Source organism: Copadichromis virginalis, linkage group LG18 (assembly GCF_057382275.1).
Source record: "Copadichromis virginalis isolate Kocher_CV1m ecotype Utaka linkage group LG18, C_Virginalis_male_GT1.1, whole genome shotgun sequence".
NCBI lineage: Eukaryota > Metazoa > Chordata > Actinopteri > Cichliformes > Cichlidae > Copadichromis > Copadichromis virginalis.
Window position 1 is genome coordinate 9,247,612 of NC_140635.1, and position 232,273 is coordinate 9,479,884.

The window sequence follows — 232,273 nt, forward strand, 5'->3', positions numbered from 1 at the left end:
ATATTTGAGGACGCAATGCTACATACTATGTAGATTACTGGAGTTACAGACCAGAAAGTATACAGTGTTAGGTCAAAATGTGGCACTTTTTAATGTCCCAGCATTTTTTAAATCTCACAACTTTTTAACCACATGAAATTTTAAAGGCTGAAAATTACATTTCAGCTTTGTTACAAACAGCAACCTATTTAATTTTAATTCAGCTGTCTACTGGGATATATCAAAATTTTCAGTAGTAAAACTTCATAAATTTAATGCCAATGATGCAGAGAAAAAGAAACAAGCAATAATACACTGGGTATTTTTCCTGCTCTGATCAGTCACTGGAGAAAACTCTCACAGGTGCATTTTGATGACCTTTCACATAGTTACTGGATGTGAAAGGTCATTTTTTCCCTACATTCTAGTGTCCAAAGTAATTTTCTAAAGCAGGGATTCCCAAAGTGTGGGCTGGGGCCCTCTGGTGGGCTGTAAAGATACTGCAGGTGGACCACAGTATTAACAGAAATTCGGTTTGGAATTACTCGGAAGTATGTGTAGTTACATGTTCATACAAGTTAATTTACTTATATAAAAAGTGAATTCGAACTGGTAGTACGAGGTGGTTAGTTTGTGATATTATTCATTACTGTGACCTTAATTTTCTGCTCATGTATTTAAATTTGTATCCCTGTGGCAGGCGGGGTCACACACTGGCCTTAACATTATGCATATGATTGGGTAACAATAGCAAATTATAGCCTGAGTTGTTTATGTTTGTTTTGTTTTCAAGGAAACATATACATTTCTTTTGTATTTTAATTAGAGGGAGGATTTCAGATTGGGTGGGCCCCGCTAGGTTTTCTTTTTTTAAGAGAAAACGGAAGTTGTTGTTGGGGACTGAAAGTTAATGACACACTGAAATCCCTAAAGTTTATGGAATTTTGGTTAATTGTATGGATTAAACAAATGACACTAATGGCTCTTGGCTCTGGAGTAATCGCTGAAATTACTCCAGAGATCTAAAGCGTATCTTATATGAATATTTCCCATAATGCTGAAATGCCAAGTGTATCATATTTAATACATTAGTTTTTATGACTTTTTTGAGACTTCCACATTATTAGTGTGAATTTTCCCCCTGAGAAATCTGAAGAAATTGCACAATAAAATTTCAAGCAATAAATTGCACAAAAATGCCAGCTGAAGTAAAAAAAATAAAAAAATAAATTAAATTAAGACTCATACATGCACATTGATATTTAATTTTTTTTATGGGTCTAAAGTTAAAAAAATACCTGTGTCAAAAAGATGAACCATTTTGTAGTTATTTCATGGTTCAGGCTTTACAGGGTTAAAAACGAGTTCAACTGTTGTTTCATTCTTTTATTCTGAAGCACATTTGAATTCATGGGATTAATTTCTTCTTTTCTTATGTATGTGTACTTTTGATATTTGTTTTGTTTTCTGTTCATTATTAATCATACTGTCTGTGTAAAACACCAGCTTCTAATCTAGGCATGGGGATATCTTTAGAGTCCTGCATATGCAAACCATGCATATGTCACAGAGGGACAACACAACAATAAACAAGGGGAGACTGAGACAACATGAAGACAATATAGATACAGTATAATGAGACGGGGGAAGTTAGCTCAACACAAAACACATTACATATCCATTACCAAAATAAAACAGGAAATGTGACACAACATGAATCCATCCATCTTCTTCTGCTTATGTAATCCAGGGTCACAGCGAGAACATAGATCATTTGACAAAATGAGCTCTTAAGACACCGAGACCATGACAGCTGTATATAGATTCAAGGACTCAAGAGATTTTTCAAATTAGCAAAGAAAAAAAATATATCAACATTTTTCTGGAAATGTATGTTTCCATTAAAATAGTAAATGGCCTGTATTTGTATAGCGCTTTACTAGTCCCTAAGGACCCCAAAGCGCTTTACACAACCAGTCATCCACCCATTCACATTCACACACCGGTAATGGCAAACTACATCGTAGCCACAGCCACCCTGGGGCGCACTTCGTAATCCATTTAAAAATTCATCTTAAGTCACTGTCTGCTTATTCAGAAAAGTCCTGTTTAATTTTTTATAGGAGATGTACTCCAGAGAAGCTCCTCACTGTACAGGTGAGACGCTCGTGACTGACTCGCAACACAAAAGCTGCCAAAATAAGTGAAAAGCAAGGATTCTGGTATCTTACTGCCCCTGAGGATTTTTATCCCTTTCCAAATTTATTTAACAACACAAATTCAAAACAGCTGATTATTCAGCTTCATTATATGACATAAACCCTGTATTCTCTCTCCCCTTGAGCTTTTATCTCTTAACTGTCACCAGATTTTTGTTATCTTGTCCACACAAACAGTTTTATTTGAATGTAGTTTGCAATTTTTCTTGCACAGAATTTATGCAGATAAAGTTATCACATCATTCCACCAAATGTTACAGTTTATGGCAATAAGACATGGAAGAAAAGCACAAAACTGCATAAAAGGTCAACCTAAACCTCCAGACATTTGAACACTTTTACTAATTTGTAATCCATGATCATTTCTGCACTAACATCTGAATGTGAAATAAAGCTTCACTCTGCTGATCTGTTACTTACAATCATCTAAAAGCCTTTATGTCCCATTAATTTATTTTACTTGTGATGTGACAGATGGACGGTGGGAGTATGTAAATAATCATAACAACAGCAAAAATGTACTGACAAGGTGAAAGTGAGGGTCTAGAATCTAGTTATAGTTCAATCACTATATCAAGCTAAATGAAAAGGCTTTAAGCTGAATTCATACTGATGTAGATGTAAACTTTACATAAACTGATTTTTGTGCTCTGAGGCTGAAAAGTATGCCAAAAACTGCCATTCTTTTAACGGGCACCTGAGGCTATATCCAAAGAAGTGAGTAACTCTCAGCAGTAGGAATACACTTGTTTACAGCTTGGACCAAAGCCGTTTTTTGTATCTATGGCTAATTTTCTACTTGTAACAGCTTCATGCAGGGTGGAATTTTATATAACTTACCCATTTAAATTGTGTGCAAGTGGATGTAGCCACATTTAGTGACAGGTGCGTGGAAACTAGGTCAGTACTGTTTTAGTGGGCCTCACCGAAATTGACCTCTCAGCCACGTAACTGGGTAAGTTTTGTATTATTTAAAAATGCAAATCATCAGCTAGTCCAAGAACTTTGTGCTCCAATTCTAGTGTGTGATGTTCAAGTATTTAGTTTGTTACACCAATATATTGTATTGATATAGTTTGCTTACCAAGCTTGGAAGCATTGGGTGATAACTACATCCTCTTGCTAACGCACTGCTTACACCAGGCTGTTTTTCTGTTTGTTTGTTTTTCATTGTTATTTTTAAGTATGAGTGATAGAGTGAAATAACATGTTTTAATTCAAGTTTATTATTTATTACATCAACGCTAAAAAGAGTTTAGTATTGATTGCTTAACTACAAAGGATTGGAAACAAATCTTTCATCCATTCTGTTTGGGAAATCTATCCATTCATTTACTTCCACTTACCTAATTCCGGGTCACAGGGGGCGGGGGGAGCCTATGCCACCTGTCATAGGGAAAGCTGGGTTCCACCATGGACAGGTTGCCAATCTCTCACAGGGCAACACATTCATTCACACTCACATTCACACCTACAGTCAATTTAGCATGACTAATTAACCTAATTGCATGCATGTTTTTGGGCTGTCCAAAGAAGCCAGAAAGGCAAAGAACATGCACACACAAACTGGGTTGAGACTCAGAACCTTGTTGCTTTGATATTCAGTACAAATCACTGGTCCACTCTGCTTGACACTCAGGAAGCTTTAGGTTTTAAATGTGGTGCCTAAAGTTAGATATTTGGGTCACATCATGACTGATCTCTGCAATGATGATGTGCAGCACCACTGCTGCACAGTATATGCACAAGCAAATATGCAAGTCTTTAAATTCTACATGTGTACAGATGATGTTAAAAGCTCCTTTTAGATGGCTTTTTTTTATTGTACTCCATCTTAAACCACAATTATGGCACAAAAATGAAAGAAAAAAGCTTTAGGATGTTGCTCAAGCTTGTGCAAGTGCAACACTAAATGTGTATTGTTTTAAGTTTTGATTGAGTAGTGTTAGTTTGTTCTTTTCCTTTGTTTGATGACTTCATTTACTTTTGTTTGAGCAACCAAAAAAAAGTCAAGTGGATTTCATAATGGTTTTGAACACACTAACAATAAAAAGCCCATTTAAGCCTCTCAGAAAATTCCTAATAGAACATCTCAGCTTTTCATTAGTTATCTATTGTTTTACAGAGTTTTTCAAATCCTGCAGGAGGCATTACTCTCAAAACAGAAATAGTAACACCCATGATGTTAACCTATTGCTCCCTCTTGATGCAGTGTAACCACTGCACTGTTAAGCCAGGGGGCTTTTTTTTTTAAAATCTACATAAATATACACGGTACGGTATCATATACCAAACATTAAATGTATTTTTTTTTCCTAAAAACTATGAAAATACAGATTTCCATGCAGTAGTGTTGCAACACAGAATCTGACATGATGTCTATGCCTATTCAGGCCTCACTGGGAACAATGTAAAGCACAAAATGTGTGGGATAAACATGTAATTGTTATACTTTTACCAGAAACGTGGAAATCTTTGATCATCTGTTTTCAAAAGCAGGCCAACACGTTCGCTGTCTGCATGTTGGCAAGAGCCCGAGGACCACTGCCAAACACAAGGGCCGCAGAGGGATTTGAATAAATGTTTCTACAATCACTGTTTCCTCGTGTCCTTTTTAGATGAATTAAAAGGAGATGATATGGTGGCTCTGCTTGTTTTGGATGCACTGTGCAAGGAATGAGACAAAGACTAAAGAAAAGCGCTCTTGCGTAAATCAAAAGTTGTTTGACTTTGGAGACCAACTTTTTCCTTTGTGTGTTGATAAAATCAAGAACTACACAAAAAGTGTACAAGAACTAAGGAATTTTCTACACCAGTCATTGCAGTTAATCAAATCGCAATCACTATTGCTAGGATTTAGTTTCCCGTGAAAGCTCCAAGAGCAAGGCAGCTCTCAGATTGTGGTTTTTGATTGTTTTGCCAGTTTCATAAAAAAATTATAGTATGAGACATGTGCTACAGATATATATATATATAAAAATTATTTACTGACCTCTTACAGCTACAATCAATAAGATTTATTAATAACATAATGTAGGGTGCGATCGTGGCTCAAGAGTTCGTCTTGTAATCGGAAGGTTGCCGGTTTGAGCCCCGGCTCCGACAGTCTTGGTCGTTGTGTCCTTGGGAAGACACTTCACCCGTTGCCTACTGGTGGTGGTCAGAGGGCCCGGTGGCGCCTGTGTCCGGCAGCCTCGCCTCTGTCAGTGCGCCCCAGGGCAGCTGTGGCTACAATGTAGCTTGCCATCACCAGTGTGTGAATGTGTGTGTGAATGGGTGAATGACTGAATGTAGTGTAAAGTGCTTTGGGGTCCATAGGGACTAAGTAAAGCACTATACAAATACAGACCATTTACCATTATGTTTAGAAACAGAGTGGACCTTTCAAATTATTTCACACATTTCCTCTAGGTTCAAATTTGTAGCTCTTTCTCAAAAAATTTGAGTGATTTCATTATTGTAAACCCAGTAAATGTGCTTTTAAAGTGCAATCAACACTTTGAAACGGTTCAAACACTGGATAATATCTCATTATGGCTTCCAGATGGACTAAATAAATAAAAAGAAGCTTGCAGCTAGCAGCATGAAATAGTGAAGAAAGGGGAGCCGATATCATGTGATGCATTATTGAGCAAAGTGTAAGAATAGTCTAAGAAGAATTTTGGCTTTCAAGTTTTCTTCAACTGACTTTAAAACAGTCTTTGTCTCTGTCCTTTGTTACTAAAGTCCTAAAGATACAACACAGTCTTAAAAATAAATACATCTGCACCACATGGGACAGAGATCTTGGCTCCTCTTGTCAGCAGCCTGCTGAGATAATTACACGGTGCAGACTACATGAACATGGCCTAATAATACACAGTGCAGACATGGCAGGCTTGTAAGGTTCACCAGATCAGCAGCTTGGCCCAAAACCATTCTCGTTCTTACTGTTTTTTAATCAGTTGGAAGAAAAAGGTGAACACCTGAAACAGACAGTATTATTTGTAATTGTTACTGTACGGGGGACTTCTTGAAGAAAGAAATCAGCTGCTAATCTGACCGAAAGCTTGTTTGTGTCAATGAAACTTTGAACTTTATAAGCCGATCTTTTAAACTATTCACTGAATTCTCAGCGTCACAAATTACCAACATGATGTTAACAACAATCCAAGGGAGAGCAGCAGCTCCAGTCCTTCATTAAATACCACAAGCGATTAGATGATGAGAGAGAAACTACAGGAAAAGGAAACTCCATCCACAGGTGGACCCACAAGGAAGCGTCACAGAAGAATGAAAGGGACAGAAGGACTGAGAGAGAGTGAGTGAGAGGGAAAAAAACAGGGAAAATCCCAAAAAGTTATTGTTAGAGGCCAAAAACCAGGGGTATTAATATCCAGGTAAAATACCCCAGCTTGCTCCAGATCCTTTAAATCACCTTCAATTAATTCAGTGAGATTTTTTAGGTGTAACTGATTTTGCAGAAATGGAAATGTTTTCCAAATTCAATGTTTTTTAATGTGACATAAACAAAAGTACAAATGTTGGACTAGAGTAGGATTAACCTCTTCAAATCTTATGTTATTTAGTTCCATTTAGTTTGATTAAATCTTCTTTAAATAGCACCAAAACAATACAATTATTCAGCAAAGAATTCAACCCCAGCAGTTTTTATGGGTTGTTTTGAGTTAACTCTAGTATTCAGTGAGGTTTCACGGAGTCCTGAAAACTTCACCCCTGATAAAGTCTTTTGGAGCATCATGACCTGCCTCCTGTCTGTTTTGGCTCCACAATGGGCCACAACAAACAGCTCACCATTAACAACAGAAAGTTAATGTCAAGTGGACATTGGATAGTGTTCAGAACCCAGCCTTAACTTCTCTGATCACCTATTCTGCTTGTCTCTAAAGCCTGTATGTTTTATACCTTGTACTTGTGAAATACTTTTAACATCTCAGTTACAGTTCTGGTATCTGCTGGTATCTGCATGCAGTTTAAATTTGAATGGCTATACACAAATGAATTAATCATCATTTACTCATAAACACAGAAGCATAAAGTCAATCTCAAGTTCCCACAGAACATACATCCCTTAGTGCAGGTATAATGCCTTTCAAAGGCCAGAAGCTGACGTGAGCTCCACTGAGCTGAAATGACAGAAAGGGAGCAGTCAGATACAGAAACACAAAGAACAGGAGAGATAGAGAAGGAGCTTTTCAACAATGCTGCTTAATAAATCAAACAGGCAGATGAAGGTTCTGCAGTCTTCATGAACTCCCTGCACTGTAGCAAGCATGTTATCTCCCATCTCAGAGGTGAAAAATGAGGTTGAGGTAGGTACTAGTACGTCAGGTTTTGTTCCCCGCTTCCCATTTCTTGTTTAAATTCCTCTTCCGCTCTGCCAAAGTTGCTTTGAGGTGATTAGTTTGGTTGAGTTTTATGGTGAGTTATTATATTTTTTCAAGACTTTAGTGTAATGTTGCCCAAAACTCTGTTCACTTAACAGTAATCTCCAACACTCGGTCTTCCTCCCACAGTCCAGCACCATGCAGGTTGGGATAGATGATGCTCTAAATTCGTTGTAGATGTGATTCTGTTTCTTTCTGTGTGGGAGCACTAGCCAGAGCACGACTGTTTATTTAGAGGCTTATACTGCCATCTTGTGGCAGTAGTGAAGACTGACAGGCTCACTTGTTTCATTCATATAGTACCATTTCACAATAGTTCATCCCAAACTATCTTATAATGGGAGGCAAAGACTGCGTAATATTAAAGAGGAAACACCAAGTTCACAATCCCCTATTAGCAGAACTTCCTTTTCTGGAGGGTCGTCTGGTAGAACAAGGACTAAGAGAGACACAGGCGTGTTCCACTGGTTTGGGAGTTCATTGAGAAACCATGAACAACAAACACAAGACCAAATTCGTTGCCTTTGAATACACGTCTATTGTAACAGTTGCAACAACAATTTTAAGGAAAAACAAAATTCAGTTAACATTAGCTTGTAAGGTAATAGGCACCAGTCTGTCTAGTTTGCTGTGTGAAGATGGGATGTGTCAGTATGCCTCAAGGTAATTTGTGAGCCACAGATGCCAGTTTATGATAAATCACAATCTTTCATTACATTAAATAATACATCAGAAATCAACACTTAAGAACATTTATTCTAGAGTTAAACGGCAGTCAATACGTCTTGTCTTTTTGGTTTTGATGAATTAATAAGTTGACTTTAGAGTGTCCAGCAGCAAAAGTAACTTTAATTTTAATAGATATTTTAATAGACATGAGACAAAGTCTGCAGCAACATCACCCTGTGACAACTGGATCGTCTCGCAACATCAAAGTACCTCAGTGTGACAGAAGGACTGAATCTACATCGTGTCAAGAATTCAGGATACGCTTTTTAAGTTTTATACAAATAAACCTTTTTCAAATTTTACCAACTTTAATGATGAAAACAGAAAACTTACAAGCATTTACATGACACTATGGAGTATTAACACAAAATTATAGCTATACCTTGAGGGTAAGGAGGATCCCGTTCTACCTGTTGTGATAAATTACAGACTTTAAATGTTTAAAATAGTGAATCATTAATCAACACATTTAACAGGTCAGACATGATTATCACAGTTTTATGGCAGTCGTGACTTTAATTTTTGTTATTCATTGTCTAGTTTGAAACTAGAACTTGGCCCTATTCTGTGCAGCATCAGAGCTCAGATGATTTCTGAGGAAATCTTGGATCTTCTTCCACATGTGGACCTCAGCTGCTGCGTGGGACTTGGGCTCACCTCCCCACAAGGCTGGCTTGCCTAAAACCCCATGGAAGCTGGAAGGGCAGTAGGGTCCATAAGGTGGCTCTAAGTAGTGTCCAGCTCCAGGGTATGACACACTCTCAAACTTCTCCTTCCCGTGACGCTTCAGTCTCTCCACCATCTCATCCACGTAAGCCTTGCTGTCCCATTGAAGGTCATCCTCAGAGGCCACAAAGAGGAAATGTCCTTTGGCTCGTTCAATGGGAATCAGGCTGCCCTTGTTCTCCTCCGCCAGAGGATTGTTTAAAGCGTATTTGGTGTTGAAGGCCCCTGACTCAGTGGGAATCACTTTCTTTAAATCAAACATTAATGCAGAATGTATTTGTCTTTTCTTATAGTAGAGAGGGAAAACTACATTGGCAGAGCAGCCATTGATCCACACTGTGGCCTCAACATCTGGTAGGTAAGAAGCAACTGATAAGGCAAGATCTCCACTTTTGGAAAGGGATATTACACCAACTTTTTTACTGGAACCCTGTGGAAAAACATGTCAATGAACAGCCATCAAAGTTGTCTTCAACAACTATGAGTCTTCCAGAATAAATTAACTCACCTTAGTTAGTTTTTTTAGAAACTCGACAGCTTCTTCCAAATAATCCAGGTGGATCTCCTTAATGTTTTTAGGCAGGTCATCGTGGCCATACAGGGCAACAGTCAGAACCAAAAATCCTCTGCTGGCCAACAGAGAGGCTCTTTTCTCTGACAGACCTCCACCAAAAGTGTACAAATCTAACACAGCTGGGAAGGGACCCCTGCCTGGAATGAAACATACATGCAAAGCAAGCATATTTTTGTATGGAGCTAAAATTATGAGTAACTGTAACTAGGACATTTTCAAGTATGTACTTTTTTTCCTAAATGATGCTGACAAACCTGGAGGAGTAAACAGGACTCCTCGAATGTTCCCCTCTTTGATGGGGACCCGAATGACCCCATCTCCCATTAGAATCCTCTCATTAGTCGCCTCTGCCAGAATCCGGCCCTCACCTGCCTCCTCGTGCACTGAGAACTTTACCATGGATGGATTAAGGGCATTTGTCTTCTGAAGTCTTTTATGCAAAGAGTCCGGTGTCATTGACCAAAGCAGACCCATCGGTTCAACCCCAACGTAGCTCCCACTGAGTGAGGGGTCTCTCTTCAAGTCAATCTCCCCGTTGCCATTGGCTCTGTAGGTGGCCGCAGAGCTGAACACAGTTCCCTTGTCGTCGGTTGAGCTGGCTCTCAGGGAGACCACCTGCCTCGACCTCAGCCCGGCCACCTTCACCTGAATAGGCTCATCAAACAGACACCTGGCACTCGGGAGCAGCCTCAGCCTGATTTGGGAAGCCATGTCTTCAGCAACTTTCCTTTAAGTTACACGTTTAGACTTTGCCCTATAGAAAAATAAACAAAATAGTGCTACTGCACACGTTATTTTTATTACTCTAAGAGGTGCTGTGAACTTTAGCCTTTTAGAGTACACACTGGCCTTGTGGTAAAGTTAAAGAGTCCTATTGTATTTCACTCCAACTCTAGCATCCAAAGTGGATGTAAACGACGATGTGATATACGTCTTCCAGCTTTGTTTGGCTCAACAGAACTGTCAAGTTTCAAGGGTCCTGTGCGCTTTTATTTTGATGCCTTCCTTCCTACTTCCCTAACCCTCTCAGACCTGCAGTAACAGAACTACAGAAGCATTAGCGCTAGCTAAAAATCTTTTCTTCCCCCCACCAAGGGTAAAAGAGCAGGAAATATTTTTACATTTCTGTAAAAGCCTGAAGCCTCACCACCTAGACTTTTGTCGAGGATCAAGGGAAGACAGAGTACAAGAAAAGCTTCGTAGACTTTGGCTTCACTAACTAGTACATTTAAGCATTAAACATACGACTTAAGCCTGAAAACAAAAGCTTTACCTGACGCTTAACCCTCCAAATGTGGAGGCATACTGTTAGATTTGTGTTCTCATGAGTAAATATATTAATTTATTTTATGTTGTGAAAGAAGTTTTCTGATTGTCATTTTATTGTGAAAAGGATTTTATTTTGGTGATTATAGACTACTTCACTTCCTGTTCCTGTTGTTCCGAAGCGCGAACTGCTGAAGTAATGTATGGTTTTCCCCTCCTGTGTTGTTAACAATAAAAGAAACGGGAAAAGTAATCAACCACCAAGTGTGTGCATTATTAAGAGAACATGGCCGAAGAAGAAGAAAACTCTTCGAGCTCAACAGGTTATGGGCCCAGGCGTGACACAACAGGAGGAAGATGGCAGAGGTTAGTGTTCAACGGAGACGAAAACAGTTACGAACTTTGGGAGGCAAAGTTTCTCGGCCACATGCGGATCATTGGTCTAAAGGACACTATATTATCAGCCACTAACCCAGATGCAGAGAAGAACGCTGAATGCTACGCTGAACTGATACAGTTTCTTGATGATAAAAGCCTTTCACTGGTAATGAGAGATGCGACTGACGATGGAAGAAAAGCTTTAAAAATACTACGTGACCACTACGATAGTAAAGGCAAGCCCAGAATCATCGCACTGTACACAGAGCTGACGTCTTTACAGAAGAAACCAGATGAGACAGTGACAGATTATATTATCCGGGCTGAAAAAGCAGTGACCTCCCTAAGAAATGCAAAAGAAGTCATCAGTGATGGACTTATTATTGCTATGATTCTAAAGGGGCTTCCTGAAGCTTACAAGCCATTTGCTATTCACACAACTCAAAGCAGTGAAGATTTAACATTCACACAGTTCAAAAGCAACCTACGAAGTTATGAGGAAACCGAGAAATTCGACAACAAAGTAAAAGCGGATAATGTGATGAAGGTTGATTTAACATCAATCACCTGCCATGGATGTGGAAACCGAGGACATTTTGTAAAAGATTGTCGCCAAAAGGGAACACCTAAGTGGTGTAGCTACCATAGAAGCTCGACACACAGTGATGAGACATGTAGAAGAAAAACCAAATACAGAGATGATGCGAAACTAACTGTAGTAAAACAAGAGGACAAGAAAGAAGAGCAGACTTTTGTATTTAAAGTTAGTCAAAGACTTCTGCCTACTGACATAATAAGAGAAGGACTAATGGTGGACTGTGGTGCTACTTCACACATCATTACAGAGAAGAACAAGTTCATAAAGTTTGATGAGACTTTTGATCCTGAGAAACACTACATGGAGCTCGCTGATGGATCCAGGACAAACAACGTCGCACTCAAGAGGGGAGATGCCAACGTCTCTCTACGGGACATACAAGGACACTGTACCACCATCACACTGAGAGACGCCCTGTTCATCCCATCCTACCCTCAGAGCATATTTTCAGTGAAGGCAGCTACAAACTATGGAGCACAGGTGATCTTCAAGAAGGGACAGAATGAACTGGTGAACAAAGATGGGACAGTCTTCTCCATCGAAGAATACAACAGACTCTACTATTTGAAAACGGTAAACAATGAAACATCATACAATGACATGATGTCCTGTGACACTGTTAATCTGGCTTGTGATGTGAAAACATGGCACGAAATTTTAGGACATTGTAATGTTAGTGATGTGTTAAAGCTACCCGATGTTGTAGATGGCATGAAAATCACAGGCAGTGGCATGTTAGATTGTAATGTGTGTACAGAAGGGAAATTCACTAACAACAGAAACAGACAAAGCGACCCAAAAGCGAGTGACCCATTACAGTTGGTGCACACTGATCTAGCGGGCCCCATTGAACCTAGTGGCCAAAGTGGTCATAAATATGCTATATTATTTACAGATGATTTTTCAGGGGCAGTGTCAGTTTACTTTCTAAAACAGAAAAGTGACACCACAGAGGCCACAGCAAAGTTTCTAGCTGACTGTGCACCATACGGCAGTGTTAAGTGCATTAGATCGGATAATGGCACCGAGTTCACAAGCAGTTCCTTCCAGTCTCTTTTAAGGGAAAAGGGTATAAAGCATGAGACATCTGCGCCATATTCTCCCCATCAGAATGGCACAGCTGAGAGGCAATGGAGAACTCTCTTTGAAATGGGGAGGTGTCTTTTACTAGAAAAAGAGCTGCCAAAAGAATTATGGCCTTACGCCATCCAAAATGCAGCACACACCCGCAACAGATGCTACAGTAACAGGACTAAAAGTACACCGTATCAGATGTTAACAGGGAAAAGACCAGATCTCTCAAAACTGTGGATATTTGGGTCAGACTGTTATGCATACATACATGATCACAAGAAACTTGATCCCAGATGTGAAAAAGGGATATTTGTGGGTTATAGTAAAAATAGCCCAGCATACCTGGTCTATAACCCTCACACAGGAAAAGTGTCAAAACACAGACTCGTGAGATTTATCAAGAAGAACACTGTTGAACAACAAACACAGACTGATGAATATGACACAGAAATTCAGACTTATGAACATGTAGTGCCTTTAAAAGAAAGTACAGAACAACAAAATGAAAATGCAGCAGAGAACATACCTCCTAGAGAAGAGGAAACCAACACAAATGAACCAAACCCTGACATACAAAGAAATGAGGGTGATGAGCAAAACCAAACTGAGCGCTATCCTAACAGAGAAAGGAAACCTCCTAAATATTTAGAGGATTACACATCTAACTGCAAAGATTTAGCAAATGAAACCCCTGTAAGTGTTGATTATTGTTACAGAGCAACCTGTGGAATCCCCCAAACCTATAAAGAGGCGCTGATGTCACCAGAGGCACCAAGGTGGAAACAGGCAATGACAGAAGAAATCAACTCTCTGAAGGAGAATGACACATTCGAACTGACTACTTTACCTACTGGTAGAAATACCATTGGAGGAAAATGGGTCTACGCCCTCAAAGAAAATGAACAAGGACAAATATTCAAAGCCAGGTTTGTAGCAAAAGGTTACAACCAGACACAAGGAATAGATTACCAAGAGACATTTGCACCAACAGCAAACATGACATCTGTGCGAACCCTAATGCAAATAGCAGTCCAGAATGATCTTATTATCCACCAAATGGATGTTAAAACTGCATATTTGCATGCTCCCATTGAGGAAGAAATATACATGGAACAACCAGAAGGTTTTGAGCAAACAGAGTCAGGAGAAAACTTGGTGTACAAATTAAAGAAATCCCTTTACGGGTTAAAACAATCAGGTAGAAACTGGTACAAACTCTTGAATGACTACCTTGAACAAAATGACTTTGAAAGAAACCTTTCTGATCACTGTGTATACAGAAAGGACATTGGACATGAAACTCTACTCGTTATCATCTGGGTAGATGACTTGATCATTGCGGCTAGCAATACTAACTTGTTAAACACATTCAAAGAAACAATGAGGTCAAAGTTTAACATGAAAGACCTGGGGAAAATATCCAGTTTTCTTGGGATACAGTTTATACAAAAAGAGAATGAAATCAGGATGAATCAGAAGAGGTACATTCAAAGAATGTTGGAACGCTTTGGGATGTCTGAATGCAAACCCAGATCCACACCGTGTGAACTAAAAACGGACACTACTACATGTGGAGGAAGTGATGCAAATGAGACTGTTAACTCAAGAGAGTACAGAGAAATAGTGGGCAGTTTGATATATGCCATGACGTGTACGAGACCAGATATAAGCTGGGTTGTTAGCAGACTATCTCAAACACTAGCTCAACCCACGAGAGAGAACTTAGTAATGGCAAAACAAGTCCTCAGATACCTAAAAGGCACAAATGACTTTGAACTGATCTTTAAGAAAAGCAGTGAGAATCTAGATCTAATTGCTTACAGTGACTCTGACTGGGCATCCTCTGTAAAAGACAGACGCAGTACAACAGGCTACTGTTTTGCACTTACTAAAGAGGGACCAGTAATATCTTGGAAAACAAAGAAACAGCCTACAGTGGCACTCTCAACATGTGAAGCTGAATACATTGGTCTTGCAACCACTACTCAGGAAAGCATGTACTTAACCCAACTGTTAAACGGCATGGACAGAAAAAGGTACACATGTACTAAACTGTTTGGGGACAACCAAGGGGCCATTGCGTTGAGTAAAAACCCAGTGAACAGACAGAGGTCAAAGCATATTGATGTGAAATATCACTTCATTCGTGAAGCGGTAAATGAAAGGAAAATCTGCATTGAACACTGTCCATCAGAAGAAATGGCTGCAGACATACTAACAAAACCAGTTACAAGAGTGAGACTCAGAAAGTTTCAAAAATGGTTCTTTGGAAATGCATAAGATGCTATGGGCTAGCAGCATGAGAACAAGGGGGGTGTTAGATTTGTGTTCTCATGAGTAAATATATTAATTTATTTTATGTTGTGAAAGAAGTTTTCTGATTGTCATTTTATTTTGAAAAGGATTTTATTTTGGTGATTATAGACTACTTCACTTCCTGTTCCTGTTGTTCCGAAGCGCGAACTGCTGAAGTAATGTATGGTTTTCCCCTCCTGTGTTGTTAACAATAAAAGAAACGGGAAAAGTAATCAACCACCAAGTGTGTGCATTATTAAGAGAACATGGCCGAAGAAGAAGAAAACTCTTCGAGCTCAACACATACACTCACGAAATCTCCCACCACTACTGGCAAACGAGCAAAAAGTGTGCAGAGAGCCACGACAAACTCGAGCGCTTATCAAAACAGGAAGTTATCACTAATCCCTTCACAATAAGAGCCTGAACTGCAAACAAACGCAGAGCTGCTCGGTACCGATTATAGCCCCCCAACCCCCCTTCCCCTCTCTCTCTTCCTCTCTACTGCATGGCTTTGGAAAATGTGAATGCGTGCACAAAATTCAGACTTTTAATTGTATTTTCTTAAGTTTTAAAGCTTTATCTGCAATCATACTACATCAAAGTAATTAAGTAATAGAAAAACAACTAAATTAAAACTGAACAGTTAAACAAAAAATTCAATGTTTTTCATTGTCTACAGTACCTTAGAAATTTCAGTATGTGTTTTTTTATGTAGAAAAAAGGAAACTGCTTGAAGATAATAATAATAATGATGGATTGGATTTATGTAGCGCTTTTCAAGGCACCCAATGCCACTATTCATTCACTCTCGCATTCTCACTGGTGGAGGCAAGCTACGGTTGTAGCCAGCCACAGCTGCCCTGGGGCAGACTGACAGAAGCGAGGCCGCCTACTGGTGTTGGCCCCTCTGGCCAACACCACAGATACGCTTCCCAACCCCCTGAGCCACGGTCGCCGTAATAACAACCTTTTGTTTAATAAATGCTGAAAAGCCTGGGAAATCGCACATTGACTACAATGAGACTACAATATGACTACAATAAGATTATAACACAGTATCCAACATCAGGATTTAAGGGCAGAACCAGAAATAGAAGAAAATTTTAGAAGTACTTACAAGAAGCATTAACAGAAGCTTGCCGGAAAATAAACAAAAAGTTGTTGGAGAGTCCAGGGCTTTTTCCAGAAACCACGTTAAGAAAAGATGCGGAATTTGTTAATCGTGAGATGAGGGAAATTCCACGTTTTGTGTTATACATAGAGGGCTACCTAAATGGCTGGCAGGTTTTCTTCAACACACCTTAAATTTTTGTTTGACTCCTCCCCTCATGCTGCATCTGTCTGAAACTGTTCCTCATTTCCACATTTATGTAATCATCAAAGCACATAGTGATTTGAAAATTGCAGCTTTTCTGGTATTAAGAGATGACCACCTTACTACTTAGTAACATATTCAATAGAACATGTTGGATTTGTTGGAGGTAGTTACCAGTATGTCAGGTTTTGTTCCCGGCTTCCTGTTTAATTCGTCTTCTTGCCAAAGTTACTTTGAGGTGACTAGCTTTGTTGAGTTTTATGGTCAGTTATAATATTTTTATATATATATATATATTTTTTTTTTATAAAACAGGCCCTGGGACAAAGGGGGTAAGGTCAAGAACTGGTCCAGGATCACACAACAAACACTCAATAATAGATCACAGATAAAAGACCACCCCCACAGGACTACTGGTAGTGGCCATGTCCTTTCCCCAACATATATATTCATTTCACCTAGTAATAACCTCCAACAGGTGCTCTCCAGGTACTCTATCTTCCTCCCACAGCGAAGCAACATGAAGTTTGGGATAGATGGTGCTCTAAATTGGTTGTAGATGTGATTCTGTGTCTTTTTGTGCTTTAATATCAGGAATTATTTTGTCTAATTAAATATTGACTGGCAGCTTTTCTGGGGTGTACCCTGCCTCTCTCTAAATGTCGGACAGGATAGGCTCCAGCCCCCTTAATTATTGGGTAAGTGTTAAGTGAATTGGATAAGTGGTTAAGAAAAATTTAGGGATATTTTGGCTGGGGATCGTAAGCATATTTATAAACTGAAGGAGTAAGTTTAATATTAATAATATAAATGTACTACATTTGACAGATGTACAGATAAGAGCTAGAAGCTCCATTAACAGAAAAAGAATTAACCATGTAATATTTCTTATACCAAACAATATAGTGCCGGGGCTGGATGGCTTCCCGGCTGAGTTCTATAAGCTTTTCTGGGATATGCTCAGCCCAATATATTTAAAATGTATCCAAGGAATAAAACAAACTGGTATTATTCCCTGTGATTTAAACACAGCTGCTATCACAGTTCTTCTTAAACCTTGCAGGGATCCCACTGTCACATGTAGTTATTGATCACTCTCACTAATTAATACAGATATGAAAATTATAACCAAGGCAGTAACAATCAGAATTGAGAAAGTCATCTCATCCATAATTCACCTGGATCAAACTGGTTTTATCAAACACAGACACTCCCCAAACAATACACCTAGACTTTTGGATTTAACGGCTTCAACAGGAAGCCGTTAGGAAAAGCTTTGTAAAGACATTTGTGCAGAGAGCCATGACAGACTGGAGTGCTTACCAAAACAAAAAGTTACCACTGATCCCTTTGGAATAAGAACCTGAGTTGCAAACAAATGCAGAGCTGCTGGATATGTTTTTTTAATAATCTCTCTTTTGAATTTAACCTTTTGGATTTAATGTCAACTTAAATACAGTTTCAGTCAGTGGCAGACCTGTAATATTTGACCTGTACTAAATGAGTATAATAGTATTTGCCAGTGTGGCAAGCACGTCCCATTTTACTTAGAGGTTAACTCTAATGGAGCCAATGTTGCTATGTGAACTTTGCTCCAGATACCATTCCTGCTATCCAGAAAGTACATCATGAAAAGCTATTCGTGTACACGCAGAACACCCAAAACAACGCTTAACAACAGTGCAATCCTCTATGCCAGGGGTCTCAAACTCGCGGCCCGCAGGACGATAGTTTTTGGCCCCCACCTTAATATGAAAATTTAATGTTAGTGCGACCCGCGAGTTTGATAATGTATTTTAATGTATGACGTATGGAGTGTTTCTTTCTTTTCTGTACCTGGCTGGCTTCCTCCTTTGGGCAAACGCGGACATTCGCCCCAGCGCGCTGCGTTCACAACACTTCAAAAAAAGTTTTTTTTTTTAAGTTGCTGCCCAGCGGGACATTATACGTATATAGATTTATACACACGTCAGTGGGATTTTTAGTTATTTTTTCACAGTTATTTTTATTAATCCCTCGGGTGGGTTCCTCTGGGAAATTCGATTTCCAAAAAAGCACAGCACCGACAGAAGTTACAGAGTTATACACACACACATATATATAAATACAGAGACAATATAAATAAAATATACGAAGGGGATAAATAGAATAAATAGGAATAAAAATAAAAATACAAGTGAATTGCACATTTCAAGTATTGAGTCTATATCAATCTGTATTACAGATTGATTCATTTTCTTATTAATTCTTAATTTGCTTATTTATTTTTCATATTTTGTGTTAAAAAAAAAAAAAAGAGATTTGCGAAGATTGGAATTTTTTAACCATGCCTTTCTTGTGGAAAACCTAATGCGGCCCAGCCTCACCCAGACTCTGCCTCCAGCGGCCCCCAGCTAAATTGAGTTTGAGACCCCTGTTCTTATGCATTTCTGACTAGAGCTTTTTTCGTGTGTCTGACTCTCTTCTGACTACAAATATGTAGGACTGCTTTCTTTCATTTGCGCAAAATCTCTCAAATTAGAAACATCCTGTTTAAGAGTGATGTTGAAAAACTAGTTTATGCATTATTACTTCTAGGCAGAACTACTGTAATTCATTATTATCAGGCTGTCGTAAAAATTCCCTGAAACACCTTCAGGTGACCCAAAATGCTCCAGTAAGAGTACTGACAGGGAAAGAAGGACCATATTTAAGAAAAAAAAATCCAAAACAAAGAAGTGAGAGTTCAGGAGGCTAGCGGCAGAGACACAGCAGTTAAGAGGGCTGACCAGGAGGCTGGCAAAGAAAGACGGAGCAGATCTGGAGGCCGACCATGACCATAAAGATCCTCGGCTGACAAGACTAGAGACCGTTGTCAGTTTATACGTCAAGGACCTCCTCAATCACACTAACACTTCTTCTGTAGAGGAAATAGAGTCTGGGGATGAGGTATATGAGTCTGGGCACTGAGGCAGTCTTTGGTGGGAGGACCCCTAGGGAGGATTTTTATGAGAATCAGCACCCCCAAGTCTGAGGCCATGTTCCTCAGCTGGAAAAAAGTGGAGCGCCCACTCCGAGTTAGGGATGAGTTGCTGACCCAGGTGAAAGAGTTTATGTATCTCAGGGTCTTGTTCACGTATCATGAGAGAGGGGATTCCTTTTTTGATTCCTTTTGTCTGTACATTCATGTCCTTGGTTTCGGTCATCTCTCCTGATCTTGTCATTCTATAGGAATGTATTTAGGTTTAATGAGAGTAAAAGAATATTTAAGCGTTAACATGAAGTGGAAACTTGAACATTTAAGTAGTTGTTCATGCTTTGAAACAGCTAGAAAGAAGAATTAAACTGTCTAATCCAGGGAATAATTGTATTAAACATAAAAAACCTTTAATTTAAATCCATCCATCTAGAATTTACAAGTTTAAGGCTTGGTAATTTAGTAACATCACGTAAGATCATGAGATGAAATCTATTGGGCCGAGCTAACTGCGGTAACGCGTTGACGCCATGCAGCCCCATGCAGCGGGCGACCCGCATTAACTCGCTAACGGAGATTTGCCGAGTTAATGCGGTTATGGCGTTAACGTGATTTTAACGAGACTAACGCTGACAGCACTAGAAAATCTAGAATAGAAAATGAAATTATCATGGTTTTGGTAAGAGAAATTAAAATTACCAAACTGCATGAAACTGAACATTAAAACAAAACGTTAAAGGGAAATTTTCATTTGTATTTTTTTCTCCCACACAGTCTTTTTGGATAGCAAGGATTGGAGTGTGTCAAGGTTAATATATCACATTTATCTATACCAGAGTTGCAAATGTTTAACCGAAAACCAAAGGCACATCCTGTTCTTCTACAAATCCTTACCATATCCAAATTCAAACGTTTGAACTATCGAGCCAAGCGACCCGCAGAAAATAACTGCTAAAGCACTTGCAGAGAAACTGGACAGACTGCAATGTGATAAAAAAGCTAAATTAAATAAAGCTAATCATCTACAAGAGAGTATATGAAAATAATATCTATATTGTAAGTACATCACTAGATATAGATAATAGTATCTATATCTATATGGTTCAAGCCTCAACTAATGATTCTGTTGCTTTGTGTAATGAAGCAAGAACTATTCATGGTTCTTTGATCTGTGTGTTACCAGATGATGAAAATGAAAAGCATGAAACATGGTTTAAAGCAAAAACAATGTGTTATGATGAGTTTATTTATGAAGTGAGTGAATGGTTATCTGGTTGCGAACATTTGCATTTAAAATATTGGTGTTGATGATGGTGTTAATCCAGAGGACAGTGTTTCAAATGTGGCTGGTAAGCCTTCCATCATTAAAAGGTCAACTAGTGGTAAAATAAGGACGATCTGATTTCCTCGTGTCAGCATTGTTCCCACATCATCATAATTAATGTTGTTCCAGGTTCAACATTGCAAGTGACCAATCACCTTCTTGTGACGTAATTCCTTTGCGACTTCGAAATACCCGCCTTCGATTATTTCGAAATACAAGTGAAGAAGCGAAAAACCGCCGCCTGTCCGCCGAATTTGAAGTCAATTCGCCTGTCCGCCGAATTTGAAGTCAATTTAGGATACTTTCCTTTAATAAATGGTAAGCATTATACATATGTTCCTCACTTGGCTTGCTGTTTGTTTGCTAGCGATAGGCTACTTGACGACAGCATTAGCTAACCAGTGTTCTCTAGACCAGCGTTCCCCAACTTTTTGGGTGTTTCGTGGCCCGGGGGTTGGGTCAGGCAAAATTGCAGTAGCTTCCCTGATCATTTTACAAACATAAGTGAAGAGAATCTGGACTAAAAGGCCTAGACTTATGGTTGTGTGCTGAATCTATGAATCAAACTATCACCTGGAAACATAATTAACTGGTCCATAGCTGTGAAACTGGACATGAGTTCTTGATTCTATGGAGATTAACAGTAATCCAGAAATTTACAAATTTGTCCTGGTACATCGCGTAAATGTTGTCCCTGGGACATTGTGTAAATGTTGTCCCTGGGACATCATGTAGAATTTGCCCTGGGACATCGTGTAGATGTTGTCCCTGGGACATCGCGTAAATGTTGTCCCTGGGACATTGTGTAAATGTTGTCCCTGGGACATCATGTAGAATTTGCCCTGGGACATCGTGTAGATGTTGTCCCTGGGACATCGTGTAGATGTTGTCCCTGGGACATCGTGTAAATGTTGTCCCTGGGACATCGTGTAGATGTTGTCCCTGGGACATCGTTTGATAGCTTGTAAATAATGGAATGAAAATTATTGATTGTTATTAACTTGTGAAAAAGAAGTGTAACAAATCCACATGTTATGTTCTTACACCCTTACAGAAACTGTGACTCCTTCACAATGTCAGGTAAATGTCAACTCATGTTGAATAATCAACCAATCAAGCCTTTTATTATCACATGCAATGTTACACGTACAACTGCAATGAAAATTTCACCCCCTTCTGACCATACATATATTGCTTAAACATCACATTGGGAAGACAGGTCGGAAACAGTTAGGAAGGTCAGAAAACAATTTAATTAATAGATGAGGAGGAGAAAAAAGAACTACAACCAGACAAAGCTCCTAGAAGACTGAAATGGATGATGGTTGCAGCATGCAAAAAGAAAATGATATCTGTTGACTACAGCATATGCTTTCTCACAGATTACCTTGTGGGAGTAGCTGGACCAAACTCTATTGGTATTTCAAGTTTGAAATCCCTGTTTGACCAGACTAACATTTCAGATGAGGTACCTCTTGACATAAAAATCCTTTTATGTTGTCATAAAACTAATGTTAAATTCTGCTTTAAATACACTTTATTGTACAATTTACTTAATGAATCGTATTCCTTAGTTCTGTTTTTATTTATATGTATTTATTTATTTGTTTTATAAGGTAATAGATGGCCTAATCTATTTGCAGTGTGAGGTATGTTGAAAAGCTTGTTTGATCATAATAAGATAAGATAGAACTTTATTAATCCCTCGGGTGGGTTCCTCTGGGAAATTCGATTTCCAAAAAAGCACAGCACCGACAGAAGTTACAGAGTTATACACACACACATATATATATAAATACAGAGACAATATAAATAAAATATACGAAGGGGATAAATATAATAAATAGGAATAAAAATAAAAATACAAGTGAATTGCACATTTCAAGTATTGAGTCTATTGCACCGTTGACTATTTACAAAAGTATTGCACAAAAGGTATTGTACAGTGAGGTGAAGAGGCACTACAGCTTAGTTGTTCCCCCCTCCTTTGTCCTCCTGTTTCCCCTCCCTCTCCCCTCCAGAGAGGAGTTAAACAGTTTGATGGCGTGTGGGACAAAGGAGTGACATAGCATGTTTACGTTTTTTGTAATGTATTTGAAAACATAGGTGTATTTATGTTATTTTTATAGAATTTCCCTCACATTTATCCAATACCAAGCCAAATCACTGGAAAAATTTTGGATGGGTCCACAAGAGCACAAAGTGCATACTTTTTGAAGGTATGACTTGGACTGTGGTAACTATGTTCTTATCACAAAGGGTTTATAAGTTGCCACTATAAACAAACAGCATTTTCCAAAATTGAAGCCTTGTCAGAAGAACCTGAAAAATACCTTTCTGAAACCTTTTCTGTGTAAAGACTTGTTCAAAAGCAATGCACACAGATTAAAACATTTCTGTCTTGGCCAACTGATAAAGAACACCAAAAATTGAGTGGTGCGTGTTGAGTCTGTGGTCTTGATTTGTTTTGTACACACTATAGAAATTAATTAATGTAAACCAAAAATGACACTTTCTATATGTTTGTGTATCTGCAGAATTAATTACAAGTCTCACCTGACAAGCTTTTGCAGTTTTGCAGTGTCATTCTTGACAGAAAAACATACTTGTCACATTATTTTTATTTCCAGAAAAACATCTTTCAGATGTATGAGAAATTGATTGGAGCCTGTCTGGAAAACGGCAGCCACTGGACCTTGTTTGTAAGTTGCACAGATTTTGCACTCTCTCTAGTGCATGATACTTTTCAGTGTCCCTCATTAGGAAAGCTCAAGGCCCAAGCCTACCATATCCATCTTTTTACAAAACAGTTTTGTGACATACCCAAGAGGACCATAGTCTATATGAATTCATTTGGCGAGTCGGAGGTCAGAAAAAGTGCGGTGTTGAAAAACTGGAGGTAATTAATTAACATATTTAACATAACATATTTAATTTAATTGAAATCATTACCGAACGTGGTTATTGATTTCTCTATATGCTTTTTATTTGTAATAACTGCGATCTCTCAGCTCATTTGCTTCAGCAAGAGGCTGCGCTGGAGAGTGGACCTTGTCACATGTGAGCCACCCACATCAATAGGATGGGAACTCATGTGGAGTGCATGTCATAATGGTACTGAAAACTATAGCTTTAACCTATATAAGTAATGTTTACATCTTTGCCTATTCAGTTTTTAAAGCCTTAGAGGCAGGATGGTAAAATCTCAATTTTTTTTGTAGATTGAACCATTTCAGCAGTAATGCTTTGCTTTGGTTGCTCTGTTTTTTTTTTTTTTTCTCGGGGAGGGGGGGGGGGGGTTAAAAACAAACAAACATTTCTTTGTTAATCTAATTCTTTTTGTTCTTTTTTTTTTTTTTTTCTTCTTCGTCAATTATTAGTTTGCCCAATCTCTCATTGACGGTAAAACACAAGTGGAGGAGTACAACACTGAAATCACAAAGCTCAGGTCCCGACTTTGCCACTACTTATTTTCCTCAATAGGTAAAGATAAAATTAGCTGCCTTCTTTTTCTCTAACATTGGAAAATGTAACTTGTACTTAAACAAATTATATTTTGCAGATCGAACTAGGAAGTGCAGTCAGTGCTGGTGTGTGATTGCAGCCAAAGACCGGGTACACTATGACATGTCCTTAGCCATATAGATTGTTTATTTAATGGACTTTGTTCATTTGTTTTTTGTTTGTTTATTTCTTCTTCTTTTTTTTTTTTTTTTTAATTCACAGGTGCAGTGCCAGAAATGTGGTGCATACAAGCACATGCGTTGTTCAAAGTCTGTTTGTGGCATCTGTATCTTCTGTGAGAGTAAGTCACAATATAACTAAACAATGTCCAAAAATGTTTAAAGTGAAATTTTTTTTCGTAATTTTGCCTTTGCACACCAGGACTGTGTAATTAAAGTGGACGTTTCAAGATCCAGTTTTTACACAAAACTATTTTAGACATAACTGTGTCGTATTGTGGGGATTTCTCTTCACAATTAAATTGATATAGTGCTGTTTATATCATTCTTCTTTATGTAACAGCACAGTGCAGCACAGCAGAGGGAAAGGAGTTGTGCAGCATAGTGGGTGGCTATACAGGAGGAGCAATAGAAGTAGCCAGTGAAGAATGTCATCAGGGAAAGCATCAGGCAGCGAATGACAAAGGAAAAGTTCCTAAGGGAGAGAACATCTGCAGCAAATCGACAAGTAACAGTGAGATAGGAAGACTGACAGTCAGAGATGAAGGTACACAGACTGAAAGAGATGAAGGTACACAGACTGAAGACAACGAAAAAGAAGCAGAAGTATACGGCACAAGTCTGAGTACAGATAATGCTGCTGCTGATGATGTTGACAGGATCGATGCAGATACAGAATTCCAAACTGATTCAGAAGGAACTAGTACAGTTTACAGAGTGCATGGTCGCTTATCTGTACCAAGCTCAAAAAAGAAAACCTACACAATAACAGAAGACGAGATCAAGCGCAGAATCAACGCAGAGAACATGTCAGTTCATGTTTTCAGAGGTTTGATTGGGGTAGGTATACATTTCGTGATTTTGATGTCACCTGAAATAAATCCGGGTTACTCGTATCAATGAAGTGACAATGTGGCTGGAAATTGTGCATTTGCTGCAACATATACACAATTACACCATGTAAACAAAAGCATTTAACTTTGTGCGCATGTGTGTGTCTCTCTCTGCTCTTTTGGTGTTTGCACTTTTTCTTTTTTAGGGCCGTAAAGCCAAACTGCCCGCAATGATTCTTGACAGGCCTAAGAAGGCCAAAACTAAAGTAACAGTGTTTAGTGTTCTGAGTGAAGAGGAGGCTGGGGAGCTAGCCCTCAGGTTTGCCGGAAGATTGGCCTGCGATGTCACAACAGACATGGTCTGTAAAGGCATCGACCATTCAAGTGCTGATATGACAAAGTAAGTTAGTAAAACAATATGAAAGTTGTATCTTTTTTGGTATTATTTGTCATTTCCCCGTATTTGGGTTATTGGTGTAACATTGTTAATCTTACTTTCTAATAACAGACAGACTCTTCTCAAAATCCAACACAATCTTAAACATGAGCTGACTGATTCCTCAACCTTCAGTTTGCTGACACACACCTTTGGCCCCGCTGCACTGGATTCTGTCATTTCATTCCTGTGTGAAAAACTTGATCTTGTCTCTTAAATAATGAAACCTTTTGTGACTTTTGTTTGTTCTGTAAATCAGAATCTTGAAAATTGTTCATTGTTGTTCTAAGTTTGTGTTAACTATTTGGCAAAAATGATTGGTTCCTAATCCAAACAGCATAATGACTGTTCTAACACATATCTTAAAAATGCTACAAAGAAAGAAAATTATCACATATGTTTCAATATGAATGTAATTGTGTCACACTCGGTTTGTAGTAGCTTTCCTGTTTTATTTTGAGTTTTGGTATGTTTACACTGTTATTTTTATTTCCCGTGTGTTCGTCTTCCCTTATTAGTTTTACTGTATTTAATTAGTCTGATTTAATAACTTATAATTATTTACTTTCCAGTGTGTATATATGCTCCTCGTTTGGATTATTGTTTGTTTGAGTTCTGCCTGTCTTTTCTATTAAAGATTTGGACTTTTGGACTATTAGTGGACCTCGTAGGTTTTTATTCTGTTCAATTGGTAATTGACTGGGTTTAATTTAGTGGCCTGGAAAACAGGCCGGAGGGGTCTGGTCATTTTAACCCCCTAAGACCCGAAATCTTCCATGGCATGCATTTTTAATTTCTCTTTGATATTTGGGCCGATTGGAACCCGATGAATGTAAAAAGAAAGAATTACCAGGTTTTGTTTTTTTTTTACCTAATTTTTGTTTCTGAGAAAAATGAGAGCCACATATGAGGACATTAATTTGAAATTTCGATAGAACAGTTGCAGTATAATGTCCTCATAACTGTATATCAGGCACTTGTTGATCAAGATTTAGTATTTTGGTCTAAATAACCCAAAATGTGATGTCCACATGTGTGGACGCCAGGCTGGAGTAAAGTGTTAGAGCTATTTATACCTATGTAAACTTTTATACACTGGTTTTTACCTGTCTTGTTTCAGAAAGGTTTAAAAGGGTAATGTCCACAGTTTATTTGTTTATTTATTTGTTTGAATTCAACATATTTTATTAAAGTAATTGAGCTTGAACACAGAAAAAACTGAATCAAATAATCATAAAATCAAATCACTTGCACTATACTGAAGTCTAATCTACTCTGAGCTAATGCCGGTTTCCAACACTAATGATCGGGTGAAGGAGAGAGATGAGGGTGTGCACGGCCACTGGTGCTCTTATCCCTGTTCTTTGTGATACAATCCAACAGGAAAGCAGTCAAACCCTTGGACATTAGCCAAGTTAACGTTCACAAATATATACACACAGAGGAACTCTGAGCCCCAATGTCAGCATTAGCACAAACATGCCACTTCATACCAAATCTCAGTGTGAGGTCAGGTGTTAGTCTCATTCCATTATTCTGGCTATATTTTCTTACTCATTACTATTAAACTTATACTTAAGACTAACTATTAACAAAATCACACCCCAATAACTCTGTTATTACACTTTGTATTTAATCATAAAAAGGCTGGATGTTGAAACCTTTTACTTCTATTTTGTATGAGCCAGGATTCTCAACAGCTGATACTCTGTCCAAAAAGTGACAGGTATCGTTTTATGGAGCAAAAAACTTAAGAGCGCATATTTTATAAATAATACCAACAATTACAAATGCAGACCTTTAATAGTAATAAGTAATCCTTTATTTATAATGCATAGCAATATAAAAATAGTAACATATGAAAATATTACAATGGGCACAGATGAATTTGTATCAAAAACAGCAACCAAGCCAAAGTAATGAATAACACACATAAATAACAACTGCTTGAGAGACCAAACAATTTCTTTTCATCTGTTCCTTGGCAGAAAGTTAAGACAGCTATTCAGCTTTAGGTTTCAATAAACAGAAGTAATGGATGCAGTCCCTTTGAAATGTCACACAAAAGTCTACTTGTGCATATACTTAGCTTTAACTCTTCTCTTTTTTGTTTTGTATTCCAAAAGGTTTTCATTTTCTCCAGAGGATGTCTCTCTTTCAGTGGTTATCGACTGTTCACATTCATTTTCAGACTGTTGGAATGTCGATGCTGGCCGAACGTTTCTTGCTAGAATACAATGGCCTAATTTTGCGTGCATTATCTGTCATCTTTATTTCGTACTGGAATATACTTTTGCCTACTTGTTTTGTTTTTAAGACATTTGTATGCAGTTCATCTATCATTGCAGTAATACCCTCTGGAATGAATGCCCACTGTTTAACTGTGTCTAAAACAGCATTTAGTTTTCCAACTGCATCTTCTGTGCATTTTTTGTCTGTGCTTTCAACTACAGGAGTGTCATTCAAAGTTGATAGAGGACTTTTCAGAGAGTTTTTCATTTGTTTAAAATGGCTACAAGCCACCTTCAGGCAAGCACATGTGTTATAGTGAGAGAACGTACAACAAGTGCACTGAAGTGTTTCAGCCGATGCAAAAAAACACAGATTTCCAAACAAACTTGGCATTTTTATCACTTTCAAGTCCTCACAGTGTACAAAGTAATGCCTTTCTTTCACTGCAATTCTTGCCAAGGTCTGTTTCCATGTTTGGATAGATGTCATTGTCAGCCTCTGCTAATTTTGCAAGTAACACTAGATGCTTGCAAAGAAGTCCTCGTAAGCCATATGTACAGTTGCAGTAGGACTCAACAGGGCAGACATCATACACCATGTCTTCTCTTGACTCAGATGGGACTTGATATGCATTAACTCCATGGCTGTTCTTGACTGTAATTTTAACCACTTTCCATCAGTCTTGAAGCAGAGTCTGAAACTTGAGACAAGGTGTCAGCAAACCTGTTTTTCATGCGGCCCAAAAAACAAATGAACAAGGTCCATTAAATAAACAATCTATATGGCTAAGGACATGTCATAGTGTACCCGGTCTTTGGCTGCAATCACACACCAGCACTGACTGCACTTCCTAGTTCGATCTGCAAAATATAATTTGTTTAAGTACAAGTTACATTTTCCAATGTTAGAGAAAAAGAAGGCAGCTAATTTTATCTTTACCTATTGAGGAAAATAAGTAGTGGCAAAGTCGGGACCTGAGCTTTGTGATTTCAGTGTTGTACTCCTCCACTTGTGTTTTACCGTCAATGAGAGATTGGGCAAACTAATAATTGACGAAGAAGAAAAAAAAAAAAGAACAAAAAGAATTAGATTAACAAAGAAATGTTTGTTTGTTTTTAACCCCCCCCCTCCCCGAGAAAAAAAAAAAAAAACAGAGCAACCAAAGCAAAGCATTACTGCTGAAATGGTTCAATCTACAAAAAAAATTGAGATTTTACCATCCTGCCTCTAAGGCTTTAAAAACTGAATAGGCAAAAATGTAAACATTACTTATATAGGTTAAAGCTATAGTTTTCAGTACCATTATGACATGCACTCCACATGAGTTCCCATCCTGTTGATGTGGGTGGCTCACATGTGACAAGGTCCACTCTCCAGTGCAGCCTCTTGCTGAAGCAAATGAGCTGAGAGATCGCAGTTATTACAAATAAAAAGCATATAGAGAAATCAATAACCACGTTCGGTAATGATTTCAATTAAATTAAATATGTTATGTTAAATATGTTAATTAATTACCTCCAGTTTTTCAACACCGCACTTTTTCTGACCTCCGACTCGCCAAATGAATTCATATAGACTATGGTCCTCTTGGGTATGTCACAAAACTGTTTTGTAAAAAGATGGATATGGTAGGCTTGGGCCTTGAGCTTTCCTAATGAGGGACACTGAAAAGTATCATGCACTAGAGAGAGTGCAAAATCTGTGCAACTTACAAACAAGGTCCAGTGGCTGCCGTTTTCCAGACAGGCTCCAATCAATTTCTCATACATCTGAAAGATGTTTTTCTGGAAATAAAAATAATGTGACAAGTATGTTTTTCTGTCAAGAATGACACTGCAAAACTGCAAAAGCTTGTCAGGTGAGACTTGTAATTAATTCTGCAGATACACAAACATATAGAAAGTGTCATTTTTGGTTTACATTAATTAATTTCTATAGTGTGTACAAAACAAATCAAGACCACAGACTCAACACGCACCACTCAATTTTTGGTGTTCTTTATCAGTTGGCCAAGACAGAAATGTTTTAATCTGTGTGCATTGCTTTTGAACAAGTCTTTACACAGAAAAGGTTTCAGAAAGGTATTTTTCAGGTTCTTCTGACAAGGCTTCAATTTTGGAAAATGCTGTTTGTTTATAGTGGCAACTTATAAACCCTTTGTGATAAGAACATAGTTACCACAGTCCAAGTCATACCTTCAAAAAGTATGCACTTTGTGCTCTTGTGGACCCATCCAAAATTTTTCCAGTGATTTGGCTTGGTATTGGATAAATGTGAGGGAAATTCTATAAAAATAACATAAATACACCTATGTTTTCAAATACATTACAAAAAACGTAAACATGCTATGTCATTATGATCAAACAAGCTTTTCAACATACCTCACACTGCAAATAGATTAGGCCATCTATTACCTTATAAAACAAATAAATAAATACATATAAATAAAAACAGAACTAAGGAACACGATTCATTAAGTAAATTGTACAATAACATTGCATGTGATAATAAAAGGCTTGATTGGTTGATTATTCAACATGAGTTGACATTTACCTGACATTGTGAAGGAGTCACAGTTTCTGTAAGGGTGTAAGAACATAACATGTGGATTTGTTACACTTCTTTTTCACAAGTTAATAACAATCAATAATTTTCATTCCATTATTTACAAGCTATCACACGATGTCCCAGGGACAACATCTACACGATGTCCCAGGGACAACATCTACGCGATATCCCAGGGACAACATTTACGCGATATCCCAGGGACAACATTTACGCGATGTCCCAGGGACAACATTTACGCGATGTCCCAGGGACAATATTTACACGATGTCCCAGGGACAACATCTACACGATGTCCCAGGGACAACAATTACACGATGTCCCAGGGACAACAATTACACGATGTCCCAGGGACAACATTTACACGATGTCCCAGGGACAACATTTACACAATGTCCCAGGGACAACATTTACGCGATGTCCCTGGGACAACATTTACGCGATGTACCAGGACAAATTTGTAAATTTCTGGATTACTGTTAATCTCCATAGAATCAAGAACTCATGTCCAGTTTCACAGCTATGGACCAGTTAATTATGTTTCCAGGTGATAGTTTGATTCATAGATTCAGCACACAACCATAAGTCTAGGCCTTTTAGTCCAGATTCTCTTCACTTATGTTTGTAAAATGATCAGGGAAGCTACTGCAATTTTGCCTGACCCAACCCCCGGGCCACGAAACACCCAAAAAGTTGGGGAACACTGGTTAGCTAATGCTGTCGTCAAGTAGCCTATCGCTAGCAAACAAACAGCAAGCCAAGTGAGGAACATATGTATAATGCTTACCGTTTATTAAAGGAAAGTATCCTAAATTGACTTCAAATTCGGCGGACAGGCGGTGGTTTTTCGCTTCTTCACTTGTATTTCGAAATACTCGAAGGCGGGTATTTCGAAGTCGCAAAGGAATGACGTCACAAGAAGGTGATTGGTCACTTGCAATGTTGAACCTGGAACAACATTAATTATGATGATGTGGGAACAATGCTGACACGAGGAAATCAGATCGTCCAGGAAATCAGATCGTCCGTAAAATAAGCACAACATCCTCTGCAAGAATAAAAGAAAAGCCAGAAAAAGCTCTGTAACACACATACAGTTTCTAGGTCTGACCAACAATCTCCATCACCAACCAGTGTTGCCTTCTACTTTTAAATATCCTATGAACCTCAAGTAAAGCAGCAATCTGAGAGCGAAATATACCGGCTCCATTCTTTTAGTACAGGTAAGCAGTAATATTCTATAATAACTTCTCACACCTTCTATTCGAGCGCCCTCTGTCAGACATCATTTACAGTTTCAATAAAGCTGCATTCACAAACACTGCAACCCAGTTTTACTGTTAAGCGACAATTACAGTTCACCGTTTTGAGTTGTTTGTATCCACTTATCAGGAACCCGACTATAGTTTGAAAGTCCAGGGCATGCAAAGTTCATTCTTGCACAATGCTCGACTTTAAAGGGACCATCAGTGTGAAGCACTCTGGAAAGACTGGAGCAAACGGTGGACTGACTTCTTAACAAATCAGTTGTTAAGAACTTCAGTGTGGTGACTGATTAGTCAATGACTGAACAATCAACAGACTTGTAACCTTTCAGTAACATGTGTGTGCTGTATGAACTATAATATTAAAAAATATTATGTTACTCTTGTACATGTATTCAAGGATCATGCTGCTAACTCAACAAAAACAATCAGGTCAGATGTTAAAATGACCTGTTTTCTGCATTCTAAAATAATCTACAAACTTACCTACAGACCGTTTGTTTTGAAAACAGCTGAAATATAATATGATCATTTCTGGAGCTGATTTGACATCGGCTTTCAGGATATCCAGGAACAGATCGACATGTTACATACTACCCTAAAACTCAGTGTAGAAGCGCACGAACGTTTAAGCGGTTAACAAGCGGCGGCTGGCTCGACTGTGGTGGGTAAAAACACCGATGTCAACACATTAAAGTGAAATAAAATCAGACACTTTTTGCAGGCTGACTTTAAACTCTGCAAAACCGATTTTCTCAAGAATAAACCACTGCAGAAAAGCAAACGTCACCCATTATATATATATATAATATATCCTAAAAAATTATATATCTTGTGCTTAACTTTTGCAAATAGGTAATATTTTGATAATTTGGCCGGATATTTAATGTTGCTACATTCTCGCCGAAATCGTCGCACTATTTTATGCACTAGAAACAGTGCTTTTTCAGAACTTTACTTCCAGTTCTGAATTTCGTTTGAAATGCATTCTGGGATACTTGGCTAAGGCGAAGTCCAAACAAGTCGTCACCAGAAGCGTACTTTGAGCGTATTTTGAATTTAAAACATATTTGGGCTGCGACTCAAGTCTGTCTTAAGTCCGCGTGATCACGGGTACTTCGAGAAACAAAACCAACCACCAGACTCATTCGCTTCGGTGAGTTTTGGTTTTAAGAAAAAAAAAACATCCTTGTAAAACTCTCGGCTGTTGCACATATATGGAGATACATTTGTCTCGAAAGGTTGAAAATAATCTACGATATACAAATGTGCGGACTGAGTTAATTTTGAGTGCTCACAAATCCGTGCTCCAGTCCACATAGATACACAGCAATGTAAACATATGGAAAACTATTTTGCAAGTACTGTACATGTTACAGTACAGTGATAATTTACGTATTGAGGTCTATATATATATATATATATATATATATATATATATATATATATATATATTATTTTATTTTATTTTATTTATTTATTTATTTTTGCCTGTCCCGTTTGGATTTTTAGCCATCAGAATTGTTGTCTGAAGGCCAAGAAAGATGCCAAGTGGATTTACTTTACCAAGTGGATCATCGTGGCTTTGCCATATTGGTCCATTTAACTGACCTTTATTATAATTATGTATTTATTTTATTTTCATTTTTTAAAGATGGGACAGACATGACTGGGGGATAGGACAGGGTGAAAGAAAGAGAGGGTGAGAAAGAAAGAAAAATAGAGGGGAGAAGAGATGGTGAGAAAGGGGGGAAGAAAAAAAAACAAAGAGCAACATAATAAATCCAGGCTGGAGAAATCCAGGCTCATCCAGGCTGGAGAAACTGATCAGGAGGGCCCTGTTTCAGGAAGCCGGTTTAGAAAACTCAGAGTGAAAAACGACACTCACGGTTGAGTAACCCCGAACTGTCCAACTCGGAATATTCGGTTTCAGAAAGGCTGATAACAATTAGTTCAATCAACGCGGAGTTGCGTCAACCCCAAGTGAAGCGCGCGGACGAGGATACATAAAGCCCTGATAAGCGGAGCACAGATTAAGCGAGTCACCATGGAGACGGAGGGAAAGAAGGCGCGGTCAATGTATTTCACAGCGCTTGAGGCCGAAATTCTGATGGCAGCATATGCCGATAACATGCAAATTCCGCGGAAAAAAGTAACACAGCCACAGCTGCAAAAGAAAGAGAGCATGCATGGCAAAACATAGCCGACAGAGTCAATGCGTGAGTGTTAATTTAAACATTGATCTAGGGATTTCCACCCATTTAACACGTTATTTTATCATATGTTATTTTATTTGTTATTTTATACATTTTATTTTGTGATGTGATGTGAGCGCAGGTGCAACCCAACAGGCCCCAAACGTGCCTGGCAGCAAGTAAAAATGAAATATAAAAATTAGAGATGGACCGATCCGATATTACGTATCGGTATCGGTCCGATACTGACCTAAATGACTGGATCGGATATCGGAGAAAAATAAAAAATGTAATCCGATCCATTAAATATCACGAAAGCACCTCACAAAACTTGCAACACGCCATAACTCACCTCAGAACGTTAGCATGTCGGAGCAGTATGCATCACGTGATAGAGCGGCTGTGGCACGCGGGACCTGTGGTCTGGATAGCATTTGGAGCTTCGCTAGCAACCCGGCATTTCATCTCCGACAAAGTTATCCCCGAGAGAAGTAAAGCAAGTGTGTAAGTCCATCTCTGAATGTTTGTAAAGCATTCCTGCGTTAAGCTTAACGAGCGACTGCCTCTCGTTCTCGGGCTGCTACTTCAATCGTGAAACTGCTTAAATGATCAGCTGATCGGCTTTTCTGTCGCGAGTCCGTCTTTGTTTTTGGCCCACTTTGCACCAGAAAGAGGAAACCAGCGGCTGAACAACAGCAGCACGTTTAAGCTTGATAAGCTGTTGTTAGAATTTATTTAATATTACTTTCTACACCAGGATCTTTTTCTACGTAGCTGACGCTGGTAACTGTGCAGGGGCGGATCTAGCAAAGTTTATCCAGGGGGGCCGATAGGGCATTAACTGGGAAAAGGGGGCACAAAGACATACTTTTCTTTCTTATTCTCATTTAAAATGTCTAGCTTTTAATAAATAATTATCTGACACACAAAGTTTTAATTTGATGTAAAATGAATAGAAGTCAATTACTGTATATAGTGACTATTAAGTCTAATATATATACCCTAGTAAGCTATAGTACTTTTTCCTTTGGGAAGGTACCATCTGTGCAGTCTGCAATTTTGTTGAAGAAAGATGTTGAATCTATTTAATATTTCTTGAAAAATAATTGATTTCTGTGCATTTTTTTTCACACTGCATCAAATTAAGGTTGATTACGTCGATTAAGCATCATGAGGTGGCGCGTGAGGGGTGGTTCCCTATTTTTTATTTATTTATTTTTGTTGTTGCTGGGAGTTGGAACCCTATTAGTTAGGTTGCTTAATATTTACGCTAAGTACTCTTTAAAATACCAGAATAGGGAGGATGGTGTAGGTCTAAGTTTATTAGATTGATCAGTATTGCTGAACTATTAAATATTTTTTTTGTACACAGGTATAACAGAATAGCTTTAGTGTAGTTGTTGTTTTAAACTTGAGTATGAACTTGCAGACTTGCAAAATGCAGCAAGATATTTTAAAAAACAGTTTTGTTGATTAAAAAACACTATATCGGATTCATATCGGTATCGGCAGATATCCAAATTTATGATATCGGTATCGGTATCGGACATAAAAAAGTGGTATCGTGCCATCTCTAATAAAAATATAGTCCAAACAGGTAAGGTGTAATTGTATTATGAGCCATAGTGCTTGGTCTGTTTGTCCGATGTAAATCAATTGCAGTTAGAGGCTACATTAATTTTCTTTCTGTAAGCACTTATTGAAATTATCTGAGCACATTACAAGTACATATTTGCTTACTCTGTATGCTCAAATGTGACCCGTTATAGCCAACAGAAAAAAAGTGGAGGCCCGAAAAACAGGTGGGGGTCCTCCACCACCACCACTCACAGAGGCTGAGCAGTTGGCCCTCAGCCAAAACAGTGGGCGCCCTGTGGCCGAAGGCATCTCTGCGGGGACATCCTCTGAGTCAATAACCCCGCAAGACACAAGTGCCTACATAGGGGGTAAATTCAAAATAATACATGATGTGCATACATCCTTTCTTCACAGTCACCTTTGCAGTGCTGCTCATTCATTTGATAAACTCTTTACCATAATGGATTATTTTGTAGTGAAGTTATTTTCCTACTGATTTTGCCTTCCCTCAGTCTTGGTTGTCTTTGAGAGCATAATGACAATGAAGTGTAAGGTGATTGGTATGTTTGTTAATTGCCATTTGGTCCCTTGTAAGTTATAAGTGACCTGTATAAACCTCATATTCTATCAGTTGATGGTGTACTGCATCTGGTGCAGCCTCCTGTTGAGCCAGACCAACATGCAGTTGTGAGTAATACTCCACAGATTATATGAGTTTACAGTAGAACAGCAATGTTGTTTATTTCTTTACTACAGGAAAATAATGAAGAAACATTGACAGCTGTTACAGAGGAGGAAGCAACAGAGACACTTTATGAGGTTTACATCTTTTAATACTTTGTGTACAGGAAATACAGGCGACCAATAAAGCCAGTTGAACAAAAAATCTGTTTATTCTTCTTTCAACATGTTGAGGTGATGGGTCAAAAGAAATGATTGTGACATATGGTGTCTCTGACTGCGCTTCCATCTTGTATGTCCGTGGGAGGGTCAGGATGTTCATGGTTTGGATCACTGCTGATGTTTGGTTCAGAAGGACAGTGTTCTCCTCTAATTGTGGCAATGTTGTGAAGAATCACACATGCCACAATAATGTCACATGCCCTTTCTGGGGTGACCCTGAGTCTTTGCAGGCACTGGAACCGGGCCTTAAGCATTCCGATAGTCATTTCAACTCTGGCTCTTGTCCTGCAATTAGCCAGATTATATCGCTGCTGTGGGCCCGGTTCAGGGTCAGAGTAAGGGGTAAGCAAATAGGGTAAACATGGATACCCCCTATCACCAAGCAAGTAGCCAGTGAACTCTCCTAAGACAGAAGGATACACTTCAGTTCAAATGTCCCTGAAGCAATTGGTCTTTATATATTTTAAAGTATTTTCAACTCACCATGTCCAAATTTTGTGCTCAGTGTACATTCACGGAATATTTGTGAGTCATGGACAGAGCCTGGCCACTTGGCTTCCACATTTGTGATAATGTTGGCAGCATCATATATGATCTTCACAGTGCAGAGAACACAAATTAGCATCCATTACTATAATGAAATAATTTGTTAGTTTGACATGCTACAGGGAACTATGTACCTGTACATTAATGCTGTGGAAAGACTTCCTGTTCACATAGTCTCCTTCATTTACTGAAGGAGCAATGATTGGAATGTGAGTGCCATCTGTACAGCCAATCACGCCTGGGAACCCTGAAAATAAATGTAAAATTTAAGTAGTAGTTCAAGTATCACCACATCATAAATTAAGTTTTGGTCATCCTGATACCTGCAATTTTGTGGCATCCCTCTTTGATGAATCTTGTGGGTCTATGACCGGGGAACACCACAAACGAGTACAGGAGACGTTTCAGTGCAACTGTAACATTCCTGACTGCCCGACAGACGGTAGCCTTGGAAACGTGCTCAGCGTCACCAATATTATACAGAAAGCTCCCGTTTGCAAAAAACCGAAGTGCAATACAAATAATATGTACAGAACTGAGAGCATGTCCGCGATGTGTCACATGCGTAATATATGGCCTGAGGATGTTATCCAAATAAATTATAGATTGTGCTGAAAAACGGTAACGTTCACACAGAAAATCATCAGGAAATGATAAAATGTCCAAACGCGCTCTGATCACTCTCTCCCGGCGGAGAGCTCTGCGGAGAATTTGGGCTTCACGATCTACTGGCTCTTCAAGGAAGGGACACGCCATGTCTGACACTTCCTACTGTCAGGTTTCCGACAAAGGGGCGGAGACAGTCAGGGTTAGTTGTAGTAAACCTGCTAGGGGGCAGGTTAGCTTCACGGCGTGTGTCGTCATAGTGACTCACTCAGGCTGCAGCTGAACTCGCTTTGTGAAACCGAAAACCCAGAGTTTTCGTTAACTCAGGGTATACTTACTCAGTTTTTCCACTAAACCGGCTTCCTGAAACAGGGCCGAGGGCTAGCTCTGTGGTCGGCATGAAGCTGGACACTCTGGTGACAGTGGCAGAGAAAAGGACATTAAAGAAACTGATGGACATTATGGACAATGCCAGGCATCCTCTGCACACGGCCATTAACAACCAGAAGAGTCTGTTCAGTGACAGGTTGCTTCTCCCCAAGACAAGAACTAACAGACTTAAAAACTCCTTTGTCCCACACGCCATCAAACTGTTTAACTCCTCTCTGGAGGGGAGAGGGAGGGGAAACAGGAGGACAAAGGAGGGGGGAACAACTAAGCTGTAGTGCCTCTTCACCTCACTGTACAATACCTTTTGTGCAATACTTTTGTAAATAGTCAACAGTGCAATAGACTCAATACTTGAAATGTGCAATTCACTTGTATTTTTATTTTTTATTCCTATTTATTCTATTTATCCCCTTCGTATATTTTATTTATATTGTCTCTGTATTTATATATGTGTGTGTGTGTGTGTGTGTGTGTGTGTGTGTGTGTATGTGTATATATATATAATATTCTGTAACTCTGTAACTTCTGTCGGTGCTGTGCTTTTTTGGAAATCGAATTTCCCAGAGGAACCCACCCGAGGGATTAATAAAGTTCTATCTAATCTAATCCAATCTAATCTAAAAACAACACCCTCACAATAAACTAGCTAACAATAGATAACAGTAGATACTTTTTTTTAATTTCACCTGTTGGGAATGAAAAAAGAAAACAAGCAGAAGAAAACGAGAGCAATAGAATAAACAACATCACGATGATCTATGGGAATATAACGGTAAATACTAAATATTAAACATTATTGTGCAGCACGTAAGATCAACAGCGCACAGTGTGCTTTGAGGTAGGAGCCAAAAAGGGTGTAGTTTGTGTGTGTGAGCACCCGTGTGTACACCTGTAAGCATGAACGCACTTGTTTTTAAAAGGTTCCTTCATGTAATGATCTGCTAGAGCAGCGGTCCCCAACCTTTTTTGCCCCACGAACCGGTTTATGCCCAAAAACATTTTCACGGACCTTTAAGGTGTTGCGGATAAATACAACATAATAAAACTAGTACCGGTACCGAAAAAAAGAAGATTTATTCATAACACACGTGAAAAGACCCAGGAAAACCGAGTTAACGATAAAAACGATAACAAAATAACGCTGAAAAACGATAAAAACCCTGAAAACCATACATTTCACACCTGAGCCTCAACTCTCGCGGCCCGGTACCAAACGACTCACGGACCGGTACCGGTCCGGGGATTGGGGACCGCTGTGCTAGAGGGTGTGGGGAGCCACAGCCCCATCCACCAGGGCATGAAGCAGGTATGGAGGAGATCAAAACTCCAAACATCCAGAGGCCCCCAGAACACAAGAGACCAAGGAAGACCAACAGAGGGGCAGCCGCGCCACTATCCCAGAAAGAGCTGACGAGAGTCCCAGATGAGGGGTCACTCAGCAGCCGCGGAGCAGAAGCCGGGGGGGTTGCAGTGACGTGCCCGTGAGCTCCGCTGGCAGCCAGCTGTGCCTGAGTGACCGAGCCCCAGGCCGAGAGGCTGAGGGCACCCCACCCCCGAAGTGGTCCGAGCGAGCCCCAGGCTCCAGGCCCCGACAAGCAGCCACCAAGGAGTGAGTCGGTGTGTACCTGGGCGCCCATCCCCGGACACAAAGAACCACCAACGCACCGATGTCTGAGGGCGTCTGTCACTGGCAGGGGAAGTGGTGGGGGGAGATAGGCCTCCATACCTTGGAGGGCCCGAGATGCCCCCAGAGAGGTGGCGTCTGATACCCGACCAGATACAAACATCCATTCCCACCCTCATGCTCTCATATGTAATTACTCAACACTCACCCAACGTGGAGATATATTCCTCTTGTTAAAAGACCCATATTCACAAGGCGGTCTTGTGAATACCCTCAAAGCTGCAGGACTGCTTTGAGGGTATAGAGAATGTAATTTGTGAACAACATTGAGAAATCAATAACAGTTTAACCCAGGGGTAGGCAACTCCAGGCCTCAAGTGCCGGTGTCCTGCAGGTTTTAGCTCATTCAAATTGCTAAATTATCTCCTAAACGTGTCTTGACATTCTCCAGAAGACTGGTAATGAACTAATCATTTGATTCAGGTGCGAGACCCAGGGTGAGATCTAAACCCTGCAGGACACTGGCACTCGAGGCCTGGAGTTGCCTATCCCTGGTTTAACTGATTGCATGACAGAATATATATCAAATTCTGTGAACACATCATCCTGCCAGGCAGGACTGTATCACTGGATCACTTTTTCCTGATTATCCTGGACTCTTTGTGCCTCTGTTATTTCCAGTCAGCTTGTGTTACCACCTTGCAAGTCTTATTAACTTTTAATTAATTGTGACTATGCATTGATGGCATGGATTTGGGACCTTTTGTCCTAATCAACATCTATTCAAATTTTTTGTTTTTAAAAGTTTAATTGTAAACAATGGAAGAGAAATATCACTTTGAAGTTGGTGTTTACCTTTTGAAGTGGCTGTGTGATCATGAAAACGGGAATCAAAACTGCCTGAAGTGCAACGAGTGACTGAATAATTGTACTGAACATAAAAAAAACCTTTAATGGAAATCCATGCAAACCATTTACTTAACTAGAAAGAAGTCTTTACTGATGGGTGCATGGGAGGGTATCTGGTGCAAAGGTATCACACTAACAGTGGCTGTGCAAGAGCTGTTAAATATTAACAAAAAATAGTCAGAGTTTCTGTCTCGCTCTGGAAGATCCTGCTGTGCTGATTTGCTGCCCAGTGTAAAATATTACTGCCACTGTCTGAAATGGATCTAGTATTAACATTATTGACAGAGAGTACAGTGGGCACTTGTAATGTGGTTGCTTGCTAATGATACATATTTAAACTGGCACATTTTTTGAGTGGAGTTTGGATTTGGGTTTCCTGCACTCAGAGACCAAACTGGGACAGTGGGTTGTTGGTGTAATTAATAAACATAATGTAATGTAATATGGATCGATCTGTCTCTGAAATTTCTTACAAAAAGTATTGTGTAAGGGGACTTTTTATCTTACATTCATAAAGTCCAATCTTTTTCTCTTTTTCAGAAAAGATGTCCTCTCAAGTGAGACTGAAGCTGCTGCCAAGCATCAAATGTATGTTTGATGAGCCCATTCAGGTGAAGGTGGCCGGGCTGAGGCCAAGGCAGGTTGTCAACATGAGAGCCAAATTAACTGATGACAAGGGAGTGGTGTTCAGCTCCTCGGCCACCTACAGGGCTGATGGCAGTGGGGAGGTCGACCTGAAAAGAGACCCCTCGCTAGGTGGGAGCTACGTTGGAGTAGAACCCATGGGTCTGCTGTGTTCCATGAGGCCACATACCATGCACAAAATATATCTAAAGACAAATGCCATAAACCCCCAGGTGGTGAAGTTTTCTGTGCATGAGGAGGAGGGCAGATTACTGGCAGAGATGATGAATGAGAGGCTTCTGATGAGAGATGGGGTCACCAGGGTTCCCGTCAATGAAGGGAACATCCGTGGAGTCCTTTTCACTCCTCCAGGTACTGGAGGTGGTTCCTAGGTTTCTATGTTCATTTTAGTTCATTTAACATTAACCAGCTTTTAAATCAACATTGTTGAAATTAAACTTTAACTGTCATTCAGTCATCTGAAACTTCTAGTTCAAATTTTAATTTTCTCCCACCTTGCTTACTGTAGTTCACATTTCAGGTGCGTTTCTCAGTCCTCCACAACTCATGTCCAGTTAGTACAGAATGCAGCAAGACCTTTGTTTGAAAGACTGCTAACAAAAAATAGCTGACTGTCACATATTACACCTATTCTTGCGTCCCTTCACTGGCTTCCAGAGAAATTAAGAATAAAATTTAAAATATGACTTGCTGCTGATTAGAATCTTTTTTCTTTCTTCCAGGAAAAGGTCCTTTTCCTGCTGTGTTGGATTTGCCCACCTCAGTATCTGAGGCAAGACCCAGTCTACTGGCTAACAAAGGCTTTGTGGTTCTCTCAGTGGCGGTGTACAATAAGAAGGGTGACAATATCACAGAGACACATCTGGACCACTTTGAAGAAGCAATGAATTTCTTAAAACAGCAACCAAAGGTGAGTTGCTCTAGTGCGCACAGACAGCAGAAAGATGTTTCATACTGAAGGAAAGTTTATGTTTCTATACTCTGTGCATTCTCAGAGAAGAGAGTAAATTTGTAGATCCCAGGTGGAATATCTGCTGTATTCCTGTAGCTAATGGGAATCTTAATTAGCTTAAGTGGAGTTTCAGAAATACTCTCATTTACATTCATTCAGATAATTGAATAAATTTCAGAGAGCATAAAGCCTCAGCTTTACGACATATTTTTTGTAATCGCACAAATCTTCTTGAGAAAACATGAATTGTTTCTATTATCACACAATAACATAATAATTTCTAACATATAATAATTTTCAAGATCAACATTATCAGCCCCCTGAAAAATTGACCTTTTTATTGATAGTAGAAGCCACTGCTGTGCAATGTTTGAGCTGTCACTTGAGAACGCATCACCCCAAAAACAGAAGAAATCCTTTTATAATTTTATAGAATAAGAAATGTTGAAGATCTCTAAGCAAGAAATAGATATACAAAGTTATCACAGCATTTCCAAGTTTCAATATGCAAAGTTAAGAAATTCAGCCAAGAGAGTCACACAGTACAGAACAAGCTTGGCAGGGTAGGAAGCAAAAGATTTCAAACACTCTAGAAAGAAAACTAGTGATAGATGTGTCTAAAGACCCCAGTACTACTGCCAAGACACTAGAATCTAGAATTGTAGTCTCAAAAAGGACAATCACGAGAACAAACAAAAATTTGCAGTGTGAAGTGAACCAAGGTCCATGCTAGAAGCCAATAAAATCTGGAGGAGCTTGAGAGATTTGCCAAAAGAGGAATAGACTGTAGAATGTAACAGCGGCTCTGCGTAGCGTGATAACGTGGTCATGGGGCCAAGTGGGGGAAATTGGGCTTGAAGGGGTAACTGTAGCATGGCTTGGTACATAGAGCGATCACACTGAGGAGCGTGGAGTTAGAACTGTGGTAAAAGGGGAGTACTAGAAAAGGTGAGCATGGCTATATGTCTTGCTTACTTGCAGGTGGAGTGAAAGATGCTTGGAGGGAGAGGGGGCGTGAGTTAGACGGTGTGAGATGGCTGACCTGAGTTCCGTAGGTTCCGAAGGAGTGTGATGGCAGGAGGGCAGGCAGGTGAAGCACGGAGAGATTTCCAGAGAAGAGCTGGGTTATCCGAGGTTCAAGAGATTAGCTTAATTTGGGGGTAAGGGTTTTGGAGGTTCCGGGAAAAGCTAGGGCACAAGAGAACAAGGTAAGAAAAGCACTTGGCAAATAACATGGAGCATTAGAGCCAGCTACCAACATGAAGTAGTTGACAAACTGTTGGAGAGGGAATATCAGTGTAAGGCTTAAATCTCTTTAGCCTGATTGCCTCAACTCAGCTCCAGGTGAGTGAAGCTGTTGGAGATATGACGGCCCTGCCCAGGGCCAGATACCAAGGAGACTCAAGACCCTGGTAGAAGTTTCCAGCCACTCACCCGGATCATGATAGCTTCACTGTGCATATATGAATGTGTTTATTTATTTAGTAATGGTAATATGCATATGTAGTCCACAAAAATGAAAATAATGACAGGTAGAGTCAGCCCTGCGCTCCAAATGTTTTATAGATTTGCATCGCCTTTTAATTTCTGTGTTATTTCACAGGTGGGCAGTAAAGGAGTTGGCATAATGTCAAGATGCAAGGGAGCAAATATCGGACTGGCACTCGCTGCTTTTGTGCCAGGTGTCGAGGCCATAGTGTGCATGAATGCCTGTAACGCCAATGTGGTCACGCCTCTCTACTACAAGAAACGGCAGATCCTGTCATCAATACTGTTTGACGAAAGCAAGTTTATTCCCACCGAGTCAGGTGCAATCATCATAAAGGATGCTCTTGAAGATCCCCTGGCAGAGAAGAATAAGGGCAGCTTGATCCCCATTGAACGAGCCAAGAGCCATTTTCTTTTCGCGGTTGTAGGAGACGACCTCAACTGGGACAGCGAAGCCTACATGGATGAAATGGTAGTGAGACTTAAGCATCATGGGAAGGAGAACTTTGAGACTGTTTTTTACCCTGGAGCTGGACACATGTTGGAGCCACCTTATGCACCCCACTGCCCCTCCAGCTTCAATGCAGGTGTAGGCAAACGAGTGCTGTGGGGAGGTGAGCCCAAGGCCCACATAGCAGCTGAGATCCACCTGTGGAAGAAGATCCAGGATTTCTTCAAAACTCACCTGAGTTGTGATGCAGCACAGACTAAAGCCAAGTTATAGATTCAAACAGGATGATTAGAAAGCTTGAGTTACAGAAACATAAATCATGACAGCAAATTGACTGTATGAAAATCACATTTTATAATTAATATAATAGTTGTTAATATGACAGTTTGAAATTTTAGGTGAAATTATGATTCGCACATGTCTTCCCCTCCTGTATCTCCTGAGCCCTGTACACATGTTTCTTTTTTCATTTTTCTTTATAATTTTTTGGGATTGTCACTTGATCTTCTGTCTGCTTATCCTGGACTCTACAGTCAGCTATGGTTTATTTCCAGTCGGCCTTTCTTAATGTTTCATTGAAATTACTGTTTATTTGTTTTGGCTATTTGTTCCATCATCACAGTGCCAAAAACATTATATGATGAGTGTAGATACATGTTTTTAATTTTTGCGTAACGCTGATTTTGTTATTTGATCCCACATTACTGTACTTATCTTTTGTAAATTGATCTTTATGTTGTAATTAAAAACAACAACAAAAAACAATTGTGTTAAAACTATTAAAGCCTAAAAAAAACGCAACAAAGAATAATGAGCTGACAAATAGACTTCAGTTTAAAGTTTAATTTACACAGTTTCCTTTCTGAGAGACCAGCAAATTAAAAAGATGACCCATGAAACATAACATATTAAAAATATTCAAATATATATAATGTGTAAATGGGAAACTAAAAATGGCTTTATTGATATGGTCCAACCCACAGATTAATTTCTTAACTTTAGGTGGAAGCAGTTTGTTATTATGTGAGAAGAAAAAACAAAACAAGGTGAGACAATGTAGCTACTCCTGTTTAATGGTTTACTCGTATTTTAAGGTAGTAAGTAAGGTACTAAGTCCACACAAGTCGTCACTAGAAATAAGGTATTCACTTGCTTTGAGCATATTTTGTATTGAACCATATTTGGTCTGCGACTCAAGTCCGTCATAAGTCCACAAGATCACGGGTACATCAAGAAACAGCACGGACTAGTGACTCATTTTCTTCAGTGAGTTTTGGTTTTAAGAAAAAAACATGCATGTAAAACTCTCTTTGGGCTGTTGCATATTTTATGGAAATAATACATCTCAAAATGATCTAAAAAAAAAGATTTTACAAATGTGTGCACTGTGTGAATTTTGAGTGCTCACAAATCCCTGCTCCACACAAACACACAGAAATGTAAACATACAGAAAGCTATTTACAAGTGCATATTTCAAAATCATAATGAACATATAAAAACACATTTTGAAGCTAAACTTCACAAATCTGCTCATTTGTGCAGTTAAAAGCTCCTTGAGCATAATACACTCGCACACACCAATCACAGTTGACAGTGTATAGGAATTTCTTTTACTTATGTATTAATCACATTATTTTATTGTATAATGCCTTGGTGCCACTGGATTTTAACATGTTTCACACTCATACTATAAGACAAATGGTGGGGGTGTAGTAAGGAAGTTGGGGGAAGCAGACAGCTCCACAGGAAGAAACTTTTGTCTCTTTGAGGACTCTGGTAGGTAGCAAGGGAGTGTGAACCTTAACCTCGTAAGACCCGAACTCTTCCACAGCATGTATTTTTAATTTCTCTTTGATATTTGGGCATATTGGGGCCCAATGAATGTAAAAACAAAGAATTACCAGATTTTTTTTTACCTTATTTTTGTTTTTATGAAAAATCAGAGCCACATATGAGGATATTCGTTGAAAATTTTGATAGAACAGTAGCAGTATAATGTCCTCATCAGTGGATATCAGGCCCTTGTAGAGCAAAATTGAGTATTTTAGTCTAAATAACCCAAAATGGGAAGTCCACATATGTGGACGCCAGGTCCTAGGAGGTTAAGGTGTGAAACAGCTGTGTACTGCCTTTTGTTCCTGGAGAAGGTATTTAACTGAGAGCCATGTTAGACTCAGGGGAGACTCTGCTGACCTGCCCCACGGTCATGTAGGCTCTCCACCAAGCCTGGTTGTCTGTTCTTTGTGTGTTTTGATTAAAGACTGTTAGCTACCGCTCACCGCTCGTCTGCAGGCTTTATTTAAATGGAAAACTTCCACAACAACAGTTAACCACATCACACATTGCTCAAGCCTTTAATTTAGTTGTGATTTTCTTGGTATTATAATTTAAAATAATTCAAATATCCAGCTGTAGTTCTGTTGTTTTTCTAAACTCATCAAAAGTGTTTTGGGGGTTTCTTTTTGTATTTTACTTTTAGAGATATGCAGTTCTAAGAGTATTTTAATCTAAATTTCTAAACCGAAGAGACTTCAGGAAAGTCTGGCGGCAGAAGCTTGATAAATCCATCCATCCATTCGCTTCTGCTTATCCTTTCCAGGGTCGCAGGGAGCTTAATAAATCTGCTCTATAATTTGACAAAAGCACACTTAAGTCGTACTGAAACTGTAAACTGTAGATTCCATCACATAAATCTTATTCACAATATTTTTCTACTCTGATATCCTGAGCGGCCCGGGAAAGAGCCAATACCTTGTGATTTCCTTTTTGGCTGCTACAATCAGAATTTTTAAAAGATATTAAAGAAATTATCAGAATTTTTTAAGAATATGGAAGAAATTTGTAAAGGTATTTTATTTACCTTGAGCTTTGTGGAACTCAAGCCGTAACGTTTTAATTTTCCAGCAGTCCCACCTTCCAGGCCTCACATAACCTCCAACGGTTGAGTGTTCTCATGTCAAATATCCCTTTTTAACTACAGAAATTTTTATCAGTGGTTTATTGTCCTGTAAGGAGTACAGAAAGGTGTATCTGAGTACTTCATACTTTAGAAAAGAAGTCTTTACTGATGGGTGCATGGGAGGGTATCTGGTGCAAAGGTATCACATTAACAGTGGCTGTGCAAGAGCTATTAAAAATTAACAAAAAATAGGACACAGAGTTTCTGTCTCACTCTGAAAGATCCTGCTGTGCTGATTTGCTGCCCAGTGTAAAATATTACTGCCACTGTCTGAAATGGATCTAATATTAACAGCTTGTTGAATTAACAGTGGGCACTTATAGTGTGGTTGCTTGCTTGCTAATGATACGTATTTAAATTGGCAAATTTTTTGAGTGGAGTTTGGTGTAAAGCATTTCATGCACACTGAGCACAAACTGGGACAGTGGATTATTTTAAACACTGCATGGTAGCAATGGCACCCTTCAGTGACAATTTTACATAAATAAGCAGTGTGTTATACTGTTATCAGATGTGGAGTCTCACTAACCACTTTAATAGTGACTTGTGTCCCAAATACTGTTTATTTGTCTTAGTTACAGATAGTGAAATAAAAATGGAAAATGATTGTTTCATAATTGTATACTCAGCTTGGTCAAGACAATAATTCGAGAACGAGAAGCGTAGGATTTTGAATTGATACCATTGGTGCATCTACTAAAGTTCTGGGGTCAGTTTGAATATCAGTGACCTTGACCTTGAGTTCAAGTTTTCTGAAAATCTTGTGAATGCTACAACTCTGTGACGAGAAGTAAGTCTCCTAGGTCTTTAAATTTGTATATAGGACTAGGAAGCTGAAGGGTTGCACTGCGGGCCATCTGTAGAGGTGTAGAGTCAACAACCTGTCTCTGAACGTGGACAAAACAAAAGAGATTGTTGACTTCAGGAGAGCACAGTGGGATCACTGCCCACTTAACATGAATGGATCCTCTGTGGAGGTCGTCAAGAGCACCAGATTTCTTGGTGTCCACCTGGCGGAGAACCTCTCCTGCTCCCTCAACACCAGCTCCATAACCAAGAAGGCCCAGCAGCGTCTCTACTTCAAGCAGAAGCTGAGGAAAGCCCATCTCCCACCATCCATTCTCACCACCTTTTACAGTGGGACTAACAAGAGCATCCTAAGTAGCTGCATCACTGTCTGGTATGGTAACTGCAGCGCATTAGATCGCAGTACTCTATAACGGATTGTGAGAGCAGCTGAGAAGATTATTGGAGTCCCTCTCCCCTCCTTATAACACCCGCTCGCTGGAGGACCCCACACAGCCTTCAAACACACTCTTCACCCTGCTGCCTTCTGGAAAGAGGTCCCAGAACATCCGGGCCCTCACTACCAAACTACGGAAAAGTTTCTTCCCACAAGCCGTCAGACCCCTGAACACTCAGTGACTGCACTGGCACACGCACACCTTCACACACGATAGTTACTTTTGCACAATACTCAGCATTTTGCACATTTCCATTGTCTTGTGTCTGTATCGTCCTGTTCTGTCTAGTTTTGCACTGTTTTGTCTTGTTTATTTTTGCAATTTATGCACACTGCACTTTATGTAGTCCTGGGTTTGTCCGTATATGTCATATATAGCACCAGGGTCTCGGAGGAACGCTGTCTCATTTCACTCTGTACAGTACCTCTGCACGTGGTTAAAATGACAATAAAAGCCACTTGACTTGACCTGTATTTTGTAGCAGTTGCTTGGAGACGAGTGCCATACAGTTCAAATGAGCATACATTCCAAAATATGCAAATTAGCCCCATACATCATAATGATGATGTTTGCTGTTCAGGGTATGAACATTCTATGCTGAAAGTTTATAAATATACAACCTCTGACTGCTTGTTTTCAGTTGAACTTTTGCAAAGCTGAGGAGATTTTCGCTGCGATCACATCAAGTCCAAAGATGTTTAAACTTCTTTTTCACAGAAAGGTAAGTTTGAAGAGACTCGCAGCACGTTTCTCTGAATATTTTCTTATGGTAAATAAGCATTTTTGAAACTTTTAAGGAAGCTTCTTGGATGATTTCTGTAAAAACTGAATTTTGAATCCAAATGAAGGATATTGTATTTTCTTACCATATACTTTGTTTTATGCCATTACTGATGTTGGTTTTCTTGTTTCTAAACAGAAATCACACAAACAAAACGTGGCAGAGACGGAAAGTCCTTCTACGTCTCATCAGAGGTAAAGAAATGTGTCACTCTTTAATGCTGCTGGAGATATTTATAGCAGTGGTTTAGTTGGAGCTGTTTTATTTCCCTTTTATTGGTGTTTTGTATTTACATCTTTTACTACTTCTAGTCTTGTCTATAATTTATATTGATTCAGAGATTAGCGTTTGAAAATGTAGAGTGTAAATGTACAAAATACACGATTTTGTTCCATTACAGTTATTAATTTTTATCTGCAATCTCCAGCATGTACTCCTTGTTAAAATTTTCCACTTTGAAAAATAACATTTACACTTTTGTCCTCATCAGCATCCCGGATGCTTCTGTTGCTGAAAATGGTCAAAAGAAGAAGAGAAAATGGAGACACTTCTGCTGTTCCTCGGTTTGCTTTTACTCAAAACATATGAAATGCACTTTCTCTTTAAATTGCACTTGTTAATTTAAAGTGACTTTACTTTTTTAATAAACTTATGTTTGTTCGTCCTCTGCAGCAAACTGACAGCGATGCAGAGGCAGAGAGCAGCACTGTGAAGACACAAAAGAAGTGTCGCTGGTTTCTTTTTAAATTCTGGAAGGTATGTTTTATGGAAAGAGTCCCTGTCATCAAGCATTTACTCATCACAGTTAAATGAGAAGAATTAAGAGCAATTTAGCACATCTATGTCCTCAAATTAAGTTCAAAGATGTTTAAACGGTTTTTTTTCACAGAAAGGTAAGTTTGAAGGGACTTGCAGGATGTTTCTCTAAATATTTTTTATGGTAAATAAGCATTTTTGAATCTTTTAATGAAGCTTCATGGATGATTTCTGTAAAAACTGAATTTTGATCACAACCAAATGAAGGATTTTGTATTTCATAGGACAAACTTTAAAACTCAATTTAAAGCATGAATAAATTGTTTTTATTTTATTTAAAGATATTCCTATATATCTGCTTCATGAGCTGACAGCTCACTAAAGTGATAAATAATATGAAATAATACCAAATTTTCTAACTGGACACTTTTCATGGAGAGACTCCCTTGGTATGTTTGTTTTATGCCATTACTGATGTTGGTTTTCTTGTTTCTAAACAGAAATTACACAAACAAAACGTGGCAGAGAAGGAAATTCCTTCTACGTCTCATCAGAGGTAAAGAAATGCGCCACTCTTTAATGCTGCTGGAGATATTTATAGCAGTGGTTTAGTTGGAGCTGTTTTATTTCCCTTTTATTGGCATTTGTCTTCCACCTTGTGTATTTACATCTTTTTTACTACTTTTGGACGTCCTCCAAAATGTTTCAGCGTCAAAGCTCATGCATACATGCACATACACTGCTCAGAATCTTGACATCTTTCCTAATTTTGTGTTTGTGTTTTTACCTTTTTGGAGCAGTGTAGCACGCGGTGGGAAAAAAATAAAAAGTCAAACTGGGACTATAGACCGCTTCGGGTGAGTACACGTGGTGCACAAAGATCAAAGGTCACTTTGTCAAACTGGAGAAAATGAATTATTTTACACTGATACTGTAAACGTTGCGCGTGTGTGTCAGGTTTCCAAACATCGGAAACACCTGCTACATGAACTCCTGCCTGCAGAGCCTCCTCAACATTGAGGAGTTCATAAGAGACATCAGGCGTCAGGGGGTTTTGTGGAGCACAGATCCAGAAGCTCAGCTCTTAAGGTGCGCTACGTCAACCTTCTACTTTCTTCAAACACCTGAAGAACAAAGAGATCTAACAGCAGAAATGTCTGTTTACCCTTCCTTTCTACAGAAGGCTTATTGATGTCAGGGACTGTCATGAGTCGACAGATTATGGCCTTAAAGATCACCACCTAAGAGCTTTTAAGAAGGCATTCAGCAATCAAGCTGCCGAATACACCGGCAGTGCACAGAAAGTGCGTCAGCTATTTGGACATTTCGTTTTTTGCTTTACCTTCTGATTTTGATGTACTGTTTTAAATCTCTCTGCTTTTCTTTCAGGACGCTCATGAATTCCTAACATTGTTCCTCAATGAGGTCAAAAGGCTCACACCTCGCCTGGAGAGGAACGCAGCTCTCCTGGGCCAAAGTTATACCTGCCCAGTAGAAGACCATCACATTTTTAAAATGGAGAACATGAGGACATGCAAGAGGTAAGCCTGTCTTTCAGAAACGCAGAGCTGGTTGCAATATTTTCATATACCTCTTTTCCACGTACCTGATCTTTACTTTAACTACGTTACTCCTGAAATGTGTAGCTGCGGTCACCACTCATCACAGCAAGAGGAATTCACCAGTTTGTCTCTTGACCTGGTTCCAGAGGGGTCTGTGATAAACATGTTAGAGACATACTTGAAGGTAAGATCACAAATTCCAATAGAGTTGTCGTATCAGCGATCTTAACACACCTTTTTTGTTAGTGTTTGTGTGTATGCGTGTGTGTGCATATGTTGAGATTTCTTTCTACCATAAAGCCTGTTTTCTCTGTGCTGTTGTTCAGGAAGAAGAAATAGAATATCGCTGTGATTGTGGAGGGACGGCCTCAGAACTGAAGTCGTCTTTTGATACACTGCCAAGGTGAGTAAGGTCACATCAGAATTGATCGACTGACCAGGTTTCCAAACTGTGGCGCATCAAATATCAGAGTTTTTCGAGACAATATTTGAGCAGTCGTTTTCTCCCATCTTCTGTTTGTGTTTGACACTCATTCTTCTTATTTTCTGCCTTGTTTGTGTTTTTTTTCTTTTCTGCCAGAGTTCTGATCTTGCATCTGAAGAGGTTTGGCTTTACACAAACCTACAAGATTCAGAAGGTGGATGACCCCGTCAGGCTGCAGAGGGACTTGGTGGTGCCATCCAATCAGGTAAAAACAGACTGCAGAACGTCTCAGGCTACGTCCACACTAGCCCGGATAGATTTGAAAACTCCGTGTCCACACTAGCGTTTTCAGTCATTTTCAAATAGTTGTGCGTCTGCATTGAAACGGCCGAAAACGCCTATGTTCCAGTCCTGCGCATGCGCAAAAGTGAGTGAGAATTACAGAATTTGAAGAAAAGCTATCCGGAGCATGTACAAACTGATATTAATCGTTTTTAGGGCTGTCAAAGTTGAGAGCAATCAAAACAACTGCTGTATAATGCACTCGGCTTATCTTTGTTTAATTGCTCACATGACTGCATCACATGACTAAAATGCGTCATCGTTTTAGAAAGTCTGCGTTTTCGAGTGTCCACACTGCGACGGGACAACTCCGTTTTGAAATGTATGCGTTTTCGAGAGCGTTTTCAAGATGCTGTGTTTTTCCTTGAGGAAAACGCCGTCTCAGTGTGGACGGGAGGTCAAAGCGGAGAGAAAACGATGTGTTTTCAAACGAAAACGCATTAGTGTGGACGTAGCCTCAGCAAATCAGCTTAATTGTGGCACTGATGTGAGACTTTATGAAACTAACACTCTTTGGATTTGTTCCTTCTCAGGGTGGTGGCTGTTATAGTATTGTCAGCATCATCAGTCATTATGGAGGCACAGAGTCAGGTAAAACAACAGACTTGTGACAAACAGAAAATGAAAACTTGCTACTTTTCAGTGAAGGACTCACACACAAAAGCTTTTGATGTTCTAAGAAGCACTAAGTCAAAACCACTGTTTGCTTGAATCAGTTGACTTCCAGAAGTTGGATTCATTTGTCTTAATGTGATTTCAGGACACTACATCTGTAGTTCTGTCCATCCTGAGGAGAGTCAGCACTCTACATCAGATCGCTGGCTCACCTATAATGACGCACAGGTGCTCCACACAACTGGATCTGCAATTTGTGAGGAACAGCAGCAGTCGGCCTACATCCTGTTTTACAAGAGAAACGTAAGAAGACACAGCATCTCATCCTGAAGTGAGAGAATTTTTAAATGTCCTGTTACCTTGTTAACCAGTTTTGTCTTCATTCTCAGTTCTGAAACAGGAAGTGGAAGGAAGGAAGGAAGTTAAGGTCATCGTCATGCTGAGAAGGAAAAGCAGTCGTCCCAGCCCACCATCGCACACTGGAGGACAAGTATAGGTAAGTATTGCCCTCAGGAGGGAGGGTCCTCCCAGAGAGCCTGGTCCTCCCAAGATTTCTTCCTCCAGGAGGGAGTTTTTTCTTGCCACCGTCGCCCCACATTCACTGATCTCATCAGCAGGGACATTTTTAACCTCCTAAGACCTGAACTTTCATGGCATGCATTTTTAATTTCTCTGTGCCATTTGGGTTGATTGGGACCTGATGAATGTAAAAACAAAGACATCAGATTCGGACTATCTTTTTTTTGTTTCTCAAAAGAATGAGATCCACATATGAGGACATTCATTTTAAATTTCGATTGAACAGTGGCAGTGTAATGTCCTCCCTCATAAGTGGATATCAGGTTTTTGAAGAGCAAAATTTTGTATTTTGGTCTAGACAACCCAAAATGTTATGTCTACATATGTGGACACCAGGTCCTAGGAGGTTAAAACAAAATCTACTAGAGATCGTCCTTTTCTGGACCAGTGTTTGGCTTGCTCTCTGGGAACAACAAATTAGTGCTGTCAGCGTTAACGTCATTTTACCTAATGACGTTTACGCTGACAGCACTAATTTTATTGTTGTTATTAATATTATTATTAATTTATTTGTAAAATAAATTAAATTTAAAAAAACAAAGAAATGATTTAATTCTTTATTTTATTTTGTTTTATTAAAATCAAAATAACAACAAAAACAAAAATAACTAATAAAAAAATATTAAAAGTATTCAGCAGTGTTTTGTGAAATTTGTAATGAGCCTTAGTTAAGTTGATGTCACAGAAGTTTCTGAATCATTTAGATTGTTCAACAAACTGATTCACTCAGGTAAAGATGGTAAGCTGGAGCAATGGTACCCTTGGAGTTCAGTTTAAGTTTTCAGACAAATATTCCCTCGATCAGTTGCAGCTTCTGCTTTTAAATAAATGATTTAGCTGCAAATGTTTAGCTGCAGGTAGCAAAGTCCAAAAGTGACAACATTTCCACTGCAGTCTCTCCAGAAATGGCTTATAAAATTTTTACCAAATTAGACATTTATCCTTGGATCATTGACAACCCTGTAGGGTGAAAATCTTTCATTGTACCTTTTATAACATTTTAACAAGTTGCTGTCTCCTGCTGCAAGTTTCCTGTTTTGGCTGAACTTCATCAGCTCAAAAAAACTCACCGTGCTGTGGTGTACTAAATGACCTCATGTACAGGACACACTGAAGGCAGGTTTGCAGTGTTTAATTAACAAAGTCAAGATCAGTTAACAACAGCTGAACTAAAGACTTTCTTTTTCTCATCGATAAAATGAGGTCCATGCCAATGCGCTCAAATGGGACCTCCATTAATGGTGAGGGGCATAAAGGTGCTTTTTGAATGACCAGCTGGTTCACCAGCTGACACCATTGGACGCACACCATCGGCGCATATCCAAACATGCAAGAAATGCAAGATGGTGGTGCGCACAGATACAGCGGCTCTCCACTTACCCAATTTCACTGTGCAAGAAACTGCACAATGACAATAAAAAGCTCTAAGTCTAAAACAGTTTCCTGGCCAGTAAAATCGGGCAATTATTCGCTCCAGAGTTTTATGCTATTCCAGGTGACCAGCCATCGACTTGTAATGAGCCAGCTAAAACAATAATTTCTCAGTGGCTCTTCTGGCACCAACAAGTGGGTGTGTTCTTCCATCGTGCAAGTGTCACGACACACTGAACATGGTCTGAACATGGATTTTCCCTCGATATTTCTTTTCCACCAGTACTATGGGGTATTTGTGAATATCCATGACTGACCCGGCCAGGTGGCCAGCTGGTCTTTGGACAGGGTCACGGCAGTTTCAAGGTTCAACAAAATCCCTTTCACTGACAGACTGAAGGAAAGCTCCTCAAAAATAGAGGGTCTTCAAGCTCCTCAGTGGCACGAAAAGGTTTCCCGGACTCAGTGTTGTATATTTTTTTCCCAAAAGATTGAAATAGTGGAGAGAAATCAGCTTCTGAAACCATCCAGAAGACAAAGTCTCCAACTGGTTTGTGGAAGTCCAGTTTCTCCAAATTAATCAGCGGGTGAAATGTCTCTTCATGGATGGTTTTGATTCTGTTGTTATTCACGAACAAAGCCCTCAAAGCAGCATATGAAAGAAAGTCCTCTTTCATTGTTGTCTCCAGCGTGTTAAAAGAGAGATCGAGCTCAGTGATGAGTTTTGAAGCGGCTGCAGGGACTTCTCGAAGGTTTTGGCTCGAACAGTCGAAGGATGTTGTTCACAGTGGTGACACTGTTGACTGGTGATTGACAAGCACTGAGATACTAGCATGACAAACACAAGAAACATCATGACTTATTCTCCTGAGTGCCTGCAAAACAAACACAAAATCAAACTCAAAGCTTTTCTCTCAGATGCTGGTGTGGCACAATCTAATGATAAAAAAGGTCATGCTAACAGCTTTTGGAGCACAGCTGCACAAAATAACAGCTTTTGGAGCACAAAATGCATTACAGGTAAACCCAGTACCCAAACATGTTAACAAGGATAAAGAAAAAATCTGAAACAAAAGCAGGTAGTGTGGTGATTTATGTTGTGAGGATGCTTTCACTCCCATCAAAGTCACCCAGTGTTGAGAACCCAAATGAGCCCAAAAACCTCAAGTGGCTGCAACCAACAGCGAACGTCAAGAAGTGGATACTTGCATGTTGAGCCAGAAACATGCAGAAAACCCAAAAGAGGCGAGATAGCACATCTTGGTCCCACTCAGGCAGTACGAACACCTGGAAAGAGGAGCCCACAGTTCAGACCCAAGGTCACTGGTAAGGACACCAGCCAGTTATGTCTAGTTTTAATTTTCATTTTAGTTAGTGTTATGGCCTTTCTAAGGGTGGCCAGACCATAATATAAGGGTGATCCACCCCTGTCTGACCCCAAGCAGCACATCACACAACCAGTACAATTTTGATGGTGATTTTTTTTCACAGTGATTGAATTCTAACAAAGGAAAGGAGCGAACTATAGCTTCGGGGTGGACCCCAAAACAACAAACAAAAGGGACCGTATCTAAAGGATGTACAAAACTTATTTATGAAAAGAATAAAACCAAATGACAATGTCTTATCTCCCTAACTAAGAAAAACATGAGAAAAGGGTAATCAAATAAAAAGGCAGTCCACCCCTACATGCTCCTGTATAAAGAAACAGGTAACACAAAGCCTGCCGGTTGAGGTCCATGGCGGTGTCATCTTATATGTTGTCTCCAGGTCATTAGCCAATCTGTATGGGCCGTCCCATGGATGCACCAATCACGGAAAGGCACCTGCACACTCAGATTTACATATGAGACAACATTACGACAACAGTCGTAACATTAACTAAAAATGTTTTTCACCATCTCGTTTTAACTTCTGGTTTAGCTTCAGCTAACTAAAACTAAATGGACCTTGGAAATAATCACATCTTAATAGAGTGAACCATAGACTGTATAAAAGATAGGACCATTGCAACTTTACTGCAGCACTTCACCCTTTCACATAGTCCCAGCTCTTCTCTGTCATGTTTTATGGTGCTGCAAATGTCTTCAGTTGGTGAAAGGTTGGGCTGCTGGTGTCTTGTTGTGCTTGCTATGCATCCCTGACTCCTTTCTTCTTTCTGCATCAAGTAAGGAATGTAGTGAAAGTTCCCAAGAGGTTAAAAGCACCACTGAAAAAATGCCATCAGACCTGAGTTGGGACACTTGGATTATGGAGCTTCTGGACCAAGAGAGTGGATGGGAGCATGTGTTTAACAAGTAAGAGTATAACGTCCCCCAAAATGTCCCTAACTAAGAAAAACATGAGAAAAGGGTAATCAAATAAAAAGGCAGTCCACCCCTACATGCTCCTGTATAAAGAAACAGGTAACACAAAGCCTGCAGGTTGAGGTCCATGGCGGTGTCATCTTATATGTTGTCTCCAGGTCAAGGAGACAACCTTAACCTTAACAACCTTTCGCGTGCCACAGCTGGTTGCCGACCCCTGGACTAGACTATTTAACAATATGTTACAGATTTATGTTACAAAGAAGAAACGCCACAGAGGAGGTTTGTGGATGTAGTGAAGGAGGACATGCAGAGGGTTGGTGTGACAGACGATGCAAACAATTGCCCATTCCCACAAAGCTATGGTAAAAGCTAGCGTGAGATTGGGCTGGGTTCATTGTACTGCTGTATATGACTAGGTATTTATTTGGGAAAGGAAAAAATGAACTGAAAACAGTTACTTTCTTATGAAATGAACAAAAATAAAACCCAATGTTGTAACAATTACTGCATGGTATATAAATTAAGATTTTCAAAATAAAACACCAGGCCTCCTAAGTCCTAACTCTGGTTTCACTCATAAAACCTTATACCTTTAAAGTGGAATGGCTTTCACCTTTGAAATGCCCCAGGGTACAACTAAAACAGTTATTGTCAACTTAAACCACATTTGTACTAGTGGGCCCCCACATAGACACACATTTACTTGTCCATATTAAACCTGAAGCATAGGCCCTTTCTCTTGTTTGTACTTGTGTTCTCGTGTACTCGTGATACGTCATCAGTCGGAGACCAAGTACTGTTCCAATTCAAAGTATGCATCAAGCCGAGAACGCGAAAAAGTCCCGGATGTGTTCTCGCTCCGCCTGTTTTATCGATAAATGAACGTTTTCTTTAAATTATTTGAATATATATGAGTGCCTGTGTATAAATACACAAACAATACACATATGCTTTCAATTGTGTAATTTAAGTGATCTAGGTAGCTCTGTTTTGGAAGTTCAGTTAACGCTAGAAATGTGTTTTGGAGTTTCTACGTCCTTTAGAATTTGTACGTGCTTTTTGGAGTTTGTACGGGCTTTATCTCTAGGGGCCACTGTATATATTTATATATAAACATACATAAATAAAACCACTTTTTTTTTTTTTACATTAGTAATTCTTTTTGTGCATAATTTTATATTGTTGTTAATAATAAATTAATTAAAGCAACAAAACAACCTGAAGAGCCGAAAGAGCCGTCTCTTTTTAGTGAGCCGAGCTGAAAGAGCCGGTTCTCTAAAAAGAGCCGGAATTCCCATCACTAATTCTTAGGACTTAGCTTCTGTGTCAGGTCCCACAGGTTCACCTGAACCTTTACCACTTGTCCCGCCCCAAAGCAGAAAAGAGTGTTTTGGACTGGCTTGTTAGTCTAGCAACCAAAGACAATACAGAGTTGAGATGACTGACATTAGATTGGTAAACAAATAAGGTGAACCTATAAAACAGTCATAAATTCAATTATGTTTAATTCTTGAGTTTAATAAACAGATAATGTCTGTTAGCAGTTAATCTGTCATTACAGTTAAATGCTGAAGCAGGAATACATTTGTTTAACACTCACAAATGTAGGACTTAGTCATTTCTACTTTAATTTCTCCATTTTCTACCTATTAAAGGATGACAAAATCGCATTTGGAGTCTGCTGTAGTTGATAGTGGTGCAAATACTTTCACAACCACAAGTCAAAGGTTTTTACACTTAATTTGTCTTGTTTTTCAATACATCAGTATTTTAAAATACATTGTTATTTATCATAAAAAAGAGCAGCATTGATGAGTAATGTGCTAGTTTTCTGTGGTGCCATTTTCATCCTTGTACTACTGTGGTAGTGAAATATACTTTAGAAATGTGCTATAATAATGCAGTTCTTTAACTTGGAGTTGGTCTTGTATGGTTTAACCTTTTTTTCCTGTGTGTTCGCATTTGTATTGTAACATTTATTCTGTAGCGATATCTCCCAGGTGGCGTCTTTGGTCTCCTTCCTTGCTGTTTTCTGGTAGTGACCTCACCCAGATAGCTGTAGGATGGTCACTCACAAGCTGAACACAAGTATTTCTTTTAATCTTTGCTGCCATTGTATTAAACTTGATTTATGAATTTATGTATTCAGTCAACACAAATTCCAAGCAGGTAAAAAGCTTTGGAGCTCAGCAGCAGTCAGAAGAGCTTGATGAGGTGAGGAAGAAGTTACTGCCTCTGTCAGTGCGCCCCAGGGTGGCTGTGGCTACAGTGTAGCTTGCCATCACCAGTGTGTGAATGTGTGTGTGAATGGGCGAATGACTGGATGTATAAAGCGCTTTGGGGTCCTTGGGGACTAGAAAAGCGCTATACAAATACAGGCCATTTACTGTTGTCCTGGAGTAACTGTAACCCACATAATTCCCTGAGGAATTATTAAAGTATTCTGATATTAAAATCAAACATGAAATGCATTCAAAGACAGAACAGAAAATATTCACAAGCAAATAAAATAATATATTCAATAGTTGTTTTTTGTTTTATCTTTCAAATCCTGTTTATAAATTGGCTTTAGCCTGTGCAGCATCACAACTCAGGTGAGTTCTAAAGAACTCCTCTATCTTCTTCCACAGGTGGATCTCTGCTGCTGCGTGGGCCCTGGGCTCCCCTCCCCACACCACTGAGAAGCTAAGCATCCCATGGAAAGCAGAGGAACAGAAGGGTCCATAGGGTGGCTCCAGCAAATGTCCAGCTCCAGGATAAAAAACAGTCTCAAAGTTCTCCTTCCCACGACGCTTCAGTCTCTCCACCATCTGGTCCATGTAGGCCTTGCTGTCCCAGTTGAGGTCATCCTCTGCAGCCACAAAGAGAAACTGGCTCTTGGCTCGTTCAATGGGGACGAGGCTTCCTTTGTTCTTCTCTTCCAGGGGATCTTCAGTAGCATACTTGATAAGGTTTGCTCCAGACTTGGTGGTAATCACCTTGCTGAAGTCAAACATTAAGGGTGAGAGGATCTGCTGTTTCTTGTAGTAGAGGGGAGTGCCCACACTGGCACTGGTGCCATTGATCCAAACTAAGGCCTCCACACCGGGCACGAATGCAGCAAGAGAGAGCGCGATATCTGTTCCCTTTGATCTTGATATTATGCCGACTCCTTTACTGCCCGCCTGTGAAATAACACACAGAGCTCAGAAACCGGCAATTCCAAAGTATTAAAAGTTGTGACCTGCTGGGCATTTAAACTGGAACAGTAGTACAATAAGTACTTCTACAAAGGATACAGCTGTGCAAATATGATTACAGCTAATATGACAAGCCACCCCCTCCTCTGTCCTCCAGATGCATTTTAGGAACTGAGACATCTTTTAAGACATCTGTTATTAATCTCTGTCTCTCTTCCACAGCATGTCTTCTATCCTGTCTTCCTTCTCTCACCCCAGATGGCCCCGCCCCTCCCTGAGCCTGGTTCTGCGGGAGGTTTCTTCCTGTTAAAAGGCAGTTTTTCCTTCCCACTGTCGCCAAAGTTCTTGCTCATAGGGGGTCATTTGATTGTTGGGTTATTCTCTGTATGTATTATTGTAGGGTCTGCCTTACAATATAAATACTTTGAGGCGACTGTTGTTGTGATTTGGCGCTATATAAATAAAATTGAATTGAAATTGAATCAAGAAAAGTGATGTACCCTTTGCAGAAAATATACCTTCGCCACCTGTTAAAAAAAAAAGGGGGGGCCCACTGTAATGATAGTGAATACTTCTAAGTGGAAAACCACATACAGTACCTGGGGGTGTAAACAAGACTCCTCGTATGTTCCCCTCTTTGACTGGGTCCCGACTGACCCCGTCTCCCATCAAAAACCTCTCGTTTGTCTCTTCTGCCAGTATCCTGCCATCCGCCTCCTGCTCATGCACAGAAAACTTCACCACGTGAGGGTTCAGAGCTTTGTTCTTGAAGAAGTACTTGTGCAAAGTGTCTGCCTTCAGTGACTGCAGCAGACCCATGGGCTGCACTCCAACGTAGCTCCCGTTGAGTGAGGGGTCTCGGTTCAGGTCGACCTCTCCGCCATCATCTGCCCTGTAAGTGGCTGAAGAGCCGAACACCACTTCTCTCTCGTCGGTCGATGTGGCTCTGATTGTGACTACCTGCCTTGACCGCAGCCCGGCCACTTTCAGCTGAACGGGCTCATCAAACAGACACCTGGTGCTCGGCAGCAGCCTCAGCCTGACTTGGGAGGACATCTTTTCTGAAAGATCAAAGACTGAACTCCATGAATGTTCAATATTTGGACAAATGGGTCATTGCAAGGAAAATAAAAAAGAAACATTCTTGGAATGCTTCCCACTCGACACCATCAGAATCAGATCTTTTTTTTTTTTAACTTCAATATATTTGAGGACGCAATGCTACATACTATGTAGATTACTGGAGTTACAGACCAGAAAGTATACAGTGTTAGGTCAAAATGTGGCACTTTTTAATGTCCCAGCATTTTTTAAATCTCACAACTTTTTAACCACATGAAATTTTAAAGGCTGAAAATTACATTTCAGCTTTGTTACAAACAGCAACCTATTTAATTTTAATTCAGCTGTCTACTGGGATATATCAAAATTTTCAGTAGTAAAACTTCATAAATTTAATGCCAATGATGCAGAGAAAAAGAAACAAGCAATAATACACTGGGTATTTTTCCTGCTCTGATCAGTCACTGGAGAAAACTCTCACAGGTGCATTTTGATGACCTTTCACATAGTTACTGGATGTGAAAGGTCATTTTTTCCCTACATTCTAGTGTCCAAAGTAATTTTCTAAAGCAGGGATTCCCAAAGTGTGGGCTGGGGCCCTCTGGTGGGCTGTAAAGATACTGCAGGTGGACCACAGTATTAACAGAAATTCGGTTTGGAATTACTCGGAAGTATGTGTAGTTACATGTTCATACAAGTTAATTTACTTATATAAAAAGTGAATTCGAACTGGTAGTACGAGGTGGTTAGTTTGTGATATTATTCATTACTGTGACCTTAATTTTCTGCTCATGTATTTAAATTTGTATCCCTGTGGCAGGCGGGGTCACACACTGGCCTTAACATTATGCATATGATTGGGTAACAATAGCAAATTATAGCCTGAGTTGTTTATGTTTGTTTTGTTTTCAAGGAAACATATACATTTCTTTTGTATTTTAATTAGAGGGAGGATTTCAGATTGGGTGGGCCCCGCTAGGTTTTCTTTTTTTAAGAGAAAACGGAAGTTGTTGTTGGGGACTGAAAGTTAATGACACACTGAAATCCCTAAAGTTTATGGAATTTTGGTTAATTGTATGGATTAAACAAATGACACTAATGGCTCTTGGCTCTGGAGTAATCGCTGAAATTACTCCAGAGATCTAAAGCGTATCTTATATGAATATTTCCCATAATGCTGAAATGCCAAGTGTATCATATTTAATACATTAGTTTTTATGACTTTTTTGAGACTTCCACATTATTAGTGTGAATTTTCCCCCTGAGAAATCTGAAGAAATTGCACAATAAAATTTCAAGCAATAAATTGCACAAAAATGCCAGCTGAAGTAAAAAAAATAAAAAAATAAATTAAATTAAGACTCATACATGCACATTGATATTTAATTTTTTTTATGGGTCTAAAGTTAAAAAAATACCTGTGTCAAAAAGATGAACCATTTTGTAGTTATTTCATGGTTCAGGCTTTACAGGGTTAAAAACGAGTTCAACTGTTGTTTCATTCTTTTATTCTGAAGCACATTTGAATTCATGGGATTAATTTCTTCTTTTCTTATGTATGTGTACTTTTGATATTTGTTTTGTTTTCTGTTCATTATTAATCATACTGTCTGTGTAAAACACCAGCTTCTAATCTAGGCATGGGGATATCTTTAGAGTCCTGCATATGCAAACCATGCATATGTCACAGAGGGACAACACAACAATAAACAAGGGGAGACTGAGACAACATGAAGACAATATAGATACAGTATAATGAGACGGGGGAAGTTAGCTCAACACAAAACACATTACATATCCATTACCAAAATAAAACAGGAAATGTGACACAACATGAATCCATCCATCTTCTTCTGCTTATGTAATCCAGGGTCACAGCGAGAACATAGATCATTTGACAAAATGAGCTCTTAAGACACCGAGACCATGACAGCTGTATATAGATTCAAGGACTCAAGAGATTTTTCAAATTAGCAAAGAAAAAAAATATATCAACATTTTTCTGGAAATGTATGTTTCCATTAAAATAGTAAATGGCCTGTATTTGTATAGCGCTTTACTAGTCCCTAAGGACCCCAAAGCGCTTTACACAACCAGTCATCCACCCATTCACATTCACACACCGGTAATGGCAAACTACATCGTAGCCACAGCCACCCTGGGGCGCACTTCGTAATCCATTTAAAAATTCATCTTAAGTCACTGTCTGCTTATTCAGAAAAGTCCTGTTTAATTTTTTATAGGAGATGTACTCCAGAGAAGCTCCTCACTGTACAGGTGAGACGCTCGTGACTGACTCGCAACACAAAAGCTGCCAAAATAAGTGAAAAGCAAGGATTCTGGTATCTTACTGCCCCTGAGGATTTTTATCCCTTTCCAAATTTATTTAACAACACAAATTCAAAACAGCTGATTATTCAGCTTCATTATATGACATAAACCCTGTATTCTCTCTCCCCTTGAGCTTTTCTCTCTTAACTGTCACCAGATTTTTGTTATCTTGTCCACACAAACAGTTTTATTTGAATGTAGTTTGCAATTTTTCTTGCACAGAATTTATGCAGATAAAGTTATCACATCATTCCACCAAATGTTACAGTTTATGGCAATAAGACATGGAAGAAAAGCACAAAACTGCATAAAAGGTCAACCTAAACCTCCAGACATTTGAACACTTTTACTAATTTGTAATCCATGATCATTTCTGCACTAACATCTGAATGTGAAATAAAGCTTCACTCTGCTGATCTGTTACTTACAATCATCTAAAAGCCTTTATGTCCCATTAATTTATTTTACTTGTGATGTGACAGATGGACGGTGGGAGTATGTAAATAATCATAACAACAGCAAAAATGTACTGACAAGGTGAAAGTGAGGGTCTAGAATCTAGTTATAGTTCAATCACTATATCAAGCTAAATGAAAAGGCTTTAAGCTGAATTCATACTGATGTAGATGTAAACTTTACATAAACTGATTTTTGTGCTCTGAGGCTGAAAAGTATGCCAAAAACTGCCATTCTTTTAACGGGCACCTGAGGCTATATCCAAAGAAGTGAGTAACTCTCAGCAGTAGGAATACACTTGTTTACAGCTTGGACCAAAGCCGTTTTTTGTATCTATGGCTAATTTTCTACTTGTAACAGCTTCATGCAGGGTGGAATTTTATATAACTTACCCATTTAAATTGTGTGCAAGTGGATGTAGCCACATTTAGTGACAGGTGCGTGGAAACTAGGTCAGTACTGTTTTAGTGGGCCTCACCGAAATTGACCTCTCAGCCACGTAACTGGGTAAGTTTTGTATTATTTAAAAATGCAAATCATCAGCTAGTCCAAGAACTTTGTGCTCCAATTCTAGTGTGTGATGTTCAAGTATTTAGTTTGTTACACCAATATATTGTATTGATATAGTTTGCTTACCAAGCTTGGAAGCATTGGGTGATAACTACATCCTCTTGCTAACGCACTGCTTACACCAGGCTGTTTTTCTGTTTGTTTGTTTTTCATTGTTATTTTTAAGTATGAGTGATAGAGTGAAATAACATGTTTTAATTCAAGTTTATTATTTATTACATCAACGCTAAAAAGAGTTTAGTATTGATTGCTTAACTACAAAGGATTGGAAACAAATCTTTCATCCATTCTGTTTGGGAAATCTATCCATTCATTTACTTCCACTTACCTAATTCCGGGTCACAGGGGGCGGGGGGAGCCTATGCCACCTGTCATAGGGAAAGCTGGGTTCCACCATGGACAGGTTGCCAATCTCTCACAGGGCAACACATCCATTCACACTCACATTCACACCTACAGTCAATTTAGCATGACTAATTAACCTAATTGCATGCATGTTTTTGGGCTGTCCAAAGAAGCCAGAAAGGCAAAGAACATGCACACACAAACTGGGTTGAGACTCAGAACCTTGTTGCTTTGATATTCAGTACAAATCACTGGTCCACTCTGCTTGACACTCAGGAAGCTTTAGGTTTTAAATGTGGTGCCTAAAGTTAGATATTTGGGTCACATCATGACTGATCTCTGCAATGATGATGTGCAGCACCACTGCTGCACAGTATATGCACAAGCAAATATGCAAGTCTTTAAATTCTACATGTGTACAGATGATGTTAAAAGCTCCTTTTAGATGGCTTTTTTTTATTGTACTCCATCTTAAACCACAATTATGGCACAAAAATAAAAGAAAAAAGCTTTAGGATGTTGCTCAAGCTTGTGCAAGTGCAACACTAAATGTGTATTGTTTTAAGTTTTGATTGAGTAGTGTTAGTTTGTTCTTTTCCTTTGTTTGATGACTTCATTTACTTTTGTTTGAGCAACCAAAAAAAAGTCAAGTGGATTTCATAATGGTTTTGAACACACTAACAATAAAAAGCCCATTTAAGCCTCTCAGAAAATTCCTAATAGAACATCTCAGCTTTTCATTAGTTATCTATTGTTTTACAGAGTTTTTCAAATCCTGCAGGAGGCATTACTCTCAAAACAGAAATAGTAACACCCATGATGTTAACCTATTGCTCCCTCTTGATGCAGTGTAACCACTGCACTGTTAAGCCAGGGGGCTTTTTTTTTTTAAATCTACATAAATATACACGGTACGGTATCATATACCAAAGATTAAATGTATTTTTTTTCCTAAAAACTATGAAAATACAGATTTCCATGCAGTAGTGTTGCAACACAGAATCTGACATGATGTCTATGCCTATTCAGGCCTCACTGGGAACAATGTAAAGCACAAAATGTGTGGGATAAACATGTAATTGTTATACTTTTACCAGAAACGTGGAAATCTTTGATCATCTGTTTTCAAAAGCAGGCCAACACGTTCGCTGTCTGCATGTTGGCAAGAGCCCGAGGACCACTGCCAAACACAAGGGCCGCAGAGGGATTTGAATAAATGTTTCTACAATCACTGTTTCCTCGTGTCCTTTTTAGATGAATTAAAAGGAGATAATATGGTGGCTCTGCTTGTTTTGGATGCACTGTGCAAGGAATGAGACAAAGACTAAAGAAAAGCGCTCTTGCGTAAATCAAAAGTTGTTTGACTTTGGAGACCAACTTTTTCCTTTGTGTGTTGATAAAATCAAGAACTACACAAAAAGTGTACAAGAACTAAGGAATTTTCTACACCAGTCATTGCAGTTAATCAAATCGCAATCACTATTGCTAGGATTTAGTTTCCCGTGAAAGCTCCAAGAGCAAGGCAGCTCTCAGATTGTGGTTTTTGATTGTTTTGCCAGTTTCATAAAAAAATTATAGTATGAGACATGTGCTACAGATATATATATATAAAAAAATTATTTACTGACCTCTTACAGCTACAATCAATAAGATTTATTAATAACATAATGTAGGGTGCGATCGTGGCTCAAGAGTTCGTCTTGTAATCGGAAGGTTGCCGGTTTGAGCCCCGGCTCCGACAGTCTTGGTCGTTGTGTCCTTGGGAAGACACTTCACCCGTTGCCTACTGGTGGTGGTCAGAGGGCCCGGTGGCACCTGTGTCCGGCAGCCTCGCCTCTGTCAGTGCGCCCCAGGGCAGCTGTGGCTACAATGTAGCTTGCCATCACCAGTGTGTGAATGTGTGTGTGAATGGGTGAATGACTGAATGTAGTGTAAAGTGCTTTGGGGTCCATAGGGACTAAGTAAAGCACTATACAAATACAGACCATTTACCATTATGTTTAGAAACAGAGTGGACCTTTCAAATTATTTCACACATTTCCTCTAGGTTCAAATTTGTAGCTCTTTCTCAAAAAATTTGAGTGATTTCATTATTGTAAACCCAGTAAATGTGCTTTTAAAGTGCAATCAACACTTTGAAACGGTTCAAACACTGGATAATATCTAATTATGGCTTCCAGATGGACTAAATAAATAAAAAGAAGCTTGCAGCTAGCAGCATGAAATAGTGAAGAAAGGGGAGCCGATATCATGTGATGCATTATTGAGCAAAGTGTAAGAATAGTCTAAGAAGAATTTTGGCTTTCAAGTTTTCTTCAACTGACTTTAAAACAGTCTTTGACTCTGTCCTTTGTTACTAAAGTCCTAAAGATACAACACAGTCTTAAAAATAAATACATCTGCACCACATGGGACAGAGATCTTGGCTCCTCTTGTCAGCAGCCTGCTGAGATAATTACACGGTGCAGACTACATGAACATGGCCTAATAATACACAGTGCAGACTCTAGTATTCAGTGAGGTTTCACGGAGTCCTGAAAACTTCACCCCTGATAAAGTCTTTTGGAGCATCATGACCTGCCTCCTGTCTGTTTTGGCTCCACAATGGGCCACAACAAACAGCTCACCATTAACAACAGCAAGTTAATGTCAAGTGGACATTGGATAGTGTTCAGAACCCAGCCTTAACTTCTCTGATCACCTATTCTGCTTGTCTCTAAAGCCTGTATGTTTTATACCTTGTACTTGTGAAATACTTTTAACATCTCAGTTACAGTTCTGGTATCTGCTGGTATCTGCATGCAGTTTAAATTTGAATGGCTATACACAAATGAATTAATCATCATTTACTCATAAACACAGAAGCATAAAGTCAATCTCAAGTTCCCACAGAACATACATCCCTTAGTGCAGGTATAATGCCTTTCAAAGGCCAGAAGCTGACGTGAGCTCCACTGAGCTGAAATGACAGAAAGGGAGCAGTCAGATACAGAAACACAAAGAACAGGAGAGATAGAGAAGGAGCTTTTCAACAATGCTGCTTAATAAATCAAACAGGCAGATGAAGGTTCTGCAGTCTTCATGAACTCCCTGCACTGTAGCAAGCATGTTATCTCCCATCTCAGAGGTGAAAAATGAGGTTGAGGTAGGTACTAGTACGTCAGGTTTTGTTCCCCGCTTCCCATTTCTTGTTTAAATTCCTCTTCCGCTCTGCCAAAGTTGCTTTGAGGTGATTAGTTTGGTTGAGTTTTATGGTGAGTTATTATATTTTTTCAAGACTTTAGCGTAATGTTGCCCAAAACTCTGTTCACTTAACAGTAATCTCCAACACTCGGTCTTCCTCCCACAGTCCAGCACCATGCAGGTTGGGATAGATGGTGCTCTAAATTCGTTGTAGATGTGATTCTGTTTCTTTCTGTGTGGGAGCACTAGCCAGAGCACGACTGTTTATTTAGAGGCTTATACTGCCATCTTGTGGCAGTAGTGAAGACTGACAGGCTCACTTGTTTCATTCATATAGTACCATTTCACAATAGTTCATCCCAAACTATCTTATAATGGGAGGCAAAGACTACGTAATATTAAAGAGGAAACACCAAGTTCACAATCCCCTATTAGCAGAACTTCCTTTTCTGGAGGGTCGTCTGGTAGAACAAGGACTAAGAGAGACACAGGCGTGTTCCACTGGTTTGGGAGTTCATTGAGAAACCATGAACAACAAACACAAGACCAAATTCGTTGCCTTTGAATACACGTCTATTGTAACAGTTGCAACAACAATTTTAAGGAAAAACAAAATTCAGTTAACATTAGCTTGTAAGGTAATAGGCACCAGTCTGTCTAGTTTGCTGTGTGAAGATGGGATGTGTCAGAATGCCTCAAGGTAATTTGTGAGCCACAGATGCCAGTTTATGATAAATCACAATCTTTCATTACATTAAATAATACATCAGAAATCAACACTTAAGAACATTTATTCTAGAGTTAAACGGCAGTCAATACGTCTTGTCTTTTTGGTTTTGATGAATTAATAAGTTGACTTTAGAGTGTCCAGCAGCAAAAGTAACTTTAATTTTAGTAGATATTTTAATAGACATGAGACAAAGTCTGCAGCAACATCACCCTGTGACAACTGGATCGTCTCGCAACATCAAAGTACCTCAGTGTGACAGAAGGACTGAATCTACATCGTGTCAAGAATTCAGGATACGCTTTTTAAGTTTTATACAAATAAACCTTTTTCAAATTTTACCAACTTTAATGATGAAAACAGAAAACTTACAAGCATTTACATGACACTATGGAGTATTAACACAAAATTATAGCTATACCTTGAGGGTAAGGAGGATCCCGTTCTACCTGTTGTGATAAATTACAGACTTTAAATGTTTAAAATAGTGAATCATTAATCAACACATTTAACAGGTCAGACATGATTATCACAGTTTTATGGCAGTCGTGACTTTAATTTTTGTTATTCATTGTCTAGTTTGAAACTATAACTTGGCCCTATTCTGTGCAGCATCAGAGCTCAGATGATTTCTGAGGAAATCTTGGATCTTCTTCCACATGTGGACCTCAGCTGCTGCGTGGGACTTGGGCTCACCTCCCCACAAGACTGGCTTGCCTAAAACCCCATGGAAGCTGGAAGGGCAGTAGGGTCCATAAGGTGGCTCTAAGTAGTGTCCAGCTCCAGGGTATGACACACTCTCAAACTTCTCCTTCCCGTGACGCTTCAGTCTCTCCACCATCTCATCCACGTAAGCCTTGCTGTCCCAGTTAAGGTCATCCTCAGAGGCCACAAAGAGGAAATGTCCTTTGGCTCGTTCAATGGGAATCAGGCTGCCCTTGTTCTCCTCCGCCAGAGGATTGTTTAAAACGTATTTGGTGTTGAAGGCCCCTGACTCAGTGGGAATCACTTTCTTTAAATCAAACATTAATGCAGAATGTATTTGTCTTTTCTTATAGTAGAGAGGCAAAGCTACATTGGCAGAGCAGCCATTGATCCACACTGTGGCCTCAACATCTGGTAGGTAAGAAGCAACTGATAAGGCAAGATCTCCACTTTTGGAAAGGGATATTACACCAACTTTTTTACTGGAACCCTGTGGAAAAACATGTCAATGGACAGCCATCAAAGTTGTCTTCAACAACTATGAGTCTTCCAGAATAAATTAACTCACCTTAGTTAGTTTTTTTAGAAACTCGACAGCTTCTTCCAAATAATCCAGGTGGATCTCCTTAATGTTTTTAGGCAGGTCATCGTGGCCATACAGGGCAACAGTCAGAACCAAAAATCCTCTGCTGGCCAACAGAGAGGCTCTTTTCTCTGACAGACCTCCACCAAAAGTGTACAAATCTAACACAGCTGGGAAGGGACCCCTGCCTGGAATGAAACATACATGCAAAGCAAGCATATTTTTGTATGGAGCTAAAATTATGAGTAACTGTAACTAGGACATTTTCAAGTATGTACTTTTTTTCCTAAATGATGCTGACAAACCTGGAGGAGTAAACAGGACTCCTCGAATGTTCCCCTCTTTGATGGGGACCCGAATGACCCCATCTCCCATTAGAATCCTCTCATTAGTCGCCTCTGCCAGAATCCGGCCCTCACCTGCCTCCTCGTGCACTGAGAACTTTACCATGGATGGATTAAGGGCATTTATCTTCTGAAGTCTTTTATGCAAAGAGTCCGGTGTCATTGACCAAAGCAGACCCATCGGTTCAACCCCAACGTAGCTCCCACTGAGTGAGGGGTCTCTCTTCAAGTCAATCTCCCCGTTGCCATTGGCTCTGTAGGTGGCCGCAGAGCTGAACACAGTTCCCTTGTCGTCGGTTGAGCTGGCTCTCAGGGAGACCACCTGCCTCGACCTCAGCCCGGCCACCTTCACCTGAATAGGCTCATCAAACAGACACCTGGCACTCGGGAGCAGCCTCAGCCTGACTTGGGAAGCCATGTCTTCAGCAACTTTCCTTTAAGTTACACGTTTAGACTTTGCCCTATAGAAAAATAAACAAAATAGTGCTACTGCACACGTTATTTTTATTACTCTAAGAGGTGCTGTGAACTTTAGCCTTTTAGAGTACACACTGGCCTTGTGGTAAAGTTAAAGAGTCCTATTGTATTTCACTCCAACTCTAGCATCCAAAGTGGATGTAAACGACGATGTGATATACGTCTTCCAGCTTTGTTTGGCTCAACAGAACTGTCAAGTTTCAAGGGTCCTGTGCGCTTTTATTTTGATGCCTTCCTTCCTACTTCCCTAACCCTCTCAGACCTGCAGTAACAGAACTACAGAAGCATTAGCGCTAGCTAAAAATCTTTTCTTCCCCCCACCAAGGGTAAAAGAGCAGGAAATATTTTTACATTTCTGTAAAAGCCTGAAGCCTCACCACCTAGACTTTTGTCGAGGATCAAGGGAAGACAGAGTACAAGAAAAGCTTCGTAAAGACTTTGGCTTCACTAACTAGTACATTTAAGCATTATACATACGACTTAAGCCTGAAAACAAAAGCTTTACCTGACGCTTAACCCTCCAAATGTGGAGGCATACACTCACGAAATCTCCCACCACTACTGGCAAACGAGCAAAAAGTGTGCAGAGAGCCACGACAAACTCGAGCGCTTATCAAAACAGGAAGTTATCACTAATCCCTTCACAATAAGAGCCTGAACTGCAAACAAACGCAAAGCTGCTCGGTACCGATTATAGCCCCCCAACCCCCCTTCCCCTCTCTCTCTTCCTCTCCACTGCATGGCTTTGGAAAATGTGAATGCGTGCACAAAATTCAGACTTTTAATTGTATTTTCTTAAGTTTTAAAGCTTTATCTGCAATCATACTACATCAAAGTAATTAAGTAATAGAAAAACAACTAAATTAAAACTGAACAGTTAAACAAAAAATTCAATGTTTTTCATTGTCTACAGTACCTTAGAAATTTCAGTATGTGTTTTTTTATGTAGAAAAAAGGAAACTGCTTGAAGATAATAATAATAATGATGGATTGGATTTATGTAGCGCTTTTCAAGGCACCCAATGCCACTATTCATTCACTCTCGCATTCTCACTGGTGGAGGCAAGCTACGGTTGCAGCCAGCCACAGCTGCCCTGGGGCAGACTGACAGAAGCGAGGCCGCCTACTGGTGTTGGCCCCTCTGGCCAACACCACAGATACGCTTCCCAACCCCCTGAGCCACGGTCGCCGTAATAACAACCTTTTGTTTAATAAATGCTGAAAAGCCTGGGAAATCGCACATTGACTACAATGAGACTACAATATGACTACAATAAGATTATAACACAGTATCCAACATCAGGATTTAAGGGCAGAACCAGAAATAGAAGAAAATTTTAGAAGTACTTAGAAGCATTAACAGAAGCTTGCCGGAAAATAAACAAAAAGTTGTTGGAGAGTCCAGGGCTTTTTCCAGAAACCACGTTAAGAAAAGATGCGGAATTTGTTAATCGTGAGATGAGGGAAATTCCACGTTTTGTGTTATACATAGAGGGCTAGCTTACCAAGTTACCAGGATTAAAAAAAAAAAACCTACCTAAATGGCTGGCAGGTTTTCTTCAACACACCTTAAGTTTTTGTTTGACTCCTCCCCTCATGCTGCATCTGTCTGAAACTGTTCCTCATTTCCACATTTATGTAATCATCAAAGCACATAGTGATTTGAAAATTGCAGCTTTTCTGGTATTAAGAGATGACCACCTTACTACTTAGTAACATATTCAATAGAACATGTTGGATTTGTTGGAGGTAGTTACCAGTATGTCAGGTTTTGTTCCCGGCTTCCTGTTTAATTCGTCTTCTTGCCAAAGTTACTTTGAGGTGACTAGCTTTGTTGAGTTTTATGGTCAGTTATAATATTTTTATATATATATATATTTTTTTTTTTATAAAACAGGCCCTGGGACAAAGGGGGTAAGGTCAAGAACTGGTCCAGGATCACACAACAAACACTCAATAATAGATCACAGATAAAAGACCACCCCCACAGGACTACTGGTAGTGGCCATGTCCTTTCCCCAACATATATATTCATTTCACCTAGTAATAACCTCCAACAGGTGCTCTCCAGGTACTCTATCTTCCTCCCACAGCGAAGCAACATGAAGTTTGGGATAGATGGTGCTCTAAATTGGTTGTAGATGTGATTCTGTGTCTTTTTGTGCTTTAATATCAGGAATTATTTTGTCTAATTAAATATTGACTGGCAGCTTTTCTGGGGTGTACCCTGCCTCTCTCTAAATGTCGGACAGGATAGGCTCCAGCCCCCTTAATTATTGGGTAAGTGTTAAGTGAATTGGATAAGTGGTTAAGAAAAATTTAGGGATATTTTGGCTGGGGATCGTAAGCATATTTATAAACTGAAGGAGTAAGTTTAATATTAATAATATAAATGTACTACATTTGACAGATGTACAGATAAGAGCTAGAAGCTCCATTAACAGAAAAAGAATTAACCATGTAATATTTCTTATACCAAACAATATAGTGCCAGGGCTGGATGGCTTCCCGGCTGAGTTCTATAAGCTTTTCTGGGATATGCTCAGCCCAATATATTTAAAATGTATCCAAGGAATAAAACAAACTGGTATTATTCCCTGTGATTTAAACACAGCTGCTATCACAGTTCTTCTTAAACCTTGCAGGGATCCCACTGTCACATGTAGTTATTGATCACTCTCACTAATTAATACAGATATGAAAATTATAACCAAGGCAGTAACAATCAGAATTGAGAAAGTCATCTCATCCATAATTCACCTGGATCAAACTGGTTTTATCAAACACAGACACTCCCCAAACAATACACCTAGACTTTTGGATTTAACGGCTTCAACAGGAAGCCGTTAGGAAAAGCTTTGTAAAGACATTTGTGCAGAGAGCCATGACAGACTGGAGTGCTTACCAAAACAAAAAGTTACCACTGATCCCTTTGGAATAAGAACCTGAGTTGCAAACAAATGCAGAGCTGCTGGATATGTTTTTTTAATAATCTCTCTTTTGAATTTAACCTTTTGGATTTAATGTCAACTTAAATACAGTTTCAGTCAGTGGCAGACCTGTAATATTTGACCTGTACTAAATGAGTATAATAGTATTTGCCAGTGTGGCAAGCACGTCCCATTTTACTTAGAGGTTAACTCTAATGGAGCCAATGTTGCTATGTGAACTTTGCTCCAGATACCATTCCTGCTATCCAGAAAGTACATCATGAAAAGCTATTCGTGTACACGCAGAACACCCAAAACAACGCTTAACAACAGTGCAATCCTCTATGCCAGGGGTCTCAAACTCGCGGCCCGCAGGACGATAGTTTTTGGCCCCCACCTCAATATGAAAATTTAATGTTAGTGCGACCCGCGAGTTTGATAATGTATTTTAATGTATGACGTATGGAGTGTTTCTTTCTTTTCTGTACCTGGCTGGCTTCCTCCTTTGGGCAAACGCGGACATTCGCCCCAGCGCGCTGCGTTCACAACACTTCAAAAAAAGTTGTTTTTTTTAAGTTGCTGCCCAGCGGGACATTATACGTATATAGATTTATACACACGTCAGTGGGATTTTTAGTTATTTTTTCACAGAGAGAGATCTCATATTAACTCTCAAAGTGATGCGTAGGCGGCGGGATAAAAGAAAAGTAATGAACTCAATGCAGCCCAATTTAGTCTGCAGTCACATAGCGACACCTGTTCATCGGCAATAACAGTCCCCGGTAACCCGGACTAATTATAGAGTCGCACCGTAATTTGTCGGTCGATGTTTTTTATTTGCATCACTCCGTTTGCATTGCAGCATACATGAACATTACATATATTTCAATATAATGTAAAAGCAGTCAAAACAACTAACATCAGAAACAGGTGATGTTATTTGTTATATGTCACGGTGTCATTTCCGCTTCTTTCTCCTGTAACAACAGACCGTGAGCAGTCGCCTTTTTTGCGCTCCCTGTACTTTCTACCATCTGCAAATGCCACGGTGTTCGTGTCATCGTGAAAGACATGAACATCGAGCGTAAAAACAAAGGAGACTGCTACCGGCTTTTTATCTTCCGATCGCCGTGCTACGGTTGCAAGAAGAAGAAGGGGGAAATGACGTTCTCTATGCATTGAGACGTTCTCCGTCCGTCGGCTAAATGCTTGATTGAAACTTCAATCCGACATTATTATTATTTATTAAACTTTATTAAGAAACAATATACAGAACATGTATACAACCAGAACAAAATTAACATATGCCAGGGGGTGTAATTCAAATAATTTGTAATTACTACAAATAGTAATAGTTTTCATAGCCTTTTTGTCAAGTGATCCACGAATCAATTTTATGTAACATAAAACATCATTATAGTAATGTTTAAAATTAGGCTTTTTGTTACTGTATTTGCATTTGTGAAAATAAAATTTTGCTAAGATAACTAACAAGTTTATTATAAAGTAAACATCTTCTTTTTTTTGCCTTCGAAAGAAACAAAATACAACGTTTTCCCATTTCACAGTAAAGTCTTTATAGAGATGTCCAGCAATGAATCTACTGAAGTCTTTCCAAAATGTTCTAGTGTATGAACAGATCCAGAAGAGGTGTTGCACAGTCTCAGGATGGCTTCCACAAAATCCACAGTTCACATTTATGTCCCTTTTGAACTTTGTCATATAATTAGCAGGATAAAATTTATGCAGTATTTTAAATGAGACTTCCTTCACTTTATTCGTTACCAGATACTTGTTAGGAATTGTCCATACTCTTTTCCAGTTAATGTCACTGACAAAGAAATTCCAGTAAGAGACCACACGTGGAATAGTTAGAGATTCTGTCTGGAACAAAGCACGAATATTCTTATTACTTTTACTATGGTTTGTTAGACAGATTCTTCCTATGTGTGAATCTAAAGGGTTGGGGAGAGAAACAGATGATATGCAAGGTTGAATACCTTTAAAAAGCATTATAATACCCGTAGGTATTGCATCAAATAATATGGCATATTCTTTGGGTGTGGCTGGAAATTTATAGGTGTTTAAGAATTCTGAATAGGACATAAGCTGCCCATTAGGATTAAACAGCTAATTCACTAAAACAATCCATTTCTCAACCCACCTAGAAAAAAATAATGATCTATTTTTATAGGAAATGCAATATTTCTTTGTTGAGCACAGGGGCACCCCGACGTGTCTTATTTGCACAGAGAAAGTTGCGGTGCACAAGGAATACAATTTGAAACGTCATTACACAACTAGACATGCTGAGGTGTATGCAAAATACCAGGGAGATGAGAGAGCGAACCGGGTTGCCAGTCTTAAAACAGATCTACTGAGGCAGCAAGATTTCTTCAAGAAAGCAACCAAAGAGAATAATGCAGCAGTCGAAGCTAGCTACGTGGTTAGTGAGATGATTGCTAAAGCAGGGAAGCCATTCACAGAAGGTGAATTTGTCAAAAAGTCCATATTGCAGGCTGCAAATATAGTCTGTCCGGAAAAGAAAGGTCAGTTTAGCAACATCAGCCTTTCTGCCAAAACCGTAGCAGATCGCATTTCTGACCTGTCAAGTGACATTTACGACCAACTGTGTGAGAAAGCCAAATGTTTCAGTGTATACTCAGTCGCTCTTGATGACACAACAGACATCACCGACACTGCCCAGCTCGCAATGTATGTCCGTGGTGTTGATGACAGTTTTGAAGCGATGGAGAAGCTGCTCACAGTAATTCCAATGCATGGCCAGACCACCACTCAGGAGATATTTCACAAGCTGTGTGATGCCATTGAGAATGTTGGTTTGCCATGGAAGAGGTTTGTTGGAATAACAACAGATGGAGCGCCATCAATGACAGGTAGGAAAAATGGACTGGTGGCACTTGTTCAAAAAAAACTGGAAGAGGAAGGCGTGGAGGAGGCCATTGCTCTGCACTGCATTATCCATCAGCAGGTCCTTTGCAGCAAATGCCTGAAGTTTGACAATGTGATGTCTATTGTTGTGAAATGCATCAACCAAATCAGATCCAGGGGCTTAAAGCACCGAAGGTTCTGTGCTTTTTTAGAGGAAATGGAGTCAGAATATGGGGGTGTGCTCTACTTCACTGAGGTATGTTGGCTCAGCAGGGGAAATGTATTAAAGAGATTTTTTGAGTTGAGAACAGAAGTGAAAGCCTTCATGGAGAAGGATGGAGTAAGTGTTCCTGTGCTAACTGATCCCAAATTGCTCATGGACTTAGCTTTTCTTGTTGATATAACACATGAGCTTAATGTACTGAACAAGAAGTTACAAGGCCAGGGGCAACTTGTCAGTGCTGCCTATGACAACGTGAGAGCATTCTCCACAAAACTTGCGCTCTGGAAAGCTCAGCTCTCTCAGACAAACCTTTGCCATTTCCCAGCATGCAAGGCACTCGTGGATGCAGGCACACCATTCAGTGCTGACAAGTATGTTGATGTCATTTTGAGGCTACAGGAGGAATTTGATCACAGATTTGCTGACTTCAAGACACACAGAGCCACCTTTCAAATTTTTGCGGACCTCTTCTCCTTTGATGTGCAAGATGCCCCTTCTGTGCTTCAAATGGAGCTCATTGAGCTGCAGTGCAACTCTGAACTCAAAGCGAAGTTCAGGGAGGTGAGTGGAAAAGCAGAAAAGCTTGGACAATTTTTGAGAGAATTGAGCCCTAGTTTCCCTCGGCTTTCCCGAATGTTCAAGCGGACCATGTGCCTTTTTGGTAGCACATACTTGTGCGAAAAGCTCTTCTCCACTTTGAACTTCAATAAGTCCAAGTACAGGTCCAGACTTACGGATGATCATCTTCAAGACATACTGAGGGTCGCAACTGCTTCCTCCCTCAGGCCAAATCTGGCTCGGCTATGCGAGAGGAAACCCTGCCAGGTCTCTAGCAGCAAGGAGTAGGCAAGAGAAGCCATGTTCAGAAGAACAGTTCATTTTCTACAGTGTTCCATTCATGTTCAGAAGAAGGTTATAGAACTGTTAATACAGACATTTCAATCTAAATACAGCAGATATAGAAGACTGAAAAAAACACAAGTTCACTGACTAAAAATATCTTATTATTGTTTTATTTATGTAAGATAAGAGAGATAAGATAAGATAGAACTTTATTAATCCCTCGGGTGGGTTCCTCTGGGAAATTCGATTTCCAAAAAAGCACAGCACCGACAGAAGTTACAGAGTTATACACACACACATATATATAAATACAGAGACAATATAAATAAAATATACGAAGGGGATAAATAGAATAAATAGGAATAAAAATAAAAATACAAGTGAATTGCACATTTCAAGTATTGAGTCTATATCAATCTGTATTACAGATTGATTAATTTTCTTATTAATTCTTAATTTGCTTATTTATTTTTCATATTTTGTGTTAAAAAATAAAAATAAAGAGATTTGCGAAGATTGGAATTTTTTAACCATGCCTTTCTTGTGGAAAACCTAATGCGGCCCAGCCTCACCCAGACTCTGCCTCCAGCGGCCCCCAGCTAAATTGAGTTTGAGACCCCTGTTCTTATGCATTTCTGACTAGAGCTTTTTTCGTGTGTCTGACTCTCTTCTGACTACAAATATGTAGGACTGCTTTCTTTCATTTGCGCAAAATCTCTCAAATTAGAAACATCCTGTTTAAGAGTGATGTTGAAAAACTAGTTTATGCATTATTACTTCTAGGCAGAACTACTGTAATTCATTATTATCAGGCTGTCGTAAAAATTCCCTGAAACACCTTCAGGTGACCCAAAATGCTCCAGTAAGAGTACTGACAGGGAAAGAAGGACCATATTTAAGAAAAAAAAATCCAAAACAAAGAAGTGAGAGTTCAGGAGGCTAGCGGCAGAGACACAGCAGTTAAGAGGGCTGACCAGGAGGCTGGCAAAGAAAGACGGAGCAGATCTGGAGGCCGACCATGACCATAAAGATCCTCGGCTGACAAGACTAGAGACCGTTGTCAGTTTATACGTCAAGGACCTCCTCAATCACACTAACACTTCTTCTGTAGAGGAAATAGAGTCTGGGGATGAGGTATATGAGTCTGGGCACTGAGGCAGTCTTTGGTGGGAGGACCCCTAGGGAGGATTTTTATGAGAATCAGCACCCCCAAGTCTGAGGCCATGTTCCTCAGCTGGAAAAAAGTGGAGCGCCCACTCCGAGTTAGGGATGAGTTGCTGACCCAGGTGAAAGAGTTTATGTATCTCAGGGTCTTGTTCACGTATCATGAGAGAGGGGATTCCTTTTTTGATTCCTTTTGTCTGTACATTCATGTCCTTGGTTTCGGTCATCTCTCCTGATCTTGTCATTCTATAGGAATGTATTTAGGTTTAATGAGAGTAAAAGAATATTTAAGCGTTAACATGAAGTGGAAACTTGAACATTTAAGTAGTTGTTCATGCTTTGAAACAGCTAGAAAGAAGAATTAAACTGTCTAATCCAGGGAATAATTGTATTAAACATAAAAAACCTTTAATTTAAATCCATCCATCTAGAATTTACAAGTTTAAGGCTTGGTAATTTAGTAACATCACGTAAGATCATGAGATGAAATCTATTGGGCCGAGCTAACTGCGGTAACGCGTTGACGCCATGCAGCCCCATGCAGCGGGCGACCCGCATTAACTCGCTAACGGAGATTTGCCGAGTTAATGCGGTTATGGCGTTAACGTGATTTTAACGAGACTAACGCTGACAGCACTAGAAAATCTAGAATAGAAAATGAAATTATCATGGTTTTGGTAAGAGAAATTAAAATTACCAAACTGCATGAAACTGAACATTAAAACAAAACGTTAAAGGGAAATTTTCATTTGTATTTTTTTCTCCCACACAGTCTTTTTGGATAGCAAGGATTGGAGTGTGTCAAGGTTAATATATCACATTTATCTATACCAGAGTTGCAAATGTTTAACCGAAAACCAAAGGCACATTCTGTTCTTCTACAAATCCTTACCATATCCAAATTCAAACGTTTGAACTATCGAGCCAAGCGACCCGCAGAAAATAACTGCTAAAGCACTTGCAGAGAAACTGGACAGACTGCAATGTGATAGAAAAGCTAAATTAAATAAAGCTAATCATCTACAAGAGAGTATATGAAAATAATATCTATATTGTAAGTACATCACTAGATATAGATAATAGTATCTATATCTATATGGTTCAAGCCTCAACTAATGATTCTGTTGCTTTGTGTAATGAAGCAAGAACTATTCATGGTTCTTTGATCTGTGTGTTACCAGATGATGAAAATGAAAAGCATGAAACATGGTTTAAAGCAAAAACAATGTGTTATGATGAGTTTATTTATGAAGTGAGTGAATGGTTATCTGGTTGCGAACATTTGCATTTAAAATATTGGTGTTTATGATGGTGTTAATCCAGAGGACAGTGTTTCAAATGTGGCTGGTAAGCCTTCCATCATTAAAAGGTCAACTAGTGGTAAAATAAGCACAACATCCTCTGCAAGAATAAAAGAAAAGCCAGAAAAAGCTCTGTAACACACATACAGTTTCTAGGTCTGACCAACAATCTCCATCACCAACCAGTGTTGCCTTCTACTTTTAAATATCCTATGAACCTCAAGTAAAGCAGCAATCTGAGAGCGAAATATACCGGCTCCATTCTTTTAGTACAGGTAAGCAGTAATATTCTATAATAACTTCTCACACCTTCTATTCGAGCGCCCTCTGTCAGACATCATTTACAGTTTCAATAAAGCTGCATTCACAAACACTGCAACCCAGTTTTACTGTTAAGCGACAATTACAGTTCACCGTTTTGAGTTGTTTGTATCCACTTATCAGGAACCCGACTATAGTTTGAAAGTCCAGGGCATGCAAAGTTCATTCTTGCACAATGCTCGACTTTAAAGGGACCATCAGTGTGAAGCACTCTGGAAAGACTGGAGCAAACGGTGGACTGACTTCTTAACAAATCAGTTGTTAAGAACTTCAGTGTGGTGACTGATTAGTCAATGACTGAACAATCAACAGACTTGTAACCTTTCAGTAACATGTGTGTGCTGTATGAACTATAATATTAAAAAATATTATGTTACTCTTGTACATGTATTCAAGGATCATGCTGCTAACTCAACAAAAACAATCAGGTCAGATGTTAAAATGACCTGTTTTCTGCATTCTAAAATAATCTACAAACTTACCTACAGACCGTTTGTTTTGAAAACAGCTGAAATATAATATGATCATTTCTGGAGCTGATTTGACATCGGCTTTCAGGATATCCAGGAACAGATCGACATGTTACATACTACCCTAAAACTCAGTGTAGAAGCGCACGAACGTTTAAGCGGTTAACAAGCGGCGGCTGGCTTGACTGTGGTGGGTAAAAACACCGATGTCAACACATTAAAGTGAAATAAAATCAGACACTTTTTGCAGGCTGACTTTAAACTCTGCAAAACCGATTTTCTCAAGAATAAACCACTGCAGAAAAGCAAACGTCACCCATTATATATATATATAATATATCCTAAAAAATTATATATCTTGTGCTTAACTTTTGCAAATAGGTAATATTTTGATAATTTGGCCGGATATTTAATGTTGCTACATTCTCGCCGAAATCGTCGCACTATTTTATGCACTAGAAACAGTGCTTTTTCAGAACTTTACTTCCAGTTCTGAATTTCGTTTGAAATGCATTCTGGGATACTTGGCTAAGGCGAAGTCCAAACAAGTCGTCACCAGAAGCGTACTTTGAGCGTATTTTGAATTTAAAACATATTTGGGCTGCGACTCAAGTCTGTCTTAAGTCCGTGTGATCACGGGTACTTCGAGAAACAAAACCAACCACCAGACTCATTCGCTTCGGTGAGTTTTGGTTTTAAGGAAAAAAAAAAACATCCTTGTAAAACTCTCGGCTGTTGCACATATATGGAGATACATTTGTCTCGAAAGGTTGAAAATAATCTACGATATACAAATGTGCGGACTGAGTTAATTTTGAGTGCTCACAAATCCGTGCTCCAGTGCACATAGATACACAGCAATGTAAACATATGGAAAACTATTTTGCAAGTACTGTACATGTTACAGTACAGTGATAATTTACGTAATTCAAACGTAATTAAAAATTTGAACATCACAAATCTCCCATTTCTCTTGTTAAAAATGTCACTGAGCATTGAGCGCATATTTTATTTTATTTTATGTGTGTGTGTGTGTGTGTGTGTGTGTGTAGTCTTTTTTATAAAAATATATATTTATTTACAGTCAACCATGTCACACATTGCTCAAGCCTTTAATTCAGTTGTGTTAATTAAAAATTTTTTTAGCTCTAGTCCTATTGTTTTTCTGAGCTTCTGTGTTTGTTTTTTTCGTTTGTTTCATTTTTTTTCTTTCACTTTTAAAGACATGCAGTTCTAACAGGTTAGCCACTATAAATATATGACTATATATAAATATGTGTGTGTGTGTGTGTGTGTGTGTGTGTATATATATATATATATATATATATATATATATATATATATATATATATATATATACATATATATATATAATTTTATTTTATTTATTTATTTGTTTTTGCCTGTCCCGTTTGGATTTTTAGCCATCAGAATTGTTGTCTGAAGGCCAAGAAAGATGCCAAGTGGATTTACTTTACCAAGTGGATCATCGTGGCTTTGCCATATTGGTCCATTTAACTGACCTTTATTATAATTATGTATTTATTTTATTTTCATTTTTTAAAGATGGGACAGACATGACTGGGGGATAGGACAGGGTGAAAGAAAGAGAGGGTGAGAAAGAAAGAAAAATAGAGGGGAGAAGAGATGGTGAGAAAGGGGGGAAGAAAAAAAAACAAAGAGCAACATAATAAATCCAGGCTGGAGAAATCCAGGCTCATCCAGGCTGGAGAAACTGATCAGGAGGGCTAGCTCTGTGGTCGGCATGAAGCTGGACACTCTGGTGACAGTGGCAGAGAAAAGGACATTAAAGAAACTGATGGACATTATGGACAATGCCAGGCATCCTCTGCACACGGCCATTAACAACCAGAAGAGTCTGTTCAGTGACAGGTTGCTTCTCCCCAAGACAAGAACTAACAGACTTAAAAACTCCTTTGTCCCACACGCCATCAAACTGTTTAACTCCTCTCTGGAGGGGAGAGGGAGGGGAAACAGGAGGACAAAGGAGGGGGGAACAACTAAGCTGTAGTGCCTCTGCACCTCACTGTACAATACCTTGTGCAATACTTTTGTAAATAGTCAACAGTGCAATAGACCTCAATACTTGAAATGTGCAATTCACTTGTATTTTTATTTTTTATTCCTATTTATTCTATTTATCCCCTTCGTATATTTTATTTATATTGTCTCTGTATTTATATATGTGTGTGTGTGTGTGTGTGTGTGTGTGTGTGTGTGTGTGTGTATATATATATAATATTCTGTAACTCTGTAACTTCTGTCGGTGCTGTGCTTTTTTGGAAATCGAATTTCCCAGAGGAACCCACCCGAGGGATTAATAAAGTTCTATCTAATCTAATCTAATCTAAAAACAACACCCTCACAATAAACTAGCTAACAATAGATAACAGTAGATACTTTTTTTAAATTTCACCTGTTGGGAATGAAAAAAGAAAACAAGCAGAAGAAAACGAGAGCAATAGAATAAACAACATCACGATGATCTATGGGAATATAACGGTAAATACTAAATATTAAACATTATTGTGCAGCACGTAAGATCGACAGAACACAGTGTGCTTTGAGGTAGGAGCCAAAAAGGGTGTAGTTTGTGTGTGTGAGCACCCGTGTGTACACCTGTAAGCATGAACGCGCTTGTTTTTAAAAGGTTCCTTCATGTAATGATCTGCTAGAGCAGCGGTCCCCAACCTTTTTTGCCCCACGAACCGGTTTATGCCCAAAAACATTTTCACGGACCTTTAAGGTGTTGCGGATAAATACAACATAATAAAACTAGTACCGGTACCGAAAAAAAGAAGATTTATTCATAACACACGTGAAAAGACCCAGGAAAACCGAGTTAACGATAAAAACGATAAAAACGATAACAAAATAACGCTGAAAAACGATAAAAACCCTGAAAACCATACATTTCACACCTGAGCCTCAACTCTCGCGGCCCGGTACCAAACGACTCACGGACCGGTACCGGTCCGGGGATTGGGGACCGCTGTGCTAGAGGGTGTGGGGAGCCACAGCCCCATCCACCAGGGCATGAAGCAGGTATGGAGGAGATCAAAACTCCAAACATCCAGAGGCCCCCAGAACACAAGAGACCAAGGAAGACCAACAGAGGGGCAGCCGCGCCACTATCCCAGAAAGAGCTGACGAGAGTCCCAGATGAGGGGTCACTCAGCAGCCGCGGAGCAGAAGCCAGGGGGGGTTGCAGTGACGTGCCCGTGAGCTCCGCTGGCAGCCAGCTGTGCCTGAGTGACCGAGCCCCAGGCCGAGAGGCTGAGGGCACCCCACCCCCGAAGTGGTCCGAGCGAGCCCCAGGCTCCAGGCCCCGACAAGCAGCCACCAAGGAGTGAGTCGGTGTGTACCTGGGCGCCCATCCCCGGACACAAAGAACCACCAACGCACCGATGTCTGAGGGCGTCTGTCACTGGCAGGGGAAGTGGTGGGGGGAGATAGGCCTCCATACCTTGGAGGGCCCGAGATGCCCCCAGAGAGGTGGCGTCTGATACCCGACCAGATACAAACATCCATTCCCACCCTCATGCTCTCATATGTAATTACTCAACACTCACCCAACGTGGAGATATATTCCTCTTGTTAAAAGACCCATATTCACAAGGCGGTCTTGTGAATACCCTCAAAGCTGCAGGACTGCTTTGAGGGTATAGAGAATGTAATTTGTGAACAACATTGAGAAATCAATAACAGTTTAACCCAGGGGTAGGCAACTCCAGGCCTCAAGTGCCGGTGTCCTGCAGGTTTTAGCTCATTCAAATTGCTAAATTATCTCCTAAACGTGTCTTGACATTCTCCAGAAGACTGGTAATGAACTAATCATTTGATTCAGGTGCGAGACCCAGGGTGAGATCTAAACCCTGCAGGACACTGGCACTCGAGGCCTGGAGTTGCCTATCCCTGGTTTAACTGATTGCATGACAGAATATATATCAAATTCTGTGAACACATCATCCTGCCAGGCAGGACTGGATCACTGGATCACTTTTTCCTGATTATCCTGGACTCTTTGTGCCTCTGTTATTTCCAGTCAGCTTGTGTTACCACCTTGCAAGTCTTATTAACTTTTAATTAATTGTGACTATGCATTGATGGCATGGATTTGGGACCTTTTGTCCTAATCAACATCTATTCAAATTTTTTGTTTTTAAAAGTTTAATTGTAAACAATGGAAGAGAAATATCACTTTGAAGTTGGTGTTTACCTTTTGAAGTGGCTGTGTGATCATGAAAACGGGAATCAAAACTGCCTGAAGTGCAACGAGTGACTGAATAATTGTACTGAACATAAAAAAAACCTTTAATGGAAATCCATGCAAACCATTTACTTAACTAGAAAGAAGTCTTTACTGATGGGTGCATGGGAGGGTATCTGGTGCAAAGGTATCACACTAACAGTGGCTGTGCAAGAGCTGTTAAATATTAACAAAAAATAGTCAGAGTTTCTGTCTCGCTCTGGAAGATCCTGCTGTGCTGATTTGCTGCCCAGTGTAAAATATTACTGCCACTGTCTGAAATGGATCTAGTATTAACATTATTGACAGAGAGTACAGTGGGCACTTGTAATGTGGTTGCTTGCTAATGATACATATTTAAACTGGCACATTTTTTGAGTGGAGTTTGGATTTGGGTTTCCTGCACTCAGAGACCAAACTGGGACAGTGGGTTGTTGGTGTAATTAATAAACATAATGTAATGTAATATGGATCGATCTGTCTCTGAAATTTCTTACAAAAAGTATTGTGTAAGGGGACTTTTTATCTTACATTCATAAAGTCCAATCTTTTTCTCTTTTTCAGAAAAGATGTCCTCTCAAGTGAGACTGAAGCTGCTGCCAAGCATCAAATGTATGTTTGATGAGCCCATTCAGGTGAAGGTGGCCGGGCTGAGGCCAAGGCAGGTTGTCAACATGAGAGCCAAATTAACTGATGACAAGGGAGTGGTGTTCAGCTCCTCGGCCACCTACAGGGCTGATGGCAGTGGGGAGGTCGACCTGAAAAGAGACCCCTCGCTAGGTGGGAGCTACGTTGGAGTAGAACCCATGGGTCTGCTGTGTTCCATGAGGCCACATACCATGCACAAAATATATCTAAAGACAAATGCCATAAACCCCCAGGTGGTGAAGTTTTCTGTGCATGAGGAGGAGGGCAGATTACTGGCAGAGATGATGAATGAGAGGCTTCTGATGAGAGATGGGGTCACCAGGGTTCCCGTCAATGAAGGGAACATCCGTGGAGTCCTTTTCACTCCTCCAGGTACTGGAGGTGGTTCCTAGGTTTCTATGTTCATTTTAGTTCATTTAACATTAACCAGCTTTTAAATCAACATTGTTGAAATTAAACTTTAACTGTCATTCAGTCATCTGAAACTTCTAGTTCAAATTTTAATTTTCTCCCACCTTGCTTACTGTAGTTCACATTTCAGGTGCGTTTCTCAGTCCTCCACAACTCATGTCCAGTTAGTACAGAATGCAGCAAGACCTTTGTTTGAAAGACTGCTAACAAAAAATAGCTGACTGTCACATATTACACCTATTCTTGCGTCCCTTCACTGGCTTCCAGAGAAATTAAGAATAAAATTTAAAATATGACTTGCTGCTGATTAGAATCTTTTTTTCTTTCTTCCAGGAAAAGGTCCTTTTCCTGCTGTGTTGGATTTGCCCACCTCAGTATCTGAGGCAAGACCCAGTCTACTGGCTAACAAAGGCTTTGTGGTTCTCTCAGTGGCGGTGTACAATAAGAAGGGTGACAATATCACAGAGACACATCTGGACCACTTTGAAGAAGCAATGAATTTCTTAAAACAGCAACCAAAGGTGAGTTGCTCTAGTGCGCACAGACAGCAGAAAGATGTTTCATACTGAAGGAAAGTTTATGTTTCTATACTCTGTGCATTCTCAGAGAGGAGAGTAAATTTGTAGATCCCAGGTGGAATATCTGCTGTATTCCTGTAGCTAATGGGGATCTTAATTAGCTTAAGTGGAGTTTCAGAAATACTCTCATTTACATTCATTCAGATAATTGAATAAATTTCAGAGAGCATAAAGCCTCAGCTTTACGACATATTTTTTGTAATCGCACAAATCTTCTTGAGAAAACATGAATTGTTTCTATTATCACACAATAACATAATAATTTCTAACATATAATAATTTTCAAGATCAACATTATCAGCCCCCTGAAAAATTGACCTTTTTATTGATAGTAGAAGCCACTGCTGTGCAATGTTTGAGCTGTCACTTGAGAACGCATCACCCCAAAAACAGAAGAAATCCTTTTATAATTTTATAGAATAAGAAATGTTGAAGATCTCTAAGCAAGAAATAGATATACAAAGTTATCACAGCATTTCCAAGTTTCAATATGCAAAGTTAAGAAATTCAGCCAAGAGAGTCACACAGTACAGAACAAGCTTGGCAGGGTAGGAAGCAAAAGATTTCAAACACTCTAGAAAGAAAACTAGTGATAGATGTGTCTAAAGACCCCAGTACTACTGCCAAGACACTAGAATCTAGAATTGTAGTCTCAAAAAGGACAATCACGAGAACAAACAAAAATTTGCAGTGTGAAGTGAACCAAGGTCCATGCTAGAAGCCAATAAAATCTGGAGGAGCTTGAGAGATTTGCCAAAAGAGGAATAGACTGTAGAATGTAACAGCGGCTCTGCGTAGCGTGATAACGTGGTCATGGGGCCAAGTGGGGGAAATTGGGCTTGAAGGGGTAACTGTAGCATGGCTTGGTACATAGAGCGATCACACTGAGGAGCGTGGAGTTAGAACTGTGGTAAAAGGGGAGTACTAGAAAAGGTGAGCATGGCTATATGTCTTGCTTACTTGCAGGTGGAGTGAAAGATGCTTGGAGGGAGAGGGGGCGTGAGTTAGACGGTGTGAGATGGCTGACCTGAGTTCCGTAGGTTCCGAAGGAGTGTGATGGCAGGAGGGCAGGCAGGTGAAGCACGGAGAGATTTCCAGAGAAGAGCTGGGTTATCCGAGGTTCAAGAGATTAGCTTAATTTGGGGGTAAGGGTTTTGGAGGTTCCGGGAAAAGCTAGGGCACAAGAGAACAAGGTAAGAAAAGCACTTGGCAAATAACATGGAGCATTAGAGCCAGCTACCAACATGAAGTAGTTGACAAACTGTTGGAGAGGGAATATCAGTGTAAGGCTTAAATCTCTTTAGCCTGATTGCCTCAACTCAGCTCCAGGTGAGTGAAGCTGTTGGAGATATGACGGCCCTGCCCAGGGCCAGATACCAAGGAGACTCAAGACCCTGGTAGAAGTTTCCAGCCACTCACCCGGATCATGATAGCTTCACTGTGCATATATGAATGTGTTTATTTATTTAGTAATGGTAATATGCATATGTAGTCCACAAAAATGAAAATAATGACAGGTAGAGTCAGCCCTGCGCTCCAAATGTTTTATAGATTTGCATCGCCTTTTAATTTCTGTGTTATTTCACAGGTGGGCAGTAAAGGAGTTGGCATAATGTCAAGATGCAAGGGAGCAAATATCGGACTGGCACTCGCTGCTTTTGTGCCAGGTGTCGAGGCCATAGTGTGCATGAATGCCTGTAACGCCAATGTGGTCACGCCTCTCTACTACAAGAAACGGCAGATCCTGTCATCAATACTGTTTGACGAAAGCAAGTTTATTCCCACCGAGTCAGGTGCAATCATCATAAAGGATGCTCTTGAAGATCCCCTGGCAGAGAAGAATAAGGGCAGCTTGATCCCCATTGAACGAGCCAAGAGCCATTTTCTTTTTGCGGTTGTAGGAGACGACCTCAACTGGGACAGCGAAGCCTACATGGATGAAATGGTAGTGAGACTTAAGCATCATGGGAAGGAGAACTTTGAGACTGTTTTTTACCCTGGAGCTGGACACATGTTGGAGCCACCTTATGCACCCCACTGCCCCTCCAGCTTCAATGCAGGTGTAGGCAAACGAGTGCTGTGGGGAGGTGAGCCCAAGGCCCACATAGCAGCTGAGATCCACCTGTGGAAGAAGATCCAGGATTTCTTCAAAACTCACCTGAGTTGTGATGCAGCACAGACTAAAGCCAAGTTATAGATTCAAACAGGATGATTAGAAAGCTTGAGTTACAGAAACATAAATCATGACAGCAAATTGACTGTATGAAAATCACATTTTATAATTAATATAATAGTTGTTAATATGACAGTTTGAAATTTTAGGTGAAATTATGATTCGCACATGTCTTCCCCTCCTGTATCTCCTGAGCCCTGTACACATGTTTCTTTTTTCATTTTTCTTTATAATTTTTTGGGATTGTCACTTGATCTTCTGTCTGCTTATCCTGGACTCTACAGTCAGCTATGGTTTATTTCCAGTCGGCCTTTCTTAATGTTTCATTGAAATTACTTTTTATTTGTTTTGGCTATTTGTTCCATCATCACAGTGCCAAAAACATTATATGATGAGTGTAGATACATGTTTTTAATTTTTGCGTAACGCTGATTTTGTTATTTGATCCCACATTACTGTACTTATCTTTTGTAAATTGATCTTTATGTTGTAATTAAAAACAACAACAAAAAACAATTGTGTTAAAACTATTAAAGCCTAAAAAAAACGCAACAAAGAATAATGAGCTGACAAATAGACTTCAGTTTAAAGTTTAATTTACACAGTTTCCTTTCTGAGAGACCAGCAAATTAAAAAGATGACCCATGAAACATAACATATTAAAAATATTCAAATATATATAATGTGTAAATGGGAAACTAAAAATGGCTTTATTGATATGGTCCAACCCACAGATTAATTTCTTAACTTTAGGTGGAAGCAGTTTGTTATTATGTGAGAAGAAAAAACAAAACAAGGTGAGACAATGTAGCTACTCCTGTTTAATGGTTTACTCGTATTTTAAGGTAGTAAGTAAGGTACTAAGTCCACACAAGTCGTCACTAGAAATAAGGTATTCACTTGCTTTGAGCATATTTTGTATTGAACCATATTTGGTCTGCGACTCAAGTCCGTCATAAGTCCACAAGATCACGGGTACATCAAGAAACAGCACGGACTAGTGACTCATTTTCTTCAGTGAGTTTTGGTTTTAAGAAAAAAACATGCATGTAAAACTCTCTTTGGGCTGTTGCATATTTTATGGAAATAATACATCTCAAAATGATCTAAAAAAAAAGATTTTACAAATGTGTGCACTGTGTGAATTTTGAGTGCTCACAAATCCCTGCTCCACACAAACACACAGAAATGTAAACATACAGAAAGCTATTTACAAGTGCATATTTCAAAATCATAATGAACATATAAAAACACATTTTGAAGCTAAACTTCACAAATCTGCTCATTTGTGCAGTTAAAAGCTCCTTGAGCATAATACACTCGCACACACCAATCACAGTTGACAGTGTATAGGAATTTCTTTTACTTATGTATTAATCACATTATTTTATTGTATAATGCCTTGGTGCCACTGGATTTTAACATGTTTCACACTCATACTATAAGACAAATGGTGGGGGTGTAGTAAGGAAGTTGGGGGAAGCAGACAGCTCCACAGGAAGAAACTTTTGTCTCTTTGAGGACTCTGGTAGGTAGCAAGGGAGTGTGAACCTTAACCTCGTAAGACCCGAACTCTTCCACAGCATGTATTTTTAATTTCTCTTTGATATTTGGGCATATTGGGGCCCAATGAATGTAAAAACAAAGAATTACCAGATTTTTTTTTACCTTATTTTTGTTTTTATGAAAAATCAGAGCCACATATAAGGATATTTGTTTAAAATTTTGATAGAACAGTAGCAGTATAATGTCCTCATCAGTGGATATCAGGCCCTTGTAGAGCAAAATTGAGTATTTTAGTCTAAATAACCCAAAATGGGAAGTCCACATATGTGGACGCCAGGTCCTAGGAGGTTAAGGTGTGAAACAGCTGTGTACTGCCTTTTGTTCCTGGAGAAGGTATTTAACTGAGAGCCATGTTAGACTCAGGGGAGACTCTGCTGACCTGCCCCACGGTCATGTAGGCTCTCCACCAAGCCTGGTTGTCTGTTCTTTGTGTGTTTTGATTAAAGACTGTTAGCTACCGCTCACCGCTCGTCTGCAGGCTTTATTTAAATGGAAAACTTCCACAACAACAGTTAACCACATCACACATTGCTCAAGCCTTTAATTTAGTTGTGATTTTCTTGGTATTATAATTTAAAATAATTCAAATATCCAGCTGTAGTTCTGTTGTTTTTCTAAACTCATCAAAAGTGTTTTGGGGGTTTCTTTTTGTATTTTACTTTTAGAGATATGCAGTTCTAAGAGTATTTTAATCTAAATTTCTAAACCGAAGAGACTTCAGGAAAGTCTGGTGGCAGAAGCTTGATAAATCCATCCATCCATTCGCTTCTGCTTATCCTTTCCAGGGTCGCAGGGAGCTTAATAAATCTGCTCTATAATTTGACAAAAGCACACTTAAGTCGTACTGAAACTGTAAACTGTAGATTCCATCACATAAATCTTATTCACAATATTTTTCTATTCTGATATCCTGAGCGGCCCGGGAAAGAGCCAATACCTTGTGATTTCCTTTTTGGCTGCTACAATCAGAATTTTTAAAAGATATTAAAGAAATTATCAGAATTTTTTAAGAATATGGAAGAAATTTGTAAAGGTATTTTATTTACCTTGAGCTTTGTGGAACTCAAGCCGTAACGTTTTAATTTTCCAGCAGTCCCACCTTCCAGGCCTCACATAACCTCCAACGGTTGAGTGTTCTCATGTCAAATATCCCTTTTTAACTACAGAAATTTTTATCAGTGGTTTATTGTCCTGTAAGGAGTACAGAAAGGTGTATCTGAGTACTTCATACTTTAGAAAAGAAGTCTTTACTGATGGGTGCATGGGAGGGTATCTGGTGCAAAGGTATCACATTAACAGTGGCTGTGCAAGAGCTATTAAAAATTAACAAAAAATAGGACACAGAGTTTCTGTCTCACTCTGAAAGATCCTGCTGTGCTGATTTGCTGCCCAGTGTAAAATATTACTGCCACTGTCTGAAATGGATCTAATATTAACAGCTTGTTGAATTAACAGTGGGCACTTATAGTGTGGTTGCTTGCTTGCTAATGATACGTATTTAAATTGGCAAATTTTTTGAGTGGAGTTTGGTGTAAAGCATTTCATGCACACTGAGCACAAACTGGGACAGTGGATTATTTTAAACACTGCATGGTAGCAATGGCACCCTTCGGTGACAATTTTACATAAATAAGCAGTGTGTTATACTGTTATCAGATGTGGAGTCTCACTAACCACTTTAATAGTGACTTGTGTCCCAAATACTGTTTATTTGTCTTAGTTACAGATAGTGAAATAAAAATGGAAAATGATTGTTTCATAATTGTATACTCAGCTTGGTCAAGACAATAATTCGAGAACGAGAAGCGTAGGATTTTGAATTGATACCATTGGTGCATCTACTAAAGTTCTGGGGTCAGTTTGAATATCAGTGACCTTGACCTTGAGTTCAAGTTTTCTGAAAATCTTGTGAATGCTACAACTCTGTGACGAGAAGTAAGTCTCCTAGGTCTTTAAATTTGTATATAGGACTAGGAAGCTGAAGGGTTGCACTGCGGGCCATCTGTAGAGGTGTAGAGTCAACAACCTGTCTCTGAACGTGGACAAAACAAAAGAGATTGTTGACTTCAGGAGAGCACAGTGGGATCACTGCCCACTTAACATGAATGGATCCTCTGTGGAGGTCGTCAAGAGCACCAGATTTCTTGGTGTCCACCTGGCGGAGAACCTCTCCTGCTCCCTCAACACCAGCTCCATAACCAAGAAGGCCCAGCAGCGTCTCTACTTCAAGCAGAAGCTGAGGAAAGCCCATCTCCCACCATCCATTCTCACCACCTTTTACAGTGGGACTAACAAGAGCATCCTAAGTAGCTGCATCACTGTCTGGTATGGTAACTGCAGCGCATTAGATCGCAGTACTCTATAACGGATTGTGAGAGCAGCTGAGAAGATTATTGGAGTCCCTCTCCCCTCCTTATAACACCCGCTCGCTGGAGGACCCCACACAGCCTTCAAACACACTCTTCACCCTGCTGCCTTCTGGAAAGAGGTCCCAGAACATCCGGGCCCTCACTACCAAACTACGGAAAAGTTTCTTCCTATAAGCCGTCAGACCCCTGAACACTCAGTGACTGCACTGGCACACGCACACCTTCACACACGTTAGTTACTTTTGCACAATACTCAGCATTTTGCACATTTCCATTGTCTTGTGTCTGTATCGTCCTGTTCTGTCTAGTTTTGCACTGTTTTGTCTTGTTTATTTTTGCAATTTATGCACACTGCACTTTATGTAGTCCTGGGTTTGTCCGTATATGTCATATATAGCACCAGGGTCTCGGAGGAACGCTGTCTCATTTCACTCTGTACAGTACCTCTGCACGTGGTTAAAATGACAATAAAAGCCACTTGACTTGACCTGTATTTTGTAGCAGTTGCTTGGAGACGAGCACCATACAGTTCAAATGAGCATACATTCCAAAATATGCAAATTAGCCCCATACATCATAACGATGATGTTTGCTGTTCAGGGTATGAACATTCTATGCTGAAAGTTTATAAATATACAACCTCTGACTGCTTGTTTTCAGTTGAACTTTTGCAAAGCTGAGGAGATTTTCGCTGTGATCACATCAAGTCCAAAGATGTTTAAACTTCTTTTTCACAGAAAGGTAAGTTTGAAGAGACTCGCAGCACATTTCTCTGAATATTTTCTTATGGTAAATAAGCATTTTTGAAACTTTTAAGGAAGCTTCTTGGATGATTTCTGTAAAAACTGAATTTTGAATCCAAATGAAGGATATTGTATTTTCTTACCATATACTTTGTTTTATGCCATTACTGATGTTGCTTTTCTTGTTTCTAAACAGAAATCACACAAACAAAACGTGGCAGAGACGGAAAGTCCTTCTACGTCTCATCAGAGGTAAAGAAATGTGTCACTCTTTAATGCTGCTGGAGATATTTATAGCAGTGGTTTAGTTGGAGCTGTTTTATTTCCCTTTTATTGGTGTTTTGTATTTACATCTTTTACTACTTCTAGTCTTGTCTATAATTTATATTGATTCAGAGATTAGCGTTTGAAAATGTAGAGTGTAAATGTACAAAATACATGATTTTGTTCCATTACAGTTATTAATTTTTATCTGCAATCTCCAGCATGTACTCCTTGTTAAAATTTTCCACTTTGAAAAATAACATTTACACTTTTGTCCTCATCAGCATCCCGGATGCTTCTGTTGCTGAAAATGGTCAAAAGAAGAAGAGAAAATGGAGACACTTCTGCTGTTCCTCGGTTTGCTTTTACTCAAAACATATGAAATGCACTTTCTCTTTAAATTGCACTTGTTAATTTAAAGTGACTTTACTTTTTTAATAAACTTATGTTTGTTCGTCCTCTGCAGCAAACTGACAGCGATGCAGAGGCAGAGAGCAGCACTGTGAAGACACAAAAGAAGTGTCGCTGGTTTCTTTTTAAATTCTGGAAGGTATGTTTTATGGAAAGAGTCCCTGTCATCAAGCATTTACTCATCACAGTTAAATGAGAAGAATTAAGAGCAATTTAGCACATCTATGTCCTCAAATTAAGTTCAAAGATGTTTAAACGGTTTTTTTTCACAGAAAGGTAAGTTTGAAGGGACTTGCAGGATGTTTCTCTAAATATTTTTTATGGTAAATAAGCATTTTTGAATCTTTTAATGAAGCTTCATGGATGATTTCTGTAAAAACTGAATTTTGATCACAACCAAATGAAGGATTTTGTATTTCATAGGACAAACTTTAAAACTCAATTTAAAGCATGAATAAATTGTTTTTATTTTATTTAAAGATATTCCTATATATCTGCTTCATGAGCTGACAGCTCACTAAAGTGATAAATAATATGAAATAATACCAAATTTTCTAACTGGACACTTTTCATGGAGAGACTCCCTTGGTATGTTTGTTTTATGCCATTACTGATGTTGGTTTTCTTGTTTCTAAACAGAAATTACACAAACAAAACGTGGCAGAGAAGGAAATTCCTTCTACGTCTCATCAGAGGTAAAGAAATGCACCACTCTTTAATGCTGCTGGAGATATTTATAGCAGTGGTTTAGTTGGAGCTGTTTTATTTCCCTTTTATTGGCATTTGTCTTCCACCTTGTGTATTTACATCTTTTTTACTACTTTTGGACGTCCTCCAAAATGTTTCAGCGTCAAAGCTCATGCATACATGCACATACACTGCTCAGAATCTTGACATCTTTCCTAATTTTGTGTTTGTGTTTTTACCTTTTTGGAGCAGTGTAGCACGCGGTGGGAGAAAAATAAAAAGTCAAACTGGGACTATAGACCGCTTCGGGTGAGTACACGTGGTGCACAAAGATCAAAGGTCACTTTGTCAAAGTGGAGAAAATGAATTATTTTACACTGATACTGTAAACGTTGCGCGTGTGTGTCAGGTTTCCAAACATCGGAAACACCTGCTACATGAACTCCTGCCTGCAGAGCCTCCTCAACATTGAGGAGTTCATAAGAGACATCAGGCGTCAGGGGGTTTTGTGGAGCACAGATCCAGAAGCTCAGCTCTTAAGGTGCGCTACGTCAACCTTCTACTTTCTTCAAACACCTGAAGAACAAAGAGATCTAACAGCAGAAATGTCTGTTTACCCTTCCTTTCTACAGAAGGCTTATTGATGTCAGGGACTGTCATGAGTCGACAGATTATGGCCTTAAAGATCACCACCTAAGAGCTTTTAAGAAGGCATTCAGCAATCAAGCTGCCGAATACACCGGCAGTGCACAGAAAGTGCGTCAGCTATTTGGACATTTCGTTTTTTGCTTTACCTTCTGATTTTGATGTACTGTTTTAAATCTCTCTGCTTTTCTTTCAGGACGCTCATGAATTCCTAACATTGTTCCTCAATGAGGTCAAAAGGCTCACACCTCGCCTGGAGAGGAACGCAGCTCTCCTGGGCCAAAGTTATACCTGCCCAGTAGAAGACCATCACATTTTTAAAATGGAGAACATAAGGACATGCAAGAGGTAAGCCTGTCTTTCAGAAACGCAGAGCTGGTTGCAATATTTTCATATACCTCTTTTCCACGTACCTGATCTTTACTTTAACTACGTTACTCCTGAAATGTGTAGCTGCGGTCACCACTCATCACAGCAAGAGGAATTCACCAGTTTGTCTCTTGACCTGGTTCCAGAGGGGTCTGTGATAAACATGTTAGAGACATACTTGAAGGTAAGATCACAAATTCCAATAGAGTTGTCGTATCAGCGATCTTAACACACCTTTTTTGTTAGTGTTTGTGTGTATGCGTGTGTGTGCATATGTTGAGATTTCTTTCTACCATAAAGCCTGTTTTCTCTGTGCTGTTGTTCAGGAAGAAGAAATAGAATTTCGCTGTGATTGTGGAGGGACGGCCTCAGAACTGAAGTCGTCTTTTGATACACTGCCAAGGTGAGTAAGGTCACATCAGAATTGATCGACTGACCAGGTTTCCAAACTGTGGCGCATCAAATATCAGAGTTTTTCGAGACAATATTTGAGCAGTCGTTTTCTCCCAACTTCTGTTTGTGTTTGACACTCATTCTTCTTATTTTCTGCCTTGTTTGTGTTTTTTTTCTTTTCTGCCAGAGTTCTGATCTTGCATCTGAAGAGGTTTGGCTTTACACAAACCTACAAGATTCAGAAGGTGGATGACCCCGTCAGGCTGCAGAGGGACTTGGTGGTGCCATCCAATCAGGTAAAAACAGACTGCAGAACGTCTCAGGCTACGTCCACACTAGCCCGGATAGATTTGAAAACTCCGTGTCCACACTAGCGTTTTCAGTCATTTTCAAATAGTTGTGCGTCTGCATTGAAACGGCCGAAAACGCCTATGTTCCAGTCCTGCGCATGCGCAAAAGTGAGTGAGAATTACAGAATTTGAAGAAAAGCTATCCGGAGCATGTACAAACTGATATTAATCGTTTTTAGGGCTGTCAAAGTTGAGAGCAATCAAAACAACTGCTGTATAATGCACTCGGCTTATCTTTGTTTAATTGCTCACATGACTGCATCACATGACTAAAATGCGTCATCGTTTTAGAAAGTCTGCGTTTTCGAGTGTCCACACTGTGACGGGACAACTCCGTTTTGAAATGTATGCGTTTTCGAGAGCGTTTTCAAGATGCTGTGTTTTTCCTTGAGGAAAACGCCGTCTCAGTGTGGACGGGAGGTCAAAGCGGAGAGAAAACTATGTGTTTTCAAACGAAAACGCATTAGTGTGGACGTAGCCTCAGCAAATCAGCTTAATTGTGGCACTGATGTGAGACTTTATGAAACTAACACTCTTTGGATTTGTTCCTTCTCAGGGTGGTGGCTGTTATAGTATTGTCAGCATCATCAGTCATTATGGAGGCACAGAGTCAGGTAAAACAACAGACTTGTGACAAACAGAAAATGAAAACTTGCTACTTTTCAGTGAAGGACTCACACACAAAAGCTTTTGATGTTCTAAGAAGCACTAAGTCAAAATCACTGTTTGCTTGAATCAGTTGACTTCCAGAAGTTGGATTCATTTGTCTTAATGTGATTTCAGGACACTACATCTGTAGTTCTGTCCATCCTGAGGAGAGTCAGCACTCTACATCAGATCGCTGGCTCACCTATAATGACGCACAGGTGCTCCACAGAACTGGATCTGCAGTTTGTGAGGAACAGCAGCACTCGGCCTACATCCTGTTTTACAAGAGAAACGTAAGAAGACACAGCATCTCATCCTGAAGTGAGAGAATTTTTAAATGTCCTGTTACCTTGTTAACCAGTTTTGTCTTCATTCTCAGTTCTGAAACAGGAAGTGGAAGGAAGGAAGGAAGTTAAGGTCATCGTCATGCTGAGAAGGAAAAGCAGTCGTCCCAGCCCACCATCGCACACTGGAGGACAAGTATAGGTAAGTATTGCCCTCAGGAGGGAGGGTCCTCCCAGAGAGCCTGGTCCTCCCAAGATTTCTTCCTCCAGGAGGGAGTTTTTTCTTGCCACCGTCGCCCCACATTCACTGGTCTCATCAGCAGGGACATTTTTAACCTCCTAAGACCTGAACTTTCATGGCATGCATTTTTAATTTCTCTGTGCCATTTGGGTTGATTGGGACCTGATGAATGTAAAAACAAAGACATCAGATTCGGACTATCTTTTTTTTGTTTCTCAAAAGAATGAGATCCACATATGAGGACATTCATTTTAAATTTCGATTGAACAGTGGCAGTGTAATGTCCTCCCTCATAAGTGGATATCAGGTTTTTGAAGAGCAAAATTTTGTATTTTGGTCTAGACAACCCAAAATGTTATGTCTACATATGTGGACACCAGGTCCTAGGAGGTTAAAACAAAATCTACTAGAGATCGTCCTTTTCTGGACCAGTGTTTGGCTTGCTCTCTGGAAACAACAAATTAGTGCTGTCAGCGTTAACGTCATTTTACCTAATGACGTTTACGCTGACAGCACTAATTTTATTGTTGTTATTAATATTATTATTCATTTATTTGTAAAATAAATTAAATTTAAAAAAACAAAGAAATGATTTAATTCTTTATTTTATTTTGTTTTATTAAAATCAAAATAACAACAAAAACAAAAATAACTAATAAAAAAATATTAAAAGTATTCAGCAGTGTTTTGTGAAATTTGTAATGAGCCTTAGTTAAGTTGATGTCACAGAAGTTTCTGAATCATTTAGATTGTTCAACAAACTGATTCACTCAGGTAAAGATGGTAAGCTGGAGCAATGGTACCCTTGGAGTTCAGTTTAAGTTTTCAGACAAATATTCCCTCGATCAGTTGCAGCTTCTGCTTTTAAATAAATGATTTAGCTGCAAATGTTTAGCTGCAGGTAGCAAAGTCCAAAAGTGACAACATTTCCACTGCAGTCTCTCCAGAAATGGCTTATAAAATTTTTACCAAATTAGACATTTATCCTTGGATCATTGACAACCCTGTAGGGTGAAAATCTTTCATTGTACCTTTTATAACATTTTAACGAGTTGCTGTCTCCTGCTGCAAGTTTCCTGTTTTGGCTGAACTTCATCAGCTCAAAAAAACTCACCGTGCTGTGGTGTACTAAATGACCTCATGTACAGGACACACTGAAGGCAGGTTTGCAGTGTTTAATTAACAAAGTCAAGATCAGTTAACAACAGCTGAACTAAAGACTTTCTTTTTCTCATCGATAAAATGAGGTCCATGCCAATGCGCTCAAATGGGACCTCCATTAATGGTGAGGGGCATAAAGGTGCTTTTTGAATGACCAGCTGGTTCACCAGCTGACACCATTGGACGCACACCATCGGCGCATATCCAAACATACAAGAAATGCAAGATGGTGGTGCGCACAGATACAGCGGCTCTATGCTCTCCACTTACCCAATTTCACTGTGCAAGAAACTGCACAATGACAATAAAAAGCTCTAAGTCTAAAACAGTTTCCTGGCCAGTAAAATCGGGCAATTATTCGCTCCAGAGTTTTATGCTATTCCAGGTGACCAGCCATCGACTTGTAATGAGCCAGCTAAAACAATAATTTCTCAGTGGCTCTTATGGCACCAACAAGTGGGTGTGTTCTTCCATCGTGCAAGTGTCACGACACACTGAACATGGTCTGAACATGGATTTTCCCTCGATATTTCTTTTCCACCAGTACTATGGGGTATTTGTGAATATCCATGACTGACCCGGCCAGGTGGCCAGCTGGTCTTTGGACAGGGTCACGGCAGTTTCAAGGTTCAACAAAATCCCTTTCACTGACAGACTGAAGGAAAGCTCCTCAAAAATAGAGGGTCTTCAAGCTCCTCAGTGGCACGAAAAGGTTTCCCGGACTCAGTGTTGTATATTTCTTTCCCAAAAGATTGAAATAGTGGAGAGAAATCAGCTTCTGAAACCATCCAGAAGACAAAGTCTCCAACTGGTTTGTGGAAGTCCAGTTTCTCCAAATTAATCAGCGGGTGAAATGTCTCTTCATGGATGGTTTTGATTCTGTTGTTATTCACGAACAAAGCCCTCAAAGCAGCATATGAAAGAAAGTCCTCTTTCATTGTTGTCTCCAGCGTGTTAAAAGAGAGATCGAGCTCAGTGATGAGTTTTGAAGCGGCTGCAGGGACTTCTCGAAGGTTTTGGCTCGAACAGTCGAAGGATGTTGTTCACAGTGGTGACACTGTTGACTGGTGATTGACAAGCACTGAGATACTAGCATGACAAACACAAGAAACATCATGACTTATTCTCCTGAGTGCCTGCAAAACAAACACAAAATCAAACTCAAAGCTTTTCTCTCAGATGCTGGTGTGGCACAATCTAATGATAAAAAAGGTCATGCTAACAGCTTTTGGAGCACAGCTGCACAAAATAACAGCTTTTGGAGCACAAAATGCATTACAGGTAAACCCAGTACCCAAACATGTTAACAAGGATAAAGAAAAAATCTGAAACAAAAGCAGGTAGTGTGGTGATTTATGTTGTGAGGATGCTTTCACTCCCATCAAAGTCACCCAGTGTTGAGAACCCAAATGAGCCCAAAAACCTCAAGTGGCTGCAACCAACAGCGAACGTCAAGAAGTGGATACTTGCATGTTGAGCCAGAAACATGCAGAAAACCCAAAAGAGGCGAGATAGCACATCTTGGTCCCACTCAGGCAGTACGAACACCTGGAAAGAGGAGCCCACAGTTCAGACCCAAGGTCACTGGTAAGGACACCAGCCAGTTTTAATTTTCATTTTAGTTAGTGTTATGGCCTTTCTAAGGGTGGCCAGACCATAATATAAGGGTGATCCACCCCTGTCTGACCCCAAGCAGCACATCACACAACCAGTACAATTTTGATGGTGATTTTTTTTCACAGTGATTGAATTCTAACAAAGGAAAGGAGCGAACTATAGCTTCGGGGTGGACCCCAAAACAACAAACAAAAGGGACCGTATCTAAAGGATGTACAAAACTTATTTATGAAAAGAATAAAACCAAATGACAATGTCTTATCTCCCTAACTAAGAAAAACATGAGAAAAGGGTAATCAAATAAAAAGGCAGTCCACCCCTACATGCTCCTGTATAAAGAAACAGGTAACACAAAGCCTGCCGGTTGAGGTCCATGGCGGTGTCATCTTATATGTTGTCTCCAGGTCATTAGCCAATCTGTATGGGCCGTCCCATGGATGCACCAATCACGGAAAGGCACCTGCACACTCAGATTTACATATGAGACAACATTACGACAACAGTCGTAACATTAACTAAAAATGTTTTTCACCATCTCGTTTTAACTTCTGGTTTAGCTTCAGCTAACTAAAACTAAATGGACCTTGGAAATAATCACATCTTAATAGAGTGAACCATAGACTGTATAAAAGATAGGACCATTGCAACTTTACTGCAGCACTTCACCCTTTCACATAGTCCCAGCTCTTCTCTGTCATGTTTTATGGTGCTGCAAATGTCTTCAGTTGGTGAAAGGTTGGGCTGCTGGTGTCTTGTTGTGCTTGCTATGCATCCCTGACTCGTTTCTTCTTTCTGCATCAAGTAAGGAATGTAGTGAAAGTTCCCAAGAGGTTAAAAGCACCACTGAAAAAATGCCATCAGACCTGAGTTGGGACACTTGGATTATGGAGCTTCTGGACCAAGAGAGTGGATGGGAGCATGTGTTTAACAAGTAAGAGTATAACGTCCCCCAAAATGTCCCTAACTAAGAAAAACATGAGAAAAGGGTAATCAAATAAAAAGGCAGTCCACCCCTACATGCTCCTGTATAAAGAAACAGGTAACACAAAGCCTGCCGGTTGAGGTCCATGGCGGTGTCATCTTATATGTTGTCTCCAGGTCATTAGCCAATCTGTATGGGCCGTCCCATGGATGCACCAATCACGGAAAGGCACCTGCACACTCAGATTTACATATGAGACAACATTACGACAACAGTCGTAACATTAACTAAAAATGTTTTTCACCATCTCGTTTTAACTTCTGGTTTAGCTTCAGCTAACTAAAACTAAATGGACCTTGGAAATAATCACATCTTAATAGAGTGAACCATAGACTGTATAAAAGATAGGACCATTGCAACTTTACTGCAGCACTTCACCCTTTCACATAGTCCCAGCTCTTCTCTGTCATGTTTTATGGTGCTGCAAATGTCTTCAGTTGGTGAAAGGTTGGGCTGCTGGTGTCTTGTTGTGCTTGCTATGCATCCCTGACTCGTTTCTTCTTTCTGCATCAAGTAAGGAATGTAGTGAAAGTTCCCAAGAGGTTAAAAGCACCACTGAAAAAATGCCATCAGACCTGAGTTGGGACACTTGGATTATGGAGCTTCTGGACCAAGAGAGTGGATGGGAGCATGTGTTTAACAAGTAAGAGTATAACGTCCCCCAAAATGTCTCTAACTAAGAAAAACATGAGAAAAGGGTAATCAAATAAAAAGGCAGTCCACCCCTACATGCTCCTGTATAAAGAAACAGGTAACACAAAGCCTGCAGGTTGAGGTCCATGGCGGTGTCATCTTATATGTTGTCTCCAGGTCAAGGAGACAACCTTAACCTTAACAACCTTTCGCGTGCCACAGCTGGTTGCCGACCCCTGGACTAGACTATTTAACAATATGTTACAGATTTATGTTACAAAGAAGAAACGCCACAGAGGAGGTTTGTGGATGTAGTGAAGGAGGACATGCAGAGGGTTGGTGTGACAGACGATGCAAACAATTGCCCATTCCCACAAAGCTATGGTAAAAGCTAGCGTGAGATTGGGCTGGGTTCATTGTACTGCTGTATATGACTAGGTATTTATTTGGGAAAGGAAAAAATGAACTGAAAACAGTTACTTTCTTATGAAATGAACAAAAATAAAACCCAATGTTGTAACAATTACTGCATGGTATATAAATTAAGATTTTCAAAATAAAACACCAGGCCTCCTAAGTCCTAACTCTGGTTTCACTCATAAAACCTTATACCTTTAAAGTGGAATGGCTTTCACCTTTGAAATGCCCCAGGGTACAACTAAAACAGTTATTGTCAACTTAAACCACATTTGTACTAGTGGGCCCCCACATAGACACACATTTACTTGTCCATATTAAACCTGAAGCATAGGCCCTTTCTCTTGTTTGTACTTGTGTTCTCGTGTACTCGTGATACGTCATCAGTCGGAGACCAAGTACTGTTCCAATTCAAAGTATGCATCAAGCCGAGAACGCGAAAAAGTCCCGGATGTGTTCTCGCTCCGCCTGTTTTATCGATAAATGAACGTTTTCTTTAAATTATTTGAATATATATGAGTGCCTGTGTATAAATACACAAACAATACACATATGCTTTCAATTGTGTAATTTAAGTGATCTAGGTAGCTCTGTTTTGGAAGTTCAGTTAACGCTAGAAATGTGTTTTGGAGTTTCTACGTCCTTTAGAATTTGTACGTGCTTTTTGGAGTTTGTACGGGCTTTATCTCTAGGGGCCACTGTATATATTTATATATAAACATACATAAATAAAACCACTTTTTTTTTTTTTTACATTAGTAATTCCTTTTGTGCATAATTTTATATTGTTGTTAATAATAAATTAATTAAAGCAACAAAACAACCTGAAGAGCCGAAAGAGCCGTCTCTTTTTAGTGAGCCGAGCTGAAAGAGCCGGTTCTCTAAAAAGAGCCGGAATTCCCATCACTAATTCTTAGGACTTAGCTTCTGTGTCAGGTCCCACAGGTTCACCTGAACCTTTACCACTTGTCCCGCCCCAAAGCAGAAAAGAGTGTTTTGGACTGGCTTGTTAGTCTAGCAACCAAAGACAATACAGAGTTGAGATGACTGACATTAGATTGGTAAACAAATAAGGTGAACCTATAAAACAGTCATAAATTCAATTATGTTTAATTCTTGAGTTTAATAAACAGATAATGTCTGTTAGCAGTTAATCTGTCATTACAGTTAAATGCTGAAGCAGGAATACATTTGTTTAACACTCACAAATGTAGGACTTAGTCATTTCTACTTTAATTTCTCCATTTTCTACCTATTAAAGGATGACAAAATCGCATTTGGAGTCTGCTGTAGTTGATAGTGGTGCAAATACTTTCACAACCACAAGTCAAAGGTTTTTACACTTAATTTGTCTTGTTTTTCAATACATCAGTATTTTAAAATACATTGTTATTTATCATAAAAAAGAGCAGCATTGATGAGTAATGTGCTAGTTTTCTGTGGTGCCATTTTCATCCTTGTACTACTGTGGTAGTGAAATATACTTTAGAAATGTGCTATAATAATGCAGTTCTTTAACTTGGAGTTGGTCTTGTATGGTTTAACCTTTTTTTCCTGTGTGTTCGCATTTGTATTGTAACATTTATTCTGTAGCGATATCTCCCAGGTGGCGTCTTTGGTCTCCTTCCTTGCTGTTTTCTGGTAGTGACCTCACCCAGATAGCTGTAGGATGGTCACTCACAAGCTGAACACAAATATTTCTTTTAATCTTTGCTGCCATTGTATTAAACTTGATTTATGAATTTATGTATTCAGTCAACACAAATTCCAAGCAGGTAAAAAGCTTTGGAGCTCAGCAGCAGTCAGAAGAGCTTGATGAGGTGAGGAAGAAGTTACTGCCTCTGTCAGTGCGCCCCAGGGTGGCTGTGGCTACAGTGTAGCTTGCCATCACCAGTGTGTGAATGTGTGTGTGAATGGGCGAATGACTGGATGTATAAAGCGCTTTGGGGTCCTTGGGGACTAGAAAAGCGCTATACAAATACAGGCCATTTACTGTTGTCCTGGAGTAACTGTAACCCACATAATTCCCTGAGGAATTATTAAAGTATTCTGATATTAAAATCAAACATGAAATGCATTCAAAGACAGAACAGAAAATATTCACAAGCAAATAAAATAATATATTCAATAGTTGTTTTTTGTTTTATCTTTCAAATCCTGTTTATAAATTGGCTTTAGCCTGTGCAGCATCACAACTCAGGTGAGTTCTAAAGAACTCCTCTATCTTCTTCCACAGGTGGATCTCTGCTGCTGCGTGGGCCCTGGGCTCCCCTCCCCACACCACTGAGAAGCTAAGCATCCCATGGAAAGCAGAGGAACAGAAGGGTCCATAGGGTGGCTCCAGCAAATGTCCAGCTCCAGGATAAAAAACAGTCTCAAAGTTCTCCTTCCCACGACGCTTCAGTCTCTCCACCATCTGGTCCATGTAGGCCTTGCTGTCCCAGTTGAGGTCATCCTCTGCAGCCACAAAGAGAAAATGGCTCTTGGCTCGTTCAATGGGGATCAAGCTGCCCTTATTCTTCTCTGCCAGGGGATCTTCAAGAGCATCGTTTATGATGATTGCACCTGACTCGGTGGGAATAAACTTGCTTTCGTCAAACAGTATTGATGACAGGATTTGCCGTTTCTTGTAGTAGAGAGGCGTGACCACACTGGCACTGGTGCCATTGATCCAAACTAAGGCCTCCACACCGGGCACGAATGCAGCAAGAGAGAGCGCGATATCTGTTCCCTTTGATCTTGATATTATGCCGACTCCTTTACTGCCCGCCTGTGAAATAACACACAGAGCTCAGAAACCGGCAATTCCAAAGTATTAAAAGTTGTGACCTGCTGGGCATTTAAACTGGAACAGTTTAAAGAAAAAAATGGGTGTTCTGGCACATAACTCGTAACTACACATAACTAGGACTCCCTAAAGCAGTGTCTCACTTTTTGCCAAGCAATTCTTCAAACCTGACTGATTTTTAACCAGTTCACTGCATTTCACAGACTACGCATGCAATCATTCCCCCCCCCAAAAAAAAAACAAAAACATTTGCTTCACATTCGGTCTGAACACACAGTTACATGGGTTCTTGTAAAGTTACGCTGCTAGCTTAAGTGTCACCCACTGGACCCACCTTGGGGTGGTGGCGTAAGAAATCCACGGCTTCTTTAAAGGGGTCCAGATGTATCTCTTTCATATTTTGTCTGTCACTGAACACAGCAATCGTGAGGACCAAAAACCCTTTGTTGGCCAACAAACAGGCTCTTTTCTCAGACATGAAGGTGCCCAGATCCAGCACAGCAGGGAACGGACCTTCTCCTAGAACACAGACAACAAAAGTTTCATGTAAGTAGGTTATAATCATGCATAATGTGCAACTTTAACCTAAAGCCCTACAATAAAAGATCCATATTCAACACTTCATCTATGTTTTCCAGTTTAAATATGAATTAAAATGTTTTTCACTCATGTATCGTGATTTTGGTGTAAGTTTCATCATATAGTTTCATTACAGCCCAATTAGTGCTGTATTTTATGATCTCAGAGGTGTTAAACACATTTTTTTTATATTTAAGGATACTTTTAAATAACTTCCCAAAGTAGTACAATAAGTACTTCTACAAAGGATACAGCTGTGCAAATATGATTACAGCTAATCTGACAAGCCACCCCCTCCTCTGTCCTCCAGATGCATTTTAGGAACTGAGACATCTTTTAAGACATCTGTTATTAATCTCTGTCTCTCTTCCACAACATGTCTTCTATCCTGTCTTCCTTCTCTCACCCCAGATGGCCCCGCCCCTCCCTGAGCCTGGTTCTGCGGGAGGTTTCTTCCTGTTAAAAGGCAGTTTTTCCTTCCCACTGTCGCCAAAGTTCTTGCTCATAGGGGGTCATTTGATTGTTGGGTTATTCTTTGTATGTATTATTGTAGGGTCTGCCTTACAATATAAATACTTTGAGGCGACTGTTGTTGTGATTTGGCGCTATATAAATAAAATTGAATTGAAATTGAATCAAGAAAAGTGATGTACCCTTTGCAGAAAATATACCTTCGCCACCTGTTAAAAAAAAAAAGGGGGCCCACTGTAATGATAGTGAATACTTCTAAGTGGAAAACCACATACAGTACCTGGGGGTGTAAACAAGACTCCTCGTATGTTCCCCTCTTTGACTGGGTCCCGACTGACCCCGTCTCCCATCAAAAACCTCTCGTTTGTCTCTTCTGCCAGTATCCTGCCATCCGCCTCCTGCTCATGCACAGAAAACTTCACCACGTGAGGGTTCAGAGCTTTGTTCTTGAAGAAGTACTTGTGCAAAGTGTCTGCCTTCAGTGACTGCAGCAGACCCATGGGCTGCACTCCAACGTAGCTCCCGTTGAGTGAGGGGTCTCGGTTCAGGTCGACCTCTCCGCCATCATCTGCCCTGTAAGTGGCTGAAGAGCTGAACACCACTTCTCTCTCGTCGGTCGATGTGGCTCTGATTGTGACCACCTGCCTTGACCGCAGCCCGGCCACTTTCAGCTGAACGGGCTCATCAAACAGACACCTGGTGCTCGGCAGCAGCCTCAGCCTGACTTGGGAGGACATCTTTTCTGAAAGATCAAAGACTGAACTCCATGAATGTTCAATATTTGGACAAATGGGTCATTGCAAGGAAAATAAAAAAGAAACATTCTTGGAATGCTTCCCACTCGACACCATCAGAATCAGATCTTTTTTTTTTTTAACTTCAATATATTTGAGGACGCAATGCTACATACTATGTAGATTACTGGAGTTACAGACCAGAAAGTATACAGTGTTAGGTCAAAATGTGGCACTTTTTAATGTCCCAGCATTTTTTAAATCTCACAACTTTTTAACCACATGAAATTTTAAAGGCTGAAAATTACATTTCAGCTTTGTTACAAACAGCAACCTATTTAATTTTAATTCAGCTGTCTACTGGGATATATCAAAATTTTCAGTAGTAAAACTTCATAAATTTAATGCCAATGATGCAGAGAAAAAGAAACAAGCAATAATACACTGGGTATTTTTCCTGCTCTGATCAGTCACTGGAGAAAACTCTCACAGGTGCATTTTGATGACCTTTCACATAGTTACTGGATGTGAAAGGTCATTTTTTCCCTACATTCTAGTGTCCAAAGTAATTTTCTAAAGCAGGGATTCCCAAAGTGTGGGCTGGGGCCCTCTGGTGGGCTGTAAAGATACTGCAGGTGGACCACAGTATTAACAGAAATTCGGTTTGGAATTACTCGGAAGTATGTGTAGTTACATGTTCATACAAGTTAATTTACTTATATAAAAAGTGAATTCGAACTGGTAGTACGAGGTGGTTAGTTTGTGATATTATTCATTACTGTGACCTTAATTTTCTGCTCATGTATTTAAATTTGTATCCCTGTGGCAGGCGGGGTCACACACTGGCCTTAACATTATGCATATGATTGGGTAACAATAGCAAATTATAGCCTGAGTTGTTTATGTTTGTTTTGTTTTCAAGGAAACATATACATTTCTTTTGTATTTTAATTAGAGGGAGGATTTCAGATTGGGTGGGCCCCGCTAGGTTTTCTTTTTTTAAGAGAAAACGGAAGTTGTTGTTGGGGACTGAAAGTTAATGACACACTGAAATCCCTAAAGTTTATGGAATTTTGGTTAATTGTATGGATTAAACAAATGACACTAATGGCTCTTGGCTCTGGAGTAATCGCTGAAATTACTCCAGAGATCTAAAGCGTATCTTATATGAATATTTCCCATAATGCTGAAATGCCAAGTGTATCATATTTAATACATTAGTTTTTATGACTTTTTTGAGACTTCCACATTATTAGTGTGAATTTTCCCCCTGAGAAATCTGAAGAAATTGCACAATAAAATTTCAAGCAATAAATTGCACAAAAATGCCAGCTGAAGTAAAAAAAATAAAAAAATAAATTAAATTAAGACTCATACATGCACATTGATATTTAATTTTTTTTATGGGTCTAAAGTTAAAAAAATACCTGTGTCAAAAAGATGAACCATTTTGTAGTTATTTCATGGTTCAGGCTTTACAGGGTTAAAAACGAGTTCAACTGTTGTTTCATTCTTTTATTCTGAAGCACATTTGAATTCATGGGATTAATTTCTTCTTTTCTTATGTATGTGTACTTTTGATATTTGTTTTGTTTTCTGTTCATTATTAATCATACTGTCTGTGTAAAACACCAGCTTCTAATCTAGGCATGGGGATATCTTTAGAGTCCTGCATATGCAAACCATGCATATGTCACAGAGGGACAACACAACAATAAACAAGGGGAGACTGAGACAACATGAAGACAATATAGATACAGTATAATGAGACGGGGGAAGTTAGCTCAACACAAAACACATTACATATCCATTACCAAAATAAAACAGGAAATGTGACACAACATGAATCCATCCATCTTCTTCTGCTTATGTAATCCAGGGTCACAGCGAGAACATAGATCATTTGACAAAATGAGCTCTTAAGACACCGAGACCATGACAGCTGTATATAGATTCAAGGACTCAAGAGATTTTTCAAATTAGCAAAGAAAAAAAATATATCAACATTTTTCTGGAAATGTATGTTTCCATTAAAATAGTAAATGGCCTGTATTTGTATAGCGCTTTACTAGTCCCTAAGGACCCCAAAGCGCTTTACACAACCAGTCATCCACCCATTCACATTCACACACCGGTAATGGCAAACTACATCGTAGCCACAGCCACCCTGGGGCGCACTTCGTAATCCATTTAAAAATTCATCTTAAGTCACTGTCTGCTTATTCAGAAAAGTCCTGTTTAATTTTTTATAGGAGATGTACTCCAGAGAAGCTCCTCACTGTACAGGTGAGACGCTCGTGACTGACTCGCAACACAAAAGCTGCCAAAATAAGTGAAAAGCAAGGATTCTGGTATCTTACTGCCCCTGAGGATTTTTATCCCTTTCCAAATTTATTTAACAACACAAATTCAAAACAGCTGATTATTCAGCTTCATTATATGACATAAACCCTGTATTCTCTCTCCCCTTGAGCTTTTATCTCTTAACTGTCACCAGATTTTTGTTATCTTGTCCACACAAACAGTTTTATTTGAATGTAGTTTGCAATTTTTCTTGCACAGAATTTATGCAGATAAAGTTATCACATCATTCCACCAAATGTTACAGTTTATGGCAATAAGACATGGAAGAAAAGCACAAAACTGCATAAAAGGTCAACCTAAACCTCCAGACATTTGAACACTTTTACTAATTTGTAATCCATGATCATTTCTGCACTAACATCTGAATGTGAAATAAAGCTTCACTCTGCTGATCTGTTACTTACAATCATCTAAAAGCCTTTATGTCCCATTAATTTATTTTACTTGTGATGTGACAGATGGACGGTGGGAGTATGTAAATAATCATAACAACAGCAAAAATGTACTGACAAGGTGAAAGTGAGGGTCTAGAATCTAGTTATAGTTCAATCACTATATCAAGCTAAATGAAAAGGCTTTAAGCTGAATTCATACTGATGTAGATGTAAACTTTACATAAACTGATTTTTGTGCTCTGAGGCTGAAAAGTATGCCAAAAACTGCCATTCTTTTAACGGGCACCTGAGGCTATATCCAAAGAAGTGAGTAACTCTCAGCAGTAGGAATACACTTGTTTACAGCTTGGACCAAAGCCGTTTTTTGTATCTATGGCTAATTTTCTACTTGTAACAGCTTCATGCAGGGTGGAATTTTATATAACTTACCCATTTAAATTGTGTGCAAGTGGATGTAGCCACATTTAGTGACAGGTGCGTGGAAACTAGGTCAGTACTGTTTTAGTGGGCCTCACCGAAATTGACCTCTCAGCCACGTAACTGGGTAAGTTTTGTATTATTTAAAAATGCAAATCATCAGCTAGTCCAAGAACTTTGTGCTCCAATTCTAGTGTGTGATGTTCAAGTATTTAGTTTGTTACACCAATATATTGTATTGATATAGTTTGCTTACCAAGCTTGGAAGCATTGGGTGATAACTACATCCTCTTGCTAACGCACTGCTTACACCAGGCTGTTTTTCTGTTTGTTTGTTTTTCATTGTTATTTTTAAGTATGAGTGATAGAGTGAAATAACATGTTTTAATTCAAGTTATGTTCAATATAGGTATTTGTTGTGCCTGAAAATGAATAAATAAATGAAAATGAATGAATGAAATGAAGTTTATTATTTATTACATCAACGCTAAAAAGAGTTTAGTATTGATTGCTTAACTACAAAGGATTGGAAACAAATCTTTCATCCATTCTGTTTGGGAAATCTATCCATTCATTTACTTCCACTTACCTAATTCCGGGTCACAGGGGGCGGGGGGAGCCTATGCCACCTGTCATAGGGAAAGCTGGGTTCCACCATGGACAGGTTGCCAATCTCTCACAGGGCAACACATCCATTCACACTCACATTCACACCTACAGTCAATTTAGCATGACTAATTAACCTAATTGCATGCATGTTTTTGGGCTGTCCAAAGAAGCCAGAAAGGCAAAGAACATGCACACACAAACTGGGTTGAGACTCAGAACCTTGTTGCTTTGATATTCAGTACAAATCACTGGTCCACTCTGCTTGACACTCAGGAAGCTTTAGGTTTTAAATGTGGTGCCTAAAGTTAGATATTTGGGTCACATCATGACTGATCTCTGCAATGATGATGTGCAGCACCACTGCTGCACAGTATATGCACAAGCAAATATGCAAGTCTTTAAATTCTACATGTGTACAGATGATGTTAAAAGCTCCTTTTAGATGGCTTTTTTTATTGTACTCCATCTTAAACCACAATTATGGCACAAAAATAAAAGAAAAAAGCTTTAGGATGTTGCTCAAGCTTGTGCAAGTGCAACACTAAATGTGTATTGTTTTAAGTTTTGATTGAGTAGTGTTAGTTTGTTCTTTTCCTTTGTTTGATGACTTCATTTACTTTTGTTTGAGCAACCAAAAAAAAAGTCAAGTGGATTTCATAATGGTTTTGAACACACTAACAATAAAAAGCCCATTTAAGCCTCTCAGAAAATTCCTAATAGAACATCTCAGCTTTTCATTAGTTATCTATTGTTTTACAGAGTTTTTCAAATCCTGCAGGAGGCATTACTCTCAAAACAGAAATAGTAACACCCATGATGTTAACCTATTGCTCCCTCTTGATGCAGTGTAACCACTGCACTGTTAAGCCAGGGGGCTTTTTTTTTTTTAAATCTACATAAATATACACGGTACGGTATCATATACCAAACATTAAATGTATTTTTTTTCCTAAAAACTATGAAAATACAGATTTCCATGCAGTAGTGTTGCAACACAGAATCTGACATGATGTCTATGCCTATTCAGGCCTCACTGGGAACAATGTAAAGCACAAAATGTGTGGGATAAACATGTAATTGTTATACTTTTACCAGAAACGTGGAAATCTTTGATCATCTGTTTTCAAAAGCAGGCCAACACGTTCGCTGTCTGCATGTTGGCAAGAGCCCGAGGACCACTGCCAAACACAAGGGCCGCAGAGGGATTTGAATAAATGTTTCTACAATCACTGTTTCCTCGTGTCCTTTTTAGATGAATTAAAAGGAGATGATATGGTGGCTCTGCTTGTTTTGGATGCACTGTGCAAGGAATGAGACAAAGACTAAAGAAAAGCGCTCTTGCGTAAATCAAAAGTTGTTTGACTTTGGAGACCAACTTTTTCCTTTGTGTGTTGATAAAATCAAGAACTACACAAAAAGTGTACAAGAACTAAGGAATTTTCTACACCAGTCATTGCAGTTAATCAAATCGCAATCACTATTGCTAGGATTTAGTTTCCCGTGAAAGCTCCAAGAGCAAGGCAGCTCTCAGATTGTGGTTTTTGATTGTTTTGCCAGTTTCATAAAAAAATTATAGTATGAGACATGTGCTACAGATATATATATATATAAAAATTATTTACTGACCTCTTACAGCTACAATCAATAAGATTTATTAATAACATAATGTAGGGTGCGATCGTGGCTCAAGAGTTCGTCTTGTAATCGGAAGGTTGCCGGTTTGAGCCCCGGCTCCGACAGTCTTGGTCGTTGTGTCCTTGGGAAGACACTTCACCCGTTGCCTACTGGTGGTGGTCAGAGGGCCCGGTGGCGCCTGTGTCCGGCAGCCTCGCCTCTGTCAGTGCGCCCCAGGGCAGCTGTGGCTACAATGTAGCTTGCCATCACCAGTGTGTGAATGTGTATGTGAATGGGTGGATGACTGAATGTAGTGTAAAGTGCTTTGGGGTCCATAGGGACTAAGTAAAGCACTATACAAATACAGACCATTTACCATTATGTTTAGAAACAGAGTGGACCTTTCAAATTATTTCACACATTTCCTCTAGGTTCAAATTTGTAGCTCTTTCTCAAAAAATTTGAGTGATTTCATTATTGTAAACCCAGTAAATGTGCTTTTAAAGTGCACAATAAAACACTGGATAATATCTCATTATGGCTTCCAGATGGACTAAATAAATAAAAAGAAGCTTGCAGCTAGCAGCATGAAATAGTGAAGAAAGGGGAGCCGATATCATGTGATGCATTATTGAGCAAAGTGTAAGAATAGTCTAAGAAGAATTTTGGCTTTCAAGTTTTCTTCAACTGACTTTAAAACAGTCTTTGTCTCTGTCCTTTGTTACTAAAGTCCTAAAGATACAACACAGTCTTAAAAATAAATACATCTGCACCACATGGGACAGAGATCTTGGCTCCTCTTGTCAGCAGCCTGCTAAGATAATTACACGGTGCAGACTACATGAACATGGCCTAATAATACACAGTGCAGACATGGCAGGCTTGTAATGTTCACCAGATCAGCAGCTTGGCCCAAAACCATTCTCGTTCTTACTGTTTTTTAATCAGTTGGAAGAAAAAGGTGAACACCTGAAACAGACAGTATTATTTGTAATTGTTACTGTACGGGGGACTTCTTGAAGAAAGAAATCAGCTGCTAATCTGACCGAAAGCTTGTTTGTGTCAATGAAACTTTGAACTTTATAAGCCGATCTTTTAAACTATTCACTGAATTCTCAGCGTCACAAATTACCAACATGATGTTAACAACAATCCAAGGGAGAGCAGCAGCTCCAGTCCTTCATTAAATACCACAAGCGATTAGATGATGAGAGAGAAACTACAGGATAAGGAAACTCCATCCACAGGTGGACCCACAAGGAAGCGTCACAGAAGAAAGGAAAGGGACAGAAGGACTGAGAGAGAGTGAGTGAGAGGGAAAAAAAACAGGGAAAATCCCAAAAAGTTATTGTTAGAGGCCAAAAACCAGGGGTATTAATATCCAGGTAAAATACCCCAGCTTGCTCCAGATCCTTTAAATCACCTTCAATTAATTCAGTGAGATTTTTTAGGTGTAACTGATTTTGCAGAAATGGAAATGTTTTCCAAATTCAATGTTTTTTAATGTGACATAAACAAAAGTACAAATGTTGGACTAGAGTAGGATTAACCTCTTCAAATCTTATGTTATTTAGTTCCATTTAGTTTGATTAAATCTTCTTTAAATAGCACCAAAACAATACAATTATTCAGCAAAGAATTCAACCCCAGCAGTTTTTATGGGTTGTTTTGAGTTAACTCTAGTATTCAGTGAGGTTTCACGGAGTCCTGAAAACTTCACCCCTGATAAAGTCTTTTGGAGCATCATGACCTGCCTCCTGTCTGTTTTGGCTCCACAATGGGCCACAACAAACAGCTCACCATTAACAACAGCAAGTTAATGTCAAGTGGACATTGGATAGTGTTCAGAACCCAGCCTTAACTTCTCTGATCACCTATTCTGCTTGTCTCTAAAGCCTGTATGTTTTATACCTTGTACTTGTGAAATACTTTTAACATCTCAGTTACAGTTCTGGTATCTGCTGGTATCTGCATGCAGTTTAAATTTGAATGGCTATACACAAATGAATTAATCATCATTTACTCATAAACACAGAAGCATAAAGTCAATCTCAAGTTCCCACAGAACATACATCCCTTAGTGCAGGTATAATGCCTTTCAAAGGCCAGAAGCTGACGTGAGCTCCACTGAGCTGAAATGACAGAAAGGGAGCAGTCAGATACAGAAACACAAAGAACAGGAGAGATAGAGAAGGAGCTTTTCAACAATGCTGCTTAATAAATCAAACAGGCAGATGAAGGTTCTGCAGTCTTCATGAACTCCCTGCACTGTAGCAAGCATGTTATCTCCCATCTCAGAGGTGAAAAATGAGGTTGAGGTAGTTACTAGTACGTCAGGTTTTGTTCCCCGCTTCCCATTTCTTGTTTAAATTCCTCTTCCGCTCTGCCAAAGTTGCTTTGAGGTGATTAGTTTGGTTGAGTTTTATGGTGAGTTATTATATTTTTTCAAGACTTTAGTGTAATGTTGCCCAAAACTCTGTTCACTTAACAGTAATCTCCAACACTCGGTCTTCCTCCCACAGTCCAGCACCATGCAGGTTGGGATAGATGATGCTCTAAATTCGTTGTAGATGTGATTCTGTTTCTTTCTGTGTGGGAGCACTAGCCAGAGCACGACTGTTTATTTAGAGGCTTATACTGCCATCTTGTGGCAGTAGTGAAGACTGTGTGCAGAGAAGACTGTGTGCAGAGAGCCACGACAAACTCGAGCGCTTATCAAAACAGGAAGTTATCACTAATCCCTTCACAATAAGAGCCTGAACTGCAAACAAACGCAGAGCTGCTCGGTACCGATTATAGCCCCCCAACCCCCCTTCCCCTCTCTCTCTTCCTCTCCACTGCATGGCTTTGGAAAATGTGAATGCGTGCACAAAATTCAGACTTTTAATTGTATTTTCTTAAGTTTTAAAGCTTTATCTGCAATCATACTACATCAAAGTAATTAAGTAATAGAAAAACAACTAAATTAAAACTGAACAGTTAAACAAAAAATTCAATGTTTTTCATTGTCTACAGTACCTTAGAAATTTCAGTATGTGTTTTTTTATGTAGAAAAAAGGAAACTGCTTGAAGATAATAATAATAATGATGGATTGGATTTATGTAGCGCTTTTCAAGGCACCCAATGCCACTATTCATTCACTCTCGCATTCTCACTGGTGGAGGCAAGCTACGGTTGTAGCCAGCCACAGCTGCCCTGGGGCAGACTGACAGAAGCGAGGCCGCCTACTGGTGTTGGCCCCTCTGGCCAACACCACAGATACGCTTCCCAACCCCCTGAGCCACGGTCGCCGTAATAACAACCTTTTGTTTAATAAATGCTGAAAAGCCTGGGAAATCGCACATTGACTACAATGAGACTACAATATGACTACAATAAGATTATAACACAGTATCCAACATCAGGATTTAAGGGCAGAACCAGAAATAGAAGAAAATTTTAGAAGTACTTACAAGAAGCATTAACAGAAGCTTGCCGGAAAATAAACAAAAAGTTGTTGGAGAGTCCAGGGCTTTTTCCAGAAACCACGTTAAGAAAAGATGCGGAATTTGTTAATCGTGAGATGAGGGAAATTCCACGTTTTGTGTTATACATAGAGGGCTACCTAAATGGCTGGCAGGTTTTCTTCAACACACCTTAAGTTTTTGTTTGACTCCTCCCCTCATGCTGCATCTGTCTGAAACTGTTCCTCATTTCCACATTTATGTAATCATCAAAGCACATAGTGATTTGAAAATTGCAGCTTTTCTGGTATTAAGAGATGACCACCTTACTACTTAGTAACATATTCAATAGAACATGTTGGATTTGTTGGAGGTAGTTACCAGTATGTCAGGTTTTGTTCCCGGCTTCCTGTTTAATTCGTCTTCTTGCCAAAGTTACTTTGAGGTGACTAGCTTTGTTGAGTTTTATGGTCAGTTATAATATTTTTATATATATATATATTTTTTTTTTTATAAAACAGGCCCTGGGACAAAGGGGGTAAGGTCAAGAACTGGTCCAGGATCACACAACAAACACTCAATAATAGATCACAGATAAAAGACCACCCCCACAGGACTACTGGTAGTGGCCATGTCCTTTCCCCAACATTCATTTCACCTAGTAATAACCTCCAACAGGTGCTCTCCAGGTACTCTATCTTCCTCCCACAGCGAAGCAACATGAAGTTTGGGATAGATGGTGCTCTAAATTGGTTGTAGATGTGATTCTGTGTCTTTTTGTGCTTTAATATCAGGAATTATTTTGTCTAATTAAATATTGACTGGCAGCTTTTCTGGGGTGTACCCTGCCTCTCTCTAAATGTCGGACAGGATAGGCTCCAGCCCCCTTAATTATTGGGTAAGTGTTAAGTGAATTGGATAAGTGGTTAAGAAAAATTTAGGGATATTTTGGCTGGGGATCGTAAGCATATTTATAAACTGAAGGAGTACGTTTAATATTAATAATATAAATGTACTACATTTGACAGATGTACAGATAAGAGCTAGAAGCTCCATTAACAGAAAAAGAATTAACCATGTAATATTTCTTATACCAAACAATATAGTGCCGGGGCTGGATGGCTTCCCGGCTGAGTTCTATAAGCTTTTCTGGGATATGCTCAGCCCAATATATTTAAAATGTATCCAAGGAATAAAACAAACTGGTATTATTCCCTGTGATTTAAACACAGCTGCTATCACAGTTCTTCTTAAACCTTGCAGGGATCCCACTGTCACATGTAGTTATTGATCACTCTCACTAATTAATACAGATATGAAAATTATAACCAAGGCAGTAACAATCAGAATTGAGAAAGTCATCTCATCCATAATTCACCTGGATCAAACTGGTTTTATCAAACACAGACACTCCCCAAACAATACACCTAGACTTTTGGATTTAACGGCTTCAACAGGAAGCCGTTAGGAAAAGCTTTGTAAAGACATTTGTGCAGAGAGCCATGACAGACTGGAGTGCTTACCAAAACAAAAAGTTACCACTGATCCCTTTGGAATAAGAACCTGAGTTGCAAACAAATGCAGAGCTGCTGGATATGTTTTTTTAATAATCTCTCTTTTGAATTTAACCTTTTGGATTTAATGTCAACTTAAATACAGTTTCAGTCAGTGGCAGACCTGTAATATTTGACCTGTACTAAATGAGTATAATAGTATTTGCCAGTGTGGCAAGCACGTCCCATTTTACTTAGAGGTTAACTCTAATGGAGCCAATGTTGCTATGTGAACTTTGCTCCAGATACCATTCCTGCTATCCAGAAAGTACATCATGAAAAGCTATTCGTGTACATGCAGAACACCCAAAACAACGCTTAACAACAGTGCAATCCTCTATGCCAGGGGTCTCAAACTCGCGGCCCGCAGGACGATAGTTTTTGGCCCCCACCTTAATATGAAAATTTAATGTTAGTGCGACCCGCGAGTTTGATAATGTATTTTAATGTATGACGTATGGAGTGTTTCTTTCTTTTCTGTACCTGGCTGGCTTCCTCCTTTGGGCAAACGCGGACATTCGCCCCAGCGCGCTGCGTTCACAACACTTCAAAAAAAGTTTTTTTTTTTTAAGTTGCTGCCCAGCGGGACATTATACGTATATAGATTTATACACACGTCAGTGGGATTTTTAGTTATTTTTTCACAGTTATTTTTATTAATCCCTCGGGTGGGTTCCTCTGGGAAATTCGATTTCCAAAAAAGCACAGCACCGACAGAAGTTACAGAGTTATACACACACACATATATATATAAATACAGAGACAATATAAATAAAATATACGAAGGGGATAAATAGAATAAATAGGAATAAAAATAAAAATACAAGTGAATTGCACATTTCAAGTATTGAGTCTATATCAATCTGTATTACAGATTGATTAATTTTCTTATTAATTCTTAATTTGCTTATTTATTTTTCATATTTTGTGTTAAAAAAAAAAATAAAGAGATTTGCGAAGATTGGAATTTTTTAACCATGCCTTTCTTGTGGAAAACCTAATGCGGCCCAGCCTCACCCAGACTCTGCCTCCAGCGGCCCCCAGCTAAATTGAGTTTGAGACCCCTGTTCTTATGCATTTCTGACTAGAGCTTTTTTCGTGTGTCTGACTCTCTTCTGACTACAAATATGTAGGACTGCTTTCTTTCATTTGCGCAAAATCTCTCAAATTAGAAACATCCTGTTTAAGAGTGATGTTGAAAAACTAGTTTATGCATTATTACTTCTAGGCAGAACTACTGTAATTCATTATTATCAGGCTGTCGTAAAAATTCCCTGAAACACCTTCAGGTGACCCAAAATGCTCCAGTAAGAGTACTGACAGGGAAAGAAGGACCATATTTAAGAAAAAAAAATCCAAAACAAAGAAGTGAGAGTTCAGGAGGCTAGCGGCAGAGACACAGCAGTTAAGAGGGCTGACCAGGAGGCTGGCAAAGAAAGACGGAGCAGATCTGGAGGCCGACCATGACCATAAAGATCCTCGGCTGACAAGACTAGAGACCGTTGTCAGTTTATACGTCAAGGACCTCCTCAATCACACTAACACTTCTTCTGTAGAGGAAATAGAGTCTGGGGATGAGGTATATGAGTCTGGGCACTGAGGCAGTCTTTGGTGGGAGGACCCCTAGGGAGGATTTTTATGAGAATCAGCACCCCCAAGTCTGAGGCCATGTTCCTCAGCTGGAAAAAAGTGGAGCGCCCACTCCGAGTTAGGGATGAGTTGCTGACCCAGGTGAAAGAGTTTATGTATCTCAGGGTCTTGTTCACGTATCATGAGAGAGGGGATTTCTTTTTTGATTCCTTTTGTCTGTACATTCATGTCCTTGGTTTCGGTCATCTCTCCTGATCTTATCATTCTATAGGAATGTATTTAGGTTTAATGAGAGTAAAAGAATATTTAAGCGTTAACATGAAGTGGAAACTTGAACATTTAAGTAGTTGTTCATGCTTTGAAGCAGCTAGAAAGAAGAATTAAACTGTCTAATCCAGGGAATAATTGTATTAAACATAAAAAACCTTTAATTTAAATCCATCCATCTAGAATTTACAAGTTTAAGGCTTGGTAATTTAGTAACATCACGTAAGATCATGAGATGAAATCTATTGGGCCGAGCTAACTGCGGTAACGCGTTGACGCCATGCAGCCCCATGCAGCGGGCGACCCGCATTAACTCGCTAACGGAGATTTGCCGAGTTAATGCGGTTATGGCGTTAACGTGATTTTAACGAGACTAACGCTGACAGCACTAGAAAATCTAGAATAGAAAATGAAATTATCATGGTTTTGGTAAGAGAAATTAAAATTACCAAACTGCATGAAACTGAACATTAAAACAAAACGTTAAAGGGAAATTTTCATTTGTATTTTTTTCTTCCACACAGTCTTTTTGGATAGCAAGGATTGGAGTGTGTCAAGGTTAATATATCACATTTATCTATACCAGAGTTGCAAATGTTTAACCGAAAACCAAAGGCACATTCTGTTCTTCTACAAATCCTTACCATATCCAAATTCAAACGTTTGAACTATCGAGCCAAGCGACCCGCAGAAAATAACTGCTAAAGCACTTGCAGAGAAACTGGACAGACTGCAATGTGATAGAAAAGCTAAATTAAATAAAGCTAATCATCTACAAGAGAGTATATGAAAATAATATCTATATTGTAAGTACATCACTAGATATAGATAATAGTATCTATATCTATATGGTTCAAGCCTCAACTAATGATTCTGTTGCTTTGTGTAATGAAGCAAGAACTATTCATGGTTCTTTGATCTGTGTGTTACCAGATGATGAAAATGAAAAGCATGAAACATGGTTTAAAGCAAAAACAATGTGTTATGATGAGTTTATTTATGAAGTGAGTGAATGGTTATCTGGTTGCGAACATTTGCATTTAAAATATTGGTGTTGATGATGGTGTTAATCCAGAGGACAGTGTTTCAAATGTGGCTGGTAAGCCTTCCATCATTAAAAGGTCAACTAGTGGTAAAATAAGGACGATCTGATTTCCTCGTGTCAGCATTGTTCCCACATCATCATAATTAATGTTGTTCCAGGTTCAACATTGCAAGTGACCAATCACCTTCTTGTGACGTAATTCCTTTGCGACTTCGAAATACCCGCCTTCGATTATTTCGAAATACAAGTGAAGAAGCGAAAAACCGCCGCCTGTCCGCCGAATTTGAAGTCAATTCGCCTGTCCGCCGAATTTGAAGTCAATTTAGGATACTTTCCTTTAATAAACGGTAAGCATTATACATATGTTCCTCACTTGGCTTGCTGTTTGTTTGCTAGCGATAGGCTACTTGACGACAGCATTAGCTAACCAGTGTTCTCTAGACCAGCGTTCCCCAACTTTTTGGGTGTTTCGTGGCCCGGGGGTTGGGTCAGGCAAAATTGCAGTAGCTTCCCTGATCATTTTACAAACATAAGTGAAGAGAATCTGGACTAAAAGGCCTAGACTTATGGTTGTGTGCTGAATCTATGAATCAAACTATCACCTGGAAACATAATTAACTGGTCCATAGCTGTGAAACTGGACATGAGTTCTTGATTCTATGGAGATTAACAGTAATCCAGAAATTTACAAATTTGTCCTGGTACATCGCGTAAATGTTGTCCCAGGGACATCGCGTAAATGTTGTCCCTGGGACATTGTGTAAATGTTGTCCCTGGGACATCATGTAGAATTTGCCCTGGGACATCGTGTAGATGTTGTCCCTGGGACATCGCGTAAATGTTGTCCCTGGGACATTGTGTAAATGTTGTCCCTGGGACATCATGTAGAATTTGCCCTGGGACATCGTGTAAATGTTGTCCCTGGGACATCGTGTGATAGCTTGTAAATAATGGAATGAAAATTATTGATTGTTATTAACTTGTGAAAAAGAAGTGTAACAAATCCACATGTTATGTTCTTACACCCTTACAGAAACTGTGACTCCTTCACAATGTCAGGTAAATGTCAACTCATGTTGAATAATCAACCAATCAAGCCTTTTATTATCACATGCAATGTTACACGTACAACTGCAATGAAAATTTCACCCCCTTCTGACCATACATATATTGCTTAAACATCACATTGGGAAGACAGGTCGGAAACAGTTAGGAAGGTCAGAAAACAATTTAATTAATAGATGAGGAGGAGAAAAAAGAACTACAACCAGACAAAGCTCCTAGAAGACTGAAATGGATGATGGTTGCAGCATGCAAAAAGAAAATGATATCTGTTGACTACAGCATATGCTTTCTCACAGATTACCTTGTGGGAGTAGCTGGACCAAACTCTATTGGTATTTCAAGTTTGAAATCCCTGTTTGACCAGACTAACATTTCAGATGAGGTACCTCTTGACATAAAAATCCTTTTATGTTGTCATAAAACTAATGTTAAATTCTGCTTTAAATACACTTTATTGTACAATTTACTTAATGAATCGTATTCCTTAGTTCTGTTTTTATTTATATCTATTTATTTATTTGTTTTATAAGGTAATAGATGGCCTAATCTATTTGCAGTGTGAGGTATGTTGAAAAGCTTGTTTGATCATAATGACATAGCATGTTTACGTTTTTTGTAATGTATTTGAAAACATAGGTGTATTTATGTTATTTTTATAGAATTTCCCTCACATTTATCCAATACCAAGCCAAATCACTGGAAAAATTTTGGATGGGTCCACAAGAGCACAAAGTGCATACTTTTTGAAGGTATGACTTGGACTGTGGTAACTATGTTCTTATCACAAAGGGTTTATAAGTTGCCACTATAAACAAACAGCATTTTCCAAAATTGAAGCCTTGTCAGAAGAACCTGAAAAATACCTTTCTGAAACCTTTTCTGTGTAAAGACTTGTTCAAAAGCAATGCACACAGATTAAAACATTTCTGTCTTGGCCAACTGATAAAGAACACCAAAAATTGAGTGGTGCGTGTTGAGTCTGTGGTCTTGATTTGTTTTGTACACACTATAGAAATTAATTAATGTAAACCAAAAATGACACTTTCTATATGTTTGTGTATCTGCAGAATTAATTACAAGTCTCACCTGACAAGCTTTTGCAGTTTTGCAGTGTCATTCTTGACAGAAAAACATACTTGTCACATTATTTTTATTTCCAGAAAAACATCTTTCAGATGTATGAGAAATTGATTGGAGCCTGTCTGGAAAACGGCAGCCACTGGACCTTGTTTGTAAGTTGCACAGATTTTGCACTCTCTCTAGTGCATGATACTTTTCAGTGTCCCTCATTAGGAAAGCTCAAGGCCCAAGCCTACCATATCCATCTTTTTACAAAACAGTTTTGTGACATACCCAAGAGGACCATAGTCTATATGAATTCATTTGGCGAGTCGGAGGTCAGAAAAAGTGCGGTGTTGAAAAACTGGAGGTAATTAATTAACATATTTAACATAACATATTTAATTTAATTGAAATCATTACCGAACGTGGTTATTGATTTCTCTATATGCTTTTTATTTGTAATAACTGCGATCTCTCAGCTCATTTGCTTCAGCAAGAGGCTGCGCTGGAGAGTGGACCTTGTCACATGTGAGCCACCCACATCAACAGGATGGGAACTCATGTGGAGTGCATGTCATAATGGTACTGAAAACTATAGCTTTAACCTATATAAGTAATGTTTACATCTTTGCCTATTCAGTTTTTAAAGCCTTAGAGGCAGGATGGTAAAATCTCAATTTTTTTTGTAGATTGAACCATTTCAGCAGTAATGCTTTGCTTTGGTTGCTCTGTTTTTTTTTTTTTTTTCTCGGGGGGGGTTAAAAACAAACAAACATTTCTTTGTTAATCTAATTCTTTTTGTTCTTTTTTTTTTTTTTCTTCTTCGTCAATTATTAGTTTGCCCAATCTCTCATTGACGGTAAAACACAAGTGGAGGAGTACAACACTGAAATCACAAAGCTCAGGTCCCGACTTTGCCACTACTTATTTTCCTCAATAGGTAAAGATAAAATGAGCTGCCTTCTTTTTCTCTAACATTGGAAAATGTAACTTGTACTTAAACAAATTATATTTTGCAGATCGAACTAGGAAGTGCAGTCAGTGCTGGTGTGTGATTGCAGCCAAAGACCGGGTACACTATGACATGTCCTTAGCCATATAGATTGTTTATTTAATGGACTTTGTTCATTTGTTTTTTGTTTGTTTATTTCTTCTTCTTTTTTTTTTTTTTTAAATTCACAGGTGCAGTGCCAGAAATGTGGTGCATACAAGCACATGCGTTGTTCAAAGTCTGTTTGTGGCATCTGTATCTTCTGTGAGAGTAAGTCACAATATAACTAAACAATGTCCAAAAATGTTTAAAGTGAAATTTTTTTTCGTAATTTTGCCTTTGCACACCAGGACTGTGTAATTAAAGTGGACGTTTCAAGATCCAGTTTTTACACAAAACTATTTTAGACATAACTGTGTCGTATTGTGGGGATTTCTCTTCACAATTAAATTGATATAGTGCTGTTTATATCATTCTTCTTTATGTAACAGCACAGTGCAGCACAGCAGAGGGAAAGGAGTTGTGCAGCATAGTGGGTGGCTATACAGGAGGAGCAATAGAAGTAGCCAGTGAAGAATGTCATCAGGGAAAGCATCAGGCAGCGAATGACAAAGGAAAAGTTCCTAAGGGAGAGAACATCTGCAGCAAATCGACAAGTAACAGTGAGATAGGAAGACTGACAGTCAGAGATGAAGGTACACAGACTGAAAGAGATGAAGGTACACAGACTGAAGACAACGAAAAAGAAGCAGAAGTATACGGCACAAGTCTGAGTACAGATAATGCTGCTGCTGATGATGTTGACAGGATCGATGCAGATACAGAATTCCAAACTGATTCAGAAGGAACTAGTACAGTTTACAGAGTGCATGGTCGCTTATCTGTACCAAGCTCAAAAAAGAAAACCTACACAATAACAGAAGACGAGATCAAGCGCAGAATCAACGCAGAGAACATGTCAGTTCATGTTTTCAGAGGTTTGATTGGGGTAGGTATACATTTCGTGATTTTGATGTCACCTGAAATAAATCCGGGTTACTCGTATCAATGAAGTGACAATGTGGCTGGAAATTGTGCATTTGCTGCAACATATACACAATTACACCATGTAAACAAAAGCATTTAACTTTGTGCGCGTGTGTGTCTCTCTCTGCTCTTTTGGTGTTTGCACTTTTTCTTTTTTAGGGCCGTAAAGCCAAACTGCCCGCAATGATTCTTGACAGGCCTAAGAAGGCCAAAACTAAAGTAACAGTGTTTAGTGTTCTGAGTGAAGAGGAGGCTGGGGAGCTAGCCCTCGGGTTTGCCGGAAGATTGGCCTGCGATGTCACAACAGACATGGTCTGTAAAGGCATCGACCATTCAAGTGCTGATATGACAAAGTAAGTTAGTAAAACAATATGAAAGTTGTATCTTTTTTGGTATTATTTGTCATTTCCCCGTATTTGGGTTATTGGTGTAACATTGTTAATCTTACTTTCTAATAACAGACAGACTCTTCTCAAAATCCAACACAATCTTAAACATGAGCTGACTGATTCCTCAACCTTCAGTTTGCTGACACACACCTTTGGCCCCGCTGCACTGGATTCTGTCATTTCATTCCTGTGTGAAAAACTTGATCTTGTCTCTTAAATAATGAAACCTTTTGTGACTTTTGTTTGTTCTGTAAATCAGAATCTTGAAAATTGTTCATTGTTGTTCTAAGTTTGTGTTAACTATTTGGCAAAAATGATTGGTTCCTAATCCAAACAGCATAATGACTGTTCTAACACATATCTTAAAAATGCTACAAAGAAAGAAAATTATCACATATGTTTCAATATGAATGTAATTGTGTCACACTCGGTTTGTAGTAGCTTTCCTGTTTTATTTTGAGTTTTGGTATGTTTACACTGTTATTTTTATTTCCCGTGTGTTCGTCTTCCCTTATTAGTTTTACTGTATTTAATTAGTCTGATTTAATAACTTATAATTATTTACTTTCCAGTGTGTATATATGCTCCTCGTTTGGATTATTGTTTGTTTGAGTTCTGCCTGTCTTTTCTATTAAAGATTTGGACTTTTGGACTATTAGTGGACCTCGTAGGTTTTTATTCTGTTCAATTGGTAATTGACTGGGTTTAATTTAGTGGCCTGGAAAACAGGCCGGAGGGGTCTGGTCATTTTAACCCCCTAAGACCCGAAATCTTCCATGGCATGCATTTTTAATTTCTCTTTGATATTTGGGCCGATTGGAACCCGATGAATGTAAAAAGAAAGAATTACCAGGTTTTGTTTTTCTTTACCTAATTTTTGTTTCTGAGAAAAATGAGAGCCACATATGAGGACATTAATTTGAAATTTCGATAGAACAGTTGCAGTATAATGTCCTCATAACTGTATATCAGGCACTTGTTGATCAAGATTTAGTATTTTGGTCTAAATAACCCAAAATGTGATGTCCACATGTGTGGACGCCAGGCTGGAGTAAAGTGTTAGAGCTATTTATACCTATGTAAACTTTGATCTGTGTGTTACCAGATGATGAAAATGAAAAGCATGAAACATGGTTTAAAGCAAAAACAATGTGTTATGATGAGTTTATTTATGAAGTGAGTGAATGGTTATCTGGTTGCGAACATTTGCATTTAAAATATTGGTGTTGATGATGGTGTTAATCCAGAGGACAGTGTTTCAAATGTGGCTGGTAAGCCTTCCATCATTAAAAGGTCAACTAGTGGTAAAATAAGGACGATCTGATTTCCTCGTGTCAGCATTGTTCCCACATCATCATAATTAATGTTGTTCCAGGTTCAACATTGCAAGTGACCAATCACCTTCTTGTGACGTAATTCCTTTGCGACTTCGAAATACCCGCCTTCGATTATTTCGAAATACAAGTGAAGAAGCGAAAAACCGCCGCCTGTCCGCCGAATTTGAAGTCAATTCGCCTGTCCGCCGAATTTGAAGTCAATTTAGGATACTTTCCTTTAATAAACGGTAAGCATTATACATATGTTCCTCACTTGGCTTGCTGTTTGTTTGCTAGCGATAGGCTACTTGACGACAGCATTAGCTAACCAGTGTTCTCTAGACCAGCGTTCCCCAACTTTTTGGGTGTTTCGTGGCCCGGGGGTTGGGTCAGGCAAAATTGCAGTAGCTTCCCTGATCATTTTACAAACATAAGTGAAGAGAATCTGGACTAAAAGGCCTAGACTTATGGTTGTGTGCTGAATCTATGAATCAAACTATCACCTGGAAACATAATTAACTGGTCCATAGCTGTGAAACTGGACATGAGTTCTTGATTCTATGGAGATTAACAGTAATCCAGAAATTTACAAATTTGTCCCAGGGACATCGCGTAGATGTTGTCCCTGGGACATCGCGTAAATGTTGTCCCTGGGACATCGCGTAAATGTTGTCCCTGGGACATCGCGTAAATGTTGTCCCTGGGACATCATGTAGAAGTTGCCCTGGGACATCGTGTAGATGTTGTCCCTGGGACATCATGTTAAAGTTGCCAGAGACATACCATATGAAAGTTTAGCTTCTTTTAGCCCCTGTTTGTTTTATATTATTTTATATATATATTTTTTTTAATATTATATTTAATATTTACATTGTATTGCAAAAAACCCCAAAACAAGTTAAAATGAATTAATGAATATTGACTAATTAAACCTTCGCTATTTTTCCACCAGAAATGGACGACATAATTAGAAGAAGTGTTCTGAATGACGAAAAAAAAAAGAACTGGAAAAGACACACAACTTTGTGTGCATGTGTCACAATGCCAGGAGGACCCATTCAGTGTTGTGTTAGAAAAATTGAACTCATTAACCCTTCATGGACATTATAAATGTTTAACTGTTGCCTCAGGTAAAGACAGGAAAAGAGACTATTACAAATTCAACTGCATCAGAGCTGGGGAAAAAAGTCGAAACAGCTACAGAGCAGTGGGCTGTAAGGCCTATGTTTCATTTAAAGTACTCAAATGTTGGAAAGACCACACAGTCATCGTGCAGCGTACATATGATAAGCATGATGGGCATGATCCTTCGGACCCAAAAGACGCACATTTCAACAATATTTCCAGTGATTTGAGGAGGAAGATTGAGGAACTGCTTTCCCTTGGAACTAAGCCAGCCATCATACTAACCGAATGTCATAAATGGGCCAAAGAACATGGACACAGAGATCTTCACAACAGAGAGCATTTTGTCACACCACGTGACATTGACAGTGTTAGAACCTGCATGATGAGGAAGAAGCACTTTAACTGTGGAGACAGTCAATGTGTACATACCTTACTTAATGGAAAACATCAAGAACATGTTCTCTTCTATCAACCATACACATCTGACCAAGAACTAATGATTATTTTGCAGACACCTGTAATGAAATCAAACATGGAGAACTATGCAAAACAGTTAGTATTTGTTGACACCACGCACTGCGTTAACCAGTATTCATTTCCCTTATTCACACTTGTTGTAAGAGATGATCATGGGCATGGAGTCCCTGGCCCTGTGCTTCGTACGTCGCTTACTACATCCAAGATCAAATGAAACATCCAAGACCAAATCATCGCGCTAACTCTGAGCTCGCTATTCCGGTTCCCCGAACACACCTGTTGTTGACGATTAGTATAGCTGGATGAAGTAATGTGAGATCACTGGGTGGCCCAACAGGGGCTACGCATCGATAGTAGAAACATTGATCGGCAACCCTTTGATTGGTCGGCGAAAATGTCGAAGGAGCGCGCTCGGTATTTTTCGGCAGCAGAGCAAGAACTCTTGAGTGAGGGATTTCAGGAGTTTCAGAGTTTAATTAAAACGCAAGGGAACACTGCAAAGGCTGCAAAAGCAAGGAGAGAGGGCTGGCAGAAAGTTGCTGACAAATCAAACTCGTAAGTAATTTAATAATAATAATAATAACAATAATAATGGAGTGGATTTATATAGCGCTTTTCAAGGCACCCAAAGCGCTTTACAATGCCACTATTCATTCACTCTCACATTCACACACTGGTGGAGGCAGCTACGGTTGTAGCCACAGCTGCCCTGGGGCAGACTGACAGAAGCCAGGCTGCCATATTGCGCCATCGGCCCCTCTGGCCAACACCAGTAGGCGGTAGGGTAGATTTATCATATCACACCATATTATCCAATATTATATTACATTATATTATATTATAATATGTTATATTATATCCCCTTTCACATTAGAGCCACAACAGGACCCACTAGAACATGGGAACAAGTAAAAGTGAAATATAAGAATATTCTACAGAATGGTAATATTTATCACTTATATTGCTTGTCGTCTCTTGGAAAGAGACCCTGGAATACTCTGTTTGTTTGTTCATAACAGCAACCAAGAAAAGGGCAGAGCAAAAAAAAAAAGACAGGTGGTGGTCCTGCACCCCCTCGTCAACAAGTTGGTTAAGTGAATAATACCCTCACGGGAAAATCGATATCTCTCTATGAGCACACTGTCGCGCTGAGCTAAAGGATCCTGTCTGTCCCGCAATATACGCTGAATTCTGAGGACTATCCTTATCAATCTTGCACCTTCCGCAATGGGTTGCTCGCGTAAACGGACAGGATATGACTGCGACAGACTTCCCAAATCCACCTTCGCTTTTATAGCCGTGGTCTCTCATCTTGATTACACGAAGTAATTTACAATTACTACTCTGAAATATGAATTACATCTGTAATAATCACATACATGTAATAGAATGTTAATAGTACATTTCCCTTTTTTAGGGAATGACCTGTATGTATCTGTGTGAAATCAATAAAAGGATCAAGTGCTGCATTATCTTTAGTTACATTGATGTTATTTATTTATGGTGAAACAGTGGTGGAATATCGCTGTTGCTTTCGTATGAATGACGCGGACATACCTGCGTGGCCGCGATCTAATCCTGTTTACATAAAGTAAACCTGCTCCCCAGCAGGTTTACGCTTACGGCTCTGTTGCTATGACAGCAAGTCCCGGATGGGCTTCGGGGAACCGAACGATCCAGGATCACGCGAAATCGTCAACAATCTCATCCAGCTAACTCACTTAGCGCGGTATGAAGAACAGGCCCCCTGTGGCCTATGCTATTGTCAGCAACGAAAGTCAGAAAACCCTGGAAACTGTTCTTGGAATAGTTTGTGAGCATTTCCCAACTTCCCCGAGGTAAATAATACATTGACAGCTATTAATTTTGAAATAATTCCTTTTCAAAAAAGTTATAACATGCCAGAATCTAATGCTATAGCTGCAGCATGGGCTGCAAAAAAACTTTCCTTTCCAGTTGTTAAAGTTATTCCTATAGGCTGTATGCAGTATTTTATATATCTACTTGTGAGTTGAAATGTTTAATTTGGCATTGAAGTGGTGCTTTGAGATAGCAAAAACATTTTCATACTGTTTAATCTCATTTAGTGTTTTCTTTTTTTCTGTAGAGCATTTATGGTTGACAAAGACTTTGCGGAAATAAATGCTTTGCAGAAGGTTTTTCCAGAGTCAGCTATCCTTCTATGCTGGTACCATGTCTTGCAGGTAAACCACATTGTTTTCTTTTCACGTTGTCTAAGATGCACCTGAAACACATTTTTACAACAGGGTCCTGTTGTTATGATTTGCCTCATTGTGATATTCACCTACTCAGGTTAATGAATATAAAGGGATAAAATGTTGAGTGACTATGTCCATCCATTTAAGACCACAGTGCACTCATCTTCTGGTGGCTGCTTCCCAAAGCTCTTTTTGACATTTAAAAATATGTTTGCCTGGTTGATTTCTGTAATGCACAGGTCCTCTTGTCCAGTGAGTGACAAAGTTATTTTTGGACGTCAGCTTTCTTTTATGCTTTTTGTACAGCTGCTCCTCTGTCTCTCTCTCCAGATTAACTTTTTTTCTCTTACATTCACAGGCTGTTAATCGATGGCTTTCAAAATCAGAGTCCGGGGTCCATGGGCTTTCTAACACCCAAAAGAGAAATGAAATCATTTCTTTCTTTTGTAAGCTGAAAGCTTGCACATCTGTAAGTGTAATTTGTCTATTTCACATTTTGATTTCTTGATTACACTAAGAGCATAATAACTTTCAGTTGCTAAAAAAAGTTACAGAGAGATACAAAATAGATTTTTGAAACAATTTCTAAAACTGGCTTCTTATCTTGCTTATCAAAACAAGTACTTAAGCTGTGCAGAACATCATTGTGTCACCCACTGTGCAGTAGAACTTGTGAGTGGGATTCTTTCACAGACAGATGCTGAAACCAAATATGCTTATAGGTTTAGTGTTCCTTCTTAGCCATTGTAAGGGAAGAAATAATTGCTTCTTAATACAAAAACACGACATATTATTAATAACTTAAAATTCTTAATGTTATTCAATAAAAGGAAAAGGCCTTCAATACATAATATTAAAGATTTCAATAGGTCTGTTAAATGGATTGAAATATATTCTGTTGCATCCAATTCTCTTAGGAGGACGACTTTAAAGCCACATCAGCAGAGTTCTGCCAGACATTTAAGCAATACCCTTTGGTGTGCCAGTATTTTCAGAAGCACTGGGAAGGCATTGGCCACATGTGGTGTGACTACGGCCGTCGCTTCAGTCACGCTCGTTCTGAAACAAACAATGTGATTGAAAGGTATGATTTATTATTTTGACCTCATTCAATTGTATTGCTGAAAAAAAGATATTATGCTTTAATCCAAGAGGCTAAACTGAGTAGGTTCGTCATGTCATTGCCAGAACAGGTTTTAGGCAAATCCTTTAAATTCTAGCAGCGTTTTTTATGTTATCACAACAAAAAACAGAGTAGGTGGATTTGCCTAAATCAGCTAAACCGGCACAGAGCATTCCTTTATAAAAGACGTGTGCCCAGACATCCTCCAGCTTCTGTCTCCTGAGGGGCACCAGACAGGGATGCCCACTCTCCCCCTCACTTTTTGCAATTTTTATCGAACCTCTAGCAGCAGCATTTAGACAGGCTACAACAATTAAGGGCATAAAATGTAAGAACATAGAACATAAAATCAGTCTCTATGCGGATGATGTGTTGCTTTTTCTGCAAAACACACAAACCAACCTCTCTGAGGTAATTACTTTAATAAACTGGTTTTCAAGAGTTTCAGATTATTCAATTAACTGGCCAAAATCTACAGTTCTCCCCATTAACTGCTCCTTCCATAATTCTTCCTCTGCCCCACTGCAATCCGGAAATATTAAATATTTAGGTATTAATATCTCTCCTAAGCTTTCAGACTTAACTAAACTAAACCACATCCCACTTCTAAAGAAAGTAGAAGGCGATCTGACTAGATGGAAATCTTTACCCATATCACTCATGGGAAGGGTCGCCACTATAAAAATGATGATCTTGCCAAAAATAAATTACTTATTTTTGATGATCCCTAACAAACCATCACAAGATTGGTTCAGATCTCTGGATTCATATATTTCCAAATTCCTTTGGAAAGATAAACCCCCGCGTATTAGCTTAAAAACGCTACAAAGAACCAAGGATAGAGGAGGATTAGATCTGCCTAATTTTCACCAATACTTCTTAGCCAACAGGCTTCAGTTCATCTCAGAATGGTTAAAACATACCTTCTTAGTTGAGCCCTGGCTAGATGTTGAACAGGCACTATGCAAGGATCTAGAGATTTCAGACCTACCATTTATTAGCTCAAACATCAAAAGACATGAATGCTTTAAAAGTATCAACATCAGCTTTTCTCTAACAGCATGGTGGGAGTTTCTAAAAATAACGGAGTCTTCATTAATCCCATGCAAACGTACACCTATCTGGAATAACCCTGACATATTACAAAACAATAATATGATTAATTTCCCAGAATGGAGTTGTAAAGGAATTAAATACTTAGAACATATATTAGAGGGAACAGAATTTATTCCATTTGACAGACTAGTTGAACAATATGGGATCAACAAGACAAGGTTTTTAGAATATCAACAAATTAAATCCATAGTAAAAAAGAAATTTAACCTCAGTCAAGTTGAATTACAAACACCACTAAGTGCGGCACATTTTCTTACTCTTAAATCCCCCAAATTATTATCTAAAATATACAGAACACTTTCTAAATTAGATGAATCAATATCCCTTCCTACTGCAAAGTGGGAAGCAGATTTATCAGTCAACCTAGACCAAAACTTCTGGTCTCAGATTTGCTTAAAAACTTTTAAATTAATTAAAAATCCCAGTCTGCAATTAATACAATACAAAATACTTCATAGAGTGCACTATACAGGTCATCGGATGTTCAAGATGGGCTTTACATCTTCCAACAACTGCTCACACTGTCAAGGCAATACACCAGACAATTACATCCACGCTCTTTGGTTCTGTCCACCAGTGCAAAAGTTTTGGCGCGAGATATGTGAAGACTTATCAAAATGTCTGAAATGTAACATTCCAACCTCCCCCTTAGTGTGTTTGTTGGGCAGCTTAGATAATGTCACTTCAGAAAAGAATATAGCCCATATGATCTTCACTGCCCTATGCATAGCCAAGAAAACAGTCCTCATGAACTGGAAAAATAAAAATAATCTTAATTCTAACCAATATAGAAATTATCTATTAGATTACATTAGTCTTGACACAGCCTCTGCCACCACATTAGATCAATTGCTCTGGGCCCCTTTTATCAGCTCCATCACCTAGTGGGGGTGGGGGGTCATAGTTTGGTCCCGCCTTCACTGTTGTGATTGGTGAGGGGGTAGGGACAGGCTTAGGGCGCCGGGGGGTTCCCCGGAGGCATCTTCCTTGGGGGGCTCAACCCGGGGTAGCGGTCACGTCCGGTTGAGGGCTCTGTTGGCTCTCAGGTTACTGTTTCCTCGCGGCTGCGTGCAGCGGGGCTAGGGGAGGGTCTGTGCTGACGGACGCGGGTTACTGACCTGGCAACCTGGCTGCCCCTGGGTGGGTCCGGGATGGGCGTGAGGTTCTGGGGGCGCTCCGTCTCTGGGCTGGGGCCCGGGCCGGGCCTCGGGGGCTCGGGTCCTGGTTGGTGTGTTGCCGGGGTTGTGGGCGGGTGGGTGCATGGGGGCCCGGCCCTGGAGCAGGGTGCCGCCGGTGCATCGAGCCGCCTGGGGGGCTCTTCAACTGGTGGGGGGGATGGTCACATCTTGCAGGAGCTTTCTTCTCTCAGGAACTCTCTGCAGGAGGGGGAGATACAGGAGAGGTGGAGGAAGATCTCAGCCTGGGCGTTTACCGTCTTATGTAGTCTGGAAGATGTGTGGTTGGTGGGGTGGGTGCAGTTTTCTCTGTGGTGGGGTTGGGTGGACTGTCCAGGGCTCTGTGGAGCCGGGGGGCGCTACTGCACTGGGCCCCGGTCTGATGGGCCTGGGCCCCCCTTCCCTGGCGGGTCGCGGAGGGTGGGAGTGCCTACTGGGGTCAGCGGGGGAGCTGGCCCCAGGGAGGGGTTACCTGCCCCTCCCTTCCTTCCCTCCCCATCTCCAGCTGCCTCCCTCTTCCCGCTCCTCCACAACCACCCACACATGCAGGGCCTTGGAGTAGGGGTATGTCACCAGGGTGCAGAGGAGGCTACCCCCCCCCGTCCCCTTCTGGCTGCCTCTGCCTCAATTTTATCCCACAACTTAGACATTCACATTATTCACACTCTCATTACACATACATATAGGATCTTGGGGGTGGGCACAATCACGGAGTCCAAATCACCATCAGGGTGTACACCTCACCCCTGACGTCGTTGCCCACCTCTCAATTTTAAATACACTTAGTCATTGAGGGTTAGCAGGAGGGACTATGCGCTTACCTGCTGCTCCTTGGCAGGTAGCTCCATGCCCTCCTGGGTTTTAATTGCACCTTAGAACACATATGCATCAACACTACAATGAGCGGGTGGAGGGAGGTTTGGAGTCTTCTCCCACCCCCATTCTCTGCGGCCTGCTGGAGCGGGAGGGCTAGTAGGAGGAGTTGGCCGTCCGACTGCGGTCTGGGGTGTGGGGCCTCCCTGCTGCTGCGGAGTCGGGGTGGTCTGCCTCTCCCCACCGCAGGGAAAAGGGTAACACCACCTGGGTCTGGGTGCAATTCCCCCCTCCAGGGGCAAGGGTACCTAGACCCGGTTTGTAGAGTACGCTTGGGGAGTGTGATTGTGTGTACAGCGTCTCTTTATGTCTGTCTCCACGTTGGTTGAGTGTGGAGTGAGTACATATGAGAGCATGAGGGTGGGAATGGATGTTTGTGTCTGTGTGTGCCTGTATGTCTGTGTCTATATGTCAGGTTGGGTATCAGACGCCACCTCTCTGGGGACACCTCAGGCCCTCCAAGGTTTGGAGGCCTATCTCCACCCACCACCACTTCCCCTGCCGGTGGCGGACTCCCTCAGGTGTCGGTGTGTTGGTGGTTCTTTGTGTCTGGGGGTGGGCGTCCGGGTACACACCGGCTCACTCCTTGGCGGCCGCTTGTCGGGGCCTGGGGCTCGCTCGGGCCCCTTTGGAGGTGGGGTGCCCCCGGCCTCTCGGCCTAGGGCTCGGTCACTCAGGCGCAGCTGGGGGCCGGCGGAGCTCACGGGCGCGTCACTGCAACTCCCCCTGACTTCTGCTCCGCGGCTGCTGGGCGAGCCCTCATCTGGGACTCTCCTCAGCTCTTACTGGGACAGTGGCGCGGCTGCCCCTCTGTTGGTCTTCCATGGTCTCTTGTGTTCTGGGGGCCTCTGGATGTCTGGAGTTTTGATCTCCTCCATACCCGCTTCACACCCTGGAGGACGGGGCTGTGGCCCCCCCACACTCCCTAGCAGATCATTACATGGAGAAACCTTTGGAATGCAAGCATGCTGATCCACACAGGTATGCACACATGGGTATTCACAGACGCGGACTAAAGCTTTCTTGGCTGCTGCCTCAAAGCACACTGTGCGCTGTCTATCTTGCGTGCTGCACAATATCGTTTATTACTTAGTAAATACTGATATCTATGACTAGCTAGTTTATTGTGATGGTGCTTTGTTTTCTCTATTATTATTTTGCTCTTTGTTGTTTGCTGTCTCCTCTGTTTGTTTTTGTTTGTTTGTTTTTTTTTTTTTCTCCATACAGGTGACCCAGGAGTTTTTTTTTTTTTTTTTTTTTGTCTCTCTTCCCCCCCCCTTCTCACCGTCTCTTCTCCCCTTTGGTTTTCTTTCTTTCTCTCCCCCTCTCTCTCTCATTCATTCCCCCTGTCCTATTTATTAAAAAAAAAAAAAAAAAAAAAAAAAAAAATGACAAAGGATGAACTGAAGCTCTGCCATCACGTAATGTCGCATACTGCTGTTTCTGATGTCATTTAAAAGAAGAAAAAAAAATATATATATAAAAGACGTGTGCAATAGGTATTCCAATTTTTTTAAAAATAATACAGTCTTGATTAAAACTTTAAATTCCTTCAATTACAGTTACTAATCATTTCAAATAACTGTTTTTCAGATTTTTCCACCGCCTGAAATACCAGTTTTTATCTGGCTACAAGAATAGGCGTCTGGATGATCTGATTGAAGTGCTCCTAGGGAAGGCCGACGACTACTTCTCAGTCATAAAAACCCTGCAAGATGTGGGCCGCATGAAAAACAGGTTTGCTGACACCTTGTCTCAAGTTTCAGACTCTGCTTCAAGACTGATGGAAAGTGGTTGGGCTCTTAAAATTACAGTCAAGAACAGCCATGGAGTTAATGCATATCAAGTCCCATCTGAGTCAAGAGAAGACATGGTGTATGATGTCTGCCCTGTTGAGTCCTACTGCAACTGTACATATGGCTTACGAGGACTTCTTTGCAAGCATCTAGTGTTACTTGCAAAATTAGCAGAGGCTGACAATGACATCTATCCAAACATGGAAACAGACCTTGGCAAGAATTGCAGTGAAAGAAAGGCATTACTTTGTACACTGTGAGGACTTGAAAGTGATAAAAATGCCAAGTTTGTTTGGAAATCTGTGTTTTTTTGCATCGGCTGAAACACTTCAGTGCACTTGTTGTACGTTCTCTCACTATAACACATGTGCTTGCCTGAAGGTGGCTTGTAGCCATTTTAAACAAATGAAAAACTCTCTGAAAAGTCCTCTATCAACTTTGAATGACACTCCTGTAGTTGAAAGCACAGACAAAAAATGCACAGAAGATGCAGTTGGAAAACTAAATGCTGTTTTAGACACAGTTAAACAGTGGGCATTCATTCCAGAGGGTATTACTGCAATGATAGATGAACTGCATACAAATGTCTTAAAAACAAAACAAGTAGGCAAAAGTATATGCCAGTACGAAATAAAGATGACAGATAATGCACGCAAAATTAGGCCATTGTATTCTAGCAAGAAACGTTCGGCCAGCATCGACATTCCAACAGTCTGAAAATGAATGTGAACAGTCGATAACCACTGAAAGAGAGACATCCTCTGGAGAAAATGAAAACCTTTTGGAATACAAAACAAAAAAGAGAAGAGTTAAAGCTAAGTATATGCACAAGTAGACTTTTGTGTGACATTTCAAAGGGACTGCATCCATTACTTCTGTTTATTGAAACCTAAAGCTGAATAGCTGTCTTAACTTTCTGCCAAGGAACAGATGAAAAGAAATTGTTTGGTCTCTCAAGCAGTTGTTATTTATGTGTGTTATTCATTACTTTGGCTTGGTTGCTGTTTTTGATACAAATTCATCTGTGCCCATTGTAATATTTTCATATGTTACTATTTTTATATTGCTATGCATTATAAATAAAGGATTACTTATTACTATTAAAGGTCTGCATTTGTAATTGTTGGTATTATTTATAAAATATGCGCTCTTAAGTTTTTTGCTCCATAAAACGATACCTGTCACTTTTTGGACATAGAGTATCAGCTGTTGAGAATCCTGGCTCATACAAAATAGAAGTAAAAGGTTTCAACATCCAGCCTTTTTATGATTAAATACAAAGTGTAATAACAGAGTTATTGGGGTGTGATTTTGTTAATAGTTAGTCTTAAGTATAAGTTTAATAGTAATGAGTAAGAAAATATAGCCAGAATAATGGAATGAGACTAACACCTGACCTCACACTGAGATTTGGTATGAAGTGGCATGTTTGTGCTAATGCTGACATTGGGGCTCAGAGTTCCTCTGTGTGTATATATTTGTGAACGTTAACTTGGCTAATGTCCAAGGGTTTGACTGCTTTCCTGTTGGATTGTATCACAAAGAACAGGGATAAGAGCACCAGTGGCCGTGCACACCCTCATCTCTCTCCTTCACCCGATCATTAGTGTTGGAAACCGGCATTAGCTCAGAGTAGATTAGACTTCAGTATATGCAAGTGATTTGATTTTATGATTATTTGATTCAGTTTTTTCTGTGTTCAAGCTCAATTACTTTAATAAAATATGTTGAATTCAAACAAATAAATAAACTGTGGACATTACCCTTTTAAACCTTTCTGAAACAAGACAGGTAAAAACCAGTGTATAAAAGTTTACATAGGTATAAATAGCTCTAACACTTTACTCCAGCCTGGCGTCCACACATGTGGACATCACATTTTGGGTTATTTAGACCAAAATACTAAATCTTGATCAACAAGTGCCTGATATACAGTTACGAGGACATTATACTGCAACTGTTCTATCGAAATTTCAAATTAATGTCCTCATATGTGGCTCTCATTTTTCTTAGAAACAAAAATTAGGTAAAAAAAACAAAACCTGGTAATTCTTTCTTTTTACATTCATCGGGTTCCAATCGGCCCAAATATCAAAGAGAAATTAAAAATGCATGCCATGGAAGATTTCGGGTCTTAGGGGGTTAAAATGACCAGACCCCTCCGGCCTGTTTTCCAGGCCACTAAATTAAACCCAGTCAATTACCAATTGAACAGAATAAAAACCTACGAGGTCCACTAATAGTCCAAAAGTCCAAATCTTTAATAGAAAAGACAGGCAGAACTCAAACAAACAATAATCCAAACGAGGAGCATATATAAACACTGGAAAGTAAATAATTATAAGTTATTAAATCAGACTAATTAAATACAGTAAAACTAATAAGGGAAGACGAACACACGGGAAATAAAAATAACAGTGTAAACATACCAAAACTCAAAATAAAACAGGAAAGTTACTACAAACCGAGTGTGACACAATTACATTCATATTGAAACATATGTGATAATTTTCTTTCTTTGTAGCATTTTTAAGATATGTGTTAGAACAGTCATTATGCTGTTTGGATTAGGAACCAATCATTTTTGCCAAATAGTTAACACAAACTTAGAACAACAATGAACAATTTTCAAGATTCTGATTTACAGAACAAACAAAAGTCACAAAAGGTTTCATTATTTAAGAGACAAGATCAAGTTTTTCACACAGGAATGAAATGACAGAATCCAGTGCAGCGGGGCCAAAGGTGTGTGTCAGCAAACTGAAGGTTGAGGAATCAGTCAGCTCATGTTTAAGATTGTGTTGGATTTTGAGAAGAGTCTGTCTGTTATTAGAAAGTAAGATTAACAATGTTACACCAATAACCCAAATACGGGGAAATGACAAATAATACCAAAAAAGATACAACTTTCATATTGTTTTACTAACTTACTTTGTCATATCAGCACTTGAATGGTCGATGCCTTTACAGACCATGTCTGTTGTGACATCGCAGGCCAATCTTCCGGCAAACCCGAGGGCTAGCTCCCCAGCCTCCTCTTCACTCAGAACACTAAACACTGTTACTTTAGTTTTGGCCTTCTTAGGCCTGTCAAGAATCATTGCGGGCAGTTTGGCTTTACGGCCCTAAAAAAGAAAAAGTGCAAACACCAAAAGAGCAGAGAGAGACACACACGCGCACAAAGTTAAATGCTTTTGTTTACATGGTGTAATTGTGTATATGTTGCAGCAAATGCACAATTTCCAGCCACATTGTCACTTCATTGATACGAGTAACCCGGATTTATTTCAGGTGACATCAAAATCACGAAATGTATACCTACCCCAATCAAACCTCTGAAAACATGAACTGACATGTTCTCTGCGTTGATTCTGCGCTTGATCTCGTCTTCTGTTATTGTGTAGGTTTTCTTTTTTGAGCTTGGTACAGATAAGCGACCATGCACTCTGTAAACTGTACTAGTTCCTTCTGAATCAGTTTGGAATTCTGTATCTGCATCGATCCTGTCAACATCATCAGCAGCAGCATTATCTGTACTCAGACTTGTGCCGTATACTTCTGCTTCTTTTTCGTTGTCTTCAGTCTGTGTACCTTCATCTCTTTCAGTCTGTGTACCTTCATCTCTGACTGTCAGTCTTCCTATCTCACTGTTACTTGTCGATTTGCTGCAGATGTTCTCTCCCTTAGGAACTTTTCCTTTGTCATTCGCTGCCTGATGCTTTCCCTGATGACATTCTTCACTGGCTACTTCTATTGCTCCTCCTGTATAGCCACCCACTATGCTGCACAACTCCTTTCCCTCTGCTGTGCTGCACTGTGCTGTTACATAAAGAAGAATGATATAAACAGCACTATATCAATTTAATTGTGAAGAGAAATCCCCACAATACGACACAGTTATGTCTAAAATAGTTTTGTGTAAAAACTGGATCTTGAAACGTCCACTTTAATTACACAGTCCTGGTGTGCAAAGGCAAAATTACGAAAAAAAATTTCACTTTAAACATTTTTGGACATTGTTTAGTTATATTGTGACTTACTCTCACAGAAGATACAGATGCCACAAACAGACTTTGAACAACGCATGTGCTTGTATGCACCACATTTCTGGCACTTCACCTGTGAATTTAAAAAAAAAAAAAAAAGAAGAAGAAATAAACAAACAAAAAACAAATGAACAAAGTCCATTAAATAAACAATCTATATGGCTAAGGACATGTCATAGTGTACCCGGTCTTTGGCTGCAATCACACACCAGCACTGACTGCACTTCCTAGTTCGATCTGCAAAATATAATTTGTTTAAGTACAAGTTACATTTTCCAATGTTAGAGAAAAAGAAGGCAGCTCATTTTATCTTTACCTATTGAGGAAAATAAGTAGTGGCAAAGTCGGGACCTGAGCTTTGTGATTTCAGTGTTGTACTCCTCCACTTGTGTTTTACCGTCAATGAGAGATTGGGCAAACTAATAATTGACGAAGAAGAAAAAAAAAAAAAAGAACAAAAAGAATTAGATTAACAAAGAAATGTTTGTTTGTTTTTAACCCCCCCCCCCCCGAGAAAAAAAAAAAAAAACAGAGCAACCAAAGCAAAGCATTACTGCTGAAATGGTTCAATCTACAAAAAAAATTGAGATTTTACCATCCTGCCTCTAAGGCTTTAAAAACTGAATAGGCAAAAATGTAAACATTACTTATATAGGTTAAAGCTATAGTTTTCAGTACCATTATGACATGCACTCCACATGAGTTCCCATCCTGTTGATGTGGGTGGCTCACATGTGACAAGGTCCACTCTCCAGCGCAGCCTCTTGCTGAAGCAAATGAGCTGAGAGATCGCAGTTATTACAAATAAAAAGCATATAGAGAAATCAATAACCACGTTCGGTAATGATTTCAATTAAATTAAATATGTTATGTTAAATATGTTAATTAATTACCTCCAGTTTTTCAACACCGCACTTTTTCTGACCTCCGACTCGCCAAATGAATTCATATAGACTATGGTCCTCTTGGGTATGTCACAAAACTGTTTTGTAAAAAGATGGATATGGTAGGCTTGGGCCTTGAGCTTTCCTAATGAGGGACACTGAAAAGTATCATGCACTAGAGAGAGTGCAAAATCTGTGCAACTTACAAACAAGGTCCAGTGGCTGCCGTTTTCCAGACAGGCTCCAATCAATTTCTCATACATCTGAAAGATGTTTTTCTGGAAATAAAAATAATGTGACAAGTATGTTTTTCTGTCAAGAATGACACTGCAAAACTGCAAAAGCTTGTCAGGTGAGACTTGTAATTAATTCTGCAGATACACAAACATATAGAAAGTGTCATTTTTGGTTTACATTAATTAATTTCTATAGTGTGTACAAAACAAATCAAGACCACAGACTCAACACGCACCACTCAATTTTTGGTGTTCTTTATCAGTTGGCCAAGACAGAAATGTTTTAATCTGTGTGCATTGCTTTTGAACAAGTCTTTACACAGAAAAGGTTTCAGAAAGGTATTTTTCAGGTTCTTCTGACAAGGCTTCAATTTTGGAAAATGCTGTTTGTTTATAGTGGCAACTTATAAACCCTTTGTGATAAGAACATAGTTACCACAATCCAAGTCATACCTTCAAAAAGTATGCACTTTGTGCTCTTGTGGACCCATCCAAAATTTTTCCAGTGATTTGGCTTGGTATTGGATAAATGTGAGGGAAATTCTATAAAAATAACATAAATACACCTATGTTTTCAAATACATTACAAAAAACGTAAACATGCTATGTCATTATGATCAAACAAGCTTTTCAACATACCTCACACTGCAAATAGATTAGGCCATCTATTACCTTATAAAACAAATAAATAAATACATATAAATAAAAACAGAACTAAGGAATACGATTCATTAAGTAAATTGTACAATAAAGTGTATTTAAAGCAGAATTTAACATTAGTTTTATGACAACATAAAAGGATTTTTATGTCAAGAGGTACCTCATCTGAAATGTTAGTCTGGTCAAACAGGGATTTCAAACTTGAAATACCAATAGAGTTTGGTCCAGCTACTCCCACAAGGTAATCTGTGAGAAAGCATATGCTGTAGTCAACAGATATCATTTTCTTTTTGCATGCTGCAACCATCATCCATTTCAGTCTTCTAGGAGCTTTGTCTGGTTGTAGTTCTTTTTTCTCCTCCTCATCTATTAATTAAATTGTTTTCTGACCTTCCTAACTGTTTCCGACCTGTCTTCCCAATGTGATGTTTAAGCAATATATGTATGGTCAGAAGGGGGTGAAATTTTCATTGCAGTTGTACGTGTAACATTGCATGTGATAATAAAAGGCTTGATTGGTTGATTATTCAACATGAGTTGACATTTACCTGACATTGTGAAGGAGTCACAGTTTCTGTAAGGGTGTAAGAACATAACATGTGGATTTGTTACACTTCTTTTTCACAAGTTAATAACAATCAATAATTTTCATTCCATTATTTACAAGCTATCACACGATGTCCCAGGGACAACATCTACACGATGTCCCAGGGACAACATTTACACGATGTCCCAGGGACAACATCTACACGATGTCCCAGGGCAAATTCTACATGATGTCCCAGGGACAACATTTACACAATGTCCCAGGGACAACATTTACGCGATGTCCCAGGGACAACATCTACACGATGTCCCAGGGCAAATTCTACATGATGTCCCAGGGACAACATTTACACAATGTCCCAGGGACAACATTTACGCGATGTCCCTGGGACAACATCTACGCGATGTACCAGGACAAATTTGTAAATTTCTGGATTACTGTTAATCTCCATAGAATCAAGAACTCATGTCCAGTTTCACAGCTATGGACCAGTTAATTATGTTTCCAGGTGATAGTTTGATTCATAGATTCAGCACACAACCATAAGTCTAGGCCTTTTAGTCCAGATGCTCTTCACTTATGTTTGTAAAATGATCAGGGAAGCTACTGCAATTTTGCCTGACCCAACCCCCGGGCCACGAAACACCCAAAAAGTTGGGGAACGCTGGTCTAGAGAACACTGGTTAGCTAATGCTGTCGTCAAGTAGCCTATCGCTAGCAAACAAACAGCAAGCCAAGTGAGGAACATATGTATAATGCTTACCGTTTATTAAAGGAAGGTATCCTAAATTGACTTCAAATTCGGCGGACAGGCGAATTGACGGGTATTTCGAAGTCGCAAAGGAATTACGTCACAAGAAGGTGATTGGTCACTTGCAATGTTGAACCTGGAACAACATTAATTATGATGATGTGGGAACAATGCTGACACGAGGAAATCAGATCGTCCGTAAAATAAGCACAACATCCTCTGCAAGAATAAAAGAAAAGCCAGAAAAAGCTCTGTAACACACATACAGTTTCTAGGTCTGACCAACAATCTCCATCACCAACCAGTGTTGCCTTCTACTTTTAAATATCCTATGAACCTCAAGTAAAGCAGCAATCTGAGAGCGAAATATACCGGCTCCATTCTTTTAGTACAGGTAAGCAGTAATATTCTATAATAACTTCTCACACCTTCTATACAGTTTCAATAAAGCTGCATTCACAAACACTGCAACCCAGTTTTACTGTTAAGCGACAATTACAGTTCACCGTTTTGAGTTGTTTGTATCCACTTATCAGGAACCCGACTATAGTTTGAAAGTCCAGGGCATGCAAAGTTCATTCTTGCACAATGCTCGACTTTAAAGGGACCATCAGTGTGAAGCACTCTGGAAAGACTGGAGCAAACGGTGGACTGACTTCTTAACAAATCAGTTGTTAAGAACTTCAGTGTGGTGACTGATTAGTCAATGACTGAACAATCAACAGACTTGTAACCTTTCAGTAACATGTGTGTGCTGTATGAACTATAATATTAAAAAATATTATGTTACTCTTGTACATGTATTCAAGGATCATGCTGCTAACTCAACAAAAACAATCAGGTCAGATGTTAAAATGACCTGTTTTCTGCATTCTAAAATAATCTACAAACTTACCTACAGACCGTTTGTTTTGAAAACAGCTGAAATATAATATGATCATTTCTGGAGCTGATTTGACATCGGCTTTCAGGATATCCAGGAACAGATCGACATGTTACATACTACCCTAAAACTCAGTGTAGAAGCGCACGAACGTTTAAGTGGTTAACAAGCGGCGGCTGGCTCGACTGTGGTGGGTAAAAACACCGATGTCAACACATTAAAGTGAAATAAAATCAGACACTTTTTGCAGGCTGACTTTAAACTCTGCAAAACCGATTTTCTCAAGAATAAACCACTGCAGAAAAGCAAACGTCACCCATTATATATATATATAATATATCCTAAAAAATTATATATCTTGTGCTTAACTTTTGCAAATAGGTAATATTTTGATAATTTGGCCGGATATTTAATGTTGCTACATTCTCGCCGAAATCGTCGCACTATTTTATGCACTAGAAACAGTGCTTTTTCAGAACTTTACTTCCAGTTCTGAATTTCGTTTGAAATGCATTCTGGGATACTTGGCTAAGGCGAAGTCCAAACAAGTCGTCACCAGAAGCGTACTTTGAGCGTATTTTGAATTTAAAACATATTTGGGCTGCGACTCAAGTCTGTCTTAAGTCCGCGTGATCACGGGTACTTCGAGAAACAAAACCAACCACCAGACTCATTCGCTTCGGTGAGTTTTGGTTTTAAGAAAAAAAAAACATCCTTGTAAAACTCTCGGCTGTTGCACATATATGGAGATACATTTGTCTCGAAAGGTTGAAAATAATCTACGATATACAAATGTGCGGACTGAGTTAATTTTGAGTGCTCACAAATCCGTGCTCCAGTCCACATAGATACACAGCAATGTAAACATATGGAAAACTATTTTGCAAGTACTGTACATGTTACAGTACAGTGATAATTTACGTATTGAGGTCTATATATATATATATATATATATATATATATATATATATATATATATATATATATATATATATATAATTTTATTTTATTTTATTTATTTATTTATTTTTGCCTGTCCCGTTTGGATTTTTAGCCATCAGAATTGTTGTCTGAAGGCCAAGAAAGATGCCAAGTGGATTTACTTTACCAAGTGGATCATCGTGGCTTTGCCATATTGGTCTATTTAACTGACCTTTATTATAATTATGTATTTATTTTATTTTCATTTTTTAAAGATGGGACAGACATGACTGGGGGATAGGACAGGGTGAAAGAAAGAGAGGGTGAGAAAGAAAGAAAAATAGAGGGGAGAAGAGATGGTGAGAAAGGGGGGAAGAAAAAAAAACAAAGAGCAACATAATAAATCCAGGCTGGAGAAATCCAGGCTCATCCAGGCTGGAGAAACTGATCAGGAGGGCCCTGTTTCAGGAAGCCGGTTTAGAAAACTCAGAGTGAAAAACGACACTCACGGTTGAGTAACCCCGAACTGTCCAACTCGGAATATTCGGTTTCAGAAAGGCTGATAACAATTAGTTCAATCAACGCGGAGTTGCGTCAACCCCAAGTGAAGCGCGCGGACGAGGATACATAAAGCCCTGATAAGCGGAGCACAGATTAAGCGAGTCACCATGGAGACGGAGGGAAAAAAGGCACGGTCAATGTATTTCACAGCGCTTGAGGCCGAAATTCTGATGGCAGCATATGCCGATAACATGCAAATTCCGCGGAAAAAAGTAACACAGCCACAGCTGCAAAAGAAAGAGAGCATGCATGGCAAAACATAGCCGACAGAGTCAATGCGTGAGTGTTAATTTAAACATTGATCTAGGGATTTCCACCCATTTAACACGTTATTTTATCATATGTTATTTTATTTGTTATTTTATACATTTTATTTTGTGATGTGATGTGAGCGCAGGTGCAACCCAACAGGCCCCAAACGTGCCTGGCAGCAAGTAAAAATGAAATATAAAAATATAGTCCAAACAGGTAAGGTGTAATTGTATTATGAGCCATAGTGCTTGGTCTGTTTGTCCGATGTAAATCAATTGCAGTTAGAGGCTACATTAATTTTCTTTCTGTAAGCACTTATTGAAATTATCTGAGCACATTACAAGTACATATTTGCTTACTCTGTATGCTCAAATGTGACCCGTTATAGCCAACAGAAAAAAAGTGGAGGCCCGAAAAACAGGTGGGGGTCCTCCACCACCACCACTCACAGAGGCTGAGCAGTTGGCCCTCAGCCAAAACAGTGGGCGCCCTGTGGCCGAAGGCATCTCTGCGGGGACATCCTCTGAGTCAATAACCCCGCAAGACACAAGTGCCTACATAGGGGGTAAATTCAAAATAATACATGATGTGCATACATCCTTTCTTCACAGTCACCTTTGCAGTGCTGCTCATTCATTTGATAAACTCTTTACCATAATGGATTATTTTGTAGTGAAGTTATTTTCCTACTGATTTTGCCTTCCCTCAGTCTTGGTTGTCTTTGAGAGCATAATGACAATGAAGTGTAAGGTGATTGGTATGTTTGTTAATTGCCATTTGGTCCCTTGTAAGTTATAAGTGACCTGTATAAACCTCATATTCTATCAGTTGATGGTGTACTGCATCTGGTGCAGCCTCCTGTTGAGCCAGACCAACATGCAGTTGTGAGTAATACTCCACAGATTATATGAGTTTACAGTAGAACAGCAATGTTGTTTATTTCTTTACTACAGGAAAATAATGAAGAAACATTGACAGCTGTTACAGAGGAGGAAGCAACAGAGACACTTTATGAGGTTTACATCTTTTAATACTTTGTGTACAGGAAATACAGGCGACCAATAAAGCCAGTTGAACAAAAAATCTGTTTATTCTTCTTTCAACATGTTGAGGTGATGGGTCAAAAGAAATGATTGTGACATATGGTGTCTCTGACTGCTCTTCCATCTTGTATGTCCGTGGGAGGGTCAGGATGTTCATGGTTTGGATCACTGCTGATGTTTGGTTCAGAAGGACAGTGTTCTCCTCTAATTGTGGCAATGTTGTGAAGAATCACACATGCCACAATAATGTCACATGCCCTTTCTGGGGTGACCCTGAGTCTTTGCAGGCACTGGAACCGGGCCTTAAGCATTCCGATAGTCATTTCAACTCTGGCTCTTGTCCTGCAATTAGCCAGATTATATCGCTGCTGTGGGCCCGGTTCAGGGTCAGAGTAAGGGGTAAGCAAATAGGGTAAACATGGATACCCCCTATCACCAAGCAAGTAGCCAGTGAACTCTCCTAAGACAGAAGGATACACTTCAGTTCAAATGTCCCTGAAGCAATTGGTCTTTATATATTTTAAAGTATTTTCAACTCACCATGTCCAAATTTTGTGCTCAGTGTACATTCACAGAATATTTGTGAGTCATGGACAGAGCCTGGCCACTTGGCTTCCACATTTGTGATAATGTTGGCAGCATCATATATGATCTTCACAGTGCAGAGAACACAAATTAGCATCCATTACTATAATGAAATAATTTGTTAGTTTGACATGCTACAGGGAACTATGTACCTGTACATTAATGCTGTGGAAAGACTTCCTGTTCACATAGTCTCCTTCATTTACTGAAGGAGCAATGATTGGAATGTGAGTGCCATCTGTACAGCCAATCACGCCTGGGAACCCTGAAAATAAATGTAAAATTTAAGTAGTAGTTCAAGTATCACCACATCATAAATTAAGTTTTGGTCATCCTGATACCTGCAATTTTGTGGCATCCCTCTTTGATGAATCTTGTGGGTCTATGACCGGGGAACACCACAGACGAGTACAGGAGACGTTTCAGTGCAACTGTAACATTCCTGACTGCCCGACAGACGGTAGCCTTGGAAACGTGCTCAGCGTCACCAATATTATACAGAAAGCTCCCGTTTGCAAAAAACCGAAGTGCAATACAAATAATATGTACAGAACTGAGAGCATGTCCGCGATGTGTCACATGCGTAATATATGGCCTGAGGATGTTATCCAAATAAATTATAGATTGTGCTGAAAAACGGTAACGTTCACACAGAAAATCATCAGGAAATGATAAAATGTCCAAACGCGCTCTGATCACTCTCTCCCGGCGGAGAGCTCTGCGGAGAATTTGGGCTTCACGATCTACTGGCTCTTCAAGGAAGGGACACGCCATGTCTGACACTTCCTACTGTCAGGTTTCCGACAAAGGGGCGGAGACAGTCAGGGTTAGTTGTAGTAAACCTGCTAGGGGGCAGGTTAGCTTCACGGCGTGTGTCGTCATAGTGACTCACTCAGGCTGCAGCTGAACTCGCTTTGTGAAACCGAAAACCCAGAGTTTTCGTTAACTCAGGGTATACTTACTCAGTTTTTCCACTAAACCGGCTTCCTGAAACAGGGCCGAGGGCTAGCTCTGTGGTCGGCATGAAGCTGGACACTCTGGTGACAGTGGCAGAGAAAAGGACATTAAAGAAACTGATGGACATTATGGACAATGCCAGGCATCCTCTGCACACGGCCATTAACAACCAGAAGAGTCTGTTCAGTGACAGGTTGCTTCTCCCCAAGACAAGAACTAACAGACTTAAAAACTCCTTTGTCCCACACGCCATCAAACTGTTTAACTCCTCTCTGGAGGGGAGAGGGAGGGGAAACAGGAGGACAAAGGAGGGGGGAACAACTAAGCTGTAGTGCCTCTGCACCTCACTGTACAATACCTTTTGTGCAATACTTTTGTAAATAGTCAACGGTGCAATAGACCTCAATACTTGAAATGTGCAATTCACTTGTATTTTTATTTTTTATTCCTATTTATTCTATTTATCCCCTTCGTATATTTTATTTATATTGTCTCTGTATTTATATATGTGTGTGTGTGTGTGTGTGTGTGTGTGTGTGTGTGTGTGTGTGTGTGTGTGTGTGTGTGTGTGTGTGTATATATATATAATATTCTGTAACTCTGTAACTTCTGTCGGTGCTGTGCTTTTTTGGAAATCGAATTTCCCAGAGGAACCCACCCGAGGGATTAATAAAGTTCTATCTAATCTAATCCAATCTAATCTAAAAACAACACCCTCACAATAAACTAGCTAACAATAGATAACAGTAGATACTTTTTTTTAATTTCACCTGTTGGGAATGAAAAAAGAAAACAAGCAGAAGAAAACGAGAGCAATAGAATAAACAACATCACGATGATCTATGGGAATATAACGGTAAATACTAAATATTAAACATTATTGTGCAGCACGTAAGATCAACAGCGCACAGTGTGCTTTGAGGTAGGAGCCAAAAAGGGTGTAGTTTGTGTGTGTGAGCACCCGTGTGTACACCTGTAAGCATGAACGCGCTTGTTTTTAAAAGGTTCCTTCATGTAATGATCTGCTAGAGCAGCGGTCCCCAACCTTTTTTGCCCCACGAACCGGTTTATGCCCAAAAACATTTTCACGGACCTTTAAGGTGTTGCGGATAAATACAACATAATAAAACTAGTACCGGTACCGAAAAAAAGAAGATTTATTCATAACACACGTGAAAAGACCCAGGAAAACCGAGTTAACGATAAAAACGATAAAAACGATAACAAAATAACGCTGAAAAACGATAAAAACCCTGAAAACCATACATTTCACACCTGAGCCTCAACTCTCGCGGCCCGGTACCAAACGACTCACGGACCGGTACCGGTCCGGGGATTGGGGACCGCTGTGCTAGAGGGTGTGGGGAGCCACAGCCCCATCCACCAGGGCATGAAGCAGGTATGGAGGAGATCAAAACTCCAAACATCCAGAGGCCCCCAGAACACAAGAGACCAAGGAAGACCAACAGAGGGGCAGCCGCGCCACTATCCCAGAAAGAGCTGACGAGAGTCCCAGATGAGGGGTCACTCAGCAGCCGCGGAGCAGAAGCCGGGGGGGTTGCAGTGACGTGCCCGTGAGCTCCGCTGGCAGCCAGCTGTGCCTGAGTGACCGAGCCCCAGGCCGAGAGGCTGAGGGCACCCCACCCCCGAAGTGGTCCGAGCGAGCCCCAGGCTCCAGGCCCCGACAAGCAGCCACCAAGGAGTGAGTCGGTGTGTACCTGGGCGCCCATCCCCGGACACAAAGAACCACCAACGCACCGATGTCTGAGGGCGTCTGTCACTGGCAGGGGAAGTGGTGGGGGGAGATAGGCCTCCATACCTTGGAGGGCCCGAGATGCCCCCAGAGAGGTGGCGTCTGATACCCGACCAGATACAAACATCCATTCCCACCCTCATGCTCTCATATGTAATTACTCAACACTCACCCAACGTGGAGATATATTCCTCTTGTTAAAAGACCCATATTCACAAGGCGGTCTTGTGAATACCCTCAAAGCTGCAGGACTGCTTTGAGGGTATAGAGAATGTAATTTGTGAACAACATTGAGAAATCAATAACAGTTTAACCCAGGGGTAGGCAACTCCAGGCCTCAAGTGCCGGTGTCCTGCAGGTTTTAGCTCATTCAAATTGCTAAATTATCTCCTAAACGTGTCTTGACATTCTCCAGAAGACTGGTAATGAACTAATCATTTGATTCAGGTGCGAGACCCAGGGTGAGATCTAAACCCTGCAGGACACTGGCACTCGAGGCCTGGAGTTGCCTATCCCTGGTTTAACTGATTGCATGACAGAATATATATCAAATTCTGTGAACACATCATCCTGCCAGGCAGGACTGGATCACTGGATCACTTTTTCCTGATTATCCTGGACTCTTTGTGCCTCTGTTATTTCCAGTCAGCTTGTGTTACCACCTTGCAAGTCTTATTAACTTTTAATTAATTGTGACTATGCATTGATGGCATGGATTTGGGACCTTTTGTCCTAATCAACATCTATTCAAATTTTTTGTTTTTAAAAGTTTAATTGTAAACAATGGAAGAGAAATATCACTTTGAAGTTGGTGTTTACCTTTTGAAGTGGCTGTGTGATCATGAAAACGGGAATCAAAACTGCCTGAAGTGCAACGAGTGACTGAATAATTGTACTGAACATAAAAAAAACCTTTAATGGAAATCCATGCAAACCATTTACTTAACTAGAAAGAAGTCTTTACTGATGGGTGCATGGGAGGGTATCTGGTGCAAAGGTATCACACTAACAGTGGCTGTGCAAGAGCTGTTAAATATTAACAAAAAATAGTCAGAGTTTCTGTCTCGCTCTGGAAGATCCTGCTGTGCTGATTTGCTGCCCAGTGTAAAATATTACTGCCACTGTCTGAAATGGATCTAGTATTAACATTATTGACAGAGAGTACAGTGGGCACTTGTAATGTGGTTGCTTGCTAATGATACATATTTAAACTGGCACATTTTTTGAGTGGAGTTTGGATTTGGGTTTCCTGCACTCAGAGACCAAACTGGGACAGTGGGTTGTTGGTGTAATTAATAAACATAATGTAATGTAATATGGATCGATCTGTCTCTGAAATTTCTTACAAAAAGTATTGTGTAAGGGGACTTTTTATCTTACATTCATAAAGTCCAATCTTTTTCTCTTTTTCAGAAAAGATGTCCTCTCAAGTGAGACTGAAGCTGCTGCCAAGCATCAAATGTATGTTTGATGAGCCCATTCAGGTGAAGGTGGCCGGGCTGAGGCCAAGGCAGGTTGTCAACATGAGAGCCAAATTAACTGATGACAAGGGAGTGGTGTTCAGCTCCTCGGCCACCTACAGGGCTGATGGCAGTGGGGAGGTCGACCTGAAAAGAGACCCCTCGCTAGGTGGGAGCTACGTTGGAGTAGAACCCATGGGTCTGCTGTGTTCCATGAGGCCACATACCATGCACAAAATATATCTAAAGACAAATGCCATAAACCCCCAGGTGGTGAAGTTTTCTGTGCATGAGGAGGAGGGCAGATTACTGGCAGAGATGATGAATGAGAGGCTTCTGATGAGAGATGGGGTCACCAGGGTTCCCGTCAATGAAGGGAACATCCGTGGAGTCCTTTTCACTCCTCCAGGTACTGGAGGTGGTTCCTAGGTTTCTATGTTCATTTTAGTTCATTTAACATTAACCAGCTTTTAAATCAACATTGTTGAAATTAAACTTTAACTGTCATTCAGTCATCTGAAACTTCTAGTTCAAATTTTAATTTTCTCCCACCTTGCTTACTGTAGTTCACATTTCAGGTGCGTTTCTCAGTCCTCCACAACTCATGTCCAGTTAGTACAGAATGCAGCAAGACCTTTGTTTGAAAGACTGCTAACAAAAAATAGCTGACTGTCACATATTACACCTATTCTTGCGTCCCTTCACTGGCTTCCAGAGAAATTAAGAATAAAATTTAAAATATGACTTGCTGCTGATTAGAATCTTTTTTCTTTCTTCCAGGAAAAGGTCCTTTTCCTGCTGTGTTGGATTTGCCCACCTCAGTATCTGAGGCAAGACCCAGTCTACTGGCTAACAAAGGCTTTGTGGTTCTCTCAGTGGCGGTGTACAATAAGAAGGGTGACAATATCACAGAGACACATCTGGACCACTTTGAAGAAGCAATGAATTTCTTAAAACAGCAACCAAAGGTGAGTTGCTCTAGTGCGCACAGACAGCAGAAAGATGTTTCATACTGAAGGAAAGTTTATGTTTCTATACTCTGTGCATTCTCAGAGAGGAGAGTAAATTTGTAGATCCCAGGTGGAATATCTGCTGTATTCCTGTAGCTAATGGGGATCTTAATTAGCTTAAGTGGAGTTTCAGAAATACTCTCATTTACATTCATTCAGATAATTGAATAAATTTCAGAGAGCATAAAGCCTCAGCTTTACGACATATTTTTTGTAATCGCACAAATCTTCTTGAGAAAACATGAATTGTTTCTATTATCACACAATAACATAATAATTTCTAACATATAATAATTTTCAAGATCAACATTATCAGCCCCCTGAAAAATTGACCTTTTTATTGATAGTAGAAGCCACTGCTGTGCAATGTTTGAGCTGTCACTTGAGAACGCATCACCCCAAAAACAGAAGAAATCCTTTTATAATTTTATAGAATAAGAAATGTTGAAGATCTCTAAGCAAGAAATAGATATACAAAGTTATCACAGCATTTCCAAGTTTCAATATGCAAAGTTAAGAAATTCAGCCAAGAGAGTCACACAGTACAGAACAAGCTTGGCAGGGTAGGAAGCAAAAGATTTCAAACACTCTAGAAAGAAAACTAGTGATAGATGTGTCTAAAGACCCCAGTACTACTGCCAAGACACTAGAATCTAGAATTGTAGTCTCAAAAAGGACAATCACGAGAACAAACAAAAATTTGCAGTGTGAAGTGAACCAAGGTCCATGCTAGAAGCCAATAAAATCTGGAGGAGCTTGAGAGATTTGCCAAAAGAGGAATAGACTGTAGAATGTAACAGCGGCTCTGCGTAGCGTGATAACGTGGTCATGGGGCCAAGTGGGGGAAATTGGGCTTGAAGGGGTAACTGTAGCATGGCTTGGTACATAGAGCGATCACACTGAGGAGCGTGGAGTTAGAACTGTGGTAAAAGGGGAGTACTAGAAAAGGTGAGCATGGCTATATGTCTTGCTTACTTGCAGGTGGAGTGAAAGATGCTTGGAGGGAGAGGGGGCGTGAGTTAGACGGTGTGAGATGGCTGACCTGAGTTCCGTAGGTTCCGAAGGAGTGTGATGGCAGGAGGGCAGGCAGGTGAAGCACGGAGAGATTTCCAGAGAAGAGCTGGGTTATCCGAGGTTCAAGAGATTAGCTTAATTTGGGGGTAAGGGTTTTGGAGGTTCCGGGAAAAGCTAGGGCACAAGAGAACAAGGTAAGAAAAGCACTTGGCAAATAACATGGAGCATTAGAGCCAGCTACCAACATGAAGTAGTTGACAAACTGTTGGAGAGGGAATATCAGTGTAAGGCTTAAATCTCTTTAGCCTGATTGCCTCAACTCAGCTCCAGGTGAGTGAAGCTGTTGGAGATATGACGGCCCTGCCCAGGGCCAGATACCAAGGAGACTCAAGACCCTGGTAGAAGTTTCCAGCCACTCACCCGGATCATGATAGCTTCACTGTGCATATATGAATGTGTTTATTTATTTAGTAATGGTAATATGCATATGTAGTCCACAAAAATGAAAATAATGACAGGTAGAGTCAGCCCTGCGCTCCAAATGTTTTATAGATTTGCATCGCCTTTTAATTTCTGTGTTATTTCACAGGTGGGCAGTAAAGGAGTTGGCATAATGTCAAGATGCAAGGGAGCAAATATCGGACTGGCACTCGCTGCTTTTGTGCCAGGTGTCGAGGCCATAGTGTGCATGAATGCCTGTAACGCCAATGTGGTCACGCCTCTCTACTACAAGAAACGGCAGATCCTGTCATCAATACTGTTTGACGAAAGCAAGTTTATTCCCACCGAGTCAGGTGCAATCATCATAAAGGATGCTCTTGAAGATCCCCTGGCAGAGAAGAATAAGGGCAGCTTGATCCCCATTGAACGAGCCAAGAGCCATTTTCTTTTTGCGGTTGTAGGAGACGACCTCAACTGGGACAGCGAAGCCTACATGGATGAAATGGTAGTGAGACTTAAGCATCATGGGAAGGAGAACTTTGAGACTGTTTTTTACCCTGGAGCTGGACACATGTTGGAGCCACCTTATGCACCCCACTGCCCCTCCAGCTTCAATGCAGGTGTAGGCAAACGAGTGCTGTGGGGAGGTGAGCCCAAGGCCCACATAGCAGCTGAGATCCACCTGTGGAAGAAGATCCAGGATTTCTTCAAAACTCACCTGAGTTGTGATGCAGCACAGACTAAAGCCAAGTTATAGATTCAAACAGGATGATTAGAAAGCTTGAGTTACAGAAACATAAATCATGACAGCAAATTGACTGTATGAAAATCACATTTTATAATTAATATAATAGTTGTTAATATGACAGTTTGAAATTTTAGGTGAAATTATGATTCGCACATGTCTTCCCCTCCTGTATCTCCTGAGCCCTGTACACATGTTTCTTTTTTCATTTTTCTTTATAATTTTTTGGGATTGTCACTTGATCTTCTGTCTGCTTATCCTGGACTCTACAGTCAGCTATGGTTTATTTCCAGTCAGCCTTTCTTAATGTTTCATTGAAATTACTTTTTATTTGTTTTGGCTATTTGTTCCATCATCACAGTGCCAAAAACATTATATGATGAGTGTAGATACATGTTTTTAATTTTTGCGTAACGCTGATTTTGTTATTTGATCCCACATTACTGTACTTATCTTTTGTAAATTGATCTTTATGTTGTAATTAAAAACAACAACAAAAAACAATTGTGTTAAAACTATTAAAGCCTAAAAAAAAACGCAACAAAGAATAATGAGCTGACAAATAGACTTCAGTTTAAAGTTTAATTTACACAGTTTCCTTTCTGAGAGACCAGCAAATTAAAAAGATGACCCATGAAACATAACATATTAAAAATATTCAAATATATATAATGTGTAAATGGGAAACTAAAAATGGCTTTATTGATATGGTCCAACCCACAGATTAATTTCTTAACTTTAGGTGGAAGCAGTTTGTTATTATGTGAGAAGAAAAAACAAAACAAGGTGAGACAATGTAGCTACTCCTGTTTAATGGTTTACTCGTATTTTAAGGTAGTAAGTAAGGTACTAAGTCCACACAAGTCGTCACTAGAAATAAGGTATTCACTTGCTTTGAGCATATTTTGTATTGAACCATATTTGGTCTGCGACTCAAGTCCGTCATAAGTCCACAAGATCACGGGTACATCAAGAAACAGCACGGACTAGTGACTCATTTTCTTCAGTGAGTTTTGGTTTTAAGAAAAAAACATGCATGTAAAACTCTCTTTGGGCTGTTGCATATTTTATGGAAATAATACATCTCAAAATGATCTAAAAAAAAAGATTTTACAAATGTGTGCACTGTGTGAATTTTGAGTGCTCACAAATCCCTGCTCCACACAAACACACAGAAATGTAAACATACAGAAAGCTATTTACAAGTGCATATTTCAAAATCATAATGAACATATAAAAACACATTTTGAAGCTAAACTTCACAAATCTGCTCATTTGTGCAGTTAAAAGCTCCTTGAGCATAATACACTCGCACACACCAATCACAGTTGACAGTGTATAGGAATTTCTTTTACTTATGTATTAATCACATTATTTTATTGTATAATGCCTTGGTGCCACTGGATTTTAACATGTTTCACACTCATACTATAAGACAAATGGTGGGGGTGTAGTAAGGAAGTTGGGGGAAGCAGACAGCTCCACAGGAAGAAACTTTTGTCTCTTTGAGGACTCTGGTAGGTAGCAAGGGAGTGTGAACCTTAACCTCGTAAGACCCGAACTCTTCCACAGCATGTATTTTTAATTTCTCTTTGATATTTGGGCATATTGGGGCCCAATGAATGTAAAAACAAAGAATTACCAGATTTTTTTTTACCTTATTTTTGTTTTTATGAAAAATCAGAGCCACATATAAGGATATTCGTTGAAAATTTTGATAGAACAGTAGCAGTATAATGTCCTCATCAGTGGATATCAGGCCCTTGTAGAGCAAAATTGAGTATTTTAGTCTAAATAACCCAAAATGGGAAGTCCACATATGTGGACGCCAGGTCCTAGGAGGTTAAGGTGTGAAACAGCTGTGTACTGCCTTTTGTTCCTGGAGAAGGTATTTAACTGAGAGCCATGTTAGACTCAGGGGAGACTCTGCTGACCTGCCCCACGGTCATGTAGGCTCTCCACCAAGCCTGGTTGTCTGTTCTTTGTGTGTTTTGATTAAAGACTGTTAGCTACCGCTCACCGCTCGTCTGCAGGCTTTATTTAAATGGAAAACTTCCACAACAACAGTTAACCACATCACACATTGCTCAAGCCTTTAATTTAGTTGTGATTTTCTTGGTATTATAATTTAAAATAATTCAAATATCCAGCTGTAGTTCTGTTGTTTTTCTAAACTCATCAAAAGTGTTTTGGGGGTTTCTTTTTGTATTTTACTTTTAGAGATATGCAGTTCTAAGAGTATTTTAATCTAAATTTCTAAACCGAAGAGACTTCAGGAAAGTCTGGTGGCAGAAGCTTGATAAATCCATCCATCCATTCGCTTCTGCTTATCCTTTCCAGGGTCGCAGGGAGCTTAATAAATCTGCTCTATAATTTGACAAAAGCACACTTAAGTCGTACTGAAACTGTAAACTGTAGATTCCATCACATAAATCTTATTCACAATATTTTTCTACTCTGATATCCTGAGCGGCCCGGGAAAGAGCCAATACCTTGTGATTTCCTTTTTGGCTGCTACAATCAGAATTTTTAAAAGATATTAAAGAAATTATCAGAATTTTTTAAGAATATGGAAGAAATTTGTAAAGGTATTTTATTTACCTTGAGCTTTGTGGAACTCAAGCCGTAACGTTTTAATTTTCCAGCAGTCCCACCTTCCAGGCCTCACATAACCTCCAACGGTTGAGTGTTCTCATGTCAAATATCCCTTTTTAACTACAGAAATTTTTATCAGTGGTTTATTGTCCTGTAAGGAGTACAGAAAGGTGTATCTGAGTACTTCATACTTTAGAAAAGAAGTCTTTACTGATGGGTGCATGGGAGGGTATCTGGTGCAAAGGTATCACATTAACAGTGGCTGTGCAAGAGCTATTAAAAATTAACAAAAAATAGGACACAGAGTTTCTGTCTCACTCTGAAAGATCCTGCTGTGCTGATTTGCTGCCCAGTGTAAAATATTACTGCCACTGTCTGAAATGGATCTAATATTAACAGCTTGTTGAATTAACAGTGGGCACTTATAGTGTGGTTGCTTGCTTGCTAATGATACATATTTAAATTGGCAAATTTTTTGAGTGGAGTTTGGTGTAAAGCATTTCATGCACACTGAGCACAAACTGGGACAGTGGATTATTTTAAACACTGCATGGTAGCAATGGCACCCTTCAGTGACAATTTTACATAAATAAGCAGTGTGTTATACTGTTATCAGATGTGGAGTCTCACTAACCACTTTAATAGTGACTTGTGTCCCAAATACTGTTTATTTGTCTTAGTTACAGATAGTGAAATAAAAATGGAAAATGATTGTTTCATAATTGTATACTCAGCTTGGTCAAGACAATAATTCGAGAACGAGAAGCGTAGGATTTTGAATTGATACCATTGGTGCATCTACTAAAGTTCTGGGGTCAGTTTGAATATCAGTGACCTTGACCTTGAGTTCAAGTTTTCTGAAAATCTTGTGAATGCTACAACTCTGTGATGAGAAGTAAGTCTCCTAGGTCTTTAAATTTGTATATAGGACTAGGAAGCTGAAGGGTTGCACTGCGGGCCATCTGTAGAGGTGTAGAGTCAACAACCTGTCTCTGAACGTGGACAAAACAAAAGAGATTGTTGACTTCAGGAGAGCACAGTGGGATCACTGCCCACTTAACATGAATGGATCCTCTGTGGAGGTCGTCAAGAGCACCAGATTTCTTGGTGTCCACCTGGCGGAGAACCTCTCCTGCTCCCTCAACACCAGCTCCATAACCAAGAAGGCCCAGCAGCGTCTCTACTTCAAGCAGAAGCTGAGGAAAGCCCATCTCCCACCATCCATTCTCACCACCTTTTACAGTGGGACTAACAAGAGCATCCTAAGTAGCTGCATCACTGTCTGGTATGGTAACTGCAGCGCATTAGATCGCAGTACTCTATAACGGATTGTGAGAGCAGCTGAGAAGATTATTGGAGTCCCTCTCCCCTCCTTATAACACCCGCTCGCTGGAGGACCCCACACAGCCTTCAAACACACTCTTCACCCTGCTGCCTTCTGGAAAGAGGTCCCAGAACATCCGGGCCCTCACTACCAAACTACGGAAAAGTTTCTTCCCACAAGCCGTCAGACCCCTGAACACTCAGTGACTGCACTGGCACACGCACACCTTCACACACGATAGTTACTTTTGCACAATACTCAGCATTTTGCACATTTCCATTGTCTTGTGTCTGTATCGTCCTGTTCTGTCTAGTTTTGCACTGTTTTGTCTTGTTTATTTTTGCAATTTATGCACACTGCACTTTATGTAGTCCTGGGTTTGTCCGTATATGTCATATATAGCACCAGGGTCTCGGAGGAACGCTGTCTCATTTCACTCTGTACAGTACCTCTGCACGTGGTTAAAATGACAATAAAAGCCACTTGACTTGACCTGTATTTTGTAGCAGTTGCTTGGAGACGAGTGCCATACAGTTCAAATGAGCATACATTCCAAAATATGCAAATTAGCCCCATACATCATAACGATGATGTTTGCTGTTCAGGGTATGAACATTCTATGCTGAAAGTTTATAAATATACAACCTCTGACTGCTTGTTTTCAGTTGAACTTTTGCAAAGCTGAGGAGATTTTCGCTGTGATCACATCAAGTCCAAAGATGTTTAAACTTCTTTTTCACAGAAAGGTAAGTTTGAAGAGACTCGCAGCACGTTTCTCTGAATATTTTCTTATGGTAAATAAGCATTTTTGAAACTTTTAAGGAAGCTTCTTGGATGATTTCTGTAAAAACTGAATTTTGAATCCAAATGAAGTATATTGTATTTTCTTACCATATACTTTGTTTTATGCCATTACTGATGTTGGTTTTCTTGTTTCTAAACAGAAATCACACAAACAAAACGTGGCAGAGACGGAAAGTCCTTCTACGTCTCATCAGAGGTAAAGAAATGTGTCACTCTTTAATGCTGCTGGAGATATTTATAGCAGTGGTTTAGTTGGAGCTGTTTTATTTCCCTTTTATTGGTGTTTTGTATTTACATCTTTTACTACTTCTAGTCTTGTCTATAATTTATATTGATTCAGAGATTAGCGTTTGAAAATGTAGAGTGTAAATGTACAAAATACATGATTTTGTTCCATTACAGTTATTAATTTTTATCTGCAATCTCCAGCATGTACTCCTTGTTAAAATTTTCCACTTTGAAAAATAACATTTACACTTTTGTCCTCATCAGCATCCCGGATGCTTCTGTTGCTGAAAATGGTCAAAAGAAGAAGAGAAAATGGAGACACTTCTGCTGTTCCTCGGTTTGCTTTTACTCAAAACATATGAAATGCACTTTCTCTTTAAATTGCACTTGTTAATTTAAAGTGACTTTACTTTTTTAATAAACTTATGTTTGTTCGTCCTCTGCAGCAAACTGACAGCGATGCAGAGGCAGAGAGCAGCACTGTGAAGACACAAAAGAAGTGTCGCTGGTTTCTTTTTAAATTCTGGAAGGTATGTTTTATGGAAAGAGTCCCTGTCATCAAGCATTTACTCATCACATTAAATGAGAAGAATTAAGAGCAATTTAGCACATCTATGTCCTCAAATTAAGTTCAAAGATGTTTAAACGGTTTTTTTTCACAGAAAGGTAAGTTTGAAGGGACTTGCAGGATGTTTCTCTAAATATTTTTTATGGTAAATAAGCATTTTTGAATCTTTTAATGAAGCTTCATGGATGATTTCTGTAAAAACTGAATTTTGATCACAACCAAATGAAGGATTTTGTATTTCATAGGACAAACTTTAAAACTCAATTTAAAGCATGAATAAATTGTTTTTATTTTATTTAAAGATATTCCTATATATCTGCTTCATGAGCTGACAGCTCACTAAAGTGATAAATAATATGAAATAATACCAAATTTTCTAACTGGACACTTTTCATGGAGAGACTCCCTTGGTATGTTTGTTTTATGCCATTACTGATGTTGCTTTTCTTGTTTCTAAACAGAAATTACACAAACAAAACGTGGCAGAGAAGGAAATTCCTTCTACGTCTCATCAGAGGTAAAGAAATGCGCCACTCTTTAATGCTGCTGGAGATATTTATAGCAGTGGTTTAGTTGGAGCTGTTTTATTTCCCTTTTATTGGCATTTGTCTTCCACCTTGTGTATTTACATCTTTTTTACTACTTTTGGACGTCCTCCAAAATGTTTCAGCGTCAAAGCTCATGCATACATGCACATACACTGCTCAGAATCTTGACATCTTTCCTAATTTTGTGTTTGTGTTTTTACCTTTTTGGAGCAGTGTAGCACGCGGTGGGAAAAAAAAAAAAAGTCAAACTGGGACTATAGACCGCTTCGGGTGAGTACACGTGGTGCACAAAGATCAAAGGTCACTTTGTCAAAGTGGAGAAAATGAATTATTTTACACTGATACTGTAAACGTTGCGCGTGTGTGTCAGGTTTCCAAACATCGGAAACACCTGCTACATGAACTCCTGCCTGCAGAGCCTCCTCAACATTGAGGAGTTCATAAGAGACATCAGGCGTCAGGGGGTTTTGTGGAGCACAGATCCAGAAGCTCAGCTCTTAAGGTGCGCTACGTCAACCTTCTACTTTCTTCAAACACCTGAAGAACAAAGAGATCTAACAGCAGAAATGTCTGTTTACCCTTCCTTTCTACAGAAGGCTTATTGATGTCAGGGACTGTCATGAGTCGACAGATTATGGCCTTAAAGATCACCACCTAAGAGCTTTTAAGAAGGCATTCAGCAAGCAAGCTGCCGAATACACCGGCAGTGCACAGAAAGTGCGTCAGCTATTTGGACATTTCGTTTTTTGCTTTACCTTCTGATTTTGATGTACTGTTTTAAATCTCTCTGCTTTTCTTTCAGGACGCTCATGAATTCCTAACATTGTTCCTCAATGAGGTCAAAAGGCTCACACCTCGCCTGGAGAGGAACGCAGCTCTCCTGGGCCAAAGTTATACCTGCCCAGTAGAAGACCATCACATTTTTAAAATGGAGAACATAAGGACATGCAAGAGGTAAGCCTGTCTTTCAGAAACGCAGAGCTGGTTGCAATATTTTCATATACCTCTTTTCCACGTACCTGATCTTTACTTTAACTACGTTACTCCTGAAATGTGTAGCTGCGGTCACCACTCATCACAGCAAGAGGAATTCACCAGTTTGTCTCTTGACCTGGTTCCAGAGGGGTCTGTGATAAACATGTTAGAGACATACTTGAAGGTAAGATCACAAATTCCAATAGAGTTGTCGTATCAGCGATCTTAACACACCTTTTTTGTTAGTGTTTGTGTATATGCGTGTGTGTGCATATGTTGAGATTTCTTTCTACCATAAAGCCTGTTTTCTCTGTGCTGTTGTTCAGGAAGAAGAAATAGAATATCGCTGTGATTGTGGAGGGACGGCCTCAGAACTGAAGTCGTCTTTTGATACACTGCCAAGGTGAGTAAGGTCACATCAGAATTGATCGACTGACCAGGTTTCCAAACTGTGGCGCATCAAATATCAGAGTTTTTCGAGACAATATTTGAGCAGTCGTTTTCTCCCATCTTCTGTTTGTGTTTGACACTCATTCTTCTTATTTTCTGCCTTGTTTGTGTTTTTTTTCTTTTCTGCCAGAGTTCTGATCTTGCATCTGAAGAGGTTTGGCTTTACACAAACCTACAAGATTCAGAAGGTGGATGACCCCGTCAGGCTGCAGAGGGACTTGGTGGTGCCATCCAATCAGGTAAAAACAGACTGCAGAACGTCTCAGGCTACGTCCACACTAGCCCGGATAGATTTGAAAACTCCGTGTCCACACTAGCGTTTTCAGTCATTTTCAAATAGTTGTGCGTCTGCATTGAAACGGCCGAAAACGCCTATGTTCCAGTCCTGCGCATGCGCAAAAGTGAGTGAGAATTACAGAATTTGAAGAAAAGCTATCCGGAGCATGTACAAACTGATATTAATCGTTTTTAGGGCTGTCAAAGTTGAGAGCAATCAAAACAACTGCTGTATAATGCACTCGGCTTATCTTTGTTTAATTGCTCACATGACTGCATCACATGACTAAAATGCGTCATCGTTTTAGAAAGTCTGCGTTTTCGAGTGTCCACACTGCGACGGGACAACTCCGTTTTGAAATGTATGCGTTTTCGAGAGCGTTTTCAAGATGCTGTGTTTTTCCTTGAGGAAAACGCCGTCTCAGTGTGGACGGGAGGTCAAAGCGGAGAGAAAACGATGTGTTTTCAAACGAAAACGCATTAGTGTGGACGTAGCCTCAGCAAATCAGCTTAATTGTGGCACTGATGTGAGACTTTATGAAACTAACACTCTTTGGATTTGTTCCTTCTCAGGGTGGTGGCTGTTATAGTATTGTCAGCATCATCAGTCATTATGGAGGCACAGAGTCAGGTAAAACAACAGACTTGTGACAAACAGAAAATGAAAACTTGCTACTTTTCAGTGAAGGACTCACACACAAAAGCTTTTGATGTTCTAAGAAGCACTAAGTCAAAATCACTGTTTGCTTGAATCAGTTGACTTCCAGAAGTTGGATTCATTTGTCTTAATGTGATTTCAGGACACTACATCTGTAGTTCTGTCCATCCTGAGGAGAGTCAGCACTCTACATCAGATCGCTGGCTCACCTATAATGACGCACAGGTGCTCCACACAACTGGATCTGCAGTTTGTGAGGAACAGCAGCACTCGGCCTACATCCTGTTTTACAAGAGAAACGTAAGAAGACACAGCATCTCATCCTGAAGTGAGAGAATTTTTAAATGTCCTGTTACCTTGTTAACCAGTTTTGTCTTCATTCTCAGTTCTGAAACAGGAAGTGGAAGGAAGGAAGGAAGTTAAGGTCATCGTCATGCTGAGAAGGAAAAGCAGTCGTCCCAGCCCACCATCGCACACTGGAGGACAAGTATAGGTAAGTATTGCCCTCAGGAGGGAGGGTCCTCCCAGAGAGCCTGGTCCTCCCAAGATTTCTTCCTCCAGGAGGGAGTTTTTTCTTGCCACCGTCGCCCCACATTCACTGGTCTCATCAGCAGGGACATTTTTAACCTCCTAAGACCTGAACTTTCATGGCATGCATTTTTAATTTCTCTGTGCCATTTGGGTTGATTGGGACCTGATGAATGTAAAAACAAAGACATCAGATTCGGACTATCTTTTTTTTGTTTCTCAAAAGAATGAGATCCACATATGAGGACATTCATTTTAAATTTCGATTGAACAGTGGCAGTGTAATGTCCTCCCTCATAAGTGGATATCAGGTTTTTGAAGAGCAAAATTTTGTATTTTGGTCTAGACAACCCAAAATGTTATGTCTACATATGTGGACACCAGGTCCTAGGAGGTTAAAACAAAATCTACTAGAGATCGTCCTTTTCTGGACCAGTGTTTGGCTTGCTCTCTGGAAACAACAAATTAGTGCTGTCAGCGTTAACGTCATTTTACCTAATGACGTTTACGCTGACAGCACTAATTTTATTGTTGTTATTAATATTATTATTAATTTATTTGTAAAATAAATTAAATTAAAAAAAACAAAGAAATGATTTAATTCTTTATTTTATTTTGTTTTATTAAAATCAAAATAACAACAAAAACAAAAATAACTAATAAAAAAATATTAAAAGTATTCAGCAGTGTTTTGTGAAATTTGTAATGAGCCTTAGTTAAGTTGATGTCACAGAAGTTTCTGAATCATTTAGATTGTTCAACAAACTGATTCACTCAGGTAAAGATGGTAAGCTGGAGCAATGGTACCCTTGGAGTTCAGTTTAAGTTTTCAGACAAATATTCCCTCGATCAGTTGCAGCTTCTGCTTTTAAATAAATGATTTAGCTGCAAATGTTTAGCTGCAGGTAGCAAAGTCCAAAAGTGACAACATTTCCACTGCAGTCTCTCCAGAAATGGCTTATAAAATTTTTACCAAATTAGACATTTATCCTTGGATCATTGACAACCCTGTAGGGTGAAAATCTTTCATTGTACCTTTTATAACATTTTAACGAGTTGCTGTCTCCTGCTGCAAGTTTCCTGTTTTGGCTGAACTTCATCAGCTCAAAAAAACTCACCGTGCTGTGGTGTACTAAATGACCTCATGTACAGGACACACTGAAGGCAGGTTTGCAGTGTTTAATTAACAAAGTCAAGATCAGTTAACAACAGCTGAACTAAAGACTTTCTTTTTCTCATCGATAAAATGAGGTCCATGCCAATGCGCTCAAATGGGACCTCCATTAATGGTGAGGGGCATAAAGGTGCTTTTTGAATGACCAGCTGGTTCACCAGCTGACACCATTGGACGCACACCATCGGCGCATATCCAAACATACAAGAAATGCAAGATGGTGGTGCGCACAGATACAGCGGCTCTATGCTCTCCACTTACCCAATTTCACTGTGCAAGAAACTGCACAATGACAATAAAAAGCTCTAAGTCTAAAACAGTTTCCTGGCCAGTAAAATCGGGCAATTATTCGCTCCAGAGTTTTATGCTATTCCAGGTGACCAGCCATCGACTTGTAATGAGCCAGCTAAAACAATAATTTCTCAGTGGCTCTTATGGCACCAACAAGTGGGTGTGTTCTTCCATCGTGCAAGTGTCACGACACACTGAACATGGTCTGAACATGGATTTTCCCTCGATATTTCTTTTCCACCAGTACTATGGGGTATTTGTGAATATCCATGACTGACCCGGCCAGGTGGCCAGCTGGTCTTTGGACAGGGTCACGGCAGTTTCAAGGTTCAACAAAATCCCTTTCACTGACAGACTGAAGGAAAGCTCCTCAAAAATAGAGGGTCTTCAAGCTCCTCAGTGGCACGAAAAGGTTTCCCGGACTCAGTGTTGTATATTTCTTTCCCAAAAGATTGAAATAGTGGAGAGAAATCAGCTTCTGAAACCATCCAGAAGACAAAGTCTCCAACTGGTTTGTGGAAGTCCAGTTTCTCCAAATTAATCAGCGGGTGAAATGTCTCTTCATGGATGGTTTTGATTCTGTTGTTATTCACGAACAAAGCCCTCAAAGCAGCATATGAAAGAAAGTCCTCTTTCATTGTTGTCTCCAGCGTGTTAAAAGAGAGATCGAGCTCAGTGATGAGTTTTGAAGCGGCTGCAGGGACTTCTCGAAGGTTTTGGCTCGAACAGTCGAAGGATGTTGTTCACAGTGGTGACACTGTTGACTGGTGATTGACAAGCACTGAGATACTAGCATGACAAACACAAGAAACATCATGACTTATTCTCCTGAGTGCCTGCAAAACAAACACAAAATCAAACTCAAAGCTTTTCTCTCAGATGCTGGTGTGGCACAATCTAATGATAAAAAAGGTCATGCTAACAGCTTTTGGAGCACAGCTGCACAAAATAACAGCTTTTGGAGCACAAAATGCATTACAGGTAAACCCAGTACCCAAACATGTTAACAAGGATAAAGAAAAAATCTGAAACAAAAGCAGGTAGTGTGGTGATTTATGTTGTGAGGATGCTTTCACTCCCATCAAAGTCACCCAGTGTTGAGAACCCAAATGAGCCCAAAAACCTCAAGTGGCTGCAACCAACAGCGAACGTCAAGAAGTGGATACTTGCATGTTGAGCCAGAAACATGCAGAAAACCCAAAAGAGGCGAGATAGCACATCTTGGTCCCACTCAGGCAGTACGAACACCTGGAAAGAGGAGCCCACAGTTCAGACCCAAGGTCACTGGTAAGGACACCAGCCAGTTATAAGTCTAGTTTTAATTTTCATTTTAGTTAGTGTTATGGCCTTTCTAAGGGTGGCCAGACCATAATATAAGGGTGATCCACCCCTGTCTGACCCCAAGCAGCACATCACACAACCAGTACAATTTTGATGGTGATTTTTTTTCACAGTGATTGAATTCTAACAAAGGAAAGGAGCGAACTATAGCTTCGGGGTGGACCCCAAAACAACAAACAAAAGGGACCGTATCTAAAGGATGTACAAAACTTATTTATGAAAAGAATAAAACCAAATGACAATGTCTTATCTCCCTAACTAAGAAAAACATGAGAAAAGGGTAATCAAATAAAAAGGCAGTCCACCCCTACATGCTCCTGTATAAAGAAACAGGTAACACAAAGCCTGCCGGTTGAGGTCCATGGCGGTGTCATCTTATATGTTGTCTCCAGGTCAAGGAGCCAATCTGTATGGGCCGTCCCATGGATGCACCAATCACGGAAAGGCACCTGCACACTCAGATTTACATATGAGACAACATTACGACAACAGTCGTAACATTAACTAAAAATGTTTTTCACCATCTCGTTTTAACTTCTGGTTTAGCTTCAGCTAACTAAAACTAAATGGACCTTGGAAATAATCACATCTTAATAGAGTGAACCATAGACTGTATAAAAGATAGGACCATTGCAACTTTACTGCAGCACTTCACCCTTTCACATAGTCCCAGCTCTTCTCTGTCATGTTTTATGGTGCTGCAAATGTCTTCAGTTGGTGAAAGGTTGGGCTGCTGGTGTCTTGTTGTGCTTGCTATGCATCCCTGACTCGTTTCTTCTTTCTGCATCAAGTAAGGAATGTAGTGAAAGTTCCCAAGAGGTTAAAAGCACCACTGAAAAAATGCCATCAGACCTGAGTTGGGACACTTGGATTATGGAGCTTCTGGACCAAGAGAGTGGATGGGAGCATGTGTTTAACAAGTAAGAGTATAACGTCCCCCAAAATGTCCCTAACTAAGAAAAACATGAGAAAAGGGTAATCAAATAAAAAGGCAGTCCACCCCTACATGCTCCTGTATAAAGAAACAGGTAACACAAAGCCTGCCGGTTGAGGTCCATGGCGGTGTCATCTTATATGTTGTCTCCAGGTCATTAGCCAATCTGTATGGGCCGTCCCATGGATGCACCAATCACGGAAAGGCACCTGCACACTCAGATTTACATATGAGACAACATTACGACAACAGTCGTAACATTAACTAAAAATGTTTTTCACCATCTCGTTTTAACTTCTGGTTTAGCTTCAGCTAACTAAAACTAAATGGACCTTGGAAATAATCACATCTTAATAGAGTGAACCATAGACTGTATAAAAGATAGGACCATTGCAACTTTACTGCAGCACTTCACCCTTTCACATAGTCCCAGCTCTTCTCTGTCATGTTTTATGGTGCTGCAAATGTCTTCAGTTGGTGAAAGGTTGGGCTGCTGGTGTCTTGTTGTGCTTGCTATGCATCCCTGACTCCTTTCTTCTTTCTGCATCAAGTAAGGAATGTAGTGAAAGTTCCCAAGAGGTTAAAAGCACCACTGAAAAAATGCCATCAGACCTGAGTTGGGACACTTGGATTATGGAGCTTCTGGACCAAGAGAGTGGATGGGAGCATGTGTTTAACAAGTAAGAGTATAACGTCCCCCAAAATGTCTCTAACTAAGAAAAACATGAGAAAAGGGTAATCAAATAAAAAGGCAGTCCACCCCTACATGCTCCTGTATAAAGAAACAGGTAACACAAAGCCTGCAGGTTGAGGTCCATGGCGGTGTCATCTTATATGTTGTCTCCAGGTCAAGGAGACAACCTTAACCTTAACAACCTTTCGCGTGCCACAGCTGGTTGCCGACCCCTGGACTAGACTATTTAACAATATGTTACAGATTTATGTTACAAAGAAGAAACGCCACAGAGGAGGTTTGTGGATGTAGTGAAGGAGGACATGCAGAGGGTTGGTGTGACAGACGATGCAAACAATTGCCCATTCCCACAAAGCTATGGTAAAAGCTAGCGTGAGATTGGGCTGGGTTCATTGTACTGCTGTATATGACTAGGTATTTATTTGGGAAAGGAAAAAATGAACTGAAAACAGTTACTTTCTTATGAAATGAACAAAAATAAAACCCAATGTTGTAACAATTACTGCATGGTATATAAATTAAGATTTTCAAAATAAAACACCAGGCCTCCTAAGTCCTAACTCTGGTTTCACTCATAAAACCTTATACCTTTAAAGTGGAATGGCTTTCACCTTTGAAATGCCCCAGGGTACAACTAAAACAGTTATTGTCAACTTAAACCACATTTGTACTAGTGGGCCCCCACATAGACACACATTTACTTGTCCATATTAAACCTGAAGCATAGGCCCTTTCTCTTGTTTGTACTTGTGTTCTCGTGTACTCGTGATACGTCATCAGTCGGAGACCAAGTACTGTTCCAATTCAAAGTATGCATCAAGCCGAGAACGCGAAAAAGTCCCGGATGTGTTCTCGCTCCGCCTGTTTTATCGATAAATGAACGTTTTCTTTAAATTATTTGAATATATATGAGTGCCTGTGTATAAATACACAAACAATACACATATGCTTTCAATTGTGTAATTTAAGTGATCTAGGTAGCTCTGTTTTGGAAGTTCAGTTAACGCTAGAAATGTGTTTTGGAGTTTCTACGTCCTTTAGAATTTGTACGTGCTTTTTGGAGTTTGTACGGGCTTTATCTCTAGGGGCCACTGTATATATTTATATATAAACATACATAAATAAAACCACTTTTTTTTTTTTTTACATTAGTAATTCCTTTTGTGCATAATTTTATATTGTTGTTAATAATAAATTAATTAAAGCAACAAAACAACCTGAAGAGCCGAAAGAGCCGTCTCTTTTTAGTGAGCCGAGCTGAAAGAGCCGGTTCTCTAAAAAGAGCCGGAATTCCCATCACTAATTCTTAGGACTTAGCTTCTGTGTCAGGTCCCACAGGTTCACCTGAACCTTTACCACTTGTCCCGCCCCAAAGCAGAAAAGAGTGTTTTGGACTGGCTTGTTAGTCTAGCAACCAAAGACAATACAGAGTTGAGATGACTGACATTAGATTGGTAAACAAATAAGGTGAACCTATAAAACAGTCATAAATTCAATTATGTTTAATTCTTGAGTTTAATAAACAGATAATGTCTGTTAGCAGTTAATCTGTCATTACAGTTAAATGCTGAAGCAGGAATACATTTGTTTAACACTCACAAATGTAGGACTTAGTCATTTCTACTTTAATTTCTCCATTTTCTACCTATTAAAGGATGACAAAATCGCATTTGGAGTCTGCTGTAGTTGATAGTGGTGCAAATACTTTCACAACCACAAGTCAAAGGTTTTTACACTTAATTTGTCTTGTTTTTCAATACATCAGTATTTTAAAATACATTGTTATTTATCATAAAAAAGAGCAGCATTGATGAGTAATGTGCTAGTTTTCTGTGGTGCCATTTTCATCCTTGTACTACTGTGGTAGTGAAATATACTTTAGAAATGTGCTATAATAATGCAGTTCTTTAACTTGGAGTTGCTCTTGTATGGTTTAACCTTTTTTTCCTGTGTGTTCGCATTTGTATTGTAACATTTATTCTGTAGCGATATCTCCCAGGTGGCGTCTTTGGTCTCCTTCCTTGCTGTTTTCTGGTAGTGACCTCACCCAGATAGCTGTAGGATGGTCACTCACAAGCTGAACACAAATATTTCTTTTAATCTTTGCTGCCATTGTATTAAACTTGATTTATGAATTTATGTATTCAGTCAACACAAATTCCAAGCAGGTAAAAAGCTTTGGAGCTCAGCAGCAGTCAGAAGAGCTTGATGAGGTGAGGAAGAAGTTACTGCCTCTGTCAGTGCGCCCCAGGGTGGCTGTGGCTACAGTGTAGCTTGCCATCACCAGTGTGTGAATGTGTGTGTGAATGGGCGAATGACTGGATGTATAAAGCGCTTTGGGGTCCTTGGGGACTAGAAAAGCGCTATACAAATACAGGCCATTTACTGTTGTCCTGGAGTAACTGTAACCCACATAATTCCCTGAGGAATTATTAAAGTATTCTGATATTAAAATCAAACATGAAATGCATTCAAAGACAGAACAGAAAATATTCACAAGCAAATAAAATAATATATTCAATAGTTGTTTTTTGTTTTATCTTTCAAATCCTGTTTATAAATTGGCTTTAGCCTGTGCAGCATCACAACTCAGGTGAGTTCTAAAGAACTCCTCTATCTTCTTCCACAGGTGGATCTCTGCTGCTGCGTGGGCCCTGGGCTCCCCTCCCCACACCACTGAGAAGCTAAGCATCCCATTGAAAGAAGAGGAACAGAAGGGTCCATAGGGTGGCTCCAGCAAATGTCCAGCTCCAGGATAAAAAACAGTCTCAAAGTTCTCCTTCCCACGACGCTTCAGTCTCTCCACCATCTGGTCCATGTAGGCCTTGCTGTCCCAGTTGAGGTCATCCTCTGCAGCCACAAAGAGAAACTGGCTCTTGGCTCGTTCAATGGGGACGAGGCTTCCTTTGTTCTTCTCTTCCAGGGGATCTTCAGTAGCATACTTGATAAGGTTTGCTCCAGACTTGGTGGTAATCACCTTGCTGAAGTCAAACATTAAGGGTGAGAGGATCTGCTGTTTCTTGTAGTAGAGGGGAATGCCCGCACTGGCACTGGTGCCATTGATCCAAACTAAGGCCTCCACACCGGGCACGAATGCAGCAAGAGAGAGCGCGATATCTGTTCCCTTTGATCTTGATATTATGCCGACTCCTTTACTGCCCGCCTGTGAAATAACACACAGAGCTCAGAAACCGGCAATTCCAAAGTATTAAAAGTTGTGACCTGCTGGGCATTTAAACTGGAACAGTTTAAAGAAAAAAATGGGTGTTCTGGCACATAACTCGTAACTACACATAACTAGGACTCCCTAAAGCAGTGTCTCACTTTTTGCCAAGCAATTCTTCAAACCTGACTGATTTTTAACCAGTTCACTGCATTTCACAGACTACGCATGCAATCATTCCCCCCCCCAAAAAAAAAACAAAAACATTTGCTTCACATTCGGTCTGAACACACAGTTACATGGGTTCTTGTAAAGTTACGCTGCTAGCTTAAGTGTCACCCACTGGACCCACCTTGGGGTGGTGGCGTAAGAAATCCACGGCTTCTTTAAAGGGGTCCAGATGTATCTCTTTCATATTTTGTCTGTCACTGAACACAGCAATCGTGAGGACCAAAAACCCTTTGTTGGCCAACAAACAGGCTCTTTTCTCAGACATGAAGGTGCCCAGATCCAGCACAGCAGGGAACGGACCTTCTCCTAGAACACAGACAACAAAAGTTTCATGTAAGTAGGTTATAATCATGCATAATGTGCAACTTTAACCTAAAGCCCTACAATAAAAGATCCATATTCAACACTTCATCTATGTTTTCCAGTTTAAATATGAATTAAAATGTTTTTCACTCATGTATCGTGATTTTGGTGTAAGTTTCATCATATAGTTTCATTACAGCCCAATTAGTGCTGTATTTTATGATCTCAGAGGTGTTAAACACATTTTTTTTATATTTAAGGATACTTTTAAATAACTTCCCAAAGTAGTACAATAAGTACTTCTACAAAGGATACAGCTGTGCAAATATGATTACAGCTAATCTGACAAGCCACCCCCTCCTCTGTCCTCCAGATGCATTTTAGGAACTGAGACATCTTTTAAGACATCTGTTATTAATCTCTGTCTCTCTTCCACAACATGTCTTCTATCCTGTCTTCCTTCTCTCACCCCAGATGGCCCCGCCCCTCCCTGAGCCTGGTTCTGCGGGAGGTTTCTTCCTGTTAAAAGGCAGTTTTTCCTTCCCACTGTCGCCAAAGTTCTTGCTCATAGGGGGTCATTTGATTGTTGGGTTATTCTTTGTATGTATTATTGTAGGGTCTGCCTTACAATATAAATACTTTGAGGCGACTGTTGTTGTGATTTGGCGCTATATAAATAAAATTGAATTGAAATTGAATCAAGAAAAGTGATGTACCCTTTGCAGAAAATATACCTTCGCCACCTGTTAAAAAAAAAAAGGGGGCCCACTGTAATGATAGTGAATACTTCTAAGTGGAAAACCACATACAGTACCTGGGGGTGTAAACAAGACTCCTCGTATGTTCCCCTCTTTGACTGGGTCCCGACTGACCCCGTCTCCCATCAAAAACCTCTCGTTTGTCTCTTCTGCCAGTATCCTGCCATCCGCCTCCTGCTCATGCACAGAAAACTTCACCACGTGAGGGTTCAGAGCTTTGTTCTTGAAGAAGTACTTGTGCAAAGTGTCTGCCTTCAGTGACTGCAGCAGACCCATGGGCTGCACTCCAACGTAGCTCCCGTTGAGTGAGGGGTCTCGGTTCAGGTCGACCTCTCCGCCATCATCTGCCCTGTAAGTGGCTGAAGAGCTGAACACCACTTCTCTCTCGTCGGTCGATGTGGCTCTGATTGTGACCACCTGCCTTGACCGCAGCCCGGCCACTTTCAGCTGAACGGGCTCATCAAACAGACACCTGGTGCTCGGCAGCAGCCTCAGCCTGACTTGGGAGGACATCTTTTCTGAAAGATCAAAGACTGAACTCCATGAATGTTCAATATTTGGACAAATGGGTCATTGCAAGGAAAATAAAAAAGAAACATTCTTGGAATGCTTCCCACTCGACACCATCAGAATCAGATCTTTTTTTTTTTTAACTTCAATATATTTGAGGACGCAATGCTACATACTATGTAGATTACTGGAGTTACAGACCAGAAAGTATACAGTGTTAGGTCAAAATGTGGCACTTTTTAATGTCCCAGCATTTTTTAAATCTCACAACTTTTTAACCACATGAAATTTTAAAGGCTGAAAATTACATTTCAGCTTTGTTACAAACAGCAACCTATTTAATTTTAATTCAGCTGTCTACTGGGATATATCAAAATTTTCAGTAGTAAAACTTCATAAATTTAATGCCAATGATGCAGAGAAAAAGAAACAAGCAATAATACACTGGGTATTTTTCCTGCTCTGATCAGTCACTGGAGAAAACTCTCACAGGTGCATTTTGATGACCTTTCACATAGTTACTGGATGTGAAAGGTCATTTTTTCCCTACATTCTAGTGTCCAAAGTAATTTTCTAAAGCAGGGATTCCCAAAGTGTGGGCTGGGGCCCTCTGGTGGGCTGTAAAGATACTGCAGGTGGACCACAGTATTAACAGAAATTCGGTTTGGAATTACTCGGAAGTATGTGTAGTTACATGTTCATACAAGTTAATTTACTTATATAAAAAGTGAATTCGAACTGGTAGTACGAGGTGGTTAGTTTGTGATATTATTCATTACTGTGACCTTAATTTTCTGCTCATGTATTTAAATTTGTATCCCTGTGGCAGGCGGGGTCACACACTGGCCTTAACATTATGCATATGATTGGGTAACAATAGCAAATTATAGCCTGAGTTGTTTATGTTTGTTTTGTTTTCAAGGAAACATATACATTTCTTTTGTATTTTAATTAGAGGGAGGATTTCAGATTGGGTGGGCCCCGCTAGGTTTTCTTTTTTTAAGAGAAAACGGAAGTTGTTGTTGGGGACTGAAAGTTAATGACACACTGAAATCCCTAAAGTTTATGGAATTTTGGTTAATTGTATGGATTAAACAAATGACACTAATGGCTCTTGGCTCTGGAGTAATCGCTGAAATTACTCCAGAGATCTAAAGCGTATCTTATATGAATATTTCCCATAATGCTGAAATGCCAAGTGTATCATATTTAATACATTAGTTTTTATGACTTTTTTGAGACTTCCACATTATTAGTGTGAATTTTCCCCCTGAGAAATCTGAAGAAATTGCACAATAAAATTTCAAGCAATAAATTGCACAAAAATGCCAGCTGAAGTAAAAAAAATAAAAAAATAAATTAAATTAAGACTCATACATGCACATTGATATTTAATTTTTTTTATGGGTCTAAAGTTAAAAAAATACCTGTGTCAAAAAGATGAACCATTTTGTAGTTATTTCATGGTTCAGGCTTTACAGGGTTAAAAACGAGTTCAACTGTTGTTTCATTCTTTTATTCTGAAGCACATTTGAATTCATGGGATTAATTTCTTCTTTTCTTATGTATGTGTACTTTTGATATTTGTTTTGTTTTCTGTTCATTATTAATCATACTGTCTGTGTAAAACACCAGCTTCTAATCTAGGCATGGGGATATCTTTAGAGTCCTGCATATGCAAACCATGCATATGTCACAGAGGGACAACACAACAATAAACAAGGGGAGACTGAGACAACATGAAGACAATATAGATACAGTATAATGAGACGGGGGAAGTTAGCTCAACACAAAACACATTACATATCCATTACCAAAATAAAACAGGAAATGTGACACAACATGAATCCATCCATCTTCTTCTGCTTATGTAATCCAGGGTCACAGCGAGAACATAGATCATTTGACAAAATGAGCTCTTAAGACACCGAGACCATGACAGCTGTATATAGATTCAAGGACTCAAGAGATTTTTCAAATTAGCAAAGAAAAAAAATATATCAACATTTTTCTGGAAATGTATGTTTCCATTAAAATAGTAAATGGCCTGTATTTGTATAGCGCTTTACTAGTCCCTAAGGACCCCAAAGCGCTTTACACAACCAGTCATCCACCCATTCACATTCACACACCGGTAATGGCAAACTACATCGTAGCCACAGCCACCCTGGGGCGCACTTCGTAATCCATTTAAAAATTCATCTTAAGTCACTGTCTGCTTATTCAGAAAAGTCCTGTTTAATTTTTTATAGGAGATGTACTCCAGAGAAGCTCCTCACTGTACAGGTGAGACGCTCGTGACTGACTCGCAACACAAAAGCTGCCAAAATAAGTGAAAAGCAAGGATTCTGGTATCTTACTGCCCCTGAGGATTTTTATCCCTTTCCAAATTTATTTAACAACACAAATTCAAAACAGCTGATTATTCAGCTTCATTATATGACATAAACCCTGTATTCTCTCTCCCCTTGAGCTTTTCTCTCTTAACTGTCACCAGATTTTTGTTATCTTGTCCACACAAACAGTTTTATTTGAATGTAGTTTGCAATTTTTCTTGCACAGAATTTATGCAGATAAAGTTATCACATCATTCCACCAAATGTTACAGTTTATGGCAATAAGACATGGAAGAAAAGCACAAAACTGCATAAAAGGTCAACCTAAACCTCCAGACATTTGAACACTTTTACTAATTTGTAATCCATGATCATTTCTGCACTAACATCTGAATGTGAAATAAAGCTTCACTCTGCTGATCTGTTACTTACAATCATCTAAAAGCCTTTATGTCCCATTAATTTATTTTACTTGTGATGTGACAGATGGACGGTGGGAGTATGTAAATAATCATAACAACAGCAAAAATGTACTGACAAGGTGAAAGTGAGGGTCTAGAATCTAGTTATAGTTCAATCACTATATCAAGCTAAATGAAAAGGCTTTAAGCTGAATTCATACTGATGTAGATGTAAACTTTACATAAACTGATTTTTGTGCTCTGAGGCTGAAAAGTATGCCAAAAACTGCCATTCTTTTAACGGGCACCTGAGGCTATATCCAAAGAAGTGAGTAACTCTCAGCAGTAGGAATACACTTGTTTACAGCTTGGACCAAAGCCGTTTTTTGTATCTATGGCTAATTTTCTACTTGTAACAGCTTCATGCAGGGTGGAATTTTATATAACTTACCCATTTAAATTGTGTGCAAGTGGATGTAGCCACATTTAGTGACAGGTGCGTGGAAACTAGGTCAGTACTGTTTTAGTGGGCCTCACCGAAATTGACCTCTCAGCCACGTAACTGGGTAAGTTTTGTATTATTTAAAAATGCAAATCATCAGCTAGTCCAAGAACTTTGTGCTCCAATTCTAGTGTGTGATGTTCAAGTATTTAGTTTGTTACACCAATATATTGTATTGATATAGTTTGCTTACCAAGCTTGGAAGCATTGGGTGATAACTACATCCTCTTGCTAACGCACTGCTTACACCAGGCTGTTTTTCTGTTTGTTTGTTTTTCATTGTTATTTTTAAGTATGAGTGATAGAGTGAAATAACATGTTTTAATTCAAGTTATGTTCAATATAGGTATTTGTTGTGCCTGAAAATGAATAAATAAATGAAAATGAATGAATGAAATGAAGTTTATTATTTATTACATCAACGCTAAAAAGAGTTTAGTATTGATTGCTTAACTACAAAGGATTGGAAACAAATCTTTCATCCATTCTGTTTGGGAAATCTATCCATTCATTTACTTCCACTTACCTAATTCCGGGTCACAGGGGGCGGGGGGAGCCTATGCCACCTGTCATAGGGAAAGCTGGGTTCCACCATGGACAGGTTGCCAATCTCTCACAGGGCAACACATCCATTCACACTCACATTCACACCTACAGTCAATTTAGCATGACTAATTAACCTAATTGCATGCATGTTTTTGGGCTGTCCAAAGAAGCCAGAAAGGCAAAGAACATGCACACACAAACTGGGTTGAGACTCAGAACCTTGTTGCTTTGATATTCAGTACAAATCACTGGTCCACTCTGCTTGACACTCAGGAAGCTTTAGGTTTTAAATGTGGTGCCTAAAGTTAGATATTTGGGTCACATCATGACTGATCTCTGCAATGATGATGTGCAGCACCACTGCTGCACAGTATATGCACAAGCAAATATGCAAGTCTTTAAATTCTACATGTGTACAGATGATGTTAAAAGCTCCTTTTAGATGGCTTTTTTTATTGTACTCCATCTTAAACCACAATTATGGCACAAAAATAAAAGAAAAAAGCTTTAGGATGTTGCTCAAGCTTGTGCAAGTGCAACACTAAATGTGTATTGTTTTAAGTTTTGATTGAGTAGTGTTAGTTTGTTCTTTTCCTTTGTTTGATGACTTCATTTACTTTTGTTTGAGCAACCAAAAAAAAAGTCAAGTGGATTTCATAATGGTTTTGAACACACTAACAATAAAAAGCCCATTTAAGCCTCTCAGAAAATTCCTAATAGAACATCTCAGCTTTTCATTAGTTATCTATTGTTTTACAGAGTTTTTCAAATCCTGCAGGAGGCATTACTCTCAAAACAGAAATAGTAACACCCATGATGTTAACCTATTGCTCCCTCTTGATGCAGTGTAACCACTGCACTGTTAAGCCAGGGGGCTTTTTTTTTTTTAAATCTACATAAATATACACGGTACGGTATCATATACCAAACATTAAATGTATTTTTTTTCCTAAAAACTATGAAAATACAGATTTCCATGCAGTAGTGTTGCAACACAGAATCTGACATGATGTCTATGCCTATTCAGGCCTCACTGGGAACAATGTAAAGCACAAAATGTGTGGGATAAACATGTAATTGTTATACTTTTACCAGAAACGTGGAAATCTTTGATCATCTGTTTTCAAAAGCAGGCCAACACGTTCGCTGTCTGCATGTTGGCAAGAGCCCGAGGACCACTGCCAAACACAAGGGCCGCAGAGGGATTTGAATAAATGTTTCTACAATCACTGTTTCCTCGTGTCCTTTTTAGATGAATTAAAAGGAGATGATATGGTGGCTCTGCTTGTTTTGGATGCACTGTGCAAGGAATGAGACAAAGACTAAAGAAAAGCGCTCTTGCGTAAATCAAAAGTTGTTTGACTTTGGAGACCAACTTTTTCCTTTGTGTGTTGATAAAATCAAGAACTACACAAAAAGTGTACAAGAACTAAGGAATTTTCTACACCAGTCATTGCAGTTAATCAAATCGCAATCACTATTGCTAGGATTTAGTTTCCCGTGAAAGCTCCAAGAGCAAGGCAGCTCTCAGATTGTGGTTTTTGATTGTTTTGCCAGTTTCATAAAAAAATTATAGTATGAGACATGTGCTACAGATATATATATATATAAAAATTATTTACTGACCTCTTACAGCTACAATCAATAAGATTTATTAATAACATAATGTAGGGTGCGATCGTGGCTCAAGAGTTCGTCTTGTAATCGGAAGGTTGCCGGTTTGAGCCCCGGCTCCGACAGTCTTGGTCGTTGTGTCCTTGGGAAGACACTTCACCCGTTGCCTACTGGTGGTGGTCAGAGGGCCCGGTGGCGCCTGTGTCCGGCAGCCTCGCCTCTGTCAGTGCGCCCCAGGGCAGCTGTGGCTACAATGTAGCTTGCCATCACCAGTGTGTGAATGTGTATGTGAATGGGTGGATGACTGAATGTAGTGTAAAGTGCTTTGGGGTCCATAGGGACTAAGTAAAGCACTATACAAATACAGACCATTTACCATTATGTTTAGAAACAGAGTGGACCTTTCAAATTATTTCACACATTTCCTCTAGGTTCAAATTTGTAGCTCTTTCTCAAAAAATTTGAGTGATTTCATTATTGTAAACCCAGTAAATGTGCTTTTAAAGTGCACAATAAAACACTGGATAATATCTCATTATGGCTTCCAGATGGACTAAATAAATAAAAAGAAGCTTGCAGCTAGCAGCATGAAATAGTGAAGAAAGGGGAGCCGATATCATGTGATGCATTATTGAGCAAAGTGTAAGAATAGTCTAAGAAGAATTTTGGCTTTCAAGTTTTCTTCAACTGACTTTAAAACAGTCTTTGTCTCTGTCCTTTGTTACTAAAGTCCTAAAGATACAACACAGTCTTAAAAATAAATACATCTGCACCACATGGGACAGAGATCTTGGCTCCTCTTGTCAGCAGCCTGCTAAGATAATTACACGGTGCAGACTACATGAACATGGCCTAATAATACACAGTGCAGACATGGCAGGCTTGTAATGTTCACCAGATCAGCAGCTTGGCCCAAAACCATTCTCGTTCTTACTGTTTTTTAATCAGTTGGAAGAAAAAGGTGAACACCTGAAACAGACAGTATTATTTGTAATTGTTACTGTACGGGGGACTTCTTGAAGAAAGAAATCAGCTGCTAATCTGACCGAAAGCTTGTTTGTGTCAATGAAACTTTGAACTTTATAAGCCGATCTTTTAAACTATTCACTGAATTCTCAGCGTCACAAATTACCAACATGATGTTAACAACAATCCAAGGGAGAGCAGCAGCTCCAGTCCTTCATTAAATACCACAAGCGATTAGATGATGAGAGAGAAACTACAGGATAAGGAAACTCCATCCACAGGTGGACCCACAAGGAAGCGTCACAGAAGAATGAAAGGGACAGAAGGACTGAGAGAGAGTGAGTGAGAGGGAAAAAAAACAGGGAAAATCCCAAAAAGTTATTGTTAGAGGCCAAAAACCAGGGGTATTAATATCCAGGTAAAATACCCCAGCTTGCTCCAGATCCTTTAAATCACCTTCAATTAATTCAGTGAGATTTTTTAGGTGTAACTGATTTTGCAGAAATGGAAATGTTTTCCAAATTCAATGTTTTTTAATGTGACATAAACAAAAGTACAAATGTTGGACTAGAGTAGGATTAACCTCTTCAAATCTTATGTTATTTAGTTCCATTTAGTTTGATTAAATCTTCTTTAAATAGCACCAAAACAATACAATTATTCAGCAAAGAATTCAACCCCAGCAGTTTTTATGGGTTGTTTTGAGTTAACTCTAGTATTCAGTGAGGTTTCACGGAGTCCTGAAAACTTCACCCCTGATAAAGTCTTTTGGAGCATCATGACCTGCCTCCTGTCTGTTTTGGCTCCACAATGGGCCACAACAAACAGCTCACCATTAACAACAGCAAGTTAATGTCAAGTGGACATTGGATAGTGTTCAGAACCCAGCCTTAACTTCTCTGATCACCTATTCTGCTTGTCTCTAAAGCCTGTATGTTTTATACCTTGTACTTGTGAAATACTTTTAACATCTCAGTTACAGTTCTGGTATCTGCTGGTATCTGCATGCAGTTTAAATTTGAATGGCTATACACAAATGAATTAATCATCATTTACTCATAAACACAGAAGCATAAAGTCAATCTCAAGTTCCCACAGAACATACATCCCTTAGTGCAGGTATAATGCCTTTCAAAGGCCAGAAGCTGACGTGAGCTCCACTGAGCTGAAATGACAGAAAGGGAGCAGTCAGATACAGAAACACAAAGAACAGGAGAGATAGAGAAGGAGCTTTTCAACAATGCTGCTTAATAAATCAAACAGGCAGATGAAGGTTCTGCAGTCTTCATGAACTCCCTGCACTGTAGCAAGCATGTTATCTCCCATCTCAGAGGTGAAAAATGAGGTTGAGGTAGTTACTAGTACGTCAGGTTTTGTTCCCCGCTTCCCATTTCTTGTTTAAATTCCTCTTCCGCTCTGCCAAAGTTGCTTTGAGGTGATTAGTTTGGTTGAGTTTTATGGTGAGTTATTATATTTTTTCAAGACTTTAGTGTAATGTTGCCCAAAACTCTGTTCACTTAACAGTAATCTCCAACACTCGGTCTTCCTCCCACAGTCCAGCACCATGCAGGTTGGGATAGATGATGCTCTAAATTCGTTGTAGATGTGATTCTGTTTCTTTCTGTGTGGGAGCACTAGCCAGAGCACGACTGTTTATTTAGAGGCTTATACTGCCATCTTGTGGCAGTAGTGAAGACTGTGTGCAGAGAAGACTGTGTGCAGAGAGCCACGACAAACTCGAGCGCTTATCAAAACAGGAAGTTATCACTAATCCCTTCACAATAAGAGCCTGAACTGCAAACAAACGCAGAGCTGCTCGGTACCGATTATAGCCCCCCAACCCCCCTTCCCCTCTCTCTCTTCCTCTCCACTGCATGGCTTTGGAAAATGTGAATGCGTGCACAAAATTCAGACTTTTAATTGTATTTTCTTAAGTTTTAAAGCTTTATCTGCAATCATACTACATCAAAGTAATTAAGTAATAGAAAAACAACTAAATTAAAACTGAACAGTTAAACAAAAAATTCAATGTTTTTCATTGTCTACAGTACCTTAGAAATTTCAGTATGTGTTTTTTTATGTAGAAAAAAGGAAACTGCTTGAAGATAATAATAATAATGATGGATTGGATTTATGTAGCGCTTTTCAAGGCACCCAATGCCACTATTCATTCACTCTCGCATTCTCACTGGTGGAGGCAAGCTACGGTTGTAGCCAGCCACAGCTGCCCTGGGGCAGACTGACAGAAGCGAGGCCGCCTACTGGTGTTGGCCCCTCTGGCCAACACCACAGATACGCTTCCCAACCCCCTGAGCCACGGTCGCCGTAATAACAACCTTTTGTTTAATAAATGCTGAAAAGCCTGGGAAATCGCACATTGACTACAATGAGACTACAATATGACTACAATAAGATTATAACACAGTATCCAACATCAGGATTTAAGGGCAGAACCAGAAATAGAAGAAAATTTTAGAAGTACTTACAAGAAGCATTAACAGAAGCTTGCCGGAAAATAAACAAAAAGTTGTTGGAGAGTCCAGGGCTTTTTCCAGAAACCACGTTAAGAAAAGATGCGGAATTTGTTAATCGTGAGATGAGGGAAATTCCACGTTTTGTGTTATACATAGAGGGCTACCTAAATGGCTGGCAGGTTTTCTTCAACACACCTTAAGTTTTTGTTTGACTCCTCCCCTCATGCTGCATCTGTCTGAAACTGTTCCTCATTTCCACATTTATGTAATCATCAAAGCACATAGTGATTTGAAAATTGCAGCTTTTCTGGTATTAAGAGATGACCACCTTACTACTTAGTAACATATTCAATAGAACATGTTGGATTTGTTGGAGGTAGTTACCAGTATGTCAGGTTTTGTTCCCGGCTTCCTGTTTAATTCGTCTTCTTGCCAAAGTTACTTTGAGGTGACTAGCTTTGTTGAGTTTTATGGTCAGTTATAATATTTTTATATATATATATATTTTTTTTTTTATAAAACAGGCCCTGGGACAAAGGGGGTAAGGTCAAGAACTGGTCCAGGATCACACAACAAACACTCAATAATAGATCACAGATAAAAGACCACCCCCACAGGACTACTGGTAGTGGCCATGTCCTTTCCCCAACATTCATTTCACCTAGTAATAACCTCCAACAGGTGCTCTCCAGGTACTCTATCTTCCTCCCACAGCGAAGCAACATGAAGTTTGGGATAGATGGTGCTCTAAATTGGTTGTAGATGTGATTCTGTGTCTTTTTGTGCTTTAATATCAGGAATTATTTTGTCTAATTAAATATTGACTGGCAGCTTTTCTGGGGTGTACCCTGCCTCTCTCTAAATGTCGGACAGGATAGGCTCCAGCCCCCTTAATTATTGGGTAAGTGTTAAGTGAATTGGATAAGTGGTTAAGAAAAATTTAGGGATATTTTGGCTGGGGATCGTAAGCATATTTATAAACTGAAGGAGTACGTTTAATATTAATAATATAAATGTACTACATTTGACAGATGTACAGATAAGAGCTAGAAGCTCCATTAACAGAAAAAGAATTAACCATGTAATATTTCTTATACCAAACAATATAGTGCCGGGGCTGGATGGCTTCCCGGCTGAGTTCTATAAGCTTTTCTGGGATATGCTCAGCCCAATATATTTAAAATGTATCCAAGGAATAAAACAAACTGGTATTATTCCCTGTGATTTAAACACAGCTGCTATCACAGTTCTTCTTAAACCTTGCAGGGATCCCACTGTCACATGTAGTTATTGATCACTCTCACTAATTAATACAGATATGAAAATTATAACCAAGGCAGTAACAATCAGAATTGAGAAAGTCATCTCATCCATAATTCACCTGGATCAAACTGGTTTTATCAAACACAGACACTCCCCAAACAATACACCTAGACTTTTGGATTTAACGGCTTCAACAGGAAGCCGTTAGGAAAAGCTTTGTAAAGACATTTGTGCAGAGAGCCATGACAGACTGGAGTGCTTACCAAAACAAAAAGTTACCACTGATCCCTTTGGAATAAGAACCTGAGTTGCAAACAAATGCAGAGCTGCTGGATATGTTTTTTTAATAATCTCTCTTTTGAATTTAACCTTTTGGATTTAATGTCAACTTAAATACAGTTTCAGTCAGTGGCAGACCTGTAATATTTGACCTGTACTAAATGAGTATAATAGTATTTGCCAGTGTGGCAAGCACGTCCCATTTTACTTAGAGGTTAACTCTAATGGAGCCAATGTTGCTATGTGAACTTTGCTCCAGATACCATTCCTGCTATCCAGAAAGTACATCATGAAAAGCTATTCGTGTACATGCAGAACACCCAAAACAACGCTTAACAACAGTGCAATCCTCTATGCCAGGGGTCTCAAACTCGCGGCCCGCAGGACGATAGTTTTTGGCCCCCACCTTAATATGAAAATTTAATGTTAGTGCGACCCGCGAGTTTGATAATGTATTTTAATGTATGACGTATGGAGTGTTTCTTTCTTTTCTGTACCTGGCTGGCTTCCTCCTTTGGGCAAACGCGGACATTCGCCCCAGCGCGCTGCGTTCACAACACTTCAAAAAAAGTTTTTTTTTTTTAAGTTGCTGCCCAGCGGGACATTATACGTATATAGATTTATACACACGTCAGTGGGATTTTTAGTTATTTTTTCACAGTTATTTTTATTAATCCCTCGGGTGGGTTCCTCTGGGAAATTCGATTTCCAAAAAAGCACAGCACCGACAGAAGTTACAGAGTTATACACACACACATATATATATAAATACAGAGACAATATAAATAAAATATACGAAGGGGATAAATAGAATAAATAGGAATAAAAATAAAAATACAAGTGAATTGCACATTTCAAGTATTGAGTCTATATCAATCTGTATTACAGATTGATTAATTTTCTTATTAATTCTTAATTTGCTTATTTATTTTTCATATTTTGTGTTAAAAAAAAAAATAAAGAGATTTGCGAAGATTGGAATTTTTTAACCATGCCTTTCTTGTGGAAAACCTAATGCGGCCCAGCCTCACCCAGACTCTGCCTCCAGCGGCCCCCAGCTAAATTGAGTTTGAGACCCCTGTTCTTATGCATTTCTGACTAGAGCTTTTTTCGTGTGTCTGACTCTCTTCTGACTACAAATATGTAGGACTGCTTTCTTTCATTTGCGCAAAATCTCTCAAATTAGAAACATCCTGTTTAAGAGTGATGTTGAAAAACTAGTTTATGCATTATTACTTCTAGGCAGAACTACTGTAATTCATTATTATCAGGCTGTCGTAAAAATTCCCTGAAACACCTTCAGGTGACCCAAAATGCTCCAGTAAGAGTACTGACAGGGAAAGAAGGACCATATTTAAGAAAAAAAAATCCAAAACAAAGAAGTGAGAGTTCAGGAGGCTAGCGGCAGAGACACAGCAGTTAAGAGGGCTGACCAGGAGGCTGGCAAAGAAAGACGGAGCAGATCTGGAGGCCGACCATGACCATAAAGATCCTCGGCTGACAAGACTAGAGACCGTTGTCAGTTTATACGTCAAGGACCTCCTCAATCACACTAACACTTCTTCTGTAGAGGAAATAGAGTCTGGGGATGAGGTATATGAGTCTGGGCACTGAGGCAGTCTTTGGTGGGAGGACCCCTAGGGAGGATTTTTATGAGAATCAGCACCCCCAAGTCTGAGGCCATGTTCCTCAGCTGGAAAAAAGTGGAGCGCCCACTCCGAGTTAGGGATGAGTTGCTGACCCAGGTGAAAGAGTTTATGTATCTCAGGGTCTTGTTCACGTATCATGAGAGAGGGGATTTCTTTTTTGATTCCTTTTGTCTGTACATTCATGTCCTTGGTTTCGGTCATCTCTCCTGATCTTATCATTCTATAGGAATGTATTTAGGTTTAATGAGAGTAAAAGAATATTTAAGCGTTAACATGAAGTGGAAACTTGAACATTTAAGTAGTTGTTCATGCTTTGAAGCAGCTAGAAAGAAGAATTAAACTGTCTAATCCAGGGAATAATTGTATTAAACATAAAAAACCTTTAATTTAAATCCATCCATCTAGAATTTACAAGTTTAAGGCTTGGTAATTTAGTAACATCACGTAAGATCATGAGATGAAATCTATTGGGCCGAGCTAACTGCGGTAACGCGTTGACGCCATGCAGCCCCATGCAGCGGGCGACCCGCATTAACTCGCTAACGGAGATTTGCCGAGTTAATGCGGTTATGGCGTTAACGTGATTTTAACGAGACTAACGCTGACAGCACTAGAAAATCTAGAATAGAAAATGAAATTATCATGGTTTTGGTAAGAGAAATTAAAATTACCAAACTGCATGAAACTGAACATTAAAACAAAACGTTAAAGGGAAATTTTCATTTGTATTTTTTTCTTCCACACAGTCTTTTTGGATAGCAAGGATTGGAGTGTGTCAAGGTTAATATATCACATTTATCTATACCAGAGTTGCAAATGTTTAACCGAAAACCAAAGGCACATTCTGTTCTTCTACAAATCCTTACCATATCCAAATTCAAACGTTTGAACTATCGAGCCAAGCGACCCGCAGAAAATAACTGCTAAAGCACTTGCAGAGAAACTGGACAGACTGCAATGTGATAGAAAAGCTAAATTAAATAAAGCTAATCATCTACAAGAGAGTATATGAAAATAATATCTATATTGTAAGTACATCACTAGATATAGATAATAGTATCTATATCTATATGGTTCAAGCCTCAACTAATGATTCTGTTGCTTTGTGTAATGAAGCAAGAACTATTCATGGTTCTTTGATCTGTGTGTTACCAGATGATGAAAATGAAAAGCATGAAACATGGTTTAAAGCAAAAACAATGTGTTATGATGAGTTTATTTATGAAGTGAGTGAATGGTTATCTGGTTGCGAACATTTGCATTTAAAATATTGGTGTTGATGATGGTGTTAATCCAGAGGACAGTGTTTCAAATGTGGCTGGTAAGCCTTCCATCATTAAAAGGTCAACTAGTGGTAAAATAAGGACGATCTGATTTCCTCGTGTCAGCATTGTTCCCACATCATCATAATTAATGTTGTTCCAGGTTCAACATTGCAAGTGACCAATCACCTTCTTGTGACGTAATTCCTTTGCGACTTCGAAATACCCGCCTTCGATTATTTCGAAATACAAGTGAAGAAGCGAAAAACCGCCGCCTGTCCGCCGAATTTGAAGTCAATTCGCCTGTCCGCCGAATTTGAAGTCAATTTAGGATACTTTCCTTTAATAAACGGTAAGCATTATACATATGTTCCTCACTTGGCTTGCTGTTTGTTTGCTAGCGATAGGCTACTTGACGACAGCATTAGCTAACCAGTGTTCTCTAGACCAGCGTTCCCCAACTTTTTGGGTGTTTCGTGGCCCGGGGGTTGGGTCAGGCAAAATTGCAGTAGCTTCCCTGATCATTTTACAAACATAAGTGAAGAGAATCTGGACTAAAAGGCCTAGACTTATGGTTGTGTGCTGAATCTATGAATCAAACTATCACCTGGAAACATAATTAACTGGTCCATAGCTGTGAAACTGGACATGAGTTCTTGATTCTATGGAGATTAACAGTAATCCAGAAATTTACAAATTTGTCCTGGTACATCGCGTAAATGTTGTCCCAGGGACATCGCGTAAATGTTGTCCCTGGGACATTGTGTAAATGTTGTCCCTGGGACATCATGTAGAATTTGCCCTGGGACATCGTGTAGATGTTGTCCCTGGGACATCGCGTAAATGTTGTCCCTGGGACATTGTGTAAATGTTGTCCCTGGGACATCATGTAGAATTTGCCCTGGGACATCGTGTAAATGTTGTCCCTGGGACATCGTGTGATAGCTTGTAAATAATGGAATGAAAATTATTGATTGTTATTAACTTGTGAAAAAGAAGTGTAACAAATCCACATGTTATGTTCTTACACCCTTACAGAAACTGTGACTCCTTCACAATGTCAGGTAAATGTCAACTCATGTTGAATAATCAACCAATCAAGCCTTTTATTATCACATGCAATGTTACACGTACAACTGCAATGAAAATTTCACCCCCTTCTGACCATACATATATTGCTTAAACATCACATTGGGAAGACAGGTCGGAAACAGTTAGGAAGGTCAGAAAACAATTTAATTAATAGATGAGGAGGAGAAAAAAGAACTACAACCAGACAAAGCTCCTAGAAGACTGAAATGGATGATGGTTGCAGCATGCAAAAAGAAAATGATATCTGTTGACTACAGCATATGCTTTCTCACAGATTACCTTGTGGGAGTAGCTGGACCAAACTCTATTGGTATTTCAAGTTTGAAATCCCTGTTTGACCAGACTAACATTTCAGATGAGGTACCTCTTGACATAAAAATCCTTTTATGTTGTCATAAAACTAATGTTAAATTCTGCTTTAAATACACTTTATTGTACAATTTACTTAATGAATCGTATTCCTTAGTTCTGTTTTTATTTATATCTATTTATTTATTTGTTTTATAAGGTAATAGATGGCCTAATCTATTTGCAGTGTGAGGTATGTTGAAAAGCTTGTTTGATCATAATGACATAGCATGTTTACGTTTTTTGTAATGTATTTGAAAACATAGGTGTATTTATGTTATTTTTATAGAATTTCCCTCACATTTATCCAATACCAAGCCAAATCACTGGAAAAATTTTGGATGGGTCCACAAGAGCACAAAGTGCATACTTTTTGAAGGTATGACTTGGACTGTGGTAACTATGTTCTTATCACAAAGGGTTTATAAGTTGCCACTATAAACAAACAGCATTTTCCAAAATTGAAGCCTTGTCAGAAGAACCTGAAAAATACCTTTCTGAAACCTTTTCTGTGTAAAGACTTGTTCAAAAGCAATGCACACAGATTAAAACATTTCTGTCTTGGCCAACTGATAAAGAACACCAAAAATTGAGTGGTGCGTGTTGAGTCTGTGGTCTTGATTTGTTTTGTACACACTATAGAAATTAATTAATGTAAACCAAAAATGACACTTTCTATATGTTTGTGTATCTGCAGAATTAATTACAAGTCTCACCTGACAAGCTTTTGCAGTTTTGCAGTGTCATTCTTGACAGAAAAACATACTTGTCACATTATTTTTATTTCCAGAAAAACATCTTTCAGATGTATGAGAAATTGATTGGAGCCTGTCTGGAAAACGGCAGCCACTGGACCTTGTTTGTAAGTTGCACAGATTTTGCACTCTCTCTAGTGCATGATACTTTTCAGTGTCCCTCATTAGGAAAGCTCAAGGCCCAAGCCTACCATATCCATCTTTTTACAAAACAGTTTTGTGACATACCCAAGAGGACCATAGTCTATATGAATTCATTTGGCGAGTCGGAGGTCAGAAAAAGTGCGGTGTTGAAAAACTGGAGGTAATTAATTAACATATTTAACATAACATATTTAATTTAATTGAAATCATTACCGAACGTGGTTATTGATTTCTCTATATGCTTTTTATTTGTAATAACTGCGATCTCTCAGCTCATTTGCTTCAGCAAGAGGCTGCGCTGGAGAGTGGACCTTGTCACATGTGAGCCACCCACATCAACAGGATGGGAACTCATGTGGAGTGCATGTCATAATGGTACTGAAAACTATAGCTTTAACCTATATAAGTAATGTTTACATCTTTGCCTATTCAGTTTTTAAAGCCTTAGAGGCAGGATGGTAAAATCTCAATTTTTTTTGTAGATTGAACCATTTCAGCAGTAATGCTTTGCTTTGGTTGCTCTGTTTTTTTTTTTTTTTTCTCGGGGGGGGTTAAAAACAAACAAACATTTCTTTGTTAATCTAATTCTTTTTGTTCTTTTTTTTTTTTTTCTTCTTCGTCAATTATTAGTTTGCCCAATCTCTCATTGACGGTAAAACACAAGTGGAGGAGTACAACACTGAAATCACAAAGCTCAGGTCCCGACTTTGCCACTACTTATTTTCCTCAATAGGTAAAGATAAAATGAGCTGCCTTCTTTTTCTCTAACATTGGAAAATGTAACTTGTACTTAAACAAATTATATTTTGCAGATCGAACTAGGAAGTGCAGTCAGTGCTGGTGTGTGATTGCAGCCAAAGACCGGGTACACTATGACATGTCCTTAGCCATATAGATTGTTTATTTAATGGACTTTGTTCATTTGTTTTTTGTTTGTTTATTTCTTCTTCTTTTTTTTTTTTTTTAAATTCACAGGTGCAGTGCCAGAAATGTGGTGCATACAAGCACATGCGTTGTTCAAAGTCTGTTTGTGGCATCTGTATCTTCTGTGAGAGTAAGTCACAATATAACTAAACAATGTCCAAAAATGTTTAAAGTGAAATTTTTTTTCGTAATTTTGCCTTTGCACACCAGGACTGTGTAATTAAAGTGGACGTTTCAAGATCCAGTTTTTACACAAAACTATTTTAGACATAACTGTGTCGTATTGTGGGGATTTCTCTTCACAATTAAATTGATATAGTGCTGTTTATATCATTCTTCTTTATGTAACAGCACAGTGCAGCACAGCAGAGGGAAAGGAGTTGTGCAGCATAGTGGGTGGCTATACAGGAGGAGCAATAGAAGTAGCCAGTGAAGAATGTCATCAGGGAAAGCATCAGGCAGCGAATGACAAAGGAAAAGTTCCTAAGGGAGAGAACATCTGCAGCAAATCGACAAGTAACAGTGAGATAGGAAGACTGACAGTCAGAGATGAAGGTACACAGACTGAAAGAGATGAAGGTACACAGACTGAAGACAACGAAAAAGAAGCAGAAGTATACGGCACAAGTCTGAGTACAGATAATGCTGCTGCTGATGATGTTGACAGGATCGATGCAGATACAGAATTCCAAACTGATTCAGAAGGAACTAGTACAGTTTACAGAGTGCATGGTCGCTTATCTGTACCAAGCTCAAAAAAGAAAACCTACACAATAACAGAAGATGAGATCAAGCGCAGAATCAACGCAGAGAACATGTCAGTTCATGTTTTCAGAGGTTTGATTGGGGTAGGTATACATTTCGTGATTTTGATGTCACCTGAAATAAATCCGGGTTACTCGTATCAATGAAGTGACAATGTGGCTGGAAATTGTGCATTTGCTGCAACATATACACAATTACACCATGTAAACAAAAGCATTTAACTTTGTGCGCGTGTGTGTCTCTCTCTGCTCTTTTGGTGTTTGCACTTTTTCTTTTTTAGGGCCGTAAAGCCAAACTGCCCGCAATGATTCTTGACAGGCCTAAGAAGGCCAAAACTAAAGTAACAGTGTTTAGTGTTCTGAGTGAAGAGGAGGCTGGGGAGCTAGCCCTCGGGTTTGCCGGAAGATTGGCCTGCGATGTCACAACAGACATGGTCTGTAAAGGCATCGACCATTCAAGTGCTGATATGACAAAGTAAGTTAGTAAAACAATATGAAAGTTGTATCTTTTTTGGTATTATTTGTCATTTCCCCGTATTTGGGTTATTGGTGTAACATTGTTAATCTTACTTTCTAATAACAGACAGACTCTTCTCAAAATCCAACACAATCTTAAACATGAGCTGACTGATTCCTCAACCTTCAGTTTGCTGACACACACCTTTGGCCCCGCTGCACTGGATTCTGTCATTTCATTCCTGTGTGAAAAACTTGATCTTGTCTCTTAAATAATGAAACCTTTTGTGACTTTTGTTTGTTCTGTAAATCAGAATCTTGAAAATTGTTCATTGTTGTTCTAAGTTTGTGTTAACTATTTGGCAAAAATGATTGGTTCCTAATCCAAACAGCATAATGACTGTTCTAACACATATCTTAAAAATGCTACAAAGAAAGAAAATTATCACATATGTTTCAATATGAATGTAATTGTGTCACACTCGGTTTGTAGTAGCTTTCCTGTTTTATTTTGAGTTTTGGTATGTTTACACTGTTATTTTTATTTCCCGTGTGTTCGTCTTCCCTTATTAGTTTTACTGTATTTAATTAGTCTGATTTAATAACTTATAATTATTTACTTTCCAGTGTGTATATATGCTCCTCGTTTGGATTATTGTTTGTTTGAGTTCTGCCTGTCTTTTCTATTAAAGATTTGGACTTTTGGACTATTAGTGGACCTCGTAGGTTTTTATTCTGTTCAATTGGTAATTGACTGGGTTTAATTTAGTGGCCTGGAAAACAGGCCGGAGGGGTCTGGTCATTTTAACCCCCTAAGACCCGAAATCTTCCATGGCATGCATTTTTAATTTCTCTTTGATATTTGGGCCGATTGGAACCCGATGAATGTAAAAAGAAAGAATTACCAGGTTTTGTTTTTCTTTACCTAATTTTTGTTTCTGAGAAAAATGAGAGCCACATATGAGGACATTAATTTGAAATTTCGATAGAACAGTTGCAGTATAATGTCCTCATAACTGTATATCAGGCACTTGTTGATCAAGATTTAGTATTTTGGTCTAAATAACCCAAAATGTGATGTCCACATGTGTGGACGCCAGGCTGGAGTAAAGTGTTAGAGCTATTTATACCTATGTAAACTTTGATCTGTGTGTTACCAGATGATGAAAATGAAAAGCATGAAACATGGTTTAAAGCAAAAACAATGTGTTATGATGAGTTTATTTATGAAGTGAGTGAATGGTTATCTGGTTGCGAACATTTGCATTTAAAATATTGGTGTTGATGATGGTGTTAATCCAGAGGACAGTGTTTCAAATGTGGCTGGTAAGCCTTCCATCATTAAAAGGTCAACTAGTGGTAAAATAAGGACGATCTGATTTCCTCGTGTCAGCATTGTTCCCACATCATCATAATTAATGTTGTTCCAGGTTCAACATTGCAAGTGACCAATCACCTTCTTGTGACGTAATTCCTTTGCGACTTCGAAATACCCGCCTTCGATTATTTCGAAATACAAGTGAAGAAGCGAAAAACCGCCGCCTGTCCGCCGAATTTGAAGTCAATTCGCCTGTCCGCCGAATTTGAAGTCAATTTAGGATACTTTCCTTTAATAAACGGTAAGCATTATACATATGTTCCTCACTTGGCTTGCTGTTTGTTTGCTAGCGATAGGCTACTTGACGACAGCATTAGCTAACCAGTGTTCTCTAGACCAGCGTTCCCCAACTTTTTGGGTGTTTCGTGGCCCGGGGGTTGGGTCAGGCAAAATTGCAGTAGCTTCCCTGATCATTTTACAAACATAAGTGAAGAGAATCTGGACTAAAAGGCCTAGACTTATGGTTGTGTGCTGAATCTATGAATCAAACTATCACCTGGAAACATAATTAACTGGTCCATAGCTGTGAAACTGGACATGAGTTCTTGATTCTATGGAGATTAACAGTAATCCAGAAATTTACAAATTTGTCCCAGGGACATCGCGTAGATGTTGTCCCTGGGACATCGCGTAAATGTTGTCCCTGGGACATCGCGTAAATGTTGTCCCTGGGACATCGCGTAAATGTTGTCCCTGGGACATCATGTAGAAGTTGCCCTGGGACATCGTGTAGATGTTGTCCCTGGGACATCATGTTAAAGTTGCCAGAGACATACCATATGAAAGTTTAGCTTCTTTTAGCCCCTGTTTGTTTTATATTATTTTATATATATATTTTTTTTTAATATTATATTTAATATTTACATTGTATTGCAAAAAACCCCAAAACAAGTTAAAATGAATTAATGAATATTGACTAATTAAACCTTCGCTATTTTTCCACCAGAAATGGACGACATAATTAGAAGAAGTGTTCTGAATGACGAAAAAAAAAAGAACTGGAAAAGACACACAACTTTGTGTGCATGTGTCACAATGCCAGGAGGACCCATTCAGTGTTGTGTTAGAAAAATTGAACTCATTAACCCTTCATGGACATTATAAATGTTTAACTGTTGCCTCAGGTAAAGACAGGAAAAGAGACTATTACAAATTCAACTGCATCAGAGCTGGGGAAAAAAGTCGAAACAGCTACAGAGCAGTGGGCTGTAAGGCCTATGTTTCATTTAAAGTACTCAAATGTTGGAAAGACCACACAGTCATCGTGCAGCGTACATATGATAAGCATGATGGGCATGATCCTTCGGACCCAAAAGACGCACATTTCAACAATATTTCCAGTGATTTGAGGAGGAAGATTGAGGAACTGCTTTCCCTTGGAACTAAGCCAGCCATCATACTAACCGAATGTCATAAATGGGCCAAAGAACATGGACACAGAGATCTTCACAACAGAGAGCATTTTGTCACACCACGTGACATTGACAGTGTTAGAACCTGCATGATGAGGAAGAAGCACTTTAACTGTGGAGACAGTCAATGTGTACATACCTTACTTAATGGAAAACATCAAGAACATGTTCTCTTCTATCAACCATACACATCTGACCAAGAACTAATGATTATTTTGCAGACACCTGTAATGAAATCAAACATGGAGAACTATGCAAAACAGTTAGTATTTGTTGACACCACGCACTGCGTTAACCAGTATTCATTTCCCTTATTCACACTTGTTGTAAGAGATGATCATGGGCATGGAGTCCCTGGCCCTGTGCTTCGTACGTCGCTTACTACATCCAAGATCAAATGAAACATCCAAGACCAAATCATCGCGCTAACTCTGAGCTCGCTATTCCGGTTCCCCGAACACACCTGTTGTTGACGATTAGTATAGCTGGATGAAGTAATGTGAGATCACTGGGTGGCCCAACAGGGGCTACGCATCGATAGTAGAAACATTGATCGGCAACCCTTTGATTGGTCGGCGAAAATGTCGAAGGAGCGCGCTCGGTATTTTTCGGCAGCAGAGCAAGAACTCTTGAGTGAGGGATTTCAGGAGTTTCAGAGTTTAATTAAAACGCAAGGGAACACTGCAAAGGCTGCAAAAGCAAGGAGAGAGGGCTGGCAGAAAGTTGCTGACAAATCAAACTCGTAAGTAATTTAATAATAATAATAATAACAATAATAATGGAGTGGATTTATATAGCGCTTTTCAAGGCACCCAAAGCGCTTTACAATGCCACTATTCATTCACTCTCACATTCACACACTGGTGGAGGCAGCTACGGTTGTAGCCACAGCTGCCCTGGGGCAGACTGACAGAAGCCAGGCTGCCATATTGCGCCATCGGCCCCTCTGGCCAACACCAGTAGGCGGTAGGGTAGATTTATCATATCACACCATATTATCCAATATTATATTACATTATATTATATTATAATATGTTATATTATATCCCCTTTCACATTAGAGCCACAACAGGACCCACTAGAACATGGGAACAAGTAAAAGTGAAATATAAGAATATTCTACAGAATGGTAATATTTATCACTTATATTGCTTGTCGTCTCTTGGAAAGAGACCCTGGAATACTCTGTTTGTTTGTTCATAACAGCAACCAAGAAAAGGGCAGAGCAAAAAAAAAAAGACAGGTGGTGGTCCTGCACCCCCTCGTCAACAAGTTGGTTAAGTGAATAATACCCTCACGGGAAAATCGATATCTCTCTATGAGCACACTGTCGCGCTGAGCTAAAGGATCCTGTCTGTCCCGCAATATACGCTGAATTCTGAGGACTATCCTTATCAATCTTGCACCTTCCGCAATGGGTTGCTCGCGTAAACGGACAGGATATGACTGCGACAGACTTCCCAAATCCACCTTCGCTTTTATAGCCGTGGTCTCTCATCTTGATTACACGAAGTAATTTACAATTACTACTCTGAAATATGAATTACATCTGTAATAATCACATACATGTAATAGAATGTTAATAGTACATTTCCCTTTTTTAGGGAATGACCTGTATGTATCTGTGTGAAATCAATAAAAGGATCAAGTGCTGCATTATCTTTAGTTACATTGATGTTATTTATTTATGGTGAAACAGTGGTGGAATATCGCTGTTGCTTTCGTATGAATGACGCGGACATACCTGCGTGGCCGCGATCTAATCCTGTTTACATAAAGTAAACCTGCTCCCCAGCAGGTTTACGCTTACGGCTCTGTTGCTATGACAGCAAGTCCCGGATGGGCTTCGGGGAACCGAACGATCCAGGATCACGCGAAATCGTCAACAATCTCATCCAGCTAACTCACTTAGCGCGGTATGAAGAACAGGCCCCCTGTGGCCTATGCTATTGTCAGCAACGAAAGTCAGAAAACCCTGGAAACTGTTCTTGGAATAGTTTGTGAGCATTTCCCAACTTCCCCGAGGTAAATAATACATTGACAGCTATTAATTTTGAAATAATTCCTTTTCAAAAAAGTTATAACATGCCAGAATCTAATGCTATAGCTGCAGCATGGGCTGCAAAAAAACTTTCCTTTCCAGTTGTTAAAGTTATTCCTATAGGCTGTATGCAGTATTTTATATATCTACTTGTGAGTTGAAATGTTTAATTTGGCATTGAAGTGGTGCTTTGAGATAGCAAAAACATTTTCATACTGTTTAATCTCATTTAGTGTTTTCTTTTTTTCTGTAGAGCATTTATGGTTGACAAAGACTTTGCGGAAATAAATGCTTTGCAGAAGGTTTTTCCAGAGTCAGCTATCCTTCTATGCTGGTACCATGTCTTGCAGGTAAACCACATTGTTTTCTTTTCACGTTGTCTAAGATGCACCTGAAACACATTTTTACAACAGGGTCCTGTTGTTATGATTTGCCTCATTGTGATATTCACCTACTCAGGTTAATGAATATAAAGGGATAAAATGTTGAGTGACTATGTCCATCCATTTAAGACCACAGTGCACTCATCTTCTGGTGGCTGCTTCCCAAAGCTCTTTTTGACATTTAAAAATATGTTTGCCTGGTTGATTTCTGTAATGCACAGGTCCTCTTGTCCAGTGAGTGACAAAGTTATTTTTGGACGTCAGCTTTCTTTTATGCTTTTTGTACAGCTGCTCCTCTGTCTCTCTCTCCAGATTAACTTTTTTTCTCTTACATTCACAGGCTGTTAATCGATGGCTTTCAAAATCAGAGTCCGGGGTCCATGGGCTTTCTAACACCCAAAAGAGAAATGAAATCATTTCTTTCTTTTGTAAGCTGAAAGCTTGCACATCTGTAAGTGTAATTTGTCTATTTCACATTTTGATTTCTTGATTACACTAAGAGCATAATAACTTTCAGTTGCTAAAAAAAGTTACAGAGAGATACAAAATAGATTTTTGAAACAATTTCTAAAACTGGCTTCTTATCTTGCTTATCAAAACAAGTACTTAAGCTGTGCAGAACATCATTGTGTCACCCACTGTGCAGTAGAACTTGTGAGTGGGATTCTTTCACAGACAGATGCTGAAACCAAATATGCTTATAGGTTTAGTGTTCCTTCTTAGCCATTGTAAGGGAAGAAATAATTGCTTCTTAATACAAAAACACGACATATTATTAATAACTTAAAATTCTTAATGTTATTCAATAAAAGGAAAAGGCCTTCAATACATAATATTAAAGATTTCAATAGGTCTGTTAAATGGATTGAAATATATTCTGTTGCATCCAATTCTCTTAGGAGGACGACTTTAAAGCCACATCAGCAGAGTTCTGCCAGACATTTAAGCAATACCCTTTGGTGTGCCAGTATTTTCAGAAGCACTGGGAAGGCATTGGCCACATGTGGTGTGACTACGGCCGTCGCTTCAGTCACGCTCGTTCTGAAACAAACAATGTGATTGAAAGGTATGATTTATTATTTTGACCTCATTCAATTGTATTGCTGAAAAAAAGATATTATGCTTTAATCCAAGAGGCTAAACTGAGTAGGTTCGTCATGTCATTGCCAGAACAGGTTTTAGGCAAATCCTTTAAATTCTAGCAGCGTTTTTTATGTTATCACAACAAAAAACAGAGTAGGTGGATTTGCCTAAATCAGCTAAACCGGCACAGAGCATTCCTTTATAAAAGACGTGTGCCCAGACATCCTCCAGCTTCTGTCTCCTGAGGGGCACCAGACAGGGATGCCCACTCTCCCCCTCACTTTTTGCAATTTTTATCGAACCTCTAGCAGCAGCATTTAGACAGGCTACAACAATTAAGGGCATAAAATGTAAGAACATAGAACATAAAATCAGTCTCTATGCGGATGATGTGTTGCTTTTTCTGCAAAACACACAAACCAACCTCTCTGAGGTAATTACTTTAATAAACTGGTTTTCAAGAGTTTCAGATTATTCAATTAACTGGCCAAAATCTACAGTTCTCCCCATTAACTGCTCCTTCCATAATTCTTCCTCTGCCCCACTGCAATCCGGAAATATTAAATATTTAGGTATTAATATCTCTCCTAAGCTTTCAGACTTAACTAAACTAAACCACATCCCACTTCTAAAGAAAGTAGAAGGCGATCTGACTAGATGGAAATCTTTACCCATATCACTCATGGGAAGGGTCGCCACTATAAAAATGATGATCTTGCCAAAAATAAATTACTTATTTTTGATGATCCCTAACAAACCATCACAAGATTGGTTCAGATCTCTGGATTCATATATTTCCAAATTCCTTTGGAAAGATAAACCCCCGCGTATTAGCTTAAAAACGCTACAAAGAACCAAGGATAGAGGAGGATTAGATCTGCCTAATTTTCACCAATACTTCTTAGCCAACAGGCTTCAGTTCATCTCAGAATGGTTAAAACATACCTTCTTAGTTGAGCCCTGGCTAGATGTTGAACAGGCACTATGCAAGGATCTAGAGATTTCAGACCTACCATTTATTAGCTCAAACATCAAAAGACATGAATGCTTTAAAAGTATCAACATCAGCTTTTCTCTAACAGCATGGTGGGAGTTTCTAAAAATAACGGAGTCTTCATTAATCCCATGCAAACGTACACCTATCTGGAATAACCCTGACATATTACAAAACAATAATATGATTAATTTCCCAGAATGGAGTTGTAAAGGAATTAAATACTTAGAACATATATTAGAGGGAACAGAATTTATTCCATTTGACAGACTAGTTGAACAATATGGGATCAACAAGACAAGGTTTTTAGAATATCAACAAATTAAATCCATAGTAAAAAAGAAATTTAACCTCAGTCAAGTTGAATTACAAACACCACTAAGTGCGGCACATTTTCTTACTCTTAAATCCCCCAAATTATTATCTAAAATATACAGAACACTTTCTAAATTAGATGAATCAATATCCCTTCCTACTGCAAAGTGGGAAGCAGATTTATCAGTCAACCTAGACCAAAACTTCTGGTCTCAGATTTGCTTAAAAACTTTTAAATTAATTAAAAATCCCAGTCTGCAATTAATACAATACAAAATACTTCATAGAGTGCACTATACAGGTCATCGGATGTTCAAGATGGGCTTTACATCTTCCAACAACTGCTCACACTGTCAAGGCAATACACCAGACAATTACATCCACGCTCTTTGGTTCTGTCCACCAGTGCAAAAGTTTTGGCGCGAGATATGTGAAGACTTATCAAAATGTCTGAAATGTAACATTCCAACCTCCCCCTTAGTGTGTTTGTTGGGCAGCTTAGATAATGTCACTTCAGAAAAGAATATAGCCCATATGATCTTCACTGCCCTATGCATAGCCAAGAAAACAGTCCTCATGAACTGGAAAAATAAAAATAATCTTAATTCTAACCAATATAGAAATTATCTATTAGATTACATTAGTCTTGACACAGCCTCTGCCACCACATTAGATCAATTGCTCTGGGCCCCTTTTATCAGCTCCATCACCTAGTGGGGGTGGGGGGTCATAGTTTGGTCCCGCCTTCACTGTTGTGATTGGTGAGGGGGTAGGGACAGGCTTAGGGCGCCGGGGGGTTCCCCGGAGGCATCTTCCTTGGGGGGCTCAACCCGGGGTAGCGGTCACGTCCGGTTGAGGGCTCTGTTGGCTCTCAGGTTACTGTTTCCTCGCGGCTGCGTGCAGCGGGGCTAGGGGAGGGTCTGTGCTGACGGACGCGGGTTACTGACCTGGCAACCTGGCTGCCCCTGGGTGGGTCCGGGATGGGCGTGAGGTTCTGGGGGCGCTCCGTCTCTGGGCTGGGGCCCGGGCCGGGCCTCGGGGGCTCGGGTCCTGGTTGGTGTGTTGCCGGGGTTGTGGGCGGGTGGGTGCATGGGGGCCCGGCCCTGGAGCAGGGTGCCGCCGGTGCATCGAGCCGCCTGGGGGGCTCTTCAACTGGTGGGGGGGATGGTCACATCTTGCAGGAGCTTTCTTCTCTCAGGAACTCTCTGCAGGAGGGGGAGATACAGGAGAGGTGGAGGAAGATCTCAGCCTGGGCGTTTACCGTCTTATGTAGTCTGGAAGATGTGTGGTTGGTGGGGTGGGTGCAGTTTTCTCTGTGGTGGGGTTGGGTGGACTGTCCAGGGCTCTGTGGAGCCGGGGGGCGCTACTGCACTGGGCCCCGGTCTGATGGGCCTGGGCCCCCCTTCCCTGGCGGGTCGCGGAGGGTGGGAGTGCCTACTGGGGTCAGCGGGGGAGCTGGCCCCAGGGAGGGGTTACCTGCCCCTCCCTTCCTTCCCTCCCCATCTCCAGCTGCCTCCCTCTTCCCGCTCCTCCACAACCACCCACACATGCAGGGCCTTGGAGTAGGGGTATGTCACCAGGGTGCAGAGGAGGCTACCCCCCCCCGTCCCCTTCTGGCTGCCTCTGCCTCAATTTTATCCCACAACTTAGACATTCACATTATTCACACTCTCATTACACATACATATAGGATCTTGGGGGTGGGCACAATCACGGAGTCCAAATCACCATCAGGGTGTACACCTCACCCCTGACGTCGTTGCCCACCTCTCAATTTTAAATACACTTAGTCATTGAGGGTTAGCAGGAGGGACTATGCGCTTACCTGCTGCTCCTTGGCAGGTAGCTCCATGCCCTCCTGGGTTTTAATTGCACCTTAGAACACATATGCATCAACACTACAATGAGCGGGTGGAGGGAGGTTTGGAGTCTTCTCCCACCCCCATTCTCTGCGGCCTGCTGGAGCGGGAGGGCTAGTAGGAGGAGTTGGCCGTCCGACTGCGGTCTGGGGTGTGGGGCCTCCCTGCTGCTGCGGAGTCGGGGTGGTCTGCCTCTCCCCACCGCAGGGAAAAGGGTAACACCACCTGGGTCTGGGTGCAATTCCCCCCTCCAGGGGCAAGGGTACCTAGACCCGGTTTGTAGAGTACGCTTGGGGAGTGTGATTGTGTGTACAGCGTCTCTTTATGTCTGTCTCCACGTTGGTTGAGTGTGGAGTGAGTACATATGAGAGCATGAGGGTGGGAATGGATGTTTGTGTCTGTGTGTGCCTGTATGTCTGTGTCTATATGTCAGGTTGGGTATCAGACGCCACCTCTCTGGGGACACCTCAGGCCCTCCAAGGTTTGGAGGCCTATCTCCACCCACCACCACTTCCCCTGCCGGTGGCGGACTCCCTCAGGTGTCGGTGTGTTGGTGGTTCTTTGTGTCTGGGGGTGGGCGTCCGGGTACACACCGGCTCACTCCTTGGCGGCCGCTTGTCGGGGCCTGGGGCTCGCTCGGGCCCCTTTGGAGGTGGGGTGCCCCCGGCCTCTCGGCCTAGGGCTCGGTCACTCAGGCGCAGCTGGGGGCCGGCGGAGCTCACGGGCGCGTCACTGCAACTCCCCCTGACTTCTGCTCCGCGGCTGCTGGGCGAGCCCTCATCTGGGACTCTCCTCAGCTCTTACTGGGACAGTGGCGCGGCTGCCCCTCTGTTGGTCTTCCATGGTCTCTTGTGTTCTGGGGGCCTCTGGATGTCTGGAGTTTTGATCTCCTCCATACCCGCTTCACACCCTGGAGGACGGGGCTGTGGCCCCCCCACACTCCCTAGCAGATCATTACATGGAGAAACCTTTGGAATGCAAGCATGCTGATCCACACAGGTATGCACACATGGGTATTCACAGACGCGGACTAAAGCTTTCTTGGCTGCTGCCTCAAAGCACACTGTGCGCTGTCTATCTTGCGTGCTGCACAATATCGTTTATTACTTAGTAAATACTGATATCTATGACTAGCTAGTTTATTGTGATGGTGCTTTGTTTTCTCTATTATTATTTTGCTCTTTGTTGTTTGCTGTCTCCTCTGTTTGTTTTTGTTTGTTTGTTTTTTTTTTTTTCTCCATACAGGTGACCCAGGAGTTTTTTTTTTTTTTTTTTTTTGTCTCTCTTCCCCCCCCCTTCTCACCGTCTCTTCTCCCCTTTGGTTTTCTTTCTTTCTCTCCCCCTCTCTCTCTCATTCATTCCCCCTGTCCTATTTATTAAAAAAAAAAAAAAAAAAAAAAAAAAAAATGACAAAGGATGAACTGAAGCTCTGCCATCACGTAATGTCGCATACTGCTGTTTCTGATGTCATTTAAAAGAAGAAAAAAATATATATATATAAAAGACGTGTGCAATAGGTATTCCAATTTTTTTAAAAATAATACAGTCTTGATTAAAACTTTAAATTCCTTCAATTACAGTTACTAATCATTTCAAATAACTGTTTTTCAGATTTTTCCACCGCCTGAAATACCAGTTTTTATCTGGCTACAAGAATAGGCGTCTGGATGATCTGATTGAAGTGCTCCTAGGGAAGGCCGACGACTACTTCTCAGTCATAAAAACCCTGCAAGATGTGGGCCGCATGAAAAACAGGTTTGCTGACACCTTGTCTCAAGTTTCAGACTCTGCTTCAAGACTGATGGAAAGTGGTTGGGCTCTTAAAATTACAGTCAAGAACAGCCATGGAGTTAATGCATATCAAGTCCCATCTGAGTCAAGAGAAGACATGGTGTATGATGTCTGCCCTGTTGAGTCCTACTGCAACTGTACATATGGCTTACGAGGACTTCTTTGCAAGCATCTAGTGTTACTTGCAAAATTAGCAGAGGCTGACAATGACATCTATCCAAACATGGAAACAGACCTTGGCAAGAATTGCAGTGAAAGAAAGGCATTACTTTGTACACTGTGAGGACTTGAAAGTGATAAAAATGCCAAGTTTGTTTGGAAATCTGTGTTTTTTTGCATCGGCTGAAACACTTCAGTGCACTTGTTGTACGTTCTCTCACTATAACACATGTGCTTGCCTGAAGGTGGCTTGTAGCCATTTTAAACAAATGAAAAACTCTCTGAAAAGTCCTCTATCAACTTTGAATGACACTCCTGTAGTTGAAAGCACAGACAAAAAATGCACAGAAGATGCAGTTGGAAAACTAAATGCTGTTTTAGACACAGTTAAACAGTGGGCATTCATTCCAGAGGGTATTACTGCAATGATAGATGAACTGCATACAAATGTCTTAAAAACAAAACAAGTAGGCAAAAGTATATGCCAGTACGAAATAAAGATGACAGATAATGCACGCAAAATTAGGCCATTGTATTCTAGCAAGAAACGTTCGGCCAGCATCGACATTCCAACAGTCTGAAAATGAATGTGAACAGTCGATAACCACTGAAAGAGAGACATCCTCTGGAGAAAATGAAAACCTTTTGGAATACAAAACAAAAAAGAGAAGAGTTAAAGCTAAGTATATGCACAAGTAGACTTTTGTGTGACATTTCAAAGGGACTGCATCCATTACTTCTGTTTATTGAAACCTAAAGCTGAATAGCTGTCTTAACTTTCTGCCAAGGAACAGATGAAAAGAAATTGTTTGGTCTCTCAAGCAGTTGTTATTTATGTGTGTTATTCATTACTTTGGCTTGGTTGCTGTTTTTGATACAAATTCATCTGTGCCCATTGTAATATTTTCATATGTTACTATTTTTATATTGCTATGCATTATAAATAAAGGATTACTTATTACTATTAAAGGTCTGCATTTGTAATTGTTGGTATTATTTATAAAATATGCGCTCTTAAGTTTTTTGCTCCATAAAACGATACCTGTCACTTTTTGGACATAGAGTATCAGCTGTTGAGAATCCTGGCTCATACAAAATAGAAGTAAAAGGTTTCAACATCCAGCCTTTTTATGATTAAATACAAAGTGTAATAACAGAGTTATTGGGGTGTGATTTTGTTAATAGTTAGTCTTAAGTATAAGTTTAATAGTAATGAGTAAGAAAATATAGCCAGAATAATGGAATGAGACTAACACCTGACCTCACACTGAGATTTGGTATGAAGTGGCATGTTTGTGCTAATGCTGACATTGGGGCTCAGAGTTCCTCTGTGTGTATATATTTGTGAACGTTAACTTGGCTAATGTCCAAGGGTTTGACTGCTTTCCTGTTGGATTGTATCACAAAGAACAGGGATAAGAGCACCAGTGGCCGTGCACACCCTCATCTCTCTCCTTCACCCGATCATTAGTGTTGGAAACCGGCATTAGCTCAGAGTAGATTAGACTTCAGTATATGCAAGTGATTTGATTTTATGATTATTTGATTCAGTTTTTTCTGTGTTCAAGCTCAATTACTTTAATAAAATATGTTGAATTCAAACAAATAAATAAACTGTGGACATTACCCTTTTAAACCTTTCTGAAACAAGACAGGTAAAAACCAGTGTATAAAAGTTTACATAGGTATAAATAGCTCTAACACTTTACTCCAGCCTGGCGTCCACACATGTGGACATCACATTTTGGGTTATTTAGACCAAAATACTAAATCTTGATCAACAAGTGCCTGATATACAGTTACGAGGACATTATACTGCAACTGTTCTATCGAAATTTCAAATTAATGTCCTCATATGTGGCTCTCATTTTTCTTAGAAACAAAAATTAGGTAAAAAAAACAAAACCTGGTAATTCTTTCTTTTTACATTCATCGGGTTCCAATCGGCCCAAATATCAAAGAGAAATTAAAAATGCATGCCATGGAAGATTTCGGGTCTTAGGGGGTTAAAATGACCAGACCCCTCCGGCCTGTTTTCCAGGCCACTAAATTAAACCCAGTCAATTACCAATTGAACAGAATAAAAACCTACGAGGTCCACTAATAGTCCAAAAGTCCAAATCTTTAATAGAAAAGACAGGCAGAACTCAAACAAACAATAATCCAAACGAGGAGCATATATAAACACTGGAAAGTAAATAATTATAAGTTATTAAATCAGACTAATTAAATACAGTAAAACTAATAAGGGAAGACGAACACACGGGAAATAAAAATAACAGTGTAAACATACCAAAACTCAAAATAAAACAGGAAAGTTACTACAAACCGAGTGTGACACAATTACATTCATATTGAAACATATGTGATAATTTTCTTTCTTTGTAGCATTTTTAAGATATGTGTTAGAACAGTCATTATGCTGTTTGGATTAGGAACCAATCATTTTTGCCAAATAGTTAACACAAACTTAGAACAACAATGAACAATTTTCAAGATTCTGATTTACAGAACAAACAAAAGTCACAAAAGGTTTCATTATTTAAGAGACAAGATCAAGTTTTTCACACAGGAATGAAATGACAGAATCCAGTGCAGCGGGGCCAAAGGTGTGTGTCAGCAAACTGAAGGTTGAGGAATCAGTCAGCTCATGTTTAAGATTGTGTTGGATTTTGAGAAGAGTCTGTCTGTTATTAGAAAGTAAGATTAACAATGTTACACCAATAACCCAAATACGGGGAAATGACAAATAATACCAAAAAAGATACAACTTTCATATTGTTTTACTAACTTACTTTGTCATATCAGCACTTGAATGGTCGATGCCTTTACAGACCATGTCTGTTGTGACATCGCAGGCCAATCTTCCGGCAAACCCGAGGGCTAGCTCCCCAGCCTCCTCTTCACTCAGAACACTAAACACTGTTACTTTAGTTTTGGCCTTCTTAGGCCTGTCAAGAATCATTGCGGGCAGTTTGGCTTTACGGCCCTAAAAAAGAAAAAGTGCAAACACCAAAAGAGCAGAGAGAGACACACACGCGCACAAAGTTAAATGCTTTTGTTTACATGGTGTAATTGTGTATATGTTGCAGCAAATGCACAATTTCCAGCCACATTGTCACTTCATTGATACGAGTAACCCGGATTTATTTCAGGTGACATCAAAATCACGAAATGTATACCTACCCCAATCAAACCTCTGAAAACATGAACTGACATGTTCTCTGCGTTGATTCTGCGCTTGATCTCGTCTTCTGTTATTGTGTAGGTTTTCTTTTTTGAGCTTGGTACAGATAAGCGACCATGCACTCTGTAAACTGTACTAGTTCCTTCTGAATCAGTTTGGAATTCTGTATCTGCATCGATCCTGTCAACATCATCAGCAGCAGCATTATCTGTACTCAGACTTGTGCCGTATACTTCTGCTTCTTTTTCGTTGTCTTCAGTCTGTGTACCTTCATCTCTTTCAGTCTGTGTACCTTCATCTCTGACTGTCAGTCTTCCTATCTCACTGTTACTTGTCGATTTGCTGCAGATGTTCTCTCCCTTAGGAACTTTTCCTTTGTCATTCGCTGCCTGATGCTTTCCCTGATGACATTCTTCACTGGCTACTTCTATTGCTCCTCCTGTATAGCCACCCACTATGCTGCACAACTCCTTTCCCTCTGCTGTGCTGCACTGTGCTGTTACATAAAGAAGAATGATATAAACAGCACTATATCAATTTAATTGTGAAGAGAAATCCCCACAATACGACACAGTTATGTCTAAAATAGTTTTGTGTAAAAACTGGATCTTGAAACGTCCACTTTAATTACACAGTCCTGGTGTGCAAAGGCAAAATTACGAAAAAAAATTTCACTTTAAACATTTTTGGACATTGTTTAGTTATATTGTGACTTACTCTCACAGAAGATACAGATGCCACAAACAGACTTTGAACAACGCATGTGCTTGTATGCACCACATTTCTGGCACTTCACCTGTGAATTTAAAAAAAAAAAAAAAAGAAGAAGAAATAAACAAACAAAAAACAAATGAACAAAGTCCATTAAATAAACAATCTATATGGCTAAGGACATGTCATAGTGTACCCGGTCTTTGGCTGCAATCACACACCAGCACTGACTGCACTTCCTAGTTCGATCTGCAAAATATAATTTGTTTAAGTACAAGTTACATTTTCCAATGTTAGAGAAAAAGAAGGCAGCTCATTTTATCTTTACCTATTGAGGAAAATAAGTAGTGGCAAAGTCGGGACCTGAGCTTTGTGATTTCAGTGTTGTACTCCTCCACTTGTGTTTTACCGTCAATGAGAGATTGGGCAAACTAATAATTGACGAAGAAGAAAAAAAAAAAAAAGAACAAAAAGAATTAGATTAACAAAGAAATGTTTGTTTGTTTTTAACCCCCCCCCCCCCCGAGAAAAAAAAAAAAAAACAGAGCAACCAAAGCAAAGCATTACTGCTGAAATGGTTCAATCTACAAAAAAAATTGAGATTTTACCATCCTGCCTCTAAGGCTTTAAAAACTGAATAGGCAAAAATGTAAACATTACTTATATAGGTTAAAGCTATAGTTTTCAGTACCATTATGACATGCACTCCACATGAGTTCCCATCCTGTTGATGTGGGTGGCTCACATGTGACAAGGTCCACTCTCCAGCGCAGCCTCTTGCTGAAGCAAATGAGCTGAGAGATCGCAGTTATTACAAATAAAAAGCATATAGAGAAATCAATAACCACGTTCGGTAATGATTTCAATTAAATTAAATATGTTATGTTAAATATGTTAATTAATTACCTCCAGTTTTTCAACACCGCACTTTTTCTGACCTCCGACTCGCCAAATGAATTCATATAGACTATGGTCCTCTTGGGTATGTCACAAAACTGTTTTGTAAAAAGATGGATATGGTAGGCTTGGGCCTTGAGCTTTCCTAATGAGGGACACTGAAAAGTATCATGCACTAGAGAGAGTGCAAAATCTGTGCAACTTACAAACAAGGTCCAGTGGCTGCCGTTTTCCAGACAGGCTCCAATCAATTTCTCATACATCTGAAAGATGTTTTTCTGGAAATAAAAATAATGTGACAAGTATGTTTTTCTGTCAAGAATGACACTGCAAAACTGCAAAAGCTTGTCAGGTGAGACTTGTAATTAATTCTGCAGATACACAAACATATAGAAAGTGTCATTTTTGGTTTACATTAATTAATTTCTATAGTGTGTACAAAACAAATCAAGACCACAGACTCAACACGCACCACTCAATTTTTGGTGTTCTTTATCAGTTGGCCAAGACAGAAATGTTTTAATCTGTGTGCATTGCTTTTGAACAAGTCTTTACACAGAAAAGGTTTCAGAAAGGTATTTTTCAGGTTCTTCTGACAAGGCTTCAATTTTGGAAAATGCTGTTTGTTTATAGTGGCAACTTATAAACCCTTTGTGATAAGAACATAGTTACCACAGTCCAAGTCATACCTTCAAAAAGTATGCACTTTGTGCTCTTGTGGACCCATCCAAAATTTTTCCAGTGATTTGGCTTGGTATTGGATAAATGTGAGGGAAATTCTATAAAAATAACATAAATACACCTATGTTTTCAAATACATTACAAAAAACGTAAACATGCTATGTCATTATGATCAAACAAGCTTTTCAACATACCTCACACTGCAAATAGATTAGGCCATCTATTACCTTATAAAACAAATAAATAAATACATATAAATAAAAACAGAACTAAGGAATACGATTCATTAAGTAAATTGTACAATAAAGTGTATTTAAAGCAGAATTTAACATTAGTTTTATGACAACATAAAAGGATTTTTATGTCAAGAGGTACCTCATCTGAAATGTTAGTCTGGTCAAACAGGGATTTCAAACTTGAAATACCAATAGAGTTTGGTCCAGCTACTCCCACAAGGTAATCTGTGAGAAAGCATATGCTGTAGTCAACAGATATCATTTTCTTTTTGCATGCTGCAACCATCATCCATTTCAGTCTTCTAGGAGCTTTGTCTGGTTGTAGTTCTTTTTTCTCCTCCTCATCTATTAATTAAATTGTTTTCTGACCTTCCTAACTGTTTCCGACCTGTCTTCCCAATGTGATGTTTAAGCAATATATGTATGGTCAGAAGGGGGTGAAATTTTCATTGCAGTTGTACGTGTAACATTGCATGTGATAATAAAAGGCTTGATTGGTTGATTATTCAACATGAGTTGACATTTACCTGACATTGTGAAGGAGTCACAGTTTCTGTAAGGGTGTAAGAACATAACATGTGGATTTGTTACACTTCTTTTTCACAAGTTAATAACAATCAATAATTTTCATTCCATTATTTACAAGCTATCACACGATGTCCCAGGGACAACATCTACACGATGTCCCAGGGACAACATTTACACGATGTCCCAGGGACAACATCTACACGATGTCCCAGGGCAAATTCTACATGATGTCCCAGGGACAACATTTACACAATGTCCCAGGGACAACATTTACGCGATGTCCCAGGGACAACATCTACACGATGTCCCAGGGCAAATTCTACATGATGTCCCAGGGACAACATTTACACAATGTCCCAGGGACAACATTTACGCGATGTCCCTGGGACAACATCTACGCGATGTACCAGGACAAATTTGTAAATTTCTGGATTACTGTTAATCTCCATAGAATCAAGAACTCATGTCCAGTTTCACAGCTATGGACCAGTTAATTATGTTTCCAGGTGATAGTTTGATTCATAGATTCAGCACACAACCATAAGTCTAGGCCTTTTAGTCCAGATGCTCTTCACTTATGTTTGTAAAATGATCAGGGAAGCTACTGCAATTTTGCCTGACCCAACCCCCGGGCCACGAAACACCCAAAAAGTTGGGGAACGCTGGTCTAGAGAACACTGGTTAGCTAATGCTGTCGTCAAGTAGCCTATCGCTAGCAAACAAACAGCAAGCCAAGTGAGGAACATATGTATAATGCTTACCGTTTATTAAAGGAAGGTATCCTAAATTGACTTCAAATTCGGCGGACAGGCGAATTGACGGGTATTTCGAAGTCGCAAAGGAATTACGTCACAAGAAGGTGATTGGTCACTTGCAATGTTGAACCTGGAACAACATTAATTATGATGATGTGGGAACAATGCTGACACGAGGAAATCAGATCGTCCGTAAAATAAGCACAACATCCTCTGCAAGAATAAAAGAAAAGCCAGAAAAAGCTCTGTAACACACATACAGTTTCTAGGTCTGACCAACAATCTCCATCACCAACCAGTGTTGCCTTCTACTTTTAAATATCCTATGAACCTCAAGTAAAGCAGCAATCTGAGAGCGAAATATACCGGCTCCATTCTTTTAGTACAGGTAAGCAGTAATATTCTATAATAACTTCTCACACCTTCTATACAGTTTCAATAAAGCTGCATTCACAAACACTGCAACCCAGTTTTACTGTTAAGCGACAATTACAGTTCACCGTTTTGAGTTGTTTGTATCCACTTATCAGGAACCCGACTATAGTTTGAAAGTCCAGGGCATGCAAAGTTCATTCTTGCACAATGCTCGACTTTAAAGGGACCATCAGTGTGAAGCACTCTGGAAAGACTGGAGCAAACGGTGGACTGACTTCTTAACAAATCAGTTGTTAAGAACTTCAGTGTGGTGACTGATTAGTCAATGACTGAACAATCAACAGACTTGTAACCTTTCAGTAACATGTGTGTGCTGTATGAACTATAATATTAAAAAATATTATGTTACTCTTGTACATGTATTCAAGGATCATGCTGCTAACTCAACAAAAACAATCAGGTCAGATGTTAAAATGACCTGTTTTCTGCATTCTAAAATAATCTACAAACTTACCTACAGACCGTTTGTTTTGAAAACAGCTGAAATATAATATGATCATTTCTGGAGCTGATTTGACATCGGCTTTCAGGATATCCAGGAACAGATCGACATGTTACATACTACCCTAAAACTCAGTGTAGAAGCGCACGAACGTTTAAGTGGTTAACAAGCGGCGGCTGGCTCGACTGTGGTGGGTAAAAACACCGATGTCAACACATTAAAGTGAAATAAAATCAGACACTTTTTGCAGGCTGACTTTAAACTCTGCAAAACCGATTTTCTCAAGAATAAACCACTGCAGAAAAGCAAACGTCACCCATTATATATATATATAATATATCCTAAAAAATTATATATCTTGTGCTTAACTTTTGCAAATAGGTAATATTTTGATAATTTGGCCGGATATTTAATGTTGCTACATTCTCGCCGAAATCGTCGCACTATTTTATGCACTAGAAACAGTGCTTTTTCAGAACTTTACTTCCAGTTCTGAATTTCGTTTGAAATGCATTCTGGGATACTTGGCTAAGGCGAAGTCCAAACAAGTCGTCACCAGAAGCGTACTTTGAGCGTATTTTGAATTTAAAACATATTTGGGCTGCGACTCAAGTCTGTCTTAAGTCCGCGTGATCACGGGTACTTCGAGAAACAAAACCAACCACCAGACTCATTCGCTTCGGTGAGTTTTGGTTTTAAGAAAAAAAAAACATCCTTGTAAAACTCTCGGCTGTTGCACATATATGGAGATACATTTGTCTCGAAAGGTTGAAAATAATCTACGATATACAAATGTGCGGACTGAGTTAATTTTGAGTGCTCACAAATCCGTGCTCCAGTCCACATAGATACACAGCAATGTAAACATATGGAAAACTATTTTGCAAGTACTGTACATGTTACAGTACAGTGATAATTTACGTATTGAGGTCTATATATATATATATATATATATATATATATATATATATATATATATATATATATATATATATATATATATATAATTTTATTTTATTTTATTTATTTATTTATTTTTGCCTGTCCCGTTTGGATTTTTAGCCATCAGAATTGTTGTCTGAAGGCCAAGAAAGATGCCAAGTGGATTTACTTTACCAAGTGGATCATCGTGGCTTTGCCATATTGGTCTATTTAACTGACCTTTATTATAATTATGTATTTATTTTATTTTCATTTTTTAAAGATGGGACAGACATGACTGGGGGATAGGACAGGGTGAAAGAAAGAGAGGGTGAGAAAGAAAGAAAAATAGAGGGGAGAAGAGATGGTGAGAAAGGGGGGAAGAAAAAAAAACAAAGAGCAACATAATAAATCCAGGCTGGAGAAATCCAGGCTCATCCAGGCTGGAGAAACTGATCAGGAGGGCCCTGTTTCAGGAAGCCGGTTTAGAAAACTCAGAGTGAAAAACGACACTCACGGTTGAGTAACCCCGAACTGTCCAACTCGGAATATTCGGTTTCAGAAAGGCTGATAACAATTAGTTCAATCAACGCGGAGTTGCGTCAACCCCAAGTGAAGTGCGCGGACGAGGATACATAAAGCCCTGATAAGCGGAGCACAGATTAAGCGAGTCACCATGGAGACGGAGGGAAAAAAGGCACGGTCAATGTATTTCACAGCGCTTGAGGCCGAAATTCTGATGGCAGCATATGCCGATAACATGCAAATTCCGCGGAAAAAAGTAACACAGCCACAGCTGCAAAAGAAAGAGAGCATGCATGGCAAAACATAGCCGACAGAGTCAATGCGTGAGTGTTAATTTAAACATTGATCTAGGGATTTCCACCCATTTAACACGTTATTTTATCATATGTTATTTTATTTGTTATTTTATACATTTTATTTTGTGATGTGATGTGAGCGCAGGTGCAACCCAACAGGCCCCAAACGTGCCTGGCAGCAAGTAAAAATGAAATATAAAAATATAGTCCAAACAGGTAAGGTGTAATTGTATTATGAGCCATAGTGCTTGGTCTGTTTGTCCGATGTAAATCAATTGCAGTTAGAGGCTACATTAATTTTCTTTCTGTAAGCACTTATTGAAATTATCTGAGCACATTACAAGTACATATTTGCTTACTCTGTATGCTCAAATGTGACCCGTTATAGCCAACAGAAAAAAAGTGGAGGCCCGAAAAACAGGTGGGGGTCCTCCACCACCACCACTCACAGAGGCTGAGCAGTTGGCCCTCAGCCAAAACAGTGGGCGCCCTGTGGCCGAAGGCATCTCTGCGGGGACATCCTCTGAGTCAATAACCCCGCAAGACACAAGTGCCTACATAGGGGGTAAATTCAAAATAATACATGATGTGCATACATCCTTTCTTCACAGTCACCTTTGCAGTGCTGCTCATTCATTTGATAAACTCTTTACCATAATGGATTATTTTGTAGTGAAGTTATTTTCCTACTGATTTTGCCTTCCCTCAGTCTTGGTTGTCTTTGAGAGCATAATGACAATGAAGTGTAAGGTGATTGGTATGTTTGTTAATTGCCATTTGGTCCCTTGTAAGTTATAAGTGACCTGTATAAACCTCATATTCTATCAGTTGATGGTGTACTGCATCTGGTGCAGCCTCCTGTTGAGCCAGACCAACATGCAGTTGTGAGTAATACTCCACAGATTATATGAGTTTACAGTAGAACAGCAATGTTGTTTATTTCTTTACTACAGGAAAATAATGAAGAAACATTGACAGCTGTTACAGAGGAGGAAGCAACAGAGACACTTTATGAGGTTTACATCTTTTAATACTTTGTGTACAGGAAATACAGGCGACCAATAAAGCCAGTTGAACAAAAAATCTGTTTATTCTTCTTTCAACATGTTGAGGTGATGGGTCAAAAGAAATGATTGTGACATATGGTGTCTCTGACTGCTCTTCCATCTTGTATGTCCGTGGGAGGGTCAGGATGTTCATGGTTTGGATCACTGCTGATGTTTGGTTCAGAAGGACAGTGTTCTCCTCTAATTGTGGCAATGTTGTGAAGAATCACACATGCCACAATAATGTCACATGCCCTTTCTGGGGTGACCCTGAGTCTTTGCAGGCACTGGAACCGGGCCTTAAGCATTCCGATAGTCATTTCAACTCTGGCTCTTGTCCTGCAATTAGCCAGATTATATCGCTGCTGTGGGCCCGGTTCAGGGTCAGAGTAAGGGGTAAGCAAATAGGGTAAACATGGATACCCCCTATCACCAAGCAAGTAGCCAGTGAACTCTCCTAAGACAGAAGGATACACTTCAGTTCAAATGTCCCTGAAGCAATTGGTCTTTATATATTTTAAAGTATTTTCAACTCACCATGTCCAAATTTTGTGCTCAGTGTACATTCACAGAATATTTGTGAGTCATGGACAGAGCCTGGCCACTTGGCTTCCACATTTGTGATAATGTTGGCAGCATCATATATGATCTTCACAGTGCAGAGAACACAAATTAGCATCCATTACTATAATGAAATAATTTGTTAGTTTGACATGCTACAGGGAACTATGTACCTGTACATTAATGCTGTGGAAAGACTTCCTGTTCACATAGTCTCCTTCATTTACTGAAGGAGCAATGATTGGAATGTGAGTGCCATCTGTACAGCCAATCACGCCTGGGAACCCTGAAAATAAATGTAAAATTTAAGTAGTAGTTCAAGTATCACCACATCATAAATTAAGTTTTGGTCATCCTGATACCTGCAATTTTGTGGCATCCCTCTTTGATGAATCTTGTGGGTCTATGACCGGGGAACACCACAGACGAGTACAGGAGACGTTTCAGTGCAACTGTAACATTCCTGACTGCCCGACAGACGGTAGCCTTGGAAACGTGCTCAGCGTCACCAATATTATACAGAAAGCTCCCGTTTGCAAAAAACCGAAGTGCAATACAAATAATATGTACAGAACTGAGAGCATGTCCGCGATGTGTCACATGCGTAATATATGGCCTGAGGATGTTATCCAAATAAATTATAGATTGTGCTGAAAAACGGTAACGTTCACACAGAAAATCATCAGGAAATGATAAAATGTCCAAACGCGCTCTGATCACTCTCTCCCGGCGGAGAGCTCTGCGGAGAATTTGGGCTTCACGATCTACTGGCTCTTCAAGGAAGGGACACGCCATGTCTGACACTTCCTACTGTCAGGTTTCCGACAAAGGGGCGGAGACAGTCAGGGTTAGTTGTAGTAAACCTGCTAGGGGGCAGGTTAGCTTCACGGCGTGTGTCGTCATAGTGACTCACTCAGGCTGCAGCTGAACTCGCTTTGTGAAACCGAAAACCCAGAGTTTTCGTTAACTCAGGGTATACTTACTCAGTTTTTCCACTAAACCGGCTTCCTGAAACAGGGCCGAGGGCTAGCTCTGTGGTCGGCATGAAGCTGGACACTCTGGTGACAGTGGCAGAGAAAAGGACATTAAAGAAACTGATGGACATTATGGACAATGCCAGGCATCCTCTGCACACGGCCATTAACAACCAGAAGAGTCTGTTCAGTGACAGGTTGCTTCTCCCCAAGACAAGAACTAACAGACTTAAAAACTCCTTTGTCCCACACGCCATCAAACTGTTTAACTCCTCTCTGGAGGGGAGAGGGAGGGGAAACAGGAGGACAAAGGAGGGGGGAACAACTAAGCTGTAGTGCCTCTGCACCTCACTGTACAATACCTTTTGTGCAATACTTTTGTAAATAGTCAACGGTGCAATAGACCTCAATACTTGAAATGTGCAATTCACTTGTATTTTTATTTTTTATTCCTATTTATTCTATTTATCCCCTTCGTATATTTTATTTATATTGTCTCTGTATTTATATATGTGTGTGTGTGTGTGTGTGTGTGTGTGTGTGTGTGTGTGTGTGTGTGTGTGTGTGTGTGTGTGTGTGTGTATATATATATAATATTCTGTAACTCTGTAACTTCTGTCGGTGCTGTGCTTTTTTGGAAATCGAATTTCCCAGAGGAACCCACCCGAGGGATTAATAAAGTTCTATCTAATCTAATCCAATCTAATCTAAAAACAACACCCTCACAATAAACTAGCTAACAATAGATAACAGTAGATACTTTTTTTTAATTTCACCTGTTGGGAATGAAAAAAGAAAACAAGCAGAAGAAAACGAGAGCAATAGAATAAACAACATCACGATGATCTATGGGAATATAACGGTAAATACTAAATATTAAACATTATTGTGCAGCACGTAAGATCAACAGCGCACAGTGTGCTTTGAGGTAGGAGCCAAAAAGGGTGTAGTTTGTGTGTGTGAGCACCCGTGTGTACACCTGTAAGCATGAACGCGCTTGTTTTTAAAAGGTTCCTTCATGTAATGATCTGCTAGAGCAGCGGTCCCCAACCTTTTTTGCCCCACGAACCGGTTTATGCCCAAAAACATTTTCACGGACCTTTAAGGTGTTGCGGATAAATACAACATAATAAAACTAGTACCGGTACCGAAAAAAAGAAGATTTATTCATAACACACGTGAAAAGACCCAGGAAAACCGAGTTAACGATAAAAACGATAAAAACGATAACAAAATAACGCTGAAAAACGATAAAAACCCTGAAAACCATACATTTCACACCTGAGCCTCAACTCTCGCGGCCCGGTACCAAACGACTCACGGACCGGTACCGGTCCGGGGATTGGGGACCGCTGTGCTAGAGGGTGTGGGGAGCCACAGCCCCATCCACCAGGGCATGAAGCAGGTATGGAGGAGATCAAAACTCCAAACATCCAGAGGCCCCCAGAACACAAGAGACCAAGGAAGACCAACAGAGGGGCAGCCGCGCCACTATCCCAGAAAGAGCTGACGAGAGTCACAGATGAGGGGTCACTCAGCAGCCGCGGAGCAGAAGCCGGGGGGGTTGCAGTGACGTGCCCGTGAGCTCCGCTGGCAGCCAGCTGTGCCTGAGTGACCGAGCCCCAGGCCGAGAGGCTGAGGGCACCCCACCCCCGAAGTGGTCCGAGCGAGCCCCAGGCTCCAGGCCCCGACAAGCAGCCACCAAGGAGTGAGTCGGTGTGTACCTGGGCGCCCATCCCCGGACACAAAGAACCACCAACGCACCGATGTCTGAGGGCGTCTGTCACTGGCAGGGGAAGTGGTGGGGGGAGATAGGCCTCCATACCTTGGAGGGCCCGAGATGCCCCCAGAGAGGTGGCGTCTGATACCCGACCAGATACAAACATCCATTCCCACCCTCATGCTCTCATATGTAATTACTCAACACTCACCCAACGTGGAGATATATTCCTCTTGTTAAAAGACCCATATTCACAAGGCGGTCTTGTGAATACCCTCAAAGCTGCAGGACTGCTTTGAGGGTATAGAGAATGTAATTTGTGAACAACATTGAGAAATCAATAACAGTTTAACCCAGGGGTAGGCAACTCCAGGCCTCAAGTGCCGGTGTCCTGCAGGTTTTAGCTCATTCAAATTGCTAAATTATCTCCTAAACGTGTCTTGACATTCTCCAGAAGACTGGTAATGAACTAATCATTTGATTCAGGTGCGAGACCCAGGGTGAGATCTAAACCCTGCAGGACACTGGCACTCGAGGCCTGGAGTTGCCTATCCCTGGTTTAACTGATTGCATGACAGAATATATATCAAATTCTGTGAACACATCATCCTGCCAGGCAGGACTGGATCACTGGATCACTTTTTCCTGATTATCCTGGACTCTTTGTGCCTCTGTTATTTCCAGTCAGCTTGTGTTACCACCTTGCAAGTCTTATTAACTTTTAATTAATTGTGACTATGCATTGATGGCATGGATTTGGGACCTTTTGTCCTAATCAACATCTATTCAAATTTTTTGTTTTTAAAAGTTTAATTGTAAACAATGGAAGAGAAATATCACTTTGAAGTTGGTGTTTACCTTTTGAAGTGGCTGTGTGATCATGAAAACGGGAATCAAAACTGCCTGAAGTGCAACGAGTGACTGAATAATTGTACTGAACATAAAAAAAACCTTTAATGGAAATCCATGCAAACCATTTACTTAACTAGAAAGAAGTCTTTACTGATGGGTGCATGGGAGGGTATCTGGTGCAAAGGTATCACACTAACAGTGGCTGTGCAAGAGCTGTTAAATATTAACAAAAAATAGTCAGAGTTTCTGTCTCGCTCTGGAAGATCCTGCTGTGCTGATTTGCTGCCCAGTGTAAAATATTACTGCCACTGTCTGAAATGGATCTAGTATTAACATTATTGACAGAGAGTACAGTGGGCACTTGTAATGTGGTTGCTTGCTAATGATACATATTTAAACTGGCACATTTTTTGAGTGGAGTTTGGATTTGGGTTTCCTGCACTCAGAGACCAAACTGGGACAGTGGGTTGTTGGTGTAATTAATAAACATAATGTAATGTAATATGGATCGATCTGTCTCTGAAATTTCTTACAAAAAGTATTGTGTAAGGGGACTTTTTATCTTACATTCATAAAGTCCAATCTTTTTCTCTTTTTCAGAAAAGATGTCCTCTCAAGTGAGACTGAAGCTGCTGCCAAGCATCAAATGTATGTTTGATGAGCCCATTCAGGTGAAGGTGGCCGGGCTGAGGCCAAGGCAGGTTGTCAACATGAGAGCCAAATTAACTGATGACAAGGGAGTGGTGTTCAGCTCCTCGGCCACCTACAGGGCTGATGGCAGTGGGGAGGTCGACCTGAAAAGAGACCCCTCGCTAGGTGGGAGCTACGTTGGAGTAGAACCCATGGGTCTGCTGTGTTCCATGAGGCCACATACCATGCACAAAATATATCTAAAGACAAATGCCATAAACCCCCAGGTGGTGAAGTTTTCTGTGCATGAGGAGGAGGGCAGATTACTGGCAGAGATGATGAATGAGAGGCTTCTGATGAGAGATGGGGTCACCAGGGTTCCCGTCAATGAAGGGAACATCCGTGGAGTCCTTTTCACTCCTCCAGGTACTGGAGGTGGTTCCTAGGTTTCTATGTTCATTTTAGTTCATTTAACATTAACCAGCTTTTAAATCAACATTGTTGAAATTAAACTTTAACTGTCATTCAGTCATCTGAAACTTCTAGTTCAAATTTTAATTTTCTCCCACCTTGCTTACTGTAGTTCACATTTCAGGTGCGTTTCTCAGTCCTCCACAACTCATGTCCAGTTAGTACAGAATGCAGCAAGACCTTTGTTTGAAAGACTGCTAACAAAAAATAGCTGACTGTCACATATTACACCTATTCTTGCGTCCCTTCACTGGCTTCCAGAGAAATTAAGAATAAAATTTAAAATATGACTTGCTGCTGATTAGAATCTTTTTTCTTTCTTCCAGGAAAAGGTCCTTTTCCTGCTGTGTTGGATTTGCCCACCTCAGTATCTGAGGCAAGACCCAGTCTACTGGCTAACAAAGGCTTTGTGGTTCTCTCAGTGGCGGTGTACAATAAGAAGGGTGACAATATCACAGAGACACATCTGGACCACTTTGAAGAAGCAATGAATTTCTTAAAACAGCAACCAAAGGTGAGTTGCTCTAGTGCGCACAGACAGCAGAAAGATGTTTCATACTGAAGGAAAGTTTATGTTTCTATACTCTGTGCATTCTCAGAGAGGAGAGTAAATTTGTAGATCCCAGGTGGAATATCTGCTGTATTCCTGTAGCTAATGGGGATCTTAATTAGCTTAAGTGGAGTTTCAGAAATACTCTCATTTACATTCATTCAGATAATTGAATAAATTTCAGAGAGCATAAAGCCTCAGCTTTACGACATATTTTTTGTAATCGCACAAATCTTCTTGAGAAAACATGAATTGTTTCTATTATCACACAATAACATAATAATTTCTAACATATAATAATTTTCAAGATCAACATTATCAGCCCCCTGAAAAATTGACCTTTTTATTGATAGTAGAAGCCACTGCTGTGCAATGTTTGAGCTGTCACTTGAGAACGCATCACCCCAAAAACAGAAGAAATCCTTTTATAATTTTATAGAATAAGAAATGTTGAAGATCTCTAAGCAAGAAATAGATATACAAAGTTATCACAGCATTTCCAAGTTTCAATATGCAAAGTTAAGAAATTCAGCCAAGAGAGTCACACAGTACAGAACAAGCTTGGCAGGGTAGGAAGCAAAAGATTTCAAACACTCTAGAAAGAAAACTAGTGATAGATGTGTCTAAAGACCCCAGTACTACTGCCAAGACACTAGAATCTAGAATTGTAGTCTCAAAAAGGACAATCACGAGAACAAACAAAAATTTGCAGTGTGAAGTGAACCAAGGTCCATGCTAGAAGCCAATAAAATCTGGAGGAGCTTGAGAGATTTGCCAAAAGAGGAATAGACTGTAGAATGTAACAGCGGCTCTGCGTAGCGTGATAACGTGGTCATGGGGCCAAGTGGGGGAAATTGGGCTTGAAGGGGTAACTGTAGCATGGCTTGGTACATAGAGCGATCACACTGAGGAGCGTGGAGTTAGAACTGTGGTAAAAGGGGAGTACTAGAAAAGGTGAGCATGGCTATATGTCTTGCTTACTTGCAGGTGGAGTGAAAGATGCTTGGAGGGAGAGGGGGCGTGAGTTAGACGGTGTGAGATGGCTGACCTGAGTTCCGTAGGTTCCGAAGGAGTGTGATGGCAGGAGGGCAGGCAGGTGAAGCACGGAGAGATTTCCAGAGAAGAGCTGGGTTATCCGAGGTTCAAGAGATTAGCTTAATTTGGGGGTAAGGGTTTTGGAGGTTCCGGGAAAAGCTAGGGCACAAGAGAACAAGGTAAGAAAAGCACTTGGCAAATAACATGGAGCATTAGAGCCAGCTACCAACATGAAGTAGTTGACAAACTGTTGGAGAGGGAATATCAGTGTAAGGCTTAAATCTCTTTAGCCTGATTGCCTCAACTCAGCTCCAGGTGAGTGAAGCTGTTGGAGATATGACGGCCCTGCCCAGGGCCAGATACCAAGGAGACTCAAGACCCTGGTAGAAGTTTCCAGCCACTCACCCGGATCATGATAGCTTCACTGTGCATATATGAATGTGTTTATTTATTTAGTAATGGTAATATGCATATGTAGTCCACAAAAATGAAAATAATGACAGGTAGAGTCAGCCCTGCGCTCCAAATGTTTTATAGATTTGCATCGCCTTTTAATTTCTGTGTTATTTCACAGGTGGGCAGTAAAGGAGTTGGCATAATGTCAAGATGCAAGGGAGCAAATATCGGACTGGCACTCGCTGCTTTTGTGCCAGGTGTCGAGGCCATAGTGTGCATGAATGCCTGTAACGCCAATGTGGTCACGCCTCTCTACTACAAGAAACGGCAGATCCTGTCATCAATACTGTTTGACGAAAGCAAGTTTATTCCCACCGAGTCAGGTGCAATCATCATAAAGGATGCTCTTGAAGATCCCCTGGCAGAGAAGAATAAGGGCAGCTTGATCCCCATTGAACGAGCCAAGAGCCATTTTCTTTTTGCGGTTGTAGGAGACGACCTCAACTGGGACAGCGAAGCCTACATGGATGAAATGGTAGTGAGACTTAAGCATCATGGGAAGGAGAACTTTGAGACTGTTTTTTACCCTGGAGCTGGACACATGTTGGAGCCACCTTATGCACCCCACTGCCCCTCCAGCTTCAATGCAGGTGTAGGCAAACGAGTGCTGTGGGGAGGTGAGCCCAAGGCCCACATAGCAGCTGAGATCCACCTGTGGAAGAAGATCCAGGATTTCTTCAAAACTCACCTGAGTTGTGATGCAGCACAGACTAAAGCCAAGTTATAGATTCAAACAGGATGATTAGAAAGCTTGAGTTACAGAAACATAAATCATGACAGCAAATTGACTGTATGAAAATCACATTTTATAATTAATATAATAGTTGTTAATATGACAGTTTGAAATTTTAGGTGAAATTATGATTCGCACATGTCTTCCCCTCCTGTATCTCCTGAGCCCTGTACACATGTTTCTTTTTTCATTTTTCTTTATAATTTTTTGGGATTGTCACTTGATCTTCTGTCTGCTTATCCTGGACTCTACAGTCAGCTATGGTTTATTTCCAGTCGGCCTTTCTTAATGTTTCATTGAAATTACTTTTTATTTGTTTTGGCTATTTGTTCCATCATCACAGTGCCAAAAACATTATATGATGAGTGTAGATACATGTTTTTAATTTTTGCGTAACGCTGATTTTGTTATTTGATCCCACATTACTGTACTTATCTTTTGTAAATTGATCTTTATGTTGTAATTAAAAACAACAACAAAAAACAATTGTGTTAAAACTATTAAAGCCTAAAAAAAAAACGCAACAAAGAATAATGAGCTGACAAATAGACTTCAGTTTAAAGTTTAATTTACACAGTTTCCTTTCTGAGAGACCAGCAAATTAAAAAGATGACCCATGAAACATAACATATTAAAAATATTCAAATATATATAATGTGTAAATGGGAAACTAAAAATGGCTTTATTGATATGGTCCAACCCACAGATTAATTTCTTAACTTTAGGTGGAAGCAGTTTGTTATTATGTGAGAAGAAAAAACAAAACAAGGTGAGACAATGTAGCTACTCCTGTTTAATGGTTTACTCGTATTTTAAGGTAGTAAGTAAGGTACTAAGTCCACACAAGTCGTCACTAGAAATAAGGTATTCACTTGCTTTGAGCATATTTTGTATTGAACCATATTTGGTCTGCGACTCAAGTCCGTCATAAGTCCACAAGATCACGGGTACATCAAGAAACAGCACGGACTAGTGACTCATTTTCTTCAGTGAGTTTTGGTTTTAAGAAAAAAACATGCATGTAAAACTCTCTTTGGGCTGTTGCATATTTTATGGAAATAATACATCTCAAAATGATCTAAAAAAAAAGATTTTACAAATGTGTGCACTGTGTGAATTTTGAGTGCTCACAAATCCCTGCTCCACACAAACACACAGAAATGTAAACATACAGAAAGCTATTTACAAGTGCATATTTCAAAATCATAATGAACATATAAAAACACATTTTGAAGCTAAACTTCACAAATCTTCTCATTTGTGCAGTTAAAAGCTCCTTGAGCATAATACACTCGCACACACCAATCACAGTTGACAGTGTATAGGAATTTCTTTTACTTATGTATTAATCACATTATTTTATTGTATAATGCCTTGGTGCCACTGGATTTTAACATGTTTCACACTCATACTATAAGACAAATGGTGGGGGTGTAGTAAGGAAGTTGGGGGAAGCAGACAGCTCCACAGGAAGAAACTTTTGTCTCTTTGAGGACTCTGGTAGGTAGCAAGGGAGTGTGAACCTTAACCTCGTAAGACCCGAACTCTTCCACAGCATGTATTTTTAATTTCTCTTTGATATTTGGGCATATTGGGGCCCAATGAATGTAAAAACAAAGAATTACCAGATTTTTTTTTACCTTATTTTTGTTTTTATGAAAAATCAGAGCCACATATAAGGATATTCGTTTAAAATTTTGATAGAACAGTAGCAGTATAATGTCCTCATCAGTGGATATCAGGCCCTTGTAGAGCAAAATTGAGTATTTTAGTCTAAATAACCCAAAATGGGAAGTCCACATATGTGGACGCCAGGTCCTAGGAGGTTAAGGTGTGAAACAGCTGTGTACTGCCTTTTGTTCCTGGAGAAGGTATTTAACTGAGAGCCATGTTAGACTCAGGGGAGACTCTGCTGACCTGCCCCACGGTCATGTAGGCTCTCCACCAAGCCTGGTTGTCTGTTCTTTGTGTGTTTTGATTAAAGACTGTTAGCTACCGCTCACCGCTCGTCTGCAGGCTTTATTTAAATGGAAAACTTCCACAACAACAGTTAACCACATCACACATTGCTCAAGCCTTTAATTTAGTTGTGATTTTCTTGGTATTATAATTTAAAATAATTCAAATATCCAGCTGTAGTTCTGTTGTTTTTCTAAACTCATCAAAAGTGTTTTGGGGGTTTCTTTTTGTATTTTACTTTTAGAGATATGCAGTTCTAAGAGTATTTTAATCTAAATTTCTAAACCGAAGAGACTTCAGGAAAGTCTGGCGGCAGAAGCTTGATAAATCCATCCATCCATTCGCTTCTGCTTATCCTTTCCAGGGTCGCAGGGAGCTTAATAAATCTGCTCTATAATTTGACAAAAGCACACTTAAGTCGTACTGAAACTGTAAACTGTAGATTCCATCACATAAATCTTATTCACAATATTTTTCTACTCTGATATCCTGAGCGGCCCGGGAAAGAGCCAATACCTTGTGATTTCCTTTTTGGCTGCTACAATCAGAATTTTTAAAAGATATTAAAGAAATTATCAGAATTTTTTAAGAATATGGAAGAAATTTGTAAAGGTATTTTATTTACCTTGAGCTTTGTGGAACTCAAGCCGTAACGTTTTAATTTTCCAGCAGTCCCACCTTCCAGGCCTCACATAACCTCCAACGGTTGAGTGTTCTCATGTCAAATATCCCTTTTTAACTACAGAAATTTTTATCAGTGGTTTATTGTCCTGTAAGGAGTACAGAAAGGTGTATCTGAGTACTTCATACTTTAGAAAAGAAGTCTTTACTGATGGGTGCATGGGAGGGTATCTGGTGCAAAGGTATCACATTAACAGTGGCTGTGCAAGAGCTATTAAAAATTAACAAAAAATAGGACACAGAGTTTCTGTCTCACTCTGAAAGATCCTGCTGTGCTGATTTGCTGCCCAGTGTAAAATATTACTGCCACTGTCTGAAATGGATCTAATATTAACAGCTTGTTGAATTAACAGTGGGCACTTATAGTGTGGTTGCTTGCTTGCTAATGATACATATTTAAATTGGCAAATTTTTTGAGTGGAGTTTGGTGTAAAGCATTTCATGCACACTGAGCACAAACTGGGACAGTGGATTATTTTAAACACTGCATGGTAGCAATGGCACCCTTCAGTGACAATTTTACATAAATAAGCAGTGTGTTATACTGTTATCAGATGTGGAGTCTCACTAACCACTTTAATAGTGACTTGTGTCCCAAATACTGTTTATTTGTCTTAGTTACAGATAGTGAAATAAAAATGGAAAATGATTGTTTCATAATTGTATACTCAGCTTGGTCAAGACAATAATTCGAGAACGAGAAGCGTAGGATTTTGAATTGATACCATTGGTGCATCTACTAAAGTTCTGGGGTCAGTTTGAATATCAGTGACCTTGACCTTGAGTTCAAGTTTTCTGAAAATCTTGTGAATGCTACAACTCTGTGACGAGAAGTAAGTCTCCTAGGTCTTTAAATTTGTATATAGGACTAGGAAGCTGAAGGGTTGCACTGCGGGCCATCTGTAGAGGTGTAGAGTCAACAACCTGTCTCTGAACGTGGACAAAACAAAAGAGATTGTTGACTTCAGGAGAGCACAGTGGGATCACTGCCCACTTAACATGAATGGATCCTCTGTGGAGGTCATCAAGAGCACCAGATTTCTTGGTGTCCACCTGGCGGAGAACCTCTCCTGCTCCCTCAACACCAGCTCCATAACCAAGAAGGCCCAGCAGCGTCTCTACTTCAAGCAGAAGCTGAGGAAAGCCCATCTCCCACCATCCATTCTCACCACCTTTTACAGTGGGACTAACAAGAGCATCCTAAGTAGCTGCATCACTGTCTGGTATGGTAACTGCAGCGCATTAGATCGCAGTACTCTATAACGGATTGTGAGAGCAGCTGAGAAGATTATTGGAGTCCCTCTCCCCTCCTTATAACACCCGCTCGCTGGAGGACCCCACACAGCCTTCAAACACACTCTTCACCCTGCTGCCTTCTGGAAAGAGGTCCCAGAACATCCGGGCCCTCACTACCAAACTACGGAAAAGTTTCTTCCCATAAGCCGTCAGACCCCTGAACACTCAGTGACTGCACTGGCACACGCACACCTTCACATACGTTAGTTACTTTTGCACAATACTCAGCATTTTGCACATTTCCATTGTCTTGTGTCTGTATCGTCCTGTTCTGTCTAGTTTTGCACTGTTTTGTCTTGTTTATTTTTGCAATTTATGCACACTGCACTTTATGTAGTCCGTATATGTCATATATAGCACCAGGGTCTCGGAGAAACGCTGTCTCATTTCACTCTGTACAGCACCTCTGCACGTGGTTAAAATGACAATAAAAGCCACTTGACTTGACCTGTATTTTGTAGCAGTTGCTTGGAGACGAGTGCCATACAGTTCAAATGAGCATACATTCCAAAATATGCAAATTAGCCCCATACATCATAATGATGATGTTTGCTGTTCAGGGTATGAACATTCTATGCTGAAAGTTTATAAATATACAACCTCTGACTGCTTGTTTTCAGTTGAACTTTTGCAAAGCTGAGGAGATTTTCGCTGTGATCACATCAAGTCCAAAGATGTTTAAACTTCTTTTTCACAGAAAGGTAAGTTTGAAGAGACTCGCAGCACGTTTCTCTGAATATTTTCTTATGGTAAATAAGCATTTTTGAAACTTTTAAGGAAGCTTCTTGGATGATTTCTGTAAAAACTGAATTTTGAATCCAAATGAAGGATATTGTATTTTCTTACCATATACTTTGTTTTATGCCATTACTGATGTTGCTTTTCTTGTTTCTAAACAGAAATCACACAAACAAAACGTGGCAGAGACGGAAAGTCCTTCTACGTCTCATCAGAGGTAAAGAAATGTGTCACTCTTTAATGCTGCTGGAGATATTTATAGCAGTGGTTTAGTTGGAGCTGTTTTATTTCCCTTTTATTGGTGTTTTGTATTTACATCTTTTACTACTTCTAGTCTTGTCTATAATTTATATTGATTCAGAGATTAGCGTTTGAAAATGTAGAGTGTAAATGTACAAAATACATGATTTTGTTCCATTACAGTTATTAATTTTTATCTGCAATCTCCAGCATGTACTCCTTGTTAAAATTTTCCACTTTGAAAAATAACATTTACACTTTTGTCCTCATCAGCATCCCGGATGCTTCTGTTGCTGAAAATGGTCAAAAGAAGAAGAGAAAATGGAGACACTTCTGCTGTTCCTCGGTTTGCTTTTACTCAAAACATATGAAATGCACTTTCTCTTTAAATTGCACTTGTTAATTTAAAGTGACTTTACTTTTTTAATAAACTTATGTTTGTTCGTCCTCTGCAGCAAACTGACAGCGATGCAGAGGCAGAGAGCAGCACTGTGAAGACACAAAAGAAGTGTCGCTGGTTTCTTTTTAAATTCTGGAAGGTATGTTTTATGGAAAGAGTCCCTGTCATCAAGCATTTACTCATCACAGTTAAATGCGAAGAATTAAGAGCAATTTAGCACATCCATGTCCTCAAATTAAGTTCAAAGATGTTTAAACGGTTTTTTTTCACAGAAAGGTAAGTTTGAAGGGACTTGCAGGATGTTTCTCTAAATATTTTTTATGGTAAATAAGCATTTTTGAATCTTTTAATGAAGCTTCATGGATGATTTCTGTAAAAACTGAATTTTGATCACAACCAAATGAAGGATTTTGTATTTCATAGGACAAACTTTAAAACTCAATTTAAAGCATGAATAAATTGTTTTTATTTTATTTAAAGATATTCCTATATATCTGCTTCATGAGCTGACAGCTCACTAAAGTGATAAATAATATGAAATAATACCAAATTTTCTAACTGGACACTTTTCATGGAGAGACTCCCTTGGTATGTTTGTTTTATGCCATTACTGATGTTGGTTTTCTTGTTTCTAAACAGAAATTACACAAACAAAACGTGGCAGAGAAGGAAATTCCTTCTACGTCTCATCAGAGGTAAAGAAATGCGCCACTCTTTAATGCTGCTGGAGATATTTATAGCAGTGGTTTAGTTGGAGCTGTTTTATTTCCCTTTTATTGGCATTTGTCTTCCACCTTGTGTATTTACATCTTTTTTACTACTTTTGGACGTCCTCCAAAATGTTTCAGCGTCAAAGCTCATGCATACATGCACATACACTGCTCAGAATCTTGACATCTTTCCTAATTTTGTGTTTGTGTTTTTACCTTTTTGGAGCAGTGTAGCACGCGGTGGGAAAAAAATAAAAAGTCAAACTGGGACTATAGACCGCTTCGGGTGAGTACACGTGGTGCACAAAGATCAAAGGTCACTTTGTCAAAGTGGAGAAAATGAATTATTTTACACTGATACTGTAAACATTGCGCGTGTGTGTCAGGTTTCCAAACATCGGAAACACCTGCTACATGAACTCCTGCCTGCAGAGCCTCCTCAACATTGAGGAGTTCATAAGAGACATCAGGCGTCAGGGGGTTTTGTGGAGCACAGATCCAGAAGCTCAGCTCTTAAGGTGCGCTACGTCAACCTTCTACTTTCTTCAAACACCTGAAGAACAAAGAGATCTAACAGCAGAAATGTCTGTTTACCCTTCCTTTCTACAGAAGGCTTATTGATGTCAGGGACTGTCATGAGTCGACAGATTATGGCCTTAAAGATCACCACCTAAGAGCTTTTAAGAAGGCATTCAGCAATCAAGCTGCCGAATACACCGGCAGTGCACAGAAAGTGCGTCAGCTATTTGGACATTTCGTTTTTTGCTTTACCTTCTGATTTTGATGTACTGTTTTAAATCTCTCTGCTTTTCTTTCAGGACGCTCATGAATTCCTAACATTGTTCCTCAATGAGGTCAAAAGGCTCACACCTCGCCTGGAGAGGAACGCAGCTCTCCTGGGCCAAAGTTATACCTGCCCAGTAGAAGACCATCACATTTTTAAAATGGAGAACATAAGGACATGCAAGAGGTAAGCCTGTCTTTCAGAAACGCAGAGCTGGTTGCAATATTTTCATATACCTCTTTTCCACGTACCTGATCTTTACTTTAACTACGTTACTCCTGAAATGTGTAGCTGCGGTCACCACTCATCACAGCAAGAGGAATTCACCAGTTTGTCTCTTGACCTGGTTCCAGAGGGGTCTGTGATAAACATGTTAGAGACATACTTGAAGGTAAGATCACAAATTCCAATAGAGTTGTCGTATCAGCGATCTTAACACACCTTTTTTGTTAGTGTTATGTTGAGATTTCTTTCTACCATAAAGCCTGTTTTCTCTGTGCTGTTGTTCAGGAAGAAGAAATAGAATATCGCTGTGATTGTGGAGGGACGGCCTCAGAACTGAAGTCGTCTTTTGATACACTGCCAAGGTGAGTAAGGTCACATCAGAATTGATCGACTGACCAGGTTTCCAAACTGTGGCGCATCAAATATCAGAGTTTTTCGAGACAATATTTGAGCAGTCGTTTTCTCCCATCTTCTGTTTGTGTTTGACACTCATTCTTCTTATTTTCTACCTTGTTTGTGTTTTTTTTCTTTTCTGCCAGAGTTCTGATCTTGCATCTGAAGAGGTTTGGCTTTACACAAACCTACAAGATTCAGAAGGTGGATGACCCCGTCAGGCTGCAGAGGGACTTGGTGGTGCCATCCAATCAGGTAAAAACAGACTGCAGAACGTCTCAGGCTACGTCCACACTAGCCCGGATAGATTTGAAAACTCCGTGTCCACACTAGCGTTTTCAGTCATTTTCAAATAGTTTTGCGTCTGCATTGAAACGGCCGAAAACGCCTATGTTCCAGTCCTGCGCATGCGCAAAAGTGAGTGAGAATTACAGAATTTGAAGAAAAGCTATCCGGAGCATGTACAAACTGATATTAATCGTTTTTAGGGCTGTCAAAGTTGAGAGCAATCAAAACAACTGCTGTATAATGCACTCGGCTTATCTTTGTTTAATTGCTCACATGACTGCATCACATGACTAAAATGGGTCATCGTTTTAGAAAGTCTGCGTTTTCGAGTGTCCACACTGCGACGGGACAACTCCGTTTTGAAATGTATGCGTTTTCGAGAGCGTTTTCAAGATGCTGTGTTTTTCCTTGAGGAAAACGCCGTCTCAGTGTGGACGGGAGGTCAAAGCGGAGAGAAAACGATGTGTTTTCAAACGAAAACGCATTAGTGTGGACGTAGCCTCAGCAAATCAGCTTAATTGTGGCACTGATGTGAGACTTTATGAAACTAACACTCTTTGGATTTGTTCCTTCTCAGGGTGGTGGCTGTTATAGTATTGTCAGCATCATCAGTCATTATGGAGGCACAGAGTCAGGTAAAACAACAGACTTGTGACAAACAGAAAATGAAAACTTGCTACTTTTCAGTGAAGGACTCACACACAAAAGCTTTTGATGTTCTAAGAAGCACTAAGTCAAAATCACTGTTTGCTTGAATCAGTTGACTTCCAGAAGTTGGATTCATTTGTCTTAATGTGATTTCAGGACACTACATCTGTAGTTCTGTCCATCCTGAGGAGAGTCAGCACTCTACATCAGATCGCTGGCTCACCTATAATGACGCACAGGTGCTCCACACAACTGGATCTGCAGTTTGTGAGGAACAGCAGCAGTCGGCCTACATCCTGTTTTACAAGAGAAACGTAAGAAGACACAGCATCTCATCCTGAAGTGAGAGAATTTGTCCTGTTACCTTGTTAACCAGTTTTGTCTTCATTCTCAGTTCTGAAACAGGAAGTGGAAGGAAGGAAGGAAGTTAAGGTCATCGTCATGCTGAGAAGGAAAAGCAGTCGTCCCAGCCCACCATCGCACACTAGAGGACAAGTATAGGTAAGTATTGCCCTCAGGAGGAAGGGTCCTGCCAGAGAGCCTGGTCCTCCCAAGATTTCTTCCTCCAGGAGGGAGTTTTTTCTTGCCACCGTCGCCCCACATTCACTGGTCTCATCAGCAGGGACATTTTTAACCTCCTAAGACCTGAACTTTCATGGCATGCATTTTTAATTTCTCTGTGCCATTTGGGTTGATTGGGACCTGATGAATGTAAAAACAAAGACATCAGATTCGGACTATCTTTTTTTTGTTTCTCAAAAGAATGAGATCCACATATGAGGACATTCATTTTAAATTTCGATTGAACAGTGGCAGTGTAATGTCCTCCCTCATAAGTGGATATCAGGTTTTTGAAGAGCAAAATTTTGTATTTTGGTCTAGACAACCCAAAATGTTATGTCTACATATACGTGGACACCAGGTCCTAGGAGGTTAAAACAAAATCTACTAGAGATCGTCCTTTTCTGGACCAGTGTTTGGCTTGCTCTCTGGAAACAACAAATTAGTGCTGTCAGCGTTAACGTCATTTTACCTAATGACGTTTACGCTGACAGCACTAATTTTATTGTTGTTATTAATATTATTATTAATTTATTTGTAAAATAAATTAAATTAAAAAAAAAACAAAGAAATGATTTAATTCTTTATTTTATTTTGTTTTATTAAAATCAAAATAACAACAAAAACAAAAATAACTAATAAAAAAATATTAAAAGTATTCAGCAGTGTTTTGTGAAATTTGTAATGAGCCTTAGTTAAGTTGATGTCACAGAAGTTTCTGAATCATTTAGATTGTTCAACAAACTGATTCACTCAGGTAAAGATGGTAAGCTGGAGCAATGGTACCCTTGGAGTTCAGTTTAAGTTTTCAGACAAATATTCCCTCGATCAGTTGCAGCTTCTGCTTTTAAATAAATGATTTAGCTGCAAATGTTTAGCTGCAGGTAGCAAAGTCCAAAAGTGACAACATTTCCACTGCAGTCTCTCCAGAAATGGCTTATAAAATTTTTACCAAATTAGACATTTATCCTTGGATCATTGACAACCCTGTAGGGTGAAAATCTTTCATTGTACCTTTTATAACATTTTAACGAGTTGCTGTCTCCTGCTGCAAGTTTCCTGTTTTGGCTGAACTTCATCAGCTCAAAAAAACTCACCGTGCTGTGGTGTACTAAATGACCTCATGTACAGGACACACTGAAGGCAGGTTTGCAGTGTTTAATTAACAAAGTCAAGATCAGTTAACAACAGCTGAACTAAAGACTTTCTTTTTCTCATCGATAAAATGAGGTCCATGCCAATGCGCTCAAATGGGACCTCCATTAATGGTGAGGGGCATAAAGGTGCTTTTTGAATGACCAGCTGGTTCACCAGCTGACACCATTGGACGCACACCATCGGCGCATATCCAAACATACAAGAAATGCAAGATGGTGGTGCGCACAGATACAGCGGCTCTATGCTCTCCACTTACCCAATTTCACTGTGCAAGAAACTGCACAATGACAATAAAAAGCTCTAAGTCTAAAACAGTTTCCTGGCCAGTAAAATCGGGCAATTATTCGCTCCAGAGTTTTATGCTATTCCAGGTGACCAGCCATCGACTTGTAATGAGCCAGCTAAAACAATAATTTCTCAGTGGCTCTTATGGCACCAACAAGTGGGTGTGTTCTTCCATCGTGCAAGTGTCACGACACACTGAACATGGTCTGAACATGGATTTTCCCTCGATATTTCTTTTCCACCAGTACTATGGGGTATTTGTGAATATCCATGACTGACCCGGCCAGGTGGCCAGCTGGTCTTTGGACAGGGTC

The 232,273-nt window shown here is 39.7% G+C and overlaps 21 protein-coding genes across 28 annotated transcripts in view; 13 read left to right on the forward strand and 8 right to left on the reverse strand.

Moving 5' to 3' along the window:
* LOC146687243 (acyl-coenzyme A thioesterase 1-like) overlaps nucleotides 1-2,322 on the reverse strand; it is a 4,950-nt gene extending 2,628 nt beyond the window's left edge. The window contains exon 1 of the mRNA XM_085440368.1: nucleotides 1-2,322. This exon is cut by the window's left edge and continues 604 nt beyond it. The gene's annotated coding sequence lies outside the window, so the exon portion shown is untranslated.
* A 6,092-nt stretch (nucleotides 2,323-8,414) lies between these two features.
* Nucleotides 8,415-44,053, reverse strand: LOC146687244 (acyl-coenzyme A thioesterase 5-like). Of its 3 annotated transcripts, XM_085440365.1 has the most exons (5): nucleotides 43,986-44,053; nucleotides 43,228-43,373; nucleotides 9,869-10,368; nucleotides 9,549-9,751; nucleotides 8,415-9,470 (listed from the first exon to the last, which is right to left on the reverse strand). In XM_085440365.1, the coding sequence occupies exons 3-5, from the start codon at nucleotides 10,323-10,325 to the stop codon at nucleotides 8,862-8,864; spliced, it is 1,269 nt and encodes a 422-aa protein (XP_085296491.1). In that variant the 5' UTR covers nucleotides 10,326-10,368; nucleotides 43,228-43,373; nucleotides 43,986-44,053; the 3' UTR covers nucleotides 8,415-8,861. The 3 variants fall into 3 exon arrangements, with proteins under 3 accessions (XP_085296491.1, XP_085296492.1, XP_085296493.1); XM_085440366.1 differs by lacking the exons at nucleotides 43,228-43,373; nucleotides 43,986-44,053 and adding an exon at nucleotides 16,346-16,522; XM_085440367.1 differs by lacking the exons at nucleotides 43,228-43,373; nucleotides 43,986-44,053 and adding an exon at nucleotides 10,888-10,905.
* Nucleotides 21,796-26,433, forward strand: LOC146687245 (uncharacterized). Its single transcript, XM_085440371.1, has 9 exons — nucleotides 21,796-22,291; nucleotides 22,440-22,472; nucleotides 22,953-23,042; nucleotides 23,454-23,937; nucleotides 24,204-24,306; nucleotides 24,386-24,438; nucleotides 24,550-24,628; nucleotides 24,850-25,739; nucleotides 25,848-26,433. The coding sequence occupies exons 4-8, from the start codon at nucleotides 23,935-23,937 to the stop codon at nucleotides 25,407-25,409; spliced, it is 798 nt and encodes a 265-aa protein (XP_085296497.1). The 5' UTR covers nucleotides 21,796-22,291; nucleotides 22,440-22,472; nucleotides 22,953-23,042; nucleotides 23,454-23,934; the 3' UTR covers nucleotides 25,410-25,739; nucleotides 25,848-26,433.
* Nucleotides 32,929-44,702, forward strand: LOC146687246 (acyl-coenzyme A thioesterase 2, mitochondrial-like). The gene is made up of 4 exons (XM_085440369.1): nucleotides 32,929-32,993; nucleotides 41,129-41,584; nucleotides 41,956-42,143; nucleotides 43,789-44,702. The coding sequence occupies exons 2-4, from the start codon at nucleotides 41,134-41,136 to the stop codon at nucleotides 44,395-44,397; spliced, it is 1,248 nt and encodes a 415-aa protein (XP_085296495.1). The 5' UTR covers nucleotides 32,929-32,993; nucleotides 41,129-41,133; the 3' UTR covers nucleotides 44,398-44,702.
* Nucleotides 44,703-48,974: 4,272 nt separating this feature from the next.
* Nucleotides 48,975-53,406, forward strand: LOC146687247 (ubiquitin carboxyl-terminal hydrolase 37-like). Its single transcript, XM_085440372.1, has 15 exons — nucleotides 48,975-49,049; nucleotides 49,248-49,303; nucleotides 49,600-49,672; nucleotides 49,782-49,865; nucleotides 50,366-50,421; nucleotides 50,666-50,722; nucleotides 50,823-50,954; nucleotides 51,046-51,169; nucleotides 51,255-51,406; nucleotides 51,512-51,611; nucleotides 51,754-51,830; nucleotides 52,008-52,116; nucleotides 52,727-52,784; nucleotides 52,954-53,111; nucleotides 53,198-53,406. The coding sequence occupies exons 1-15, from the start codon at nucleotides 49,023-49,025 to the stop codon at nucleotides 53,201-53,203; spliced, it is 1,269 nt and encodes a 422-aa protein (XP_085296498.1). The 5' UTR covers nucleotides 48,975-49,022; the 3' UTR covers nucleotides 53,204-53,406.
* A 5,149-nt stretch (nucleotides 53,407-58,555) lies between these two features.
* Nucleotides 58,556-64,860, reverse strand: LOC146687248 (acyl-coenzyme A thioesterase 1-like). Its single transcript, XM_085439511.1, has 3 exons — nucleotides 60,670-64,860; nucleotides 60,366-60,417; nucleotides 58,556-60,251 (listed from the first exon to the last, which is right to left on the reverse strand). The coding sequence occupies exons 1-3, from the start codon at nucleotides 61,300-61,302 to the stop codon at nucleotides 59,623-59,625; spliced, it is 1,314 nt and encodes a 437-aa protein (XP_085295637.1). The 5' UTR covers nucleotides 61,303-64,860; the 3' UTR covers nucleotides 58,556-59,622.
* Nucleotides 64,861-68,966: 4,106 nt separating this feature from the next.
* Nucleotides 68,967-88,933, reverse strand: LOC146687249 (acyl-coenzyme A thioesterase 5-like). 3 transcript variants are annotated; one of them, XM_085439842.1, is made up of 5 exons: nucleotides 88,866-88,933; nucleotides 88,108-88,253; nucleotides 70,514-71,013; nucleotides 70,194-70,396; nucleotides 68,967-70,115 (listed from the first exon to the last, which is right to left on the reverse strand). In XM_085439842.1, exons 3-5 carry the CDS (start codon nucleotides 70,968-70,970, stop codon nucleotides 69,507-69,509), a joined length of 1,269 nt encoding a protein of 422 aa, XP_085295968.1. In that variant the 5' UTR covers nucleotides 70,971-71,013; nucleotides 88,108-88,253; nucleotides 88,866-88,933; the 3' UTR covers nucleotides 68,967-69,506. The 3 variants fall into 3 exon arrangements, with proteins under 3 accessions (XP_085295968.1, XP_085295970.1, XP_085295969.1); XM_085439844.1 differs by lacking the exons at nucleotides 88,108-88,253; nucleotides 88,866-88,933 and adding an exon at nucleotides 74,448-74,463; XM_085439843.1 differs by lacking the exons at nucleotides 88,108-88,253; nucleotides 88,866-88,933 and adding an exon at nucleotides 71,535-71,690.
* LOC146687250 (acyl-coenzyme A thioesterase 2, mitochondrial-like) lies at nucleotides 81,809-90,928 on the forward strand. Its single transcript, XM_085439845.1, has 4 exons — nucleotides 81,809-81,855; nucleotides 86,008-86,463; nucleotides 86,836-87,023; nucleotides 88,669-90,928. The coding sequence occupies exons 2-4, from the start codon at nucleotides 86,013-86,015 to the stop codon at nucleotides 89,275-89,277; spliced, it is 1,248 nt and encodes a 415-aa protein (XP_085295971.1). The 5' UTR covers nucleotides 81,809-81,855; nucleotides 86,008-86,012; the 3' UTR covers nucleotides 89,278-90,928.
* Nucleotides 90,929-93,820: 2,892 nt separating this feature from the next.
* Nucleotides 93,821-98,700, forward strand: LOC146687251 (ubiquitin carboxyl-terminal hydrolase 37-like). Of its 2 annotated transcripts, none has more exons than XM_085439818.1 (15): nucleotides 93,821-93,929; nucleotides 94,128-94,183; nucleotides 94,480-94,552; nucleotides 94,662-94,745; nucleotides 95,246-95,301; nucleotides 95,543-95,602; nucleotides 95,703-95,834; nucleotides 95,926-96,049; nucleotides 96,135-96,286; nucleotides 96,392-96,491; nucleotides 96,634-96,710; nucleotides 96,888-96,996; nucleotides 97,607-97,664; nucleotides 97,834-97,991; nucleotides 98,078-98,700. In XM_085439818.1, exons 1-15 carry the CDS (start codon nucleotides 93,903-93,905, stop codon nucleotides 98,081-98,083), a joined length of 1,272 nt encoding a protein of 423 aa, XP_085295944.1. In that variant the 5' UTR covers nucleotides 93,821-93,902; the 3' UTR covers nucleotides 98,084-98,700. The 2 variants fall into 2 exon arrangements, with proteins under 2 accessions (XP_085295944.1, XP_085295945.1); XM_085439819.1 differs by having other exon boundaries at nucleotides 95,546-95,602.
* A 5,427-nt stretch (nucleotides 98,701-104,127) lies between these two features.
* On the reverse strand, nucleotides 104,128-116,877 carry LOC146687252 (acyl-coenzyme A thioesterase 1-like). 2 transcript variants are annotated; one of them, XM_085440038.1, is made up of 4 exons: nucleotides 116,458-116,877; nucleotides 107,152-107,628; nucleotides 106,156-106,340; nucleotides 104,128-105,803 (listed from the first exon to the last, which is right to left on the reverse strand). In XM_085440038.1, the coding sequence occupies exons 1-4, from the start codon at nucleotides 116,597-116,599 to the stop codon at nucleotides 105,195-105,197; spliced, it is 1,413 nt and encodes a 470-aa protein (XP_085296164.1). In that variant the 5' UTR covers nucleotides 116,600-116,877; the 3' UTR covers nucleotides 104,128-105,194. The 2 variants fall into 2 exon arrangements, with proteins under 2 accessions (XP_085296164.1, XP_085296165.1); XM_085440039.1 differs by having other exon boundaries at nucleotides 107,152-107,613; nucleotides 116,458-116,875.
* A 4,094-nt stretch (nucleotides 116,878-120,971) lies between these two features.
* Nucleotides 120,972-126,094, forward strand: LOC146687253 (uncharacterized). The gene is made up of 9 exons (XM_085440046.1): nucleotides 120,972-121,250; nucleotides 121,937-122,350; nucleotides 122,499-123,397; nucleotides 123,510-123,612; nucleotides 123,868-123,970; nucleotides 124,050-124,102; nucleotides 124,213-124,291; nucleotides 124,513-125,400; nucleotides 125,509-126,094. The coding sequence occupies exons 3-8, from the start codon at nucleotides 123,144-123,146 to the stop codon at nucleotides 125,070-125,072; spliced, it is 1,152 nt and encodes a 383-aa protein (XP_085296172.1). The 5' UTR covers nucleotides 120,972-121,250; nucleotides 121,937-122,350; nucleotides 122,499-123,143; the 3' UTR covers nucleotides 125,073-125,400; nucleotides 125,509-126,094.
* A 648-nt stretch (nucleotides 126,095-126,742) lies between these two features.
* LOC146687254 (uncharacterized) lies at nucleotides 126,743-137,768 on the forward strand. The gene is made up of 7 exons (XM_085440044.1): nucleotides 126,743-127,000; nucleotides 127,705-128,532; nucleotides 130,095-130,195; nucleotides 130,465-130,561; nucleotides 130,935-131,045; nucleotides 131,494-131,660; nucleotides 136,457-137,768. The coding sequence occupies exons 2-7, from the start codon at nucleotides 127,738-127,740 to the stop codon at nucleotides 136,917-136,919; spliced, it is 1,734 nt and encodes a 577-aa protein (XP_085296170.1). The 5' UTR covers nucleotides 126,743-127,000; nucleotides 127,705-127,737; the 3' UTR covers nucleotides 136,920-137,768.
* Nucleotides 137,769-138,896: 1,128 nt separating this feature from the next.
* LOC146687255 (uncharacterized) lies at nucleotides 138,897-143,026 on the reverse strand. The gene is made up of 11 exons (XM_085440045.1): nucleotides 142,646-143,026; nucleotides 142,465-142,497; nucleotides 142,279-142,368; nucleotides 141,599-141,867; nucleotides 141,384-141,486; nucleotides 141,022-141,124; nucleotides 140,890-140,942; nucleotides 140,700-140,778; nucleotides 139,982-140,478; nucleotides 139,591-139,784; nucleotides 138,897-139,482 (listed from the first exon to the last, which is right to left on the reverse strand). Exons 1-11 carry the CDS (start codon nucleotides 142,793-142,795, stop codon nucleotides 139,338-139,340), a joined length of 1,716 nt encoding a protein of 571 aa, XP_085296171.1. The 5' UTR covers nucleotides 142,796-143,026; the 3' UTR covers nucleotides 138,897-139,337.
* A 2,027-nt stretch (nucleotides 143,027-145,053) lies between these two features.
* Nucleotides 145,054-157,934, forward strand: LOC146687256 (acyl-coenzyme A thioesterase 2, mitochondrial-like). The gene is made up of 4 exons (XM_085440040.1): nucleotides 145,054-145,348; nucleotides 152,152-152,607; nucleotides 152,979-153,166; nucleotides 154,812-157,934. Exons 2-4 carry the CDS (start codon nucleotides 152,157-152,159, stop codon nucleotides 155,418-155,420), a joined length of 1,248 nt encoding a protein of 415 aa, XP_085296166.1. The 5' UTR covers nucleotides 145,054-145,348; nucleotides 152,152-152,156; the 3' UTR covers nucleotides 155,421-157,934.
* A 2,030-nt stretch (nucleotides 157,935-159,964) lies between these two features.
* Nucleotides 159,965-164,865, forward strand: LOC146687257 (ubiquitin carboxyl-terminal hydrolase 37-like). The gene is made up of 15 exons (XM_085440043.1): nucleotides 159,965-160,073; nucleotides 160,272-160,327; nucleotides 160,624-160,696; nucleotides 160,806-160,889; nucleotides 161,389-161,444; nucleotides 161,689-161,745; nucleotides 161,846-161,977; nucleotides 162,069-162,192; nucleotides 162,278-162,429; nucleotides 162,535-162,634; nucleotides 162,777-162,853; nucleotides 163,031-163,139; nucleotides 163,750-163,807; nucleotides 163,977-164,134; nucleotides 164,221-164,865. The coding sequence occupies exons 1-15, from the start codon at nucleotides 160,047-160,049 to the stop codon at nucleotides 164,224-164,226; spliced, it is 1,269 nt and encodes a 422-aa protein (XP_085296169.1). The 5' UTR covers nucleotides 159,965-160,046; the 3' UTR covers nucleotides 164,227-164,865.
* A 5,418-nt stretch (nucleotides 164,866-170,283) lies between these two features.
* LOC146687258 (acyl-coenzyme A thioesterase 1-like) lies at nucleotides 170,284-183,014 on the reverse strand. 2 transcript variants are annotated; one of them, XM_085440082.1, is made up of 4 exons: nucleotides 182,613-183,014; nucleotides 173,308-173,784; nucleotides 172,312-172,496; nucleotides 170,284-171,959 (listed from the first exon to the last, which is right to left on the reverse strand). In XM_085440082.1, exons 1-4 carry the CDS (start codon nucleotides 182,752-182,754, stop codon nucleotides 171,351-171,353), a joined length of 1,413 nt encoding a protein of 470 aa, XP_085296208.1. In that variant the 5' UTR covers nucleotides 182,755-183,014; the 3' UTR covers nucleotides 170,284-171,350. The 2 variants fall into 2 exon arrangements, with proteins under 2 accessions (XP_085296208.1, XP_085296209.1); XM_085440083.1 differs by having other exon boundaries at nucleotides 173,308-173,769; nucleotides 182,613-183,011.
* Nucleotides 183,015-186,998: 3,984 nt separating this feature from the next.
* On the forward strand, nucleotides 186,999-192,249 carry LOC146687259 (uncharacterized). The gene is made up of 9 exons (XM_085440089.1): nucleotides 186,999-187,405; nucleotides 188,092-188,505; nucleotides 188,654-189,552; nucleotides 189,665-189,767; nucleotides 190,023-190,125; nucleotides 190,205-190,257; nucleotides 190,368-190,446; nucleotides 190,668-191,555; nucleotides 191,664-192,249. The coding sequence occupies exons 3-8, from the start codon at nucleotides 189,299-189,301 to the stop codon at nucleotides 191,225-191,227; spliced, it is 1,152 nt and encodes a 383-aa protein (XP_085296215.1). The 5' UTR covers nucleotides 186,999-187,405; nucleotides 188,092-188,505; nucleotides 188,654-189,298; the 3' UTR covers nucleotides 191,228-191,555; nucleotides 191,664-192,249.
* Nucleotides 192,250-192,898: 649 nt separating this feature from the next.
* Nucleotides 192,899-203,924, forward strand: LOC146687260 (uncharacterized). Its single transcript, XM_085440087.1, has 7 exons — nucleotides 192,899-193,155; nucleotides 193,861-194,688; nucleotides 196,251-196,351; nucleotides 196,621-196,717; nucleotides 197,091-197,201; nucleotides 197,650-197,816; nucleotides 202,613-203,924. The coding sequence occupies exons 2-7, from the start codon at nucleotides 193,894-193,896 to the stop codon at nucleotides 203,073-203,075; spliced, it is 1,734 nt and encodes a 577-aa protein (XP_085296213.1). The 5' UTR covers nucleotides 192,899-193,155; nucleotides 193,861-193,893; the 3' UTR covers nucleotides 203,076-203,924.
* A 1,128-nt stretch (nucleotides 203,925-205,052) lies between these two features.
* Nucleotides 205,053-211,211, reverse strand: LOC146687261 (uncharacterized). The gene is made up of 9 exons (XM_085440088.1): nucleotides 209,953-211,211; nucleotides 209,191-209,216; nucleotides 207,541-208,888; nucleotides 207,178-207,280; nucleotides 207,046-207,098; nucleotides 206,856-206,934; nucleotides 206,138-206,634; nucleotides 205,747-205,940; nucleotides 205,053-205,638 (listed from the first exon to the last, which is right to left on the reverse strand). The coding sequence occupies exons 3-9, from the start codon at nucleotides 207,541-207,543 to the stop codon at nucleotides 205,494-205,496; spliced, it is 1,074 nt and encodes a 357-aa protein (XP_085296214.1). The 5' UTR covers nucleotides 207,544-208,888; nucleotides 209,191-209,216; nucleotides 209,953-211,211; the 3' UTR covers nucleotides 205,053-205,493.
* Nucleotides 211,212-211,376: 165 nt separating this feature from the next.
* On the forward strand, nucleotides 211,377-221,930 carry LOC146687262 (acyl-coenzyme A thioesterase 2, mitochondrial-like). The gene is made up of 4 exons (XM_085440084.1): nucleotides 211,377-211,505; nucleotides 218,319-218,774; nucleotides 219,146-219,333; nucleotides 220,979-221,930. The coding sequence occupies exons 2-4, from the start codon at nucleotides 218,324-218,326 to the stop codon at nucleotides 221,585-221,587; spliced, it is 1,248 nt and encodes a 415-aa protein (XP_085296210.1). The 5' UTR covers nucleotides 211,377-211,505; nucleotides 218,319-218,323; the 3' UTR covers nucleotides 221,588-221,930.
* A 4,191-nt stretch (nucleotides 221,931-226,121) lies between these two features.
* On the forward strand, nucleotides 226,122-230,973 carry LOC146687263 (ubiquitin carboxyl-terminal hydrolase 37-like). The gene is made up of 15 exons (XM_085440086.1): nucleotides 226,122-226,230; nucleotides 226,429-226,484; nucleotides 226,781-226,853; nucleotides 226,963-227,046; nucleotides 227,547-227,602; nucleotides 227,847-227,903; nucleotides 228,004-228,135; nucleotides 228,227-228,350; nucleotides 228,436-228,587; nucleotides 228,693-228,792; nucleotides 228,912-228,988; nucleotides 229,166-229,274; nucleotides 229,885-229,942; nucleotides 230,112-230,269; nucleotides 230,350-230,973. The coding sequence occupies exons 1-15, from the start codon at nucleotides 226,204-226,206 to the stop codon at nucleotides 230,353-230,355; spliced, it is 1,269 nt and encodes a 422-aa protein (XP_085296212.1). The 5' UTR covers nucleotides 226,122-226,203; the 3' UTR covers nucleotides 230,356-230,973.
* The last annotated feature ends 1,300 nt before the right edge of the window (nucleotides 230,974-232,273 follow it).

What these genes read in the sequence shown, in the direction of transcription:
- LOC146687244 (XM_085440365.1), bottom strand. Translation starts at nt 10,325, where the DNA reads ATGGCTTCCCAAATCAGGCTGAGGCTGCTCCCGAGTGCCAGGTGTCTG. An exon ending in AGTCCTGTTTACTCCTCCAG is followed by an intron (nt 9,752 to 9,868) that starts GTTTGTCAGCAT and finishes GTTTCATTCCAG; the next exon opens with GCAGGGGTCCCTTCCCAGCT. An exon ending in TTCTAAAAAAACTAACTAAG is followed by an intron (nt 9,471 to 9,548) that starts GTGAGTTAATTT and finishes GTTTTTCCACAG; the next exon opens with GGTTCCAGTAAAAAAGTTGG.
- LOC146687245 (XM_085440371.1), top strand. An exon ending in TGATTGCAGCCAAAGACCGG is followed by an intron (nt 24,439 to 24,549) that starts GTACACTATGAC and finishes TTTAATTCACAG; the next exon opens with GTGCAGTGCCAGAAATGTGG. An exon ending in CATCTGTATCTTCTGTGAGA is followed by an intron (nt 24,629 to 24,849) that starts GTAAGTCACAAT and finishes TTTATGTAACAG; the next exon opens with CACAGTGCAGCACAGCAGAG.
- LOC146687246 (XM_085440369.1), top strand. Translation starts at nt 41,134, where the DNA reads ATGTCCTCTCAAGTGAGACTGAAGCTGCTGCCAAGCATCAAATGTATG. An exon ending in AGTCCTTTTCACTCCTCCAG is followed by an intron (nt 41,585 to 41,955) that starts GTACTGGAGGTG and finishes TCTTTCTTCCAG; the next exon opens with GAAAAGGTCCTTTTCCTGCT. An exon ending in TCTTAAAACAGCAACCAAAG is followed by an intron (nt 42,144 to 43,788) that starts GTGAGTTGCTCT and finishes GTTATTTCACAG; the next exon opens with GTGGGCAGTAAAGGAGTTGG.
- LOC146687247 (XM_085440372.1), top strand. Translation starts at nt 49,023, where the DNA reads ATGTTTAAACTTCTTTTTCACAGAAAG. An exon ending in AACTTCTTTTTCACAGAAAG is followed by an intron (nt 49,050 to 49,247) that starts GTAAGTTTGAAG and finishes GTTTCTAAACAG; the next exon opens with AAATCACACAAACAAAACGT. An exon ending in TGGTGGTGCCATCCAATCAG is followed by an intron (nt 52,117 to 52,726) that starts GTAAAAACAGAC and finishes GTTCCTTCTCAG; the next exon opens with GGTGGTGGCTGTTATAGTAT.
- LOC146687248 (XM_085439511.1), bottom strand. Translation starts at nt 61,302, where the DNA reads ATGTCCTCCCAAGTCAGGCTGAGGCTGCTGCCGAGCACCAGGTGTCTG. An exon ending in ACAACAACAGTCGCCTCAAA is followed by an intron (nt 60,418 to 60,669) that starts GTATTTATATTG and finishes AAGATGTCTCAG; the next exon opens with TTCCTAAAATGCATCTGGAG. An exon ending in GGTGGCTTGTCATATTAGCT is followed by an intron (nt 60,252 to 60,365) that starts GTAATCATATTT and finishes CCGGTTTCTGAG; the next exon opens with CTCTGTGTGTTATTTCACAG.
- LOC146687249 (XM_085439842.1), bottom strand. Translation starts at nt 70,970, where the DNA reads ATGGCTTCCCAAGTCAGGCTGAGGCTGCTCCCGAGTGCCAGGTGTCTG. An exon ending in AGTCCTGTTTACTCCTCCAG is followed by an intron (nt 70,397 to 70,513) that starts GTTTGTCAGCAT and finishes GTTTCATTCCAG; the next exon opens with GCAGGGGTCCCTTCCCAGCT. An exon ending in TTCTAAAAAAACTAACTAAG is followed by an intron (nt 70,116 to 70,193) that starts GTGAGTTAATTT and finishes GTTTTTCCACAG; the next exon opens with GGTTCCAGTAAAAAAGTTGG.
- LOC146687250 (XM_085439845.1), top strand. Translation starts at nt 86,013, where the DNA reads ATGTCCTCTCAAGTGAGACTGAAGCTGCTGCCAAGCATCAAATGTATG. An exon ending in AGTCCTTTTCACTCCTCCAG is followed by an intron (nt 86,464 to 86,835) that starts GTACTGGAGGTG and finishes TCTTTCTTCCAG; the next exon opens with GAAAAGGTCCTTTTCCTGCT. An exon ending in TCTTAAAACAGCAACCAAAG is followed by an intron (nt 87,024 to 88,668) that starts GTGAGTTGCTCT and finishes GTTATTTCACAG; the next exon opens with GTGGGCAGTAAAGGAGTTGG.
- LOC146687251 (XM_085439818.1), top strand. Translation starts at nt 93,903, where the DNA reads ATGTTTAAACTTCTTTTTCACAGAAAG. An exon ending in GGGACTATAGACCGCTTCGG is followed by an intron (nt 95,603 to 95,702) that starts GTGAGTACACGT and finishes CGTGTGTGTCAG; the next exon opens with GTTTCCAAACATCGGAAACA. An exon ending in TGGTGGTGCCATCCAATCAG is followed by an intron (nt 96,997 to 97,606) that starts GTAAAAACAGAC and finishes GTTCCTTCTCAG; the next exon opens with GGTGGTGGCTGTTATAGTAT.
- LOC146687252 (XM_085440038.1), bottom strand. Translation starts at nt 116,599, where the DNA reads ATGTATAACACAAAACGTGGAATTTCCCTCATCTCACGATTAACAAAT. An exon ending in AGTCTTGTTTACACCCCCAG is followed by an intron (nt 106,341 to 107,151) that starts GTACTGTATGTG and finishes TCTGTGTTCTAG; the next exon opens with GAGAAGGTCCGTTCCCTGCT. An exon ending in TCTTACGCCACCACCCCAAG is followed by an intron (nt 105,804 to 106,155) that starts GTGGGTCCAGTG and finishes GTTATTTCACAG; the next exon opens with GCGGGCAGTAAAGGAGTCGG.
- LOC146687253 (XM_085440046.1), top strand. Translation starts at nt 123,144, where the DNA reads ATGTATGAGAAATTGATTGGAGCCTGTCTGGAAAACGGCAGCCACTGG. An exon ending in GTGGAGTGCATGTCATAATG is followed by an intron (nt 123,613 to 123,867) that starts GTACTGAAAACT and finishes GTCAATTATTAG; the next exon opens with TTTGCCCAATCTCTCATTGA. An exon ending in TGATTGCAGCCAAAGACCGG is followed by an intron (nt 124,103 to 124,212) that starts GTACACTATGAC and finishes TTAAATTCACAG; the next exon opens with GTGCAGTGCCAGAAATGTGG.
- LOC146687254 (XM_085440044.1), top strand. Translation starts at nt 127,738, where the DNA reads ATGACGAAAAAAAAAAGAACTGGAAAAGACACACAACTTTGTGTGCAT. An exon ending in GGCATGGAGTCCCTGGCCCT is followed by an intron (nt 128,533 to 130,094) that starts GTGCTTCGTACG and finishes CGCGGTATGAAG; the next exon opens with AACAGGCCCCCTGTGGCCTA. An exon ending in GCTGGTACCATGTCTTGCAG is followed by an intron (nt 130,562 to 130,934) that starts GTAAACCACATT and finishes TTACATTCACAG; the next exon opens with GCTGTTAATCGATGGCTTTC.
- LOC146687255 (XM_085440045.1), bottom strand. Translation starts at nt 142,795, where the DNA reads ATGATGGTTGCAGCATGCAAAAAGAAAATGATATCTGTTGACTACAGC. An exon ending in GTGGAGTGCATGTCATAATG is followed by an intron (nt 141,125 to 141,383) that starts GTACTGAAAACT and finishes GTCAATTATTAG; the next exon opens with TTTGCCCAATCTCTCATTGA. An exon ending in CTACTTATTTTCCTCAATAG is followed by an intron (nt 140,943 to 141,021) that starts GTAAAGATAAAA and finishes TATATTTTGCAG; the next exon opens with ATCGAACTAGGAAGTGCAGT.
- LOC146687256 (XM_085440040.1), top strand. Translation starts at nt 152,157, where the DNA reads ATGTCCTCTCAAGTGAGACTGAAGCTGCTGCCAAGCATCAAATGTATG. An exon ending in AGTCCTTTTCACTCCTCCAG is followed by an intron (nt 152,608 to 152,978) that starts GTACTGGAGGTG and finishes TCTTTCTTCCAG; the next exon opens with GAAAAGGTCCTTTTCCTGCT. An exon ending in TCTTAAAACAGCAACCAAAG is followed by an intron (nt 153,167 to 154,811) that starts GTGAGTTGCTCT and finishes GTTATTTCACAG; the next exon opens with GTGGGCAGTAAAGGAGTTGG.
- LOC146687257 (XM_085440043.1), top strand. Translation starts at nt 160,047, where the DNA reads ATGTTTAAACTTCTTTTTCACAGAAAG. An exon ending in CCAGAAGCTCAGCTCTTAAG is followed by an intron (nt 161,978 to 162,068) that starts GTGCGCTACGTC and finishes TCCTTTCTACAG; the next exon opens with AAGGCTTATTGATGTCAGGG. An exon ending in ACACCGGCAGTGCACAGAAA is followed by an intron (nt 162,193 to 162,277) that starts GTGCGTCAGCTA and finishes CTTTTCTTTCAG; the next exon opens with GACGCTCATGAATTCCTAAC.
- LOC146687258 (XM_085440082.1), bottom strand. Translation starts at nt 182,754, where the DNA reads ATGTATAACACAAAACGTGGAATTTCCCTCATCTCACGATTAACAAAT. An exon ending in AGCTTCTGTTAATGCTTCTT is followed by an intron (nt 173,785 to 182,612) that starts GTAAGTACTTCT and finishes CATGGAGTTCAG; the next exon opens with TCTTTGATCTTTCAGAAAAG. An exon ending in AGTCTTGTTTACACCCCCAG is followed by an intron (nt 172,497 to 173,307) that starts GTACTGTATGTG and finishes TCTGTGTTCTAG; the next exon opens with GAGAAGGTCCGTTCCCTGCT.
- LOC146687259 (XM_085440089.1), top strand. Translation starts at nt 189,299, where the DNA reads ATGTATGAGAAATTGATTGGAGCCTGTCTGGAAAACGGCAGCCACTGG. An exon ending in CTACTTATTTTCCTCAATAG is followed by an intron (nt 190,126 to 190,204) that starts GTAAAGATAAAA and finishes TATATTTTGCAG; the next exon opens with ATCGAACTAGGAAGTGCAGT. An exon ending in TGATTGCAGCCAAAGACCGG is followed by an intron (nt 190,258 to 190,367) that starts GTACACTATGAC and finishes TTAAATTCACAG; the next exon opens with GTGCAGTGCCAGAAATGTGG.
- LOC146687260 (XM_085440087.1), top strand. Translation starts at nt 193,894, where the DNA reads ATGACGAAAAAAAAAAGAACTGGAAAAGACACACAACTTTGTGTGCAT. An exon ending in GGCATGGAGTCCCTGGCCCT is followed by an intron (nt 194,689 to 196,250) that starts GTGCTTCGTACG and finishes CGCGGTATGAAG; the next exon opens with AACAGGCCCCCTGTGGCCTA. An exon ending in AGCTGAAAGCTTGCACATCT is followed by an intron (nt 197,202 to 197,649) that starts GTAAGTGTAATT and finishes CAATTCTCTTAG; the next exon opens with GAGGACGACTTTAAAGCCAC.
- LOC146687261 (XM_085440088.1), bottom strand. An exon ending in CATCTGTATCTTCTGTGAGA is followed by an intron (nt 206,635 to 206,855) that starts GTAAGTCACAAT and finishes TTTATGTAACAG; the next exon opens with CACAGTGCAGCACAGCAGAG. An exon ending in TCAAGTGCTGATATGACAAA is followed by an intron (nt 205,639 to 205,746) that starts GTAAGTTAGTAA and finishes TTCTAATAACAG; the next exon opens with ACAGACTCTTCTCAAAATCC.
- LOC146687262 (XM_085440084.1), top strand. Translation starts at nt 218,324, where the DNA reads ATGTCCTCTCAAGTGAGACTGAAGCTGCTGCCAAGCATCAAATGTATG. An exon ending in AGTCCTTTTCACTCCTCCAG is followed by an intron (nt 218,775 to 219,145) that starts GTACTGGAGGTG and finishes TCTTTCTTCCAG; the next exon opens with GAAAAGGTCCTTTTCCTGCT. An exon ending in TCTTAAAACAGCAACCAAAG is followed by an intron (nt 219,334 to 220,978) that starts GTGAGTTGCTCT and finishes GTTATTTCACAG; the next exon opens with GTGGGCAGTAAAGGAGTTGG.
- LOC146687263 (XM_085440086.1), top strand. Translation starts at nt 226,204, where the DNA reads ATGTTTAAACTTCTTTTTCACAGAAAG. An exon ending in GACACTTCTGCTGTTCCTCG is followed by an intron (nt 226,854 to 226,962) that starts GTTTGCTTTTAC and finishes CGTCCTCTGCAG; the next exon opens with CAAACTGACAGCGATGCAGA. An exon ending in CCTTCTACGTCTCATCAGAG is followed by an intron (nt 227,603 to 227,846) that starts GTAAAGAAATGC and finishes TTTTTGGAGCAG; the next exon opens with TGTAGCACGCGGTGGGAAAA.